The following is a 213196-nucleotide window of genomic DNA, read 5'->3' on the forward strand; positions in this document are numbered from 1 at the left end:
TCCATCTTCAACATCCTTTGTCCACTATATCCACTATGCCTCTACTGTACAGGTCCAAACCATCTCAGCCTCGCCTCTCTAACTCTAACTGCTGAACCTGAGCTGTCCGTCTGATATACTAATTTCTAATCATGTCCACTCTGCTCACTACCAGGTTGACATCTTCATCTCCACCTCCCGTCTTTTTGTCACTCATACATCATAGCAGGTTTCATTATCATCTTGTAAACCTTCTCTTTACTCTTGAGGTTATTCTTCTGTCACAAATGATCCCTACGACAATCTCCTCCCTGCCTAACCCCTTTTTCGCCTCTCTTGTGCACTGCCTGTTGCTTCGCATGGTTGACCCCAGGCATTTAAACTCATCTACCCTCACTATCTCTGCTCTTTGCTGTTTCACTGTTACACCTGTTTCCCTCTCATTCATACACATTGTGAGAAAGTATTAAAGCAGGTGGCATGTTTCAGTTCCCCTATGATATGCAGAGATAAGGAGTAGGTTGTAAAGAAGAATAGAAAGCAGGAAACTACAAAGGAACAGTTGGGGAGTGTACCTTTCTATGTGAACGTTAGGGGGTGTGGCCTTGAATGTCATTGATAAGGAAACAACGTATTCTTTGTATGACTCGGTTTGCTGACTGTAGTGGGCGTAGGGTGGGCTCACCTGTAACCCCCGTGTCTAATCATGTGATTTAAAGGTTGCAAGATGCTTGTGGGACTACTAGATAAATATAGGGCAAGTCCCTTAAGGGAGCGCCCAGAGCCTTTATAATGAACAGATTGAGGAATTGCTCCTCAGATCCACTTGGTGCTTGCTGTGGCTGCTGTGGCTGCATCTGACTCTTCTTCTCCAGCTGGGATATCAAACAGATCGGTGAGGTCGAGAAGTGAACCTGAACATGTATTCTGTTGTTTCAGTACTTTCTCTAGTCCCACAAAGTCCGTGCATTTCCTGACCTTCTCCATCAGCACTGAAAGCAAACAGATTCGTAGCGCTCTTTCTCAGCATGAAGCCACACTCCTGCTCACTAATCGCCTCTTTCCCATTTCTTCATGTATGCCTCACGAGCATTATCCCTCTGTATTTACTCCAACCCTGATAAATAAGTCCAAACAACATTAATAAAAAGCTGCTTTTTATTCAGCTGGTGCAACATAATAATAAGACACCGATGCATTCATACACAAGTATAATGCCAATCTGAGTGATGGATGAAGCGACGTTCAAAAATAGTGACACTGCTTAGAGTTCAGCAGTGGAGTTCAGTTGTTATGAGACTGAAGAGCATTACAGATCGGTTAAATCATAAGAAAGCACACAGTGACTGTATTAACTGTAATGAGATTAAAGCAGTCAATATTTTAAATGTAAACCTCCGTGTCTAACGCATTTGTAGCTTTCATTGCATTGTAGATGCCACTTACACCAGAAATGAGTCGTTATCAAATAGAAAAAAAAAAAGAATAAATCACACAGTGTTAAGCAGACATGTATTTCTGTCATGTTTGCCACCTGGCCATTAGTTTGTGGCAAGAACAGTTTATACAGGCAGTTATCTTCAGACAGTAAGAACTACAGTAACATATATTTGATAAATAGTAAAGACAGTAGATTGTGATCAATGATACGATCCTTAGACAGCTTGACAGAGAACCTGAAGAAGTTGTATTGTAGTCATTCAGTAACCCAGAGATGTGCAAACTGTGCCCGAAAGGTTTCGGACGTCCGTGGAGAGAACCTGAGAAAGTCAGAGATCGAGTCTGTGTGTGTCTGTGTCTGTGTGCTAAAAGCACTACCTGTTACGAAACCCAAAAACAAAAACCAGTGTTACAAAGTTACTGTTCTGCAAGAACTACTAAATACAAAAATACAACTCTGGAAAAACTTGCTTTTACCTCGCGGGTCAAAACTTAACTTGGATAGAACGGCACGCCAAGGTAAAATAAAGCAGAAACTGTACACAAAATATTGTGCATCACATCGTCATCAAAACTACTGGAAAATCCGTAGTAGTTCTCAACACATGGTAAAAGAAATCCATCGGAACAACCCACCCCACGCAAATAAAACAGAAAACAAAGAAACACCTCTTGCCATGCAACATTCTGCAGACCCTCGCTACTCTACGTCTATCCGTTTTAACGACATGTCTATGTGCTGACAAACGCACATATCAAAAGGTTTCTATTGTTACAGCTTGTACTTTAGAACTAGCACAATTTACTGTACAGTACCAATGCTTTTCCTTTATACATTCCTTACAACGTCAAACTATTCTTACACGGACTCTACAATCCTTTAACGAGTTGGCATCACTGGTGTAAGAACACTGTATACCCCAGCATTAAAAAAAATTAAAAAAAAAAATCAAGTTACAAGTATATAAGACTCGTCAATAAAATTAAAATTAAATACAGAATATTAGTGACACAAAAGTGTGCCAAAAATTCTACCATGTTGAATGAATAGTGCTTGTGGGTCTCTCTTTGACACTTCCTGCAGATCTGTCTGTGCATTACGGTATGATTTGGAAAGAAATAATTGGATTTCACAATAATTATAAAACAAAGAGTTCACGATGGTACAGCTAAAAGTCATTAAAAAGTCAAAGTCTATGTAAGTGGTAGGAACAACTCCAAGATGTCTCATTGTCTCAGCACCGATATCAGCCCCGTTACGAGTTCCTCAATGTGTGCAGAAACCATTAGAATCCCGCTACTGGTCTGCAGTTACTCTACACTTCCACAAGGTGGCACCATTATTATAGGTAAAACTGGAATGATAATGGACATGGCAGTGGGTGGCTGGTTTGTGATGCCTAACAATGTCTGAGTGAGTACACGGGTACATGAGCGTGCTTATGTCAGCGGCAGTGGGGACAATAAATGTGCGTGTGAAACGTTCGTCTTCTCACTGCACACACCAGCAGTAAGCAAGCTATTTATAAAAACAAACAAACAAGACAACAAAAATAAAGAGGCAGGTGAGATCCATCCAGGCTCTGGTCTGGTCCTCTATCTCTCTCTCCTGCAGTCCAGAGTCTTTTTTTTTTTTTTCCATTGATAAGGATAAACACTGGGCATAAGGAGGTTTCCGCTCTTCGGACTCTACAGTCTCAACTCCAAATCCATATGAGGATTGGGTCACTTTGCATTGTTACACAACATTTCACATCCTGAAAGCAGCATTTACAATCCATCAGTTCGTGGAAGGATGACAGCTTGTGTGTGCAGGGTTCTGGGGGGCATTTGGTGCCATCCGTTTGACGCCATCTTCACCCGCTCCCTGCTCCCCAGAGCGTTTTATACGCCCCAGGGGGAAAGTATTTGCCCACTGCAGTCTGTTTTAGGCTTCGTTTTATATGTAACGTAAAACCAACATTAATGATGCTTTTTTTGACACTGATTATCAGAAAAAAAGCCATAAAGACAGAACATTTAACGAAGCTACCTATTAAGGAGTGCGAATGTTACCGCTCTAAACCGTGTCACACTTTGCATCAGCTCATACAACTCATTGCTTATCAGGTTTCTGGTATCAAGGGTCTCTACCTTTCAAAATAAAGTATCTCCAGGTGACTGCTGTTGTGATTTGGCCTTTATCTTTCCGGAATAAATAAAACTGAATTGAACTAATGTGGCTGAGCGCTGCTGATGGAGACCCAGATGTGCTGTTGTTTAGTTAAGATCACGCCTGCAGGGCCCAACAGCTGGAAAATCTCATTACTTGTCAGCCTGTATTTGGCACTTAGGGCAAACATTAAAACACAGCTCGGCAATCGCCCTCAATTAAAGCTTTCTGACCAATAACTAAGTGCTATAGGTTGGTGGTGACGCATCTTTGCAGGAGGCCACTGAGGCCTTGAGGAGAGAGATCAATGAAGCAAAGGATAGATTTTGAAATTCACAATGTAAACCTCATCACAGTGTGGCGTCATCATGATGGAGAAAAGCTGCAGTACTCAAACACTGATGCCTTTTCTGGACTCTGAAATATTTTCTTGAGATGGTGAGCTCTCCTGTAACCAGCTGTTTTGTTTTTACTTGATTTGAGTGGATTTGTTGAAAGGGAAACCTTTTTTTGGTAATCAGTGCCAAAAAAAACTTTAATGTACTTTGATTTAACGCTGAAATAAAACATGACAAACTTTTTAGGAACGGTACGGTAAATACTACTTATAGCCAGGGGAACGTGGGGGGGGGGGGGGAGGGGGGGGCAGTTAAAGGGGAAAAAAAGAGGACTTTCAGGCACTCCTCTCCTCCATCGTGGACTTGTTGCTGGGGATGGGCTGGGCTGCGTACACACTTCTGCTGTGGCTGTCCACGCTTTGAAAGTAGGGGTGACTCAGCGCAGTGAAGGCCGATATTCTCCTGGACGGGTTGAAGGTGAAGAATTGCTGCGGGGAGGGAGAGGAAAAGAAGATAATGAGAGACCACCAAGTATAGATGCTTGTTTACATTTCTAGGTTGAATAAAATATTGCGTGCAGCTCGGTTCCCACGCTGTTTTTAAAATCAAAATCGATGCTCCAAAATGCAATAATCCTGATGAATGATCGATTATATTTGTGCTTTTATAAACAAGCCGAACTACAAGTTGGGTATAAATCTGCTCGATGGTGAAGTAAGCGCTTTGCTTCATGCATTTATTTTCCACACATGAGGATTTCAGGCTCCATGTTCAGAAAAAACAAGGAGTTAGAAGATATAAAATGTATATTATTAAAAAAAAACAATAAAATGGTACAAGGTCGTCAAGGTTACTGACAGAAGTTGTTTTGTTAGCTTAGCTCCTCGTAGCGCTTTGGCACATAAATAAATGTGCACGATGCCATAAAGGTGACAGTGATGCGCAAGTGACAGCTTTAAAAACATTTTCCATGCAATCTTTTGGGGACACACATGAGAGTTACACTACAAACCATTAACAAGGCCCGTCCCTGCTCGTCCATGTCTGGAACTAGGTCTTCTATTGGTTTCGGGGGCCGGGGTGTGAAGGCACTCTGTGGCAGGGCTACTTCCTGGGGCCAGTCTTCTGCCGAGGGTACCCCAACAACACTGTGGAATCATACAGATCATCAGTGTCTTCATCATCGGCAATGGGAAGCATTCACCACTTAATTCCAGTTCAGAGCATTTTTAAGGATTATCCATGAGTGTTGGTAAAGACTGGGGGGGCACGAATACATGCACCCCAGAAAAGCAGTGTGGGTTCATCTGATGGGTTTTTCATTAATTAGAAAAACAGTAGATGAGTGCATGTTCTGCCCTTAATGTTTAGGCAAAGGTTTGACTGAATCTTCCAAAATTCCACTGAGTTGAAAGAAAATATAACCGAGCCTGAGGAGAAATGGAAAACAAGAGTAGTCATTACTTACTCAAAAATCTTTCCAAGCTGATCAACATCCGAGTTTCCTCTAAACAGCGGCCTAGAAAACAGAAATTATAAAAAGGGTTAGTTTAGTTTCTACATATTATGTTGCAAAAACAAAACAAAACCCGGAAATGCAGAAAAAGTAAAATGTAAAGATTCGGTTCTCTCTTTTGTAACCTGCTTTAGATAGGAGTCATTTTCCCATGGTACGCTGTAAGACCAACAGCCCTGACATATAAGCTTTTGGCTCGAGGAATGTGGGACTCCGATGTGAACGTTTTGAAGTAGCCACACGCTCGCAGCTCCATCCCAGGAAACAGGGATTGTGGAGCAGTGTTGGTGGTGCTGCTGAGGATGGGGAGGGAAGGAAACGGGGGATGAAAGGAGGGAGGAGAGCGGCAGCAGGGCTGCTGGTGGTTCCTGTGGCTTTGGGCAGTCTTCGGGTGCCCGTGCTTGGCATGGGATCAGCACAGATTCCAGTAGTCATCATCAGCACAAGCCTGGCAGTCGCCACACGGGACAGAAAAAGCCTTTTTATCCCGTGTGTGTGTGTGTGTGTGTGTGAGAGAGAGTGCGAATGTCTGCTTTTGCTCTTGCTGACTGAAAGCGTGGAGGAAATTGGGAGGAAAAGGCGTTTGAAAGAAAAGTTGGATTATCCTAACAGAGAAAGAGGTATAGGAGCTGGAGCTTCCTGTCAAAGTTCCTCTGAGGGGAAATAAGGAGGTCCTGTTGTCACAAGAGGGGACTTGTTTAACATTGCACACACCACCACTTTTAGGCTAAACGAGATTAATATTTCTAAGTGTTCCTCACAAAACGAACACACAAGGCTCAGAAGGGGAAACAGCTCTCTCTCTGTTTCTTTTTTAAAAATACATTCCACTTCTTTACTGTGTTTGCTCACCAGCAGATGTCAATGTAGTGCCAGGGTATCATCATATAGATGTGCCTTTATGCATGCCTGTCTGCATTTTGTATCCAGGCCTTAGTACACCTCAAGTGCACCCCACTTAACTGAACTCAACAGAGACTGGTTTAGCCACCATGTGCTCCTTGTGCTTTCCCACTTGCAGGAAGCTTTGCATAGCTTACACCCACACTTTCCTACAGTGGAGACACTGGGGATATTAGTCACACAAAAGGTGTTTGGAACATTTTTACTGTGACAGCAGACTCCCTGTCACAGGCTTAAGTTTGGAAGTGGAATTAAGATCTTAGTTTCTTTCCAGTGTTCAGAAATGGTGTCCTTGAGTAACGGATGTCTCAAAAATGATTGCATATGCAGGTCTTTTAGGGCAAGGCACCGCACTGAGAACTTTGAAAGGCATGTAAGATCAGACCAAACCAGTTTCTGACTGTTGCAAACGAAAAAAAGAGAAAAAAAAAAAATCACCTACAGCAAAGTTATCATGCCAAAACAAGTAGGGCTGATAATTCCGAGAGGTCCATTTTTAAACCTGGAGTGGTTTGTTGGTTTGTTGAAGGGGGATAACTGGATTCACACAGAGCTGGCCGCTGGCATGCACACACAGTCAGCAGCTGAGTGCGAGTGCTCGCGCCCTGGCATCGTTTCCCACCCTGAGATTTGCACGTACAAATCCCAATGCCCATGCACAACGCCACACAAGTGGCTGCAGTGAAAAGGCCGAGACCGAGTTGGGACAGGCAGCTGAGTCACGCATCCTTTAGTGCCAGCACGGCGTCGTCCCACATTCCTTTGAGAGAACCTCTGGAATGCGCGTGTGAATTCGCATGTTTGCACGTGAGCGTCTCGAACTATCTAAGTGGGAGCTGGAAAGAAATGAGGTGTGTGTGTTGGACTGCGGACTTTTCACGGAGGCTATCCCGCGCTGTACTGCATGCACGCGTGCATGCAAGGGTGTGCTTTTGAGAATTTATCAATCGAGTTCCAAACTGTGAGAAAGTCAACACGGATGTGGGGCCTCTCCCGGGCCATTAACGAACCGCGTTCAACCTTTTTGGTTAGGGGAATGTCAACAAGCACAAGCTCTCTCCAAAATTCATTCGAACTGTGACTCACCCAACACCATCCCAGCCATGCAGATGCAGACTTGTATAATATTTGCTCAAATTCCTTTGAGAGCAACTATTCTCACTACAGTACATAGTCATTAAAAAGACTTTTAATGATCATGTACTCTAATAGCATGTTTGGTGGTGAAAGTGAAGAAGAATGTGCTTATGAGTCATGAAACCTTTGAAGTCTCATGACTCAAAGAAAGACTTCACATGTTTCTGGCCTGAGACGTGACGTGGTGGGGTCATGGCTGCTCGTGGGGGGTTTTAGGCTTACTTTCAAAATTACATCTAACCTATGAACTGACTGTTTCTTCTTCACTCAGCCTTTTTCACTCTGTGCTCATAAACTACTCTGCATTTAAATTATTAGTTATGAATCTCTGGTGTTCTTCCACAGGGCATCTTAACCAGTTGAGTCAGATGGCTGGCCCTCTCTGAGACAGTTTGTGTTGGAGGTTTCTTCCTGTTAAAAGGGAGTTTTTCCTTGCCACTTTCTCTAGGTGCTTGCTCATAGAGGTTGATTGTTGGGGTTTTCCTCTGATATTGCAAAGTGAAGATGCTACAATAATGCAAAGTCCAACCCGACATCTTGCAAACCAAACAAAATCAAAGTAAGCGACAGAAAACAGGAGACCAATTATTTTTCCTTTGTTTTCTATCATATATGTACAGACGGTTTAGTCCTGCAGTGTAGATGCTCACAGTGGTGAGTATAAACCAAAAGATCAGGGTTAACAGCTCAAAATGCTTCAGCTAATCTTTTTTACTACTCTTGATTCTAGGATGTCAGAGCTCTTTATGTCGTCACAACTCTGGTTCTGAGCAGTCGCTTTACCTGACCAACTATCTGTTTCCGAGGGGGCACCCAATCAGAAGAAAGCTGACTTAAAGGATGATGGACGAATGAAGGGGGCTCCAACAAGTTCTAGTATAAGACAAATTTGACTTTCAATCATGCAAAGATTTTCTCTAGTGGAGCAAGGAATAAAAATGTTTAGCTAGCAATGAGCATAACAGATCTCCTTTAAAAGTGGTAAACAATTATTCTGAAAAACAGCTTAATTGTGAGCATAGAGGTCTGCTTTTGTGCCCGTGAGCTGTCAGCATTTCTAATCTCAATTTCAATATAACTGCAAAACTAACAAACACTGCTTTCTCTCAATATCTTGCTTTCTTTCTCTTCTCCCAGGTGCCCTTTAATCTCTGACAGGTGGCCTTTTAAAAGCCATCTTAATCACCCGCTGAGACTGAGCAGAGAAGTGCGTGTTCGTGTGCGTTTGTGGCCATCAAAGAGCTTTGCCTTACCTTCTACCTTAAAGCAAAGTTGGGCAGATGCCAGATTTTGAAAATGAACTACACAAACCAACACACTTCAAAGTTTATTGTGTCAGGGTGCGAGGAGATGTACTGCATTCAACTGCTCACTCTGATCAGGGCTGCAGGCAGAACCAGTCTGTGCTTTTAAATGAGCACCATATAACACAAGGACAGACCTTTTGTACACAGATTAAGCACACATTGTTTCTACTATTTGACTTAAAAATGTTTGATTACAGATCAAGATCAGTTTTTTCACGACTGTAAAAGACGCATTGATGGGAAATAAACTTTGCTTTGTTCTCTTCATTTAAAGCCTGACCTTCAATAAAAAATTCCAGCTTGACCTTGCCACAAGTATGGAAAGTACCATACATCACTGACATTGAATGAAGTAGTTACGAGCATGACTGTGAATACATTACCTCTAAAACTTATTCGAAATTCACCCATAAACCGCTGAAAATATTTGAAATGCGGTGCACAGACACAATTTCTGAACGCCAATGACGAGGATAACGTTTTATACCTGGCGCCACAAACTGAAAACCTGTAAATGCTTCACCTGCTTTGCATAATTCGGAGTTTGAAATAATCCTGCTTATTTTTGGACCGCGGCCCCCTTTAATTCATCACCGGTCTCCGTTCCCCCCACCCTTCAAGGCCGACTATGAGAAACTTTTGACAGCAGAGGGGGACTTCTGTGACCACAGCTGTGTCATTCAGATGACCATACAAGGGATCTCTGCTCTCACCGAAACCTCTGCATACGCTGACCTCATGAAACTTTGGCCATGTTTCACGATTACACATCATTATGAAAGTGCACATATGGCGTGTGTATGTGTTTTGTTTTTTGATAAATATATGAACAACAGGAAAATAAGGAAACTTGAAACAGTTTGAAAGATGTCAAATGACGTGGGAACGTAAGTTCGAAGAGAAGCTATACTGTGAAGTGGTCTCGATTTAAATGTTGCAAACTAAGAGAATGAAACCTTAATCCTAATTATAAAACTAAGTATCAAAGCAGTCTCTCACAGTCCCAAAAGACCCATCTTTTTGTCCTATGCGTGAAAACTTGTAAAGCATCATTAAAATACGGTCACCTGCCAAGATTTAAATAGCCGGCAAACAAATTGAGCTTGATCAAACAACTCTTAGATCAAGTTTCATCACGGCACCATTTGTCAACAAGATACTCCGAAAGTGCCTCTGCGTGTTTTTGTGCAGCACGACTAGATGTTAGCCTTGGGTAACCTTTTGATAGAGGAACCTATACATTCCCATCAGGTCCCAAGTACAGAGCGTGGGTTGCTGTGTGCGGCCTTGCATGCTGGGGTAAGGAGTCGTTTGGGGAAGGAAGCAGGGCTGCTTCTCTTGGCACTTAGCCCTACCTCAGAAAGACTGTTATTATCTACTGTAGAACACACCACAGCCTGGCGCGGCCTCTCTACTCTCAATTAAAGCATACATTTTATACATACTATAGCACCTTAAAAACATTAAATCAACGTCGTCTTAATTTGACGAGGATAAAACTGCATCTTTTTGCCCCCGTCTTTTCTTTCTTCCAAAAGACCAAAAACAGGCAGTTGTAACTCTTTTTTTTTTTGGGTGAAAACTGTCCGTTATTAGCTTGGCTCGCCAGCATGAAGTTCGTTAGACCACAAACTGACAAATACCTACACCAAGTAGAAGTAGAAGTAGAATCTAGACTTGCATGCTGCAACCACAGCAGACAGCAGTGTTACTGTAATGGCTTGATAAGCCAACCGAAATGTGATTCCTCGCTGCTCATAACGCATCTGACAGGTGTCATTTGAGGAAAAGATGACTACAGTAAGAAACTCCCAAATAACCGATTGTGACGAGTGATTTCAGTTCGTGTTTTTCAAGTTAAATTAGAGCAATGATACAAAGGACGCCCGTGGCCCTCTTCGTCGAGCTGCTCCTTTGTGAGCGATCGTAAATACAACAGTCAAAGAAAACTTAAAGCTTTTTCATCTGTTTACATGGGAACATTTTTATGAGTATTGACACAAGGGGTAAAAATCAAACTTGGGTCACAGATAATAACTGGATTTTTGAATTTATTTTTTTTAAACCGTAAATGTGGTCAACCCACCAGTAAAGAAGACGTTTTGATGTCTTATACTGCCCCAAAAATGTGTCTATTATATTATTTAATTCTTACTATTACTGCAATTTATATGATAAAATGAACAGTCAGATAATTTATGAGGGGGGCTACAGAGACTTTTTTTTTTTTTTTTGCCTCCGTGACTCAGTTATCAGATTTTATTGCAAACAAGTATGAAGGAGTATTTAATATTAATGACTTTGTTCCAGTCCCCCATATCACTTCTCATGTCTGTAACCTCCCCAAGTGATTCGGTTAAAGTGCTGTGCTCACTGAGGAATGTCATCATTACTCAATCATTACTTAACAACACAGTAAAGGGACTTTGGTGGGTATTTTCCCTTCCACACTGCTTTGGCGTAACCCAAATAAGAGAAATTACAATAGCTATCAAGAGTTTGTTGGAACAGAAATAAAACTTCATCAGTCTTGGGTTGGACACCCTTTTCCCTTCAGAAATGCCTTAATTGCTTGTGGCACAGATTCAACAAGTGGCTCTAAAAATTCCTCAGAGTTTTTGCTCCACGTTGACATTACGGAGTCATTCAGTTGGTGCAGATTTGTCGGCTGCACACCCACGAGGTTAATCTTCCGCTGCACCACATGCCAAAATGCTGCATTGGATTGATATCTGGTGTCTATGGAGGCCATTTGAGTACAGTGAAATCATTGTTATGACGATATGAGCTTTGTAACATAGCACTTTATCTGCCATCAGAAGATGGGTACTCTGTGGTCTGTGGTCATAATATTCAGGTAGGCTGTGGCATTTCAACCATACTTATTTGGCATTGAGCATAATTTTAAATGGCACAAAAATATCCCACACACCATCACACCATAACCAGCAGACTAAACCTTTGATACTAGGCAGGATGGATTTATGCTTTCATGTTCACCCCAAATTATGACGCTAACATCCGAATGCTGCAGCAGAAATAGAGACTCATCAGATCGAGCAACATTTTTCCAATTATCTGTGGTTTAAACTTGGTGAACTTGTGTAAACTATAGCCTCAGTTTCCTTTTTTTTGGCTGAATAGGTGGTCTTCTGTTATTAAAGCTCATCTGCTTTCAGATTGGACATGTTGATCGGTCGTCTTGACCATGTCAACACGTCTAAAAGCACCGATTCCCTGCTATGCGATCGGCTAATTCGTATAAACAAGAAATTAAGCAGGTATACCCAATATAGTGGCTAGAAGTCTCTATACCATGCAACGTCACATCTTGGCAACAGGAAAGCGGGTCATCTATAAGGTCTACATGGCCTTAAGCACAGCCCCGAATCCCAAATTGTCTCTTATATAACCGTTAGCCTAAGTGTGTATATCACAGATAAAGACTTACAGTGCATTGAATAAGGTGTTGCACAGATGTGTGTGCAAATAGGTGATGTGGTTAGTAAGACCCAGCAAAGTGCTATTAAAAAAAGATACCAGTGAAAACAATCAAGACAACATGACGCTCACAAAGAGTCTGAATTTGAAGACCAAAGTCTAACATGTGTTTAGACTTTACCGCCAAGGTGCGTCAACACTAAACCTCTGAATGAAATGTGATCGTGTGACTCGGGAAGCATTTGTGAAAACTTCGACAGAATCCTTCCACATTATGTTTATTGTATGGTACACTGCTCAACAGTAAAAGTACCAGAATCAACATTAGTGGAAGAAACAAAGGAATACGAGAAATGCTTAGAGACTTTAACTGAAGTTCAAAGTCAGTCCAGATTTAAACAAGTATAAAGCCCAGATAGCTTTGCCCATCGGCCTCACCTTCTCCTGAACATCTCAGCGAAGATACAGCCGACACTCCACAGGTCCACCGGTGTAGCGTAACTTGACTGGAGCAGCACTTCTGGGGCTCTGTACCACAGCGTCACCACCTGTAACACAGCAGAAAACCCGTCAGGTTTTACTGCACAAAATACACACACAGACACACAAGTCACTAATGCACAGGGTTAATGCTTCTCTGCCCCCATCTTGAGCTTACGTAAGACATGAAATCATATCTGGCAGGACAGGCCTCCCTGTTCCCATTCTGGTGTACCCACTTCACACAATCTTTCCACATCAATCCACCGGGGAAACTCAGAACTGTACTTTTATTTACAATTGCAGCGTGAACGTCAGTACAGAGGAGCACCTATTACAAAGACGCACAATACATGTCTCAAACCTGGCAGACAACATGTGCATGGGAAATGAAAAGGGGGTGATTAACTGATATCAACCGCCCCGCTCTACCCCTCCTTCCTGTCAAAATAGAGAGAGAGGGAAAAAAAGAACACTTCCTGTCTTTTATCAGACTACCCTACATCCACCTGAAGCATCAACAGCAGCCATTTTGTGCTACTTCAAACTAAGCATGTTTTCCAAATTTGTCCCTGTAACTCTCCCTGGGACCTCGCAGTTTGTGTGTGTGGAGCCATGAGCCTGCAGGAAAGCAGCAGCATTGTTAACAGCTACAGTAGGGAAAGCCTCCAGACAAAACTCAGTGACCCCTAGTAAGAGAGTGGACGGGTTCCAGGTGCTTTCCTAAACTCCAGATTTTTCCTACAGCTTTTGGCTGCAGTTCCCCCTCCAGGCACTGCAGGCTGCTTATCTGGATCTTCAAGTCAGGGACGAATGTATGTAAGCAAAGAGGATGCACTGTCACGTAGATATATTTATAGACTTGGCTGGCTCTGCACAAGTATGAAGGAACAATCATTGGATTCTCCCCCTTTTCTTATAAGATCTTATTCAGTCTTAAAATATGCTTGAATAGGTAATTTGAGAGGAATGATCTTCAAAAGAAGTACGCAGTTAAATATAAACTATTAGTGAATGAACTGGGTCATTGTTTATGTGACCGGCACAAGTTGCTTGTGTGTTTCTGACTTGCAGGATTGTGGTGAAAGGAAACTCATGTTGGGTCTGATGCTCCACACTTTGCTTTCAGTATTTTTCAAAAACCTCTGAAACTGCTCTAAAACTTTCAGACACTCACAGCAACCAGGTGACACTTTCACAGACTCTGATTTGGATGATGAGGGTTTATTACTGGAAAGCTAATGAAATCCTCATAAGTCCCAGGTGGGCTTTCAGTTGATTGCCAACTAGCCTAAATTACATCCAAAAACTCCACAAAACATGCTACAAGTAATCAGACAGTATTAGTTTAAAGTACTGCAGTGACTAAAGGGTTTACGGTTGCTGGGCTGGTGTCTATTTGCATAGATCTTTACCTGCACAGAAAAGAAGGATTGTGGAAATGTAATCAAAGCACGTTCAAGATTAAAAATGCATGCATTATAAGCAGCAACAGTGGCTGCAGAGGACAGTTTTCATTGTTTTCAAGCACTCGGTTTCACTTCAATATTTAAACTTCTTTCTCTGTTATGTCTTCTCCACAGCAGGGAGGGCCGGGGGTGGTAGCTAAAGGGACCAACAATAGCACAAACACAAACAAACACAGGTAGCCCAGATTACAGTTTGCTCTACATATGTGACAATGCCATCGGGTGCACATACACAACTACGAAGATAAGGGTGTGCAAAGGTCTGCAGAACACATGTGTAGGGGTTTCCTTGTGCAGTGCTGCGTCAGGAGTCGCAGGTAGTGTACAACTGGATTTAAATACATTACTGGCAGCCTAAATAAATATTCTAGGCCAATCAATTACCAGGTCATCCGGCCATGGAATAGGAATTCCACGGAAATCACTTTATATATGACAGTGGCACGAGAAGTTGTCCTGGATATGTGAGGTGAACTGAGCAAGTGAGCAAATCTCCAAGCCGACAAGTGAGATTGATAAGAGGAATAAAAACCTGAGCCGCATTTTTTCTAAAGTGAATGAGACTATTAATAGAGCCGGGGGCCGCATTTTGCAGATGTGTGATACTTTCTCATCTCTACTTCCTGCTTCAGTGGAAATAGGGCGGAAGTTGAGGCTAGTTGGCTGAGATCCGTCGGGCGAGTCACGTGACCAGAAATGAGACACGCATCTGCCAAGTGAGCACACTAAGTGTTAGGGTCATTGACGAATTTTAGAACAGTGAAACCTCAAAGAAAATCATGAATGGAAGTCGCACAGCTTCCCATAGAGCCGGGCTACATACTTTCATTTTAATCAAGGACAGGACTCAACACAGCATTGCTACATTTTTGTTGGAATTTTTTAATTTTTTAAAAGAGATTTTAAGTTTGCAGCAAAGTACTGAGCTCAATCTTCAGTTACAGCATATCTGCATCTGGCGCCTATGGAGATATTGCCATGAGACGTTTAAATGCAGGTCGCCATTTTTAAACATGGATAGATGCTTAACCGACAAATGGCCCGCTCCACGTCTTCCTCTTACGCTTGCAGTTGCAGGCTAAAATGCATGTGACCTCAGTCTATTGCATGGATTTGTCACCCTGCAAAGTCAAAAGTCAGGACTCCAATATACACGTATGCACGCACGCACACATGCACACAAATTCACACTCTCACAAAGCCTTCTAGGAAGAACCACAGACCTAGAGCTCGGGGTATATCCGCCTCAGTGAAATGCAGTTATTCGAAAACCCAGCCACAACTGCAGATTAAGGCATATACATAACACATGCATGCACTTGCAGACACACCGGAAGATAGCTGTATTAAGCTTTATTTCAAATATGAAATTACACCCCAGCCACTTGCAAAATACTAAACCATTTTTGTAGCCGTGTATTTATGGCCTTGCATGCCTGCACCGAAGGATAAGCCAGCATTTACTCTAGATTTGTGTTTTTTGTCAATGGTCATCATAAAGGAAACTAAAACCAAAAGCAGATGATTTTTCAGTACTTTCCAATTTCCCTTACTCCATCTTTGACACTTAAATTTATTCCTGCTCAAGACATAAAAAAGTCACATATTTAAAAACATATTTATAGATCATTTTCATCCATATTCTTTGCACTAGATAGTGTTTAGAGCACCAGCTCCCTTTTCTCCATACATCCTCCCTCATCTCTATAAAAAAAAAGCCTATTTCTCTGTTTCTGTAAGTCTATAAAACACACGTGTCTAAAATGCAGTACAGCCCAGACTTAAGTTGGAGAACCTACTGTGTGCATGAGTGGGTTTAGATCACACACAGTTTGACACTATGCATGGAATGCTCAAGCCTGTTGCATCCAACCCCTTGAAAGAAATAAAAAACAACAACTCATCCCTACAATGCTTTGAGACGAGGCCTAAACACACAACCAAATAACTGTTTTCACAGAGATGATTATAACAACATGTGTCTGCTACAAAATGAAAAAAGGACATTCCACACTTGTAATGTTCCCTTTTGCCCCCCCCGCAATCTTCTTCCGACCACGTTTGCATTCCTCCTTCCTTAGTCTCGCTTTCTCACCCTTCTTATTCTCTGTTCTGCTTCACAAATACCCTCATTATACACTCCTGCTCTCCTTTTTCTGCACGGGCTACATGAACACACACAAACTCATGCACGCAGTATAACGAAAAGTCAAAAAAATGGGTCGGTCGTTTTGCATTTTCAATCTGCCTGCGTCCATCTGAAACCCTTCTTCGCCTATGGCACGGAAACAGAAAACCCAGGAGGTGGTCAGATAAAGCCAAATGAGAAAAAAGACAGAGCAAGCTAAGAGCAACACAGCGAGAGAGAGAGATGTAGTGAGTGCACGAGGCTGACTCCAGATTAAAGGACAACATTCTCGGAATTCCTTTCTGCTGAGACCATCGTCCTCAGCCCTGCCTGCTGCTCTTTCCTCCCGGCTCCTCATCAGGGAGGAAATGGCTTCTCCTACCCCCGAGGACCTCCAGACCTCCTAGGTCAGACCTCCAAGCCTGTCCGCCTTGCAACATCCGTTCCAGTGCTGCCAGTGCATGCTGCATGTACGGGGGGGCTTGTATGACAATAAGGTGCATGCACGTGAGCAAGGGTGGGGTTGGAAGTAGGGGCATTTGGTTTGAGCTATGTGTGAGTATTTGCATGCGACTTAGAGAGCACCTGCTTTAGCTTGGATGAGTATGCTTCAGTGCCAAGAACCTTCTTGTGCTAGAGTGTGTAACTGCAAATGCATGCAAGTCATCTGCAGCATGTGTTTGATGTTTAAGGGATAAGTCAGTTTATTACAGCCTGGGCTTTATTTTTCCCAGATTAGTGCATCTTTGTTGTCAGTGATTAGCCCGTGTGTTTACCAGTTAACTGAAGCAACATTTCGAAATGGCAACTTTCCATCGAATCAGAAATATATAACATCTGAGTAACAATTATGAACAATGAACTCTGGGACAGGCCATCACCCCCCACGCCATCACGGTGCCGAAAATTCAATCGAGGTAGCTTTCAAAATAAGGTCAAAGTGACTTTTTGGTAAACAACAGCAACTCTTATCTGAAGTAAATCTACTGCAGAATGGCTTGAAATTGGGTGCGGGGCAATCTCAATCTTAATCCAAAAAGAGATGCGGTGAAATGCCCTCATGGAAGCTGCTCATACCACACGTCACAATATCGCTGAGCTGAAGGATGTCTTTAAAAGTATGTTCCAAAAGTCCGCCAGAATATTGTGCAGGGTCTGCACTTTTGTTAAACACGTGTGAAACCTACGCTCACCTCTTTGCCAATGTCGTTAGAATCACAAATATTGGCTGCGGTTGCACAAAGTAACAAAATAAGCCATAAACACTATAGCTCGGCTAGAAAAACAGGACCTACACTGTAATAACCAGAGTCAGTCATTCTTTTAGGTGAGCAGAACGTTTTTTTTGAACTATTGGAGACCACATGCTTCATTCCTCATCCCATTCTTCTTCAAATCTCCAGACGTCTTCCTGTCAGTCAGCGTGACCTGATGTCATAAGGGGCTGCAGCGCCAGAGGCGAGGAGGCTGATGGCGTTTGGCTCGGGGCCCATGTTTACATTCCCTGTCACTGAGGAAGCCTAGGATGAAAGAGCACCACTGCACAGTGATACACGCCCTCCACACACACACACACGTAATCGAAAAGAGCAGGATTGTCGAAAGTCGATATTTTCAGTTGCTGAATCAACCGGAATAGAGTGGAGTGCACTTAGGTTTGAGCACATTCCTGAAAACAATCCACAACAAGTTGAAGTCTTCCTAAGAGAACCTCAGAGGAAAACGTATAAAGACTCCGGTGTATGTGGGCTGGCCAACATTTGGGTGAAGCAGAGCGGATGTCATAATAATAAGCATTAAACAGCATTGTGTCTCCAGAGAAACGTCAGCAGTCAGCCATCTTGTAAACACCATTATTTCATTCCTCCTTCACTTTTCCTCTCGCTCCCTTTTTTTTGTTCTGCAAAAAAAAGAAAAAAAATTCACAGCCTCCGATAATCACTCTGCCCAGACCAGGAAAGAAAATAAAGGAGAAAATTTAAAAGAAAAATGAGGTGGGGGGGAGAAAAGGTTCATGGAGACAGAGACGCCTGTGGGATGGACTGAGAGAGCGCGAGAGAACTACAGGGGCACAAAAAAGAAAAGTGCAAGAGCAGCACACAAACTGTATACAGTAAAACGAGGGGCAGTGAGACTGCTGCCAAAGTATGCACAGCGTACAGGAATGCAGCACGGGGCCCTCGGCACACAAAACAAAGACAGCACAGTCAGTGGCTCTCTCTCCCCAGTGCTACCACATCCGCACATCATTAACTGGAAAATTCCTGATATATGCTGTAATCCCCCCCCCTCCTATTCCTCTTGCTGCTGCTGGTACAGACTAGGCTTTAAAATCCAGGTGACTGGTGCATGTGCACATGTGATTCACACGCACCAGTCAGTAGCCTCCTTTTCCGCACCTGCTGGGTTGCCAAGACATCGGCAACAATTAATACAGCAATGTGCAGAAGTACGAATGTGTGTGTGTGTGTGTGTGTGTGTGGGGGGGGGGGGGATGGGATCTCTAATCATATATGTATGTGTGTGTCAGTGTGTGTGTGTGAAACCCTGCGAGTGTTTGCTTATGTCAAACTGAGGCCAACCCCTTTGCTCCAGCCGGCTGCAGTCAAAGCATAGAGGATGACTTTTCCTTTTTTCCCATGTGGAGCCGTTTGAGGAGATATCTAAACATTCCCACATTCAGTGCTGCACGTGCTCTCCTGCGTGCACTGCGAGGACTTTTTCCCCTCCCTCCCTCGCCCAGCCTGCTTGCCTCTGTCTCTCTCTCTCTCATTTCTTGCCTGTCCAGAGCAGAAACACATTGTTTGGCATGAGGACAAATTCACAGACATGACGATCCGCTTCATACTTTGTCATCGCCGAGTTATTTCATTTTCGCCCGAATGTTTCTGAGCTCTGCTGCATTAAACAGTGGCGGTGCACAGCTGATGTCTGACATAGTTGGACGATTGCATCGGCCCCTACAGCATGTTTTGGAAAGAGGCTTTTTTTTTGTTGTTTTTTTAAACATTGCGTTTGGTTTAAGGGGGGGGGGGGGGCACGACACACCTTATTTGCATGATCATCACTATCTTCTAAGAACATCATGACACTTTTTCCCGCCAACAGATTTTAACTGATATTTGTAGTCAAACGAGCGTGCAGAGGTGGGAGACACTTTCATAGTGAAAATGCAAATGCAGACTGAATACAGTCAGACTGCTCTTGAAAGTCTTGTAGAGTTAAAAGCACGTCTGCCGTTTGAGCATGGGCAGGAAATCTGGTTTCAATTTGTTTAATGTCGTCTGAGATACGGGTGTCTAATTCTGGTACGGGTAGTGGGAGGGCTGCGAGAGGGAACCGGGGGGAAGAAGTGGGAAAACACCTTTGATCAGGTAACAGTTACAGTCCCCTGCATGTCACCAACCAACATTTTACGGGAAGTGGTGGCTGTCGACGTGCAGATTGTTTGAGACGAGTCTATTCAAAATTATGCAAATCAGAAAAGCAGCAATGAGTAAAAAAAAAAACAGTGTTTGTATTCAAAACAAGTAAGCCTCAGTTTAGCCAGGACATAAAATTCCCTTCGGCTCCCATGTCTCTCAACACACGGATGTAAGATAAGATCAGAGGCAAGACAAAAAACATTTTCACCACTAATAAGCTTATCTTGTCATTCCCAGTAAATGATGGCTGCGCGCTCCATGTCTTTTCAGTTAAAGCTAGAAAAACACAAGAGTTCAACAGACACCGCTCACATCAAAGTCTGCTGGCATTCCCCTTCAGTTTTCCAAATTCAATTTGAGTGGCAACGACATGCGCGTGACAGACATAAGAGCGGAACGCAATGGGCATCATGGGACCATCCTGTCGAGCCTTGTATGACGATGATTATCAATGTGTGGATGGCAACAATGGAAAGACCCCTATGGTCAGGTTACAGGAAGTTATTTATTGGAAGCTTCACCTAACTTGACCTGCATGAGTCACATGAAGCTGAGGGGATTCCCTTATCTTACCGTTAGGAATTTTCTTAAAAACACTGAGCTGGATTTCTCCTCAAGCTCAAGGTTTAACATGAACTGATATGTTTCATGCACGTGATATGTTTTTCACGTATATGGTCAATAGGGATTAGCTGACCTTTTCATTAATTAAATAAAACATTCATTAATGCACAGGAGTGAAGAGAGAGAGATGAGTTCCTCAACGTGCATCCATTTCCATCATTCCAGTTATGCAGAGTTGCTGATTTGTTACAGAGCCCTGAGCTGGATAAGCAGGAGAGGATCGATTAATGCTCAGATGATGGAGGCAGATTTAAAGGACTTTTCTGCTAGAATGGCTTCATTTCCCAGAACTTTAGTGGGAGTGTTAACGAAAAGTGTAAGAGTTTAGTGTAGGAGATGAAGTTATACCAACATCCTGTTGATCCTAAGTGGGCAGAGCAGATGCTGTGGTGTGTTTGAAGGGAAAAAGAGATTCACTCAGATGCATAATCAACAATAACCAGCCCCAAAAATCCACCGTGCATTAGTTATTTCCTAAACATTCAAAATTCATCCACCCACAGCTATTACAAGACACCATAAAGTGTGTTTTCATTGTTACTAGGCTACCTGTTGCCTTTTTTGGTAGTTATTTTAATGGTTAGAGTTCATATCCTGTGAGACTGAAATGGAAAATTCTCCATAATAAAACTCTTGAAATGACAGGAAAAAAAGATCTCTGCCTTTATTAAAATAGATCAGAGTCTTACTAACATCCAGCAGTTATGGTGCTCTCTACCAAATAATCTACACGTTACAAACTGTGTCTGTCAACTAAAGGCATGCGTGCTCTTGTTTGTGTGCTCCGATGTTTATGGCCTAGTGTTGGTGCTGACATGTGGAAACTGTCTGATGTGCAGACTCTTGTGTGCAGAGAAAGCCTCTTTAAGCTGTATTTGTTCAGAGAAACACTTTGCACGTCTGTTTCAAAACACTGCTGTGATTCATGAAATACATAGTTTGTATTTCATGATATTTTATGTGAATCTGTTGCATGTGCTTTTCGTTGCAACTGCCTCTCGAGATTTATTTATATTTACCTACTTGAAGTTATAACCTTCGCCAAGGAGATTATGTTTAGCATTTGCATGATTTCCCGTCTGTTAACATAATAGGTCGAAAGGTTTTGAATGAATCCTGATAAAACTTTGTAGCGGGTGTCGAGTGGGGTCATGCTAACAATCCATTAAAATGTGGCCTACATCCAGCGAAGGTCTTCCACGCCAACTTCATGATTTGTTACAAAAATTGGCGAAAAGACTTAGATGTGATGTGTATTGTCAAACTGTAGAAAGTACTGTGCAAAGATCTAAAATATGTCACAACAATTAATACATGTCACATGTGATATTTAAAACGGTTTCTCATGGGCTCTGCAACATGAAGGACGTGATACCGGTATGTGGGGTGTCACATTTGACGTTTCACCTCATTTTTACATTTCACGTCCCTTTCTTTCAAGTTGACCTTAAAATCTGCTATATCTGTAAAGTTATGACAACAGAAAGAGCTAGTTAAACGTACTGCAGCATAATATAAGATCATAAGATCAAGTTATTCATGCCCAGTTACAAATAAATACCAAAGAGACAAAGAGGAGTTGAAAAGGGTGCAGAGAGAGCTGAGGGGACTGATAAGGAATGGGAAGGAGAGCTACAGGCAGAAGATGGAGAACCAGCTTCAACAAAACAATGTTGGTGAAGTCTGGAGAGGCCTCAGAACCATCTCGGGCCACAAACAGCAGAACTCTCTGCCTGGGAGGGATGTGAGATGGGCAAATGAACTGAATCATTTCTTCAACAGATTTGATTCAGCCATGAGGCAGTCTGCAACATCGGCTGCAGACTCACCCACCCCCACTGCTGCTGTTCCACCTCAGACACTTCACACCTCCTCTATTCACCCTGCTCACTCCCCCCCACCCCCAACAACAGCATCCAATACACACTCAACACAAGGCTCCAGCCTGTCTCTCTCAACCACCCAGGTTAGGAGGGAACTGAGGAGGATTAATGCCAAGAAGGCAGCGGGTCCAGATGGCATCAGCTCGAGGGTCGTCAGGTCCTGCGCGGACCAACTGTGTGGGGTGATGGAGCACCTCTTCAACCTGAGCCTGAGGTTGGGAAGAGTCCCACAGCTCTGGAAAACCTCCTGTGTTGTACCAGTGCCAAAGACTTCACGCCCCAAGGACCTCAACAGCTACAGGCCGGTGGCTCTGACATCCCACCTGATGAAGACCCTGGAGCGGTTGGTCCTGGCTCAGCTTCGGCGCCTAATAAGCTCATCACTGGACCCACTTCAGTTTGCCTACCAGCCTGGCATTGGAGCGGATGATGCCGTCATTCACCTCCTACATCGTTCCCTCGCTCACCTGGAGACCGCTGGAAGCACTGTGAGAATCATGTTCTTTGATTTCTCCAGTGCCTTCAACACCATTCTTCCCTCGGTTCTAAAGGACAAGCTGGTGAACTCTGGAGTGGACCATCACCTCACTACCTGGATCCTGGACTACCTCACCGACCGACCACAGTATGTGAGGACTCAGGGCTGTGTGTCGGACAGGGTCGTCTGCAGTACGGGGGCCCCACAGGGAACGGTTCTGGCTCCGTTCCTCTTCACCATCTACACTGCAGACTTCTCCCACAATTCCACCCAGTGCTTCCTGCAGAAGTTCTCTGATGACTCTGCAATAGTCGGCCTCATCACTGATGGGGACGACAAGGAGTACAGAGGTCTGACCTAAGACTTTGTGGACTGGTGCCAGCTGAACTACCTCCAGATCAACGCCAGTAAAACCAAGGAACTGGTGGTAGACTTCCGCAGGCACAAGCATTCTCCACTGCAACCACTGAACATCCAAGGTATGGACATTGAGGCTGTGGACAGCTACAGGTACCTTGGTGTTCATCTGAACAATAGACTGGACTGGACTCATAACTCAGACGCCCTCTACAGGAAAGGGCAGAGCAGGCTGTACCTGCTGCGGAGACTCAGGTCGTTTGGAGTGGAGGGCCCACTCCTGAAGAAATTCTATGACTCTGTTGTGGCTTCTGCTATCTTTTATGGTGTGGTCTGCTGGGGCGGCAGCATCTCTGCTGGGGACAGGAAGAGACTGAACAGGGTGATCCGAAGGGCCAGCTCTGTTCTAGGATGCCCTCTGGACCCAGTGGAGGTGGTGAGTGACAGGAGAACGGCGGCTAAGCTGTCATCCCTGTTGGACAACATCTCCCACCCCATGCAGCAGACTGTGACAGCACTGAGCAGCTCCTTCAGTGGGAGACTGCGGCACCCACGGTGTGGGACGGAGAGATTTCGCAGGTCTTTCCTCCCCACTGCTGTCAGACTCCATAATAAAGACTTTAACTGATCAAGCACACACATCCATACATATGCAATAACACTAAGTGCAATAATCCTTTCTGTCATCGTTGTATTTTTACTCAGTTGTATATAGTATTTGTATTCTATTTTTATCTTATTGTATATTTATTTTATTTTATTCTACTGTATATAGTATTTTATTTTATTCTATTCTGTACAGTTGTGTACTGTATTTATTCTTATTGTATTCTAATTTTTGCCTCTTAACTTTTGCACTGTCCACTTCCTGCTGTGACAAAACAAATTTCCCAAGTGTGGGACTAATAAAGGTTATCTTATCTTATCTTATCAATCATCTACTACCTACTCCTACAAAATGTTTGTGTATTAAAAGTAAATGTGTTATGCCATGTGTTGGCACTCTTTTAGTGCTTTTTGGTGAATTTATTATAGATTCTTCTTTATGTTTTCTGTTCACTCACTGTACTGGTGATGCAAATGATTCCTAGAAGGTTCACTGACACGCGTCACCTGCAGGGTTTAGGACGCTGTCACACTGGAAGCCGGTCAGGCCTTTAAGAACTCGAGTATTCATTTTAGATGTTGAATGAAATGAACGTTGTGCACATTTATGACAGATTCTCTGAGAGTGTATTGCATGTTTGTAACATCTATAAAGTAGAATATAGTATAAATTTCTACTTTTGACAGCTCAACTGAACTCTGAGTGGAATGAATTTTAAGAATGTCACAGTTTTTACATTTACAGCCACTCCCTGTTTAACGTGGTTTCTCTTTTTCTCTAAACCCACTGGCCCGAAGAAGGGCCGACACTGAGAAGTCACAAATTACTGCATCTCTGCAAAGACTATGTGCAAAGTCTTTTAGTTTTACAAATTAAACAACAGTCATCCCAAAGCATTTCATATTCTGAGATAAAGACCCTACCAGGGATTTAAACGTCTTGATGCATTCTCAATCATCCAGGTAAGTAATTCTCCAAAAGTTGATTCTGTTCATCTGGATGTAGCATTTTCCTGCAGCTTTTATAAGACTGGGGAAACCTGCAGTCAGCTGAGACTGAAGAAGTCACTTGGATGACTGACGAAACGTTTCTCCCACGGAAAACGCTACATCCAGATGAACAGAATCAACTTTTGGAGAACCCTACCAGTGTTGTCATCCTGCTAACAAACCCAGCGTTTACTAAGTCCATTAATAATCTCATTACATGTTTTCTGTCACTTTATGCATTTAAGATGCAAGAAAAAGTTGTGCTACTCTGTGAGTTGGTTTGTTTTGTATTAAAATGATGTGACACTTCTTCCCATTTCCAAAAAGATTTTGCTTCAAGTGCTTTGGCAGAAGGAGGATCTTAAAGAGCCCTCTGCACTCTTTCCTGTTATGTCAGATTAACCCATCAGCTTTTCCCATCTGCCTGTCACTCAAGGCAGTACAATGAGGCTGTAGCCAAACTAGGGTCATAAAAAAAACCCATCAACAAAGCAATGGTCCCTCAGGGACTGCCGGGGGGCACCCTAATCTGGACCCCCACACAAACCCTTTGGGTGGTCTCCCTCCCCTCTCCCTCTTTTTACTCTCCACCTCCTTTCTACGAGAAGCCGATTTGGTTGGGTTGGGGGGCAATCACTCATATTCATTCATGCATGCACCCGGACTCCATGACCCATTTTTAATGCACGTGTATTAGCAAGCCACCATGTTGCTATGTGAGGCAGCAAATTCATCACAAAAAGAGAAGTTCAGGCAATGCTGGTAAATCATCAGCAGAAAGTACAGCAGTGCTACTTTCAGTTAGCAACACTGGGGGGAAAAAAAAAACAGAAAAAAAAAACATAAGAGTGAGTGAGGGACTCTTTGACAACTTCATGCAAATGTTCATTTCAGTCATCTTGTCATTCTAGAAGTGCTAAATGAATCACTTTGAAAGTGAGAGAGAACCTCATTCGCTTAAGCAACAGCAGTTCTCTAAAGCCCATCTGTCTACCAGTAACGGTGGCATTAGGTGACTAAATATGTAACTGTTGGTCTGTTGGGCAAAGGGGAAGATCCTCTTAAACACTGTGTGTGTGTTGCATACAGTGTAGATTGTGCGCTTTATTATTAGCAAGAGGAAACAATGAATGGATGAATGGAGATTGTGTATGTGTGCGCGTTTGTTTGTGTGTGTGTTGGGCTGATAGGGGGATTCCAGATGCAGGAACATTCATCTGGAACCGAAGACCCCGTCCTCGCAGCTCCACACCAGCGCGTGCATGTGCTGAGACACACACACACACACCCCATCTCGTTTTGTGGCCCAATCTAACCGAGGAAGGAAATGAGTGCTCGAGTGTGACTGCAAACAGATTAACATGTTATGTGCTGCTCTGTGTGTGTGCGCGAGTAGTTTCGGGGACTTCATAACTGCTGCTCATATGTGAAGGTGAATCCCCTAGCAAGTATTCTTTCCTCGACAAAAATGCCCCCGTCTAGTCATAAAAAAAGAAAAGAAACTATCACACCTACTTGAGACAAATCCTCAGTACAACCACATACACACTAAATATTGTGTAACACTATGCAAATTCTATGGTTAATCATGTCTTCATCTACTATGAATAATCATCAGTCAGGATGATAGATAACTGAGGAAATACTTATCTTAATCTAAAAAACGTACCCTGTATGATAATACTGAGAAATTATATGTTTATGGCGTGGCCTACGATCATTACTCAAACTGAATTTCTTTCCTCTTAAAGACTAACCCAGTTAAAAGCAGCTATCAGGTGTAACCTTTGGAACCGTAACTCATCTGTACTTTCCAATAACTGCTGCCTTAATAATGAAAGTGCAAGTTCACATCAGTGTTTCCAAGACAAACACTTTACCTGCCAATCTGCCCACTTATGTGAATGCCTCCCAGGGTATTTGTTGAGTAATCTTAGCATTTAATTTAATTATTAACTTAAAATTGAACAACAATGCCATCCACAGTGGATCTACCAACAGACACGCCCTCCATTCTTATTTATTAAAGTCGCCACCAACACGTAGCTGACCAGAGCACATTTTATACTCTTCTATTAGGAGCAAGTCCAAGCTCATTTACATGCCTGACATTATTGCCAACAGAGTGTGAAACTGATGACTGAAAATATCACATCTGGACTTTAAGAAGACAACGTGCACAAAGGTCACTGGGGCATGCATGCTGGGATGGTCAGCTTACTTGACATTTTTAATGGGTTTGGGGTTTTTCTTGAATCTGGAGATTTGTTTCATTAAACTGCCTTTAAAACCACCAGAAATGGTATTTCTCCATAAAATTGCCTACAGAGCACCAGTTGTTGCTTGTTGCAAGTTGTTACTGTGCAGTAGATGTAAGCATGTCGGCTTTGGCTGTTACACAGAGAAGAGCACCAATGATAATGCCACAGACGAGCAGAATCAAAGCTTGTCCTCTATCAGCTCAGCTTTCTCGACATTTATGTCACCTGCACCCAGGTGGATTATGGTGGATGCAGAAAAGTACAACACCAGCCTATCCAGGTGCATGCACTTTTTCCTTCTGACATATTTCTGCCAAAAGAAAAAATAAATTAGGTTTTTGCCCCACTCACATGAGCCTTCAACAAGCCTTAACATAAGGTAATGACACTATCCCAATGGACTCAAAAAGTCCAGACACATTAATGATGAAATTTCCTAAAAGGCGGGCAGATCAGAAAAGCTTTGAATAAAAGTTTTTTTTAAAAAGGAAAAAGAAACCCAAAGTACTGAGCTACTGTTGCTGCCTACCTTGATCTTGAAAGTCTCATCTCTCCTCATTTTAAACTCTTCCAAAGACTCTTTTCAGTCCCTCTCTATATATATTATCTGGTCATCAGAGCCCAGAGCTCAGCAGTTAGGCATCAAAGTCCCGACAGCGGGACGGGAGGGGTGTCTGTCTCTCCTTGCCTGTTCCATCCCTGTCTGCGACAGCCACTGAGGGATTCCTGAGGCAGGCCACGGGGCCCCTTGGCTCTCAATTTACACAGAGAAATCCTATCATTTGGCGCTGTTCTGCCGAGCTACCCGTTGATGCCCTGTAAGTGCCCGCTACAACACATTAGACGCTTTTCATCCAACTCTCAGGGGATGGGAGGGAAGTTCAAGGCAGTGTGTCTTGTGTTGGGCTTTGGGGTCAGGAGTGGGATCCACCAAAAAGCCTTGAAGACAACGTCGGCATGAGTTTGAAGTATCCACACACACATTTTATGAAGATCCTACTACAAAGTGCATGTTCGAGGATGGTTGGTACAAATAAATAAAAGACAACACACACACTAAGTGAAACCCTGTAGAAAAGAAAAGAAAAAGGTTTCGAGTCAGTTTTTGAATGTAGTTACAGCTGTAACTGACTTCAGGTCAGCAGGCAGGTTGTTTCCAAACAGCATCACAGTAACTGACAGAACCTCATGAAACTTAGGATCTAATTCTGGAAACAGTTAAAAGACCTGCACCTAATGACCTAAGAGGTCTGACTGGGTTATAGGCACTAAACCAGTCAAAGGATTTTAAAGGTAATTCTCTGTTAAACTGGGAACCAATGAAATGCCTTCAGTACTGGAATAATATGTTCAAGTTTGCATGTACATGTAAGGACTGTAGCTGGTGCAGTGAGCTTAAGTCATTCTACTGATGATTCTAATAGTCAGTATTAAATAAATAAAGACTTACAACAGTCTAACCTGCTAGATATGAATGCATGGATCAATTACTCAAAGTCAGTTTGAGAGAAGGATTTTCAATTTTGTTTTTATCAATTTAGGTGGATGTAAACAGTCCTCGTGACTTTATCAACATGACTGAGATGACTGTCCAAAATAATGCCAATGTTTTAACCTGCTGACTGTGTTTGAGAAAAAGTGGTGATAAATATGAACAGATTTTCTCTCCTATTTTTAGAACAACAAATATTTCCATCTCGTTTCTGTTCAATTCAGAAACGTTTCTGACTTCCAGCAAATAATGTCATCAACGGATCTTATTCATTTGTGATCGCTATAGCAGTATAACAGTTCACCTTTCTGTGTTTCGGCGATTTTTTTTTTTTTTTGTGCAATTTTGAATGCTTTGAGTTTTTTTACACTGTCAATCTCGTGCGAAGTCTCCTGTCCAGTACAGAATACGTTCACCTTGTCAAATTTACATAGATCTTCGATCGCTAACAGTGTTACTCAGAAGTGCTGTACTGTAAGTCTTCTCCCCAACAAACACAACACTGTCGACGAAGCATTTTGCACTGTCAAAGGCACCGAAAGGCAGAGGAAGATGCTAACCATCGCACAAAAAGTTGGACTTCTGGACACAATCAGATAAGTCAAACTTTACTCAACTCATTCTTCTTGCTTCCTCTACTTCTGTACCATTGATTCATTAATGTTGGATTCTCTGGCAGCTGCTCTATTCCCATGTTCTGGACCTGAAAACAGGGTTTGATCTTTGGTTTCATTCTATAATATAATTCTATAATATAATACTATTTTCAGAACGTAACTCCCGCGAAAAACGAGGGAACGCTGTACCAAGCAGGAGCATGTGAAGGTTAAAGAGCGATGGACCAAAGAAGGACCCTTGAGGAACTCCCAATGGAATTTTCATTGTGCAGATCTAAAACTGCTAATTGAAACATGAAAACTTGTATCCATTAGGTATGATGGCAACCAGCTGAGAGCCCGACACGTTAAAACCAATTAAATCGCAAAGCTGTTTAATTAAATCATTACAATCAAGAGCCACAAAGTCAACAATGGCATCAAGCACAACAAAGAAACAGTCTGTGGATCACTGTTGATCTTCAGGTCACTGATGACTTTAATAAAGGCAGTTTCTGTGCTTCTATTGGTTCTGAAACCTGATTCAGTTCAGGTGCTTCAGTTGTTTAGTTAAAAAAAAAAAAAAAATTAACTATGAAATATTTTGCTTTGAAAGATAAGATCAGAAGTAGGTCTATAATTATTAATTGCCAATAAATCCAGCTATTTTTCTTCAGTAGTAGTGTGATTGCAACTCAAAAGAAGAAGAAAATAAATTTAAAAAACAAAAATCACCATATTTCATGGTGAGAAGTCTTGACGCGCTCATTCAGTCGGGAACCCATGCGCTTACAGTTTTGCGAGTATTTGTTTTGAAGGCCTCCACTGGATGAGACCAACAGCGTTTAAAAATATGACGACCATAACTCACCACTGACGTGAGCGCCATCTGGAAGCTGTAGATGCGAGCTAGACCAAAGTCGGCCAGTTTGATCTGTCCTCCGCTGGTGACCAGGATGTTTTGGGGTTTTAGGTCACGGTGAACCACGCGGTGCGAGTGCAGGAAGTCTAACCCCTGGAGCAGCTGGTACATCATATCCTGTAAAAGAGCCAAAGAGGGAAACAGAGGGGCAGCAAGGACATAAACTTAATATGAAGTTTAAAAATGGATGGTTTAATTATGAGACTAGTACAGCAACGGCACTATTGAACGCATACGGAGCAAAAAGGGCTGAGCGGATGGTCGTGGATGTTGATTACATTTGCAATATGATTACGTCTGACCTGTTGGATCGTCACTTCCGAAACAGTTCGTGCTAACTGTCTACACAAAGTCTAGGCTGCAAAACCTTGCACAGCTACAAAGATTTGAATCCATTTCTCCTTTGCCCTGAGCAACGAAAGGCCAGAGTGACAACAGCCTGCAGTGAAAAGCATTGTGGTACGGAGGGAGTTAACTAGAGGAGGCCTGCGTCTTTTCTCGTCGACTGTGGCAGATGTTTGATAACTGACACACACACACACACACGATAGAGGCAGAAAGAGGCCCCTGCTTTGTACAAGCACAGATCTCTGTTACTCAGCAGCTGTCCTGCTAGATTTAATTGGCACTCGCTCGTTTTTTTTCCCCTCTTTTTTTTTCTTTCAATGCCCCAAAGCTGACCTCAGAAAATAGCCATAGGCACCGCATCGCCCACGACACAAAGGGGAAGGTAAACTGGCATGAGCAGGAATGAACAAAGCAAGCTAAGACTTGTTCTTTTCAAATAGGAATACTCTCAAACAGGTGCCACACCTGTAAACAAAAAAACAAGTCATTCCAAGGGATTGTGATCAGGTAGTTTTGGCAAAGGCTGTTTAAGTAAATAAAAGTCGAGGGAGTGGTATTTCAGGTTGAATCCTAAGACCAACTTAAAAGTGTGTGTGCGTGTTTCTTTTTTTAAGCCTCGCTTACATGTAGCACACAGCAGAAGAGCTTCAGGCACCTTCTCTGCTGAAAATACTTCATTTGGTTTAGGTGAGATGGGGGCAACACCTGAGTAGACCCATTTGTTCTGGACAATTACCTGGTCCGTGCTCAAGCGGGCATTAAGCAGACTTCGTATAAAGGGAGCTGCAAGTTCAAGTCTGTTTAGCGAAAAGACAGAACGATCCCCACGGTTGTGCTCTTGGATCTCCGATCGGGTACCCTCTAGAAATAGCCAAGGTTTGCGATCCATGTTTGAACACCCCTTTCTACAGCACCCATACTCCCTCCTACTCACAAGACACCCCCCCCCCCCCCCCCCCAAAAAAAAAACAACCCAAAAAGCACTCTGCCAAGACCTCACAAGTGACATGGACCTGAGCCCGCAGCTCTATTCAGTGGCCGACCAGCTGGTGAGTGAGTCAAAGGGGTCTGCACACTGAAGCAGAAAACATTAGCGAGCAGTGTGGGGCTGGCTGCTGTGCGGGCCACAGAGGAGGAGACAGGGCACCCTGCTCACAATACTGTGCAGATGGGGAGTGATGTGAGTGTGTGTGTTTGTATACACAAACTAACAATGTTCCCCCTGGCTTGGTGCAAGTATGAGCGCATCCATTTCCAAATCCCTGTGTATGTGTGTGTGTGTGTGTGTGTACCTCGGTCTGTGTGAGGGTGCATCAGTGTGTGGGTGCCCTCTGACCAAGGACAGGCAGGATGTATAAACAGACCTTCCTTTCTACATCTCCATTGAGCCATGACCTCCCGAGGAGGGCAGCAGACAGACAGGACCATAGGACAGAGGCAGGCAGTTGGTTATTTTGTGTCTGTGTGTGTATATACAGGGTGGGGGGGGGGGGGGGGGGGGCTGACACAATAGCACGGCCCCCCCACCCATCAGTTCCTCTGTGCTTTAAATAGCCATTTCACCATGCTTCCTTTCAACAGCATTTCCTAGTAAATACTAATTATCTCACAAGTGTGACCTTTGGACAAACACATAAACAGTCTTGGCCTCCGCGGCCTGAGTGTCATCTTCTCTGCACTATCAGGTAGAGTCACAGCTGAGTAATGCAAAATATTTCAGCTACGTTCTACATGGTCAATATAACCACTGACAGCAGGCAAACATTAAGTTTATGCATACAAAAATATCGTTTATAACTTCTTAAAAATATAAAGGCCACTTGTGGCACAAAGCGATCCACCTCCCTCAAAGCTGATTCCAGCTGCAGAGAGATAAAAGTGGCTCACACAACTGTCTTCAGCTGGCAACGCTTCAAACTAAAAAGCTCCACAAACAACTTGGCCAGGAGGAAATAAATAAATAAAAATAAAAATAAATAAATAAATCACACAAAAAAAGCAACAGATCTGACCCTGAAAAAAAGAAAAAAGAAAAGAAAAAGAGGTCCAGGGAGGGAGGGAAAAAAAAGTAGTCAGCCCATGCAAAAAGCAGTCAAAAACATGGCTTTCTGAGTGCGCCTCCTTTTCTAATGCAAATGTAGCAGAGGCAGCCATATTGTTTATTGTAGCCAGGCACAATATGGGACATCTGCCGGTTAGCGTTAGTGTAATTCCCTCCCCATGCTTCATTAACCTCTCTTCTCCCCCTTCTTCGTGGACCCACAGAATAGAGTTGTGGAAGCTTGGATGATGGTGGCGGAGGAGGGTGGGCGAGCCCCAAGCGGTGGCCCGGCTGACGAGCGCTGAGGTTGGGGCAACCTGGCTGCTTGATGTCCTTCCAGCTCATTTGATTCCTGGAGGAGGGCCCCTTGCATCAATGACCATGTGGTGGGTCTCGAGCCTGAGTGGGTGGTGTTGGGCGGAGGGCTGAAGTGGACAGGCTAGGTCAGGGTGGGGTGCTTCGTGCTGCGGTAAGACCGACTTTGAGAAAAACTATGCCTCTCCTTTCGGAGTTTAGGGCCACTGGTTGAAGGTAAATGTTTTTTCACGGTTAAAGGTGGACACGTTCACACTCAAGGGTAACTGCCATTTAATCAGATGGGCACCGGTGACACACGTCTGGACTGGGATTCAAAATCTGGAGTTGTTTTGGGGGGAGGGGATCCCCTTCGAGTTACTGTGGAGTGTCCACTGTCCCAGCAATAACACGGGATGGTGCCTGGCTGCCTCTGTAGCATTGTCGCTGTCCTTTTGTTCCTTGAGGCCTCAGCTGTTAGGAGAAAGCAGAGCCTGGGAGGGGGCTTAAGGGGTGGCCACATTGTTCAGAGCCCCAAAACGCCTCCTCAAACTTTTCCAACGTCAGATATGTCCAAGCATGGATAGCGTAGATGGTTGGACGGGTTGACATCTTATAAAACTGGCAATCCCACAAGTAAGCCTACTTCAAGTATTGTCAGGCCAGGTTTGCAGAGTTAAGAAAGCTGGCCGAAATGTAACTTCTCTGTCTTCTTTCCTTTCCAGTACAAACCACTTCCTCATCTTTTCTTGAATACTGAGCACAACAACACAGGCTTCTTAGTGGAGGTATGTACCAGTGTCCAGATGTTTCAACACGGCTTCAAATGTGAACAGACCGTTGACACATCTTCACACGTGGTCTGAGACTAAAAGAGGGGAGCGCTTGTGCACTACAGTCGTATTCAGTGCAGTAGCCTCTACACTGCCACAGAAAGAATCTGAGTCATTCGGGGTTTATGATCAGTCCTTTCGTTGATTAATTCGTTGAGTCCTATGCGACAAGTGGTCAGAGATCTGCAACCATTGGTTCGGCCATTTAACAAGACAAATAAGCAACAATCTTTTGATAAAACTGCACATTTTTACTCCATCCACTGGCACTACAATTATTAAGGAGTTGTTTTTAAATTAAATTAGCTAAATTCTAACCGAGAAAAGGACCTTTCTTCCCACCCTTTACTTCCATTAAATCCCCTTGGGCTATGTCCTTATTTTCAGTTTATTAAAAAAAATAAAATATAATTAGTTAATACAGCTTCATGGGACTCAAAACAACTGACTAGCTAATAAGGATTAACCTTCTGCTGAAACGGACTCAAAAACTGAAAGTAGCTATACATAATGATTGTGAAAATTTCTGAAGCGTCGAGTTTCCAGAAAAACGCTGCAGTATTATAATATCTGCTGCAGACGTGATCGGCGCACACATCACAGAAACCACAGTCTGTATCAACTTCGGCAAAAGTCATGGGAAAGCCTCAGGTGTGATCTACCCGACTCGTCTACGCTTGCACTGCATCCCACTGACGGCGCGGCTCGACACAAAGCTTTCACAAGCGAACCCAGGCCCGGGGTGATGATCAGCGGTTGCCGTAGCACCCGAACCTCTACGTTTCAAATTTGACACTTCAAACTCTCGAGGCTCCTCTGTCTAAAAAAAAAAAAAGAGATATACCTTTCCAATATTATTCATGACACATCAACTGACCTTGGGGTGAAACCCGATAAAGATCTTTTTTTTTTCTTTTTAAATGTTTCCCACACGAACTCCACTTTAAAAAAAAAAAAAAAAAAGACCATAACAGAGGAAAGGAGCTACTTCCGACCTTTTGGCAAAGTGTAACTGGATGCTCAGTGGATTTATTTAACAAATTTCCCTATTCAACAACTTTTAGCACACAACTTAGAGGGCTCTGTTTTCAAAGACACACATGGAAGATTTTTAAAACTGGCTCTGTGTCTGTAATATTGTGTAAAGTCGGAGAGAAGGGTGAAAATAGAGAAGGCAGGGATCCTTTAATTTGGAGCCCATCTGCCACATGTGCTGCCCCTCAGAGTGCCCCAGTAACTCTGATGTTGGAGGGAACTGCTCTGCCTTCTGGGTCTCTGGCCAAGAAAACCCACTCAGAACCATAGAAACATGGCTGTGTTCAACCAATGCTACAGCCGCAGGAGATTAACCAGGCGCTTCCTATATACACTTCAAACAGAAATAATATTTAAAATAAGCCTCCTTGGGGGGTTTTTTATTGGAATATTGTGCAATAGGCAAGCACACACACATTTATAGTGATCATTAAAATGGAAAAAAACAAAACAAACTGCATTTACATTCCACTGTAAACCTAAATTAGAACGACAGCAGTTACCTTGATGGTCTCAGGCGGTACTCCAGGGTCAGGAGCCTTTTCCAGGTAGGTGGTCAGGTCCTGATCTACATGCTCAAAGACCAGAGTGAGTTTGGTTTCTCGGTCAGTCCGAGAGACTGTGCACACATCAAACAACCTAGGATAGGAGAACAGATGGATCAGATCAATACAACTGATTGAACGGGGGTGCACTAGGCTAAGCTCACTGCTGCTACACAAGGTAAGAGTACATCTACACAACATCAAATATTGCCCACAGGCTCTTATTACTATATAGACTATAATTAATCACCTTCTATAACAGACTGTAATTTAAGATTTCAGATTCTTATGCCCCATCAGTGAAGTAGGTAGGGTACTGCATTTGTTTTAGAGTATGAACACAACAATATATTATTAATATTGTAATATAGTATTTTAAATAAGAAGTTTATGATACCAGACAACGGTGTAACTAAAGATATTATCAGCAGTGTTGGGGAGTAACGGAATACATTAACTCCTCTCTCTGTCTCTCGCTAGCAAAGTTGACCCAGACAACAAAGTAAAGCTAGTTTTTGGCTACGAGCCCGACACTGACCCGACGTATTAACTTTACTACGGTTTGGAGCCGCAGACCTGTTTTATATACGCGGGAAACAGTTTTCTATACAAGATGGCTGCAAAAAGTGCAGCTTTACCTAATGTCCACCCTACTGTTAGTCATTTTATATTAAGATTTAAAATCTAGTTGGTATTGGTATGGCAAGTATCCTTCAGTAATGGTAATAAATCACACAGCAATAGTACATTCATGTAGTTGTAAAAAGCATGATAATATATTATGTAATCCAAAGTATTCAGAATACGTTACTCTCATTGAGTAACGTAACGGAATACGTTACAAAATGCTTTCTGGGGCATGTATTCTGTAATCTGTAGTGGAATACATTTTAAAAGTAACCTTCCCAACACCTATTATCAGTAACTGATCAGGGTCATTATGATAGCTAAATGTCAGTGTGTTTCCTGCTATGACAAGTGCTAATGCAAAAGCACAACCACTTTTCTTAAATAGATAAAAAGATAATAATTAAAATGTATTAACAACCTAGCTTTGAATAAAAATGTTCCTCATATTAAAACCAAGAAATGAATCTGTATCTACCACCATCGCCAAGTTTTAAAGAACGGGACTGCTCATGTTTTCCACTGTGTTTCATGACCTTTTCTTTTAACAACACTCAGTTGTTTTACTTTTGAAATTAAAAGGTTTTTTCCATTCTCGCTCGATGCAGAAATTGGCCTGATCAACACTTCCAGGTGTTCTTTGTCATATTTATTTCACTCAATAATGTGCCAGATGTTTTAAGTGGGTGACAGGTCTGGGCTGCATGGAAGCCAGTTTAGCACCTGGTCTCTTTCACTGAGCCACGCTGTTGTAATATGCGTAGAATGTGGTTTGTCATCATCTTGCTGAAATCAGTAGGGGTGTAACAATACTTCAAAACCACAGGTTGGTTCATACCTTGTCATTTTTGTGCCTTAAGACACAGGATCGTCCTGTTTTTGTCTTTTGAGATGGTTTAAAACACCCCTATGAAAAAAAATCCTCCAATAAAACCATCATAAAAGCTGGGATATGAACTCATAAATCTGGACCCCCGATTTATCCTATGGGACGATAACAACATCTCCAGCTACGGCCACTGCTTTTTTGCAAGCCTTTTAAAACTTTAAGACTATTGAGCCTTAAACACGAGCGCCTTGGTTTCCCAAGGCGACCAACTAAGGCCAAGCATCCAAATTATGTCAGTAGACCTGCCAAGGAAGGCTTTGATGAAAAGCTGGAAAGGAAAAAAAAAAAATCTATCCAGTGTGTCCTCTTCAAAGAGCACGGGACTTCAAGCAGCATTCCTCAACCAGCACTATGACAACTCCTGACACGCTATGGGATGTCTAGTGGAGCCTGCCTGCAAAGGCAGCATCTTTCATCGTGACAACATAGAAGACGAAAAGCGCCTTGATGGATCTCCACCGAGCACATGTTGCATTGTCATTAAGGGGGTTAATATATGCAAGAGAGCAAAAACTAAACCATTATTTTCTTTCTCTTCTTCAGTCTACGATATAGTTTTTTTAGCAAAAAAAAAAAGTTTAAATTAACAGGTTAAAGTTACATTTTAAGTGTTGCTCGTTTAAAAGATATTTTGAGTTATCCTAATATTCAGAGTTTATTTTAACTTTGAGTTGTCCTAATGGACAAGTATAAAATTATTACAAGCCCTAATTAAACTCAAAGTTTGGAAGTTTGCATTAGTTATGAAGACGGAAACTAAAAAGTAAACATTTAGTCCTGTGGAGGAAAAAGTTTTGACTTAAGCTGCCAAAAAACTGGAGATAAAAAAATAATGAAATAAGAAAAGCTCACTGGCTTCATTCATGATCGTTGCTGTACTCGTTATATTCATGAGGTACCATATTAATCCAGTGTGAAAACATCTTACACTTTAATGCAGGCACTCATTTAACTTACCTACAGTTGTAAAAGCACAGAAAAGAAATAACTAAATCTCCCTGGAAACTTGTTTACTCCTCAGAGAGGCATCATTTGTCCTTGCCAACAACCTGGTAATCAATGGGTTTGGTCATGCTGGAGTCAGAGGAGTGAGTGAGAGGCGATTCATTCAAGGTATTAGTACTGTGCATGATGTCAGAGAATAGAAGGCGCCCTCCTTCTGAAGCACTGGGGTTAAACGCCCCTCACAGCTCGATTGTTGGCCTACAATGGAGGCTTTTAGCAGACACTGAACATATGGAATGAATAATGGGCCTCATTACAAACATCCAGGGGTTGCCTGGAGTCACACAGAAGGCCCACAATGCACTTTTCCTGGCCCTGTGCTGCTTGGCTATGCTAGTTGGCTAAACTCAAGGGTAGAGGAGTTTCTCCGATGCTTTAAAGAGCTGCTGGTTTACGTGCTTTAACAAACAAATGTTGCTGCATAATATGGAAAGCGTCTAGTGAAGCAAAGTGTATCCATCCATAAATATAACTGACCAAAGATCGTTTTATTACTTGCTTACATGTCCGTCTTCCAGTAAGGACAAACCCCCACTGTGGACCCATTAAGCGAAAGCCACAACCATTATCCTCCATTATTCATTGATACGTTGGGGAATTATTGTTAGAGTCACAAGGGCACAAGCCATGCCTCTAAAACATCCATTTAGAGCTTCCCCTTCAATCCCAAAGCACTCGATATTCAGACTAAAACAAGCACAAGGTCAGACCTTGGCTTGTGCCAGCATGTGACGCAGTATCAGAGTCCTGCTCTCTCAGTGAAAAGTCATTACAAAAAACAAAAGAAAATGGCATCTGTGTGCAAAACAGTCAGAAGGAAAACTAGAAAAATATAGCTTCTTTTGTTTTTAAATATGCAGTATTGCCAACTGGCATTGATCGTGCCAAGTGTCATACTGGAGGCCATTTGGATAGGATAGAACAGTACTGATGGGCACATGAGTTTAACTACAGAGACAGTTATGGAAACGCCAGCACATGATCTCACTAAATCAACATGGGAACAGCTTTAATGTGCGTTCACATTGATCCTACAAGTCTTAGAAACTGTACTGGGGGGATGGACACCATTCTTCTGAAAGACCTGGTGTTGTGATGATGATTATGAAGACCAGGCAAAAATCTCCAAAAGGTGTTTAGTTGGGCAAAAAGCCCAAACCCTTGGTGATCCCTGGAACCCTGCAGACAAGGGTCATCCTGGAAGGGATCACTGCCATGCTACAGAAATCACACCGAGAGAAAGTTGGTCTTTAAGGTTGATTTGTGGTCAAATTTCACTCCAAGAAGCCATGTCGCACTTATCAAATACAAACCAGTGGCTGTGGATATATCGATTTAACGAAGGATTTATACTCTGCTGTTTAAGTAATCAGTAATAGACCGTTTGTGCTTAGTCACCTAAGGAAGAGTGGCTCATCGTTTTTTCCTGGCATATCACATTGCATGCATAATTCATTAAATGTGCAATGTAGACCACAATTTCCAACCATATTAACTACTGTTCATCTAGATTTAAATGCAGGCTTGCCAACTGAGGAGTCTTTCTGATGTATTTGCAATCAGTAGCCCTACAATGAAATTGTTCAAAGTCGCTTAGATCTTTTTATCTTCTTGATGCAGAATCATAATCAGCATTACCACGCATGCCAGAACATGGCGGGATGTTTATTTGATTGTTAACTGTAAAATTCAAAACATTTGCTCTTAAACTTTTTATTTATTTCATGCTTTTATTTTGTTTGTCACATTTCTGTAGGCTCTCTAGATCAAATGTATCTCGCTGGTTGGAAAATCATGTATACCCATTTAAAAAAAAACAAAAACTGAGTACATACCACATAGCACAGACCATTTTAAAGACTTCGTCCAATGAAAATCGTTACATGCACACGTGTTAACATGTGATTATGGTGTTGTTGACTACTCCCCTTTCGTCATGAGTGCATAAGCAGTCAACGGCATGGCTGCGCAGGCTTGCCAGTTTCAAACACGTGGATTCAGATTGCCAGGGTTTCACATACCTAACAGAGTCATCTTAAATAGGAAAATTAAGCGTTTCTGTTTAGCTTCTGTTGTAACAGTTAAAGAAAAAAAAAGGTAACTGCTGGTTAAGCAAAACAATTGACTGAGAAATGTTACAACAATCCTCACCTAGTAGGCAACGTAATGTCACGTGGAAACTTAAAGGTTTCACTGAATGCAATGTCTTGTATCAAGTAATCCTGGGATGAGAAATATTTTGAGTGTTCTTAAGAGTATGGATTTCTAAGCAGGTAATTTCAGTTTTGTTTTGTCTTTTTGAAGATATCAGTATTTTTATAAATATTCCAAAATGTGAAAGGAGGTCCGAATGTTGAACGGCTACATTGTATGTCCGATGGAACCTCACATGTCTTCACCATTCCTAATATCAAAGGGATCTTGACCAAGCACCCCTAAACACATAAGCATGCAGGTCTCGCTTCATTCTGCAAGTCAGCGATAATAGAGGCTAGGGTAGTGGAAAACCACCGCTTCCGAAGGATGCTGCTGCATCTTATCTATAGATGAAGATTTGCACACATGAAATATGCATGAGGTGACAAATGTGACTGGTGCCAACCAATCAAGATAAACCGGGGCGGGCTTTTGAACTAAACAGGAAGTTGAGAATGCACAGGTGTGCGCCTAAAACCTGCTGATAGTGACAGCCTCCAGTGTGTTGTTGTGGAGCCTGTGTTGCCTGCAGGAAACTAAAAGGGCCACCAGCTTCAGACAAGTCTGCAAGCAGGCTTTGCCACCAAAGGTCATATGAGCCATCACAGTTGCCACAAGAGACCATCAAAAAGGAAGTAATATATACTTAGTCTCATATGCATATTTCTTTCACCTCCACCACCACGATCCCCCCACCCCTCCCCTCCATCCTGTCTCTTAAACATAAAGCAGGTTGGTTCCCCACCTCCGCTCACCCCTCACTTACCTGACAACATTGGGGTGCTCAAAGGCTTCAAGCTGCCTCAGCACCGCCACCTCGCGGATGGTGGAGAGCGGCATGCCTTCTTCCTCCGTCTGGACACGAACTCTTTTTAGGGCAACAAAGCGTCCCCCGTTCTTCAAATCTCTCGCCTTGTACACTTTCCCGTAGGCGCCTTCTCCAATCTCGGCCACAGGCTCATACTGAGTACCAACACTTTCTTTGTCCATTTTTGCAGAATTTCCCCCCCCCCCACCCCCTTCTTCTTCTTCTTCTCTTGTTGAAAATATTGCGGGGAATCCCGGGCGAGGATGACGAGCCAGACTCTCTTACAAAGGCATTTTCAGAGAAAAAAGTTGGCACATGCAATGCCTAGATGACAGGGAGACACAGATGGGGGAAGACACCATCTTTGTCAGATTTGGTCAAAGAGTGCTCCAGGTAGGCAATAAAAAGACTGTCATGATGTTTTATTCCGACTATCAAAATGAAAAAAAAAAGAAAAGAACCGCTGCGTCCCAAGTTCCACTCCTCCTCCTATTACGCACTGCAGCTCATGTCCTCCTACCTCTAACATAAAACTAATGTGAAAAATAATTAAAATTAATCCCAGTTAACCCCTTTCAAGGCTTGCTTTGCATCCAATAATTTGTCTCGTGCAATCAATAATTCACCCCGCATGCGGTGTTGCTCATGTAATCTTCGCACGAGCTGTCTCGGGTTTTTTTAAAAAAATTATTTGTTATCACAACATGCAAAAATGACCATATATTTCACCCGCTTCTTCGTTTTACGCCAGCAACAAGATCAAACTAGCAGCCCTCCCTGTGCTGATTTGTCAAAGTTTCTCTTTGAGGACACCCAAACTTGCGAGCACGTGGCTGCATTGTCTAAACTTCCTACAGCAACAATCCATTTAAAACCCCTTAAATGTCGCTTTCCGAGCCCGAAACGGTTCGAAATGTGTGAAACAACACCGCATCCGAGTTTCAAGTGTGTTTTCATTAGCCTGGGTGGCTTTCCCGAATTTTTTTCCAATTTATTTTGTGCGTGGACGCAAAGTGTGCCAAATAATGGCTTACATTCTAATAAATCGGGGAATTGATCATGTCACCGTTTAAAACCTCATTGGGTTGCAAAGCAAGCATTGTCAGGCTCATAAAGACACTTTGTTTTGCACAAATATCTGCATAAATATGCCCACTTTCAGCGTTTACCTTGTTTTATGTTGTCAATACAACGTCGCAACGTCGGCATGCCCGGTATAACGCTGAGGACGCTTTCGTGTGTCGGATAAAAACTGCTCCGTCAAATGCATCCCTGTCCACTTTCCTCCATGCCGGGGCCACACAGGTAGTTGACGGTGCAGGCTCTAACCCCCCATCCCCTCAGACTACACCAGCCCAGGCAGACACCAAAATCGAGCGGAGGAGGAGGTGGCGGCGGTGGTGGTGGGCCGTACGCAAACTTGCGCGCACACACTCTCACTTCAAGTTTGTGTGTGGAGGGGAGGGGGTGTATGATTGGGGGGGGGGGGGTCATAGGACAAAGGCAAACGCGTGATATAGCCCTCCAGAACCACGCTCTTCTTTGGATTTTCTCCTTTCTTTCTTTCTTCGTTTTTTTTCTTCTTCCATATATCCGCGGATAGGCCTATGCAACTGCAGCCTCGCTCGCCTTGTGTGAGCTCCGTCTCTGCCTGGCTTTCCCACGCCGGCTGAATGTGGCCTGACCCCCTTCAGAGAGGTTTGACACGGAGCGGGGACATTTCCGCATTCCTCCCCGACTACAAAGGCACACCGCCTCCTTTTGCTCTCCCTCGGCCTCCTCGGTGCTTTACCATTCATAGTCCTCTCCGCGGGTTTTGTCTCCTGTGTCAAAACCGGGAGCACGCAGAGATCGGGGAGGGGAGAGAGGAGGTTTGTTAGATGGACGGCCACACTATCTCCCTCAAAACTATTGAGGAGCTCCTGCGGCAACAATGCACCAGCAAGAATGCAATGTGACAAGCTCGCCCTAGATGAGCCGGAGGGGTCAGGTTCAAGGCCCGGTGGCTTGATCTGTGGCAGGGGGAACCCCCCTCTGCTCCGGTGGTCGTTTGCAAGGCATAACTAATGAACCTGTTTGTTTATTTATTTTAGAAGTTGGACATTTCTACAGAGTATCAGCTTCATCTTCACATCAGGATGAACCTCTGATTTATTTCACCTAAAAGGAGACGTTAAGAAAAATCTACAAATCCGTTTTTATGCATTAAAAGAATTATTATTAAGTTTTTTCTGATCTTAAAATTGTACCAGCATCTTCAGAAAGATTTGTAAGTCAATCAGCAAATTGTAGAATTTATCATTAGTTACTGCTTTATTTGAGATTCATGTTAGTCCCCGTTTTTTCTGACATCTGAATATTTTCTTAAAAAAATAAATAAAAATACATTTGTACAGATAAATGTATATATTTATCTTTTATAATTAAATATTAGTAGAGCTAAGTTTATTTTCATCTTCAAAACTTATTTATAGTGAATACATATAAATCAATAATATTAAGAAAATTTAAAGAAACCACTAAAAACAAATTTTAAAAACAAGAAGTAGTTTCAAGCTTTAAAAGCTATAAATTTGACAATTATTATGGTAAATTTCCTCTTTTTTAACTCTCGTGCTTAAATATTTAAATTAGTTTCAAATTCCAACAATTTCATGTAAATGATCAAATTTTTACTTTTTTGTATGAAAGAGTCAAAAATGTATTGTTTTGCTTTTTTCCTTCTACTTCTGGACAAAGTTTAGATGTGACAGCACTTGATGTCAGATTGTCCCAATGAATAGCCAATTACAGGCTTGTAAGTAAGCCCCCCCATGATCATGCTTTCATTGGAACCCATGTTTTCAGAGAGTCATAGATGATCACAAGAAGGTCATTATCCCGGTGCTATGATTTTCATGCAAACTTGTCTTCCATGCTGTTTGCAGAGTTCCCCGATTCCCTGTGAAAAGGTAAAACTTTGGGGGGGATAATGACATGGAAGTATCTATGTCAATCTCCCTCCGCCCAGCCTTGTACGCAACCCCACATTTAAATAATTTGCATCACAAAAAACGCACAGTGCCGACAGAGTGTCCCAGACCAATTACTGTAAATGGGGACGTTTACATTTTTTCATCATCATTGTTCGTGTGAAATCAGCTCTGAGAGCCATCGCCCAGATTGAATACATTAGCAAACATACTTCTGATCTGGCTGGAAAACAAACCAACTAGATATGTTGACTGCAGTATAGAGATGAGAGAGTGACACAAACCTCAAACGTTCACACACACAAACACACTTTCTGAAACTGTAACCGTGTAACTCCACGACTTCTACAAATTACTCAATAGCTAATTCATAAAGTTCCCAAGCTTGTTTTGTTTTTGTTTTTTTCTCATGCAGGAACTGTCAATGACAGGATGGTCCAATTAAGAACATCCTCCTTTGGGACTAGCACGATCGGAATTTGATCTGATTTGATGTTTAATGCATGTATGAATACACGTACTTTTTCATAAAAATAAGAAATTGGAAAAAAGATTGGCCAAGGATTTAATTTATGCTAACTTTCGCCACACTCAGTTTAGCTGCTCTTATATAGAGACATCTTTAAACACTCTAATTTTCTGAATTTATTATTAAGACTTTATTATGAAAAAATTAAATTTCCCCTCCTTTTTCAAAATAAAACCAGTGGCAGTGTACAGGATTCTGACACACGCTTGCTAATCTTAATTTACAGAAAACAATGTGGATGATACTCATTTTTAAAAATTTCTCCAATTTCTCATTTTTAATAGTTTTTTTAAATAAAGGCGTTCATGCTGTGTTAATCAGAATAACCACAGTTTCCTTCAGAAAAACTAGAAAACTCAAAAAGGATTATTTTTCATTATAAGTAAATGTTCTGCATTCAAAATTCTACTTTAATTTAAAGTTTAGTAGTTGCGACACTAAATTGCACTCAAATATTTGTAGTTGTGTAGTAAAATGATATTCTATAACAAAAGAAAAAAAATACCTATAAGGGTCTTATTCTGTGTGAAAATATTAGGCATTTAACAATATTTGGCTGTTGCTATTTTCTATGATGAGCCTACATTCGGCATCATAGGGTTGCAGATTTTTTTGAACTTCCCTATTTTATGAAATATTAGATAATTTAGGGAAGTTAACTAGGAAGTTTTGGGGGATGTTGCTAACACTCACAAGAAAACCAGACAAAAGGCAGCATGCATTTGCTGTAAAGGATTTTTTTTAAGACAAAAAGCCTGAAACCACCAGTTTCATCTCTGAGAATGTGTAACTATTAAGAAACTGAGTTTATGCTGAAGCAAAGCCAAACACCCGAGCTTGCTTTTCATCTCAATTTTCCTGAGAATTTACATTTGGCATTCGTATCGTGGAGGAATGTTTCTTAACAGAGCCACTCCTTTCATGTTCTTGAAAACAAGAACAACAACAAAAAAGTTTGGGGATTTAGCAAGTAAAATTCCTTATTACCGTACCATTGTGCGACCCTATTTATTGACAGGTTCGCACAATTGTTACGAAAGGTTGTCGGGACATTTTCTCAGGTATGAACAGCTGGCAGCTTTGTCTGTCTGTGATAACACAGTGTGAGAGGTTTGGGGCAGGACTGCTGAATCAGGAAAAGGTGAAACCAAACAAGGAATCAAGTATCAGGCAGGCTCTGTTAAACTTTCTAATAACTCCTGGTAAATTATCTATAAAGGTATACGGCTTTTTCCCCTCTTAAACTCATTAAAGGGTTCAACTAAAATGAAAAAGAATAAAAAAGGAAATGTACAGGACATTAAAAAAAGCTTAAAGGATTAAGTCAGCAAAACACTCCAGTGGGTCCCCCTGTAGGTTAATCACTGCAAGCAGTTGCTTTTAGATTACTTTTATAAAAAAGATTAAAAAATATATACGTATTTAAAATCTGTATTAGTTACATTTGGATTAAGAGGAAAAAAAGAGAAAACGTCAAAAGAGAAGACAAATCATTTATTAACTGTCATGAAGAAGAAGAAACCCAGAACACGGCCTTAATTGAAACCAGTTCACACTGCAATTTGAAGTCGATTTGAAGTAGTCATACCAAACTGCTGCTTTAAGCGCCCCAACAAGGCCATTTCTATCTTTCACTCTGACTCTAAAACGTAAAAGAGAATGCAGTATGTTTGTGTGCGTGCGTGTGTGTGTGTGTATGTGTGTGTGTGTCCGCACGGCAGCTGCTGATCAGCCTAGCCAAGAGAGAATTACGGCCCTCCCGTGGGGGAAGAGAGAGGGGCCAACAAGGGACAGGTGACTCCTAGTCTCTCCCAGATCTCCTTACACCCACCCACCCATCCACACACACACACACACACACACACACACACACACACACACACACACACACACACACACACACACACACAGAGGGAGAGATTGATTGTGGGCTGGTCTACCACATCCCACTATAACAGAGGGGGATGTCCATATCACAAGGCAGGGGGTACAGTAAAATTAAGCCTTTAGGCAAACAGCTGTCTCACCTGGGGAGAAAGCTGATATGATGTGTGATATCGGATGCCTTTCTAAGCCCTCAGTCCCATTGTTGGGATTTACAAGCATCACTTAGTCTGCAGTTTTGAACCAGCCGTCAGCAGCTTGATATTTAAGTGACATTTTGAGCGTGAAGACAGAGGCTGGCGTGATGCGAGCAGACAATCCGACTCTGTTCTGCGTCTCTGACTTGATTTCCTTTCTCTCGTCCAACCAGTGTTAAGTCCAGAGTGTTTGGTAGAACTAAAGCTCCTTCTCTCTTCTTCCCCTGTCCTCCTCTTCTCCCCGCCACCGGCCCCCAGACACAAGCCTCTTTCTGTTGGGGCATCCCCATGGCAACCAAGCCACTAACTTGAGGAGACGACATAAAAACCTGCTCTTTTAGGGGACACAGGGACACCTGCTACCTCCGCCGTTGGGGAGGGCCTGGGCCTGGACGCAGAGCCACGTGCAGACACAATCACATACAAATTCATGTGGTCACAAACGCGCACACATTTCCGCACAAACATAAACAGAGGGTCAGTGTGACATTCAAATGAGGCCTCAAGCTAGCATCTGCTCCCCTTTGGACGCTAATCTATCTTCCAATAACATTTCAGGTTGTTTTGGTGGCTTTTATATGTTATGGTAAAAGGAAAAAAAGAAAGAGTTCAATGGAAACAAAAGGCTGATTGTTAGTTTTAGTCTACAAATTTTTTTAATGTCTCAATCTTTGTAAGCTTCTATCTTTTTAGACAACAGTAGTTTCTCTAGCAAACAAAAAAAAAGGTTCTAAGGGACTGGCATGCACCTGCTCTGCTTACCGTCTAGGTTTTCTATACAATATCCATCAAAATACTGAATTTCTATGTAACAGTTCACCTCATCAACCCCAGCAAACATTTCAGCATTGAATAACTCTCACCCGAAAGTCCAGTCTTGAAAAATACACTTCGTTAGGCACAACTCCCCAACTGCTCATTAATGCAAAAATTTAAACAGCCAAACATATGCCAGCAACCCAAATGTTTAGGCATGTAGTCATGGTCAAGTCGACCTGCTGAAGATCAAAGTGAGGATCACAATAAGGAAGAAAGCTGATTTAAGTGATCTTGAACATACCAGAGAGCGGTAGCTATCTGAGTGAAAATGCTTTGTTAATGCCAGAGGTCAGTAGAGAATGGCCATACTGTTTCAAGCTGATAGGGCAACAGTAACTCGTTACAATCAAAGTATGCAGAAGAACATCTCTGTAGGTGCTGATCCTTGAAGAAGATGGGCTACAGCAGCAGAAGACCACACTCCTGCCAACTCAAAACAAGAAACTGAGGCTACAATTCCCATGGGCTACCCCAAAATTTGATAATTGTGGATTGGAAAAACATTACTTGGTCTGTCCCCAAAGTTTTATTCTGTTTATCTGGATGTAGCGTTTTCAGTGGGAGAAACGTTTCGTCACTCATCCAAGTGACTTCTTCAGTCTCAGCTGACTGCAGGTTTTCCCAATCTTATAAATAGTACATTTGCATAATGAGTGAAACTAGTTTATAAGATTAGGGAAACGTGCAGTCAGCTGAGACTGAAGAAGTCACTTGGATGAGTGACAAAACGTTTCTCCCACTGAAAACGCTACATCCAGATGAACAGAATCAAGCTTTAGGGATTTATTTACCTGGATGATTGAGCATGCATCAAGATATTACTTGGTCTGATGAGTCTCGATATCTGCTGCAGCATTCAGATGGTAGGGTCAGAATTTAATGTAAACAACATGAAAGCATGGCTCTAGTTCACTGCACTCAAACTGTTTCCACAATCATCAGATCTCAGTCCAATAGAGCACCTTTGGGATGTGGTGGAAGAGCAGATTCACATTATGGACATGCAGATGATAAATTTGGAGCAGCTGTACGATGCTATCATACCAATATAGAACAAAATCTCCAAGGAATGTTTTCAGCACCTTGTTGAATTCGTGCCATGAAGAATTAAGGTAGCACTGAAGCCAAAAAGAGATTCAAACTGGCACTAGCAAGTTGGCTGATGAATGTGGCTCCAAAATGAAAGCATCCCAGACTTTCTTCCTTGTCTGCCCAGCAAAAGGAAGTTTATATCAGGCCATATTATATTTTCATCAGTTAGAACAAATTTAAACAAAACTAATCTGTTATTAAATATACACACATGTCATAAACCTGCAAATTTGTACTATTTTGCACTATCTATCTATTGATCTCGTACTTGCAATTATAGTAGTATATTAACGTGAAGGTTGTGTGCCTGACTGATAAACGTTTCAAAACATGTGTATTATGATTATGTGTAATTATGAGCACTAAATGGCACTTAATTGTACAGGATTCAATGTCAGTATCAGTTTTCTGTGATGCACTTTTCCCATTCTGCAACTAGCTTCAGCTGGGGACGTAATGTAAAATTGAAAAAGTTTCTGAGAGTTAGTTACTGGGGATTTATGCTTCATTATGAAATATATGCCGTCATTTATGCTGTAACTGAACAAACCCCTCTGAACCCTACGCCATGATGCAACCTTTGGGAATAGTCTGACATCCACCTCCCTAGAAATGCAACTAGACATTATGTCAACACAGCCTGCAGCTATTATTATTAGAAGTCATAGTATACACTAGTCAGGAGCCTCGCTGAGTAATCTGGGTCCAAACTATAGCTGTGTCTAAAGTCAAACGAACACTGCAGCATCATTGAGAGTTAAAAACTGTCTAAATTAAGTTTAACATCCTGGCATCCATGAAAACTTAAAATTATGATGTACAGCTCTGCTACCACTTCCAACATAAATGAAGACAGAAAACTAAACAGCAGTGACGTTTCTTGGGTTACTGAAGTTGGACTAGCTGGTATATATAATTATGTGCTATGTGATCGCTAGCGACGCAGCTATGTTAGCATAACATAAGTGAAGCTGGAGGATGCATGCTAACTTTTTTCGATTCAAGAAAAGTTAACGTAAGGGTTCCCGATGGTTAAGGACAAATGCAATAGCATGGCAGGATGCTGTAAACAGACCAAACTTCAGCCAGGAGAACAACTGAGATAATCCATCCACAATACGAGGTTAGTCATTAATATACTGCAACAACATGGGAATAGAGCAGCTGCGAGAGAATTCAACACTAATCAATCAATGGTACGGAAGTGGAGGAAGCAAGAAGAATGAGTTGAGTAAAATTTGACTTATCTGACTGTTTTGTTTCACATAATGCGCCTTATAATCTGGTCCACCTTATGTATGAAAACAGACCCGTTCATCGACAGTGCGCCTTATATGTGTGCCTTAAGGTACGAAAAATACGATACATAGACTAAGTTATAGGATCTAGATCGGGCCTATTTAAACTTGTAATTTTCATATCGTTAAAAAAATCTCATTAAATTGCACTTCAATAGATCCAAAATGCTGCTACTAGAAGAAGACATTATATTTTTCCTATGTTAGCTTCTCCCGAAGTCCGGATTTGCCAAGAATTGATTTTGAAATCTGGGACTAGCACAACTTACAGACTTTTGGTGTCCTATTATCCCACCAGAGTTCCAACATCAACAGTATCCCAACCGTTCCTAGATTTTCTAAAAGTACAACGGGACGCAGAACCTTCAGTTATCAGACTCCTCTCTATTAAATGTGCATAAACAGCCTTTTTCTGGAAACCCCCCACCTTTTTAACATGACTTTCTTATCCTTCGGGGCAAATCACAAGTGTCAGTTTCGTGGCAACCAGATGCACTTTGAGAAGAAGACAATATAGGCCTAAATACCACTTTCCAACATTATAATACATCAAGTCATTCTGTTGTCATTCTGCTCATGGCCAATGGGTGAAATCTCATCAAACAGACAGCAATTTAAAGCTCCAGCAGACCCATCAAAGGACCCAATTAACAAGTGTCAGTTTGGGGTCACCCTCCAAGCCGAGGCTTCCTGCGTCCTCCTGTTGCCGGTGGAATATTCTGGAGAGACTGCTGAGTGAACCTCTGGTGCCTGGCTGCTGTTATTTAAGAGTATTAATGATTAACTGAGAGTGCTATTGTCCCCTCAGGCCCAGCTGTCCCTCCTCTGCCGTTGATCCACTCCGATGCCTCCGGGCCACTAAACTGGCTCCATTCATGTGCTAAAGTGACAGCTGCTCTTCACATTCCACAAAAAATTAACCGCAGAGACCGGAAAACAAGCCGGGAAAAGATAAATAAAATTTGACAGGTTTCTTTTGTCTTTTAAAAGGACGGCTGGTGATTAAAGGGTGGATCAGAGGGATTATTTCAAGTCTGCGCCTTTTTACAGTTAAGTAAGCGGAAGACAGAAGGACAGATAAATTTAGCTGTGTTGGCCCTTAGTCATTCAGGGGATGTGAAGCAAATGAACTCAGCAATTTTACTGTTAAACTGAAAGACGCCAAACAATGTCCGAACACGTGGCCGATTAGAGGTGAAATCAGTTAAAGAAAATGTATGATTGGGGTTATACGCGATGAGCAAAAGTCTGCTGTGTGTGGGAGTTTATCATCCATATCAAAGCCTTTATTGCCATGCCGTCTCCTTTTATTGTGCTGGGCTGTATTCAAGAAATTTTCGGTTGGCGTGTTTTTACCTGGGAAAGACCTGCGGACTGACTCTTCTGATGAAATAGCTGGAGCCAAGAAAGAAGAGTTTATAACTGCTATTTAATGTGCAATTTAAAGTGGCATTTGGAGAAAATGTACAGGATATGAATCTTGGCTTTACTCCTGTGGGAAAATGAGAGATAATCCTAATTAACCTGCATAAAGAAACAACAGAATAAAGAAAAAAGAAAATAAAATGAAAATTATCTGCACGCAATCGCACCATGCATTCTGTTGAATGTCTAAATCCTTTTCTGCCTTCTTACTCTGGAATCACTCACTGCAAAAGCAAAAGTATAGTAATCACTATCAGTAATTCAAACCTGTATCATCCTTACAGCTATATTGTTTTACAGCATCGGACTTTAAAGAAATCTTTAAGCTTCATCTTACCGCGTACGGCACTTTAACAAGGTCTTTCAAAAGCACCGCTGGTGTTTCATTAGCATTTGCAGCTCTTTCAGTGTATTGTGAAGAACTGTTATTCTGTCACATGGAAACGGTTATCTCGCCTTATCTGTAATCAGCTGAGTGGTCACAGATACTGTTTGTGCCTGCTGTGCGAGCACAGGTTACTGAGGGTCATGTGCCCTTTACTGCTGTGCTTCTTGAACACAGGTGGGATCTAATTACTGGTAACGTGGTGGATTCTTTCCAGATCACCTTCAATTAAAGGGTCTTGCCAAACCCCTTTCTCTCTTTTTTCTTTTTCCACACACATAAACACATATTTTACATCCCAGCTTTTGATTTCTAGTGTGCATCCAAAGATGGATGCAACCGCAGTACCATCTTGCAAAGCAAATTAACAGCCTTGGAGCTCGTACCTGCAGGGTAAGCCTTATAATAATGAGTTTTGGTTAAGCCTGAGAGTGGTTACTTTTGAGACTGTAGTGAACAAAGTAATTCCCCTCATACCATATGTGGGTGATGGTTGAGCATAGTTCCTCTTTGCTTTTGCACTTTTGCAGTGCATCAACACAAATTTTTGAGTTTTTCCTCCAGTAGCATTGCAACCATTCTAGGTTTTTAAAAGCTGACACACCACAAGCGACTTCAGCCGCCCCACTGCCTTGTCAAAAACTCATTGGCTGATGTTCGAATAGGCGTGTACTGGTTACTGGCTCAGTGTATGTGTGGCTCATTTTGAGCCTGCAGTTTTAGTTTTTTGATTTACAATAGTGGTAGTGCAGGGAGTCCTCCTAAAAAAAGATACAAATAAGTAGCAGATGTTCATAACTCTGGAGTTTACTTTGCCAGAATTTGATAACAGGAAAAGGTTAACACAGTGAGAAATACCCCTTTTTGCATTGTGAAATACCTCTTTTTGCTTTCTGTTAGAGTGAGAGATCCTCATACGTGTCCGTTAAAGCTACTGCCAGCAGGTGGTTACGTTAGCACAGACTTGGTAAATTCTGTTCAAAGGTGAAAAAAAGTTTACAGATTAACATATCACATCCTGTTTCTATCACTTTTAAACTGTCCCAGATATTTATTTATTTATTATTTTTAGCCTGAAAGAGTCCGAAAATCTTTGGATTTTAAGACTTTGCCTTTGATTAGCCATGTGTTCGCCTATACATATACTAGGAAAGCTAAGGTTATTTATGGCGGGAAAAAAAGCATGTTTGAAACAGTCATAAGTGTACTGAGAGAGCTAGCTTCAGGATCATCTAGCCTCCACTTGACATATTGGAAAGTGGCTGTAAAAGTGTCTCTTTGTGGATTAAAAATAACTCCTCATTGCCACTGAAACTCAAATCACCAGAGCTTGTTTTACTTCCCACTTCTTGCCCCACTGCAGGGTGTCCTATGGAAGTACCCTTAAAAAACATCATCAAGTCATTATTTCCTTCCATTCATTTTCTTCTGCTTATCTGGGGCTGGGTCGCGGGGGCAGCAGCCGAAGCAGAGAAGCCCAGACTTCCCTCCAAGGCACCAAGGCATTCCCAGGCCAGCCAAGAGATATAATCGCTCCAGAGTGTCCTGGGTCTGATCCTGGAGTTCTTCCCAGTGGGACATACCCGGAATACCTCACCGAGGAGGTGCCCAGGAGGCATCCTTGTCAAAGCCCCGAACCACCTCAACTGGCTCTTTTCGATGTGGAGGACTAGCGGCTCTACTCTGAGCCTCTTCTGTATGGCCACTCCTCACCCGATCTCTAAGAGAGAGGCCATTCACTCTTTGGAGAAAGCTTATTTCTGCTGCTTGTATCCACAATAGAAGCTGCTATTATTTCCACATATGGAAAACGACTGGTGCTAATTTCTACTCTTATTGAGTACACAACATGATTTCTAAAAGCCAAACCCAGTCACACACATGTATTCATGCAAGTGCTTTTTTTGATGCCTGTACATACACGGATCCATCAAGAGCAACTCAGTGTCGTGTTCAAGGATACTTCATCATGCATAGTGGAGAAACTGGAAATCAAACCTCCGACCTTCTGACTGGTGGATGACCCAGTCTACCTTCGGTCATGGAGAACATTTTCTGCCTGATACCTCCAGGGAGAAAACCCCGGCTCCTCGGTTTCTCAACAGGAGTGACATAGCAGCTCTGGTGGGCGGCGGCGGATCTGGCCACCAGTGTTGGTCAAGTTACTTGCAAAAAGTAATCAGTAACTAACTACTGATTGCTTCCCCCCAAAAAGTAATCCTGTTACTTTACTGATTACTTATTTTCAAAAGTAATTAGTTACTTAGTTACTTTTTAAAAACAGGATTTACAACCTGAATAGGTAATAAAGCAATAGATCTTTCAGCCCAATTCTACTTTTTATGCATACTCCATCATACAAAATTTAATCAAATGAAAAAGTCTCTTTTTAAAACTTGTTTTATTAGTTTTAATCTTTTAACTTTATGCATCAAGCAAAAATTAAAATATATGCAACATTCTCTGACTGGAAGAAATTTGTTTAATATTTAAACCTATTTTCTGCACATTCCAGCACATAAAATAAAATAGTTTTTTTGTGTTTACACTCAGTCTTTCAAACAAGTGCAAGTGAAACACAGCAGAAAATAAATAAAATCAAAGACTCAGACTGTTGTTCTATTTTCACCTGTATTGCAGGAGTAGGGCAGGCAGAGGTTTGCCCTGGTGAAGGTGTGTCGCAGCAGGCAGTGGAAAAATCCACGAGTTTCTCTGTGAATTTCCCATTTCGTGGCAGCGCACTCGGTGCTTGCTCGGAATTTTAGGGGGTTTTTTTCACTGTAAAAAGAAGTTTTCTTCCCACACACTGCACAACGGACACTAATGTTTTTGTCACTTTTTACGGAATCAAACTCAAAGTAAGGTCAGTACTTCCATGCTTTAAACGCTGCATGCTGATACTCTCTCCCGCACTCGATATATTATCCACTGTTGATCTGCAGACAGCTGTTGCCACAAACGTCGCACTCGCTTACGTCATTGTCATGAGACACTCTCACAAGAAAATCACGGTTTTAGTAACGCAGTAATGCAGCATGCTTACAGTAATCTAATTACCTTTTTTGCAATAGTAATCCCTTACTTTACTCGTTACTTGAAAAAAGTAATCGGATTACAGTAATGCGTTACTGCCCATCTCTGCTGGTGGCAGCAACTTAGTGGCTCAGGCGGCCGACCATGGGCAGCATTGCAGCTCCAGTGGCCTGCCATGGGTCCGGTGGTGGCGACATAGCGACACTGGAGGGCAGCTGCCGATCCAGCAGTGGCAACAAAGCAGTTCAGGTGGCGTGACCTCCTCACGTCAGGTTTTGTGGCAGGTTTTGATGACGTGCTGACCTCCAGCTTGGGCTGAGCAGGTCCCTCAGGCGACATGGTGACCTCCGGCTTAGGCAGAGGAGGTCTGTCAGGTGACGTGGCAACCTCCAGCTTGGGCTGAACGGGTCCCTCTGCCGCACAGACCTCCGACTTGGGCTGAGCAGGTCCTGGCGGTGGCGTAGTGACTGCTGGCGGTGGAGATGACGATGGTGCAGCAGCTGCAGGCAGGTGAGGTGATGGTGGGGTAGCAGCTGCAGACGGATGAGCAGAAGATGCCACAGGTGTTTGTGATGATGTTGGAGCGGCAGCTTCAGTCGGTTGAACAGATGATGGTGGTGTAGCAGCTGCAGGCAAGTGAGATGATGGTGGGGCTGAATGGGCCCCTCAGACCGTCCAGCAGGAGTAGACGCAGGACCAGAAGGTGCAGAATCCTCTGGCTGAAGCAACGCTAACTGCCACTGCACAGGGCACACAGCCGGCTTGGGATGCTGCAGCTGGGGCTGTGCAGTGCAGATAGTCTGTTCTAGTAATGGCAGTGATATGCAGCCCTCAGTTGTCTGAATGAGCTTCTCAGAACATCCAGCAGAGGATGAGAGTTGCTGATCCGGTGACTGAGCTACTGACTGAGCTACAGGCTCTGCTACTCTGGACTCAGAGGGGCACAAGGAGAACAGTCACCAAACACGGACTCAGAATTAGCTGTCAGTTCATGTTCATTTTCTGGCAACACAGAGGTTTTAAGCTTTTAAGTAAAAAGAGGCTCCAGTGTGGGCCTCTTTTTATTATTAACAGACTGGGCACTGTCCTTGGGTTTAGATGAAGCTGTCTCTCTTTCTTGTATCTCTGCAAAAACATTTTCTCCAACAACAGAGTCTGTTTTACTCACTGTGGCTCCTTGCGCGGTTGGCCCAGAGTCAGCTGATTCTTCAAAAGCCACAATAGTGGGTTGATTGGTGGTGTGACGAAGGCACGGGCGCCATCTCCTCCATGAAGGTGGGACCACATTAGGGGAAAAGGTCAACTCCGGTACTTTGGCATGTAAATCCCTTGTGGAAGGATTAATAAAAATAACAGAGTCCGGTTTACTCACTGCAGTGATGAGGGCCGTGGGTCCGTCACCAGCTGACTGGGCTGAAGCCGCAGGAGTGGGTGGAGGTGTAGTGGGATAATGATGGTGAGGGCGCCGTCTCTCCCGTAAGGGAGGATGGAGCGATTTGGCAGCAAACATTGACTGGAATGCCAGCCGGAGATGCTGGAAAACCCATGCGGCAAGGGCTCCCAGGAGCACGGCAGAATCCTCCTTCCTCGGGCCGCCAACAACTCAAACAGGAGCTTGCCCTCAGATCCATTACAATACGTGTTATTTTTTTAAAACCCATAAAGTTCAGGGGAAAAGATGTGGAGGACAGAAACTCATCAAAGAACACGACCTGTACGTGTCTCTTGGTTGGGTCCGCAGCCCGGATTATGCTCTGTCAGTAATCCCATAGCTGTGAGAGCAGTTCCTCCTCCGTGGCGACTCCTGAGTCCGCTGGGCCCATTGTGGCTGGCTTGTTCTGCCACGTTGAGCTGGCAGACTGTGGGAATGTGGGGAAAATATGACCCAAAACGCAGTGCGATGAATGCATTGGGTTTATTTACGGTGAAGTACATAGTACACAACAATAAATCCCCTGCATTTCCAACTCCAGTGTCGTGTCTTCTTCCCAGGGCTCGTGCTCCGTGTCTCCGCTCCTGTGATACTTGTGCTCATTGCACTCTTGTTCCCGCACTCCTGCTGGAAAATCCACAGAGGTAGCCGTTAACTAGCGACAGACTAACACTCATTGATTTTGCTGAAAACGCTGACGGGTAGTCACGTAACAATCCAGCGTCGAGGAGCGCTCAGCCACACTGCTATGTTGCTCCCAGATGATCCTGATCATCTGCAGGTGTGTGTGTTCCTCCTCCAGCCTCCCAACGGGACACACCAGGAAAACCAGGACACCACACACACGCACACACACAGTACAAAGGGAACCCAGGGACACAAACACAACACATAATCACGGTGCACACCAGCAACATATAAACAAGTCCAAAACTGCTCATGGACCCTGGGTCTGACACCAATTTAGAATCACTAATGAACCCAACCCCACTAACTGCATGTCTTTGGACTGTAGGAGGAACCCAGAGAACCCAGACCGAACCCATGGGGAGAACATGCAAATGCCACAAAGAAAGATGGCGGCTTCAAAACCAGGACTAGCTTGCTGTGAGGCAACAATGCTAACATTGCTAAGGAGTATGTGGCAGAAAAGACAGCTACACATTTACTGCCACCAGCTAGTTTATATTTTTGGCCACTGCTTCCAATGGTAACTCCAAAGTCTAAAACTGAGCCATCAGGAAATGAAAAGCACACTGCAAGATACTGTCGTGGTCTGGGTGGTTTTCCACAGCATCAGCTCCTCCCCACTGGGTGGAGTCTTTGTTGTTCCTCACCTGATGGCAATCGTACCAGCAGTATTTATGACCAGCGCACTCAACTGGTCTTCGCCAGATTATCTGCCAACTTTAGTCAGTTCTCGGCCTCACGTCCGTTCCTTGGTGACTAACCGTGTGTATTAACCGTATCTCTGTTTTTCTCGTCAGCCTCTGAAACCCACCTAGCAAGCTCTCCTGGATACCAGTTTGCTGCCGCCGGTAATCCCTCTCCGTTTTGGAGCTGCCATTCTCTCCTGCCTGCCTCCCTGCATTGCATGCAGCACCCACCTGGACCTCTCCTGCCTCCCCCCTCCACGCAACCCCCACCTGCAAGCTTGTAAGACAGCTCAGTGTACTATCCTTAGATTCACTCGCAACCCTCTGTGGAATTCCCCTGACTGCTCTGTCCTCTGTTTCAGTGCCCTGGCCCGCCACAGTTTCCCCTGCCCAGTACCTGCACCCAGTTATCCCTGCCATCTAGTTATCATCACAGTATTTTTCTCTCGCCTCAGACATCTAGTTTATGTTCATTGATTCTAGTCTGCACTTTCTGTTAGCCTCTGAGCATTGTAAAATAAAATCTCTTTTCGTTACACCTCACCCCTGGCCTCCGGTTTTGAATCTGCACTTGAGTCCATCCCATGTCCACGGGCCACTGCGCCTGACAGATACTACATACCAAACCACCATCACTGGTCATATAGGCTTAATATACACCCTTTTTCTCCTGGATTGTTGTAAGCATTGTGTAGTTTTCTCTTATTCTGCACTAAGCAAAGCAGACAAGCACAGACCTGAGCAAAGGGAGTACTGACTTTCAGTTTGGGATCATGCTCTGTCTTAACAGCCAACAGTTTACTGCTGGAGAGAACATAGAAGTGGCTGTGTTCATTCAACTCTGTATGCATGCACGTGCACCCACCCACCCACACACACACACACATACACTCTAGTTTGGTTTGTGGCACGTGTGATGTAAACACTGATTTTTTTTCTCACAGAGGTGCATGTGTTGAACCAAATGCTGCTGAAGAATTAATTAAGCAGTGAGGAATGACTGCAGTGGAATAACTTGTGCACTTTAATTTCTCTAGCTTAGAAAGCATACACTTTGCACCACGCAGACGTTTTACTTAATCACGTCTGAACACTAATGAAATCTAGTCTGTGTATCTATTTTTCTTTTCCTCCCAGTATGACACATGTCTCAGATGAAAAAAAAAAAGAACTTATATTCTAAACAGCAATCTTTGAATTCTAATCTCTCTAAGGGGCTCTAGACCGGAGAACAGGAAACAAGATAATATGTCTGTGTGTGTACAGGTGTCAACTATGTAAACATAACTGTTGAGGAAAGTTTTTATCAGAGCTACACCTGCCTTTGACAGACACTTTGCCGCATGCGCTACAGTGAATGGGCTTTTAAGAAGGGCATATAAAAGAGGTATGTGCTCAATCACATCCACAGCATGTCTTTTGAATTACTCAAGCGAGGGAAAACAACAGCAGCATTATATAGGAAAAAAGAGAACTGCATAAAAATGCCACCCCTTTTCCTATAGATTTACACTGAGCTCTATGCTCTGGGTGTGTTTCAGGCATACAAAGCTGAGTGTTTAACTGGAAGCTGAAGAGGATCTGGGTTGCAGGCAGCAAGATTTGACATCAGCTTATTTCCTGTCATTGACTGTGGTCACATGGTGAGTGCGTGGGTGCTGGATACTGGAATGCGTTAAAGGGGTGAGGCTCTTGCCACAGTGACAGACACACACACACACACACACACACACACACACACACACACACACACACACACACACACACACACACACACAGAGGAACACTTGGTATACAAGCTGCACCAAAGGAAGACATACAATTGAGTGGCTTGTTGAAGGATATCTGGTCGTCATGCAGATAGAGGTCGGATGTGTGGAAAGCAGAAGAAGCCTGAATGCACACACACAGACACACACACACTGTTGAAAGCTTCTCACACTGTTTTGACTGCTTTAGGGTGGAGGATGATGATGTATTCTTCAGGAGTCGCACTTACTTTATCAGAGCACTCTGGGCCTGATAAAAGTGCCACACTAGATCTAGAGTGATTAAAGGGTTCAGCATGAAAAAAAAAGCCACTCACATGTCAACTTAAAGTGAAACATGCGTCTGAATCCGCCCACACACACACGGGTGTGCACTCACACTCACTCACGCACGTGTGTGTCCAACATTCAGTGTTTTCCCACCGTTATAAATCTATGAGTGAATGAAACTTCGTCATCCAATCGCAACGCTCAATGCTGTGCAGCCGTCCCCCGCCCCCTCCCCCCCGTTTGGTTCCGCTTAACCCCGCGCTTTCTTTCTTGTTTTCTTTCAGCTACAGACTTACATTTCTACATGTGAAACTGACAAGTATTTACATTTTTTTTATCCAAGGTGTGACATGCGCTGATCGACGGACTCAGACTGTGCACGGCTGCTCTATAAACTGCTGGCTCTTCCTGTGACCTCGTCTGTGTTATGAGATAAATAAGGCATATTTGAGACCTCACATCTGTACACTTCCACATCCTTTCTTTTGAAACCAAAGCAGCCTCTGGCATTACATCAGAGCTTTATTTTTTATTTATTTATTTTTATTTCCTACAAGGAAGTGAGAAATCAGTATGGATGGTAGCCTATAGTATATCAAATGGGCCTATGACAACCCAGTGTGGCTTCACTGTAACGACTGCTCCAGACACACACACACACACACACACACACACACACACACACACACACACACACACACACACGCATACATGCACATGAGTGCCAGTAGTGCAGCCTTGATGTGGGCTAGTGTGCTGTGTCTGCTCTGAGTGTCTGCAGCTGGAAACCAAGGCTGCTAGGAGAGAGGAGGAATGAAGGAGAAGAGAGGAGAAGGGTAATAAAAAATGGTGAAGGAGGTAGGGAGAACAAAAATATATAGACGTTTGGCTGAATTTTTAAATTAATGAGGAATGAAGAGAACTAAAAAAAAAAAAAAAAAAGCAATCAGAGTTTGGTGAAGAGTTGGAGGCTGCAGGAGGCAAGGAGCCCAGAGGGGTAGACTCATGTTGAAATGTGGCAGACATGGGCTGGGAGGCTGAAAATGGAAAATGTGACATGTCGTAGCACAACCAAAGGGCCCCCATTTTAGGCTGTGTGGGTGTGTCACTCAGCTGCTGAGTCTTGGTTTTGGTAAGGTGGTCCAAAAAGGCCATATCAGACCCTGATGCACTATATGCAAATTATATACTGGTGCAAGCCTTGTTAGGTCAGAGTGGATCACCTTTTTACCAAATGTCGAAGGCAGTAAAGCAGGAGCACTTCTTATTCTGTCATAAGTGACATTTGCGTATGCTGGCTAGTTTGACATGATCTTGATCCCTTTTAATCCTGTAGCTGTCATGGTCCTGGGCCATGTTGGCCCAGTATTCTTGGTTCCTTGTATTTTCGCTCCTTATTTAGGCCATGTTTTCTGAGGTGTCCTGTTGTGGTGTTCCCTAAGTGTTTTCCCTTTGTGACTCTTACCCCCTTTGTGCCCCTCTGTGTATTTATGAGCTCTCGTCTCTCTTTGTGTTTAGTCCATGTTTCCCCCAGCCTGTTATGTCTGTGTTCTCCCCGTGCTCTCTCTCCTCCTGTCTGAACCTCTGTGTACTTCCTGTTTTACTTTGACAGTCTCTCGTCAGTATGCGTCATGTTGTGTTCACTCCTGCCCTGTCTCGTTATGTTTATCAGTGTCACCTGTGTTCCCCACCTGTGTGTAATCTCCCTGTGTTCTCTGAGTGTATTTAAGTTGTGTCTTCTGTCATGGTAGTTGCTGGTTCGTCTGTGTTGTTTCCCCTCGGTCTCCCTGCGTCTTCCCGTATGTATTTCCCCGGACCTCCCTGCATCCTCGTTTCTGGTTTGTGTTATTAGTTCTACCCAGTTTAGGTTTTCCTGTTTCATGGTACCCACACCGTTGCTGTTTGTATTTTCGGTTGTCAAATAAACACTCATCTGCACCAGAGCTGCCACATTTTGGGTCCTATTTCAACTCCACACGGCTTGCCCCGCAAACCGTGACAGTAGCTCTCCGGTCAAGGAAGGATGGCTCTGCTTTTCTATAGCATCACTCACCAGGCCTGTCAAGTCAAAAGGTCAGGGTGTAAACCAAAAACCCATCCTAACCTAGCCATTAGGCAACCTCTGTTTAGTTTCTCAATATCCTTTGGTCTTGTGACAATCTGTTGTTCTGTTTTGAATGCAAATACCCCCCATTTTGCACGTAGTGCTCTTGCTACAGCTGGAATAATCAGGAGCTGTCAAAATATTATGACCTATTAGGAACTTACTTACTTGCACAAGCAATGTAGCTGCAAAATGTCACAGATTTGAACAAACAGTTGTGAGCTTTAATGCTCCCTTTTTCTTGTCGCCTTCTCCTCAACCAGTCAGGGCAGATGGCTGCTACTTCCTGAGCCTGGTTAGCCTGAGATTACTTCCTGTTAGAAGGGAGCTTTTTCTTCCCACTCTTTCCAAGTGCTTGCTAATAGGTCCCCCCCCCCCCCAATACTGTAGGGTCTTTAACTTAATTAACTGAATTGAATTAAGGTATTTATTTATCTTTTTTTTTTTTTTTTGGTGGGGGAAGGGTGGGGGTGTCAGGTAAGAATCTCAAAATTAAAGAAAATACAAAATTTTAAGTCCTTTAAAAAAACATGAATCAGGGTGGGCCATTTATATGGATACACTTTAATAACATGGGAATGGTTGGTGATATTAAAGTCCTGTTTGTGGCACATTAATATATGTGAGGGGGCAAACTCCTCAAGATGGGTGGTGACCATGGGGGCCATTTGGAAGTCGGCCATCTTGGATACAACTTTTGTTTTTTCAATAGGAAGAGGAGTGGATCGAAATCGTGTTGATATCTGGTGAATGCAGTAACCGGGTCATTGCAGCAGATTTCAATGCAAGACACTCTACGAGACTACCCATCTCCCATGCTACAGTCAGCAAACTGCTTGCTAAGTTTCGTGAAACTTGTTCAGTCTTGGATTTGCCAAAATGTGGACGCAAGAAAACTGTCACTAATGAAGAAACATCAGTGGCTGTCCTAGCTTCATTCAGCAAGAGCCCACAGCGTAGCACTTGCCGCATGTCACTGGAGAGTGGCATTAGTCGAACATCCCTGAGGATGACGCAGATCGGCGCACAGAATTTGCAGAATGGGCAAAACAAAAATTGGAACAGGATCCTCAGTTCACGCAGAAGATTTTGTTCAGTGATGAGGCAAACTTTTATGTGAATGGTGAAGTTAACAAACAAAACCTGACACTAGCTCACATTGGATGGATGGTTTGGTATATGGGGTACAACGATAGTGGGTCCATTCTTCATCAATGGAAACCTCAAGGCCACTGGATATTTGAAATTGCTACATGATGATGTGTTTCCCTCTTTATGCACTGAAGCTGGCACGTTCCCTGAGTTTTTCCAGCAAGATGGTGCGCCACCACATTATGGGTGCCAGGTCCGAGCATTCCTAGATGAACAGTTTCCTGGAAAGTGGATTGGTCGTCGTGGGCCAGTTGAATGGCCCCCAAGGTCTCCCGATCTGACCCCCTTAGACTTTTATCTTTGGGGTCATCTGAAGGCAATTGTCTATGGTGTGAAGATACGAGATGTGCAGCACCTGAAACTACGGATACTGGATGCCTGTGCTGGCATTTCTCCTGCGCTGTTGCTATCAGTGTGTGAAGAGTGGGAGAAGAGGGTTGCATTGACAATCCAACACAATGGGCAGCACATTGAACACATTTTATAAGTGGTCAGAAACTTGTAAATAACTCATGAAAGAATAAAGTTATGTTGAAACCAAGCACACCATTGTTTTTCTTGTGACATTACCAATAAGTTTGATGTGTCACATGGCCCTCTTCCTATTGAAAAAACAAAAGTTGTATCCAAGATGGCCGACTTCTAAATGGCCACCATGGTCACCACCCATCTTGAGGAGTTTGCCCCCTCGCATATACTAATGTGCCACAAACAGGACTTTAATATCACCAACCATTCCCATGTTATTAAAGTGTATCCATATAAATGGCCCACCCTGTACATGTGCTATAATAATAATAATAATGGATTGCATTTATATAGCGCTTTACAATACCACTATTCATTCACTCTCACACACTGGTGGAGGCAAGCTACAGTTGTAGCCACAGCTGCCCTGGGGCAGACTGACAGAGGCGAGGCTGCCATATCATGCCATCAGTCCCTCTGGCCATCACCAGTAGGCGGTAGGTGAAGTGTCTTGCCCAAGGACACAACGACCAAGACTGTCCGAGCCGGGGCTCGAACCAGCAACCTTCCGATTACAAAACAAACACCCAACTCTTGAGCCACGATCGCTACATATCCTTAAATGCAGTATAAGCTCTCTTGTGGAGCACTTTGTGACATCTGTCTGTGAAATGTGCTATACAAATAAACTTTTACTTACTTACTTTACAAGACAAATTAGAACCTTTATTTTGAAGGGTTGTGCAGCTTATTGTTGCAGACACTGTAAGACTTTGTCCTGTAGACGATGCGCTGACCCCATCTACAGGTGAAATGGAAAACTTGCAGGCTCTCTGTAATAAAGTGCAGTAAAAAGGACAATTGCAGCAATGTTTTGTGTCTTTTAGGTGTTATCAGCACCTTTCAGCAACCACAACTATTTTAAATGAATTATTTTATTAGGATTTCTTCACTGGGACCATTTGAAACTGTCTTTGAGGGGTGCCAGATTTGCTGAAGAATGTGCTCCGATAAACAAAAGCTTAATTGACTTTTTTTCTTTGTTATTATTATTATTATTATTATTATTATTATTATTATTATTATTATTATTATTAATAAAGCCACTTTTAACCATTAATCATTCTTTTCAGTTTTCTCAGTAAATAGGGATCCCATGATTAAGTGCTTGACAGCAGAAAAAAAAAGAGACTTTCTTTAATGGTGCCATCACCAAACTAGGCACTCATTTATGCGGCGTACAATGGCTTAATTCATTCACTGTGCAGTTCATTCCCAATCCAACCCTTTATGAGGGTGGTAATCTACAAAGTAAAACTCTTCTGCACAAGTCACTGTGGGAAAAGCATGTTAGTGTTTAACATGTGACTATTTTTAACCTTTTTTAACATCTTCTCAGACTATGCGGGATCGCTGGACTGACAGGAAAAAAAGGTGCTTTTTAAGAGCTTTATCTCATTATCTCTACAAATGACCTAAATTAAAGTGACACAGTCTCCTCGTAGTAAGAGCAATGTAAAAAAAACTCCCATTTGCCATTAATGCCATAAGATGAAACCTTCAGCTTTTCTCCAAGGAATCGTTTTCCCCCCACAGCGTCCTCAGGGTTCACAGACAATATGAAAATGTGTATCTCTCTCTGATTTTGAGGAGAGTCTTTAGATGTCCTAAAGGCATATACATTCCTCGGTCTTACCCCAGTATCACTCGCTTTGTCTTCTTCTTCTTCTGTTATTTCTAGAATTACAAAATCATTCCACACAGAGTGGCGTTTGCTGACTGTTATGTCAGCCGAAAGCGCATTAAGCCAACAAAACTGCTGTTAGCAGGTAAAGGCTTTATTTCACAGCCCGGGGGTCTGAAGCAGCAGACAGCTGGTCTAATGTAAAGACACAGTTTCCATTCTGCTCTTTCACAGTTTTATGTCTCATCTTCCCTTTGATATAGTGCAAATCCTCAACCTGAGGGCAGCTCAGTGTGTGTGTGTATGTGAGAACACACTGTGTTGTCTCTCAGCCATGTGGACCTCTTCGTACTCTTGGGTTCACATGGGAGGAGCCTAGAGCTGCATGCAGGAAAGCCAGCTCCTCTTATTTCCCTGGCAAATGTCACCACAACCAGTCACATTTCTCTCCTCCTCCACCACCACCACCTCTTCTCTTCCACACCTCTCCTCTTCCTCCATCCCTCAGTCCTTGCACTGCCTGTCAGAATTCCCACATATCCCCAGAGGATAAGATGCCATGGAGGCCACAGGAAGAACTGTGCTGTGTGCCTGCTCTGCCTTCTGCCTTCTGTTCATCCTAACAGGTGAGTGCGGGTTTGTGTTGAGTTGTCACGACAGGACGTTGTGCTCGAGCTGTCAGTGTTGTGTTGGTGTAGTGATGGCTGCTGCTGTGGTTACTGTGTTTGCTTGGTTGGTATGGTAGAAACTGAAGGGCGAGCTGAGGAAGTTTTCATGGTGTACAGTAACAAAAATGTTCACTCACATCGTTGATGTAGTTTGTTTGAGAAACACATTTTCAACATATGTAAACCTTAAAATATGGATCTTTATAGGCACAAGAACTCCATTTAACAACACCCAGAGTGGGGTTTGTGTTTTTCTTTTTTAAAAAAAAAGCAAAACTTGGCATTAATATCTTGTAATAATTTGGGAAACTGGTTGACAAGCTTTTTAAACTGAACAAAATTGAGCTCCCGACGGTGTGTTTAAAATCTCAGAGCTGTAAAGTTTTCCACGTAGTCCGTCCTGGTTCCTTTTGCATGTCCTTTCCATACTCGTTGCTGCATGACTCTACAGAATTAGCTTTTCTGTTCTGTTGTTGGCCGTGAGTAGACATAAAAACAGGGTCATTTGGAAAGAAGAAATGACCTAGGCCACAGCAGTGTGACTATGAGATAACAAACGTGTAATAGTGCGTGTCGTGTGACCTGATAAAGCCAACAGCAAAATCCCCCAAGTTTGGCTTCCCGTCTACTTTGATGTTTGTATCAACAGCCATCCTTGAGAAGCCCCGTTCGTCTTATCTGAAAAAGGACAGAAGATGGTGGCGTTTGGATACGTGCTGTGAGGTGACTCTATTTAGTATCCAAACAACTTGGATGTGTGTGAGGGTGATAAGAGGCAGGTGCTTTTGGGTCTCCACACGAAAGTGTATGTGTGTACGTGGGGGGTAAGGCCACCAAACGAAGCTTCCCTCTCACCTCAGAGTGTTTGTAATCATTGTGTCTGTAATCACCACCACAATATCCATGTTGTTTGGGGACAACAGTGAGGGAGCGGGCTCGGCACACTCCTCCTCGTTCTGCCTTTTCAACGGATCTCGGCTGGTGTAAACACAGACACACTCCTGCTACTGACACACAGACACACTCACACACACACACACACACACACCGAAACTGGCCTGCGGTCTTATAAGAATGGGACGTGTCACCGTGGTGTTTGTGCTGCATGCATTATTTAGGACATAACAGCAGACAGTAGATCTATTGTGATGTTCAACATGAGCAAAACATGACAGCTCAGAGGAACAGCAAGGGACATGAGGGAAAATATGGTTTTACAGGAAAAACAAAAGTTTCTCGAGTTTTCGCCCCATTTTTCCTATCGTGATTGCGCAGTATGATGTGTAACACAAACATAATTAAGTCTTGATGAATTCAAAGTTTACATTTTTTGATCTACAGCCTATAAAAACTGTTATTCACGACCGATCTTCAAGACATTTCTTCTGTGCCGAAAAAAGAGAAGATGCACAAACAGAAGCGAGACAAAGACACTCGAGCACAGAAAGAGGAAGTTGAAAGAGATAACTATGAACAAAAACTGTGAAGTTTTCGTGAGTTTGTTTCACAGCAGCACTGCCTACTCACATGCTGCTGCTTAACTCAGCCTGGCATCCAAATGGACTCAATCATTTCACCTCATGTAAAATGTCAAGTGAACACAGGTCGCAGCACAGATGTAATTCAGTGCATTTTGGAAAGATGTGGTCATTTAAAAATGTAAATTAATGACATCATTCATTCATCAGGCTGAGTAAAACCACTCGACCTTCCGGCTGAAGTGGCAGCATGCGCTGGAAAACACTGATAGCTCTATCGGCTGTTTGTGTTTTTCAAGGTTGTCTGTAACAAACTGCCCCGGCAACCTGCCGCAGCTTTAACAGACCACAAGATGCAATAGATCAGCAGTTGTAGTTACTTCACACAGCTCAAGTGTTTGTTTCGCAACGAGTTGCTATAAAAGAGACAGAGCCTGATCCTTGTCTGGCAACAATGTCACTCCGTAGGGAGTTAGGTCAATATTAACACACAGCAGTTTCAGGACCTGGAAACTTTGAAGACTAGGATGCAGATCATTGCAGATTACGCAGACAAAACAGGACTGACTTTATCTTTAAAGTGAAATCTCCTCGATATATTGCATCTATAGCATTACATAATTACAAAAAACAACTTTTTCTTTCAATTTTCTCCAGTTTTTACATTTGAATCCTCCAACAACCCACAAAATGACAATTCTGAAATAAAGCAGTGTCAAATGATAATATCAGATTGTTACCAAGTGCCAGTAATCACTAATGCATGTCATATTTTTCAATTTTGAATGAAAGTATTTTTATCAATGTTAGTGCTCTATCACATGACATGCACAACAGGGTGATAGTGTCAACTTTAAAGTGGGGTACACAGAAAAGCCTATTGTATCATCAGACAGTGCATCTTTTGTAGCATCTCATATATCAGTGTCATATATTGATAACCACAGGCAAAAATATGATTTCTTGTCAAACAAAACAGACGATTGTTGCCCGATTTTGCGGTCTCTCTGAGCTCAGTTTGGTTCAGTTTGATCTTTGTCAGTTCCTAATTCAGCTGACATGTTTCCATGGGGAAAAAAACCCTTTATCAATCCCATCTCCAATTCTTTGACTCCACTACTGTAGCTTTTATTTATTCACAGTTTAAAAACATTTGTTTATTCCATATTTTCCATTTTTTTCTGACTCCTCATGAAGAGAAAGTTTAAACAGGGGGTAGGTGTTGCTGGTTTGCTCACAGCCAGAGATACGTGCCTGATATGTCCATATTAAGGTTATCTACTCTGAGGGACATCATACAGACCAAAAAGAGGGAAAAAATGTCAGAAGCTGATTGTTTCAAGCGGTCTGAGTCCTGAGGTTGTGGCTTCAAAGGGTTTACTCTGCACATGGGTTGACTTCATTATTGGAAACTTTGGCCATGCACCAATGTAAGAGTTTAGTACAGAAAACAAGGAAAAATAAAATCAGTCCAGTTTACAGTGTGAGTGTAGGAAACGCATGGGAAGTCTAAATAAGTTAGCAACTAGCTAGCTATCATAGTGAAGTGTGTAGCAACTAAAACTCCAGAAATAAGCTGTGGAAAAAGTACAAATCTTGCCTCTATAGATGGTGAAATTTATTACTTTGTGAACAGTTTGTTGCTCAACCTCCAAGTACCCCATAAGCCTCCATCCATCCATTCGCTTCCACTTATCCTTTTCAGGGTTGTGGGGGGCACTGGAGCCTATCCCAGCTGTCATAGGGCGAGAGGCGGGGTACACCGCAGGGCTAACCATTCGCACTCACTCCCGCATTCACACTTATGGGCAATTTGGATGAATCAATTAACCTATCCCCACAAACTGCATGTCTTTGGACGGTGGGAGGAAGCCGGAGTACCCGGAGGGAACCCATGCAAACACAAGGGGACATGCAAACTCCACACAGAAAGACCCCGGCCTGATAGTGGAATTGAACTCAGGACCTTCTTGCTGTGCGGCAACAGTGCTAAACACCGTGCCACCGTGCTGCCCACCCCATAAGCCTATTGTAGTTTTAATTGTAGACATTAGCTTGCTGGAGTCATCGTGTATACAAAGAGTTTCTCTGTATGAAACATGATGTGTCACATGGACAATCTAACATGTTACCTTTCACTGGTTGTGCAGTAATTGAGTTTTCCTTCATTCCTTCTCCCACCACCTGCATCAACTCAGAGGTCAGCTCCGAACTGATTCACATTGATCCGTCGGTGAGGCATGTCACTGAAGGGGACTCTGTGTTCCTGTCTGTGAAAACCAACTTTTCACCGGACAAAGCAGAATTTCAGGGAACTTGGTGTCACACCGGGATGAGCAGCACCAAGCCCAGGATTTTGGTGACATTCACCAAAAAAAATACAATCTTAAGCATGAAGCACCGTGACCACCTCGTCTTCAACAACTCCACCTTTTCTTTGGAAATCAAGAACTTAAACAGAAAAGATGAAGGAGATTATCACTTGAACATCAACATAAAGCATGATAACAAACCAGGAGACATTGAAGAGGAGAAAACCATTCGTGTAACCGTAGATGGTGAGTTGCATGTTTCTCAGACCTTATCTTTCCCATAATTTAATTTTATTAATTAGCCATTGCTCAGATATTAATTGTTTCTTGCCTTCCACCCCTGACTAGTTCCCGTGTCCAAACCAGCCATTGAGAAGAGCCCTTCCTATGCAGTCATTGAGGACAAAGCAAACGTCACCTTGACTTGTTCTGTTGAGAATGGAACAAGAGTTATGTTTAAGTGGTTCAGGGATAATGTTGCATTGGGTCCCAGTGACAGATACCACTACTCCCAAGATAACTCCACACTGTTAATCAGCCCTGTGAGAAAAGAGGACAAGGGAAGTTATCACTGTGTGGCCAGCAACCCGGTCACCCGGGGCCAACACAGCAGGGCTGCGGAACTCAACGTCTACTGTGAGTAGCTGTAGCTTATTCTTCGGTTTCTGAACCCTGTAATGACTGTGTTCACGTCTGAGAGCTGCTTTATAAAGGTTTTTATTTTATAGAAACAATTAAAAATCTAAAATGTCACATATGTGTTCCTGTACTCATCCTAAACCTTGTTGTTTTCTCTTCTCCAGAATAGCTGGAAATGTTGGGTCATGTGTAAATTTTAGTGAGATCAGTCTACTTACTATCAGCTTAAAAAAAAAAAAAAAAAAAACATGTGCCTGTTATGGGATGGTATTTGCATGGGAGCAGACTTATCTTACAGAGCTCCTCTGTTCTACTATAAACGGCGTAGATGCACTGATAGACTTTATTGGATGTGCCAGTATGAGGCTGAACTGAGAACGTACTGCATGCGTAATTTTTCCTGGGTATTCGTTTTAATGCATTTAAATATTTACAAAACAGACGACTTTGTATTGAAGCGTGACAAAAGAAAGGCGTCGTAGGTTTTGTCTACAGCTTCCTGCACTTTTTTACCTCCACCTCTTTAGTCTTGTGTGTTGTTCTCATCTTGGCGGTGACATCATTTTTGTTTGCATAGGCAGATCGTGTTTGTGTTTCAACCTGCAGGAAGCACTCTTGGTTTCTTTCAGTTTTACTGTATTGAGTTTCTAGTAAAGCCGGTCTCCTTCTAATGTTTGCTTTCACTGGAAAATGCAATAAAAAACCAGCTGATAGTGAACTGGGCTGTTTGCTACTAATAGCTAATTGCTACTACAGTAATTCTCGTTTAACAGATAATTTTCTTATTTAACAGTTAGGTTTTATCTAAAATGTATATTAATATGTTTGTGAATAATATGCTTGACTGTGTTGGAAAAAGACAATTCTTATTTTAAGTTAGAGTAGTGCGCTTTCTCGACAGCCCACGTTCGGTGCTGTGCTAGTCCACCCCCGCCTCACCTAGGTCTCAGTGTTCTCCACTGGCACTGTCAACACACCCACCCGTATTTATCCCACTACTCCGTGTACAGACCTGTGACCCTGTATTTAGAAACTCACTTTTCTTACCCTGCTTTCCTCTGCTACCCAATCATGCCTTAGAGCTGGATGGTTCATGAAAATTACCCACAAAGCAACATCTCACCAGCAAACTGTCATGTTTTTCTCACTCTCCACCGGCCCACACAGATGGCCCTTACAACCTTGAGGTGAACTCTGTCCAGGGCCTGCGCACAGGGGAGGTGTTCACCATCAACCCTGGGGAGCTGGTCTTCTTTGAATGCCAGGCTGACTCCAACCCACCTAACAACTATGTGTGGATCTCCAAGACCCGCAATGCAACTCAGATTGTCACAGAGGGCCCTCGGCTAGAGGTGCGCTCCTACAGACTGGCCCAGGCTGAAGAGTACCTTTGCCGTGCCTTCAACAACGTGACGCAAAAGCAGGACGAAGCCCAGTTTACTCTGGTGGTGGCCAGCTTGGGAACAGGTGGGTAGAGGGTGGAACATGGCAAAAGGGAGGAGAGCGTGGGTAGGTTTTGGGAATCCTCTAAGATAAACACTCTGCAAACAGTGTGTCACGCCAAACGCAGAAGAGCTGGGTGAGCGTTTCGAGATAATCCTTGCCAATGATAAGCACTGACCACCTTTTGGGAACAGTTAGGGAGAGAAAATACTATAACTGGAGCATTACACTGCGTAAAAGCTGACAAGTCAGACCAGGTTATGGCTATAATGAAATATACAGTACATTATTATAAAACTAAGGTTATATCTGTGTTGCTAGGCTCCAGTACCTGCAGCATGTATTTAAGTTCAGTGGCTGGGAAAGTAAACACTGGATAACAGCTGTTATGTTTGTTGACAAGGTTTTATAGCATATGGAGTTTCTGTGTGCTGAATGCAACATTAATATGTTGCCTGGGTGATATTGAGAAAAGGACATTTATGATTACTGCTGATACTGGCTGATTTAACACGTTGTTTAAGGAGACAACAGATGCCCTTTTTTTATTGACATCGAAATCTTTTAAATCTTTTCTGATGATTACAGTTTTAAATTCAAGCATTTTACAGACATGTTAGCCACTGTGGAAGGCTATACTATCTACTGTCTGTAAAAGAGGATGATTTATTTATGTATTTATTTTGGCACCTGACCTGATCATATTTAGATAAATTGTGGATAAGAGAGTGTAGTTCCATATTTTCAGCTAATGCTTGCTAGCTTGGTTAGTTAGCATTGTACCTTGGTTTGGTTAGATACCTGCTAATTAATGGTAACACATAAATAAAATTGGTTTCATTTCTCAAGAAAAATAAAAAACAAAACAGACCACAGCTTAAACACATTGCAACAAACAATAGTTTCCAGGAAACTGTTATAAATGTCAAGTTCAGTAACTTCATTTAGCTAAAGTGCTACCTAAAAGACAGCTAGCTAGATACCGTTAGCCTTTATCTTAACTCACTGGCTACTAAAAAAACCATCATACATAAAATTTAACACATTTTAAACTGAAAAGTAAATTTCACTAAAGCCTTTGTTTGCTTGTTTTTGTAGCCGACTTCAATATCCCTGAGATATCTCACTGCAAGACACAAAAGCACGATTTCAATAACACATCTCAGATTTCTATGTGATAAACAGATGCTGCTTCAGTAAATGAAAGAAAATGTTACAAAAAACTTTCTTTTAGCTCATTGGCCAGAATTTCCTGTATTCATAAAATATACATAGTAAATAGTGAAAAAAATAACATGAAAATTGCAATTTAATTGTTTATCTGTTAGTTAATTACTTTGTTGAAGTATAAAGGGCCACTGCACAGGAATCTTAAATTTGGGAAAACTATGAAAATAAAGTTTACGTTTTCCAAAGCTGTCCAGTGGGCCAGGTTGGGGGCTGTTTTTTGCCCCCCGGCACCAAGACCAACTTGTTAACTCTGTCATTCCTACAAAACTGGATTACTTTCAAATGTGTGTTCATGTATCATTCATGTGACTGTTGTTCATTAACAGGGAAAGAGAAGCACACCCAAGAGGGTAACTCTGTATCACCGCTGGCAGTCATTACTGTCTGCTCTTTTTTTGTCATTGGCCTTATGCTGCTGTTCTTCCTCAGGAGAACCTGTCATCCAAAGAGAGGTTAGATACTGTTTTCTTCTGTTGCTTTGGGAAGCACTTTTTTTACAGAACCATATTTGTTTTTAATCCCTGTGAGTTCAATTTTTCTTTCCCCCTGGTTTCCAAGCTCTTGAATGTGGAATTTAATAAACCTTTTCCACAGCAGTCATTTTGACTTGAAATGTAATTAGAAATGGTATTAATTAATGTCATTAGTAACACGTGTGTTTGCCTACTTTTTCATGTGGAAAAAACAAAAACAAACAAAAAAAAAGAAAATGTTACTGGGAAAATGTAAATGACTTGCAAATGTTAGATTAAAGGAAACAAGGGCAAAGTAACTTCTTTATTTGAGGAAGTGAAGGTCACATTTGTTATGCTGTCGCTTGCATGCGTGACTTTATATTTTTCTCTCTTTCTCATTCCCGTTCCCCTCTCTTTTATCACCAGTGCTTATGAGCATTTACAACAAGTAAGAACCTTTATTATGAAATTATTTCAAAAATCTACCATTGTGTCTTTTCCCCACATAAGCTTCAATTAACATTTTTATTTTTTCTGAGCAGACCGTTTTCAGAGCAGAAACGACCACATCGTTCAGGTAAACGTCTTTTTTGTTCACAGATTATTCATTTTTCCCTCTTACTGTCAAAAACATTAATTATTAGTGATCCCCGCATAATAACTCTCATATTTATTTATACACATGCATTATATCATATTTAACAAGGAACTGGATTGGAAATAGTAGATGAACAGGGCATTTACTGGACAAATCAGCTTCAAAAAAGCAAGTTTGAAAGCTAAACAACTTAACTGACCTTAACTCAAACAAGATAAGGAGAATTTAACTCAGATTAGAGCAGTTTTATTTTTTTAGATTTATGACATCATATAATTTACCATGCCATTATAAAGTCTGACAGGCTTTAGACATTAACAGCTGTACTGTAGCAAATGTTTTGCTCTGATTTATCAAAATGTGTATCAACAGGTCACGAGGATGCAACCGAGGACTTTGGCATCTACGAGTTCGTCTCCATACCTGGGAAGACGGAATCTACACAGGTATTTTCACAACCAACGAAGCAGCAACACTAATTTTGTCCAAAATCCTTTGTTTTTATAATGCTTTTAATTTGCACGTACGACTAATCCACCAGGCATCGTGCAGATCTTTGGCTCGTCTCGAATCGATTCAAGATATGCATACTACTATCTACGATGTGATCAGACACGTTCCTGAAACTCCGAGTCACAGTTTGCTGAAGTAAAGTCTGGCTGGAGAGCGGAGATGGAACTTTAAATGGTTTAACTTGAAGACTTCATGTTGTAGCTTTATTCTCTTAAGTCTCTGTTATCAAAGCCTGAAGCACTGGTTTTGGTGGCCTGGTTTTTTGCACAAGGGATGAAGGAGACTTGTGGGATTACACAACCTGATAGTGCACTGCTGTTGACGAGAGTTTTGGACGGATGTTAAGTGTATTTTGCTGACATTGGTGTGAAATGAAAATGTATGTTCAGCTCATTTTTATTTTTTCTGTGAAAGCATAACTGAAGTTAAAAACCTTTTGTTTTCTGTTTTAAGGTGAAGATTATATAAAACTAAGCAAATTAGAAGTATTCAGTTTTACCTTATTTTGAAGATTTTCTGATGCATCCAAGGTGCCGAAATTGCCACATTCCTTGATTTATTATTTAAAATGTAGATGAAAAAAACCCCATGAATATTATCATTTTAATTTAGCGTTCCCTGCTGACAGAGTATATTTTGTGAGAAGTGTTATAATTAATGCAGTACGAAATATATATTCAGGTTAACTGTAAATATTGTACATGGATTATCCAGCAGATTCTTTATACATATTATTCTATTCCTATGTTTCACTCTAATCTATTTATTCCTATTAAAACTTTCAGCCCTGCTTCCCCAAATGTAGCATTTTCTCTCTTCTCATAATGGACACAATGAAATGCTCAATGAAAAGACAATGATAAGGAATTCGTAATTCATTATTGTACAGTTTGCATTCACATGTTTGTTTTGTACTTTATTAAAAATATAACTGTTTACTACTCTGGTCAATTGGAGTATGCGCTGTTTGCTGACATCAAACAAGGACAATGTACTCTAATCTGCGAATTCTGCAATTATGTCCGTATTTTTGCTTTAGTTTGCCTTTTTTTTTGTAAAAAGGCAAAAGCAGTAATGGCTTGAAATGAACATTTGTTCTTTCACACTTCCTGGAAAAAAAGAATAGCTGAAGCCAGCAAAGCTGTCAGTTGTTCTGTTGCTTCACAGTCCGTCTTTGTCTGATGTCTTGGCTGTAATCTCTCTCCCCGCAAGAGTTGTGCTTGCAGTCCCAACACTGCTGCAGAGCGCTAGCTTCTTTCAGCCTCGCTGTATTGGTATGCTGTGTACCTGATAGAGATAGGCAGCGACAGACGGATGGTTCAGCATGTGGCGTAGTGCCCTCCACCTGCTCCCGCTGACACCTTGTCACGAGTAGATAGAAACGAGTGTGCGCTTGCTCCTGTTTGTGTGCGCGCGCATACATATATGTGTTGTGGACAGAAGAAGAAATACAGAAATACAAATAAAGGGGCAAGCGTGGAGAGAAAGTCAGAAGTAGAGTGATTCATTTAGAAAGCGGAGGCCAAATTTTTATATGCAGCTCATTAGAAATGCTCCAAGTTTGCCAACCTTGGAGAGTGAATCACGTAAAGGAACTATTATGCAGCTTATTATCACCACACTGTTGTATACTCATTATGTGGTACCATGCTGAGTGCATCTTTTCAGTGTGTGAAATGCTATAGCACAAAATGCTGGCTACTATAGTAAATTATTATCAAACTGTAGTTGTTTCTTTTTTATCCCATGAACATTAAGTCTAGAACTCCTGCTGAATTCTAAGGTGTGACATATCACGACGCTCTCCTGCATAACAACAAGTTGTTTATTAAATCTTGGTCTAATTTTAGCTGTTGAACTGACCAGCCGAGTGTGCTGTGTCTTTGTGGTGGCATCTCCGGGTAGGGGTTGCCATCTGTTCCGTCTCAGTGTATACTTAAAGGGAGGCTCCACACTGTGGATGACTGCCTGACAAACAACAGTGGAGTAAATTCACCTAAGGAGAGCGACCTCACCTTCATTTGACTGGGAAATAGCCTGAGGCATCATTAACCAGGAACTAGAGCTCACAGTGCCTGCTGTGTGCAGCACGCTGCCTCCTTTTAACCAAGCACAGCCCGACATAAAACCTAAGGGGGCAATTACAAAGCAAGCTGAATAGGTCTGTGTGTGCTGTTTTGGGAATGATTTGGAACAGTTTACAATGCAGAGCCTGGCATAACTGCTTGCTTGGCAGAGATGGACCTGCGTGGCACTGAATCTGTGGTGACAGCGGGCAAATTCTTGGTCATGAAAGGAAATTTGCTGCACTAAGGAAAGCCTGCTTTATTGTGTTAACCTGTATGTATATAATGTGTATAATACAGATATACAGACAGTGGCTGTAGAATTAAAAGGAAATTCTACTTTATTCTTAGGAATAAAACAAACCCTGGAGCTGTTCGGAAACCGGCCCATGTGTTGTACTGATAATAACTTCAACATTATCACACACCTTATATTTTATTCATTAATTGTTTTAATTGAATCATTAGCATAGAAACATGTGTATAGGTTGATATGTAAGGCGTGCACATTAGTGTGTAAAAGTCTTGATCCACCCAGTCCTTTTGAGCAATAGTTCTTCAGGCTTTCTGGGGGTCTTTCAAAGGATTTCTTTCGACATTGGCTGCTTTTTCACTCATTTGCCGTGTCGTCCTTCAACCATTTGTTTGCTTGTTAGGCCACTTAACACTGACCTATGATTAATTTATGATTCAGACATATTAAACTCAATAGATGAACCAGTGTTGTGTCTGCACATAGCACACAGCTTAGCTTAGAACAAGTAATTTTATCTTTAGGCACTTTGTTACTAGCAGACTAGGCTAAAAACATCATTTGCTCCCATTTCTTTTATTGAGTCCATTCAAAATGTCAAAGACAACACAGCTGACAGACATAAAGTAGTATTTTTGCACCAACAAGGTGATTCCCAAAGAGCTGTCAGATGAAAATTCGGCACATCTTGATGATCTGCAATGAGAAAACTGAACAAGTGGAGGAAGTGGAAGGCCTAAAAATTGTTTACAGCAGATGAACATTTGAAAATCATGTCAATAAAATAATTAAAAATAAAATCAGCAAAGACCTGACACAGGACCTGACAGTTGCTCTCTGGCTTTCAGAGATGGTCTCAGTGGAAGGGTGATCGTCAAGAAGCCATTCTTGAGGAAGTGCAACAAAGAGAAATGACTGAGGAATGCCAAATTACACAAGACCTGGACTGGAAATCAGTGGCAACAGGTTTTTATGGAGTGATGAATCCAAATCTGATCTTTATTCATATTGTTGTCAATATGTATGCAGGAGGTACCACAGTGAGTGTCCACAGCCATCTGTAACAAAAACAAGCAAGCAGGAGAGGGTCTGTCATGGTTTGAAGCATTATTTAAGGCCGTGGTGCTGTGGATCTTTGTCTAAATTGATGGAATTATGAACACAGAAAAGTACAGCCATTGATCTGCCGTGCAACATGGTGGAATGAAACACATTGGTGAAGATTTCATGTTTCAGCATGGCAAGTACCCCAAACACCCTGCTAGTGCAGTAAAAGCAAACCTGGAGAGAGAAACACACAGTGAAACACTATCAGTCACAAAAAGAGCTTTGAATGTCATTCAGACAGAGGACTATTCCTGATGACTACTTAAAGAAATGACAAGAAAGATTGCTTAAGAGAGTTCACAGTGTGTTGAAGAACAAATGTTTTAATACCAAATATTGACTTTGAGGCTTGTTTGAATTATATAAACCCTATTTTTGTCTTACATACTGGATTTCTATGTATGTTTGCACACGCCTCAATAAACTGCTGCACCTGTTTCCCAGTTTTCCAGCAAAATATAAATAAATGTGGTGTGACTCAAGATTTCTGCAAAGTATTGAATAAATCCATATACAGAGATTCAGCCTAAAGCCATGTAACAGAAAAATAAGCATATGTGTTGCCATGAACATTAATGATGGCTCAGTTTTATTCCAGTGTCCCATGGCAGCCTCATTTCAGTTTTAGGAAAAACAATACAGCCACTGTGGGTTTTTTGTTTTTTTTAATTTGTTATCATTTGCACCCATATTTTCGTTATTTTTGGCACAAGGAGGCTAGATGACTGCTAATATCTCTGTTAGTTTACTACCATCCAGTGGCGTATGGCAGCAGTACATTACTGTAGAGTCAATCTTTGATGCCTTGTTTATATTTGATCATATTTTATTTTTTAATTTCATTTTCTCTGTTTATAACAACACGTACTTCGGATTTCATCCAGATGTTTTCATTTTTTATACATGTGAAAAGCCTGACAACAAGAGCACAAGCTCTGGCTCTTAAAAAATACATTTCCCAGAAGGCTTTGCAACGTTCTGGTTCCTGCCCTGCCAGTCACGTGAGACTCAACTATGGCTTCCTTCTCGTAGTGATGGAGGTGCACTGTTGACAACAAGACACAGTTGGAGCTTTACTCATTTTTTTTAGCCGCTGATACGACTTGGACTTACGATGCAGAAGATCAAGTCTCTTATGGCCCGTCAGGTGAGCACAGCAGGTGTACAGAAACTACGCTGCCGGCTGTTTGTCTCTGACGGGAGCCGGTAGTTAGCACGACAGCCTGCTAAGCTAACTGGCTAATTTGACAGCTCATCGTTTGGTTCATTAAGTGAAACGTTCAGCCAGACTAAGAGCTGTTTCAGTTGTTTCCCTCAGGCAAATAAGGCATGCACATAGCAATTTACCTCACGCCCCGGTAGTTGAGAGTTTAACACAATAACAATAACAACACAATAATGGGAACTGGGCGGATAGAAGGAAGTTCTCAGTCTGCACATGCAGTGGTGTTTGGCAATTGGTCAAAACTGAACACAACAGAGCATATCGCTTTCAGAAATCTGCCCCTCAGTTCCACTTTTTGCTGTATGCAGTAGTGTGCTGATGAAGTTCTGTGACAAGTTACAGATTAAAAATAAAAACACAAAGAGTTATGTTAAAGCTACCTGTTGTTTGTAGTTTTACTTTGGATTTTATTTTGGCAGGGCCTGAAAAGCCCCCAGGAGAGCATGGCAGACCTCAGTCCTGTGGAGAACCTGAGAATCCCGAGCAAGGTAAACTTCGACGACTTAGACTGCAGCTGTCTGTTTTGATGTGCTGTTTGATGCATGGACAGTGTTCATCATAAAATCAAAGTTTCTCCATCTACCACTTTGTGAGTAGATGCTTATCTTAATAGTTTTGCTGACAGCTTTTTAAAAGCTGCCATATTTTATTGTTTTCGAGTCACAGTGAACGCCATCAGGGAGGGATTGTTTTAGCACTGTTGTTGGACACAGCTGCAAGTTGTAACACAGACCCTGAGTGATGTCTTTGTCATTACCCAGAGTCAGCACTCATGCTAGTAGTAATGGCACCACAAGGCTGTCGGTATTACTAGAGATTTAATTTGTTAATCAATGTGTTGATGATTCATTAGCTATACACTGGATTTCATTTTTTGTGCTTTATCTAAACAGCAGTTGTTATATTATAGTTATGCACTACTGAAGGCTCTTGTTTATATCAGTCAAACAGACTTTATGTCAGTGCTCCTCACCTTACTCAATTTGTGATGCAGACACTGTTATAAGAGTATTTGAACATTTCTGGCATGACAGCGTTTCAAATTGCACTCAGTCATGCTTGGTCACAGGAAGCGTTTGTCACTATCCCCTTTGCACAAATTCAATTCGTCAAGTGTCGACGAAGCAAAAGGCAGAGCGGCTCTATTTCACATTTAGTTACTTACATTCATTCTTAGCATCACTGTGGCTTTTCACTGTAGTGATGACCTTCAATAAATGACTCTGAGTACAGTTTTGTTGCTGTATTTGTTCACAGCGCTGGGAGATATGAGCCAGGTCGACTGAGCAAGACATTTAACCTTTCTGGGTTTTGAACACTTAGCGTTTACATTTTCTTTTTGTATGGTATGCTGTGCTGATGTAGCGTGTGCTTATTTTCTGCTCAGGCTAATGCTGTGCTGTGATAGATGAGACTAAAAAGAGAGTGCATTTTTGTCAGTTCACCAGTGGCGGTTAGGAAAGATTAAGCCGGCTGAATTTTAAAATCTGCTTCCAGATTTTAAGTGTCTGATAAGCTCATACTTAGTGTGTGTGTGTGTGTGTGTGTGTGTGTGTGTGTGTGTGTGTGTGTGTGTAATATATATATGGGCTTATGCGTCTAATTGATTGAAAGCAGACTGTGTCTTCAATAAAGATTTCAGGGTTTGTTTTTTTTTTCTATGGGCACCTCTGTCTCCTGGCCTTGGTGTCAGGTGACATGGTCAAACTGGATATGCGGTAATCAAACACTTGTTTTGTTTTTTCCTTGCTTGTAACATTCTCGTTTGTCAGTGCTGGACTGAGGATTCTGTGCAAGACCTATCACACCTGCTTTATTTGCCTTGTGTGTTATGAAGCAGTAAGGATAATAAGACCGAAGTAATGGCTTCTGTGCATGTGTTCATGTGGATGTGTGAACTGTAAGCAGACAGTATGCCGCTGTCCATCACCTATTAAGTTGCTCTTGTGTGTGCACTGCAAATACCTGCCTGTTGTGTATTGAACATACACACAGGGCATCATTGTTTGTTGGCTTTATACTTTGGCTTCATTTACTTTGCTTTCATTAATGTGCTGGACCTCTCAGCTTACAGGAAAATAAGATGGGGCCACGACACAAGCCAGGCTTCATGTAAAAGTAGTCCTCCTTCATTACAGGAGAAATAGTCCTCTGCAGGAGTGAGACCGAGGTGCTATTATATGATCATTTTGAGAAATACTGAGATCATGATTATTTAACGCGTCATAACCCAATTAAAATTAAACTTCCTCCATTAACATGATACTTTTTTTTTTTTTTTTTTTTTTTAAATGACATCAGAAACAGCAGTATGCGACATTACGTGATGGCAGAGCTTCAGTTCATCCTTTGTCTTTTTTTTTTTTTTTTTTTTTTAATAAATAGGACAGGGGGAATGAATGAGAGAAAGAGGGGGAGAGAAAGAAAGAAAACCAAAGGGGAGAAGAGACGGTGAGAAGGGGGGGGAAGAGAGAGAAAAAAAAAAAGAACTCCTGGGTCACCTGTATGGAGAAAAAAAAAAAACAAACAAAAAAAACAAACAGAGGAGACAGCAAACAACAAAGAGCAACATAATAATAGAGAAAACAAAGCACCATCACAATAAACTAGCTAGTCATAGATATCAATATTTACTAAATAATAAACGATATTGTGCAGCACGCAAGATAGACAGCGCACAGTGTGCTTTGAGGCAGCAACCAAGAAAGCTTTAGTCCGCGTCTGTGAATACCCATGTGTGCATACCTGTGTGGATCAGCATGCTTGCATTCCAAAGGTTTCTCCATGTAATGATCTGCTAGGGAGTGTGGGGGGGGCCACAGCCCCGTCCTCCAGGGTGTGAAGCGGGTATGGAGGAGATCAAAACTCCAGACATCCAGAGGCCCCCAGAACACAAGAGACCATGGAAGACCAACAGAGGGGCAGCCGTGCCACTGTTCCAGTAAGAGCTGAGGAGAGTCCCAGATGAGGGCTCGCCCAGCAGCCGCGGAGCAGAAGTCAGGGGGAGTTGCAGTGACGCGCCCGTGAGCTCCGCCGGCCCCCAGCTGTGCCTGAGTGACCGAGCCCCAGGCCGAGAGGCCGGGGGCACCCCACCTCCAAAGGGGCCCGAGCGAGCCCCAGGCCCCAGGCCCCGACAAGCGGCCGCCAAGGAGTGAGCCGGTGTGTACCCGGACGCCCACCCCCAGACACAAAGAACCACCAACACACCGACACCTGAGGGAGTCCGCCACCGGCAGGGGAAGTGGTGGTGGGTGGAGATAGGCCTCCAAACCTTGGAGGGCCTGAGGTGTCCCCAGAGAGGTGGCGTCTGATACCCAACCTGACATATAGACACAGACATACGGGCACACACAGACACAAACATCCATTCCCACCCTCATGCTCTCATATGCACTCACTCCACACTCAACCAACGTGGAGACAGACATAAAGAGACGCTGTACACACAATCACACTCCCCAAGCGTACTCTACAAACCGGGTCTAGGTGCCCCCGCCCCTGGAGGGGGGAATTGCACCCAGACCCAGGTGGTGTTACCCTTTTCCCTGCGGTGGGGAGAGGCAGACCACCCCGACTCCGCAGCAGCAGGGAGGCCCCACACCCCAGACCGCAGTCGGACGGCCAACTCCTCCTACTAGCCCTCCCGCTCCAGCAGGCCGCAGAGAATGGGGGTGGAAGAAGACTCCAAACCTCCCTCCACCCGCTCATTGTAGTGTTGATGCATATGTGTTCTAAGGTGCAATTAAAACCCAGGAGGGCATGGAGCTACCTGCCAAGGAGCAGCAGGTAAGCGCATAGTCCCTCCTGCTAGCCCTCAATGACTAAGTGTATTTAAAATTGAGAGGTGGGCAACGACGTCAGGGGTGAGGTATACACCCTGATGGTAATTTGGACTCCGTGATTGTGCCCACCCCCAAGATCCTATATGTATGTGTAATGAGAGTGTGAATAATGTGAATGTCTAAGTTGTGGGATAAAATTGAGGCAGAGGCAGCCAGAAGGGGACGGGGGGGGGGTAGCCTCCTCTGCACCCTGGTGACATACCCCCACTCCAAGGCCCTGCATGTGTGAGTGGTTGTGGAGGAGCGGGAAGAGGGAGGCAGCTGGAGATGGGGAGGGAAGGAAGGGAGGGGCAGGTAACCCCTCCCTGGGGCCAGCTCCCCCGCTGACCCCAGTAGGCACTCCCACCCTTCGCGACCCGCCAGGGAAGGGGGGCCCAGGCCCATCAGACCGGGGCCCAGTGCAGTAGCGCCCTCCGGCTCCACAGAGCCCTGGACAGTCCACCCAACCCCACCACAGAGAAAACTGCACCCACCCCACCATCCACACATCTTCCAGACTACATAAGACGGTAAACGCCCAGGCTGAGATCTTCCTCCACCTCTCCTGTATCTCCCCCTCCTGCAGAGAGTTCCTGAAGAGAAGAAAGCTCCTGCAAGATGTGACCATCCCCCCCACCAGTTGAAGAGCCCCCCAGGCGGCTCGACGCACCGGCGGCACCCTGCTCCAGGGCCGGGCCCCCATGCACCCACCCGCCCACAACCCCGGCAACACACCAACCAGGACCCAAGCCCCCGAGGCCCGGCCCGGGCCCCAGCCCAGAGACGGAGCGCCCCCAGAACCTCACGCCCATCCCGGACCCACCCAGGGGCAGCCAGGTTGCCAGGTCAGTAACCCACGTCCGTCAGCACAGACCCTCCCCTAGCCCCGCTGCACGCAGCCGCGAGGAAACAGTCACCTGAGAGCCAACAGAGCCCCCAACCGGACGTGACCGCTACCCCGGGTTGAGCCCCCCAAGGAAGATGCCTCCGGGGAACCCCCCGACGCCCTAAGCCTGTCCCTACCCCCACACCAATCACAACAGTGAAGGCGGGACCAAACTATGACCCCCCACCCCCACTAGGTGATGGAGCTGATCAAAGGAGCCCAGAGCAATTGATCTAATGTGGTGGCAGAGGCTGTATCAAGACTAATGTAATCTAATAGATAATTTCTATATTGGTTAGAATTAAGATTATTTTTATTTTTCCAGTTCATGAGGACTGTTTTCTTGGCTATGCATAGGGCAGTGAAGATCATATGGGCTATATTCTTTTCTGAAGTGACATTATCTAAGCTGCCCAACAAACACACTAAGGGGGAAGTTGGAATGTTACATTTCAGACACTTTGATAAGTCTTCACATATCTCGCGCCAAAACTTTTGCACTGGTGGACAGAACCAAAGAGCGTGGATGTAATTGTCTGGTGTATTGCCTTGACAGTGTGAGCAGTTGTTGGAAGATGTAAAGCCCATCTTGAACATCCGATGACCTGTATAGTGCACTCTATGAAGTATTTTGTATTGTATTAATTGCAGACTGGGATTTTTAATTAATTTAAAAGTTTTTAAGCAAATCTGAGACCAGAAGTTTTGGTCTAGGTTGACTGATAAATCTGCTTCCCACTTTGCAGTAGGAAGGGATATTGATTCATCTAATTTAGAAAGTGTTCTGTATATTTTAGATAATAATTTGGGGGATTTAAGAGTAAGAAAATGTGCCGCACTTAGTGGTGTTTGTAATTCAACTTGACTGAGGTTAAATTTCTTTTTTACTATGGATTTAATTTGTTGATATTCTAAAAACCTTGTCTTGTTGATCCCATATTGTTCAACTAGTCTGTCAAATGGAATAAATTCTGTTCCCTCTAATATATGTTCTAAGTATTTAATTCCTTTACAACTCCATTCTGGGAAATTAATCATATTATTGTTTTGTAATATGTCAGGGTTATTCCAGATAGGTGTACGTTTGCATGGGATTAATGAAGACTCCGTTATTTTTAGAAACTCCCACCATGCTGTTAGAGAAAAGCTGATGTTGATACTTTTAAAGCATTCATGTCTTTTGATGTTTGAGCTGATAAATGGTAGGTCTGAAATCTCTAGATCCTTGCATAGTGCCTGTTCAACATCTAGCCAGGGCTCAACTAAGAAGGTATGTTTTAACCATTCTGAGATGAACTGAAGCCTGTTGGCTAAGAAGTATTGGTGAAAATTAGGCAGATCTAATCCTCCTCTATCCCTGGTTCTTTGTAGCGTTTTTAAGCTAATACGCGGGGGTTTATCTTTCCAAAGGAATTTGGAAATATATGAATCCAGAGATCTGAACCAATCTTGTGATGGTTTGTTAGGGATCATCAAAAATAAGTAATTTATTTTTGGCAAGATCATCATTTTTATAGTGGCGACCCTTCCCATGAGTGATATGGGTAAAGATTTCCATCTAGTCAGATCGCCTTCTACTTTCTTTAGAAGTGGGATGTGGTTTAGTTTAGTTAAGTCTGAAAGCTTAGGAGAGACATTAATACCTAAATATTTAATATTTCCGGATTGCAGTGGGGCAGAGGAAGAATTATGGAAGGAGCAGTTAATGGGGAGAACTGTAGATTTTGGCCAGTTAATTGAATAATCTGAAACTCTTGAAAACCAGTTTATTAAAGTAATTACCTCAGAGAGGTTGGTTTGTGTGTTTTGCAGAAAAAGCAACACATCATCCGCATAGAGACTGATTTTATGTTCTATGTTCTTACATTTTATGCCCTTAATTGTTGTAGCCTGTCTAAATGCTGCTGCTAGAGGTTCGATAAAAATTGCAAATAGTGAAGGGGAGAGTGGGCATCCCTGCCTGGTGCCCCTCAGGAGACAGAAGCTGGAGGATGTCTGGTCATTTGTTCTGATACGAGCCGTTGGGGAATTGTATAATATTCTTATCCAGTTTATGAAAGAGTTTCCAAAACCAAATTTGTGTAAAGTTGCGAATAAAAATTTCCAATTAACTCTGTCAAATGCTTTTTCTGCATCTAGAGATAATATTATGGTTTCGATGTTTTTATCGTATGAGTAGTCTATTAAATTAAGTAATCTACGAGTGTTTGTTGAGGAGTGCCGACCTTTTATGAAACCAGTTTGGTCAGGATGAATTAAGAGGGGGGTCATTTTCTCTAATCTCTTTGAGAGAGCTTTGCAGATTATTTTAAGGTCTACATTTAAAAGAGAAATTGGACGATAGCTTGAGGGGAATAAAGGGTCTTTGCCTGGTTTTAGCAGGAGACTAATGTTGGCAGAATTCATATTTGGTGGTAGTCTGCCCTTTTCCTCGATTTCCTGCAACATTCCGTGGTATACTGGTGCCAAAATTGTCCAGAATTCTTTGTAGAATTCTGCAGGGAAGCCGTCTGGACCTGGAGCCTTATTATTGGGCATACTTATCAGGGCTTCCTGGAGTTCACTTGGCGTCAGTGGCGAATCCAGTTCCATTGCTTGACTGTCTAGTAATTTTGGAAGAGTTATGTTGTCAAGAAACAGATCAATTTCATTTTTAGATGGGTTTATTTGTGGTGAGTATAAAGTTTCATAGAAGTCCCTAAAAATGTTGTTTATTCTTCCAGGATCATATATTGTGTTCCCCGATAAATCTTTAGCAGCACATATAGTTATTTTTTCTTTATTTATTTTTAGCTGGTTAGCTAGAAATCGACCTGATTTGTTACTGTGTTCAAAATTCTGCAAGCGAAGTCTTTGTATAAGGAATTGTGTTTTTTTATTAATAGTTTCATTTAATTCTAGTTTTGTTTTGCATATTTTGTTCAATGTTTCCTGATCTTGGTGGGACGCGTAGGCTTCTTCTAGTGATTTGATGTTTTTTTCTAATTCCTGAATATTTTTGTTTTCTTCTTTCTTTTTGTGTGATGAGAAAGAAATTATTTTACCTCTCATCACAGCTTTCCCTGCTTCCCATAGAACAGAAGCAGATATTCCGGGAGTGTCATTAAAGTCTAAATATGAAGTCCATTCCTTTTTAAAGTATTTAATAAAGTCTTCATCTTTAAGTAGTGATATATTAAATCTCCAGTTTTTACTTGGCGTAGTTTTATTCTTAACATGATACTGACACCCACTGATTGGAACCATTGCTGTGTTTCATTTTTTATTATTATTATTAGTATTTTCTGTACCCATGAGTCACATCGTTTATCATCCTTCACATGCTGACAGCAACATCTGGCTAACTGCAGGGGGCAGGCCTGATGTGTGCGATGATTAAGTAAATGCTGCTATTCAGTTACTGTTTGGACACAGTTTGAGGGTTTGAAAGCAAGGTCAAGATAAATGTGCAGTAGTCGGTCTGTGGCTGATCTCTCTTTTGTAGTATTTAAATGGAAGGACAGCCATTCAACACATTCATCAATAATGAAAGTGCCTGTTTGTTTCAGTCTGGCAGTGGTGGGTTAACACAGTCTGAAACAGGGTCATGACCTCATTAAATGGGCTAAAAAGTATTTAGAGGCAAGTTTGTTTGTTAGATTTTTTAAATTTATCAGTTTGACTTTTCTTTTAGTGATTAATAGAGGTTATTAAACTTTAGATGGATGGCCCTCATGTGAGATGCTTGGGGATCAGTGTTATTTTACAGGGGTAGTGGAAATGGGTGTTTTAAGTTATTTGAATGTTTTGCTATATTGTTGCAATGAAAAATTACAAGATTTGCAAAACCCTTTAAAGATGTCAGAAGCTTTTCTTTTGATTGGTAAGTCATAAAAGGGAAGAAATAAATCAGCTACGTCGGGGGCGGTATTTTCACTTTCTTTTTGTTTTTTTGCAGGGACGCAGGTGTCAGGCTGATTATGTGCACATACGGAGGTCAGACTCTTGGCAATAGCATCAGTTTACCCTCAGGGAAAGCTAGTCTCAAAGAACATCTTATCCCTTGTTCTCCTGGTGCTGTGTACCTAACACCTTCTACAAACATGTAAATCTGGGTCACAGCGAGACATGCGCTTAAAGTTAACAAGTTACAGTCTGTTCGAGATGCCAGTATGATGCCACCTCAGTGTGATGAGTAACAATTGAAAGCTATGACTCAACAGTAGAGCCACAGCATTTGAATAACAGAGATCTTGAGTGATGTCTTTGTTATTGCTCAAGGTCTGTGTTATTTTATCTGCCATGGTAGGAAGATTTTTACCAAAGCCTTTGTAGCAGAGATCGGTAACTTGCTTTTGGCTTCATTGGGCAAACAATAGTAATCATAACCTATTAGCATATTTTAGTTCAAGACGTCCTCATGTTGGTTTTGTTTTCTTCACTGATACGCTAGATGAGATGAAAGAAGTGATCCTTGAAAGGTGTTTGAAAAGCAGGTAGTTTGTTCAGAAGATTCTCGCTGTATTTCTCGGGACAGTTAATTTCTACAGTAGATGGTGTCACCTAAATTACTGAATGATCAGAGCTACCTGTTGTTGCTTACGTGACTTGAAGTTGTGCAAGATGGATTGTTTTGTTTTGATCTTGCTGATCTCATGAGAGTCCAGCTGCCTCGCAAGGTAATGTGTTTTCAGGCTTTATTAGATCTAGCCTTTTAGGAGTGACTTTACAATTACAGATCTTTCCAGACCCCATCAAAAAATCCAGACAGAAAAGATAAAAGATGGCGGTAGCTACTGTGATGTCATCCACTGGTTTTTGAAGTCCTGTTTGCTCATCCACTAGCATCCAGTGGAATATGCTCCTTTTAAAAACATAGTTGACCAAGATTTACACTCCACAGTGTCTTTTTTCCCTCCCTGATCCTGGTTCTGCTGGAGGTTTCTTCCTGTTAAAAGAGATTTTTTCCTTCCCACTGTCGCCAAGGTTTTGCTCATAGGGGGACGGATGTCTGAGGGTTTTACTTATTGTAGGATCTTTATTGTAGAATATAAAGCGCCTTGAGGTGACTGTTGTAAATATGTGCTATATAAATAAATTTCAATTGAATAGAATTAATTTTTTATTCAGTGTGACTTAATATGAGGCACTCAGCCCATAATTACATTAGGAAAGTTTTTACAGAGGTAAAGTGAAAAAGCAGTTTTCCCATAAACTTCTACAGGATCTTTTTGCAACCACAGCTATCGCCCTCTGGTGGCTTTCAGATAGAATGCAGGTTTACTTAGTTTATTTTTCTGGCCCAGAAGCTATATTAGTGTTGTTTTTGGATGCAGTGAATTAAGTCACATGGACTCCTGTGTGAAGCAGGTTTTAGCATACCATGGATACCAGAGCTTGTCTGCTGAATAAAATGGGAAAAAACTGCAGTAGGAGGGCTTTTTAATTTCAGATGCATACTGAACAAGATACTTTTGGCTGCTCCCTTATTCACACACACACACACACACACACACACACACACACACACACACACACACACACACACACACACACACACACACTCACGAGAATTAAATGGCTCTAAGCCCTCAAGCTATTTTTCTTTAACAACTTTGATGTTTTTTATTCTTTTTTTTTTAATCTCAGTGTTCCTAAGCTGCTTTGTGGCTTGTCAGTAAAAACAAGCCAACCTTCCACCCCTGTCCAATCCTTTCTGTTCAAAGCTGTTGTCTCTCTGTGAGTCACTGTTAAGAGGTTTCTTTGAAGGGGCTGTCAGGTTTTTTTTAATCTCTATTAAGTGATTGCAATGATAACAAAGCCTAGAATAAAATTTGGTTTGGTTGTTTGGTTGCATTTATTTATTTCCCTGTTTTTTTCCAGAGAAATGAATAAATGCTGGTTATTAAAAAAGTTTGAAAGTCTCTGAGCCTTAATCACGCTCCTCGAATGTTGCTTTTTTTGTGATTAAGAAAAATCAAAGATTTGCTTGATGTGCGGATTTAGCTGTTTACTTTGTTTGCATCGTGTTGAAATTAATATTAGCAAAAGCTTTTTAACTAATTCACCATTTTCTCACCAATTTATGAATAATTTCCTAATCTCAAAGCACCTGATAATGAAAACAATCCTAATTACTCACAGTGTGTTATAGGTTTGGTCATACTGTGAAACATGTAGGCAGGTAATTTCAGTGTGATTTTGTGATACATTGAAGACAAAATTCAGTTATTTAAACCTATAAAGCTTGAATTATTTTATAATGGCCAGAAATTTTCATTTTTTAAAGCTTTATTGTTTAATGAACATTGTGATAAATGAAAAGAAAATCATATGTTTAATATTTGCAACATCTGATATGTTTGTGTAATTTATTGCTAAAACCTGCAGGTTTTTTCAGGGAAAAAATAAACCGCACCAGTGATGTTAAGGTCTCAAATCCTCATGTATCAAATATTAGACACTTGGTGTTGTAGGATGAGGTTTGCTTTTGAGAGACCAGCAATTTGTTTCCCCAGAAGCCTCGGTCGTGTTCGAGGTAAACAGCATTTCATTCATACAGTAACCATGTCCAACCAGCAGGGGTCACCCTCAACTTACCCACCGCTCATCTTTGCCAGATTTAAAGCTCTCTCCAGGCACACAAAGGAGCACACGTTCTCTCCTAAAATTATGGGATTATTGATTGGATAACTACTTCTATTTGCTAGTATTTATTTCCTGAAGACAAGGCTTTGGGATAAATCTGTGAGGAGGGCGTGTTTGATAATCTCTCATTAGTTCACGCAGGATGTCTTGAGGGAGAACAGCTTATTTTTATAGTTTCATTTTATGGCTTCAGGACCCAGTCGGGTTATGTAGATAAGATATTTTGTAATTATTTTTTCAAAAGCCAGGTCATGCACTCATACAGTGAAGACACTGCATGGCATGAAAACAGAGCGCTTCTCGTGCTTTCGGCTGAAAGAGAGTGTTGAATGAAAGGTAGAATAATCACGTACTTCCATGCAGAAATTCAGCTGTCAGCGTTGCCTGGATTGTGCGATCGTGGCTGCGAAAGACAACATTGTTCTTAATGGCAGACGAATACACAGGCGCACAGTTAGTCTTGCGTGCATATACAGCACTGATTACAACGAGGGCGTTTTGATTCGTTCACGTAACGAATGATTCTATGGTGGAGATAATTGGCCCTTCTCTCAGTCTCTACTGTCTTCCATCCCATGTGTCTCTCAGCATTTTCACAAACCTCCTTTTGTTTATTCAATCTTTTTTGTTTTTATCAGCGCTGCTGTGTTTGTTGAGCAGTTATTTCTTTCTTTATTTTGTTGCCACAAGCATGATTTTCCACATTCAACCAGCGCTCCTGTCGAACATATCCCCCTTTGATTCTCGGATAAAGCTTGTAAAACGACCTGCACTTAGGATGCAAATAGATTTCTAATTTCCGCAACGAGATGAAGATTTCATTAATTTGTGGAAGTGGCTGGGCTGGGGGCCGGGGTGGGGGTTGAAGGGCTGTTTGTTTGTCTGTCTCTCATCCATCAAAGTGAAATTTGATCAAAGCCCCACAGCGGCTCACGGTTCGGGTTTCTCGTGTGGGCCGCGGGGGCGTTTGTTTTGCTTTGTGCCTGCACGGCGGCAGGCGAAGGGAATTATTTAACTCACGGCAGACCTTCAGTGAGTCATTCACTTAAAGATGTTTCAAGTTTTGCGCGTCACTGCAGGTGGGAGACTGAGGCAAAGAGAGGGAAGGAGAAAGACACTGACACAAGGTGAACTGCCTTCGAGTGGCTTCACGGGAGCCACTTCATTGTCTTCTGTTTAGCCCACTCCTCTGCCTTTTTTTTGTCTTCTTTCTGCCAGAACTTCTCCTAACAGTGAGTCATCCTCCTCATCCCTCCTCCCCTTTTCACTTTCTCTCATTTGAGCTGATTTCCCTCCCACCTTTTTGATGGCGGAGCGTGATCTCCTAACTCTAGCCCTCCTTTTCAGTCTCACGCACTCACCCACACATCCCCCTTCTCTCCCCCAGGGGTAGGGTGGGGGGCTCCGGCTCGCTCCTTCACCTGATTTAAACACGGCACACTCGCCTCGAAATGGGCGCACTTGAGATTTGCACACTTGCACGGACACACGCATTAAACACATTTCAATGCTCGGTTTGAATCTTCACAGTTGCCTCGTGTGAGTGTATGAAGGGTTCTCTGTGTGTGTAATTGAATTAGACGAAGCTATATTTTGCTGAAAATTACGCACAGCAGCATCGCCTCATATAAATGTCACTCAGCGAGACACGCTGTCATCCAGAGAAACATATTTAGTTATTTGGGTGGCACACTTCATCGCCTAGCTTCATGCTTCTTGCTGATAGGAGCTGGGAACATATTTGGGGTTAGGCAGGTGTGTAACAAGGTTTTCTTGATCAGTGTCTGCTATCTCGAGAAGGTGTACGTTTAACGAAGTATGCATATAAGGGTGTATATTGAATTTTATATTGCATTTGTCCCATACTTCCGTATCCATCCTCGTTATCCCCGAGCTGCTGGTCTATTTTTAGTGCCATTATGCTTTAATGTATCGATCCCACACAAACAAGAAGTTCGACTTAACATAAATGAAGGGCTTCCTCTCAGAATGTACTCACATTACAGAAGATGTGAGTCCTGTGCAATATCACTTAAATGTCAGATGAACCAAAATTGTATCATCTTACAGTAATTGCATTACACTGAGCAGTATGGTATTTGCTCTTTTCTAAAATGAAAATAAACCGTTTAGATTTACTACGTTAAAGCAGGAACTCTGGGCGATAAAAATAGGTTGACCTTTTATCTGTGAGACTGCTTTGTAGTGTTCCCCACAAACAGATTTTACTTTTATTCATCCATCTGAGAGAACCCCATCCTCAATGCCCTCATTTTAATTTGCGAAGATGACTCACTGCTAACCTGCTAGCCCTGGGCCTCACTGTCTGACGTTTCCACACCAGCAGGCGAGGGTCAGATGAGCTCCACCGATGGCATCTGGTGATGGTGTAAATGGAGCAGGTGGAAACGTTGCTCAGATTTTGTTTTGCACATTTGCAGAACAAGGGCTGTCTTTGCTAATTGCACTTCAAGGTGATATAATTCAGACTCCATCCAGTCCACATTACTGGAAAGGACGTTGATTATTGCTCATAAAGTATAAATAATATTTACATATCAATTAAAAAATGGTGGAAATGCCTGGCTTCTCAAATAGAGAATTTCAGAAGAAGTTTGAGAGCCACCACCAACAGCCTGCTTCCTACAGGGAGTGCAGAATTATTAGGCAAGTTGTATTTTTGAGGAATAATTTTATTATTGAACAACAACCATGTTCTCAATGAACCCAAAAAACTCATTAATATCAAAGCTGAATGTTTTTGGAAGTAGTTTTTAGTTTGTTTTTAGTTTTAGCTATTTTAGGGGGATATCTGTGTGTGCAGGTGACTATTACTGTGCATAATTATTAGGCAACTTAACAAAAAAACAAATATATACCCATTTCAATTATTTATTTTTACCAGTGAGACCAATATAACATCTCCACATTCACAAATATACATTTCTGACATTCAAAAACAAAACAAAAACAAATCAGCGACCAATATAGCCACCTTTCTTTGCAAGGACACTCAAAAGCCTGCCATCCATGGATTCTGTCAGTGTTTTGATCTGTTCACCATCAACATTGCGTGCAGCAGCAACCACAGCCTCCCAGACACTGTTCAGAGAGGTGTACTGTTTTCCCTCCTTGTAAATCTCACATTTGATGATGGACCACAGGTTCTCAATGGGGTTCAGATCAGGTGAACAAGGTGGCCATGTCATTAGTTTTTCTTCTTTTATACCCTTTCTTGCCAGCCACGCTGTGGAGTACTTGGACGCGTGTGATGGAGCATTGTCCTGCATGAAAATCATGTTTTTCTTGAAGGATGCAGACTTCTTCCTGTACCACTGCTTGAAGAAGGTGTCTTCCAGAAACTGGCAGTAGGACTGGGAGTTGAGCTTGACTCCATCCTCAACCCGAAAAGGCCCCACAAGCTCATCTTTGATGATACCAGCCCAAACCAGTACTCCACCTCCACCTTGCTGGCGTCTGAGTCGGACTGGAGCTCTCTGCCCTTTACCAATCCAGCCACGGGCCCATCCATCTGGCCCATCAAGACTCACTCTCATTTCATCAGTCCATAAAACCTTAGAAAAATCAGTCTTGAGATATTTCTTGGCCCAGTCTTGACGTTTCAGCTTGTGTGTCTTGTTCAGTGGTGGTCGTCTTTCAGCCTTTCTTACCTTGGCCATGTCTCTGAGTATTGCACACCTTGTGCTTTTGGGCACTCCAGTGATGTTGCAGCTCTGAAATATGGCCAAACTGGTGGCAAGTGGCATCTTGGCAGCTGCACGCTTGACTTTTCTCAGTTCATGGGCAGTTATTTTGCGCCTTGGTTTTTCCACACGCTTCTTGCGACCCTGTTGACTATTTTGAATGAAACGCTTGATTGTTCGATGATCACGCTTCAGAAGCTTTGCAATTTTGAGACTGCTGCATCCCTCTGCAAGATATCTCACTATTTTTGACTTCTCTGAGCCTGTCAAGTCCTTCTTTTGACCCATTTTGCCAAAGGAAAGGACGTTGCCTAATAATTATGCACACCTGATATAGGGTGTTGATGTCATTAGACCACACCCCTTCTCATTACAGAGATGCACATCACCTAATATGCTTAATTGGTAGTAGGCTTTCGAGCCTATACAGCTTGGAGTAAGACAACATGCATGAAGAGGATGATGTGGACAAAATACTCATTTGCCTAATAATTCTGCACTCCCTGTATGTCCACCTTTATTTGAGTTAACAGTCTTTCTCAGGTCGGGGGGGAAAGTAAATAGTTCCTACAAAGATTTTCTGCCATTCCTCTGAGCCAATTTTCTTTGTTTCATTTCCTGGAGGTTTTTGTTATTGTTCTTGCTCAGTTCTATTTAAAGTATCCCAAGGATCAGTTAGCTCTAACTCTGACTTATATTTCTGTGTTAAATCTACACTTATAAGTGCATTGCAAACCCAAACCCTTCTGAAACACAACACCTAACCTGACGTGCACCTCCCCAGAAGTCTTACACATTGCAGACGACACAGGTATAAATGGTGGCAACAGCATTATTCTTGTTCCAGCTTGTTGACCTATGACTGTATCCCCATCTACACCTCAAAGTTCAATAATTAAGTTTGCTGATGACACCTCCATTTAATTTCTAAAGGGTTGATCTGACTGAGTGGTTTAGGGACACATGATCTAGTCTTTAACACCTCCAATGCAACAGAAATGGTCATTGAATTCAGGAGGTCTAAGGTCAAGAAACAACATCTCCCACTCCACATACATTGTTGAAATAGTGGCGATTGCGTAGAAGTAACCGGGAGTCACCCTCTCTGTGCACTAACACCTCCCACTTGAGATGAGTGGGCACAATAAGGGCTCTTCTTCCTCAGAAACAGGCCAAACTTTCACAGAAACCGTTGATGAACTTACACAGGAGTACAGAGGAACCATCAACACTGCTGCAGAAAGGAAGGATCTGCATCGAGGGGCGAAGGTGTCTGAGCGCTTTGTTTCTATAGAGCTCTGCACTCACACTACGCCACCAGGATGACGAACAAAGCAGACGGTATCATAAGCAAGGATAATAAACAGCCCGGACATTCTTTGTTTGAACCGCTGCCATCCAGCAAACGGTTCACAGCAATAAAAACAAGAACTAACAGACGGTTTTTGGAGCGATGGCTTCCACCTATCTAATTTCTGGAAATAGGCTTCAGTACTAGACACACATGCAAACACACACAGTATAGCACTGAGGACATTTTCATTGGCTAACAACACTTTAAACGGACTAGACTGTGTTTAAACCTGCTGTTTTTCTCCTCTGTTGCTGAGTTTACCACTAACTTTATTTTTATCTAAACTTCCTTACATATTTTTATTTATGTATTGTTTTTTAAGTTAAGACGAATCCAAAGGGAATTCTGTAAATCATGTGTAGTAATGACAATAAAGATCATCCATTCACTGAAAATCAAGCTTCACCGTTCACAGTCCAAATTTATCTTGGACTGTTCTGATAAAAGAATGCGCTCTCACTGTTCGTCAGGCTTCTTTTCATGCAGCACTCATCCAGCAATTTTGTACGGAAGAGCGAGCAAGGTTTTGGACACCGTCCATAGAGGTTGACAAACTCTCTGAGCTGTCACGGAAACTCTGTTGATAAGGCTTGTAACAAGACCGAGGCACTTGTTTCTCTGCATTTGAAAGTAGCTCACTGTCTGTGGCGTTAATTTAGGATGAGCACGTCTCTGTGCTTCTAATTAGTGATATTATTGCTTGCCATATAAGTCATGATTTCCACTGATATCTGGTTGCTCATTTTGGAACTATGTTCCTGCATGCATGCTAATTGTAAATCACAGGTATATTCCATTTTTATTTAATTTAATTTAATATATTAAAAAAAACCTTTCATATATTCTGTGTTTTAAGATGTAAAGTGAAATATTATATAAAAAAACAAAACCTTAATTTGATGATTTTAGCTTCTATCTCATGAAATTCTCAATTCTTATGGTCAGTCAAAATAGAGTCCCACTTCTATATAGTATGCTCATTGTCACTCATATTCGTTGGGGCTCCTTTACCATGAATTACTGTGTGAGTGCAGTGTAGCATGGCGGTGATCAGCTCGCGGCACCGCTGAGGTATCACTAAAGACCAGGTTTCTTTGATAGCGGCCTTCAGCTTGTCTGTATTTATTGGGCTGGGTGTTTCTCATCTTCGTCTTGACGGCGCCCCGTAAATTCTGTGTAGGGTTCAGGCCAGGTGAGATGGCTGATCAATTGAGCACAGAAATTACACGGTGAGCAAATTATTTGGTGGGAGTTTCTGCAGGAACAGGAAATCAGCTTTTATGCTTCATCCAGACTCTTAGATCTTGATTTACAAATAAAATCAATTTGCTGTCATGTTTGGGACAGTTGTAGCCCTTTTCCTGGTGGTGGTTTGATGCACCAGCCACAGTCAACGTTTCAAAGCTCTCCTACTTTCTTGATTCAATGGTTGTTGTTTTATTTGTTTGTTCGTTTGTTTTTTTTATATAACAATTGCTACAAGGCTGCTGACATCTAAGATGCTTGTGCACCTTTTCCTATCACACAGAGAAGGGTGATAGGAGTCAACTTTCCATTAATATGCTTGCAACCAGCCAGCCTTTTCAGCAGTTACCTTCAGCGGGGATTGTCATCTGGACAATTGTCCAGTCAGCAGTGTTTACCATGAGTGTGGTTGTGTTGGGGAACCAGACTGGGAGCAGCGTGGCATTTATACTGGTCGAATAGTCACTTAAAGTCTAAATGAAATATTTTAATACTGGAGTTCTGTTTTTCATGAGCTATAAGCTAAAATCAGAACTTTAGGTGCTGTAAATGTAGAATTGATGAAAATGACTTTTTTAAAATTAAAATTATGGAAGAAATTAATTTAAATATTTTAGATACACTAGTACTTGTCAGATTTATTTCTGATAGCTGATAGCTTTTGAATCATTTGACTTGCATGCCCACTTCTGTTCTGTGGAGTGAAATATGAAGCCAGATCCAGAATAGGCTAATAAAAATTAAAAAAAATAATGTTTTTCCTGTTTAGTCTGATTAAATGCTGCTTGGACCTTTTTGATCAAAGTCCCTCGAAAGGCTTGCAGTTGGTTCAGATGTTTCCTATGATTACTGCAGTTTTTATCCTAAACACATGCTTTTTTGTGTTAAATAAGCTCAGCGTTTATTATTATTTTCTGCTTATTTTTTGCTTGAAACATAAAAAAGTGTCATCCTCCAAAAAATGGGTATTACACTTATTATTCTCATTATAGACTTCAGTGGAACCCGAATTCGGTTTAATTTAAATGTTTGTGATTTGATATTCTGATGTAACTGCTGGATAGATTGCCTTAAAATTTCATACGGATATTAATGAATACTCAAATGAAACGGTAAACTTTTTTTAAATTTGTGGTAACTTTTCATCCCAGCACTTTGGTACTGACATCTGCCTGCATCTCAGCTCATTAAGGCAGTCAGGAGTGGGCTTTGAAACCCTTCATCTAAAAGACTCAACGCAGCAATAAGCCTCAGCGGATGCACCGCATGTTAATCAATAAGGCTCTGATGTTTCTCAGAAGGGAATCTCTGCTCTCTTCTTTTAGTCATTTGTGTCTTTTTGTCTTTCCTCTCATCGCTGCCTCCCTCCCATGACAGCCAACCAATGAAACAAGCTGCAATCTTTTCCTAAAGTCTATGATTAACATTTTTCTCTGCCTCATTTAAGTTTAAGGACAAATCCTTCACCCTTTAGCTTTGTCCTTAAACTCCTCTGGAACTCTTGCTCCTCTAATCCTATCTCTCCCTCTTTTACTGATCTTTCCCCCGGCAGCCTGCTGATATATCCTGTTTGTTCTCTTTTTCCTTTTTTTTTCTTCCTGTGACTATATCTTGTTTATTGTTTTGTGGGTTTTAATGTAATAGCGTGTACCTTTTCTTTCTAGTACTTTATACCAAGGACATCTTCTAACTCTGTCTCTCTTTGTTTGTCGCTTTCTCTCCCCGCCTGTCTCGCCGTGTTGCAGGAGGAGCTGCGGGAGCTGAGGGAGCAGCCCATCGACCCCCAGGCGGAGCAGGAAATCATCGACAGCATCGAGGAGGTCTACTTCTCAAATGACTCCTTCGACATGGTGCAGCATGAACTGGAGGTCAGATACTCTGTATGATTTCCAGCTCTTGTGCTATTGACTGAATGAGCTCCACTCACCGGTTAAGCGATAACAAGCGAGACTCGCTTGCAAGTTCCCACGCCCCCTTTCATGAAATCATTTCATTAAATCCACCACGTTTCAGTAAGTTTGATAACAGAAGTATTGCATTTCTAATGTGAAGAAGTATTGTTTATTGTGCTCTGAACCCCGTCTGGCTGGCAAAAATAAAGCTTTTTCACCTGAGCTGCTGTTTCTTACATTTCTGCTGAGCCGCATGCATACAATTGACGTCTGGATTGATAGATTGCATCTGCTCAACAGAAGAAGGGTGTGAAATCTCATTAGATTTATCTTGGTATTTCTACACCATCTGAAATGAGACTCTCAGTCAAGGGGAAAGTAATTACCTATCATCCTTTGGGCCATGGATTTGTAATATCTTCTTTCAGTAGCAGAGTTTGTTTGCTGTTTACCTTCACTAATCAGAGTTATGATCTGGGGAAGTATATTTTAGTAGATTATTTTTGTTTGTTTTTCTTTTCTTTGAATGAAGTAAAAGCTACACCTACCTTCAGCTTAGGCTCTTTGAAATACCTCCTGAGGTAGCTTTAAAAATTAAGATGCTCGACAGTGAGGATTAGCTCTTGCAAGATGAATGAAATCCTCGCTTTGGCCCTTAGCACCTGAAATTTGATAGTGTCATAGTTCTGCTTTGAATATATTTTTCTGTCTGGCACACTGAGCGAGGACTCGTACTGTGTTAAAAGCCAGACGTGGTGGGAAGCAGCATGCGCTGGTATCCAAGTAAGCACAAGCAAAAAGACTGGATGCTATCAGCAGTCTAAAGAGGAGGTTTTGTAAGCAAACACTAAGGTTGCATGTTTGAATTTCTGTGTGTGTGTGATTATAGAAACTCCCGCCCGAGTTGAACCTGCAGGAGTTGGAGGAATACAGAGACAAACTTAAAAGGCAACAGGCAGCAGTAAGTATCTCTTTCCCTCTCTCTGTCTTTCATACAAACTCAAACCCGAAGGCACACAAACACAGTATGGTGTCAGACCATGTCAGTGTACGTTATGATCATTTCTGCCTCGTGCTTGTGAACATTTCTAATCTACAGATTGTTCTCTGTAACTTTTTCAAATCATCTTTTGTTTTTCATTTTATTGTTTTATTTGACATGGAAACCCCTAACTGTTTTTGTAGTTCTGCTGAAGGTGTAGCACGTGATTTTTTAAAAAAGAAAAAAAGTCCTTCCTGGAGCCATTTGTAAGTTAGTTGTCCAACTAATTGTTTTGCGCGCGCGCGCCTGTGTGTGTGTTAGGGCCTGTGTTAGTTGTGTAGTAATCAAAGTGAAAGTTAGAAACAGCAGAAGGTCTCGTGCTTTTATTTCTCACACTGTGCGGCTCTGCTCTCTGTCATTCTCTGGAGCCATAGCTGCTCGCTCATCCAGTGAATATAGCAGGTAGAAAGAGGGCACTGTTTCTGTGCCAGGAGAGCACATTGTGAAGCAGTAGGGTACTGTAGATTGTCTTTATTTTCCAGGCCTTTTTTGAAAAAAGAAAGCAAAAATGGCTAAAGATAAAAAGTAGCTAGGTAACGGCAGTGAAGTGAACTCAAGCACGATGATCACTGTTCAGTTGAGGAATGTCAGACAAACAAATTGCCATGGTGTTTGAGTCTGCGTAAAAAATCGAATTGAATTTATATACAGATATAAAAACTTGAAACTAAATAGTTAACCAATACCCGAATGCCCAAATGGTCATAAATAGATAGTGACTGATTGTAATGAATTTGGGAATCTCCCTTTCAGTCTGTTTTTTAGTTGGGTTTTACCGTCTTTTGTCTTCAGTGCTGCCTTAATTATTAAAGGCACAGATTAAATATGATGCTGGAGACAGTCCTCAGAGATGTCGGTGCATATTAACCTGATAGCATCAGACAGTTGCTGCAGAATTGTTGGCTGCACATCCATGATGTCTTCCACCACATCCCAAAAATGCTCTGTTGGATTGCGATCTAGTGACTGTGGAGATCATTTGAGTACTGTGAACTCACCGTTATGTTCTAGAAACCAGTTTGAAGTGATGTGAGTTTTGTGACATGGTGTGTTATCCTGCTGCAAGCAGCCATCAGAAGATGGGCGCACTGTGGTTGTAAAAGGATGCACATGGCCAGCAACCATACTCAGGCAGGCTGTGGCATTTAAACAACGCTTAGTGCGATTGGTACCGAGGGGCCGAAAGTGTGCCAAGAAATGATCCCTCACACCATTACACCACCAGTAGCCTGAGCTGTTAACACAAGCAGGATGGATCCACGTTTTCATGTTGTTTACACCAAATTCTGACCCTATGATCGAGACTCATCAAACCAAGCAACATTTTTTTCAGTCTGTGTGAATTTTAGCTTCAGTTTCCGGCTCTTATCTGACAGGAGTGGTACCCGGTGTCGTCCTTTGCTGCTGTAGCCCACCATCTTTAAGCTTGGATGTTGTTGTTACCATGCGCTGACTTAAGTGTTGGAGAAAGTAGTTCACGATGCATTTTCTGCTAGTTTCTTTCTTTAAAAGTGTCAGTATGACACCTACACTACATAAAAAGCATGACAATAAAAGTTTGTTGGATGTCAAAAACCTCAGTTGACCCTGTCTCAAGGTCCAATTTATTAAGTTTTTACTGGAAAATAGAAGCAATAAAATTAGTTAAAGCCGACCTTGCTGGTTCACACTGTCGAAACACATTTTAAAATAATGATGTACTTGAAAAGAGAGTTTTCATTTATATAAAAGTGTTGAGTTTCTTCATTTGCCCCATTAAGTCATGGCAGGTTTTCCCGCACTGCTGTAATTTGCAGTTTGAGACCCATAGTCAGCACTGTGACGCTGAGAGTTTGTGCAGCTCTAGAGGAACGTAAACAGCCCAGAACACTTTTTACTTTTGTTTTTTGATGAGATGTTTTAAACTGCAAAGAAGGAATGAAACAAAAACACAAAAAAACCCAACAAATGCTCGATGCTGACGACGCTCAGTAAAAACTGAGTGAAGGTCAATCATTTTGTGCCATGACGTCAGTGCCTGCGTTTTCATCCTCAGCAAACTCATTTCCATAGCGGCTGCTCTGTTGAGGTTATTCAGGTACTCGCAGTTTCAGACGGGAGAGATGGCCTGTCAACAAATTGTATTTATAGCATCATGTGGCAGAGCAAGAAGCACTTTTTCCCTCTGCTTCTTCCATCCCCACAGTCCAGTGCAGATATTACCCTCCTACCTTCCACCCTGACAGGCTTCTGTACTTTTGCCCACTGCTTTGTCTCCATTGCTCCTTCAACTCTACTGCTATCCTTTTTTTTCACATCGATTTCCTCTATGACTCTTATCCCTCTTTTTCATGCATGCTGCGCTTCCCTCTTCTGACAGTAGCCCACAGAGCTGCCTGTTTAGTTAAGAGGATGCTTTAGACTTTCTGCCCCGTGGCATGGTGAGACCTGTACGTTTCTACAGTCTGAGTACACAAAAGCACCCTCACACATCCTCTCTCAGTCTCTCACGCTTTCTGTCTCTCGCACTTTCGCTCTCTCTCCCTGCCTCCCTGGCTCGCTGGCTGTCAGCCTGCAAGCACGTCGTGGGAATGGCCACAGTAATTGGTCCAGTGTACTGTCAGGCAGAAAATCCCCAGCTAAGTTTCTCAGCAAGCTCATCAAATGCAAATGTAAAATCCTGTGCCTACGAAAAGCCTTGACCTGTTTATCTGACTCAGTGGCCTGAGTATATTCAACATATCATTTAACCTTGTTTATTTTTAACTAGTTTAAAATCTCAGTTATGACTTTATTTAAGAGACAAGATAAAAGTATAAGAAAAACAGTTTACAGTTATCAGGATTTGCAAAATGCAATGAATCTATGTGAAAATGAATCGCTCAAAAGCTACTTAGAGTCAGTTTTTCTATTAAGGATATAAGACTGAGACGGTGGGTTATAGAGGTGTACAACATCTACTTTTAACAGAGTCTTAAAGAAAGGTTTTGTGCAGAAAAGTCTTAATTTCTCAGACAGACAAGCACCTCATCCTAAATGTGAGGCATGGGGGAGGAAGCATCGTGGTTTGGAGCTGCTTTGGCTCCTCAGAGGAAATCAAAAATGATTTCATATATTTTCAGAGGAGAATGTCAGGGCAGCAGACCTGAACCTTTAGAGAGGTTACGCTACCTGACAAAACAGAAATATAACAATGATGACAATGAAGTCATATTAATGAATGATGATTTTAACCCAACTGGTATCCCCAACATACCAGGGATCTGTAAACTGTTCTGTAGAGAGGATTGACCCTGACATCCCCTCCGTCGTTGTGCCAGTCTCATTAACTTCTGATGGAGGTTGTTGCTCCTAATAGAGGTTCTATAAGTTATTAAATTCAAAAGTTCTGTTTCTAACAAATACCCTATTAATCATTTTGATAGGAAAAAAAGTAAAAGTCATTGTGGATTTAATACCTTTGCAGATATATGTATCCTTTACTATTCCTTTTAAGAATTAAGACAAATTCCTACACGGAAAATAGATAGATGGAAATCTCTTCCTACCTTACATGAATAATGATTATCTGTACTTTTTGGCTTTTTCTTTTTAATGTAATGTTAAAGCCATAAAAAGTGCACCTGTCAGTTCTAGTCTTGCTAAAGTTGTAGGAGGTTATTTGGCATTTTAAAACATGGAGCCAGTGCAATATTCGTCCATCTTGTTGGGTTAAAGAAACGAAACACTTTTTCAGTGGTAAATTAAGGTTGTTGGAGTATCGGGGTGTGTGTGTGATTGATTTCATGTTTTGATCTGGTTCAGTGTGGCGAGTTCAAAGACTTGTTTGGCAGTAAAATCGATGTTACCTTATGCAAATTAGATGCAAGCTTTGAAACATGCTGCCGGAGCACAGCTTAAAGGATTGCGTCATTTTCCACACTTTGGAAGAATTTCTGAGACAATGTACAGCAGAAGTTGCAAAGTTGTTCTGTGAAGTCATGCATATGCATGAACTTTGTGTTGTGGGTCTCTGCAGCCAATTTTGTTAAGACTATTTCTAAAGGTGGGCAGTGTGTGTGTGTGTGTGTGCACTCTCTGACTCTCCTAGTCACACGTGCACACGTCCATGCTCATGCAATCATCAGCATGTGAAATAGGGCATTGCACTTTGAAGGGGCGATAATAGTGCTTTTGAGATGTTCAGCATAAAGCTGTCCTGCGATGGCTGATACCGTGGATAGGCTCCACACCTTATTTATAACACTTGGCTGTAAGCTTAAGTGCGAGCTTGAGTTAGTGCGGAGCAGGGGGTCGAGTACAAGAGCTGAAAGTAACAGTACTGTACGGGTAACTGTGTTTGCCATTGACGCAGGAGATGTGTGAAGAACTGCTGCAGCGACTCTATTTATGTGAATGATCTGCTGCAGGGTGAAGCAAACTTTCTGTGGTTTCATGGGTGAGAACAACTGCCCCGTTCCTCTGCCACAGTGTCCAAGCTTAATTGGCATCTGTGACACGCAGCTGGCCCACAGAGGCTCGTCTCACAGCTAATTGCCTTTTCGTGCTGCGAGACTTCAGCCCATACGAAAAATGTCAGGGTTCAGATATGTGATCTGCCGATGCTTTTCCTCATCATTTGAATGTAGCACACAAATGCTGAAAGGCCTTAATTAAAGTGGACGCTCATGCTTGCTCATACATCTAAGGCCTTCATCAAATCCTATCAAAAATTTGAAAAGTAATTCCTCCTCCAAATCAAGGCCTTGAAAGTTTGCAGTAACTTGTCAGTGTGTAATAAAGTACAAATATGCATGACCAGTGCTTAAAGAAACAGCTTAAATGTGGTACCATATAATTTTATATTGCTCTTCCCATCTATCTGAAAGTGGCTTGCTTTTTAGGAATGTAGGCAGAGTTGATATTAGCAATGCGAACGAACATTCTCCATTTTTAATGAAACATGAAAGCTTGAAATGAATTCCCCTCCTGCAGCACTTATGAATTCTGTTCCTCAGCTCAGTTTTTAAAATGTTGCCAGTCCCTGCCTTACTGCCTTATTGCTCTCCATGTGTGCATCAGGTTTTAGAGGTGTCCTGCTGTGGGAAAAAGGATGTTTCAGGTAGAGCATTAAAAGGACCGCAGATGGTTATAAAGCAGTTAGTGCTGTTTTTTGTTTTTTTTTTAAAAAAGAAAAAGACATTTGCCTCCATTTAGTAGCCTGACTGACAGAATACATTATAAAAGGCACTGAATGTGTTTGGAACAAAATCCATCTATAAGCAAGTGTCACTACATGACAACCATTCATTATTTTGGAGTAAGAAGCCCAAGTCCCTATTGAAATCAGTCAAATTGGGAAAAGAGACACAAATTTAAGTTCAGTTGTCATCAGGACCAAAAATAAAAACAAAACACTGTTTATCTGCTCAGTGGCCTGATTATATTCAGCATATAAGAGCTTAACATACTTAGTGTCTTTAACCCACGTTTAAAAGCTTGTTTCCCCTGCAGGTTATGCTCCTGCTGCTCAGAGATGGATCACGTTAAGGCTTCATTATTGGTTGAGTCCATCTAGCCAATGCAATAAACATGTCCAGCTCATTCTACAAAGCACTGAGCAAATGCTATGTATGCAGTTACACCGACTGTATAAAAAAGACGGATGTACCCTAGTGGTTTCTAGACTGAGCCTTTTTGGTAGTTTAATGACAGCATTTGAGATCTTACCGTGTTAGTTTTTTTTTAAGCAAAAAGTGTCGATATTTAGACCGGACGGCGAGGTGCTTGGTTATCTGCTAGTATTTGCCAGTTTGTTTGGGCCTCGTCAGTTATTGGCACTTCCACCTTGCCTTCACTTTTCATACACTAGAGCAGTGGTGTCAAACATAAGCCCTGGGGCCCACAATCGGCCTTCAATCTTCAATCTGGACCATTGGATGGCTTTGAAAAACGTGAAGGGAGAGACCAGTTTTAGACTCTGAACTGTATTTTCACAACTTTTCCTGCCGATAATGAATTCCCCCATGGTCATGCACAATACACCAAAGTAATTAAATGATAAATTTCAGTAATTTTACACATTTAATACTTACAGTTTAAACATCAAGAGTCATGCTGACAAGTTTCTTTCATTTACCAAAGCAGCGTTTCTTTATGTAGAAACACTGAGCTCCAAATGTTAAAATTGCTCTTCTTTGTCTTATATGAAGTCATTTCATTGATTAAATGTCTAGTTACACATCTTTACACTGACAGAGTTTTACCAGAGATCAAAGTGGGCTGTTTGTGGCTGGCGATGGAAAATAAATTTGACATCCCTGCCCTAGAGGTTGCCGCTTTTTAGGAATACAGGCTAAGAGAAACATTTTTGCAGCCATACAGAAGAAACAATTGTAAATCTGTCATGCGTCAGTGCCGTACCATGATTGGCTCCTGGTGTGGCTTTGATTAGCTCTTTAGCATCTTTTTCTCCTGTGAATTTTTTTTCCCTGTTGTTTGGTATTTTTTGGGGGCGTATTGCTTGTGTGAGAGAGCAGGCTGCTTTCCACCCCCACCCATCCAAGGTTAAATATGGTTTTATAAGACTGAGAAACCCTCGCAGTTTATTTTACTTTAGCTAGCCTTAATCAGGAAACTGACTCATATGCCTCAACTATACAGCATTTGGTATAATTATCACATGTTTGTATTTATCTGCAATACACCATATTTACTGTATTTTTAGTATACAGCTTTCTTTACAATGATTTGGTGTCTCTGTTAGCTTTTTCTAACAGAGTATGTATATGTGTGAGTTTCTGTGTAAAGTCTCTGAACCTCATATGTTTATACCAGTTGTTGTTGTTGTTATTATTATTATTCTACCACTATAAATGCCGACCATGTTTATATGAGTTGATTATCATTCATTTTCGACCGCTAGATTTGGATAGTATTTACTCCAAGCACCGTTACTGCTTTGCAGCCCAGTTACTGCACAATTAACCTCCATTAGAGCAAGCTGAGATTTAATGACTCTGGCCTTGTGGCTTAGGTAGGAGGGTTTGGGTACTCATAGCTGTTTTTCATTCAACAAAAAAATAGAAAGAAGTTTAGAATTGAATCAGTGAAATGCCAATAGGTGGCGTTATAGCATTATTTTGGGATAGGTTCGTGAGTGGTTAAGGGGGTTATTCTGGGCTCACATTAATACGTTACCTCACTGTTTTCTGTGTCTCCACCATTTTCTTGCCACATTTGTTGCGCCTCTTCTGAGTACTGAATAATTTTTCCTTGGTGAACAATTTATGCATACATTTAAATCTTAATAGAGGCACACACACACACACACACACATGCACACACATGCTTTAACCCTGCTGAAGGAGCTGCTTCAGCTGAGCTGCGTTTCCCATCTGTTCAGGTCTCCGGTTTGCTACCACGCATACTTAACACACTTTGAAATGTCATCCCCACCCATAGCCTCATCTGCCGCGTATCAGCACATACAAAAACCTCCTCGCTACCTCGACTACTCGTGCTTATTCTCTTCTCCTGTAAAACTCCACTTGGTGCGTGCTGGCTTATGTAGTTGCACGGTAAATGGAAGAGAGGTTGCTTACTGTGAGTGGGAGAGAGATTGGTTGGGTGCTGCATAAGCGATTGTCCTTTGCTGTTATAATGAGCAGCAGTATTAAGAGATCATGTATCTGTAGTCAGGTTTTAAAAAAAATCCAAAGTTAAGTTGCTTAGTATTGAAATTACTGCTTTTTTTGTAAACGTGTTGCTGGATAAACTTCTTGTAGCACGTTGTTGGATGATATCCTGTGACACCTATGACATCTTGAGCTCGGAGAGAGCACGTGCTACAAACTGGGGGCATGGAGTTCAAAACATGTGGTGCTTAACAGCGATAGTCATGCACATACACTCCTTAATGCTTGAAAATATTTAATTGAAGGCATTTTGACAACTAAACAGGATAAATAAACTTGAGTGGACCCCACCTTGTTCATTCAGTGTGACCTTGTTTGTCTGATCCTTCAGTGTGGATGAAGCTATTCATTTTCCATTGGCCTGCTGTGTTCCTCACTTTTTCCCCTTTCTCCACTAAAAGTTGTGATGGGCGTCACACGTAGCAGAGGTGGGTCAGCCTGATCTCATGACCTCCTTTAATGCTGTGTTTTGTACCATATGGGCGCAAGCTTTTTCAGTAATTACAGTTTCACCTTAGCTGTAAATCAAAGGCATACAGAGGGGAACACAAGAAATCACAAAGGGAAATGAGGAAAAGGAGAGTTCTCTCAGAGAAACAAGAGTTACGTTATTGAGAAGGACGCTGAATGAAATGAAACGGAGAATGCGAGACACTCCCTTTAAAAGGATTCAGCTGCGTAGAGCCAGAGATGCAGACATCCCTGATTGTTATTCTCAGCCCAACCTCAATAGCGAGATTGCGTAGCCTAAACAGTTTCTGTGGGGTGACATTTGGGAAGAACATCAAAAAGTCTTCATTCATTCTTCTTTTTTTCATTTTTTAAATTCTACTTTTCACGTTTATCGTCTCTTTCTTTGTCTTCAGGTTTCCAAAAAGGTCGCCGATCTCATTCTGGAGAAACAGCCTGCTTATGTGAAGGTAAGCCTCCAGTGTAGGCTCAAAACCACGCTGAATAACGTGCTCTGTATTCCAGCTCCTGACGTTTAATTCCAAAACACATCAGTCACTGTTTAAAGTGACGTCTTTTCTCAGCCTATGAGATGCGATAATTGGACGTAGTTATTTTGACGCTGTGGGGTTGTCAGTAGATGTGTTTCTGTGAATGTGTCATCTAAATACGCCAGCAACGATGATGACTGAATTTTGGTAACCATGGCAATAAGAAATCTAAATCCATTCACGGATAAAGAAAACGGAGGGGGGAGCATTCTAGTTTTAATGCAGAACGTAGTTGGGATGTGAATGAAAACTTAAGTCTATAAAACCCCTTCTTTGGTCACCTAGTGATGAAGGTCCTCCTATAAAGACGCAAACCGGAGGCGGCCTGGTTTGCGTGGGGTGGGTTCCATGTGATGGCAATCTTAGGCAATCGATGTGGGGGTTGACGTAGAACAAGACCTCCAAAGCGCACACGCTGGTCAGTCACAATGTCCTGGAGGGGACGTGTGGCAGTTTGACGATGTACTTGACCCCCGGGATCCGTCTTAGCCATCGCTGCTGGGCCACATTGAGTCTTTTGGCGATTCTGGCTGATGCTTTCCACGTCTCACAAACGTAGATCGCGGTAGGTATAACGATGGAGTTGAGCAGTTGAATCTTCGTCGCCAGAACGATCTTTCAAAGTGTGCTTACGGATCAGTGGAAAGAAGACCAAGGTCATGAGGATAGGCTATGTGACAACACAGGACCCCATTATGGTAGGATTGCAACCACTGGAGGAAGTGAATCAGTTCACCTACCTGGGCAGCATCCTGGCAAGTGAAGAAGGCAGAGCTGGCTGTCAACTAATCGAAAGGTCAGCGGTTTGATCCCCAGCTCCTCTAGGCCACACATCAAGATAGCCTTGGGCAAGATACAAAACACCCAATTGATTGTGTATTATAGATAAAAGTAAATATTAATATAAAACTTAAAAGCCAGTTGAAACCATTGTCAATACATCTATCTCTTAAATAGCCTCGGTTTCTAGCATGTGTCAAAATCAGTGTTTTCACTGAGGTTATCTTGTTTTCAGATGTTTGGTATGGTCAAGTATATTTATATAGCACATTTAAAACAGAGTTGACAAATGTGCTGTATATTAAAAGTATTTAGCCCAAAGAGAAAAATTGGACTAAAACTCCAGAAAAAATGAACACAGTACTCAAATATGCAGTCGCAGGGAATACCAAGCATTTATCCTGGCCAAACAGCAGATGACTGACAGCTTTACTGTGCTATCTAGTGAAACTGGACTGAGATCACTGGCATTGTGAAGCCATCTGAAGGTCGGCCTATGAATAGTAAATTGATCATTATTTTCGCAACCCTCCCTGTGACTCTGCAAAGTCACGATAACAGCAGAGTTTATTAGCAGACACTGGCAGAGGTTTCAGTGCAGCGTTTCCATTCACCCATCCCAACTCGCATTCAGTCAGCCTACAGCCCTCTGGATTTTTCAGGGAGATTCCATATTCACCACCTGAACATCATAAAGCGAAGGATGATGGGGTTCTAGTCTCAGTCAGAAAGATTCGGAGACTAATATAAGCCATCGTGCTGGTCTCTTGATTTACTCATATCTTAGAGTATCTACACTACAATAGGAACAGAGGTTTCTCTCCTGTGTTCTTGAACGTTTTTCTTAAGTTTTTTTTCCTCTCGTGTGATATTTCATCAAAAATGTTGCACAGAAACACACAACCTAAGGGTACAATGCCACTACTCCCCAGCGCTTGCTGTGTGCAAGACATCAAAGGGCACACAAATTGCACAGACACGTACGCTCATGCCTCAGTGCTTGAAATGAAGGGCTGATAAGCTCGTGATGTGATTCATAGCTATATAGTGACTAACATCTCTCACTGCTATTGGTGTCCTCCAGCGACACATGGCCTCCGCTTGCACTCGAATGTAATATGGCTTCTTCTTCGTGTTGACGGATACTTGGACAGCCAAGCCAATATCACTAATTCATGCGTTTGTAATTCTTTCATAGTGTTTTTTTTGTTAATATGCTCAGATTTTCCTGCAATGTTTTTTTTCCCTTTATTCTTTGTGCAGATATAACATTTTCTGTGAGGTCAAGGTGTTTCCAATTAAATTGCTATATTGATAAAACGGGCTGCCGGGTGGTTTGAAATAAGTGCCCGCTCTTATCTCGTCAGCTTTAAACAGCTTTGGATTGAGTGGCCAAACTGCATGACCCCTAGGCTTGTCAGGAAGGAGAGATTACTTTTGCTGCAAACCTGGCTGTAATAAATCTGCAGGTAGCCCTGACCAGGTCACTCAGCACTGCTGCAAACAAATGGATTACACTGGTAGTCCGTCATTTTCCTCTGAAACCACTTATTTATCAAAATTACTGTTTTCTCTTCTTTGTTTTTGCCTTTACTTCCAATTCCCTTGAAGATTTGTAATTTACCCAAGTCTGATGGTCTTACTGTGGGCTTCTTCCACTGGCAGGACTAGAATCTGGTAAGAAATATATCTGCCAGCAGGATTAGTGTCTCTAGAAATCTGCAGGTATGGTCACATACCCTTTAGATAATCATGTGTGAATGTGGAGCTGTGTGAGCCTGCACTTATATTTCCTAACTTTGCTTCCCAGTGACCTTAATACTACAAAGTGAACCGGTCCAGGCCAAAAACAGCAGCATCATTAGGATGTATAAGCAGGATAGGTAACGCTGAGCCAGTGCGAAGTCAGTGTGCGTGCTGGTGGTGGGGGTCACAGAATAACCCCTTATGAATATATGAATAGAGAAGCTTTGGAAAAATATCCCTTGTGACTAACTACCTCCTTCTCCTTAACCTTTGCTACCGACACCCACAGAGCTGTGTTTGTGGATGCCGTTGTAGTCAGACCGTATGGTGTGACTGCATTAGAGTCATCTCACTTTTCCTGTTTATGTACAGTACATAGAAATCTACTGTATACATGTTTTTTCCCCCTTCCATTCAAACCAGCTGTGCAACCTTTTTTTATCTATTAAAACCTGCCCGGCCATTTGTCAGAGCCCACCACTGTGCAGTTAGTGCATCTCCTCTTGCACAAGCTAAGCTGATTGAGCCCTCTGTCAGGTTAAGTGTAGCTTACAGATAAGGTAGACAGCTCGGAGCTGTGGTGTAACAACAAATTGGAGCCTCGGGCTACATACTGAGCGCTCATTGTGTGGAGTGTGCGTGTGTGTGTGTGTCTGAAAAAGTATGTGTGTTTCTGGTTGAACCTGTATGTGTGAGCATTCAAGCTGTCTTTGTGCTTCCCCGTGTAATCCACAGGTAACAGAATGCATCAGCACCTTTGTACTAGCTCACTGTGGCATTTGTTTAACTGCAATAACTGTTGAGTGCGGTATTACTTTATCTTGATAATGATCACCAATATATGGCATAGAGGATGGTAGATACTGGAACACAGGTGATTAGGGTTCATGGGTTCATCATTGACCTGATTTTCCAGCAAGTGCACATATCCTGTTATTATATAGACAGTGTATTTTAACTTGCCATTATCTTTGGGAGTAAAAAGAGAGATTTTAGCTGTGAGAGTGATGTCTGTAACTGAAACTGCACGATCCCCTTCAGTGTGAACATTCGGATGAGTCTGGCTTCAATAAATGTTGCTTACGGTTGTTCGCCTGCGCTGCTCCCAGCGCATGAATCAATTTGTTCCAGTCAGTTTTTCAGTTACACCTGAGGTAAACCTGCCGAGTCATCCAAATCCCAGCTCATTCCTACATCTTAGGGCAAGTTCTGAGGACATATTTTAAAGTATAACCGAATTACACGCAAATGCTACACTGGTACCTGCTATTTTTAACCTGCTGCTTATGAATTTATCATTAAGAAATACTCAGATACTTGGTGACTCATACATGTTTGAGAATAAAGATCAGAGAAATCAGCGTTAGTGTTATGAGCTTAATTTTTTTTTTGCTTTACTGAAAAAAACTAAATTTTAGTTGAATTTTTTATAATGTTGGGTATTGCAGTACCTGGCACTAATGGTATTATCACAACCAAACACTGATCATGTATGGTTTAATTGGATTGGCTGAGAAACACTAGAATGCAATGGAAAAAGACAAAAAGCTCTTATTAAGACTTTCCTGGCACCTACACACCAAATTTGATACAATACATTGTAACAGCTCTGGCTTGAAGCTTCTACATTTTCAGTTATTGTTGATTTTTGTCAACGAGGTGATAATGTTACTTTATGCTGATTGTTGAGGGCTCTGTGGATGGTGGAAGTGCACTGGACTTTAAAAGTCCACTGTTGGCCTCGGCATGGATTTAATTTTCATAGAAATGTTCAAAATACACTTTTTTAGTATTTATATCCTGACACATGAATGGTGTCTTATATTCATCCAGAAAAACATCCATATCACATGGTGTACGTACCTTAAGAGAAACCTCTGACTATTACATGAGCCCTTGCAAAGTGTTATGAGGACTTGACAAGGTCTTTGTCAACACTCAAGATCATAAGGGCAGATCTGTTTGAATCGGCTTATTGTTCTCGTACCCACAGCTGAAGTGCCTCTTTGGTGTTGTTGGTTTATTTTTAATGACCGTGGAAAATTGAATTTCCCTGGATTATATTCCATTGGTAAAAGGTTGTTTTTTGCCTGACAGTGTTATGAGGATTTTTTCTTTTTGCCAACACTGGACCTTTCTTGTGGAAAAGTAATACAGCATTATAAAAGAGGATCAAACAACAAGCTTCTCCCACCTCAGGCATGACATCTGGCAGATAAAAAAAAAAAAGAAAAGATAAAAGCACAAAGAAGACAAGGAAAGTCAAAAATACGACGGTAAGCTGTTTGTCCGTTGGCCCTGTATTGGCTAAGGGTGTGCTTGTTCTCAGCCGAGGTCATTCAAGTGGCATAATAACTGCACTCTCGGAGCAAAGTGCTCATTGATCCTTTTCTAAATGTCAACACCGAAGGGAAGGAAGACATTCTCTGATTTTTCTCTGTTTTGAAAGTTATTCTCCTAAACTGTGGTATACTTTGGCTCTGATAAATTTCTTACAATAAGAACATCATTTGTGTTATCTGTCTGTTTGCAACAGAATGTAGATGGAATTTGCTGTTATGTCTTTATGTGCTGGATGGGGGAAGTGATTGTTGTATAGAAAGTATCATAACTGAGCAAGTGTGGTGATGTCTTTATGTCGGTGAGCTTTCAGAACTTTTGTCCAACAATAAACCATCTTGCAATGGGACTACACCAGCCATGATGTCTCTGAGTTCTTAAAGGCTCATGTTAAGGTTCACATCGACATCTTGTTTGGTTGTAATGCTCTCATCTTGAATGCCTACCTGCTGCAGGTGTTGTCTCCATGTTTTTTCATACTGTTGAACAGACAAACAGAGTGAAAAAGGGTGAAAATAAATACCAGCTACAGTGTCACATCTGGTAATAACCCATTTCATTCTAAAGTATTTTCTTAAAGCACTTAAAGGCATAGTATGTTGCTCTCTCTCTTCTTACCATCTCATTTCTTATTTACAGGAGCTAGAGAGAGTGACGGCGTTACAGACCAACCTGCAGCTGGCAGCAGTCATTTGCACTAATGCAAGGAGGTAATTGCGTTCTGTTACATATCATCTATTCTGAGAAACCTACTCAAACAGCTCATTCAAAGTGCATCTGCATATTAAATGCTTTCCTCATAACCATAATGGCTTTCATTCAGATATTCTCAGTCTGTTGATGTGGTCACATTTGAGAAATATTTTTGTCTTGTTGTCTTAAAATAAAGTAGCTGTCCAAAACCTGCCACCACACATGATCTGTTCTTTGTTTGTTCGAGCCGCTATGTGGTTTGTGTGGGTGGTATAAGACAAAGCTTTATGCTGCCAATTCCTGAAGGTTTCGATGGACATGTAGCATACAATGCTATGTAACAGTTTCTTTTTATAATAAAGTGTAGATGGACAAGATGTGTTGGGGAAATGGCATCAAAGGTCTTATAGGGCTGGATTGAATCATATGGTTACCCTACCCCTGTCACTCTTTTTAAATTTAAATAATAGACTCTTGTTTCATGGTTATTCCTTTTGAAAGCTCAGATACTCAATTATTTCAGTGATTTGTATAAATAGAAAAAGTCATCTTCAGGTACAAAAGTCTAGGGTCACCTCTTATTTTATTATATTTTACTTCCAGGGTGCCAGAACTTCCTGTTTTTCTTGGCTTTTTGACATTGGCTGCTTTTTCACTCATTTTCAGTCCAGTCCTTTTACCTAACTGTTTTTGGAGTCTCCCTTTTTTGTTTTTGTTTGTTTGTTCATGAAGCTATTTAGCACTGACCTGAATCACTCAAGCATAAAAACGCTTAAGCGATGAACCAGTGCTGTGTCTAGACATAACCAACGACTTAATAAAGAACCAATTATACATTGTATCTTTAAGCAATTTGTTAGTGGCTTATTTCTTGAATTTAGTCAAAAATATTGCCAAAGGTATAAAATAGTATTTTTGCACCAATAATTCCCAAGGAGCTGTTAGCTGAGAACTTGGCATGTGTCAGCACTGTGTGCTGTGCCCCCTTAATAAGTTAGAGGGAATGGGACAAGTGAAGGACAAAAGAAGAGGTGTGAGGAATAAACTTACTATCTACAGAAAATAAACAGTATATGAAAGTCAGGAAAGGCAAAGGCCTGACAATGGGACCTGAGAGATGCATCTCGCCTTTCAGTTAATCCATCTGCTGTTCACTGAAGCCTCATCAGAAATGGTCTCAGTGGAAGGACGGCTGTCAAGAGGCCATTCTTAAGAAAGGGAAACAAGGAAAAAAGGCTGATCTATGTCAAATTACACAAGACCTGGACTCAAAATCAGTGTCAACAGATGTTATGGAGTGATGAATACAAATGAGACAGTTTTGGTTCAAATTGTTGCCATTAAGTATGTAGGAGGTCACGAGAGAGGTACTATCTATAGAGGTGTCATAGTTTTGGCTGCATTTCAGCCAGCAGTGATTTGGGACCTTGTCAGATTTTATGGAATTATGAGTTATAAGCTTAGACCTCAAGATCTTTACTCAGCACTGAAAGCATAACAAAATAATGGTGCATTCATCTATTACTCTTAAAGTCTGTTACTACCTGGGCTATGGTTCTGTGTGTATATATCTTCTCTTGTGCTGCTTACCGTCTTGTTTTTGACCTCTGAATACTTGGTAACATTGACCTGAGACTTCTTCTGTGAAGGCAACTGAGTGTGGCAAAGGAGGGATTCACCGAGGCCAGCCTCGGTCTCCTGGCCAATCAGAGAAGGCGACAACTGCTAACAGGCCTGCTCAAGTCTCTGAGGACCATCAAGACCCTGGTAAAGTTAACTCACATGGTTTACTATGCAGCTTTTTTTTGGGGGGGGGGGGGAGACCAGGGAGCAACCACGGAGCAACCACAAGTTTCTGTGTTTCAGCAGCTGCTAACAAGCACTACATGTTAACAGTGATGTATTGACCAGTGAGCATGGAATAGACTATCAATGAATTTAAGTGACTTCGCTGTTGTAGTTGAATATATCTGTGGTTGGGTAATGAGTTGAGCTCATGTCACCTTTGAAGGGGGCAACGAGGTGCCTTAACAAACATGAAGTTTCAGGTGTATATGTGGAGAGGGTGCTTTGCGCTCGCATATTTAGGTGCTCAAATTGCATCCTACATACAAAAAGTTGAGCTCGACTTCTAATCATTCTTCAACAATTCAACAATTCTCAGTATCACACATCAGTGATCTTTAATTGGTTCTTGAGGTCATCCTGCAAGGATTCAATCTGTTGTTTTGGTTAATTCAACTTTCAACATTGTAAATTCTGACTTTTGTCTTGGTGCTGTCCTTTGAATTACTCTAGTAATGAATACATTTTTCTGTGCACTATTTTCTTTCTACTCTTTTTATTTACTAATGTGTATTGGTTGACCTGCAAAATCATTTAAGTATGATGTAGTCCTCTGATTCTGACTGACCTACATCGCTCTGAAATAACTTCATAAACACAGTGTGATGTTACTGTTAACAAATAAATGCAGTCTTCAGTAATCACTGCAACAGTTTCTCTACACATGATTTAAAATTAAGCTGGGAGTTAATCAGACATGCTCTCTTTTAATCACTTTAATCATTTGCTCACACTGTAATCAGAAAAATATGCTGCCAACATGATCACAGCAGGAAGCGCAGAGCAAGTTTGAATAGATTATTAGTTCGTATTGTGTCCTCTTAGGTATTTGATGCTGTATTCATGTGTTTTTCTGCTTGTCATTGCTCCCCCTCACAGCAAAGAACAGATGTAAGACTCAGCGAGATGCTTGAGGTATAGTAATCCCTACACGCACGCACGCGCACACACACACACACACACACACACACACACACACACACACACACACACACACACGCTCTGTGTTATTAATTGACAGTAAAAGGTCAAACATCAGTGGGGATTCAACATTGAAAGCAAAACCCACACAAACATGAGAGACAAATACAAATCTATATGTGCTGTTAAGGTCAGCAGTACAGTATATGGAATAGATTTCACTGCCACTGTGTGTAATCCTTGGTTATTTGCAGAGTACCTGCTGTTATAAGCATTTTAAGAAAATTGTAGTATTAGACTGGATCAGAATCGTAAATCTATAGTAAACCATCATCCACAGCTTTCACCTGGTGTGATTATGGACTAGTTTTTCCATTAAGCCACACTGAAAATCCTATATTTTTGTGTCATGTAACATGCATTAAACATTATAACTCCTCTGGTTCTTTAGGAGGAAGATTATCCAGGTGCAATCCAGCTGTGTCTGGAATGTCAGAAGGCCGCCAGCACCTTTAAACACTACAGCTGCATCAGGTAGAGTACGAGCAGATTGATAGAGTGATATGTTACCGTATCCAGCGGGAGTAGGCATCGACTTCATTTTTCTGTCTGGAAAATATTTTGTTATGAATATGATTTTCATGAGTTATGCTGTTGTTTTACATCTTCCATTGTCAATTCTTATTTGGGGTAGAAGAAATTTAGAGATTGACCTGATTTTAAAATATTGATTGGTTTCTCTTGAAATGTGTCTTTTTTTTCATGGCTGGAATCGAATTGCTCTGGTGTAAGACGTAGCATTAACAGGGCTTGTTATGTCCCCTTGTTTGCATTAGGTGTGATATCAGAGTAGTTTCTAAAAGTTTTAACCCTCCAAAGACATTATTAGTGCGCTGATATTTCAATCTGAACCAGAACATCTTTACTTCAGCCACAGTTTTCTTTTTAAACATTTGGTTTGGTGTTTTTGGCAAGCTTTAATTCTGAAGTCCTCAGATTGGAAAACACATATTACCAGTTACAGGCAGGAAGCGTGAAGGTTGTGCCACAGAGATAGTTAGACTGGAAAAACTTATCAGAGGTGGTGACAAATGTAAAGCAATGAGTAGCTTCTTTATTTTTACGCTCTCCTTTTTTTTAAATGTAAGAGTGAGATTTGAAAAGCTTTAGGGATGATTGATGCAGAGAAAACGGGAAATATAGTGAATACTTGACGGTTTGTAGCTGGGTGTTCAGACCTTTTTATGCATTGACAGATTGATCCGGGATGCCAGAGAGATGAATAATGATCATCTCCACCCATTTCACCTGCCCACGGATCCATCTTTTTGTTTTCCTTTTTAGTCAGTTTCTTGACAGTCACGGCTAATGGCTGTCCCTCCCTGAGCCTGGTTCTGCTGGAGTTTTCTTCCTGCTAAAAGGGAGTTTTTCCTTCCCACTTTGGCTGGTTTTCTTTGTATTATTGTAGGGTATTTAAATTTGGTGCCCTATACATAAAATGGAATTGAACTGAAAAATTGTGTCTGTAAATTGTATTACGGGACACTGTGTTCCTAACAGCCTGTTGCAAAACACATAATTTCTTTAGATTGTCGAAGATAACACAGTTTGATAGATATAAAAGATTATTTTTTTGAACCATGGAGGTTCAACATGTCAGGCCAAAAAAAATCCCCCCAAAATAACTACATACAACAGAGGGACAGTATCTGAAAGACATATCGTTAAGGAACAGAAAAAAATGCAGTGAAAGATTCCCATTGCCTTTGCAAACATGCACATGCAGATTTTATTTTATATCCCACAATGTCTTAACACAGTGGAGCAGAAAACAAAGGCAGCCTCGTTGTGATGCCAGAATGACAACCTGACTGTTGGGAAATGGTGATCAATAAGGCGGCGTTATGCAGAAGGGATTGTTTTGGTGTGGAAAAATCCTCCCACTGTCCCCTCCCGCCTGCAGCTGCCGCCTATACATGTAGCTATCACCCCTGTTTCCACCGTCATTAATTTATCATCATTGCAGTTTCATTTCGAAAGTGATGCTCTTTAAATGTGCTCGACTGTGGGTGCGTGGATTAGACCTTGCACCATTTGCCACCAGTGTCAACACCCACCACAAGAAGCCTATCAGTGCAGTAACTTGTTTGTGATCATCGTAAAACTTGTTCTTGCAGTGGAAGTTTGCTTGCTCTTCACACTCGTGCTGTTTTTTAAATTCTTCCACTGTTTCTTCCTCCTCAGTGGATGCAGTTTATAACATGGGTACACTGATTACACATCTGTCATGCTGCGCAGTAACAAACTGCACTTTCTGTCCATACCCCTTAGGCGGCCCGTTGCCCGTCTGCTACACTTCCATTTAACCTTGTAGCGATGCTTTTCCATTGATTGCTGAAGGTTGTACATTTGTCATGCCCACTCTTCGTTTGACTCCATTTGTTCCTTACCCTTTAAAAGTCAATATCGTCTGCCCATGAAGGTACTTAAACGGCTGTCTTGGTCCATTTTCTTCAGGCAGCTTAAGGACCCCATGTGTCCAGCATTGTATTCACGAAATGTGAACTCCGCTGTGATCTTAGAATTACAAAGGCGGTGTCTAGTCTGAGCTTGTGTGTGTGTTTTCTTCTGTCAAAGTAAAATTATTGGACTATTACACAATTAAGGTATGTCGTGCATATAATTATAAATGCCTGCTGCCATCATGATTCTGCAGAAATAGAAAGATTGTGCTAGATGTGTTTGTTTTATTGTGCAGGAGAAGTACAGCTCAGCATGTGAACAGTTTAGAGCAGCCTGCCCAACATCAGCAAGCAAGCGTCACGAGTAATAGTGTGTCACTTGAATTTGTGTTTTCTTGCTATGCTTTAGAGATCATGATAAAGGGGTACCCCCACCCCCTACCCCCCGAGCATATTCAGAGTCAGCTCAGTTTCTTTGGTCCGATGGATGTTTTTTGGGGTTTTTTTTTGTAGTTTCCCTGCCCATTTCTGTATTTGTGGCTTGTTACTTTTTCTGGTGCTTTATAAGTTTGGAAGGAAGATGATAAAGGCGACCAACCCCGTTCCCTTACTGACAAGACTTGACACCTTAATATGTACCAATAACGATGTCTGGATTTGTCCAAGGGTGTCCATAGTAACCTGTGTAGGCGGAGATCACTCGGACTTCTGACGTACACGTAGTCATTTTGTTCTGGATGCCTGAAATATGACAGAAACCACTCAGTTTCCACTAGGTTACCCCTAGTAGGCATCCAAGGGGGAAAGAAGTAACATTTTCATTGATTTGTAGCTTGCCCTTTCCAATAATAAGCAGAAAGTATCGATCGTGTCTTAATTTCTCCAGCAAACCAGTTTTAGTGAGACATGTTGTCTCTCTTTAATATTTGGATCTAACTGGGTTTTGATGTTAGCTGCTGTACTAAATACTCAGTTTATCAGATTAATCAGAGCGTATGCATCTGTATCCAAGGTTTGCATAAGTTTTAGTCCGGAAAACAAAGTAATAAATTAACAAAAAGCAAAATAAAAAAGGAAAGTGACTCAGAAATCTGATAAAATTTACAAGCGTTACTGAATAATCCATTACATTGTATCAGCTTTTGGTGTTACCTTGGAGCCAGCAAGTCATAATAGTACCCATGCAGAACTCCAATAAAGACATTAGTTGCAAATACCTCAGGAAATATTACATAAAATCTTGTACCTGAAAAAAATAGTAAAACAAGCTAAGCACATTCTAACAGTCTGACAGGATCAATTTCCCCCGCTGCTTTTCTTTCTAAACTCTTTTATCTTTAAACTGATTCCTACTTACCCTCTTCTCTTTTAGCTTTCCACAAACCTCAGCTGCTTTCTGTCTGGCATAATTCTAGCAACTGCCATCCCCTCTCCCCCATCTTTCACTCTTCCAAGGTCTTTCCCTGCTTCTTTGTTGCCTTTCTACCTGTGTTGTGCAGTGGCTATTATAACTCCAGCAAAAATGTCACTCTCACAAAATCTGAGGATCCTGCAGATCCTTGAAAGCACAACACACATCATCTGTTTTAGTGAGTCATCAAGTCAGTGTGAAGAAACTAGCCCCAAGGCTCTATGGACACCTTTCGCCAGTTATTAGTGAAAATGGGGTGAAAAAACCCTCCTAAATTCCATCAAACTATGTTTCAATGCTTGTTTTCCCTGCGGGGAACAGATTGCTAATTAGGTTTTTCCTGCTCATCTGTTATTTATGCATTCTGTCTGATCAGCGATGACTGCCAGTATATAGGGAGGAGCTGCATCTGTGCATTAAACCGTATGTACTGGACAGTGACGCATACAGAGGAGAAGGACTGAACAGCAGTAGGTGATTGGCTCTCATTGACTTCTTGTAGATCTCAACAACCAAGAGGTCGAAAATTTTGTGCCAAGTGTGCTTAAGTTAGGCTTAGAAACTCATTTAAGGCTTCAGTAATGTATGATTAAATCAGCCACTTTAGCTCACTGGATATCATGCATTCTGTGTAGATGTATTATTAAAAGTGCAGGTGAGTCCACTGCTGTAAACTAAACCAAAAGACTAAAAAATGACCTAACTGCTGTTCAGGAATTACAGCCATTTCTTTACATGTACTCCCTCATTTTTAGAGTTTTAAACTGAAATGGACAAAATAATTGAATTTTAAATACAAGGATTATTTTTAATACTTGGGTAAAAAATGTAGTCTGTGACTGCTTGAAGTCCTGAACTCATGGACATCACCAAATGCTGTGTTTCCTCACGTGGGATGCTCCGCCAGGCCATAGCTGCTTTTTTATGGGTCTCTCTGCTTTCAGGTTTGTCTTCAGTAACTGAAAAGCTGCTTTACTGGGTTGAGATCAGGTGACTATCACATTCTTTGCTTTGAGAAACTCTTAGGTTGCCTTTGCTGTTTGCTTTGGATATCCACTTGCGCTGTGAAGCACTGAGTTTTGCAGTATTTGGCTGAATATGAGCAGAGAGCATAGCCCTGTCCACTTCACAATTCATTGCTTCTTCTATCAGCAGTCACTTCATCTATAAACACCAGTGACCTGGGTCCACTGGCAGCCATACATGTTTGATAGATGATGTTTTATACTTTGGATCAGGAGCTGTTTCTCTCCTTTTCCATAATTTTCTCTTTCCATCATTCTGGTGGAAGTTCATCATGGTTTCATTTGTTCAGATAATTTTTTCCGGACTGTCCAGACTCTTTTAGATGTTTTCTGGCAAATGTTAATCTAACCTTCCTGTTCTTGTTTAACAACTGCACATTGCTACATTTATATTCATGAAGGCGCCTCTTGGTTGTAGACCTTGATAATGATGCACCTACCTCTTTGACAGTATTCCTTACTCGGATGGATGTTGTGAAAGGAAACGATTTGAGCTTGTCCTCTTTTTAAGAATACATTAGATTGTGGATTTGGCTACTCCTAATGTTTTTGCTGTCTCTCTCAAAGGTTTATTTAGTAAATGGAGGCCTCCTTCACTTGTACTAACATGTCTTTCAACCTTATATCAAGAGTTCCTGTGAACAGCTACGAAATGCAAGTTCAACACTTGGGATCAACTCCAGATCTTTTATCTGCCTAATTTGTCTTAATGTAGTGAGATAACCTGGCCAAGAAACCTGTGTGTCAGTCAGCTTTCTAGCTACTTTAAAGCCTCTGAAAATGGGGAGCTATGTATAAAAATAGCTGTAATTTTTAAACAGTTAATGCACTATCCTTTAAAAACCCTTTGAATCAAAGCTGAAAGTCTGCACTTCAGTCAGATATTGATTATTTGATTTAAATGTGGTGTGCAGAGGCAAAATCTACTAAAATTGTCTTTGTCCAAAAACTTGGACAAACTTGCAGAAGTTTGCAGCTAGCAAGGTAGACAGCCAAGGTACACACTGAAAACAGCTTCTGTGTTTGGTGATATTTGAGGTCTGCCACTAAAGAAAAAAGCAACCGAGGTTGTGCTCGCGTCAGCCTACACTGCTAATGATTATATTTTTCTTTTATGCTTTCTCAGTACTTTTTAGCTCGCAGTTTAGCTCCTGTTACTCTGCACTGCCACATAATACACTTTAATGTTTCATAACAGGGCTGTAGGAGAGACTGCTAACCTTGAGTTCACCTCTGCACAGAATCAATCAGGGATTGGTTTGGCCTCTTACATTCTTTATTTTGTCTCTCTCACGCACACACACAGACACGTTATAACAAACGCAAACTGTGCTCCACTAGAGGCTACAGTACCTGGCTTACGGATCACACACGAGTCTTAACCGGTCTTTCACACAGGGCTGTGTACGTGTGTGTTTGTGTCCACTGGCATGGACTCTGCATGTGTCAGTCCAGCTCCCAGCGTGCTACCGCATAAAAAGGAAGAAGCAGATTAGCAAACGTGCAGCAGCTGTGCTGCTGAGCTCAACCTGGCACTACTCCCCGAATCACTCTGCCCCACCTCTCCTCCTGCAGCTAAGCAAAAACCACACCCAGCCACCACAGGGGCATTTATCATCCTGGCCTCTGCCCTTCTGGTGGATGTTCTTAGTCTTGCTCTACTTTGGGCCTTTCCTGTGTACATTCAGATTTATTAGCATTGATCAGTTCATCCCTCTGGATGAGCCTGCTTTCCAGCTGCCTTCCAACTAATTTTCTTTATCTTGGCTTTTAATCATAGAGGAATTGGCTGTGACTTCCTTTTTCATATTGTGGCCAAGAGTTTCTGATGTTATCGTTGCTGTCACGCATTTGCATCCCCGACTGTATCTCATACCTGTGGTAAACAGCTTAGTCATCACTGAAAGTTAAACTGAGGCTGGCTGCTGCAAATCAGTCCTTCCTAACTTTTATTCTCATCTCTGCCTTTTTTTTTTCAGTCTAAACACCCACATTTCGCTTTGTGCACCTTATAAACGCACACGCATGTCTACACACGTAGATACATTACCGAATTTCAAAGTGTCTGACTCATTTATTCACCTGTTTTGCAAACTGCTACGTGCAGCTTCTGTCCCTTTGCAGACTCCTTCTCTTCTTCCTCACTGCCTATCCCTCACTGTAGCTAGATGCTTAATTAGCAATTTGTTAAGGACACACTCTCCCTTCGGCAACTACACACTCACAAGGCACAACATAAGAGCAGGCTGACCTGAAAAAGACCCCGAGCGAAGCGGTGACAGAGGCAGGAAAACAGTGAAACAGAGGGTGATTATGAATGGATGCAGTGGCGGGGAAGTCACAAGGGAATTGAATCAGAGTCTTGGGATCTGCAAAATAGTCATGTTTCCTGTTGATGCTTCTCAGCTTCAGAGTTGAAAGTGTTCGCCAGGATGAGTCGAAATCTGAACGCGCGCCAAGGATGCGTGGGCATTTTGTATCTCAGATAGCATGATGCTTGCACAGAAACACACACTATCAGCATTCACAGTTTATTTCACTGGCACACATATTTCCAAACTTGGTTTTCATCCATCAGTGATTTTCATGTTTTTTTAAATAAACCAATTAGTTGAACTAATTCATTCATAATTTGATCTTCAGTATTGTTTGTTATTGTTTTTCTTTACAGCTGAAATGAAGTTAAATGGTTAAAAATGGTGTGCATTTGGTTTAGAGTCATTTGTGATGGACATTTTCTAATATTTGTTGTCATTTCAAACAGATCAGAAAATGTAATTGACAGCAATTAAATGTCTTAAATAAAAAAATTATATTTTCTCATCCACCTTCTTATTTCCACAGCGAGTTGAATTCCAAACTACAAGACACTTTGGAGCAGATCGAGGTATGTGCGTCCATGCTTCGTCTCTAATTCCATTAGCAGAGAGCAGTAAAAGGACGTTTAGCAGTGTGTAATATGGAGTTCTAACCTCATCATTTTCCAGAAGCCTTGATCTGAAAGAAGCAATTTATGCTTCATTTTGAAATTTTTTCATAGTTTGCCTTTCTTATTCTGGGTCTGCCAAATATTGACACATTCAGAAAAGTCGTTATTATGAGTGTGCAGGCATAGTAAATTATCTGTTTCATCTCTGGCTGTGTCGTGATATGTGTGCGTGCATATGTGTGTGTGTGTGTAATAAATGGTATGCAAGGCAATTTTCTCTTTACGCCTGCTGCTGCGCCTGAGTAGATTAATTACTTACAGTTTTGTCCGTAAACAAGAAGGAGACGTGCTCGTGTGCACATCCACTTGCCTGGGTGCTCGTTTGTTTACCTGTCAGCATGAGTTAGTTAAGAAGTGATGCAAAATCCTTTAAAATCATAAAGCTACTACAGTCAGAAGCACTTGGACCATCTATTGTGCATCTAAGACGGTCTTTTAAATGTATGAATATACGCGTCCCCAGCATATGTTGTATACGTAGTCATCTGGCTCTCTTAATTACTTTACTGACTAGTTACTTCCTGTCGTGCAGTTCTAGTTTTTTTGCTTTTTAAGGCATGAGAAAATGATTTGTGATGCAAGGCGATTGATCATTTAGCCTTTATCGGCGCTGTGCTCTTTGAGGTCAGCTCATTGTTACACATTACACACTCTCGTGCTAACTTTCCTTGCCTCCCCTTATCTCTTTGTCAAAGTCTTAGACACACACACACATCCACATCCAATTACCTGCCCTTGGCTGTGTGTGATAGCTTTACAACTGCACGTCCATATCTAAATCCCCGGTCTTAAGAACGATAATCCCTCTCTTTTTATTTTCCCCCCCCCTTTCCCCTTACTTTGGCCCTTTTTCCCCTCTTTGTCATCTGCCTATTTCTGGCTCCAGGAGCAGCTTGACGTCGCTCTGTCGAAGACTTGTAAGCACTTCGATGTCTCGCACTACACCAAGGTCCAGCTGGCCTACACACTACTGGGGAAAACACAGGTCAGTGGTTTGACTGGCCTGCAAGGGTCAGCGGTAATGGCTAAACATGGATTGACAATAACCTGCTTATTTTCTTTGTTTGCTGCAACTTTTCTTTCGTTTGACTTTGTCTTTTGCTCTTATGGGGATTTTTTTTGTGTGGACCTGAAAGATAACTCCATCCTTTCAGTTTCTGTCCTTGATGCTGTTGTTTTCCTTTTTGCACTCCTCTGCTACTTCGGGAGTTTGTCCAATTAGCTGCTAAAGTTGGTCCCTCATGTTTGCAACTTTTTTTTTTTACCTTTTAGATAAAAGGAAAATCCAGAAATAGTTTGGTTAGAGCCAAGAAAAACATAAGAATGGAGTTTTAGTAAAGTTTTTCTTTGTTATTAATGTTATTACACCTTTTTAATTAAATGAGTGTATTTTTAAACCAGCTTGTACATTTTGTGTTTTCTCCTTGAAATAAAGCATATTTTAGTCTCTCTGAATGAGCATGGCCACATCATAATTTTCCAAAATGATCCAATATTCAAAACAAACAGTGTTTGCCTCGGACATGTTTAGCTTATTTGAAGCTGTAAAGTCTTTATGTTAAGAACCAAAACAAAAAAATGACAGCAGTTTCTCAGGGAGACACTATAATAGACTTTAACCTTGAATGACACTGCTAATATCTTTTATTAGTAACTCCTGCCTGTTTTTTCAACTTTTGCTCCCATGTTCCCGCCTGAAATCGAGTTACACTGAGAAGATGAATCTTCTGCAAACACGATATCTTATTGTAAAGCTTTAAAATGTTAGTCAGTCTGCTGGATTTTGGTGCATTAGTGTGAAGAGGTTTCGCAAAATCCCATTATGGCACCTTGTCCACACGCCAGTGTTAGTTTTGCAAAGTTAAAGACGAAATTAGAAAGCAGAGAGCAGTGTAGCTGCTAACGTGCTGAATATCCTCACAACCTGAGAAACTTGCTTTGTTGCTTGCTTTGTTGAGAATGAATGATTCCGTACAGTCATTGTGTTAAGGATGATTTACAGGACACACTAGCAAACTAAGGAGCTGCTGTTGTTGTTGTCGTGTCTGTGTTTATCTCAGTTAGTCATTTTCTTTATCTTCATCTCAAATTTTGTTTTTGCCACATTGCAGACAAATGCGCTCTTTTAAACTGTTCCTTTTTGATACACAAATTAACTGTCTGAAGGTAGTAATCAGCCTCACAAAATGCCTAACAAACTGTAGCAAACTGTGCCAAACCATTTGCATCCCCCCCGTTACAATAGTCTCTTGGCAGTCATTACCTAGCTGTGATGGGCTGGTTTCATTCAAGCTAAATAGTCTGACAGATCGCTTTATTCCATTTATCTGTTTAATTCTTCTGCTTGTTTGGGAGAAGAAGCTGCAAAATAATGAGTCTGGACATGCAGTTTATTGATATTTATGCCTACTAAAGGGGACTCATGCTGATTTTTTACATTTTATTTTCCGCCATACATAACGCTACAATCGCCGAGGCTCACGTCAAATTTAGCTGAAGACGAGGTTTATTGTCACGAGGGCGGTTTGCCATAGTTACTTCCCTTTTTTTCCCTCTTCTACAGTCTAGACATTGTACAGCCAGTATTTTCTTTTTTTTTCCTCATGTGTTTTTGGGTCAGATGAAGTGAAACTCCCCGAGAAAGAAGAGAAGAAATGTTTAAATGACTTTTGTGCAAGCAGGGTTTCACAGCGGATTTTGGGGGGAGCTACATTTTGTGGTCATTTCTTTTAGTAAGAAATGTAATTGCACTGCAACACCCATTACCTAGGGCTTTGCTCAATACTCTTCCCACGTCTCTTGCGACTGTTGTGTCCTCATTTCTCAAGGGTCCCACAGTGAGACGGTGGGTAGGAGCTGCAAGACAGTAAATTGGGGGTAAATGTAAACTGACTTTAGAAAAGAATAAATTATAGCAGACACAAACCGACTGCATAACTATAGTTTTTTGGGGCTTTTTTGAAAGATATGTGCTTTTTTTGTATTTTTTAGTTATGAGTATCTTTTGGAATTACTCTTACAAGAAAATCTTTAATGAAACTGTCAGTTAAGGTAATAAATCAATGTATTTAATCACTATTTTAGGTTAAATGAGCCTACTTTGTGTGAAAATTCCGCTTTAGGTCATTTTGTTTTAAAGCCCTCGCTTTGCTGTTGTTGTTTTCTTCCCATATTTGTCACTGGGATCTTTTCACTGTGAGCTACCTGCCCACGATCAAACAGCAGGCAGACAATATTGATGTTGAGCATCAATAGAATATTCCCCACGGGAGGGGAGTATTGAATTTACAGTCACCAGGTGGGCACGAATATACCTCCAGATAAATGCTTACACTACCTCATGTTTGCTGGATCTGTATATAGAAGAAATGTCATTACCTGTAGTCGATTTCAAACAAAAGCACAGCGGAGATGGAAGAGGCTCAGTGGGGAGTTCACCGAAAAGTAAATAACAGCAGGTTATTTGTAGGCAGTGTTTAAGTAGCAAGCGAGTGTGTAATTGTGGATTATCCCCCCCCCCCCCCCCCCCCCCCCCCCCTCGAGTCATAATGCTCCTATGATAAATGATTTCAACAAAATGGCTTCAGGTGTGTCACATGAAATTAATAGTGCGACGAGTGAGCGGAGCTGGAGGCTGCTAGCTCTGCCGAAACACAACATGCGTCACCAACATGTCTGTCTGTCAATGTGTTTTTCTGCAATTTCCTTATGACTTCATTAATTACCCTTTACAGCAGCAAACTACACTTTAAAAAAAAAAAAACAACAACAACTTTGACTGGAACACTGCAGTTCCCAGAGTACGCGGCTATCCTCATTTTCCTTTGTGCCATAGTGTGAAACTAGAAATATTAAGTATACAATATGTGTTCCAAGAAGTGTGATTTGCAATTTCCCTGCTGTTTGCCTTTTCACAGAGCCACACTGGCAGACTGACAGTGACATCTTGGTGTAATAGTTTTCATAACAGTATGTTTGGCTCTCTCTGCAGACTGCTATGGACCAGTTACACATGCACTTCACCCAGGCCATCCACAACACAGTGTTCCAAGTTGTGCTGGGATACGTGGAGCTGTGCGCCGGCAATGCCGATACCAAGTTCCAGAAGATGCAGTATAAGGACCTGTGCACGGTAAGGAGCTGGTGCTATCTGTTTGTTCAGTGTTATGAGCGGCTTCTTTGCTATATAAAGGATTAAGTCCGCTTCAGCTGGTTAGCGCGAAAGCCTTTTTCTTTTAGTCAGTATGATGAGAGCATGAAACCAGTGCGTTGTGCTGGATACACAAATACTTACTCGAATACGTTCTTATTCTCTTGCAGTGGTTTGTCAGATTTTCGTAAAAGTTGAATTAAGGAGGAGAGAAGAGCACGGAGAACATGATTGAAAGTAAAGAAGTTATTACTTCAGTGAGAAGCATAGTGTATTGTAGCCTTTCACTGTGAGATAATTAATCTTGGTCACAATACAGACTCAGTGCACTGCAGCAGCAGCAGTGCTTTTTACTTGGGGGAGGGGGTCTCCATACTGGCCCACATTCCTCAGATCTCGCTCTGTCTGTCTTGTTCTTTCCATTCAGATCGAAATAAATCACATTTCATGCCCAGCAAGCCAACTTGGCCAATTCATCATGAACATGCCAGGAGTGAGTTACACTCTCACCCAAGGGTATCAAGGAATGCTCTTAGTTATTGTAATCAAAATATTTTGGCTAGAAAATGCAAACTTTCTGAATGGAGAGATACCACTAGAAGTGGGGGGCGGGGTGCCACAACTTCATCTCACATAGCACCGTAAAGATGCTGAAATGTAACTGTGATCTGACGGAGCTCATTCATCCACAGAAGGACTACTTTATCAAAAAAAACAAAAACAAAGTTCACTCTATAAACCTGCAGTCTGTGTGCAACAGCTGACCTGTCAGGTGTGTAGAAGAGCACAGGACATTGTTGGTAATGTTTATGCTGCTGTGCCGCCTGTTTAAATGCACATTAAGAAGCTTTTATTGTATTGTTTTACTGCTGCGGTCTGATGTTGCAGGGTTTATCGTTGTTAAAGAAAAGTGCCACTCAGGACATCACACATCTGCTGCTGCTTCAGAAAACCCAGATTTCAATCAAAAACACCTGATTCGTATCATTTCCCACAGTTTTTTATCAATCGTATTCAAAGTTCACAACAATATACGAGGCCTTGGGGGACATGAGCACCTAGGTTGGCTAATTTGACCTTGACCTTCACTATTAGTACCCAAGGTCAAAATTGAAAATTTCGAGAAACCATATCGAGGTATCCATCACATAAAAAGGCATGGAGAGAGCTATGCAACACACTTTTAATGTTTTCAGTACGGTCCCCTACCACATGATAATAACTCCATAAAATCCTTATAAAACATCAAATCTTCGGTATAGCCATTTACTTTGTGGGGGAGTTATGCTCTCTGAGTGCTCTTTTGTGTTATTATTTATCACCATATTGTTATCACCCTGAGTCACATTAGTGTTTTGACCGGCATTTCAGTATGTAGCAGATACATTAAAGGTGAATGGCGGCTTTGGAGAGCTGCTGAGTAAAGTACTGCAGAAATGTGAAAAAACAAAGAGAAAATAAACACTCCATGCTGCTCGGCTCACTGTAAAAAAGTAACTTTACTGTCTGTAAAGAGCTTTTTTAAAGCTTGTCTAGCACATTAATGTGGCACAACCCCCACTGCCCTCCTACGCTACATGTCAAGGTCACCTCTGTTACATTAAAATGTCATTTGTGAGGACTCTCTTAGCTCATATTGCCAGCTAATTCACCGCGCCTCACTGTCCTGACAACCTTGATATAGCTCGAGCGTCTCTCTCTCTCTTGAGAGAGACACAGAGTTGGTATTTTGTCAGTATTGGAGGTGACGTGACATCCTCAGAAAATATGTCCTCACGCCTGGCCTGCAACATAGAGGGTAAAGCATATGAAGGTATAGATAAAGGTTATCCCAAGCCTTATCTGAGGATACAGTTTCTCCTTATACGTCTGCTGTTGCTGTGGATTCCTCCCTGGTCCTTTGGTGTTTGAATGCACAGCTTTTACCCAGGGTATTTCCTGTATGCTTATATACACCATGGCCTGTCCTTTACCTCTTACCTTTGAGCTACATGCGCTTGCTTTCTGTTTTCATCTCTTCCACCCCTTTTTCCTGTGTGTTTCTCTCTGTTTATGCATGTTCTTCTACCCCTGCTGGTAGATGGCCTGAGAGGAGCTTATTTTCCTGTCTGTAAAGGGGTTCCAGGTCAAAGATTATTTTGGATGAATGTGTTCCTTCAGCCATTTGAAAGGCGACTGCTTGTATGTAGGAATTTTTTTTATACACAGTGAAAAAATCATTCTTCCTTCAAGACATAACTGATTTTATTCTTTTTAGTCTTCTTCCTTGCCTCCTTTTTTTCTAATCCGGACCAAGCAACTATTTATTATACCTCTCAGTCACGATACACATAAAACTGTGCACATCCTACTGTTTACTTCCGTTTGATGGAGTCTCTGTCAGCATATTGTGTCGCCTGAATGGTTCCACTCACAATACGAGCACACTATGGGTGAGTGTAGGTACACTTCAGAGAGTGTACCTACACTCACCCATTGAAGAGTTCTGAGGATGTTGTTACGGTCTTCTGTTCGATATGGCAGCTCATTCAGAAACACTCAAATGGAGAGGCATGTGAGCACCCACGTGCAGTTCCTTTGCTTCAATGACACCATATGAAGATCAAGTGTTTTGTTTTGACTCCTTACATTAGGTTATTTTATTTAGTGCACTTATATCTGCATTTGAAAATGTCAAAAGGACAATTCATTGAAGTACCTATTTGAAATATATGCCTATAAGATAAGATAAGATAACCTTTATTAGTCCCACACGTGGGAAATTTGTTTTGTCACAGCAGGAAGTGGACAGTGCAAAAGTTATGAGGCAAAAATTAGAATACAATAAGAATAAATACAGTACACAACTGTACAGAATAGAATAAAATAAAATACTATATACAGTAGAATAAAATAAAATAAATATACAATAAGATAAAAATAGAATACAAATACAAATACTATATACAACTGAGTAAAAATACAACGATGACAGAAAGGATTATTGCACTTAGTATTATTGCATATGTATGGATGTGTGTGCTTGATCAGTTAAAGTCTATAGCTTATGTGTATGGAACGCCAGGACTGCCATAATGAATTAATTAAATACACCATTAAATAATTAATTAAATGTGGCAATAATTAATTAAAATTGGAATTAATTAATTAAATAAATAGTTATGACACATGTAATTAATTAATTATTGACACATTTAATTAATTATTTATGTATTTCACATTTTAATTAATTATTGACACATTTAATTAATTAATTATTGACACATTTAATTAATTATTTATGTATTTTACATTTTAATTAATTATTGACACATTTCATTAATTATTGACACATTTAATTAATTATTTAATGATATATTTATTTATTTCATTTTGGCAGTCCTGGCGCCTGGCTCTCATCATGAAATAATTTTATCTGTCAGCCTCACCCATCAAACTCAGGGGGCGGGGTTAACGCTGATCGAGTCAAAACCATTGCTTTGGCCTGGTGGCCATTGTTTCTAGCACACAACAACCGGCATGTGGAAGCTAACAGAACTGAGCTTTGAAAAACCCTGTTTGTGTGTTACCAAATACCGTTTTAATATTTTTTTAGCCGAGAATGTAGTGGTTTAATCTTCATGTGTCTGGTCGGTTTGTCAAGATACAGCCTCTTTGCAAAAGTGTTTCGATGATTTCGGAGATGTCTGCCCAGTCTCACGGCAAAGCGTGGGATAGACCCGCTCGCCTCGCAAGCAATCCCACCGACAAAGCGCAGGCCCCGGTACACAGCTGTAATAACCCCCGCTGACTTCTTTTACTGAGGTTATATTTATCGATGTTTTATTTCCTGATGTTCTTATGTGTCCTACGTGTTTCAGTTGCCAATTCTGAATTATGACTAACATTAAAAACATGTTTAAGGAGGAGAGAGAGCAAATAAATCTGTTTAACATCTGATCTTTGGGTTTTTGTTCAGTAATCAGCATGACCTGTGTATAAACACATAAAAGAGATAACGTTGGTGTTTCCGTCATGTAGTAACTGCTGGCTTTAACTGTACAAAGGTTGTTCGACACTATGAAACACATACAGACTTCATGATGTTCGGCTAATATTTTTATTGTGAATATTAATCATGCTGACCTCGCTCTGTACACCACGCAGCGAGGTCAGCATATCCACGATATCCTCAGCTCCATGAGTTAACACAAAGTTTCCCAGCTGACTATCTAACTGCCAACTATTCCAGAGACGTGAAAATATACAGCATAAAGAAAAGTGTAAGAGACTCAGCAGCAGATTAGAATAACAGTTATACATTTAATAAATCACCAAATGAATCCAAGAAACGAGCAAACCTGTTCCGACAATTTGAATTTGTATTCCCTCAGCTGCAGACTCGCTGCTGTTTAAATGTTTGAAAAGGAAGATTAGATATAAAAAACGTCAAACATAGACTCAGTCTGCCTTCACATTTGATATGAGGCCAGCACGTATAGTGGCCTCAGCAGGCTATTACTGAAATACACGTGCTATATCATAAACTATGATATAAACAGGGAGGTCCTATTAACATGTTTAGTTTTAAAGGACACCTTCCTGCCTTTAGTCTCATTCATGAGCAGTATTAGTTTTCTTCTAACATCCAGAAGTCTGCACAATGTGTTTCATAGTTTGTAACAAGCCTTTGACAGGTAAACATAACATGACCGAAAAAGCAAAAAAAAAGCAAAAAAAAAGAGAGAGAGTGTTGACATAAGAAGAGAAAATTCTCTCAATTATGGAGACAGACAAATGGTTCATTTATGTTTGATGTGTGTTTATTCCTCCCTAAATATCGTCGGTGAAGTTCGCCATGCATGTCAGATTTTCCTGCGCATTTTTATACCTCTGCCAACAGAGAGAGAAAAAAAATCACATTCTAACAGACAGCTGGTGCTTAGAATACAGTTGAATAACTATTAAAAAACAGATGATATTTAGATGATAGTTCAGTCTAACACATGTGCCAGTGAACCATTAAACGTCTGTGAAACTATGCAGTTATGAAACGTAACTTTAACCTCAGCCAAACCGATTTGCTCAGTTGTAAATAAAACAGCGAAGTAAACGTGACCCGACAGACAGAACCTGAGTGAATGAAGTCCAGCGTTTAACCACTGAGAGCTAAAACTCAGCTGAGGTTTGAAAGCTGTGTGCCGGTGATTGGACATCAGCCGCTGATAAAGCTGGCTCGCCTATAAAGTGCTCTGTAAGGAAACAAGCTCCAGCAGCTCTGCGCTCGGGGAAAACACTATATTTACTTATCTTGTGCAGAAAAATGCGCTGACATTGCGTTATATTGAGCACCGGCTGCCCAGTTAAACTGTGACTATCACCAGGTAACTAGGCGTGTTTCTTGAATTAGCAGCAGGTGTTAAACAGCTGACAGATGAGGAGGAGGATGCATGCAGGTAAACTGAGGGTCTGTTGAGCTGATCGCTGGTTTCGTGAGAAAAATGTCAGCTCGTTCTTTATGTTACAGAAGCACAGAGACACAAGACCAGGCGGAAAGAGACGATCGTTCGGTGAAAATGAGAATCTGCGAATGCAACATGTGGAACACGGAGAGTGGAATATGTAAACAAACCGGTTAACGTAACCCCCTGGGTGCACTCTGCATGCTAACTGTTAGCAGAGCTAGTGAAATCTCTGAAAACATCTGAGCACTTTTGCAAACATGTTCTATGTTGACAACCTGACCAGACATACGTCGCGACATTCGCGGCTAAAACACTGTTAAAAGTGTAGCTGGTGACAGAAAAACGGGGTATTTTAAAACTACACCACCACCATTGCTGCTTGTGATTTGATCTGCATTCTGGGATAACTGGCTGCCCCAAGTCTACACAAGCAATCGATTTTCTAGGATCGACCTGTTTTGACTTACTTTGCACGGCAACCAATCAAATGTTAGAGAAGCTGCATGGGCAGCGTTAACCCCGCCCCCTGAGTTTGATGGGTGAGGCTGACAGATAAAATTATTTCATGACGAGAGCCAAGCGCCAGGACTGCCAAAATGAAATAAATAAATATATCATTAAATAATTAATTAAATGTGTCAATAATTAATTAAATGTGTCAATAATTAATTAAAATGTGAAATACATAAATAATTAATTAAATGTGTCAATAATTAATTAATTACATGTGTCATAACTATTTATTTAATTAATTAATTCCAATTTTAATTAATTATTGCCACATTTAATTAATTATTTAATGGTGTATTTATTAATTAATTCATTATGGCAGTCCTGGCGTTCCATATATGTGGTTCATGCACAAGCTGCAGTGAGGTGCTCTTGAAGAGGTACTGAAAATCTAAAGAAAGTTTGTCCTCCCTCTCTCTCTCTCTCTCTCTCTCTCTCTCTCTCTCTCTCTCTCTCTCTCTCTCTCTCTCTATATATATATATATATATATATATATATATATATATATATATATATATATATATATATATATATATATATATATAATTTTTGCGACACTGATCACTCAGTTCTTGTTTCCAAGGTCTGTCTGACATATATGAAGAATATACTTGTTCTGGCTCAGACTACACTGAAAATGTGTTTTAGGCAAATGAGCAGTGCTCTTTGAATAAATACTTTTGATATGCTCATAAGAAACGTTTGACATGCTCATAAGAAACGTATTAAAATCCCACTTTCTGTGCTTGTCTAGGCCTGTAATAATGGGAAATTTTGTTTTTCTGTGGAAATGCAAACTTTACGGGCTCCTCCCCTGATAAATAAAATTTGAGGAAATGTTACAGCCACATCTCCCCCTGTGAACTCACCGTTTAGTTATGCGCCTTAAAAATTCAAGGCAAATGGGAGCACTCAGAAAGGTCAGTTCTGATTGTGAAAGGGTCTTATTAATTTTACATCAACATCTCATCAGTATTGGATAGCCTCACCTCCCATCAATCCCCTAGTCTATACGAATCTCTTGATTCAAATAGGTTAGTTCAGTCCAGAAGTCATAGACTGTCACACAGGAGAAGTGATGAGGGTGGACTGGGCACTTCATAACAAATATGATACATTTCTTGCTCGTAAACCATAGTGATTATAGTAATGATGTTTATCCAGCCTGTCAGAGTAAAAATAGCATCAAATGAGAATGAGCTCACGCAAATATTTGTTTTATTCTTTCCAGCATGCACACACTCATTTCTAACATGCTGGGATGCTATTTTAAATCAATAAGTGGCCATGATTTACAAAATGTCATACAGTTAGGTCCATCAATTTTTGGTTCTGCACACCACAGTGGATTTAAAATCAGCCAAGACGTGATTAAAGTTGAGACGTTCAGCTTTAATTCAAAGGGTTTGTTATTGGTAACACTGTAACTGTTTAGGAGACCCATGAAAGTTTTTTTTTCTAAAGATGTTCTCAATCCTAGATGGCCTCTGTTACAACACTCCAGTCGTTTAGGCTAATTTAGTAATTAGCCTAAACGACTGGGTATAAGAAGAGGATTCCAGAGATGGTGAGTCGTTTTAAATAGACATGGGGAGTGTACACCACTCAATACAAATACTGAAGTTAAACAATTCAGAAATAAATCTTCTGAGTGTAAAATTGCAAATTCTCATCTATGATCCGCAGTATATTGAAAGATTCAAGAAATTCTTAGAAGTGTCTGAATGTAAGGGCCACGATTCTGTAGTAAAAATTAGAACACGGGGTCAGAAACACTTCTGATTCCCATCGTCAGTGAACTGTTTAACAAATTCAAGTTAAACCAAATAACACACAAAAAAATATGTATTCTTTTCACGAGGAGATGTGATGACGACTCAGATTTGACACCTCAGCATATATTAATAAAGATGGGATTTCACAATGATTACAGTAGTTTCTGGTTTTGTCCAAGGGTAGCTGCATAGGTAGAAAACACTCTCATCCACTTCTGGTGCAAATCCAGTCATTATTTTACATAAGCAGGCCTGAAATATGAGAGAAACCGCTCAGTTCAGAAAAGAGGACCAAATGTTGCTCATAGTAGGCTTCCGAGGGGTAAAGAGTGAGGCCACATGGAAAAAGTCTGTCACCACTTCATCAGAGATGCACCGAGGTGAAGTGGGAGCTGTCATGAGGAATAAAAATTTATTGTTGTGGATAACCATCATAACATCTGATGTATTGATGGGAACTGTAAAAGTCAGAATGTACAGTGGTATTGTGGGTAGCTTGCACCTCTTTGAAAGCACCATTAATGCTGATTGGAGTACACAGGATTTTTACACGTTGCCATCCAGGTGTTGTCTTTTTTAAAATATTGCTCAAGACAGTGTAAAACCATATTCAGCACACCTCTGTGGAAATATTTGCTTTTTCAAAACTACAGCATGTGACATCTTTTGTGATGCAAAAATAGTTTCCTTTTTTTATGAATGGTAAATGGCCTGTATTTGTATAGCGCTTTTCTAGTCCCTAAGGACCCCAAAGCGCTTTACACAACCAGTCATCCACACATTCACACACTGGTGATGGCAAGCACAGCCACCCTGGGGCGCACTGACAGAGGCGAGACTGCTGGACACTGGCGCCACCGGGCCCTCTGACCACCACCAGTAGGCAACGGGTGAAGCGTCTTGCCCAAGGACACAACGACCAGGACTGTCCAAGCCGGGGCTCGAACCGGCAACCTTCCGATTACAAGGCGAACTCCCAACTCTTGAGCCACAATCTCCCCATGAAGCATGTTGCTAGTATCAAATTCAAAATGAGCACATTGGAAAAAAAAACATTTAAACGCCTTAGATTTGTTGTTTGAAATTTTATGTCTGTTGTGTCTGTACACAGACTTTTTACAGTGTCCCAGATTTTTTCTTTAAAACAGAGGTATAGTGTAATATAGCTGCATGTTATGAGCTTTGCAGTCTGTAGAAGCTGATAGTGAGTCTTGAAACTTTCTTTTTAATTATCATTGCGACATCTGTCCCACAATCTTTGAGTTTGCTTTTTTTAAAATACAACCTTTGGGATTTTTGTATTACTGACCATTCTGTTAGGCCTTGGACTGAATTTGTACCCCCAGATGTTACTTATTCTTAGCGAGCAGCGCTGCCACGATCGTGGGAGAGCTTTTTTGTTAACTATTGCTCCAGATTGCCTCATTGCAAAATCAAACTAACCTACTGCAGAACGATGTGCATCTTATTATCCCAGCTCTTAAGGGTGGAAATTGGTCTCATGTAGTTTGTTTTTATTACCCTGTCACAGAAGCTGTTTAGCTGCGTTTTTAAACTTCCCTCAGTTCTCTCAGAGGAATGTTTTTGCTTTATTTTGGATCATCATGCCAGGGTGCCCAATTTATTAGATCTTTCTCTCTTTAGTCTCCTGGATGATTTGTGTATGTATCTGAATATCTGTGGTTTGAAAAGCAACAGGAAAAGTCACCAACTGCGTAGCATGGGCTCTTAATTGTTGCTTTTGGCAAAGTTGTGATGCTGCATTTACATTACAGTTTTGCAAAGTTTTTTTTAAATTAATTCATTCTAAATGCTGGATCCTATTTCGTTAAGCCTCATTCGTGAAATCGCATTGAGGTCAGGATCTGTTTTGAAAATTAAATGTGCACAAGAAGACGGCAATCCAGGAAAAACCATCTGTTTCTAACACATCAAGTACAAAAAAAACTTCACAGAGATTATTAAGAATATAAGCTGTAATTTTAAGCTGTGCTGCAACTTTTAAGTGCAAAGACTGGATGCCAGTTATCTCTGTACTCAACTAATGTAAGATATTGCAGCTTTTACCCAACCAGACTCGTACAATAAGTCTGCAATGTGAAAGTGGGAGCCAGAATTGAAGAAAGTCTTCTCTGTGAGGTGCTTGTTTAATGATGTTTATTGAGTATTTGAGGGAGAGAGCCGGGGATTTGCGACTGTCCCTCGATCGAGGAAAACTGCATTCTCTTGTATTCTCTTGTCTTGTAAAATGTGAGGCATTTGTATTTTTTTCTGCTTGCTCCTGCTTATGCCCACTCGCACAATTAAGGGAGAAATTCACTTAGCAGCACTTTCTTTCCAAACCCTCCCTGATACTTCTTGGCATTTGAAATGTGCATAATGATGGGAAACTGTCTTGAGAAAATCAAATGCCTAAAATAGATCCCGAACAGCTTCCCAGCTCTCATCACTGAACTCGTGGAGAGGGATGTGTCCAGCGAGGTTGATGACTGCTTCCAGTGATGGTGTAGATAATGTTTTTATAACTGCAGGTGTGATGGGCAGATCACTCACACTCAAACTCACACTTTCTGTGAGTGCAGTCGCGCTTACTTCTTCTCATTAAGCCCTGCTAAAGATCTTAACCTTCGCACTCAAACACCCCTCACTCTGGTTGCTTGGCAACATGGTGCTGTGATATGGTGGTGCTGGTGGAGAACATGAAATGCTATAGGTTCATGAGCACGCCTATCTAATTGGCACTGTTAGTCTGTTTGTAGTTAAAGATATATTTATCTGTTTTCTCTTTTTTATTGACACAGGTTGAATTTAGTGGATTGCAAATTGCCAGCTTGCTTTGTGATGCAGTGAGAAGTCCCTCTGTAGCCTGTTTATAAGCTTGGGTACAAGTAATGCTTTTAAAAAGATGCGTTTGTTTTCCTTGTATTATTGTGGAGTCATTACCTTACAGTATTAAGAATCTTCAGGTGACTGTTGTTGTTATTTGAAGCTCTAAAAATCAAATAGAATTGAATAAAAATTGAATTGAATTGGGGAAGCAGCACTGGAGCTGGAGACACCAACAGATTCATTAGGAAGGCTGTTTCTGGGAGTGGCTTTGGTGGAGTTGGGGTCACTGAACACACTGTTATACATTGTGGATTACATGTCCATCTTCTTCACCGCTCACTAGACAGGCAGCATTGACTGACTGAATCTGCTGCACTGTCATACGGACAAAGAGGAAAGGCTGTGACACTCCATAATACAATATATGTCTGAATGAGGTGTATCTGCAGGATAATACCGAATACGTTATCATTTTATCATATATAAACAATTTATTTTAATACTATTAGTACTATTACTACTACTACTACTACTGTCAATATTACAATAATTATTATAATTTCATGATATTCATTTTAGCTCCTGAAACAAAGGAATTTCCAAGACATGGGATTAATAAATGATTTCTTATTGTATTAGAATGATCAGAATATTAACAAAATATTGCGCTTGGGCTAAAAGAATATTAAAGTGGATGTATTCATCTTTATCCAGACTAATTTTCCACCCACATCACATCATGTATATCTGCAGCACTGGGCTTGTTGTACAGATGCACACAAATCAGACAAAATGTATTAGAGCTTGACTGAACTGCTGTTATCACAGCAACTACAAATTGTTGATATCCCTTTGCTTTCCTGCATGCCTGCTAAAAGGATGCTTTGTCACAGACATCATAGACGTACTTCACTGTTGCAGTTAAAGTTTTAAAAGTCGTCTCTGTATTAATGTGGAAGTCAGTGACACGGTTACGTTGAAGTCTAATCGCTCACCTAGTGTGCACATCAAATATTTCCAAATCTGCTCTGTGTATTTCTGTGATTACATCTCAGTACCGTCCCTGTTTTAATCACTTCTTATTTTAATTAACACTTACATAACATGAAAGTGTTTCTTGTGACACAGAAAGTGTTTTCCAGCAGTGTCCTTGGATGATTAGCATAAGCAGACTTTAATTAGATGTAATGTAGAAGACGGCCAGGAATCCGTTTTGCCCATCTCAGTAGCCCATATCTTTATTTCACACTTTTAAAAGTAGGTGCAATAGAGCTAAGGAAATACAGCACAAAGTTTTGTAAAGAATTAATCTAAAAAGGCTATTTTGACCTTCTTTTCATTATTGCTCTCTCTCTGCAGCATATTACCCCGGACAGCTACATTCCCTGCCTGACAGATCTGTGTAAGGCATTGTGGGAGGTGATGCTAAGCTACCACCATACTATGCAGTGGCACGAGGAGCATGACAAACAGGAGACCACACCCACTCCAGGTAAGAGTTTTACCTGTTCCGTCATATCAACTCAGTACAATTTCTCAAATTATACTTTACAAATCTTTTATTATTATTATTATTATTATTATTATTATTATTATTATTATTATTATTATTATTATTATTCAATTAAATTGAGTTTTATTTATATAGCGCCAAATCACAACAACAGTCGCCTCAAAGCACTTTCTACTGTAAGGTAGAGACCCTACAGTGATACAGAGAAAACAATCAGACCCCAAATGAGCAAGCACTTGGCAACAGTGGGAAGGAAAAACTTCCTTTAAACAGGAAGAAACCTCTGGCAGAACCAGGAACTGAGAGGTGCAGCCATTTGCATGAACAAGTTGGGGGTGAGGGGAAAAGAGACGGCCCATCTCATTCCAGACCATCTCGACTGGGTTTAGGTCAGGTGACTGTGGAGGCCAGGACATTTGACCCGGCACTCCCATCATTCTGCTTCTTGTTCAAATAGACCTTACGCATCCTGGAGGTGTGTTTGGGCTCATTGTCTTATAGAAAAATACACGAGGGTCCAACTAAATGCAAACTGGATGGGATGGCATGTCGCTGCAGGATGCTGTGGTGGCAATGGACTTGGTGAAAATGGGCTCCATTTTTTTTCCCACTGTCAGGGTAGTGCCAGTCTTTCCTTGTTGTTGATTTCCACTTACAATACAGGGAGTGCAGAATTATAAGGCAAATGAGTATTTTGTCCACATCATCCTCTTCATGCATGTTGTCTTACTCCAAGCTGTATAGGCTCGAAAGCCTACTACCAATTAAGCATATTAGGTGATGTGCATCTCTGTAATGAGAAGGGGTGTGGTCTAATGACGTCAACACCCTATATCAGGTGTGCATAATTATTAGGCAACGTCCTTTCCTTTGGCAAAACGGGTCAAAAGAAGGACTTGACAGGCTCAGAAAAGTCAAAAATAGTGAGATATCTTGCAGAGGGATGCAGCAGTCTCAAAATTGCAAAGCTTCTGAAGCGTGATCATCGAACAATCAAGCGTTTCATTCAAAATAGTCAACAGGGTCGCAAGAAGCATGTGGAAAAACCAAGGCGCAAAATAACTGCCCATGAACTGAGAAAAGTCAAGCGTGCAGCTGCCAAGATGCCACTTGCCACCAGTTTGGCCATATTTCAGAGCTGCAACATCACTGGAGTGCCCAAAAGCACAAGGTGTGCAATACTCAGAGACATGGCCAAGGTAAGAAAGACTGAAAGACGACCACCACTGAACAAGACACACAAGCTGAAACGTCAAGACTGGGCCAAGAAATATCTCAAGACTGGTTTTTCTAAGGTTTTATGGACTGATGAAATGAGAGTGAGTCTTGATGGGCCAGATGGATGGGCCCGTGGCTGGATTGGTAAAGGGCAGAGAGCTCCAGTCCGACTCAGACGCCAGCAAGGTGGAGGTGGAGTACTGGTTTGGGCTGGTATCATCAAAGATGAGCTTGTGGGGCCTTTTCGGGTTGAGGATGGAGTCAAGCTCAACTCCCAGTCCTACTGCCAGTTTCTGGAAGACACCTTCTTCAAGCAGTGGTACAGGAAGAAGTCTGCATCCTTCAAGAAAAACATGATTTTCATGCAGGACAATGCTCCATCACACACGTCCAAGTACTCCACAGCGTGGCTGGCAAGAAAGGGTATAAAAGAAGAAAAACTAATGACATGGCCACCTTGTTCACCTGATCTGAACCCCATTGAGAACCTGTGGTCCATCATCAAATGTGAGATTTACAAGGAGGGAAAACAGTACACCTCTCTGAACAGTGTCTGGGAGGCTGTGGTTGCTGCTGCACGCAATGTTGATGGTGAACAGATCAAAACACTGACAGAATCCATGGATGGCAGGCTTTTGAGTGTCCTTGCAAAGAAAGGTGGCTATATTGGTCGCTGATTTGTTTTTGTTTTGTTTTTGAATGTCAGAAATGTATATTTGTGAATGTGGAGATGTTATATTGGTCTCACTGGTAAAAATAAATAATTGAAATGGGTATATATTTGTTTTTTGTTAAGTTGCCTAATAATTATGCACAGTAATAGTCACCTGCACACACAGATATCCCCCTAAAATAGCTAAAACTAAAAACAAACTAAAAACTACTTCCAAAAACATTCAGCTTTGATATTAATGAGTTTTTTGGGTTCATTGAGAACATGGTTGTTGTTCAATAATAAAATTATTCCTCAAAAATACAACTTGCCTAATAATTCTGCACTCCCTGTAGGTTTAGCAGATTTCTTCCTTCGAAAAAGGAATGACTGAACCTTGCCCTGTAAAGAGAATGTGAAATGCATGGCAGTGCTTTAGTGCTTTCTTTTTTCAGCCAGTAGCAGAACAATCACTCCTAATTACTCTGTCTCATTCTCTTCTTTTCAGTGGTGCAATGAAATGTGTCATTATAGCTTTACAATTAACCAGTTTTCCAGTAATGCTCAGCAGTTTGATGTATTTTAGTTATGTTGCATTATGAAACTTAAACTAGAACAGTAGTCTGTCTTAATTACTGGAATATGAATTTTATGTACTCATTATTGGATTTACATTATGCAATTAATGTGATCCGGGTGTAAGGATTAGATTCATGCAGAGTTGGTGGACTATGATGCATATGTGACTTTGGGTTTCTTCTGCTTTGTGCTAATACAAACAGGCCTTTTTAGAAGCTGTACAAGGATTTTTTTTTTTTGTGGTAAGACATGTAACACTGTATTTATAAATTATTAAATGTAAAAAGGCACCCAACTCAAGGGATGAACAGACAACTTAGCAAGAACCTAATTAAAATTGTATTTTATATACTTTCATAGCAGCCTTTCACTTCCTTTGTTGAATCTATAAAAAATGCTGAAGATAACAGTTTGATAGGTATAAAATAGCATTTTTGCACCGTGTTTTTTTTCCCAGAGAGCTATTAGCCGAATATCCCAGTAAAAAGTAAAAGAGGCAAAAAAAAACTATCTACAGCCAGCGTTGGAGTCATTACTCAAGATTTTCCTCACCTGGATGATTGTGCACGCATCAAGACACCTGTTACATTACTTTGTCGTTATTCAGTAAAAAGACCTGAAATGCACTGTCACATAATTACCAGCTAACAATATACAACTATAGGCTGCAGTCCTACACACCAACAAAAATCCTAATGAGGACACTTTTGATGCTTTTATTTTTTCTTTTTTTGTTCTATTGACCAGTCCTCAGATAACTGAAGACCTTTTGTAATGCATGTAACAATATAATTGTAACTATCATTTAATTACTGAGAAAACATGGAGAAAAGGTTAAGGTATCAAATTTCATTAGACCAGGAATGAACATAAATGATATGGAGCGTTAAATCCAAATTCAAATCATTGTCAGTATTTTCGTCGGAGGTCAGCTGAGAGGCAAAATGATGGAATTGTGAAGACAGAAATCTGATCCACTGTGGATTTGATTTTTATCAACCATGTAATACCATCTGTGAGGGATCAACCATACTGCATACCTAAATAGGAAAGCGCCCAAGGGAACTTTATCAGTCATAGATTGGCCACCCCAGATTCCAACTTCAATGCTATTGAAGCAATGTATTGTTGCACACTTGGACAAATGACACTTCCAGGCATAGATGAGTTTAGAATCATTTTTCCCAGGGGTCCAGTATCTATTACAATACATTCATCTGTGTCCATTACATGAGTCCCACAGTAGGATCATCTTGACAAAGAAGGAGAAAAGGCAGCCAGGATCCAAAGAAGAGCTTTGAATGTTGTTCAAGAAGCCCGGAAAACTATTCCTGAAGACTATTTAAAGAAATTACTTAAAAAAGCTTTTCTATGAGAGTTCAGGCTGTGTTGTAGAATAAAGGTGGTCACACAAAGTAATGACTTGAACCTTCTGTTTTTGCCGTACTTTACATGCAGTGTCTCTGTATATTTGAACGTTTCAACAAATTGCTGCTTCTGTTGCTCTTTTATCTAGCAAAATACAAAGAAGCTCTATTCTCAAGGCAGTTCGTAATTTGTGGTTTAAAAGTTGAATAAAAGTAATAAAGTACACTGGATTTCCAGTTACTGTTACCTGATTACTGTTAATATAATTATCTGAAGAATTTATCGAAAATAAGATGTAAATGAAGACCAGTCATATTAGCCATGCCTATTTATTTTCATCCCCCATATTGTACAGCATTCATTAGGTGAATGAATGAGGGCACAAAAGGATGTCCTAAATGGTTGATGACATGCTATGTTCGCAGGATCCTTCATTAAATGTGGTCGTCCTCAGTGTGGAAAGGACGGGTACCATTTTCCCTTTCCTGAGGCACATCTGTCATCTCACTATTCGATTGACTGTCACCTCCATGTAAAGGTGTCCTTGACCCTGGCTTTGTCCTGGTGGGATGCGGGGGCGGGTTGTGGGTGGATCGGGTGGGTTGCGAGTAGTAATTTACTGTATAAGCTTTTATCATTTGTCAAAGAGTATTTTGTGGCGATGGTGACCTTCATCTCCCTACCTAACACAATGGATTTGCCGCTGTAGCACACTCCCCGTCGTGTTTGATCAGTTCCGATGGCCACTGGGAGAAGCCGTGGCTCCTTGTGTGGGAGAGCAATTGAGCATGTTGGAATGTACAGAAGCTGCCTTCACACCACATTAATGTTTAATAGCATCTTGGTATATAAACTGAAGTAGGGAGAGTCAATTTGTGTGAAATGTCCTAAGATTACTTCTTTTGGTGCACATTAGAGAACAGAGTGATGGAGTAATCCACAACAACAATGCTATTATGACACAGCATTGCTGTGATGCCTAATATTGTTGCATTGGTGAAACGTTGCAAGGCAGTGATCTAAAATAAAACACCATATCTGTTTAACTGCAGGACAGCTTATAACCTAGAAAATGAAAATCCAGGAATTATATATTTATTCTTTCCATTTGTGTGTTATTTGTTATTAATCGGTTCTTAGCTCTGATTAGCTTTTTTCTGCTTTCAAACATTGGCTGAGTTGTGTTTTTCCACTGCAACTTAGTGAAGTTTGTGGTAAATCTAATTGCCATGGAAATCTTTTTAAGCACCTGCATGTTTCAAATAAAAATAATTTCTGGTGGGAGGTTAGATACTATGAATAGATGCCAAGACATTAAGTTTTATTTGTTAGTAAAAAAAAACAAAAACTTTTTATGTCCAGACTGCACTAAACTCTCACTTAGATCATCTTTAATCCTTTAAGATTCATTTGGATTTATTAACCAGGCGTTACAGGCAATTTTTGGCCAGTAATTCATTCTGTTTTTCTCCCTTTCATTTTGTGTTATTTCTCAAATGTATTAAATAAATAAATATATATATTTTTTATCCATGACACACTAATAATCACCCACTGCTTCTTTTAGATTGTGTTTTGCAGGCTACAATGGTAAAACCTTCCGCTTTGGAAAAATGCAAAGGTTGTGCACGTGCTGCTTTTATATGCATCATATTTTTTTAAGAAAACACACAGAGGGGCCGATGCCTCTGCAGGGGTTTGACCTGTGAGTCACTAAGAACTTTGTTACCTGCGCAGACACGAAAGGTCAAACACTGTTTGCCACCTATGGATTCACAAAGGGTTGCTTTCCCTGCTTTCCCTGTTATTTATTTCCTCCTCTTCTGTAGAAGCAATTGTTAAGGTTTTTATTAGTCAGTGTTGGAGGCTTGCCTCCACCCTCACCAGGTTAGCAGCGGGAAACCACACTGACGTGAACTAAGGTGACAACAGCAGCATAATATGAGAAACTCAGAAAACTGGTGGAAAGATGAAAAATTGGGGCAGGATATTATGTCAAAGTTAATATAAAGGTTATCAGTTCCAAATTGTTTTGTGAATTATCAGAATAAGTTGCTTTTGCTCTTTAAGCAAAACCATAGATTTTATCTGTACTAGATTGATATCAGATTTTCGGGGTGCATCTTATAACCTGTTTGGTTTTTCTTTTCTTCTTTTAATTTTATTTTTTACTGAGTAAACATAGTCATATCTGATTGTCAGTTAATCAAATGAGATTCTTTAGTTATACACATTTACAGGGAAAATTATGGAGTCACTATTTTTAGTCATTTAAATTAATGAGTTTTCCAGATCAAGTAGAGGAAAAAATTGTTGAAACACTTGAAGCGGAGGAAAATCTCATGCAATCGCTTTCTGAAGAAATGTAAAGCTGTAGTTAAATGAGTGTTTGCAGACCTGAGCAAGCTATTACACGTGGCTAATTGAAACAAGTCATGGCACCAGCAAGAGAGTCGTTTCGTGAAACAGTAGAAAGATTTATCCAAATCTTTAAGAAGGAAATTCAATACAGAACATGCAAACAAAGTGAGGGCATCAGGACAGAAAAGAGGAAGCCAAATGAAAACCAGCACGTACAATAAACAGAAGAAAAGAAGGCTACAGAGGGCTAAAGAGCAGCAATTGTAGGCTGTGAATAATGGAAAGGAAGTGATGTTCAGTGATGAATCACCAATCTGCCGTGGATATGCAGCTGGAATGTTTGCTGTTCCTGTGGTGTTCCAGTGAAATGACCACCTAAAGGAAAAATAAAAATAACCCCAATCAACTGTTCCCAGTGGCCATCAGAACTGTGGTTATGTTTTTGGCAGGATTTAGGTGCGTGTCATTCTTTCTGAAGCAATCATTGTTGTAAAGTCTAGTGTTTTGTAGGCAAGTGGATGCTAATTTCAAACTACTAGTTATTACTGCAGTGTTAAAAATGGTGGGGAGGATTGTGTGCTTCTTTTCGTACTTACTCTTTTTGGCACACACCCTGTGGATCTCAGTATTGTGTCATGAATTAGTCACTTACAGTTCCTGCTCTCAATTTTATCAGAGCTCTTAGCTTTCACGACCTCTCTTCTACTTGTCTTCCCCAATTTTTGTCCCCGCCCCCCCCCTCACACTGCCTCACATCCACTGCCGCCCGTGTGCTCATTAAATTGAACCCCGATATGTCAAGTTGCCATGTCACCATGTCTCCTAGGCCTGCGTTCTTTTGTCCTTCAGTGAATGATGCGATGGTGTTTAACAACAGCATCCCAATTAATGACTGAAATTAAAACCAGAGATGGGTATCTGTTAAAAATCGCCAGACTGGATTGTTTGTTTTAAAGCAGCTATTATTATTATTATTATTATTATTATTATTATTATTATTTTAAATTATTATTATTATTACAATTGTAATGTTATGGATGTAGAATGAAAGTAAGGGCTGTGACGGTAAAATGAAGGGATGGGCTGATGTTAAGGTAAGTAATGAAAATACTTCCAAGAGGCAAGACACGTAGATGAATAAGGCCACACATTTCATATCAGATCAACCCCCCGGGAATTTCTCAGTGTGAAGATTGCAATCAGTTGGTGGGACAAGAAGATAATCATCCATGATAGGCAGGTGCAAAAATATTCTTGCTGACCGGAATTTAAATTAGATCTACGGTTTGGCATAAAAGTTGCATCTCCTTGTCTATTAAATCATTTTGCAGGTCTGGTGCCCAAAGTGAACATCATCAATCCTTGGTAACAGGAGGGGGAGTTTTCACCCTGATGACTATGGAAATGTTTGACCATGTCTGTGATATAAAGCAGTTACAGTGGGGGAAAACAATTATCTCATCCACTGCTGAATTTGTAAGTTTTCTCACTTCCAAAGCAATAAACAGACTCTAATTTTTACGATAGTTTCATTTTAATCGAAAGGTCACTGCCTTCTTTAGACACTCCTTTGTTACCTTGGCTGTATGTTTTGGGTCACTGTGATGCTGGAAGACGCATCCACAAGCCCATCGTCAGTGTTCTCGTCCAAGACGCGTTGAAGTCATCCTGTACCCTTAGCAGGGAAAAACAGCCCCGAAGCATAATGTTCCCACCTCCGTGCTCGACCGTGCTGATGATGTTCTTCGGGTCATGCTCAGCATTTTTCTTCCTACAAACACAGCGACTTGAGTTATGGGAACGATGCGAGTGCTGAGAGATTTCAATTCTTTCTTGGGTTTCTGAGTAACCACACCAACAGTTGTCACCTTCTCACCCAGCTTGATGTTCTTGTAGCTCACTCCAGCCTTGTACAGTCTCGTCCCTGATGTCCTTTGACAGCTCTTTGATCTTGCCAATAGTAGTGGAGAGGTTGATGGAAGACATTGAATCTGTAGACATGGTGCAGCATGGGATGAAATAATTATTTCCTCATGTGTAGTTGGGGTAAGAACAACACGTTTCTTAGTGGTTTGATGCTCTAACATTAATTGCTGGGCATAAAATAAACGTGACAAACCTTTTAGGTCATTAAAGTTGAGGATTTTCATTCTTTAGCTTTACAAGTTTAAAAAAATGTTCATTTTAAACTCAAGATTTAAGCTCTGAATGATCAGGCATCAGTAGTTTTACTAAAATATATTTTTGGACTCATTATTCAGCTAAACCACTTGTTGGAGAATTGTTGTATTTTGGGCATCACTGATCTAAAGATTCTTTACTTTTTGAACTTCTTATCTCTGTAACAAGAAAAAGTACACTCAAAGGCATCGAAGCGTCAGTTCATTGAGGAGTTCCTGTGTTTGTTTTTATTTTCCTTTATGTCTTGGATCCAATTTTTTTTCTTTTGTTCTGTTTTCTTTTAATGTCTTTTCCTGTTTTTTCACTCAGCAGTGACCTAATTCTCCCCTCACAACATCTTGATGTAACTGTCCCTGCTGGCTCTTTCTTTCCTTTTTTGTCATTATATTTATATAATTAGATTTACACAGCATGTGGGCTGTGTAAATCTAATGCAGATTCATGTGTATGGCTTTTTTCTTCATTTTTCTTTTTAAATGGATGCGCTTTTTGTTCCAGCGTTAATATGAAAACACATTCACCACCACAGATTGTTTTCATACGCAGCTTTGTAACGTCACCACATACTTTTCTTTTCTGAGCACATAACGTACACGTACAGTTTTCTCATTTAAAAAATTGCAGGAGATATTTATAGTCGTGCACAGCAGGGCCACTGCACAGATGCTCTGTTTGACAGCAGACGTTTGAGCCAAGCGGAGTTAAATTATGTGTTTGTGTTTCGGTCTGCGGGTCTTTCAGTCATCTTGCTGCATAATTCATGCCTGTTCCCAAATTGAAATTCCATGTTAATCCAATAGGAAGACGATGAAAGGAAAAGTTAATCTATTTGAAAAGGAACCACTGTGATTTTACTTATTCATGTAAATAACACATATATTTATTCGTTTTAATAGAACATAGTAAACACAGCCACGGTTTCAAATTCAAGGTCGGGGTATATTAAAGTCCGGGTGAGCCCAAAGAGTTTTTCACTCTTGGATCTGTGTGATGTCGAAGAGAGTGGATTTCCCCTATCTGGTCATCTTATGAGGGGCAGATAATCAGCAGAAGCTACCTTAAGAGGAAAGAAACTCAAACAGCTTATTTCAGACAGAAGATGAAAAAGAAACCACCCAAATTAAGATAAATATTTGATTTATTTTTTTTTAATAATCTGCAGATCTACTCTTCTCATGTATAAGAACGAAACTATGAAGCTAAGCAAGAGTCTGAAAGTGTTTAAACTACATATTTACTGTATAAAATGTGAATCTTTAAATCAACTATAAAAAGCTGGGTTTTCCCAATCGTTTGGTTTTATTTTACGTTAGAACAGAATTTAATGTGAAACCGAGAACTGCTCGTTTGTTGACTTACAGGCTAACTGCTCGTGGCTTTCCTAAAAATTCCCTTCAAACATGAGAGCGGCTTGAATTTAATGAAAGCAATTTTCAGCTTAGGGGAAGCATCGCTGCCGTTTCGACACGCTACAGTGTCGTTGCCACATGGTGGTCTGATCTATCTGATCGGGGAGACGAAGAAAAATGCACACAGAAAGAGAGGGTACTGACCTGATAATTGAGAAACTAGCATATCTGATGGTGTGACAGTGAACAGGGATCCAGGCCTGTATTAAGCTGTCATCCAGCTTTGTTCTCCTTGCTTCTAGGCTGCTGTCACTCTTCGCTCTCTGTTGGGAGTAACACGATCTACACTCTTGACAGATGCTGACTGTCAGCCACTACAGAAAGTCTCCCACTCTTTAGCTGACAATGAAGGACTTTTGACACCACCGTGTTCCCTTTCATATTAAAATACACCGGTGGAATTTTAATCTTTCATTTAACATAATTACCTTTTTGTGCTGGGAGTGGATTGCGATCCAGTCTTCATTGTGCAAATGCGCGTTAAAATTGCTAAATGATGCAGAGTCTTTGACTCTGAAATGACAGCCAAGCCAGAAGGTAAAGGAGGTGGATCTGAATAGAGAATTTTAATTGGTCACTGTGTGTGTGTGTGTGTTTTCGTTTTTAATTCAACTGTATGCCTTTTTGACTACCTGCAGAGGATGCTGCTGCCGCCGAGTCCGATGAGCTGGCCGTGGACCGCAGTTATGTGAAGAAGAAGTTGGAGCATGGACTGACACGAATCTGGCAGGTTTGTTGAAAAGTCTGCACCACCGTTTAAAAAACAAAGTTTTTCTGAAGCATTTCTCTTCCATTAAATTTATATTTCATTTTTTATTTTTTATTTTAATTTCTGATCCACTTGGAGCTGCCTTATCACAGGTTCTCCTCCCACAAATCACTGTGTCACTATTATTTCTCTCCACAGGATGTCCAGTTGAAAGTGAAGGCCTACATCCTGGGGACAGACATGTCGAACTTCAAATACGACGATTTCATAGTGGTACTGGATGTCATCAGCAGGTACGCCTCAGGTTTAGTGCAGACAGCTCATGCTTGTATCCAATAATTGGCCCTCATTATCTTGCTATTGCTGTCCCTTCCTCTTTGTGTGCCCCCCCCCCCCACACACACACACACCTCTCATCCTTTTTTTTTAAGTTTTAGACTCACACTCATTCATTCTTATGCTTCCAATAATGGCAACTGTTTTTTGTTAACTATAAAGGTAATTTCTCCAAACCCGTTTCTCCAACTCCCCCTTTTTCCTAGTGTACTAAGAAGAATCATGGATATTTTTTTGGGCCTTTTTCAGTGGGGTACAGTGAAGAGTTACAGGGAAACAGAGCGTGAGAGGAGAAGACGTGTGGCAAAGGGCCGCGGGTCAGATTTAAACCCAGGTATACGGCATATGGGTGCCTGCTCTTCCCGGTGAGCTAAACCAGCGCTCAAGAATCAGAGATGTGGCTCTACAATGTGTTAATGGTGGTGTTTCCTAAATCTAGCAGTGGTATCGCAGTTACTCATCAAGCGATTGTGACGTTTTTTGCATTACGCAAGTTCTTTGTTTAGCTCCGCAGAAAAAATATATCATTGATTCATCAAGAACGATCCCCTCACATCATAGGAGAGAGACAGAAAATACGAAGCAGACTACAAAGATCATTATAAGTTAGGAAACATAAAACTAAAACTAGATCTGGAAAAACCTTTTTGTGAAACGTTTAAAAAGATTATATTAAATGGATGTGAATATAAAGGAAAGTAATGGAAAAAATAGTGGGTGTTCATATCAAATAGACAGGACATGTGTTTAGCTTTAGTCTTTTTCACTTTGGTCAAATTGGTTAACTCAGTCAGTCTGAGGAGGCTTTTTTGGATTTTCACCCCTCAGTCGTAAAAGGCTGGTGGGCTATAGTCGTCACCCTGCTGGGCGGGCGAACAGCGTGGACACAAAATAACTAATAATGAAAACTACAGAATAACTCTGGGGTCTGCAGTGTTTTGCGGCTTCTTCAGACTTTTTTGCGTGAAAAGTAACAACAGTGACATGAAACCACACACATGGTGCCTACACGTTAACCCTGCCCTAAAACTACCCCAGCACCTCTAAACACAACATCCAAAGAAAAAGCAAAAAGTGAAAGATTCCACCAACCCAGAGCTCAAGTTACTGTGTGCCAGTTCTGCATCAGAAATGCTGTTTCTGCAAGTGTTTACTGTGAGCTGATGGGTTGTTTTAGCGTTCTTATCGCTGTAAAAGCTCTTTGCTATGGCTTTCAGAAACGTTGTTAAAAGAAATATCATGTGCACGTCTTCCTGATTAGGATAAGTAGAGTTGCTGTCATTGCATATCAGACACTGTTATCAAGTAAGACTGAAGTACTGTTAAGAATACAGGGAGTGCAGAATTATTAGGCAAATGAGTATTTTGTCCACATCATCCTCTTCATGCATGTTGTCTTACTCCAAGCTGTATAGGCTCGAAAGCCTACTACCAATTAAGCATATTAGGTGATGTGCATCTCTGTAATGAGAAGGGGTGTGGTCTAATGACATCAACACCCTATATCAGGTGTGCATAATTATTAGGCAACTTCCTTTCCTTTGGCAAAACGGGTCAAAAGAAGGACTTGACAGGCTCAGAAAAGTCAAAAATAGTGAGATATCTTGCAGAGGGATGCAGCAGTCTCAAAACTGCAAAGCTTCTGAAGCGTGATCATCGAACAATCAAGCGTTTCATTCAAAATAGTCAACAGGGTCGCAAGAAGCGTGTGGAAAAACCAAGGCACAAAATAACTGCCCATGAACTGAGAAAAGTCAAGCGTGCAGCTGCCAAGATGCCACTTGCCACCAGTTTGGCCATATTTCAGAGCTGCAACATCACTGGAGTGCCCAAAAGCACAAGGTGTGCAATACTCAGAGACATGGCCAAGGTAAGAAAGGCTGAAAGACGACCACCACTGAACAAGACACACAAGCTGAAACGTCAAGACTGGGCCAAGAAATATCTCAAGACTGGTTTTTCTAAGGTTTTATGGACTGATGAAATGAGAGTGAGTCTTGATGGGCCAGATGGATGGGCCCGTGGCTGGATTGGTAAAGGGCAGAGAGCTCCAGTCCGACTCAGACGCCAGCAAGGTGGAGGTGGAGTACTGGTTTGGGCTGGTATCATCAAAGATGAGCTTGTGGGGCCTTTTCGGGTTGAGGATGGAGTCAAGCTCAACTCCCAGTCTTACTGCCAGTTTCTGGAAGACACCTTCTTCAAGCAGTGGTACAGGAAGAAGTCTGCATCCTTCAAGAAAAACATGATTTTCATGCAGGACAATGCTCCATCACACGCGTCCAAGTACTCCACAGCGTGGCTGGCAAGAAAGGGTATAAAAGAAGAAAAACTAATGACATGGCCACCTTGTTCACCTGATCTGAACCCCATTGAGAACCTGTGGTCCATCATCAAATGTGAGATTTACAAGGAGGGAAAACAGTACACCTCTCTGAACAGTGTCTGGGAGGCTGTGGTTGCTGCTGCACGCAATGTTGATGGTGAACAGATCAAAACACTGACAGAATCCATGAATGGCAGGCTTTTGAGTGTCCTTGCAGAGAAAGGTGGCTATATTGGTCGCTGATTTGTTTTTGTTTTGTTTTTGAATGTCAGAAATGTATATTTGTGAATGTGGAGATGTTATATTGGTGTCACTGGTGAAAATAAATAATTGAAATGGGTATATATTTGTTTTTTGTTACATTGCCTAATAATTATGCACAGTAATAGTCACCTGCACACACAGATATCCCCCTAAAATAGCTAAAACTAAAAACAAACTAAAAACTACTTCCAAAAACATTCAGCTTTGATATTAATGAGTTTTTTGGGTTCATTGAGAACATGGTTGTTGTTCAATAATAACATTATTCCTCAAAAATACAACTTGCCTAATACTTCTGCACTCCCTGTAGATTAACACATTCTTTACTTAAGGGAATAACCGGGTATAGAAATGCATGTGAAACACTGCAGTGAAACGTGTGTGATGTTTTTGCTCCAGTATCATTTCTTCAGTATCTCCTCTATAAACACCTTTATTCTTGTAAAAACAACAAAATAAAATAAGGTTAAGAGTTTTTTTTTTTTATCATAGACATAACAGTACCAGTTACAATGAGTATATGCTTGCATACTTGAGATCAAATGTTTTGTAAAGTACAAATGGGGAATATTATTTGAACTGGGTGCTTTAACGGAAAATTCTGTGGTTCCACTTCTTTAGCCTCGCGCTCTCTCTTGACTCGCATGTTACAGAGTTACCAGAGCAGACATGTGTACAATGTGTCAGAGCCTCTGCTGGCTCAGCTGTCAGTCACACACACACACACACACACACACACACACACACACACACACACACACACACACACACACACACACACACACACACACAGCAGTAATCCTCCTGTGGCTTTGATACGCTAAAGGCTGTTTTTGATATTGGAAAACCCGAAGCCATGACTCCTGCAGTGAGAGATCCCAGCACCTTAGTGCTCTCTTATCATGTTAGACTTACCTTAGGTTTGTCAGCTGCCTCTAATGTAATGAGTGGCAATTGTTTTTTTGTTTTTTTTTTTAATTAAACAAATTAACCAACAACTGGCTTAATCATGATATTCCTGACCTGCAGTTGTGGCATCTCTCTGCACACCTAGCTATAAGTGAAGTTATTTCAAAGCTCTAACCTCAAAGGTTGGCTTCAGTGGTTCATTAGGCAGCTGGTTTGTCCTCTCATTATAGACTTCATCTGATAAGATACCTACTGTAAATGAGCCATCTCATCCCTGCAGCTATCGATAAAGCTGTTGTGTTCATTGCATCTCTCGAGCCAACACGGGCTGCAGAATGCCAGTTTGTCTTAGTGCAGTCTCTTCAAACAGGAGGTTTGTTTTAACACTTCCACTCTGTCTCTGTCTTTGTCTCTAGCTCTCCTTACTTTATCTTCCTTCCCTCCTGCCACACTTTTGGATTTGTGATCAGTTTTTCCCGCCAACCTTCTCTTTCAGGTTGATGCAGGTGGGTGAGGAGTTTTGTGGCAGTAAGTCTGAGGTCCTGCAGGAGTCTATCAAACGCCAGAGTGTCAACTACTTTAAAAACTACCACAGGTAAGAAACGTCTGGGGCTTCTGTTTGATCATCATCCGAACCATGTGAAAGTTATGGCAAATGTTGGTCAAGTCTTTCAAAGCTAAACATGATGGAAAGTAGATGAAACCATTTCTTAGAAAGCAGGATATCGTTATGTGAGAGAAACCTTTGCACACGGCGATAACCACTTGCTGCCTCCAACATGCTCTATCCCAGGCGTAACCCTCTTCGGAGCTAGATGTGTAATTACATGCCAACACTCACTGAGCTGGAAGCACATTTACATCCTGATTGCATAACCTCCTGCCAAATTCATAAATATGTATAGTTTCACGATGAAGGCTCCACATCATCTGAGGTGATTTGCATTGATCAGTGTTAAGGTCACCTGTCAAGAATCGTTGATAACGCGCTTAAATATGATTCCTCTTATAAGCGTCAGTCCTGTGACACAAATCGGGTACAGCTTTGGGTTACAGGTGGTGACATGGAGGTGTGAACATGTAACGAAAAAGCAGAAAGAGGTCAAAGAAACCCAGAGACGAAGAAGACTCGACCAAACACACACACACACCTTTACACCGTGCCATTCAGAGTGCTTTATATTGACCCTATAGCAAAGTATGTCTATGTTTCTCCGTCTGGTTCCTGCGGTAACACACCCGGTCATCAGCGGGGGTGTACTGTCAGCCTCTGGATGCAAAGCACAGACTGACATTGTCAGAGTTCAGGCATAATAAATATTTTAGAACTCCAGCATTGTTGATATCCGCATGGGGTTTTCTTTGTTTTGTTTTGTTTTTTTCGTGCTGAGCGATTGAACTAGTCTCAAGGTTTTAATGTCCTCTGATTCACAGTGGATTGAATTAAAGAAACTCAGTTGTCGAGTGGACGAGTGTACAGTATTACAGTGAATATTCGACACTGTCTTTTGTGTTTTTTTACTTTCATACTTTAAACGCCTTAAAGAAAAGAAACAAGCAGCACTGCTGTGTTTGAAATGAACACCGCACTGACATTTCACACCGAAGGAAGGATACTGAGCTAGCGGGTGAGCACCTGGGGTGGCTGCTGTGAGCTGTGATCACAGTTAGCATTGAATCGTGTTGCAAACAGCACACACAGAACTTTTCCTTCACACTTCGCATTAGTGACCTTTGCAGGCTTTATTGATGTCATTGTGTTTAAATTGGGAGCTGCTTGACTATACGGGGTTGAATTAGGTGATTAATGGACAGATGTTAATGCTTTCTGTGTCTTTCACTTTTTCTTCTTCTTGACCTTTTCCTCAGCACTGTGCTCATTCCCTTTTCTCTTTTCGCAACCCCTCAGGGCCCGACTAGAGGAGCTGAGGATGTTTCTGGAAAATGAGACGTGGGAACTGTGTCCAGTCAAGTCTAACTTTAACATAGCCCAGCTCCATGTGAGTAAGAGACACAGCACTGAGGCGAAAAGGTGAAGGGAGGGTGATTTCATTTATTCCACGGTGTCACTCACTGCTGTGAAATTTGCATGAGGATGTGAAACGCTGAATCTGCTCAGTGACGTGTGCGCGCGTGCAACCGGGTGCAAGTGCGTAAAGTTCACTGCTCATTATAAAACACAGATGAAGATCAAACGGCTGCTGTCCCTTATGGGATGTATGTTAGACAGTTTTTCTCACACTCATGAGCCACAGTTAAAAAATACAACCTTTCCTATGGACTGCACATCCATCTCTGAATCTCCTATTCCACCACATCCTATTGGATTAAAATCTGGAGGCTGTCTCTGTACAGTGAACTCAATGTCACATTCAGGAAACCAGTTTGAGATGATTTGAGATGGCAAGTTAACCTGCTGGAAGCAGCCATCAGACGATGGGTACGCTGTTCATAAAGGGATGGAAATGGTCAGCAGGAATACTCAGGTAACACTGTGGCATTTAACAATGCTGAAGAAATTCCAAGATTAAGTAGAAGAAAACATTTTGCGATCTGAGTGTACAGCTCGTTGCACTTCAAAGCAACACTGATGAATGGAAAGGAACGTAAAGAAAATGAGTGCAGTGAACTCGAGTATTTTTTCATCTTTATCTTTTTTCCTTCATCTCTGTTTTGCTTATACGCACAAAACGATAAATAAGCATACCAAAGAACCCTCCTAATAAATGGACTTGCATGGGAATTTTACATGCCTTTATGGCAATGTATTACTTGGCCTTCACTACAGTATGATTTAAGCGTGCGTAGTGGAATTCCTCACAGACGTCCTGTACAGATGGTGATTTAGCTTTTGTTGTGATGCAGCCGCTTAAAACCAAGTGGTCAAAGGTACTGTGTACAAGTGACGTGTTAATTGGAGTTCTTGGCTCTGTTTTCTTTTAAATTACCTCTAACTTTATTCATTTTAAAAGTCTCATAGACTTTTCGTAGGATACTCTGATCAGTAACAATTCCCTGTGCGTCCCTGTGTCCCATCTTCTCCGATCCAGGAGTTTAAGTTTATGGGTCAGTGTCGCTCGCCTTCGGTGTCCCCGAGTAGGCAGGCCGCGTCTTTGAGCAGCTCGGCCCAGGAGGAGCTGTCCCTGTTCCAGCAGTACCAGCGAGAGGGAAACCCCTTTGAGATGCACATGGAGCACAAGGAAGAGGAGACGGAGGATGTGCTGGCATCCAATGGGGTAGGTGTTATGAAACACACTCCATCTTGTAAAAAAAGTTAAGAATAAGTCGTGTCTGTTGAAAGTTGAAATCTGTTATAATACTGCAGTATTTTTAGGAATATGGTCATTTTGGAAAAAGTCACAAGTTAGAATTGAAACACAGAACTAGATTTGATTATAGAGCGTGCGTTTCCACCAGCTAGATAAACCCACTTACATAAGTATGCCTAATTAAGCCTGCCTACAGAGTCAAACTTCAGACGAGTTCATAAGGAGGTGAACTGATTTGAGAAATAATCAGCGTCCCTTAAGCTCTCATCACCAGGGTCATAACAAGCGTTTATTAGGGGTTTGAGGGCAGCCGTGCAAAACGTGCCATAGTCATTACAGGGCTTTGACACACTGTCTGACAAGTAATGTTAGCCATTCAATAGAAAATAAACTTGTACTTGGCTAATGATTAACCCAAGAAAAGAGTTTCATGTAATGCAGCTGTTTTTTTTTTTTCTTTGAGTTTGTTAGTGTCCAGGCCTCCGGTATAGGAATCCTTTTAATTTCTTAATACATTTTCGGGAACTGTGTTTTGTGTTAAATATAAATTAAAAGCACTTTGCTTTTAATTTAAGTAGTGTCCCTTTTAGGAAATAACAACTATTGCCTCATGCTACAGAGGCTACTCATCTGCTCCTCCTATGGAAAACAATATTTCTCTTTCAGATTTCAGAGGTCCCCCCACACCTTTGGCTTTACTTTATGATGACATATCAACATATCTGTATAAGCCCTTGGTGTTTGGCTGTTCATAAGCGTGTAATCCTTTATATATGATGCTTGTGTTCCCTTGGCATGTAGAAAATATTGCCTTATTTCAGTAAGGTATAATCTGAACTCTCTTGTGAGAGGTGAATACATTTTGTGCCCTCCCAGCAGTATGTGAGGTATTTGAAGTGTTTATTTGTTGCTTTGTGGGTAATTTAATCACAGAGCGTTAATGCAGTTTGTTTTTATTAGCCTTCCACCATTTTTATCTTGGGGGAGTGGGTTAATACTTTGTGCTGTTTCAAAATCTCTGTGGACTCTTTGTTGCTGTGTCTTGCGACCAACAGCGCCGGCACCATTTCCCCGTGGAGTTGGACTTTTTTCACACCTGTCTTAACACTTGTCTTCTCTCTGTTTTACCCACTTTATCTGAACTCTATCCACCGCGTTTTTACCCCTGACTTCAATCTCATCTTTCTCTTCACCGTTTCTCAAGTACGAGTCAGACGAGCTGGAGAAAAGCGTGTACCAGGATTACGACAGCGACAGCGATGTCCCAGAGGAGCTCAAGCAGGACTACGTTGATGAGCAGACGGGTGATGCTCCTCTAAAGAGGTCAGTTCCATGTCCGGCTCCGAGTGTATGCCTCAAATTTACAGACAGTCCATGAATCTTCTGTTTAATTCCACTTTCAGCTTGTTTGATAACTGGATTTATGTTTGTGCTGTCCGAAAGAGTTGTTAGATTTCAGTTCTGTTCCAGTTGTTCTGAAGACCAAAATTTAGTTTCTTGCTTGTTTTTTTTTTTTTGTTGTTTTTTGTTGTTTTTTGTTTTTATATGAAAATTGAGAACATGAATTATAGTTTGTTTATCTTATCAGACACGTTGAAGACAGCTTTGGACAGCTGGTACATGGACCAGTTAACAAACAAAATAAATTTTCACTGCTAGCTGTGAAATATTCAAAAAGTGAGCACACCGATTATGTTAATTACACACACCAAACTATCTGTCTGTACTTGAGTCTTCATTTTGAAGGCATTAACCAAGTCTTCGCACCTCCAGCACCAACAATTTAAGCTAACCTCTGGCTAACCCTGCCAAGTCAGCAGTAAGCTTTTTGTATATCCATGAAAAAGTTACCTTTCCTTTCTACCTCGGCTAATGCAATTGGTGCGTATTGTAAAATTAGTGGCTATTTAATAATGGTGAAGGCAATTATACACTTCTCTGTTCAGTGTGTTAAAGCACTAATTTTCATTTGAAAGAGGGTTTAATTGCAGCTGGAGAAAGTTTTGTATTTTGCCTCCTTTATTATCAGGGATGCTTGAATTGGAAAGAACCTATCATTTATGCAAGCGCTAACTGTTTTAGCATTTCACAGCTTTAACAGTTTAGATGTTCCTCTCGAACTGTTTTAGCCGACCTTGTTTAGAACTGCAGCATTTTCCCTGCAGCATGATGGGGTCTTAAATTTTGCGTCACCGTTCAGCTGGGACGGTCTTTGTCGATAAGCCTGCTGTGCTCATTTTGTGTGTGTGTGATGAACTGAACTGCCAAGAACTTGCAGTAAATTAATGTTTTTAGGCAAATCTGAGAGCTGATCTAAAAAAAAACGTTAGGATTTGCACTGGAGTCAAAACCTTGATTCATTGCAGTTTCTGTTTCCTGCCTTGTATGATGACATACAGTATTATTTTATGCTTTTTAGTTCCTCGCGTGTACTCAGCTGACATTAGTCCACGATCACTAAAATCCTTATTTCCTGTTCTTATAGGCAGGAATTACTAGTGCTTAATTATGTAATGGCTCATATAGTCGCAGAAATGAGACAGACCATGTAATGATTTCTGCCCATGTAATCATTGCTGGCTAATATGGCTTGGCGAGCTCCATGTCAGGGTCTGGTGCTTCAGGATCACCAGTTCTGAGACTTCACCACTGGGGTCCCATTTCCTGTGTTGTGAAATGGGTTCTGATTGATCAATTACAAGAACTGTGACCCACAGTGAAGGCTTTGCACCTGGCCCTATCATTTCAGGGGATTAATGATGTTGACACGTATTAGCAAGTCTCTTTTTCCTCATGGTTCTGACCTACTTTCTCTGACTCTGCCACCAGCGTACCCCGAGAAACCATGAGAACCAAGAAGAAGTCCGACTACAACCTCAATAAGACCAACGCACCAATTCTCACCAACACCACGCTCAACGTCATCCGGCTTGTTGGTGAGTCCTGGAAACACACACGCACGCACACACTCTCATTGATGACTAACCTCTGCTTGCGAGGTGTCCAGACAGTGTGTCCTCTCTGGCCTTCTGAGAGTTTCATTTATTCATCATTAAAGCCTGCGAAATACTGCAATTGGCACGCTCCACATCTGCATGACTGAACTGCACTAATAGTGGTTAACCTTCGCCCTGAGTTCCTGCCTTCTGTTTCCAAAGAACTGCTTACATGTATAAATATGTGACGTAGCTCTAAAGACATGAGAAAAGAGTCTGATGATGTACCCTCATAATGTGATTTTAGAGAGGAGGAGCTATCTTTGCTGTTTTGGCTTGACTGCGCATACAGTAAAAAAGCAAAAGAACCGTATTTTGTCACACGCTACATAATATTGATTTAGAGCCACGTGGAAAAACTTGCAGCAAGAAAAAAGACCCCCAAAGTTTGATTCCATACAATCACTTCTAATTCAGTCTCTGCTGGACTTTGATGGAGTTAGATTGCTCCCTGAGTTCTTGGTGCAGAATTTAAGGGAAAGGGTGTGAAAAATGAGAGTGTGGGAGAAATAGTGCTGCCTGGGTAGCAAAGCCAGCTAGATTGAATTTATTTCTTCTTTTTTTTTATTCTTCCATACATCAGTTCTGAGTCAATGGTAACCTTGTTACACCCCTGTACCTCTGTAGTTATTGCCTTTATTACCTTTCTGCTGAATTAAATCCTTGCAATTTGTATGCAAATGAAATATGCTCATGCTGTTGTCCTTCCCAAAAAGGATATGGTTCAACCACGATTAACTTACAGGAGTTTAACCCGTTTAATCTCCTTCAAAATTTACTCAAGTACAGCGCCATTTCATTCTGTGTAAAGTGATGCTGGGTTTCACGGTGCTAAAGAACAGTATGGATGCCCTCTGTGTCACACACAGCACTCGACACAAAGCTTCCATTGTACTCGGATCTAACTGTTACGTCTTTGTCTCCTCTCCCTAAAGGAAAGTACATGCAGATGATGAACATTTTGAAGCCAATTGCCTTTGACGTCATCCACTGCGTATCACAGCTTTTCGACTACTACCTTTACGCTGTGTACACTTTCTTTGGACGCAACGACATGGTACAGTATTCCTTCATCATCGTGGTGTTTTGTCTATCACATCGAGTGTTTATACTGAAGACTAATGAAAAAACGAACATTTGCTAGCCAATAAAAGACCCTTGAAGCAAAACCTTGTGACTCAGCCCATTTTCGATGTGGCATTTTTGCATTTATTGGCTCTGGAAAGTATTTGTACAGCAAATTTCCCGCTGGTTTAAAAAATAAAATCAGTTTAAAAAAGTTACAGACATCGATTTGATCCTCAGAAAACAACCCTAAATAAATATTTTCAACTTCTAAGAAGCACAAACACAGTGGGGGCAGTGTCTGATGTTTTTCTTATGACCGTGCACAGGAATTTGTTTATTGATGAAATCATGAACTTTGCAGTGACAAAGCCAAAAGATGATGCAGTGAACAGAAGTGGATATCTCACCAAGTTAGTCTCCTGAAGCATACCGTCCGCCCCGTTCAACTAAATTTTGCCCAGGAAGAAAGATTATGACCTTCCCAGAGCCCTGATCTGAATCACTATCTACAGGATGCCATAAAGGAAAAAAAAAGCCTGATGGTCTAGTGTGGAGGAACTAAAAGTTTTGCAAACCTTTGTGAAAGCTATTACAAAATTGAATTGACCCCCTCCATGCCCAGATGTTGTCAAGCAGTTCTGCAAGCTGAAGGATGTCAAACTAAACTCTAATACACAATAAATCTTTAGTGGATTGTTTTGGCATGGTTTTAAACTCCGTGTCTGTAGTTTTATCATTCAATACTCTAAAGAACACCTTCTGTGGAATAAAAGATGAGCATGTGTTGTTGCCCCATCTTTCCTAAAATAAAGGTTTAAAACCAGAGGGTAATACCTGCTTGCTTGGTTAGCAAGTTAGATCTCCAAACTACACAACATGCATGCTAGTTAGTAGAGATGGCACGATACCACTTTTTTATGTCCGATACCGATACCGATATCATAAATTTGGATATCTGCCGATACCAATATGAATCCGATATAGTTTTTTAATCAACAAAACTGTTTTTTAAATATCTTGCTGCATTTTGTATAAGTTCATACTCAAGTTTAAAACAACAACTACACTAAAGCTATTCTGTTATACCTGTATGCAAAAAAAATGTTTCATAGTTCAGCAATACTGATCAATCTAATAAACTTAAACCTACACCATCCTCCCTATTCTGGTATTTTAAAGAGTACTTAGCATAAATATTAAGCAACCTAACTAATAGGGTTCCAACTCCCAGCAACAACAAAAATAAATAAATAAAAAATAGGGAACCACCCCTCACCCTCCACCTCATGATGCTTAATCGACGTAATCAACCTTAATTTGATGCAGTGTGAAAAAAATGCACAGAAATCAATTATTTTTCAAGAAATATTAAATAGATTCAACATCTTTCTTCAACAAAATTGCAGACTGCACAGATGGTACCTTCCCAAAGGAAAAAGTACTATAGCTTACTAGGGTATATATATTAGACTTAATAGTTACTATATACAGTAATGGACTTCTATTCATTTTGCATCAAATTAAAACTTTGGGTGTCAGATAATTATTTATTAAAAGCTTGACATTTTAAATGAGAATAAGAAAGAAAAGTATGTCTTTGTGCCCCCTTTTCCCTGTTCATGCCCTATCGGCCCCCCTGGCTAAACTTTGCTAGATCCGCCCCTGCACAGTTACCAGCCATCAGCTACGTAGAAAAAGATCCTGGAGTAGAAAGTAATATTAAATAAATTCTAACAACAGCTGATCAAGCTTAAACGTGCTGCTGTTGTTCAGCCGCTGGTTTCCTCTTTCTGGTGCAAAGTGGGCCAAAAGCAAACTAGAGACACGGACTCACGACAGAAAAGCTGATCAGCTGATCGTTAAGCAGTTTCATGATTGAAGTAGCAGCAAGAAGAGGCAGTCGCTCCATATATCGTTTGTTAAGCTTAACGCAGGAATGCTTTACAAACATTCAGAGATGGACTTACACACTTGCTTTACTTCTCTCGGGATAACTTTGTCGGAGATGAAATGCCGGGTTGCTAGCGAAGCTCCAAATGCTATCCAGACCACCGACAGGTCCCGCATGCCACAGCTGCTCTATCACGTGATGCATACTGCTCCAACGTGCTAACTTCTGAGGTGAGTTACGGCGTGTTGCAAGTTTTGTGAGGTGCTTTCGTGATATTTAATGGATCGGATTACATTTTTTATTTTTCTCCGATATCCGATCCAGTAATTTAGGTCAGTATCGGACCGATACCGATACGTAATATCGGATCGGTCCATCTCTACTAGTTAGTGCTTAGTACTAAATCAATGAAATGCTATAATTTTACCCACTAAAATGAAAGGATAGACTTTATGGACAGGCTGGTTAATCAGGAAGCCAGAATATTTGTCAGATAAAACCTCACAAACGTACTAAGCAGTAAATATGTTTTTAATGCTGTTAATTTTGGTTTTTGGGTTAAAATTTCAGTTCAATTCAATTCAGCTGTATTTATATAGCACAACAACAGTCAGTTCATACTGTAAACTAAAGACCCTACAATTATAAAGCAGCAATAAGATACTTTCATTTAGGTCAGATTGTGCCTGCGCTGTTTATGTACAGCAGATGAGTGATTAAAACTCAAACACTGACTGTCTCTCACTCTCTTTCCCCCCACATATTCTCCTGTTAACAGTTTTGTACTCTCGATATTTAAGACAATTAGGGCAATCGTCACTTTTTTGAAAACTTTGGAGTCGCAGCCAAGCGTCAGACTCTGTCACTTCTCTGTTTTTGTGAGAAAACTGGGAAAAAGAATCAGCACCTCCAAAGTCTGAAACCATGATCATTAACTGGAAAAAAACCCCAATACCTATCCCTGGTCAGGCAGGAATTTCTGTCGCAAGCGATGAAGTTCATTCACAAGTGATGGAGAGAGCGGAGCAGGAGAAAAAGACAAAAAGATTGACTGATGTATTATCTGCAGTGATACAGAAGCGGTATCAGTCTGTTGTACAGAAAACAGAGCTGGGTGTGAAAGCGAAGCTGTCAATTTATTGGTCGATCTCCATTCTGCCCTCACCTATGGTCTAAAAGAATGAGATCACTGATACAAGCAGCAGAGACAAGCTTCCTCTGAAGGTTAGTAGGGCTCTCTCTTAGAGATGGGACGGTGAGCTCGGTAGCTTAGAGTAGAGCTGCTACTCCTTCACATTGAAAGGTGTGTCAGTCATCTGCCATGGGGAAGATGTCCTGTGGGCAAACTCAGGATATGCTGGCAGGGTTATATATCTGGGCTGGCTTGATGCTAGAAAAGACAGCTGGGGGTATCTGCTTACACTGCTGCTCCCGTGACCCAGACTCGGATAAGTGGCAGAAAATTGATGGAAGTCTGTGTTGCTTAACTCACTTTTGGAGACAGACTCAAGAGGCCACTCCAGGAACTGCATTTATTTTTGGCGCTTCCACGGTTGCCTCATTGACTGCTGTTTTCTGATTGTTCCGGATGCATCTGAATGTCTTTCCCAATAATGGCAAATTTAAAAAAAAAAAAAAAAAAGCTCCATAAAAGATGAAACAGGGAAAAGCTGGGGGGAAAAAGTATAATCTTGTGAGTTAAGTAAACCTCATAAGTAATCAAGAATTTTTGTTTTTGCTCATTGTAATGCCGACTGCGTCTGCGGTCGCAGTGTAGATGTTCTGTTGTTGTGAAATTACCTTCATACTCATTTCCAAAGCTCCAGAATATAACTTCTTGACACAAATTGCTTAATATTACTTCTGCTGCATCAGTAGTAAGGTGCTTTATGGAGATTGCCTGCATTTATTATTTCTTTTTTTTAAATGTTTATTAGATGATATACAGTGAGATGTGAAATAACCACCGCTTCCATCTTTTCTCATTACTGTCTGTCTCACAGTAAAAATTCAAGCTGAACGATAGGATGCAGTCTGCGAGCCCGGTCCCTCCACTCAATCTAAAGGCTATTATGTCATTTATACTGTGCCTCACAAAGAAAGAAGAAAACAGCATTTGTGTCAGTATCACCCTCAGGGATGCAATAATGATGGCAACAAAATGACTTCTATCCCGTTGAGGTGGAAGAGATAACGGGGATGAAAGCTCCACGGGGGCCCCTCCAACTCGGATTATTGGCGTGCGTGCGTGCGTGCGTGTGTCAAGAAGAAATGAGGAAAGGTTGAGAGTTGATAAGTTGTCAGTGGGTCACTGTCACCGATGCAGAATATGTCAGCCTCTCAGTATCATTGCCTACCTTGTCTTTAAGCGTATATCATTTTTTTGTTGCTTAAGCCGGCTCCTTCAGCCATTTCTTTCTACCGTCTACATTCCCAAAAGCTTAATCTAATTTTTCTTCTTCATGCTTGTTACTCTCACCATCTTCCCGTGTCATTTTCACTCTCTGTTTGCATCACTCTGTAACTTTTACCACCACTATTTATCCACCGCATCCACTCTAGACCTCAAAGTGTCACTTCATGAACCCAGCCGTTTTCATTAATGGTCTCACTTGAAGAGCCACCGACAGCTAAATGCTAATGTCCCCATGAATCTTTAAAAAGCTCCTGGAAATTGCTAGTCACATACGCTGGCGTTTTGACCTATAGGCTCTGCTCTCCTTACACAGCTGGAATCAAGATGGGCCTGCTTGACTCCCCCACTTGAAGAGTAATGTGTGGCATTAATATTCAAAAGGGTAAATACACTCATTATCTGCGTGTGTTTGCCTTGTTAAGGCAAGCCGCGCTTTTGACGGTGTCACACATGCTAAAGATGTATTATGCGCCCTGCTCGCAGATTCTCCGTCGTCAATAGTAGCCGGGTTTTCTGCTCCAGGGGCTGTGACAGGCAGATTTGCTAACACAGTTTTGAGAAAAGTGATTAATGTTTGAAAATTGTAGAAAGCTGAACCTCAAGGGGGGGGGGGAGGGAATCTTCGGTTTTAGCTCTGGGAAGACGCCGTGGAGGGCTATAGTACGAAAAGGGCAAAAAGAGGTGTGAATTGAAAGATGGAAGGCAAATGGAGACAATAGAATATTTTCATTTTGAGTAACGATGGCAGAAATGGTCGGGGGTAAAGGCTGCCTACTGAAATGAAAAAGGGGTTCACTCTCAACTCCTAGCTGCCACTCGTACTGGATGTTATTTATCTTGTGCAGCAGTACAGACTCTCACCTGTGGCCTACAATAAAACCAAACGACGCCCGACTGCACCAGAATCTTCAAAACTGAAGCCAAAAAAAAACCTACATCCCAAAAACTGTCACTTCTACTTCCTCCTACCTAAACAATGGTCACTGAACAGCCTCTGCCAAACAGCATGTATCTCAAACCCACGCTGACATCGACAACTACTAGATGTGTGTTTTTCCTCCTGATGCCCTTCCATGTGTTTAAAAGTTTCTAAAAGCAATATGAACAACCTGAGAGCTTTTTAAAGTCTGTCACTGACTATCAAGGTCAGGGATGCCACACACATACAACCGGCTTTGATTTCAGTTGGGCCAAAAGCAGTGAAACTGCCCTTTCTGTCAATGTAAAGATTTTTAACTAGACATTTCATCCCATTTAATATGTGAAAAAGAAGTTCAGTTTCAACAAAACGTCTCATTGAGTTTTTATACAAGGCGGTCTGTGAACATTTGGTCTGTTGGTATTTGTAGCTTAAACAAAAAGCAAGAAGGACACACACAGCAGTGACACTTAATTCTAAGATGTTACTAAACTGAGAGAGATTAAAGGGGCATCGGGTTTTCACAATGCCACCTCTCTGCATGTTCAGCTGCTACACACTACAAACTGATGAGTCCCGGTTTACTAAGCTCCTGCTGGTCATAAATGGAAAACTTAAAAAGTTTGTGAACAGAAAAATTCCACTTACTACTTCATTTAATCGAATTATGTTTGTTTGCTTTCATATTTCTGTTTTTTTTTTTTTCTAGTTGTGTTTTCTTCTTCCAGAGTCTTTAATTTGAAGCTTTTGCTTTTTGTTTTTCCTTTCTTGCTATCCGTTCGTCATCCGTAAGCCGGTCCCAAGCCCATCTTTGCAAGCTCACGGCAGCAGAGAGGCGGGCACCGCCAGGGTTGTGGGCCCTGCCTGCTTGGTAAGAGGCACAACCTGAAGTGTTCCGACTACTTCACGGTTGTGCTGCTTAGAGAATCCAGCATGCGTGGTGTGGTTGTTTTCCAGCCCTTAAGATGTGCGCGATTTGCTTTCACAGGCGACATCGAGCACATCTCGGAGTGATTTCAGAAGCATTTGCATTGAGGTTTCTTCGCTTTCACCCTCTCCGCTTCGTTTTTCTCTGAGCTCTGTCTGTCACCTTCTGTTGTCAGCGTGATTGTCTGATTGTTGATGTTGGTTCTTCCCAGCTGCTCCTCCCTCTTTAGGATTAGAGTTGGCTAGAAGCAGAAAGCGAAGTCTCTTTTGTCTCTGACTACGTGAGATGAGAGCAGATGTCCCGGTGTGAGCGTGATTTTTACACTCTGTTGAAGTGTGTGTTCTTATAGAGGGAAGATTTTTGTGCACATTTCAAACACTCATTCTGTGTGTGTGTCTGTGTCTATTCTACAGTATGAGTCATCAGGTCTGGGCCTTATCAGCAGCAGACTGAGAACCACACTGAACCGGATCCAGGAGAGCCTCATTGATATGGTAAGACTGCGTCTCGCTCTTCCTCTTTCACCTTCTCTTCTGTTCACTCTTTTACCAGCGTGCATTATCTCATTGTCTGTCTCATTTTCTGACACAAACACACCATCTCACGCCTCTGTCCTCCCATCCTTATGCACCTCTTTCCTCTTAATGTCGCTCCTCTCACTTTTTGGCCATCCATTCTGTCCGTACTGACCATGCTGTACGTGTGGTCTCATTGTTTAGAGAGCCCACAGCCGGTGTCACAACATGCATTATGGGTCATCATTATCTGGCCGGTGGTCACTCAGACTCGTGTACACCTCCCTCTGTTTAAATGGGCAGGCCAGGGTGGATATGTGTGTTATTCCATTAGGGCTCTCTAGCGCTGCTCCTCACTGTGATATTACATAGTGACAATTAGTGTGGTGCTGTCCACCTTTTGCCTGATAATGTGTCTTTCTGCAGTCTGTCTCTCCTGTTACATGATCATACAACTGTCATCTCTTGCTTCTGCCTTTTATTTGCATGCCTTTCGTGGCCTATTTTGCATTATCATAGCAAGAAACCCTACAATCCCGTGTGAGCGTGCATTTGGTGGTGGTGGAGAGAAGAAACTCCCTTTGCAGTGGACCAAATCTCCAGCAGGATGAGGCTTAGGGAAAGGCAACCATCTGCCTCAACTCATTAGCATTAGAGGAAAACTAAGAGGCAAAGACCGAAGAGAAACAACAAACTAAATAACTATAAACTCCCTTTAGGCTGAGGCTGGTAGGGACAGTAACCACAGATAAGGATCATGTTGCTCCTGAGGCACAGATACTGATGGAAAACACACAGAGAGCAAGGACGGAGAAGGAAAAAGCCCAAACTGCAGGAGAGAGAAAGACTGAACGCTAATGAAGTGCAATAGTCACATATGAATGTATGCAGAGCAAAGTAGAGGAGATGTGTTCAGTACTTCATGATATTTTGTCTAGCAGCCTAAACAGCAAAGCTAAAGGAAGGTTCTAGGTCACTTGAGCAAACCTTTACTGTAGGCCTCATCGTAAAGTTATACACCCAAGGTGTCTGCCAGCTAAACCCAAAGTGGGAACTTCTTCCACGGGAGTGGAGCCTGATCACTGACAGCTCTGCCTCCCACTGTGCTTTTGGAGTTACTCAAGTAACAACGAGTAAGCGTCATGTCAGGTGTGATGTAGCTACAGGCAGCTACTTGTTAGTAGGTGTTAGTAAGTGTGTATTTAGGTAAAGAAATACAGATTTCTTACCTTACCTGGTAATCTGTGTTTGTGAATAAGCTGAGGATACAACTTTCTGTTCTTTACCCTGCTTGGTTCACGTGTGTTGTCCTGACATGCCCATGGCGAAGGGCTTTTTAAACCTTATTGATTCGTTTAATCTGGTGCAATGTGTGACAGGTCCCACACATGAACATGGACACACGCTTGATCTTGTTTTATCTCATGGTTTTTCTGTTTTTAACATAGAGATTTGTGATGCTGTGTTTTCTGACCACAGTCCTGTGATGTTTGAAGTTCCTCTTGCCTGTGCCTCAGTTAAAACTCGCGCTGCTGCTCAGCGCTGTCGTGTTTTTAACTCCTCCACTGCTGAACACTTTTCAACAGTCTTTGACCAGATCTGTAAGATCCCGGATTTTTTATGCAGCCAGACTGAGGAACTGAGCTCATGGTTTTATTCTACCTGTCGGACTGCTTTGGACACTGTGGCTCCATTAAAATCCAGACTGCCTAAAACTAAATCTGAGCCCTGGCTGAACGACTTGACCCGAGCTGTCAGACGCGACTGCCGTCGAGCTGAGCGCAAGTGGAAAAAGGACAAACTACAAGTGTCATTCCAGATGCTGAAGGACTGTTGGCGTCGATATCAAAGAACTGTAAAAGATGCCAAAAGAAAACACTTATCTGACATTATTTTGTCAAACTGCCACAACCCACGTGTTTTATTTAATACTATTAACTCTGTTCTTAATGCACCATATACTGACTGTATTGAGCCCTCATCAGAAGCCTGTGAAAATTTTTTACACTTTTTTATCGAGAAGGTCTCCTCCACAAGGGCTCAAATCTCTCCTCATGCTCACGACCTCTCAGTCTCTGTTTCCTGCTCTGCTGTCTTTGACAGGTTTGAGCCTGTGACTCTATCCTTTTTAAAGGAGACTGTTGGTCATCTTAAGCCTGCAGGGTCTCCAAATGATGCTATCCCTCCTCGACTTTTAAAAGAGGTGTTACCTACAGTTGGTCCTTTGGTGCTTGAGCTGGTAAACCATAGTCTGATATCAGGTGTTGTCCCTAAAGATTTTAAACATGCAGTAGTCAAACCCCTGATTAAAAAACCTGCTCTTGATCCTATGGTTCTTGCAAATTACAGGCCTATCTCCAAACTACCTTTTCTTTCCAAAATTCTTGAAAAGGTAGTTTACAGCCAAATAATGGCCTTCCTGGAAAAGCAAAATGTTTTAGAGGTTTTCCAATCTGGTTTTAAACCCTTTCATAGCACTGAATCAGCCCTTTTAAAAGTTTTTAATGACATATTTTTAGCGACTGATGCTGGGGACTGTGTTGTTCTTGTGCTTTTAGATTTGACAGCTGCGTTTGATACCGTGGATCATGCCATTTTATTCTCTCGTTTGGAGCACTGGGTGGGCATTAGGGGCACAGCACTGGAGTGGTTCAGGTCCTACTTGACGGGGCGAACTTTTTGTGTCAGCCTTGGTGACTATGCGTCGTCCTCCGCTCCCCTCTTGTGTGGTGTCCCACAGGGCTCAGTTCTAGGCCCCCTCCTCTTCTCTTTATATCTGCTTCCTCTTGGTTCTGTACTGAGAAAGCACGGCATTGCTTTCCACTTTTATGCTGATGACTGTCAGATCTATGTCCCTCTAAAGAAAAAAGGCAGATACCTTACACAGCCATTACTTCAGTGTCTCGATGACATTAAGGCTTGGATGTCTGTTAACTTTTTAAAATTCAATGATAAAAAGACAGAGGTGATGGTTTTTGGCAGCCCCACTGAGACCCCCAATGTGTATGTAGATTCCCTGGCACAGTATGTTAAGCCAACTGTCACAAACCTGGGGGTCAAAGTGGACTGTGATCTAAAGTTTGATAATCAAATTAAGGCCGTGGTAAAATCTAGCTTCTTTCACCTCAGGCAGCTGGCAAAAATAAAGCCAATTCTTTCACGGCCGCACTTTGAGACAGTGATCCACGCCTTTGTTAGCACTCGGCTGGATTACTGTAATGCACTTTATATAGGGGTCAGTGCATTATATATTAGTCATCTACAGAGGGTGCAAAATGCCGCAGCTCGTCTTTTAACTGGCACTCGAAAGTTTGAGCACATTTCCCCTGTTTTAGCTTCACTTCACTGGCTGCCCATTTCTTTTAGGATTCATTTTAAAATTCTTTTATTTACTTTTAAAGCTCTCCATGGCCTAGCTCCATCTTATCTCTCTGAGCTGCTACAGCCTTATACACCCACCCGCTCTCTCAGGTCAGCTGATCAGCTGCTCCTGAAGATACCCAGGACTGGGCGTAAACTTAGAGGAGATCGTGCTTTTGCTGTAGCAGCTCCCAAACGGTGGAACGAGCTTCCTTTAGAGATTAGACAGGCCACTTCTTTATCTGTTTTTAAGTCACTCTTGAAAACCCACCTCTTTACCTTGGCCTTTGACACCACGTGAGATGTTGGTTTTTTATTTTTATTTTAGTTGTTTTTAGGTGATTCGATGCTGTTTTATCTTGTTTTTGCTTTAACATAGGGCTGTTTTAATTTTATGTCTTATGTGTTTTATTTATTTAATTTGCTGTTTTTTGTTATTCTATTGTTTTAACTTATTTTCTGTACAGCACTTTGTTCCTGTGCTGGGTATTTTAAAGTGCTTTATAAATAAAATTGGATTGGATTGGATTCCGTTTGCAGTCTGCTTCTAGTACAAGTGCTATAAATCATTTGCTTTGGAGAAAGCTTTCGTTGCATGCTGGTAAATGGGGAAAGCAACGGCTGTCGTGTCAGGATTTTGTTTTGAAAAATAACTTTAAATCTTTCCACCTTTGTGAACTGTGGTTGTTGCACCGAAACAGGAAGGTTTGGACTGAATATACATCGAAAGCCCAAGAATATTGGCACTTTTCTCTTTTTCACTTTCCTCTTCTTTTTTTCTCTTCCCTCAACAGTTAGCAGCACATTATTGCTTTGTTTTACAAAACCCCATAATGGCAATTTTCTTGCTACTTGCTTGTAGTCTCTATAGCTTCACAGTTTGGAGGTGGTCTGACGAGAAGAAGAAAACAAAAAGCAATAAACAGAGTTATGAATCATGAAGGCGGAGGAAAGAATAAAGATCTAAACTTTAAATGTTGTATGCTGCTGCATGTTTTCTCCCTTCAGGGGGCCCAATAGTGACTATTTACACCTGAGTACTTTTCTGAGTAAACTGTGAGCTGTTTTCCAATATCAGACAGGCCTGCGGGTGATGTGTTCACTTTTTCAGCTGATCAAATGGACGCAGATAAACAGACAAACTGAAAGCAGAGAGATAAAGAGAACAAAAAGAACTGAGTCGAATTGCACTGAGGCATTTCTGTTTCTGTGAGCCCACGAGTCCTCTCAGAAGACAGAAGCGTGCTAACCCGAAAGCACACGGATGCGCATTCATATTTCAAATAAGCAAAATCATATCACTTTGCCCCCTGATTAAGAGCCATTTCCAACCACCTTGGAGGAGCGATGCAGTCTGGCTTTGTAACTTCCCATCCTTTCTCCAGTGTAGTGGCAAATGCTTTCAGCCCATCTTGTCTCATGCAAAGCTATTTTAGCTCATCTTAATAAATCATCTAATGTTGGGAAAATGCCCTATATTCCAAACTAACACAGCACTCCCTATTTTGTCTCTTTTTTTCGTCCTTGTCTTGCTCTCCTTTTACTCTTCTGTGTTTTACATCATGACCTACTCACATAAATCTCGCAGAAGCTTGTTCTCTTAGATGAGGCGGACTATAAATCCTTCTCTATCTTGTTTTTTAAAGATTGGTAACCTAACCGCACAGTGAACATGCTGATGTATTTCTACAGAGTACAGAAACTATTCTACCTGCATACAGATACATAAACTGACACACTCCAGAGATCGTGACAGGGAAGACCTCATTTGTAAACACATTATAAAGTTAATTGCACACTGCATGTCAATTGAGCTGCTGAATCCTTGCGGTTTTGTTCACCTGATTTGCCATCGCAACTGTCTGATTCCAAAACCAATGTGCTCGTAATGACACAGAGTCCCATATGAGCACCAGCGAGATTCCATCTCATCTGGTCTCAGGTACAGCGTGCCTTCGGTTTAAATTAGGACTCCACTGGGAAAGTAAAAGATCACCTCTTAGTTTATGTTCCATTTCTCTACCTCTCATATTCTTGATTACCTCTCTGAAACCCTGTCGGGTAGCTTGGCTCTGACACTTTTTGTTTCAAGTCCACTCACTGTGGACTTTCACTATTTTGTTTAAAGTGTTTGAAAGGTTGGGCGGCTAGGGAGCATGAGTGGGAGGGATGTGTTGCTGTATTACACAAAACAGTTGTTACATAATGTTTAATCACACGCACGGTCTATTTCATTGAAATGGAATTGGATGCTGTGTAGAATTATCATCTGTTTAAAATTCTCACTTGCAAAAATTCACCTCCTTTGGTGATACTGCTTGGGGCAGGTTAGACGACTTTGCCATATCAGAATAATGTCATGAACCCCATCAGTAGCCATATTATCGCTGCCAGAAGGTTCAGCTGTGACAGCTGTTGACAGCCGTTGCTGCAGGCAACGTTGTGAGGAGAGCTGACGAAGGCTTGCCTTTTGCAACGAAATGATGGGAAAGCCACCTCCGGGTTGACTAACCTTTTACTTATCTCCCTACGCAAACCAACAGTACTTCATCTTTCAATCAGTCCGCTGGTTTATCGCACTTATTTGTGCAACTGTTTCGCCGTCACGTCTTTCAATTTTTATCATTCCATCTCATCTGTTTGTCCTGTCACCTCCTTCTCTTTAGCAGCTGTGCACCAGAGATTACATGCCTCTCAGCTCTCAGCACAAACAACTGCTTGTTGTCCTGCAGTTTATTGGTGCTTCTGAGTGAGTATACACTGCTCACATTGATCCAGGGATGAAGAAAAGATCATACAGCTCGAAAATTATTTCCCTTTTTTCCCCGTTAGATTTCTACCATCTACCCTCAGTCGTGATACATTGATTAGATATGTCTTTGCGCGCCCATAAGCTTGATCATGGGGTTTTCGTCTTTCGAGTACAGTGGGACGATGGCTTTTTTGGGCTTGGCACTGAAACTACAATGAGAAGTCGGGTCATTTCTGTGTTGGCACCACGAATCTGACATTAGCTTGCTTGTAGAAATGTACCTAAAAAAGCTGCACTGACTAGCACCTGCTTGTTATTTTCAGCCAATATTAGCCAATATTTTCAGATCTCTCCATATCAAACATATATAGCAGCTGATAAATTTAACTTTAAAAAAATAAAAGGAGAGTGAAAAAGACCCTTTAACAAAATTATAAGTGTTGGTGTTGCATAATTTGTCCACCAGAGAGCACTCTGGAGCCTCCCTGTTAGCATGTGGACTACGTCAAACACAACAGTCAGCTGATCCGTACAGAATAAATAACAACAGATAAAACATGTTTGGGAGATCTGTTTATACTTCCTGTGTCTGGAAGAACTAAAAGTATCGGCCTATGTATCGGAATATCGATGTTTTGGGTCACCAAATATCGGTATCAGTATCAGTCTTAAGACACAAAACGAGAAAACATTCAGAACTTCAACAAGCAAATGATCATGTCTACAGATTTATAGTACTACTGTCACAAAGGTGTTTATACAGCACTGAATGCTTTCCACTCACTTCTCAGACTTCATATGTGTCTCCTAGCATCACAGTGATAACCCCTAAACTCGTGTTGTTTTTGTGGTTTTTTTATACTGGCTTGGCACAGTCAACACTTGCAAGTTATATGTCATGAAAAGCACACACACACACACACACACACACACACACACACACACACACACACACACACACACACACAAACAAACGACATTTCTTTTTCACCCATACACACACAGAGACTGCACGCTGAACGCACTCATTAGTTGTGCGTCGCTCACGAGGGCATGTCATTGTCCGTGCTGGCCTCTCTGTCGCAGCCTGCTGTCTCGCACTGTTAATGATGCAACAATCCAAGGGGGAGTGCCATGTGACAAAGATTATAGATCACTATTAAGCACCATGGTGTTCCTGTTTATACTGTAGCTGTCAAGATATTGCAAGAATTGATGTTTTCTTGGAGTTTTAGTTGAACATGCGCACACACACAAACACACACACTTTATTGATAGGCCCAGCTGCAGGTCATGCTCCTCCGCTGCAATGAGGAGACAGTATATCCCCCCGGATACAGTAACACAGATTCCTGTCTAAAACGTCTCGTCAGCTTCTGCCAAAGCGTCATCACATCTCCCACTGTGACGCACAACTCGATAAACAAAATTATGCACTTCGGTTGAAATCTTTTGATTTATATGCTGCATTATCTTTACTCCCAACACCAAGCGCCGCGCATTTTATTTTGGTTTCAGTCGAACTATTAGGATTTTCCTTATTTTTTTTTGTCATATGTGTTATTAGGATAGTGGATGCTCATATTAAATATGGCCAAAGTTTCAAATGATGAGATTAGCATATGTACAAGTAATCCCTGTGAGCTCAAGGGTCGGGTTTCAGACTGCTCAGAAACCTCATTTTCAGTCAGGTTTTACTAGCCTTGACTCTTTGTATGATAACAGTGAGCAGATATATGTAATAACGTCAAATTCCTACCCACTGCTTTTCAAACCTTTCATTTGCGAGGGGCAGCCAATCAAAGCAAAGCTGGTTCAAAGAGAGGGTAGGCTCAACAGGAGGAGAACTAATTGTTTCAGTCAATAGATAACTAAGACCCAGTATAGACAAATGAGGCTTATTACAAGTCATAAATCACATAAAGCTACTGTAATAGAGTTGAAGAGTGTGGACCTGGAAATAGGCATAATATTCATGTCTAGTTTTCTAAGCCAAAGCGCGTCAAGCAAAAGCCTTTTCTTCCTGTAAGATGGTTGTTTTGCCATCCCAAAGAAGGTGAAGAGACCAGCAGCTGTGGGAAAAGAAGTTCTCAAAGATGGGCTTGGAGAGGATGGGCGGTGTCACACAAAATAAATTAAAGCCCTAATTCCATTTGACATTCATCTAATGAGAACCAAATTTCTAGTATTAGAGTGACAAAGAGGTGCAATAGGATCCACTTGACAGTAATTGCCTGGTAGACAGTCCGTTCCACTTGGCCATAAATCTCTATGGAATGGATTGGAGAGGAGTGAGCAGTCAATCACGATAGATTGAGACACTTGAACTGAGAGATCACTTTTCCACTCCCAGCGTGACGCTTCTTCCACGACAAGTGTTATTACATATTTACAAAGTTGTCAGAGTGTGCTGTACCATTCGGTTTATTATTTTTTTCCCCAGGGGAATATTATTTAAAAGTTTAAGTTTGTCTTTTTTACCAGTTAGCTTTGATCAGCTGAACGGCTGGGAAGCTAAACTTGCCAAACCTGCTGTTTGTTTCAAAAACCCAAAGGCAAGACTGTCCAGTCCAGGGTTGTGTGGGGACTGGATACTATCCAAGCTGTCACACGCTCTCGCCAGTCCATGACAGAGTAAACGCAAACAGGCAGACAAGCACACACCCTACAGCCAATTTAGGAAGTTGAACTAACATGCATGTCTTCAGACTCTGGGAGAAAACCGGAGTAACTGGAGTGATCTCCTGCACAGGAAGTCCACGCAAACTCCACACAGAAAAGCCCCAGCTGAGTGGACGATTCCAACCCAGGATTTTCTTGCTGTGAGATGACAGTGTTGACCATTCAAGTGTGAAGATATTGTAGGGACGTGTAACAGGGACGTAAATGTTTGGGGGTTTTATATTTGTTTTTCTTCAGTGAGAAGGTCGTCTTCTCAGACGTCTGCAGCTGTGGACACACAGCGCCTCCAATACCCACCGCAAAATTAGCTCAGACTGCTAACCAAAATTATGCTACTTAATAAATCACCCAATGGACATGCAGGGAAACCTAATAATCAAATAGATTATCCACCAGAGGTGGGCCGTGATCCAGAATACCAGAGAATTTGTTGAGCCATGTGAAATCCTTTGCCTGCAGTGCTGGCTGTGGCTGTTTAGAAGAAACAAGGAAGCCAGCAGCTATTGTTTGTTTCTGTGCTGCACAATTGCAGTAGGGTTGCTTGGAAACTGAAGCACTCGGGTGATTTTGCGTTCAATAGTAAGGGTGCTATGTTAAGTTGGAATTGCAAATATGAGATAAGAGGAGGCTGGCAAAATGTTTCCCCTGGCAGAACGCAGTATTTTTCAGAGAAGAACAGTTCATCCTGATCGATAGAAGGCTTTAGTGGCACTTGACCCTGAAAGACGTTTTAGAAATAGCGTAATATATCCCATGGGGATATCATAAGACAGCAGAATCTCACACTCACAAGCATATGTCGATACAATTGTCTGTCATCATTAAGGCTTGTATTAAGCTGGTTAAATATCTTAGCCCTCTCATCTTTGATCTGTAAGTGGAAAAACACCAGGGATCGACAGCCTTCCAGCTTCTCCCGCATCCCTGATTTTCTGTATTAGTCAAAACTTTGCTTCTTATCTGATTTGAATTCCCTCCCCGGATATTCAGTTTTAGAAGCTGTCTCGTCATTGCTCAGTTTCATTGCACAACGGCGCCTGGCTTTGATGCTTGATGTCTTCATATTTAATGATGCTGTTGGTCCACATGGGGAAACAATTAGGATGTCAATGCCTCGCAGGCAGAAACAAAACTTGTTTTGCCGTTTGTCTCTGCAGAGAATACTCCGGTCCTCGAGGACGGTGGACATTTAGGCAAGCTGCTCTTTCTCAACTACTGGATGTTAGCAAAGTTCACATTATCATCATCATAACTGACATTTACATTGGTTTCAGCAATGGGAGAATTTTCTGTCTTTTTTGTACTTTTGCAAGAAAAACTACGGTAAAAAAACATTTGCAATTACTTGGATTTTAATGTCAGTACAGAATTTAAACTTCATGCATATTTATTTATTATTTACAAAGAACATATTGAATGCTGTGGAGTTTGTTTGTTTTTCTTTTTTTTTGAAAAATTATACTAATTTTGAAGTCTATCTGAAGAAGAGATATATTACACAGTACCAAGGCACAATAATAAATAAAACTGGATTCTGCAGTATTGCACTGTTGATTATTTTCATGTGTTTATACAGCCCAGCACCTGCCCTGCTCTTTTGGTGTGCATGAGAACTCTGGAGACAAACGGCTGCTTATTGTAGGAGTTCAGTTCAAATTGTAAGATGGTCTTGCTTTCAGAACGGAAAGTGGAGCTCTCATTGTTCTTCCAGGGAAAGTAGTAAAAGTCCTGAATTTCTTCCATCTGTGTTGTTGTGAAATGATGAATACTCAGGTCTCCAGTTTTGTGCATCTTAGTCTTCAGTAATAGGAAAGTGAAGATGAAAACAAGCTATTGGAAGGCCTCAATTTTGGGTTTGGGAAATTGTATTGTGCCTGTACCAAATTGATGTTTTAGTTTAAAAAAAAATCTTTAGTTAATAAGAATCATATCAACGTCTCATAAGTCGAAGGTTTGGTTTACTTAGTGCGTTTGCCTGTTACTTTGTTAAGGAATTATCCAGGGCAAACTAACAAAAGAACAAAACTGTCTGTCAGAGGGAAGTTTTTTCTTTTCCTCATCGTTTAGTGTAAGAGGTTTTAAAATGCTTTGTTAACTCAAGGCCACTTCAAAGTGCCAGACAGATAATTAAAACACAGTGAGCTCACAAAGAAAGGAATTGTTCTCTCGCTCCACTTTTGACCCATTATGCTGCATGAGATTATACTAAGAATTTAGACACTTACGTAGATATTTCTTTTTTCTTTAATACTGAAGAATTCAAATTCTTGTTCATGTCCCACTGGGGAACTTTAATCATTTTTATCTTTAATCATCACTCAGTAAACTGTATAAAGTGTTGCACTGGGCTAGAGATAATGAAAGGTCTTATAACTTAATTATTGCCGATTATTAATTATACTTTCATAAAGCATTTAATGACATTATTAGAAGTTAAAACTAAAACTAATACAGTAAGTACATTTTGTTTTCACATAAGAATTTAAATGTCAGTTATTAATAAGAGCTGCAACTATTCACGGCCACATTGTTGTCCTCATAAGTTAATAATAGAGAGGTGATATATGAAATTATAGAATGCTGAAAGATGACTGAAAGGTTATTCTTGTTGCATGAGCAGTCTAAGTTACACTCATCTTACTGTAATACACAAAATCTGTCTGTGCGTTTGTTTCTTTGTCTGCCAACTCCTCCTAAACGTTCAGCAGTTGAGCAACCAAACTTGGCACACGGGTACGTCTTCGGTCACTGATGGACTGTATCTACGTCAAATATTATGCCTAGCAACCACAAATCAACAGGCTAAAATGACCTTTTTTCTTTTTACATTTATGCACCTATAACACCTTATAAAAGCACTATGTAATATTTATTTCATGACAATTGCATCTAAAAAAAGTGAAGTTATGCATCATATATTATGGCAGATTTCCTGGAAACCACCTTGCAACAGTATAAAAAGGCCTTTTTTGCCTTTATGCACTTATATTCCCTTATGAAAGCATCCCATAATTTTAATCTCATGACAGTAATGTCTCATTTATATTCACTAAAACTGAATTATACATGTTGCGCAGCAACAGCCTAGCAATAAACTAAAATAACTAGTATTTTCAGACCTACATACCTTTAGAAAAGCATTGCATCATTTTATTTTTATGGCCAATAGCATGACCAGGTCAAATAATACTGTAGCATCCCAGTATGTACTATTTAATTTAAGTTGGCACTTGTACCAAGGATGGACTAGGTTAAAAAAAAAAAAAAAAAAAAAAAAAAATATATATATATATATATATATATATATATATATATATATATATAATTGTCAAACTCAGATTTTAATTTAGATTTCAAAAATGGCCTTGAGCATTGAGCATATGTCATTCTGCACAGTGATGCTCGTCTGAGTGACAAGATCTCATATTACGGTTACCTGAGACTATTTAGGCAACATTGCAGAGGTGCAGGTAAGACTGTGACATGTTGGCGATTGTATTAGTGAACATCTATCTAACTGATCTCAGAATCTTATTTTTGTTCGATTTATGTCAACTGTTCCTCGTTCTTTCTTTGTTCTTGGTTTAGTTAAAGTTAAACTAGGCCACATTTCCTTCAGGTGCAAGTCCAAGGGAGTTCTTAATTATTTTGTTATCAACAAAGACCTCCTGCTACAGTTGTCCTGATTAAAATAATTTGAATAATTGCTTAGATTGCCCAAACTGTTAGATGAAAATATTCAGGGCTCATTACTCAAACAGCCTGTTCATGTACAGTAGATTAATTTAATTGAGCTGAGGAATGTGCATTGAATATCTCTTTCTAAAAATTAATTAGAGGACAGTTTTGACAAAATTCCAGCTCCCTTTTCGGCTCTTTATGGTAATAAAAAACTCTGCATTTTGCAGTAGCGATCGCTAGTGGGCGTGAGCGGAGTGCTTAATGCCGCTTTCACCAGTGTTAAAAGGTCCTGTATGCTTGTTGGTTTACTTTATTAAGAAATCTGTGCCTATTACACGCTGTGATTTTTGCAAATATGGTTATATAAACATTTTTTCTTTTATTTGGAAAACATTTCACTGTTTCTCACATAAACTCACCAATAAATTATCTGACAGGCGATAGCTGTTTCAAATCTTGCGTTTTAATGTTTGATGGTGGTTTGCATGCTGACGACAGATCGTTCCTTTGGTAAGTCACAATACAGTGCTTGTGAGCAATGCTGTAAGATGAGTCATATAAGCCCGGATCTCTACAGCTGCCTGATATGTAGGCAGCCTAATAGTAGATGTCAGGACTGGCTCTAGCCTGCTGTGTTAGGGTGGGCAGCTAGAAATAATAAGTGAGCAACTTGAGCGAGACAAAAACCCGAAGTTAGAGCAGCTGACAAGTATCCCACGGGTTGGTGGTTTCAGTCCCAGTTCAAATGATGGCGTCTTCTCTCTCTGAGATGTGAAAAATAAGCACAGTACATAAAGTCTTGACTAAACTAATCTTTAAAACACTAATTTGTTCCAAGCAGCATGTAGCAGCTGTAAGATGGTTTTCTCACAGGCTGAAGAACATCAGTCCCTGCATGAATCCAGACATTTATCCTCTGAAAGAGAAGCACAGATTATTTTGGAGTTTGGAAAGAGGCAGACTGCAAAAAGGACACAGTATAACATTTTAACGTCATAACACACATCAGATTGAAACGCTAATGCATGCTCGCGGGTTCTTTCTCAGCGTCCTGCAGCTATTTAGAAAAATTACATATAAGGGAAAATCTCAGACGCATTTAACAAAATGAGCATTTTTAGTGAATGTGAAACACGTTAGCTTAGCCAGAGCATCACGACACGTGTAACCAGCACAAAAGCTGCTACAACGGGTAAACAGGAACTCTAAAATGAAACACAAATACTGATTTGAATACGTTAGAGTTTGATATCTATTAAAAGATGCCATTTATTTATTTTTAGTAGTTTAATGTGTGTGCGCTTTATTTGCTGCCTTGACTTGAGGGACAGCTGTCTGCTTCCTCTGAATGTTATTTATATGTAAATCCGATCACGTTAAGAGGGCAGTGTGAGACTTGAGTATGCAAGCTGTAAGGTGCCCACACAGTCATAAGTTTATATGCCTCTTTTAGCACTGACTGACGAAAACCCATTTTTTTCCTCTAAAGTCTGATTTGGTGGGCAAGACGCCCGTTCTGATGGGCTCAGCCCACCCCTGCCATAGCTATTGTACAGCTGGGCTGTGTAGATGGAGGGCTAACAGTGATCACTGTGACAAAATGGTCTAGACTTGCAGTGGAAATAACTTTCCATGCAGCGTTTGTCTTTCATTGTTTGCCAGCACTTACTGCTCTGATTAATGGTATACTTGCCTGTTGTGTTCCAGTTTCCCAGGTTAAACAGTCAGAGCTCGACGATCATTTACATTAGCACACTCAGATAAATGTCTTCACGCTGAAAAACGAAAACAAGCACATTTTCTTACCGAACTGATGTCAGCTGTATAGAAAGAACGCTGCCTCGGGAAATGCAAAAATGTCCTCTGTAAAGTTGTGTGCTTTGTGAAGATCTTCTTCTCAGTGAACAGTGTGTACTCAGCCTTTGGCTCTGACTTTGAGACTGCTGTGACAACTGCAGTAAATGCAATTTCAGGCTTTCACAGCAGAGCTGTTTCACCATGCTTGGATCCTCACAACACTTTCTTTTTTCTCCACAGAGAGATAAATTCAGATGGTTTTTATAATTAACTTAATGCAACCAGCAAGTACGCGATTCGTTTTTATTTTGATTTGTCCAATCTTTTCTTTTCTTTTCTCATAGAGGAGGAGAAGAACAATAAATTGACTCTGTATTGTTTATTATATTGAAGAAAACCTCATCTTGTAGCTCTTCGTCTTTTTCAATTTAATGTTACTGCAGATAACATGAACAAAAAAATATTTTGGTAATCAGTGGATCTAAATAATTTTTTTTTTATTAGTCATTTAGTAAAATGTACAAAAAAAGAGTGAAAATATTTCAATTACTTCCTCCAAAAGTCCTTTTTAATCTTATTTATTTATATATTTATTATTCTTTTTTACACTGGCATCTATCTAATGCAATCTAATACTCAAAATCATCAGCCATGTTCCAAATATGTTTATTTGTTTTGATTTTAAATTCTTTCTAAAATATTGTTATGATTAATTGGATATTATTCAACATTTTTCTGATCATTTGGGGGATTTGGATGCAGTAGTTACAGGAGTACATGCTCAAATTTTACTTTATAAATGTTGTTCTAGTGCATCCTTAGGTGGTTGCCAGGCAACATCATAGTGTATTTATAATAGTGGATATAAATAAAGCATTACACATGAAATGGAAATGATGGGAAGCTTTTATAAGGTGTTTTTCTTAATTAATTTTTTTCATACCTGCCACTGGGCTAAAATGATCCCTTCTTATGTATATGTATCATAATATGTGATGTAGATAAGAACTTTTAAGGGCCTTGGATGCACCTGTGTGCCACTAGGTCTTGCTGTATTATAGTAAGACTGAGATAAAAATGTAACCTTTTTTCCAAAATTGCATAATTTATCAATTTTTTTTAGCATTTTAAACATTAAAATGCTATTAAAACCCAAAGTCCAGTAAAGTCATTGTGTTTATTTAGACTGTTTACTAACTAGATAGACTACTTATTTGGTTTTCTTATTTTTTCCCCAATGACACATTTTTTAGGTTGTCGTAGTTGCTGATTTTTAATTAAAGTAATATTTCCATTGCAAATACTGGTCTTTATGATTAGTATGCCAGAAAATGCCATTCACCATTATAGTAAATGGTGAAAATAATCAAAACTTATTTCTATATTGATGATAATCAACCAATGATCCACCAGCCAAATCAGGCCCACCATCCCATGTTGGCTTATTTATTAAATCTCTAAAAAGAATTGATTGAAGGGTATCCAGATATAATTTTTGTTAGAACACTTTCAAAGCGTTAGTAATTTAGATGCATAATTAGCTGCTAAATGCAGAAAAATATAATATTTATCAGCCACATGTGCATAGTTGTTTCCTTGTCCCAAGTTAATGTAGTTAATAGGTTGAGGTGAGTAATGGAATTTGTACTACTTATTGATTTTGGGTAAATATCGTTTTTAACGGGCTCCTGGCCTGGCGTCATTTTGCAAAAGTGGCCCCCAGGCAGAGCAGAGTACTCCTGGTCTACATCATCTACACTCTGAACTTCATTATGAAAATGCAGTTTCACTATTTGTCTCAGTGGGACATCAGAGAACTATCTAAACTCCTCCTAAATGCCTTCAGCAGCTGCAGGATATGAATCAAATGAAGTATGACCTCTTCACTATAAGTCACGCTATATGGAAAGATCCAGCTAAGCGCCCTCCATCCTTCAGCCCCTCGTATGACGTTGAAAAATCTATCACTGACTCTTAATTTGTCCAATATGGCATTCTTTCTCTCATACTTGGCAATGCAGCAGGCACATGGTGTTACTTTGCTTTTATCTGTCTGTCTGTCATTTTGAGTGCCATCATAAAAGTGAAGGGATCATTGTTTTTGTGGTTTTTATCTCCGAGCGTATCAAATAAAATGCAAGTTACACAACAGCTGATTACAGTAGGTCCGTAATGATGACTGAAGGGTTGATGTCTTCATATCTTTAAGTTGTATTTTTATCTGTTTTCTGATAAATGCAGCAGCTGCTAACATCCTCACGTATTACTGTGTCTGAGTCGTAGCTCTGTGACAGAGCGGTTCAGTACGACAAGGAGCTTCCTGTTGTCTGGAAACATGGCAGATGCCTTTTGATTATATGCATCTGTTTGTATCCATTACATTGTCACGCTAAATGATTTCCTAAGCATCAGACATAATTTGCATGTTTATCCCTAACAATGGATTGAAATATTCAAGGCTACCAAAGGGCAATAACACTGGGATATCATGTTTCTTGCTCTTACACACAATCAAATGCTGCTGCTATTGTAAACATTAGGGGTGCAACGATACACAAAATTCACGGTTCGGTTCGATACTTTGGTGTCACGGTTCGATATTTTTTCGATACAAAAAAATGTTCATGCCTTTTTAATTTGTCATTTATTAAAATTATAAATATATATTTTAACTCAAAAGTACAGTTTTTAAATTTAACCCTAACCCTTGTGCGTGTTTTTTATTTTGACAGCGAATACGCACCTGCGGACCACTTATGTGCAGCCCTGGTTATTTAGCTCGTCATATTGCAGCCACAGAAATTCTTTTGTCCATGAAACCATAAAGCTGCACTTTCTTTTTGCCTTATAGTCTGATTTGTCATAACTTCTCCGTTTTGTGGTAAGCTTTTCTTTGGCTGTCACTTCTTCACCCTGACCTGTCTTATTTGGCTCAGCAGAACTGAAATATAAATCCTGCTGCTTTTACACACGTACTCACATAAGCTCAGCGATTCTCTGCGCGATCAACCTCTCACATGTTTAAGCTGCGGGAGATTTCACTTGTCATGTTTGCATAGTAAGCTAACGATTAATAAGACGATGTCAGAGGAATTGGTGCGCAAATTATCATCACTCACAGATCAGTACTGTCGCTCTCTATACACAGTTCGCGTGATTGCAAAGTGAAAGCAAAAAACAAGCGCAAATTCAAACGCGATTTCAATATGTCACATATTGACAGTGGCTCACCGATGCCAATGACATAATTACCCAGCTACATTTCCGAAAGAATGCAAAAGCATTGACATATATTTTTCCTACAATAGCCCGACGGGCAGGGCAGAGATAGATTTTGGTAGCCCGACTGAAAAAATCGCTAGCTCCGGGACGTCGGGCTAGCGATATTGCGAGCCCTGTATCTGATCGAGGAATCACTCATCTTTGGAAAAGAGAGTTTATTACAGAGAAATGTCTCTTTCCAAAATAAAAGCTATACTATCCGCTTCTTCTGGGCTATATTCTCAGCAGCATAAGGAGAATCATGTGCTAACAGCTGTCTAAATGACTCGGCTAAAGTTAGTAGCATGCTTGTTGTTTTTGTCTTTGCACTAGGATGATGTCGGCGTAAATGTGCAGTCATATTCGTTGTGTTCCCACTAGTGCTTTCAGGTTAATCTCGTTGAAATGACCTTAACGCCACAACACGGCAAATCTCCGTTAACGAGCTACCGCCGATCGCCCCGTGCATGGGGCTAGACGGCCAACACGTTAACGAGCTAACTGCGCTAACACACTAGTTCCCACCCATGTAATTGAGCATTGCATGGCACATCCAACATACTGTTTTACTTTAGTCCATGACTCGCTTACCTTCAGGGTCATACGTCACATGAAAACCAAAATAATTCCAAACGCCAGATCTGAATGAGGGTGGGGGAGGTCCATGTTGCAAGGAGAGCTTAACTTCTGTCTCGCTAGCTTGCCCTGCGCTCTTCCTTCTGACGATGCTGTCTGTGTTGAGCGCTCAGTGAATCTGCGTTCGACTACTCCGCCTAGGCTGCACTGTCGACCCTAGGCGGAGCAGTCGAACGCAGATTCACTGAGCGCTCAACACAGACAGCATCGTCAGAAGGAAAGTTGATAAAATAAATTACAAATTTTGTATTGTTCGATACATATGCGTACCGAACCGAAAGCACTGTATCAAACGGTTCAATATCGATACGAATATCGTTGCACCCCTAGTAAACATGTAATAATAATAGCGTAAGCATTTCGCTTAGAAACCAGTAAACATTAGGGGGTCAGGCAAGACTTTTTTTTTTTTTGCACATTTTACCCTAAACCCTAGTGAGATTTCCCCAAGTTTGTTCCACGTCTCTGATTATATTTGTGCTGTAGATTCTGAAAACCACACGCATAAATTCCTAAATGTCATCGATGTTGTGTTTGTCCTTTCCCGCCCACCACATTTTTCTTTTCAGCCCAGCTTTTTGCTTTTACCTGGAGGATCCCTGCAGACTCGCATGAATTTGGAAAGGAAACACAACTTCTCTCCCAAATGTCTTTCAGAAGCCTGTTTTTATGCTGAAAAGGCACAACAAACGAAAGGTCAAGCGTCATGTAGCGTCATTAAAAATAGACCAAACCAAACTTTGCTTTAATGTCAAACTAATGCAGCTTGAGATTTATTTTATTCATTCAAAGGACAGTGTACAGTTCTTGTATACAACTGTAATGTAGCACTGTAATGTTCTTATTCATGGTAAACCTGTGGATTTGTTTTTTGCTGACTGGCAAAAGTCCTCATGCTGCTCACTTCTCTCTGTTAGGCTATCTTACATATAAAGAGGTGTTTTTACCCTACTTCTTTGTACCGAAGATCCTTTTAGGCACCATCCCCCCCACCGCAAGCACAGCTTTCCCAACACTGCAGACGCAGATATAAAAGAAGAAACAAGTGAAAGAGGTTGAATTCTAAAGCTCCAACACTCCACAAAGAGAAAGCAGCTGCATTTGTAAAGAGGCGCGTTTTGACCATAGTGTCCAACCAGCTGCTGATATGATAAGATCTGCTGTTACAAAAGAAAATGACAAGAACAACCGCACAAATAGTTTTCATTTGATTTTCTGGGAATATTTATTGCGTTTGCATGTTTGTGTGCAAGTTCCTGTAGGATCTGGCAACGTCACACGTACAAATGGCTGCTGGCCACTGCAGCGAAACATTTATTTATTTATTTTGCTATGATCCCGTTCCAAATGTTAACGTCATTTGCTGTAGTTTGAAGAGGGCAGTAATGGCCTTTCTGGATTAACTCCATAACCATTACACGTTTGTCATGTTTATGTGCAGGGACGTGTTTAAAATGCTGACAGCTGTGCTCATTGTGGCGACTTGAACCCTTTGCAGTGTTCGAGATGCCTTTGTATCTTTTTAAAGCAGATTTAGTAGATCAAAAAATTGTAACTCATGACTAAGCATGTGAAACTGAGTTTTCTCAGCATATAGTGCTTAAAACATTTATTAGACCCCTCCCAGTGTAAGGTTTAGCCTCAATTAATAGTACTGGTGTTTATCAATGTCCTTTTTTTGTGTTTTATGGTGGTCTTTAATCAAAATGATGAAAGCAGACAAACAACTAAACCTCAAGTTATTTAAAAATTACTTTCAGTGGTTGAATTTTATGCTTGACTACTTTGTGACTTCTCAGACAAGTCCAGTGTGCCGGCTCAAATTTGTGTGTTAAAATGGGAATTCAGTTTATTTTCCCAGTAAATATAAAAGAAACTTATAAATTTGTTAAGCATTTCTGTGCATTGTAAAAAGCCTTGGACAGCCATAATTTAAAAAAGAGTAATTAATGCGTATCAACCCTTCAAGGAACTAAATTAAATGTGTGATTAAATGACTCAGTAAACGAGGACTGCATCTTTAACTTGGGGCTCAAATTGTTCTTACGATTCCCCGAGTTTAGAATAACTGCATTCACAGCTGTATTAGGCCAAAGTGTGGCTGTTTTGGTGAACGCTCTGCAGCCTTTTGACAAAGTAAAGAAAGCCCTTGGCTGACTAAATATCAGTGTGCATTATTTCTTCTGTTTTTTAAGTGTTTTGGTTGCTTACAGAAGAAAAAGGAAATGTGCCGTTTGTGAATTATACAACAAAAATGTTAATAGTCATATTTTTTTTCGTTTGCAGTCTAATTTCAGCTCAGGTTTAATAATTCAGGGAAAACTTTATGCGATCTTTTAATCTCTAACAAAGACGTAATGAGTAACTTTAGCCTTACCTAGTTACTGAAGGCTTATTTAATTTCACCATCTGCGCTGAGAAGTATTCAATTAAATTCAATCATGTTTATTTCGAGCCGCTCCCGCGATGAGTTGCAGTCTCCGCAGGGAAACCATTAGATCCCCACTGCTGTAAAATAATATAGATCAACTGTTAATCTCCACGAGTCAATTTCAGACCGATGATGATTTTGGCAACACTGCGCGTTTGATTGAATGCGGAGAGATAAGTTGGAGGTTGTGTAAAGGTTGAAGTTATCACTTTGAGGGAGACAGCATAGCTCCTGCTTGTCTGAGTCATAAATTGTCCACAGAGCTGCATTCTGTGCATTTTTGCAGCAGTGCGTACGCCGAGCTGTTGTAGCCCGTTTTAGCCGCTGCTGGCATTTTAATACGGAGCACGTCACTCTGTGTAAAACACTTTCATTTCAGAAATGGTTATTTGTCTGCTGTTACTGAATGTTTTTCATCTGTTATCAGTGATAATAAAGTAGTGGCATGAAGGTCTTTTATCAGGCAGGATTTGACATTTCACGAATTCTTGCCATCTTTTTTTGGACCACGTAGGAGTGATGTAACCATTTGCTTTACTTTTACTCATTAATCTTCATGCTACAACAGTTTGTCTCTACTCTGGATACTTGGCAGGACCTCGGTTATAAAAGCTTTCCACCGCTCTTCTGGAATAGGAGTGCTCGTACACGATATTAGACCCAGACTGCACTGGCCGGTAGTGCGTAAGTGGACGATACGGTGCAGCATTAATGGCTCCCATTTGTTCATTACCTGCGTGATTGCTATTGATCTGCCAGAAGCTGTTTCAGGGGGCTTTGCAGTCACAGAGTACAAAGCTCTGTGTGCCAACATAATACATTACGCCACCAAGACATTACTTTATTGTTTTTTATGCAGATGCTGATTATTGTGGTTGATTGGAAGAGAGCCGGGTTGAAACCTTTCTATTTCTCTTTCAGTAGTTTTTCGATTGAAAGGATAAAATGAGTGATAAATGGAGTGTTAGAATGTATCAGAACGATTAATGCTGCCGCTTCAGGAGTGTTTGGTCAGCAGAACTTTACTGTGTGTGGGCTTCGGCTGTGACCGGGTCCCTCAAAGTTGATTGCACTTTAGACGATGCATCTGAACTGCTCTTATGTTAGATTAAATGTTAAAGTGATCGCAGGACGACATACACTGAGAGAGAGATTAGCAGGGAAATGATTGCGCTTCCCTCTGCTTCAAGTGATATTACAATGTTTCCTTCGTGTTCGTTTTCTAAAGTCCACCTGTGTTTCTTTCAGGAGGCTGTCGGGGAGAACGCAGGGGTGCATGGCCCAGCAGAGGACAGGAAGGAGAAGGTGCCCAGCCCCCATCTCAGCCAGCTGGTGGTCCTCACTAACAGCGGGACTCTCTACGGGCTGGCACAAAGGGTGGTGGCCACAGAGTCTCTGTAAGCACACACCACTGGAAGCATTTGCACACTACATTAAAGTATTCCTTACATTACATTGACATTAGTGCGTGCTTTATGTCATCGCTTGTGTGTCCTGGCAGCGCGATGTAACGTGACAGTTATGTACATCAAAGCACTCTGTTTGATCAAGTTATAGAGGCCGCTTCTCGCTCACTGCCTCGTGTCAGGATGGCAATAATGTCATTACACAGTTTTCCACACACTGGCCGGCAAAGATTAGCCCTGCCTGCGTTGTGTTCCTGCACACACAGCAACACATTTTAGCGCCCCCAAAATCATTTCCTTTCTCTAATTTGATATGTTTTAAACTCTCTCAATCAGTCACTCAGTAACCAGTTTATTTTTGTACTCCTCTACTCTGTTTTTTCCCTCCCTCTCTGTCTTACTCTGTTACATTCACACTACACACTGGTGCCCCCGTGCATAATTAGGTCAAGCTTATCATCAATGCTGACAGCACTTGGGCCCTCAGAGGTCTGCGCTGTACAACAACAGCTTCATAATGAAAGTCTTGTAAACCAAAGGCTCTGACAGCGCTGTTGCCAGAACGCTGAGTAGGCTTACACTCGCTCACAAAAAGGGTTTCGTGTTTTGGAGGCAGGCAACAAGCTCCGAAGAAGAATGAAAGCAAAACGGCTAAAGTGTTTAGTGTAGGTAAAGTTTAAAGGACCAAAGCAGACTTATTCTGTGCAAAACTGCGAGAAATTGTTGAGGGCGTTGGTGGTCGGGTTTTATTTTTTATGCTTTTGATCTAAAAATAGTGTTTTTAGAAAAGACAGCTCACAGTTTGTGTGTGTTTTTAGCATCCTCAGCCTGTCCCATTTCAAACAAAATCTCTGGGAGAGAAAAGAAAGTGGACACAGCAATCATGTGTGAGAAGAATCAAAGACAAAAGCTCAGCAAACTGACCATCGGTTGTTCATTCTCTATGCTGCTGGTCAGGTGTTGCATCTATACAAGCGTGACTCTGAAGTGCAGTGTGTGCTTTCTTCTTCTTATTCCCTCCACAGCACATGATTATGTTGCTGAGGTAAACACAAGCTGTTCCTGCTCACCTTAATGCGATCTTCATTGCTCTATGAAAACAACGGACACAAAAAAATATCTTCTCTCTGGTACTTTTACGCACCCATCCAAAAAAAGTTGGGCCGGTGTTTAAAACGTAAGTAAAAACAGAATGCAGTGATTTGCAAATCTCACCAACCCACAAAGCAGCTACACTTCTTAACAGCGTGGTACTAAAAAGAAAGAGTTGGAGGAACATTTTGCAGCTTATTTGGCAACAGGTCCGTAACATGATGGTATATAGGGAACGTCTCTGAGATGCCAAGAATAAAAATTGGCAGAGGTTCACCAATATTGCAAAAAAGCCTTGTAGAACAGTTTTAGATTCACTTTCCTTGATGTAAAATTATGAAGACTTAAAGATCAGCAGTAGATAATATCAATAAAAGATTCAGAGCATTTGGAGAAATCCTGTTTTCTTTGGGCTAAGATGATTTAAAATAGACTGAGGCAAAGTGGAAAACTGTTCTGGGCTCAGATGAGTTGAAACTTGAAATTCTTTTAGGAAAACATGGATGGTACATCGTAAGGACTAAAGAGAGGAGGGACCATCTGGCTTCTTATCAGTGCTCACTTTAAGCCTGGGCGTCTGATAGTATTGGGGTGTATCTGCACGTATGGAATCGGCATCTTGCACATCTGGAAATGCACCATCAGTGCTGAAAGATATACATACAAGCTTTAAAACAACATATGCTCCCGTCCAGATGAGCTCGGAAATCATGTGTATTTCAGTAATAGCTGCATACTGCAGTTATTCTAACAGCAGGACTTCATAGTAGAAGAGTGGGGAGTGAGGTGGCCTGCCTGCAGTCCAGACCGTTCACAAACTGAAAACATTTGGAGCGTCATATGTCAAAAAATACGGTATAGACCCAGGAGTTTTGAGTATTTTGAATCTTACCAAACAAGACTGGAACAACATTCCTCTCCTAAAAGTCCAGCAGCTGCTCTCATCAGATTCCAGATGTTTTTGATGACGACTATTTTTAAAAGAAGGGATGCTACACGGTGGTAAACGTGGCCTCTATCCCAGCTTTTTTTGAGAAGTGCTGCTCGCATCGAATTCAAGACAAGCTAATATTTTTTTTTTAAATGGTGCATTTTGTCACTTTAAGCATTTGATATATTTTCTGTGTTTTGTTGTTGATAAAATGTGGGTTTATGGGATTTGCAAATCAATGCATTCTGTTTTTATACAGTGTCCAAACTAGTGTGAATTTATTAACATTAAATTATGCTTTAAAATAAAGGTTTCTGTTTGGGTTTAGATGTTAATAATAGGCAAATTGAATGCAATTTATCTTTTTTTCCTAAGCGCCCTATCTAAAAGAAAATTCAATTTATAGCCGCAAGAGTCTATTAGAAGAATAATGACACAGATGCACTCACTGACCCCTTTTAAGGTACACCTATTTAACAGCTTTTTAATACAAATATCGAATCTGCTGATTACACAATGCATCATACCATGCAAGTGACTTAGTATGTGACGGACTGGCTGCTCTGAGTATTTCACAAACTGCTGATCTGCTGGGATTTTCCCACACCATCATCTCTGGGGTTTACAGAGACAGTCTGGAGGAAAAATATCCAGTGAGCGGCAGTTCTCTGGGTGAAAATGCCTTGTTGATGTCATAGGTCAGAGGAGGATGGCCAGACTGCTTCAACCTGATAGGAAGGCAACGGTAAATGAAATAATGAGAAGAAGAATAGCATCTCTGAACACACAAATGTTAAACGAGAAGGAGTTTACTGTACTCAAATGGCCACCTGATCTCAATCCAATAGAGCACCTTTGGGATGTAGCGGAATGGAATGTAAATTTAGTGACTGTCACTTCTGTGGCCTCAGACTTTTAGTTCTCTGATCTTTCTCCAAAACCCCAATTTATCAGCTAACGACAGGTTACCTTTAGCTTGCAGTGAGGGGCGTCTGCAGGTTTAAGGACAGCTTCTTTTTTTTTCACTTCATTGGTGTGTGCATTCACACCCAAACGGAGGTTCAAGAGGCAGCAAAAGAATGTGGAGGTCCCACCTGGGACTGGTGTCTTAGTCTGATTAAGTCGATTTCTCCTGTTTTATTCTCTCTTTTTTCCTGCTGTATTTAAGAGCTCTGCGGAGACCTGTTGTTCTTTAATTAATGATCCTTGTTAAAGTCAGGACTCAACTCTGAACTTCAGCCCACGTAAACATGTTCACTCACTTTTTATTTCATGCACTGTAACACTTCAGAGCCATCGATCAGCCTGAGTCAAGAGGTCTTTATTTAGTCAGTGCTGGATACAGAGTGGAAGGGGGGGGGGGTATTAGTTCTGAACGCATTGATTGTTTTTTTCTTCTTCTTCTTTCTGTCCTGTATTTCTCTCTGCTACCTCTTTTGGTCTGAGTGTTTTTTCAAGGATAATTGAAATCCAATCCTTGTCAAAAAACCCAAAAAACAAATAGAAGTGCTGCTTGATTTGTCGGACGTGAAAATACTTTGCTTTGGGAGGTGAGACTTAAAGGTTTGGAAGTCAGACAAGTTTTTACAGCAAAATTACAGCTGACTCCATAATTTACATTATAATAATCAAATTTGATTACCCTGCCTCTCGCCCTATGACAGCTGGGATAGGCTCCAGCGGCCCCCGCGACCCTGAAAAGGATAAGCGGAAGCGAATGGATGGATGAATTTGATGTTTATTTCATCAAAACGTGACCAACAAGGGAAGAAATGAGATTGAACAGCAGGAAATGCTGGAAACTCAGGTTTAAGCACATATGACTAAAATCTTGATCTAATTAATGGATCAGAAGAATCAAGGGAGACAAAAAAGTAAAAAAAAAACTTCTTATTCCATTTGAGATGTTTTACTGTTGTTCAAGAGTAACAGAGATTTAAGGTGATGTTCTCTCTAATGGTCAGTTACTCCACTTTGTAATAGTAATACGAGCTTTTGTAAATAGATCTGTCACTCTTTAATAACACAAAAACAACACATCGTAATTGCCTTTTCTTATGTGTCACAAGCAGAATGATTCAGAGCATATGGGCAGAATTTAAAGGCTGTTTCTCTTTGGTTGTGTCAGTGTGTTTCTGGCAGAGCAGTTTGAGTCCTTGCAGTCCCACTTGGACGCGATGATGCCTGCAGCCAAGAAGCCCTTCCTGCAGCAGTTTTATTCCCAGGTATTGTTTGGTTTATACAGTTATGCCTCCTCTGAGGGCACAGGCCTCAATTATTACAGTAACTGATCATGTCATCACTGTCAGCTACAGCTGTCAGGTTATTTCAGACATCGTCTCCAGCTGTAGAAAACCGTTTGTCTTTTATTTTATTTTAACCTCTTGTAAGGCTGAGATTATGTTATTTTTTGTTATTTGTAATTGATTTTCTCCACACATGCACTTAAATATGTGGTTTATAGGATGTGTTTTCCTTTTGGATTTCACTGTTAATATTTAAGGCACAATGTGAAATATGCTGTGTGACTGTTGTGGATGTGCTCCCCCTCCCACCTGCACTCCACTTGCTTAATTGTAATTGTGCCCTTTTGTTTTCTTTAAAAACAAATGAAAACAACTCAAACCCACATGGATAACTTTGCTTCTTTTTCTTTTTTTTGTCTCTTTGACATTTGAAATTCAGATGAAGAGACGGGTCTGTTTGACCCAAAACATCAAGTGAATGTCATGTCCTGATTTCGCTCATTGGAAACTTTAACATTGTTCTTCCTGCAGAATAGCAGGCAGTTGAAAAATACCTTATCCATATGTTGACTATAATGATCCACTAACTCTCATATATGTATCCTTCCTTCCTGCACTCAGACGGTGTCTACAGCCAGCGAACTGCGGAAACCAATTTACTGGATCGTGGCGGCCAAGGCCATCGACTATGAACAAATGTTGCTCATGATGGCCGGAGTTAAATGGGACATTAGGGAGATAATGTCCCAGCACAATGTATATGTGGATGTCTTGTTAAAGGTAACGACGAATAAGAAAAGCGAATGCTGATGTTACTGTAGCCTATTTTTGACCCACTACCGACAAAAACCAGCTAAAGTTATTAAGCATACAAAAACTTCCCACCTGACCATCACTTCAAAATTCCACTGTTTGGAAAACTACTTGAGCTAGGTCCTTTAAAGCTTTTGGTATGATGGCTTTATGAGTGTAGCTCACATTAACATAGACTGATGGATGCTTGAAGTCCCTAAAATATTTGGACAGCAGATTTGAAGCTCCTGTAGAAACCACAGTGTTGCAGGTAGGGGACTGAGATTTTGTTTAGAGCCTCTCATAAACAACCTGCATCATATTCTTTAAAACAGTCTAAATCCAATTAAGGGTTATGCACATATTAACGCTTAAATGTTGAAGCAGCTTTTACTCACATTTCATAAAGATCTCATGCAAATACCTCATTAGGGTTTCTGCATCATTCATATCTTTAAGACCCTTGACTTAGCAAGGTGAATATAAATGATTCTGAGACTACTTGGTGCCCTTTTTAAAACCCTTTATTCCTTTTTTGTGCATTTTATAGCAAAGAAAAGTCCACAAAGATCTCAGTGCTTATTACTTTTCCCAAACAGATACCGTGTCCTCTCAGTGTCACGCAATATCCACGCTACACAAAAATAGAACACAAAGCAGCTGTATTAGATTTACCTTTATCTAGCAGGCATCCCTCCCCCTCCACACATTGTGTCTTTGTTGCACTCATAAAAAAAAAAAGTGTTATCCTTCTGCCATCAGTACACTAAGCATTAGCTCTTATTCTTTTAAAGTCTGAAACTGTGAAGGTCATTGTTCTCCTCCTTGACTCAAAGTTCATTCAGGGACCTTTAATATCAATTATTTGGGATGGGGGTGAATAATTTATTATATGGGTGAGCTGTTAAGAGCCAAATGCAGATCTCTCCTGAAGTTTTCTGCTTTGTTAAAGACATCTGAGCTCACTGCTCCCAGAAGTATTTTTAGAATGAGAAAGTTTCTTCTAAATGTGTGTCTTTATTCATGCTGGCTACTTATTCTTTTATAAACTTGCATGGCGGGGTAAAGGACACATTTTTCCTGCTTCTGACACTAAGAGAAAGAAAGGTGCGAGGGGCTCGCTGCGGTGCGGAGCCATAAACAGAGCAGCATCAAGCAGAGGCAAAATCATACATAACAGATGGCTGATGGCTGAACTGCTTAGTGACTCGGACAGACGTGGACAGACATCGTATACGCGTGTAGTTTTCCATCAGGTGCTAATAGCCTCCCCCGTCATCGTGTCAAGACGGTCATAATGCATGCGGGGTGTGTTACGTGATTGAAATAAGTGGTGCTGAGTTTTGTTGTAGCGCGCACACAGCAATATTTTATTCATTCAACAATGGCGCTCATTTGCATATAAAGTGGCAAAGACATGCCGAAGCCTCAGAATGACTTCATTGACAAAATGCTTGAGTCAGAGTCTATTGTGAGGCTGTGAATGAGTAACATTTCATTTCAGGGTGTAAAATGAATGGGAACATGCATTAAGGTTCACGTTAATTTTTTTTCTATAATGATGCAATTTAAAAATGTAATTTAATACTTGCATATTTTATGAATTTATTTACAATCTTAATCTGCATGTGTCATATTTACATACTTACCTAGGTACTGCAGTTTGTTTTTGGAAGGCAGTAACAGAAAATGAATCAGAATAACATTTTAGATTTAGATTTAGATTTTAGATGTAGCTTGTATTCACCTTGGGATGCTGTCAGACCGGAGTACAGTATTCACCGGCGCCCAAATGATTTGTTTTTGCGCATGATTTGTGGCTCAACAGCTTCATACATGCAGCCCCCGCGCTCTTCACTACTGTACGTCAGCATGCTTTGCTTCCATCAGTGCAGACGGCAGAATTATTACTTAGCTCTGTTAGAGTTTCAGGAAAGTAACCCACACATCCTGCCGGCTGCTTACACTGGTGGAAAAAAACAATAATTTAGCCGAGATTGATCTGATTTACTTATAATCACTATTTTGGATGTATAATTTAAGCTAAATGGTTTAAAGGAAAACCCAAATGCTGTTTCTTGAGGCAGCGTGTAAGAGAGAATCAAAGGAAATCCTTAAAGTGTTGTTCATGACAACTTTTTGTTTTGTTTACGTCTTCCAGTTAGAATCCAACAAGGTCATTACATCTCAGTTCATCAGGTCATTTTAAGGGATAAAGATAGTGACGCTTTTTTTTCTCGTGTCATTGTGTTGAGGGGCCATTTCAGAAATCTACTATCTGGAAAACTAGTTGAGCGAGGCCCTTCAAAGTTTTTGGTATTATGCTCTCTGGAGTGCATGCAGATCAAGTTAACATAGAAGGACAGATACTTGGAAGTCCCGTAATTATTTGTAAGTCTGATCTCTGACAGCAGATTTGGAGGTTTCTAGAAACCAAAGTTTGCAGGTAGGGGACAAATATTTAGCTTATTAAAAAACAAGCTGCATCATATCCTTTAACAGTCTAAATCAGGTGAATAGTTTCACACACGTTAAAGCTTAAATATGAAAAAGAAACATACTTTCATCCAACTTCAGTGTGATACCAAATCCAAGTCATCTTTTTTAGAAAGGGCAAGCTTCTGTTTATTTTATATTCAAAATGTATGATGGATTTTTGAAATGCACAAGTAGATGCACAATAGAAGAACAAGAATGCAAGAAAAATGTCTAAAACTTTCATCTCTTCAGTTTTGTTTGTGTTTATTGTAGAAACAGTAGAGACCTAAAATTCTGCATAATCCATATTAAGACGTTATTTTCTTTTTCTGGCTAATCTGTGATGGTTAGGTGGAAGCGTTTGGCTGAATAATGTAGTGTCCATATTGAGATTTTTGTGTTTAGACCTAATTGTAGCTGTAGTAATATAGAAATATAGGAATCTGTTAATTAAAATGCTTTTTTTAATGAGCCGCATGTTGTTTATATGTTGATATGAAAGTTATGGTACTTTTTAGCGAAATATGACCAATTGTATAAAATATTTTCCTGACCACATATACTTTTTTTTGGTAAAAGACCAGCGATTTGTTTTTCTGCTGCATCGTGTTGTACTCACGGGAATGTGTTCACCTTTTCTTTCTCCCCGCCTCATCAGGAGTTTGAGCAATTTAACAAGCGGCTGGGTGAAGTTTCCAGACATGTGCGCATCCCCCTGCCTGTGTCCAACGTCCTCTGGGAACACTGCATCCGTTTGGCCAACAGGACTCTTGTTGAGGGGTAAGAAAGTGTATGCAGTGAGTTATTGTTAAACCTTAAATATAAAAAAGGCAAGCTGTTTTTGTACATAATGTTTCCCCCCTCCACCATCTGCATGGAGCACCGACTCAAAGCCGTGCGTCACACACTTGGTGTCTGTCTGTGAGTCATTTGCTGCTTTATGAAAAGGCTGTTGTCTATTATCATACTGCTATGGGCTGCTCACAGAAAAAATAACCTATAACAGTGGCAGCGACAGTTTAGAGAAGTCTGTCACTCAGTTTCTCTACTTTAACATGAGCAAGAGATTCATACGAAGACTCGCTATTCCCTCCAGCAAAAAGCACTACAGGCTGTTTGCCACTGGCAGCAACCATCTCCTCAAATCTACTGAAACAAGTGCACATCCCAGTTTGAGTCGGGCTGCCATCTGCCCGAGAGAAATTGGGCTTTTTTTTGTCTCTCTGCACAAATATCATACCATACCAAACAGATACTGAGTCCACTAAAACTGTGGAAAAACTGTAATTAAGAAATACATCTTAAAATCAGTGAATAAAACACCTACAATAAAACCTCGGTTAAAGGAAAGTCATTTTAATGAAAACAGTTTTAAGTAAGATGCATCTTTGTTCATCAAATATTTCGAAATATGAGCAAAGCAGCACAAATTTCCGTGAAATAAGGATCAGGCAGAATCAATACCTGAACTTTAAATGAACCCGTTGTGCTTAGATGTGTATCCACCCACCTCCTACGATCCGCATCATGCCTTTCCTAAAGCCAGGAAAAATCCGGGTATGAAAGACTTCTTTAGGATATACAGGTGAATGCAAAGCAGTCGAAGTAAATGCTGTATGCTACTGAACTACAAGGAGGAAAGAAGTGTAAAGCAAAATGTTCAGATTGCTCAATCTTCGTGTTAGACTTTTGAACTATTTGTATGAGTTGTGTAACCAGGCTAGGTACCACACAGTTCTGCTTTTAAACCACTGCATTTAGAAAAAAACACTGAAGCATTCGTCATCCATCCATGCCCCAATTTTTCTCATTAGTTTTCATTAGTTTGTGCACTACAGGCAACCGTTGACAATAAAACACATATCTTATGCTTCTCTGTCTGACAATCCAATGGACGGGTCTGGGTTTGGTGGTTGCCACGAGAACAGTACTTGTCTGATTGCATTGTGCCAAGCGTCAAGTTTGGTGGAGGGGGGATTATGGTGTGGGGTTGTTTTTCAGGAGTTGGGCTCGGCCCCTTAGTTCCAGTGAAAGGAACTCTTAATGCTTCAGCACAAGAAGATATTTTGGACAATTTTATGCTCCCAACTTTGTGGGAACAGTTTGTTTACGACCCCTTCCTGCTCCAACACGACTGCGCACCAGTGCACAAAGCGAGATCCATAAAGAGACATGGATGAGGGAGTTTGGTGTAGAAGAACTTGACTGGCCTGCACAGAGTCCTCACCTCAACCTGAGGGAACACTTTTAAGATGAGTTGGATTGGAGCCTGCGAGCCAAGCCATGTCGTCCAACATCAGTGTCTGACCTCACCGATGCGCTTCTGGAAGAGTAGTGAAAAATTCCCATAAATACTCCTAAACCTTCTCAGCAGAGTTTAAGCTGTTATAGCTAACAAATGGTGGGCTGACATTATATTAAGTCCTACGGATTAAAGGATGGGATGTCATTCAAGTTCATGTGTGTGAACCCAGAAGAGTGAATGCCTTTGGCAACGTAGTGTGTGATACACTTGGCATTAAAGGGTTAAAACTGAGGTTCATCAATCTCTGCTGACTTTTTTTACTGTTATTACAACCTTGTCCTTCTGGATGCAAACCAAGTATAAACATCTTTGGGTTTGTTGGAATTTCTTTTGAGATGTCACGCTGAATCTGGAACAGTTTTCCTTTAACCTCGGTGCTTTTTACTGTCTTTTCTGCTTAAAACGGATCTTTTTACTCTCAGGTTACAGTCATTAATAGTGCCACTCAATTTGTGTTATGAGCTGAGCTATTGCCTCAATGATTTGAGGCTCACACTTCTCAAAAGAATGACTCTTTCTTTATTTATTTCTCTCTGTGTTTGCTCCCCAGTTTAAACATCTGCATATCATAAATTTAAAACGAAAATTCTTCCCAAAGCGTGTTGTGAAAGCAGCGGGAAGAGCAGAGAAATTGACCTGCCGTCCATAAAACTGTGTCTGGTTCCTTCTGAGATATTCCCTGAGAAAAACCACTCGACGACGCTGCCATCGCCTCCTCTATTCATGTTGGCAGTCGCATCTCTGCAGCCTCACCAAATACCCATCAGGGGATTACCTGACACAGGCCACTCACACAAACCGCAGAATGCTCTTGACACATCTCTTGTAATGCGTTTTACCACTTTTGCCCTTGCAAGGGAGCGATATAGGTTGTGATAGGTGACAGATTGTCAGGGTTTTGGGTTTTTTGTTTTTGTTTTTTCTCAGCACCTCCACTGTCGCTTTTCTCAGGCTCATGCGCGGAGCATATGTGTGAAGTATGTTTTTAGATGGATGGTGCGATAAATCCCTCTGATCGGACAGATTGGGTGCACAGCAGCATCGAGTCACGCCGACTGGACGGTGACGAAGCGAGAAATAAGCAGCTGACAATCATCGTGAAGTTCCACACATTTTATCGGAAATATGAAAGGACTGCGACTGACGTCAAAGTTATCCCAGGTTACAAATTCAAAGCAGGTTACGCTGAACCGTGTTGAAGCCAGGGAACGCAGTTCGGGCTGAAAACAAGTCCTTGCTCTAAGTGGCTTTGTTCTTTCCAAGCGTTTTAAATAAGAGGGAGAACATCGACTGCGAGGCATAGGTGGATGCCTCGGCCTCAAACACAAAGAGAAGGGAACATGTTTACTTCCCTACACGTTTGCTGAGCGCTCTTCCTCTTGTTGCGTAAGAGAACTTTTGAACCCTTTCCAATGAGCAAATGGCCCATTACGACTGCAATGCTTGGCAAATTTAAGCTGCTGTTGCTGACCGCCTGCCTGGTTCTCCCAGTACACCCTCCAAACACACATCTCCCAACCCTCTGGCACAACGAGATAGAGCGGTCATATTTATTTGTTTGTACTCCGACCGCCCTAGTCTGTTATTAATTTTCTCTGTCCAGCGCTTGTCCTTGTCTCCTCAGAGACTCGCAAAAACCGCTCCGTTAGCATTCTGAGCCACAGCTCAAACACTCGCCACCAAAAACTCTGGCAGCTTTGACATGAACAAGAGAGGGAGAACGACAATGATGATGAGAGAGAGAGAGACGGGGAAGGTGAGGGGAGAAAATGGAAACGAGAGAGAGAAAAGCTGAAGTGTGAGACGGGGAGAGTTTGCAAAGTGCAGATGTGTTGTGTGGAGTGTTAATGTACTGGAGATGTCACAGTCCGACCTGCCAGTGCGCAACAGTGCTCGCTGCCAAACACATGGAACACAAGCAGACACACACAATGAAATGCATGTGTACTCTGGCCCACACACATGTACCAACACCACAGGCCGTGTGGAACAACCCGATTTAGTGTAATACTGAAGGGAAATAAAAAAGAGCCCGAATGCAAACACCCTTAAATACACATACAAGAAAATGCTGTAAAAACACACGTGTGTAACAGCTGGAACTCTAAACAGGTTTCGGTCAAACTTGATTCCAGAATTAAATATATACACTAAATATATTCATCCAAATCCACAAATATAAAGCAAAATATCGAAGTAATCCTACGTAAATAAGTAAATAAGAATTATTACTAATATTAAGTAGTATAGTAAGTATTTTAATAAGACAACAGCATATTCTGCAGTAAAATCACACCAAATAAAACCATTGAATTTAAGATGATGTGACTTGGATTGTCACAAGATCAGACTTACTATATGACACTTTGGTAAGAGAATATCATCTCAGTTAATTAACAGGAATTAAGCACCATTTAAAAGTGAAAGCAACACCCTGTTTGTTTAATTTGGAGTTAATATTTGGTATTTTTCTGAGAGATTTACCGAATTTATGTGAATAAGTACTAATTTTATTTTACTGCAATTTTTTTTACATTTGGAGGAAAATAATGAATGGTTGTGATGTCAGCATTGATCAGAATAATCGGGATTGTCATTTTAGCCATAATCGTGCAGCGCTAGCATTGACGTGGTCCCAGCCACGCACACCTGTGCCATAACGTGCCTCCACCATGTTTGACAGATGATGTGATAAGCTTCAGATCTTGAGTTGTTTCTTTCCTCCTTCATATTTTTCTCGTCCCATCATTCTAGTACAAGTTGATTTTTTTTCATCTGCCAAAAGATTTTTTGCCAGAACCTTTCAGGCTCTTGTACGTGTTTTCTGGTAAAATATGATCTGGACTTCCTGCTCTTTAGTGTCACCAAGACTTTGTACCAGCACCTCTGTGTTTACATTCAGGATGGCATCTCTTGATTGTAGAGTTTATCAGCGATAAACATCGAGATTTCCTTTTTGACTTTGCTACATATTTTGAAGCATTTTTTCTTAACCATGGAAAGAATTCTGTGATCATCCGCTGTAGTTGTCTCATGTGGTCTTCCAGGCCTTCGGATCTCAAATTGAGAGTTGAGAGTGACCAGCTGCCAAATAATTAAACACTTGGAAACATCTCCACATCTTATCTGTCCAGTTTCAGTTTCAGGGATGTGTTCAAATACAGCCCAATTTGTTGTTATTCAGTTCAATTTAGTTTCAGTTATAAGGTGCCAATTCACAACAACTGTTGCCTTAGGGCGTAATAACTTAAACTCCCCTTACTATCAGTGTAAAGAAGTTGAACTACACATTTAAAACCTGATATATCTTAATATAAGGGGGGGAAAAGCACAACTTTAACTGTACGTCTCAGGTTTTCTACTTGATAGAGAAAAGCTGCTATAGTAAATTTAAAAGCATCACTCTTTGGAGTTAAATTCAAAGACATAAATGTGTAAAATTACGGAAAAGGTTTTGATAGCTGATTGCCCAGACTGTCTTTTAATTAGAAAAGAGAAAGTTTTTTAATTCACAACAATTTTCTTTTCTTACTGAATTTCCTCCCTAAAATTTCTAAAGTAGATATTAAAAAGACAGAAACTTTGGTCATCCAATTGTTTTTCTGTTGCTTAATTACTTTGATGTAGTATGAATGTAGCAAAAGCTGTAAAATGCAAGAAAATATAGTCTAAAAATTATGACCTCCTTCCCAAAACCATAGAGTGGGTCCTGATTTGGACTCTTTGCCAGGCCAAATCTGGCCCCGGGGCCTTATGTTTGACACCCTGGGCTAATTTTTCATAGAATAGAGGGAAGAGGCCTCAGCAGAACTTGAAAACTAACTTTCAAGTTCCTGGAAATTAAGAACTGTATGTATTTTTTTATTTTATTTTTTTAAAAAGGCTGTAATTCCTAAATGGGGGTGCACAGAGGCAAAATTGCAAAACATGTCTCATGTCCAGTACTACACAGAACTACTACAGTAACTGTGTAGTAATGATTTTGTCATTTTGTATTCCGTTTCCCTTTTTTGGCAATTGGACTGCACACTTTAAACACTGGAGTAGAGAGATGGCTTCTCTGAAACCATTACTGTGCAAAAGTTTGCAAAGATATTTACAGTGTTATCATTGTGTCTTTTTATAATTTATTTTCTCGCTTAATATAAATAAAAATCTTTAGTGTTGAAGTATTGTGACACACTCCATCGTGCAACTGTTGTTTTCATAGAGGTTTTGACTTGTAGCAACAAAACCTGCTGACCACAAATCACACTTCCATCATATAAACTGAATGACTCATTATGCATTTGTACAAGGATGTAATTTATATACTTTTTACAATCCCGTAAATTTTCTCGTTTTATTCCCTTTATTAAACATATTACACTTTTCTTATAAACGGATTAAAAATGTTAAACTTTACCATGTAGCTACAGAAGCTTCATTTACTTTTCTGCTGGGGTTTATTTTGACTTTTTGAGTTTTAATACCCTCGAAGAATTTGACTTTTTTTTAAAAAGCTGGAGCACAAATTTCCAAATGAAATATACCCAGGGGTATAAAGAAATATTTTTTTATTACAAATCTGTCTTGCAAGCCTGATGGAATGAATATATATATATATATATATATATATATATATACACACACACATATACACACAGAGTACTGGGCATTTTCACTTTGCTAGGTACATTGTGACTTCATTATGCACTCAGAGCACTTAAGAAAGGCAGATTTTGTCTGACATTTGGTGATCTGTGCTTGGAGATGTCTGAAGAAGTGCAGAATGTCTGAGCATGGTGATATTTGGCTGGAGAATTTAAGTGTGGAAAATATGTGATGTTAAACATAACCCTTAGGTCACATGCATGCGAGCGACCACTGGGATTGACTTCCAGAATTTACTTGTGTTTCAGTCGTTACTTACCTCTACCTGAGCACTCAGGGCAATGCTAATGTCCTTCTCCGTCTGCTCCTCTGTCCTCCTCTGTAGCTACGCTAATGTAAAGAAATGCAGCAATGAGGGCCGGGCCCTGATGCAGCTGGATTTTCAGCAGTTCCTGATGAAGCTGGAGAAGCTAACTGACCTGCGCCCCATCCCTGATAAGGAGTTTGTTGAAACCTACATTAAGGCCTATTACCTGACTGAAAATGATATGGAGCAGTTCATCAAGAATCACAGGGTGAGACAGTGACACAGGCTGGTGGTTATAGCAAGTTACTCCATTTCTGTTAAAACAGCGAGACCGTGTGTTTGATTTTTCTGACCGACTCGTTGTGTTTCTTTGCAGGAGTACTCCATGAAGCAGCTAGCCAACTTGGTGAACGTTTGTCTCGGCTCACATATAAACAAAAAGGCTCGCCAGAAACTTCTGGCAGCCATCGATGACATTGACAGACCCAAGAGATAGACCAATGCACAGAGAGAAGCCCAAACATACTATCCATCCCACAGAGATGAACCCTCCAAGAGTGTAGCTCAGCGTTGAATGTCTTCATTTTCAAGTCTAAAAGGTGCATTTAGCAAGCTGGAAATAAGTAGCAGAGCTATTGCGCACTAGCTCTAATACTGTACATTATCTGCTAATTGCTAATTATGTGCTAATCTAGTCTTCATATGGTAAAAAATAATTAACTCCTGCTTGCTTGAACGCACCTTTTGATTTGCCGATATACATAAATACTAAACCTAGACCAGAATGCATGCCCTCATGTTTTCTTACAACATGACGTTTTTCTGCAACCACAACAGCTTACGTTTCTTTGAAGATCCCGAGTTTGTTTGTCTGCTGCTCACTGTGTAATGCGGTGTGTCCGTTTAGCACTCGGCTGCTTGTGGCTTTCCACCCTCCGCAAAAAAAGCCAGTGAACATGTGTGAGTGGCTAAATCGGACTCTTAATGTTGTTACGCTTTCCCACGAGAACATTTTAAAACGCCTTTACTGTCTGAATGTGTTAACTGAAGTCAGTGGTTCTGGGTTATTGTTGACCTTAATCGTTCACTGTAACTTATTGCAGGCAATACGCTCGCTGTAGATGATTTCACTTCGGGGTATTTGCTGCGTCAGACTGGATTCTCTGCTTGGTCGTTTAGTTAGTTATGTCCATGAATTAGATGAATCTAAATGAATGATGATTCTGAAAGTAATATAAATTGCTGTAGTTAGCATTTGTTTGATTGGATTATATCTGCACCAGCTGCATTTATTTATCTGCCATCTGTCATATCCTTTTTTTTTTCTTTTTTTTTTTGGACGAGCAGTAGAATTTGGCTCATTTTTATCTAAATTTGATAGGCTCCGATAGTTTAACCTGAACGGACTTGCAGAGATGTTTGTAACCGTAACTTCCTCTGGAGAAAAACAAACAAACAAAGGTTTTGCTTCACCTTTGTATATATTTTGTGTGCAACTATTCCAAGAAGAATACTGTAAATGTGAATGTTTGAGCAATGTCTGTATTTATTTCTTGCTTCGTGTCTTATTTGGGGTTTTTTTTTTATATGATATAACTGCTGGAAGTGTACTGTAATATATCACCTCTCAGTATGTTGTGACGTATCACCTGAAGCATAAACAAATATTTAAAACTGTCATATTATGTGAAGGGTCAAGTGCACTATAATAAATTTAAAAAAATCAATAAAAATCATTAATCGGTGTTGGAATTTTAGGTTGAACCACAATGATTCTAACGCAATAAACACACTAAAGGTCGATGCCAGTTGTGGTGTTTTTCCTGCTCGTTTCATCCTATTTGGTGTCATGCTCATAATTCCCAACCTTTCCAATCTCTGTACCGCAGCAGTTTTAGTAGATTAACTGTTGCTTTAATCAGAATATATGAGTGCTGCCTTTGAGCAGTGCTGCTGTCCATTCTAATGATGTTTTAGTCAGCCAGGAGCAGGACGCTGTCAGACTAATTAATGTGGTTTCCTGTGTGGTTACAAGCCCACAGCCTTCCTTTTCAGGGGAGACTACTGATTAGGCTGAGCAGATCTACCCATAACAATGATGAGTCATTGCTTCCTATTGTATTAGAGTTCAAACTTTTTGCTTTGCCTGTCATCAGTTCGTGGTGGGTTTTGATATAAAAGACATCAATGTTCTAATAATAATGAAACCTGGAGGCTGAAAGTACAGACATTTAATTCTTAACAGAGCTAAATGCTGTGGGTGGATGTGCGTGTGTGTGTCCATACAGAAGAGAAGCCCTTAAGCAGCATCCAAGTGAACAAGGTGAACACTTAGCAACTCTTCATCAAGCTGGCGGTCTTCCAGGCATGGCATAGTTCTGAAACTGATTGCGCAGTGATGAAGTTTTCACAGTTTTGGCTCACCCTCGCAATAGGTTTGAAATGAAGAGAGCATGATGTCATTGAAGTGCAGACTTTCAGCTTTAATTCAATGTAGGGAAATGCATTTAAATACGATTAAGCATTTTTAAATAATTAATCCAATTAGTGCAGAATTACTGATATGATTTTAATATTAGTAATTACTCAACGGGTCTCAGCGTGTTAGATGATAGATGAAGTTCGTGAATGCACAATTAGAATAAGGCTGAACAAGTATGGTTTGTCTGGAAGGATTCCCAGGAGGCTGTTTCTTCTCATGCAAGAACAAGGCAGCACAGCTTGGGTTTGCAAAGCTACATCACAACAAACCACAAGACCTCTGTAACAGTGTGCTTTGCGCAGATGTGACAAAAGTGGAGATGTTTGCCCATAATGCACAGCGTCACACTTGGCGAGCTCCAAACACCTCATATCCACCATCAGGCACGGCGGTGGTAGGATGATGATTTGGGCTCGTTTTGCAGCCACAGGACCCGGGCACCGTGCAGTCCCTGAGTCGGCCATGGACTCCTCTGTATATCAAAGTGTTCTAGAGTCAAATGTGAGGACATTTGTCCAACAGCTAAAGCTCGGCTAAAATTGTGTCATGCAACAGGACAATGATCAGAAGCACAGAAGCAAATCTAAAGCAGAATGGCTGAAAAAGAAAAGAAACAAGATGTTGCAGTGACCCAGTCAAAGCCCACTGGAATCTTCTAGCTGCTGTTAAAGCACAATTGTAAAGAAGAGTAAGACTGAAAGTCTCCACATAGATGTGAGAGACTGATAAAGTCATACACGAGACTATTACTTTAACTTGTTGAAGTAATGGCTAAAGGTTGTTCTGCTATTAAATCACATGGAGGTGTCTACATACCTTTGGACAACTTTATTTATTTTTTAGATTTTCCATTGTGTGAAATCTCTCTGGAACATTAAATGAATTTACCTCGAGGACATCATGTCACACAATTCATGATTTGATTTAATTCATCATCCTCGCATAATATTACTCTTGTAAAAAAAGACTAATAACAAACATCACAAACATGCAGAAATGCAGACTGATTGGTTTTATCAGTTAGCCATGAGGAACATTATAATGAGTTTCAAACGTGAGGAAAGAGGGATGAAGGAGAGAAGGAGTCCGAATCAAGGTGAGGTGGGGGAAAAGGGGAGATGAGGTTGGAAGTGTGCAAGGATAGATGAGAGAAGAGGGGATGAGGAAACTGGGAGATTTGTTTCTGTTGCCAATCTAGATGCAGCTCATGTTCTTGGCTTTCTTCTCCTGCTCTTTTCTGCTGCGTCTTTGCTGCTTTTTCTTACCTTTACAGCTGTTTGAGTGCTTTTTCAATCTTTTCCTCTGTCAGTTCAGTGTCTGCCATTTTTGAATTCATTTCCATCCTTTCCACCTTCTTCTCTTCTAATGCTTTCTGGACTTCCAACAATTCCCCTTTATGCATTTTCAGGTCCATTTTTTGTTAGTTATTAAAGAAAACGTGCCCACATTCCCCATGCATGGACAAGTAAAATAATGCTGGTGAGGCTGAGGGCTTGTTGTAGCCTGCTGTTTGGGTGTGCAGCTAGAAAAAAACTGGTGGACTACTGGAGGTTAAAGCAGCCAACTAGTCACCTGCAGTTTACTGGCTTGAATCTCCGAACTCCTCTCTGAGATGTTTGTAAAGAACCCCTGACAAAAATTAAGGATAAGAAACAAGACATTTGTGACCCTGCACAGTTATCTTCCTTTAACCAGGAGGGCAGGGGTCCTCCTTTATTTCCTGCATTCTTTACCCACCAAGTGTACTTTATCAATCTTTGGGTTTAACAGCTTAGCAGTGGGTTCCAAACTTTCTGTACTCTCATATTACAGTTATTTTACCAAGTCTGATTAACATTATTTTAAAATGAGAAAAACAGCAATTACACCAATTTCAGCCTCTCAGACTTCAGAAAACATGTCCTAATATAGGATGTCCACCTTTTTTTCCTTCTGACTTCTCCATCGGTGAAATAAATCATAACAGTGATGTGTGTGTGTGTGTGTGTGTGTGTGTGTGTGTGTGTGTGTGTGTGTGTGTGTGTGTGTGTGTGTGTGTGTGTGTGTGTGTGTGTGTGTGTGGCAGAGATAATTACTTTTAGCACAAAATATTCAGCATGGGTGTGAGCCGATCCTTCAGAGGCAACTTTCAGTCTACAGCTATGATTCACATGGACAGCTCAACTTTAGCAGCTAGAGTAATACTACTAATTACAAAATTATAAGAGTAATTACACTAATTAATCTAAATAAATATTCTTGGGCCACATAAGGAGTTTCTGTTATTATATATCTATATATTGTTTTTGCATCAGTGGTATTTGGCCCTTGGGTTTTCTTGCTCAGGTTTCCTCGCCTTCGCGCCCTCCTCTAACGCTCTGATTCACGACTCTCTTCACGCCACTGTTCCCACCGTCCTTGCGCGACACTTCAGGGTGCCCGATTGGACCGTCCCATGATGCCATGACCCATTTACCCTTTTAGATAAAAGATCACGCTCCCCTTTACTCCTGAGTGTCTGCCACTCTGCCAAATTCCACGAGCCAGCCCTTTTAGAAATCAATATCATTGACCTACATGGCCTCTGTTCCCCCACCATCTGCTGATATGCATTCACACAGACTTCATTCATGTCTATTCATACACGTTTGATTGAGAACAATTGCTGGCGGAGCCCATTAGTATTGCTTACTTTGTGCGCTGATTGATAAAACGAGATGTGACAGCGGAGGAGGGACAGCTAAAAGTAAAGGTTGCACTGAGAGGAGGTTCTCGTTGTTCATAAAAGAGGAAGTTATAACGGCACTGGGACAGTATTTAGATCAAATGTTACACAAAAAAAGTCTACTTTTTATCAACAGTCATCATCTGTGAGAAAAAATGTATTTCCTCAGGCATGGGTAAGTCTTTGATAATCAAAGTGCTTTGAAAGCTTAAGCTTTGGCACGCTGATTAAAAATCTGCTCGAGCAAAACTTTATTATTAATATCCAAAGTTTATTGGGCTGTGTTAAAATCGCTTCAGTGTCTAATATAGAGTGAATTTGTTGCGGTGGGCGAGAGGCTGATGATCTGACATGCTTCAGGAGCTTATTTGAGATAAATCTGGCATTTGTCTCAAAGAAATAAGACAAATGCATTACCTGTAATATAATATTGCAGTCTAGTTGCATCAGCACGTGGCATGTTAGCTCAAAGGCGCTCTATTGTTGCACGTGCGCTGTTCAACCCTTTAACATGTAAATAAATAAGAATTAAAGATAAGGAAGACCCACTGCCCATATGGAAAAGATATTTATAAATCTTATAAAGTTTGTATCTGTCTTGTGTGAAACTTGTATGAAAAGCATATAAGAGTGAAAACAGATATAAGATCCCTTGAAAAATTATATAATGAAACTTGTATGTTTTGGATACTTACTAAAACAATGTACGAAAGTAATGAGAAAGTGGCCACTTTCATGAGTAAATCATGTAAGCCTTATATGATTTACTCATGAAAGTGGAGTAATCACATATAAGTTTTTACTATTTCTTTTCCATATGGGTGGGAGTAAAGAGCGCTGCAACTTGTCCTTCACAGCAGGTCTCCTGTCACCTGTCTGACAGAGAAGACGGGAAAAGAGTGAGAGTTCATCTGGAGTCGGTACGAAACAATTTTGGGGGACTTTTTAATCTCGGCGTCTCACTCTGCAAGAGCAGAAAATCGAAAACTGTAACTAGGGAACTGTGCTGGGTTTAGACAAACCCCTCTGCTTTTTCATAATGACAGCGCTCGTATTGATTCAGCCCTATCACTAAACACAAACCTCAGAGGGAATGGGAATAGTCCGCTTCCCTAAAGAAAAAGGAATTTAGACATGTTTACTGTATCTGTTTCTTGTCGCAAATTAAAATTTGTTCAGCTTGATATTGAAATTAAGCAAAACCTGAAGCCACTGAAATTAAATCACCCACAGTTTGAGCTGTTTGGGTTTTTTGTATGCAAACAGCATAAAAAAAGATTAATGAATATTTTAGAAATACCGCAAACACACCGGTTGAGGTATTTAATATAATGCCAGTACTTCTCATCATTTTGACTTTCGTTACTGACTAAAGCGGCTAAATGGATGTCAGTCTCTGCTGCGTAAACGTGAACTTTAACGAGGAGCCGCCGAGAAGCTCGCTCCACTAGCTGCTGCTAATTTCCTGCTTGACTAGCCGTGCTTGTGTGGAAACCATATGGTTTTGTGCGGTCGTACACATAAACAAGGAAACCTCTGAAGAACCATCAGGGCTCGTTTTTTTCACGCATCTGTGTTACTTGTTTGGATTTTGTACAGATATATGGAGCGGTAGCTGAATTTTTCTTTTTAATTATAAAGTAAAATTATCTGCCTTCATGTGGACACTGAAAACAAAAGCTGTGCGCCTTTCTCCTCATTTTCTACAAACTGTTCTTGAACTTACTTTGGAAAATTAGATGAAGCTCTGTGATTATTCATTCTGAATTATTATTTTTTTTAAAAGCCATCCAAGGCAACATTTTCATGTTTATATTTACATTTAGGTTTGCAAAGGTGAAAATGATTGTCCTAGAAGTTTGATCCTAGAAGTGGAAGTGGTAAAAGTTATGAGACGTTCTGGAGGACGCCATCACCGCTCACATCAGGAAACACAAACCAGTAAATAACACAAAGTCAATATGTGCAACAGTCTTTCTACCACGGGTACAGAATATTCTCATCTAATATTTCTAAGTATTATATGTGGTTTTCTTAAAATGTAAAAAAAAAACATTTGAAAGAAGGGGAAGTTTTTTTCTCAGCGGATTAGTTTGCTTGCAGCTGGAATGAGTTTCTGTGCGTATCTGTTTCATAATCTTAGCCCCAGCCAAATGGCCTCTAATGCCGTGCGGTGCCAGTTAATGGCATTTTCTTTGAGAGGACATTGAAAATTAACATATCTTAATGGTCATTGCGTTTAGCGTTGAACAGAACGATTTTTACCAAGATTCATCCTCAGAAATAAATGGGTCAAGTCTACTTCACCCTTTGGTTCATGTCAGATCAATGCTTTTCCTTTAATGCATAGGATCATACTCCTCTCTTCCTAAACTTAGAGCAGACCGAGTCTGTGTGAGAGTGCAGATCATGCTCCCAGTATTGATCTGTCTCCCCGCTAATATCTGACATTGGAATCTTAACAAGCTCCTACATTTGCCAGAGGATTAATTTTAGAGGGATAGTAATGGGAAATCATGGCTCCACGGTGTTTACACAAAGTCGTTTAACCCAAAGTGCAAGCTGAGATGTAGCCTGTATTGACTGTATGTAAAAGATGGAGGATGCTTTGTAATTGCCAATCCTGTGGTAACAAAAAGGATATCTGATTGATCAGTGGGACTCTCCTGATCTTTGATCTCAGCAAACAATCTCCAGACAAGTTTATGGTTTCAATTACTACTTTTAAGTCTTGGGCCTCAGTCACACTAGTGTAAAAATAGGATGGCAATCCTCATCTGACCAGGAAAAACTGGTGGCTGGCGAGTGATTACATTGAATTTTTTCTGACTTCCACAGGTGGAGCGTGCAGCACCATCGAGCTCGGG

The 213196-nt window shown here is 41.1% G+C and overlaps 3 protein-coding genes and 1 long non-coding RNA gene across 9 annotated transcripts; 2 read left to right on the top strand and 2 right to left on the bottom strand.

Annotated features, from left to right (window-relative positions):
• Positions 1-4200: 4200 nt before the first annotated feature.
• On the bottom strand, positions 4201-42362 carry cdk6 (cyclin dependent kinase 6). The gene is made up of 8 exons (XM_086279844.1): positions 41715-42362; positions 40504-40869; positions 34979-35114; positions 29874-30041; positions 12652-12761; positions 5378-5428; positions 4922-5057; positions 4201-4397 (listed from the first exon to the last, which is right to left on the bottom strand). Exons 2-8 carry the CDS (start codon positions 40725-40727, stop codon positions 4245-4247), a joined length of 978 nt encoding a protein of 325 aa, XP_086135970.1. The 5' UTR covers positions 40728-40869; positions 41715-42362; the 3' UTR covers positions 4201-4244.
• Positions 42363-64860: 22498 nt separating this feature from the next.
• hepacam2 (HEPACAM family member 2) lies at positions 64861-76234 on the top strand. 2 transcript variants are annotated; one of them, XM_086280462.1, is made up of 9 exons: positions 64861-65060; positions 68779-69138; positions 69241-69528; positions 70699-70998; positions 72531-72656; positions 73086-73107; positions 73202-73236; positions 73630-73703; positions 73799-76234. In XM_086280462.1, exons 1-9 carry the CDS (start codon positions 64994-64996, stop codon positions 73907-73909), a joined length of 1383 nt encoding a protein of 460 aa, XP_086136588.1. In that variant the 5' UTR covers positions 64861-64993; the 3' UTR covers positions 73910-76234. The 2 variants fall into 2 exon arrangements, with proteins under 2 accessions (XP_086136588.1, XP_086136587.1); XM_086280461.1 differs by lacking the exon at positions 64861-65060 and having other exon boundaries at positions 66734-69138.
• A 1947-nt stretch (positions 76235-78181) lies between these two features.
• On the top strand, positions 78182-206944 carry vps50 (VPS50 EARP/GARPII complex subunit). 2 transcript variants are annotated; one of them, XM_086281415.1, is made up of 29 exons: positions 78182-78343; positions 78841-78909; positions 97804-97926; positions 98840-98911; positions 107514-107567; positions 113154-113224; positions 114857-114974; positions 115932-115967; positions 116425-116507; positions 123716-123758; positions 124747-124845; positions 127852-127992; positions 139929-140061; positions 150489-150580; positions 150758-150852; positions 154888-154986; positions 156301-156391; positions 157442-157627; positions 158865-158983; positions 160490-160596; positions 161592-161713; positions 167744-167821; positions 168292-168372; positions 190242-190390; positions 194551-194647; positions 195290-195448; positions 198597-198718; positions 205222-205411; positions 205520-206944. In XM_086281415.1, exons 1-29 carry the CDS (start codon positions 78311-78313, stop codon positions 205637-205639), a joined length of 2982 nt encoding a protein of 993 aa, XP_086137541.1. In that variant the 5' UTR covers positions 78182-78310; the 3' UTR covers positions 205640-206944. The 2 variants fall into 2 exon arrangements, with proteins under 2 accessions (XP_086137541.1, XP_086137542.1); XM_086281416.1 differs by lacking the exon at positions 167744-167821.
• On the bottom strand, positions 147789-199602 carry LOC147304178 (uncharacterized). Of its 4 annotated transcripts, none has more exons than XR_015127033.1 (4): positions 199449-199602; positions 198558-198707; positions 148137-148251; positions 147789-148031 (listed from the first exon to the last, which is right to left on the bottom strand). It is a non-coding gene; the product is annotated as an uncharacterized LOC147304178 (long non-coding RNA). The 4 variants fall into 4 exon arrangements; XR_015127034.1 differs by having other exon boundaries at positions 148129-148251; XR_015127036.1 differs by lacking the exons at positions 147789-148031; positions 148137-148251 and adding an exon at positions 192895-193150 and having other exon boundaries at positions 198572-198707.
• Positions 206945-213196: the final 6252 nt, after the last annotated feature.

Source organism: Aulonocara sp. 'chitande type north' Nkhata Bay, linkage group LG22 (genome assembly GCF_057382095.1).
Source record: "Aulonocara sp. 'chitande type north' Nkhata Bay isolate Kocher_YH1m ecotype deep benthic linkage group LG22, A_spYH_male_GT1.1, whole genome shotgun sequence".
Lineage (NCBI taxonomy): Eukaryota > Metazoa > Chordata > Actinopteri > Cichliformes > Cichlidae > Aulonocara > Aulonocara sp. 'chitande type north' Nkhata Bay.

Bases quoted from the DNA above. Each gene is read 5' to 3' on its own strand.
- cdk6 (XM_086279844.1), bottom strand. From the start codon at position 40,727: ATGGACAAAGAAAGTGTTGGTACTCAGTATGAGCCTGTGGCCGAGATT. The intron at 12,762-29,873 runs GTGAGTTATGGT...GCTGTGTTACAG, and splicing joins AGATGGCGCTCACGTCAGTG to GTGGTGACGCTGTGGTACAG. The intron at 5,058-5,377 runs GTAAGTAATGAC...ATGATTCCACAG, and splicing joins CAGCTTGGAAAGATTTTTGA to TGTTGTTGGGGTACCCTCGG.
- hepacam2 (XM_086280461.1), top strand. From the start codon at position 68,673: ATGAAACATGATGTGTCACATGGACAATCTAACATGTTACCTTTCACT. The intron at 70,999-72,530 runs GTGGGTAGAGGG...GTTCATTAACAG, and splicing joins GGTGGCCAGCTTGGGAACAG to GGAAAGAGAAGCACACCCAA. The intron at 72,657-73,085 runs GTTAGATACTGT...TTTTATCACCAG, and splicing joins AACCTGTCATCCAAAGAGAG to TGCTTATGAGCATTTACAAC.
- vps50 (XM_086281415.1), top strand. From the start codon at position 78,311: ATGCAGAAGATCAAGTCTCTTATGGCCCGTCAG. The intron at 98,912-107,513 runs GTAAGTATCTCT...CTTTGTCTTCAG, and splicing joins TTAAAAGGCAACAGGCAGCA to GTTTCCAAAAAGGTCGCCGA. The intron at 167,822-168,291 runs GTAAGAGGCACA...TCTATTCTACAG, and splicing joins TTGTGGGCCCTGCCTGCTTG to TATGAGTCATCAGGTCTGGG.